This window comes from Tachypleus tridentatus, chromosome 10, assembly GCF_004210375.1.
Source record: "Tachypleus tridentatus isolate NWPU-2018 chromosome 10, ASM421037v1, whole genome shotgun sequence".
Lineage (NCBI taxonomy): Eukaryota > Metazoa > Arthropoda > Merostomata > Xiphosura > Limulidae > Tachypleus > Tachypleus tridentatus.
The window spans coordinates 57,055,144-57,343,501 of NC_134834.1; the positions used below are offsets into that span (position 1 = coordinate 57,055,144).

The following is a 288,358-nucleotide window of genomic DNA, read 5'->3' on the forward strand; positions in this document are numbered from 1 at the left end:
TGTGTATGTATATATATAGGATTTCTGTTTCATTTCTGAGTCAACGAATTTCAAAAAATGCCGAATTAAAAAAACACCGAAAAAACTACAAAAAATAGCCAAACTCATTAAACTGAAATCCAAAAATGAATAAAGGATATCGAAAATGTCAATCATCGAATTTTCTTTCGCTTCCTCATCCTCCAGGGTTTTTTCAAAATCGTCTCTCCACTAGGGCTATTGGGTTTCTGTCCCACTAATTGCATTACTCAAATTAAAGCATGGCCAGATAGTTAAAGCACTCGATTCGTAATTTCAGGGTCGCGGGTTCGAATCCCCGTTACATCAAACATGCTCGTCCTTTCAGCCGTGGGGTCGTAATAATGTGACATTTAATCCCACTATTCGTTGGTGATAAGTTCAAGAGTTGGCGGTGGGTGTTGATGACTAGTTGCCTTCCTTCTAGTCTTACACTGCTAAATTAAGAACGACTAGCGCAGATAGCCCTCGAGTAGCTTTGGACGAAATTCAAAACAAACAAACGAACAAATTAAAGACCGAAGTGTGGCAGAAACCTCATACATACACTATAAGTAGTTCTACCCCATTCTTGCCCCTTTGGCAATTAAAATCACAAACAATATCGAGAATATGCTCTATGCATTAAATTAAAATAGTGCCAACAACGTAATAAGCTATACGACGTTTAAAATAAGAATCATAACAAAATCCCAAATTCAATAATATGTGCTTATTGATTATATCCATGGTCTTCTATTCCTCTATATATGAAAGAGAGATTTTTATGCCTTATTCACTGCCTTAACTGGCAGTTTTATTAAATCGATCGGGTAAAACTTAGTATTCTCCCTAACTGTCATTCGCTAAGTCAGTTACAATTCTAACACCAAATTAAATTTTAATTATTTTTAATTCAGAGATAGAGGATTTATTCCCCGAGTTTAATTCACTTGGTTTGTGATATTGAAGTGTTTCAATAGCATTAATTGCTTCCATTTAAGCTAAAGTATTAATATCATCTGGTAACATATCTTTTGCTTTCATTCGGACTTCATGCTTCTTTGCTAACTCTAAAAGAATATATTTCACTCTTTTTTATTTTGCAATGTTTAAAATATTTCATTAGAGTCGTAGTTTTTGAAGTTTATTTAATAACATTTGTCGGAAACAATTTTATTTTAACAACACACTTTTAACTCCTTTAGACCTTTATACTTGTTACAAATTTTATCTCTCTGTAGTTTTGAAGTGCTCATCTTAGACCTAAGCAATACAAATCCACTCATTATTTTTACATCCTTCTCATCTTTCATTTTACTCGAAATGTTTTTGTTTGCTAATGGAACAGCATACGAATTATCTTTTGGATAATCTGAAGTGTGAAATAATGTTCTCTTTTATGCCCTTAAAAATGTTGTATGTTTTAATCTTGTAGATATAAGAATCAGTATCTTGGTATGATTACTTTAAGTCATCAGGTACTTTGGTTCAATGAATCCACAGTGAAAATAATGCATCAATGTCTTCGAAAGATTTAGAATGCTTATATCAACATAAATCGGATTATTGATTATTAGTTTTGTTTTATTCGTAAGAATATCTTTTATGTAACTATTTCTCTTTTCTTGAAATTTGATTTACGTAATAACTTTTCAATATAACTGAAAAACACAAATCTATATCAGCTGTTTTCTAATATTTTCCATTGTATTTTCAAATAAAAAAGAAACTGTAAAAATATTTTAAAACCATTAGCAGCTTCAGTTCTAATTTGTGAATTTAACTTAATATATTTCCTAAGCTAATCAGATTGTTTGAACTATAACATTACGTGAGTTTTCTTCAGTTTCATTCCTAATGATAAATATTCTTTAACATTTATATTGTGAAGCATCTAGATTTTCTTACTATATAAGGCTGTCATTAAGTTTAGTTCTTTAGTTTTTATTGTGTTCTTTGGTACTCATGGTATATCTGAATGACAGTCATGCAGTTCTTTGAATAGTTCTCTTCATTTTTAACATTTCTTTCCATGATAAAACAAATATCTAAAGTTATAGAAAATATCAACTAATATCAAAACATCAGACTTGACATAACGATCAGAATATTCTACATTGTTATGTATCTTAAACTGTCTGCAAATGAGCAGGTTTGTAGTCTTCATCTGATATACTACATTCATTTAGTATATTGTAAAATTTTTCTTTTAGTGGTAATTGTGTTTCATTTCATTTATCAAACGATTACATACATTCATCAAAATAGACTTCTTTTCTTATTACAAGATCGAACTTATCTTCTGTAAAATGTTGCATCATACTTTTGAACTACTGTTTTCTGAAATAACTTGGAAGTTTATATAAACTTCTAGTCATGAACATAATTGAATCTACAAATTTTAATTTCAGGTTATTGATTTATTTTTTACTAAATGAAATAAGTTTTCTTCATTGTTTCAAATGAGATCAATTTTTTATAACTTCAGCCTAATTATTTTGTAAATAGATGACACTCACATCCACTCGTATTATAAATACAGAATCGTATGAATGAAGAATTTTTAGTCAATAGATTACAACTTATGCATGCAGTTCCTTGTATTCACTAGTTAAATGAACATGGTCTATGGTCGTTAACTTTATTTTCAACATTTATCTCCATATCTCTAATAACTTAACTTGATCATGATAACCTTATTGCAGATATTACAAATATCATTTCTAAATTATATTTTCTCGTCAGTTAAATTATCCATTTTTTTTATTCATGTTTTATAAATATTTCTATTTTTAAACTCCCCTATTAAGCAATTTCATGGATTCAGTCTGTGTATTTTGTCCTCTATTAATTATAAAATCCTGACAATATTTATGAACATACTCAATATTAAGGATGATTGGTTTGGTTTGTTTTGAATTCCACGCAAAACTACTCGAGGACTATTTGCGCTAGCCGTCCCTAATTTAGCAATGTAAGACTGGAGGTAAAGCAGCTAGTCATCACTACCCACCACCAACGAATAATGGGATTGATCATCACATAATAACGCCTCCACGGCTGAAAGGGCGAGCATGTTTGGTGTAACGGGGATTCGAGCCCGCGACCCTCGGATTACGAATCAAGGATGAAATTTTGTCGGTTCTTACCGGTATTGAGTATGAGACCTAAATTAGGTCTATTTCACCCAGTTAAGTATTTTTGATAAGCGTTTGTTCAACCATCAGAGGAACCTGGATTAAAATTATCAGTCTTTCTTGCTAAGTATTCAAAATCAGCATATATAATAAAACGAACTTTAAATGCATAATTTATATTCTTAAATTTTATAAATGCATCATTTAAGGGTACTTCAATTTTCACAGCGTCGTTTGTCTTACAGTATTCTTCATGTTTCTTCGATCTAGCCTCCCAGCGGATCAGCGGTATGTCTGCGGACTTACAACATTAAAATCCAGATTTCGATACCCGTGGTATGCAGAGTACAGGTAGCCCATTGTAGCTCTGTGCTTAATTCAAAACAACAAACAACGACAATCTTCAATCTGACTTTCGAAAAGAATTACTGCAGACATCTACCACATGGATATAGCTTTGATTTACATTTTGGCAGTTGATTTCTAATTAATCAAGATATATTTTTGATAAAAGAATAATGTGCATTAGTTTTATCTTGTATATAGCACATCAACGTACCGCTCTTGTTTATTTTCAATTACACTTAGAGGGTAAATAATACATTCTTCATTTTAGGTGAAGAATTGACCAATATATTTTCTTTTTGCTTCCAAAGTTTGGAATACCGTTATCAGCAACAGAACCTTTTAGTATTTTTTAAATATATTTCTGTTATTCTGGTTTATTATAATTACTAACTCGTTTTTAATAGTAATTTTTTATATTTTTGTGCAAGTATGATAATATACAATACATGAAACATCCTTGATCTTCATTTTAAATGTTTGAAACGGTTGTTTTGGTCTTGCACATTTTAAAATAATTGATGTATAATGAAGCTTTTTATAAATTATATTTAATGATTCAAAATTCTAAACTGTGTATTTTTTCTCAGTTTTATCCAGATGCTGTAGATGGAAATGATCGCTCCATATTTTAGTTACTAGTTTATTACCATAGAACTTCTTTACTGCATTAATTTTAGATATACAGGACGTTTTCTGTGTTTTTCAAGATATAATTTACTTGACAACTTTTAATCCACATTTAAAAATCATCAAATATTTTTTCTTTCTTGCACCTGAAACACTTTTAAGTTTTGTTCAATATCTTTCAATGAAGGAAGTTTTCCTTATGTTTTCCAACTCTGTTTAAACATTAAGTTCACTCCATTCGAATTGTACTTTTCTTATTTTGTTTTATAGTAATCACTTACACAGTTTTACACCAAAGTTTAAGATTGGCTTTGGTTTATTATTTTTCATCAGATTTACTCAGAGGTTTTCAATCTTACAAGCAATACACTTCTTTGATTTCCTCATTTTATTAATAAAAAGTTCTAAATGACAATTTTATGTTTTTGATAATTATGAGAATTTTATGAAATATTTGTATGTAATGATGATGAAAATTATGATGCGGCATGTAAAACTAAAGAATACGAAATACACAAGAGTTCTGTTTTATATGCCAAAGATGGGTAGTTAATGATAATGATATATATTATTATTGAAATAATTTAAGCAAGAGACCTAACTGTATAGTATAAAATGATTTACTTTAGCAAGTTAATAATTAAGCGAAATAGGGAAGATATTTCATCATTTTGTTATCTTTTGGAAAGACAAACAAAATTACTTAATTTTGGTAAAAAATCTGTGATTAGTTACAAGATGAAAATGATTTACTAATTAATTAAAATAAAAACAAAAATATATGAAAAGTGATATAATACATTTTATTTTACTCGGAAAAATCATACAGTAATACAGTGTTGATAGTAAATATAAGGGGCCCTAAAACTGGAAATTAGGCGTATATTAAAAACGTGTTTCTAAATAAATTGAAGAACTTTTTATTATGAAAAACAATAGTTTAAAGTTAAATAAAAAGTCTGTATGATTCATTCGAGATGAAAATAATAATCCTTGGTTTAAAACTAAGGGCTTAGTCGAAGTATGGTATTAGAAAAGAAGTAATGCAATACGTGATCATACTGACGCTGAAGATACATTTCAAGGTTTTAACAGTTACTCTGAAGCAGGAACCTTGGATAATTTACAGTATATATAAAATTTATCAATAAATGTGGGCTATATTCATTAATTACGTATCTAAAAATTACTCAAAGTGGAAAGGTTTAAAAAATGGATAACACATTAAATGTTACCATTAAGTTGAAAGGCTGGCGAATATAAACTTGAAAAAGTATGAAATTAGATTAAATATTTAAATTTACACATTTTTAAAAATAATATTACACTTAGAAGAATGAGAGATAGTGATTGAACAATATTTAGCACAGCATGAGATATTATGAATGAACAAAAACCCGAAATAAAAAAGATTAAACGTTATGTTGTAGTTATACCATCTGATTTAAGAAGTTACACGGATTTATATCGATCAGAAAGAATCACTTAATGGAGTGTCAATACTGTGTAATAAGAACTAAGAAATGTAATGTTGATTAAAAAATAAAAGAATTATTATAAAATCATCTGGTGATAGAAACCATTTTGATAATTCTCCATGATACTAATAACATTAATTTACACACATAGAATGAAAGTACCTACAATATATTAAGAAAACAATTTCAAACCGATTTACGAAATGATGAAGTAGTTATGAAAATATTTAAAAAAATATAAATAAATATTTAAATATATTTGCAATATCGATCGAAAAATTAAATTAATCAGGATATCCTAACCATTTGGGCCTGGCATGACCAAGCGCGTAAGGCGTGCGACTCGTAATCCGAGGGTCGCGGGTTCGCGCCCGCGTCGCGCTAAACATGCTCGCCCTCCCAGCCGTGGGGGTGTATAATGTACGGTCAATCCCACTATTCGTTGGTAAAAGAGTAGCCCAAGAGTTGGCGGTGGGTGGTGATGACTAGCTGCCTTCCCTCTAGTCTTACACTGCTAAATTAGGGACGGCTAGCACAGATAGCCCTCGAGTAGCTTTGTGCGAAATTCCAAAACAAACAAACAAATCCTAACCATTTTACAAATACTTCATCCATCACCTTTTTTCTTAATCCTTATTTCAGTCTTATAAACGTCATTTTCCTTACCGCATTTAACTAAATTTATACCAAGCAGTATGGATAACTTTTAAATTACATAGGTTATTAAATACTTTACTTTCATTTTCTCTTTACTTGCTTTAACTGGGGTCACTTTAATTGATCTATACTATTAATTATTATACATCTTTTTATTAATTTATCGAAAATATCGATGCATATCCTTGTATTATAAACACTATAAAATATTTCTGCATTTAATTTTCAAAGTTTGTTAAATCTTTGAACAATCTAAATTTTAAAACCACTTTCAGTAGTAAAACAGTGAGCATTCGAATCATTAAACATTTTTAAGCTTATTTATTAATGAATTATGCTTCTTTCCCAGTTTGATTTTTTCTGATAACTTCCTCTCTTTCAAAATGTCTTTGTCATTTTTTCTTCCGTGTTTACTTTGATTGGAACAACTCACGCATATTTACTAAAAATATCTATTACTGTTGAACTATAATTTGCGTTATTACTGTAAGATTTAAATCGTCTCATATCAATTACATGTGCTTGATACTGATCATCAGTGTATAATATAAAAATTCTTCTTTCAGATTTACCTCAAATTAGTTTATTTTGTATATTTATCTTGTTGATAAAACTATTACTTTTTACGAAATAACTTAGTTTTCATTTTAATAATTTTATAGTGCTAAAATCTTTCTCTGAAGCATATTTCTTTCAGTTTTTTTAAAGAAATTTTTGTTCATTAACTTTACATATTGTTTAATCATAGGTCTTCCATTCTTTAAGATAGTTTCTTGAATACTGTCTGTTTCAATTTTAAATTTAGACTTTAAATAGTACATAACGGATGAAATGCCAAATATAAAGTTTACTTAGTTTTAATTATTGATAATTCCTCTAGTAATCTTTCACTTAAGACAGATCTTGAATAGCATTCAAATATTTTATCAAGTCTTGGTTTACAACAAGCCTATTAGCTGTAGTTTTTGATTTACCATAATTACTATAATACTTTTATATACTTTATCCACTCTGTTAATAGAAATATTACCTCTAGCTAAATGTGCTTTGGAAGCTTGATGAATGTTCCACAATAATGAGATCCAGGTAAATGAATTTCGAAGGGATTAAATTTACGCTGCATCCAACCAACTAGATAACCTAAAGGTCCTTTCTCCTTTTATATTCATTTATCTTTGCACGTTTAATGTACATCTTTCTTTAGAAGCATTTTAATATTTATACAAAATATTTCTCTTTTAAGATACTTTTTCTTTAGTAATTTTTGACATTATATAAACATATCTTCTTAAACGTCATAGGACCTTTTATATTTTCTTTTTAGTATATATAACAAGACACTTATCAATTACTTCAATAAAACTAGCTCATACACTTGATACTGTTAAGGGAATAATTAGCAATCGTTGCTAAAACAGATGCACTGAGAAAATCTTTAAACATTTCATAACTGCTCATATTAATACCAGAATACAATTCATAACTTCTCTGTCATACAAATATTTTATTCTCCAAATATTCCTCCATCATTTATAATAGGAGTAAATATTTTCTATGTTTCATTATAGGAGATGCAAGATATAATACCAAAAATCATATTTTTACATGTTTGTTACTTTATTAAACAGTCTAATCATTTAGCATTTCTTCTAATTTTACTGTCCAACTTTATAAACAGAGCTTTATGTATGAATGTTAATTTCTGCAATAAATTGCTTTTAATTAATTAATTTAATTTAATTAAACTTATAATTGAATGATCAACGTAATTGTGTACAAAAGATGAAACACTTCTCTCATAACTTTTGTCATTAAAATACATTTTGTATTCTTACTTGTTTTAACTAGATGTGACACGTAAACATTTGAAGGAATTAATCCTATGTTTACAAAGATTACCATATGCAGTAAATTTAAATATCACATCTTCAAATAATTATATCATGGTACAAATCAGCTATGTGTTAGCTCTACTGACGTTAAAAAAACGTATACTAAATACACAGAGACAGACAAAAATTCAGTCAAAATGGTAAAATATATCTGAAAGAAAGTGATTACACAAGTTCGTCAGAGAGTAAATATAAAAATGACAGCAAAAACATAATTTCTTGAAGATGATGATGATGAAATTAACCTGGGAATGAAGAGTTAGAAGACATCATTTGAAGAATACAAAAGATGAATTAAATGTTTTTCATCACTCAGGCTTCATATCTTCTGAAATTTGGTCTTTCTCTGAAGATGAGGTGATCAAACTGGCATCTACAATAAATATTATGATCATTTCTGCAATTAATACACCATGCCCGCGGCAAACTTCTGCAGTGGTTACAAATATCAAAAACAGAGCTAGGCAAACAGTGTAACTTTCTAATTGATTACTAGTCGGACTCATTGATTACATTCAATCAATTGATTTTTCTCACGTGAAACTAATCTTCCTATTTTGAACTTATTTTGGGTTTTAAAAAGACATTTTTGGACTACTGTACTATTTTATAAAATAAACGTATGTGGATAGAACTATTTAGTATGAAGCTACTTTTTAATTCTGAATTTTTGTACATGAATATGTAACATATTCCCAAAGAAACTTAGTACAAACTCAAGAAAAAGCTGAATATTTTGATACCATACTTGACTTCCTCTCAGAATACACTTTTTCTTGATTAACATTGCCCTCTATCGGTGCAAATGTTCAACGCTCCGCCACAATCCTTTCTTCTCACATTTCTGCATATTCACATGCAAATAACCATGTAGCAGCTCTCCACCAATCCAAGTGCAACACAACTCCTATTGTAACTAGTGCCCTCTTCACATTTGGACTTGTTAGTCATTTCTCGATTAGCACCAGCGCTACGTAGATATGATAGTTTTTTCGCGAATTTGTCGATATTTTCCTTTATACCAGATAATAAGTTTTTTTACTATTTATTTAATCATTCCGTCTTTAAATTGTGAAAGATTATTTTTTCGAACTTTTATTTCTTTTTTTCAGGTGTCGTTTAGGTTAGTTTATTGTAAATTCCCTTGCCCATCTTGTGACCATGTTCAATGTCAATTACATTATAGCCTTTCTTGCCGCGGACCTATATTTCTAATTCCAAATGCCAACAGATGTTGGTTGTACTTTTCCATTCCACTGACATCTATGCCTAAACAATTGCATTGCAGGATTGAATTATGCGCACCACAGGAATGGGGAGATTTGTAAAACTGCTAGTAGTTCTTTCTAGTGTTATTTTACGTCAAAAATATGTTTATTCCAGACAATACATTTGTGAGCCAACGTGAGTTAAACAGACAGATTGCTGCTCATCTCCGAAGCTCTACAGTATTGAAACTCTTCCTATTGCAGATCTAATATACAACTCCAGATGCTACCATGCTACCTGGTTTTGATTGATCAACTCTGTCAACATGATAGATCTGCTTTCCAAAATAAGTTATCTTGGTCACCCATTTTAATATCTACAGTGGTGTGGTCCTCTGGAATCTCTAACGTGTTTTCTCCTCGTTTCTTCTAGTGAAGTATGAGAACCCTTGTCACTTATCAGCTCTTAGATGCTGAAATGGTGGACCATGGAAACCTATCTTTTGAATGACGAATTATACCACACAGTTGAGAGTAGGGTGGTGACATTCTGAAGGTCTTGATGCTGTATGCTACTTCCTTGTGGACCTGCTGTAGAATTCCAGATGCTCCCAGGTTTTGTTTGTGACACTATGCCATATAACTGTCTATATACCCGACTGATTGCTTTTCCCTACTGTGTTTTTCCTCCTTCTTACCATTTGTTTTCAGAGGTACATTCCAAATGGGTATTGTATTGATTGGAGATGAGCGAGTCACGATTAGAATCGCGTGTTGATGATGTGACACCCTTCCTACCGCGGAATTTATGTACAATTCCAGATGCCTCCAGGTGTTGGTTGAAGCATTCCACTATGCCATGAATATATACATCATTGCAGTTTGCTCCTTGGGCTGAAGTATTCCTTCTACCTACAATCCTCCAGATGTACATTCCCAATGGGTCCAATGTTGATAGAAGGTGGTCCAGCTGCGTAATTCTTCACATGTATGCTGACCAGTATTCCTCTTCCTACCAGAGACTGAAGGACAAATTCCCACTTCTGCCAGGTTTTGGACTGGAAATGCACTCCAGGTTTATGGTCCTTCTTCATACTGTCTGTTGAATATCGGTTCCCGGCAGATCTAGTATTGATTGTATTGGGAATGCGCGCAAGCAGAGACGTATTTTAATTAATCATACATATTCTGTGATTTCTTCATGTTTCTTAGCCTTTTATACTCGCGACATAGTCGCAAAAGAGCAAAAAATATACCTGTGTCAGATGTGGTGTGATATTTTCTTATTCAGTTCTACACCTCCTGGTCTCTCCTCAGACCCTTCCTAAACGGGGTTCATATTTTTCACTGTCACTCCATCAGCTCAATGTGAGATTCTAGCTAAAATAAAATATAGTATCGAAAGTTAGCATCACCTATGCGATAGATACTTTCTTCTTCTAACATTTACCACACAGTCTCTCCATTGTTCGGGATATATGGTGTAGGTATTCTGACCAGTCTCAAAGAGATTGAGTGTAGTTGTTAAGACGACGCGAGTTACGATAGGAGTTGTATCGTACTCCTATTGGTACTATATAATACTTTCCATGTAGATATGCAAATACAAGAAGTGGAAGGATAGTGGCAGAGCGTTTAAAATTTGTGCCAATAGAGGGCAGGACAAAACCATGAAAAGCCATTTCACGAGAGGATGCAAGTTATCTATTGGTAATACATTGTCAGTGTAAGGAAATGCTAACTACCCTTTTGTAAGTTTCCTTCTTATACGTTTGGATAAATTTATAAAACTACTAAACTTTGTTTACGAAAATAAACATTAGTTCCTGATACTGATTATAAATAACAATACTAAATATAACAGTGTGTGTGTTTTTTCTTATAGCATAGCCACAGCAGGCTATCTGCTCAGCCCACCGAGGGGAATCGAACCCCTGATTTTAGCGTTGTAAATCCGGAGACATACCACTGTACTAGCGGGGGGCATATAACAGTGAGTAGTCAGTTTAATATCAGGTAAAGTTTAATATACGTTGCTTATGGTTAATTCTGGAGATCGAGTTTACGATTTTATAGGTGTACAACTATATCAAGATAATCTATCACATGATGGTGGACAGAATGTAAACAACACATCTACGCAATGAGGCACGTGGATACTTAAATGCATATTCACTGTGGAACGACTTTACGGTATGTGCCATTACACGTTAGAGGTAGGAGAGAGTAAGATTACCACTGGCTATCAAATTAATTATTTTTTGTGCAATATGGGACACAAATTATTTTTAAACAGAAACTTGCTAATTTGTCATTTTCTTTCATTATATATAAATGGCAATGGTGTGTTATAATGTGAAATTCAATCAAACGTTTTGGTCAAGAATTGGGAGTTAGTGGTATTGACTTTAATCTAGTCTTTCACTGTTAAATTATAAACGATTAGCATAGATAACCCTTGTGTAGCTCTGCGCGAAATTCAAACCAAGTTTCTATAATGTTCTTCGACTTCATTGTTTATTACTTTTTCTAGTAACGTCTTTGATAAATCAATGATTATATTACGTTACATTTTACTTTTATTCTTCTGCTGTTTACTTATAGTAAACAGTTGATTGGCTTTCCATACTTATTTTTTATGAATTTTGACACATCTCTCAAGACTTAACTTTTAAACATATAATTTGATGACTTATTGCCTCTTCCTTTAAATATATTAATTCTACCAATATTTCTAGTTTAATCTTTCTTTTTTTTTTTACTTTTTCTCCCTTTTCAGTCATTTTTTCAAGTAAATCAAGTTTGTTAATTAATTCAGATAGTTATATATACTCTTGTTGCTTTACAAATGAAACATCTAATTCTTTATCTTAATCAACTCTACTTTTTGGTTGTTAAATAGCTGTTGATTCCAATAGGGGTTTTAAATGAAATGTTATGAATTGCATCATCTAATACCTAAAATTCTAATTTCATATCTTTTTGAAACTTATTTAGTCTCCATATCTTACTTTTCATAAAACTTACTGATGCTTATCTTATAGTTAAATTAATAATAGGAATTAAAGATTACATAGAACCAGAATAAAGTGAAGATTATAATCAAAATACTTTAGAACCCAGCAAGATGGCACATTTTCAAGCCATACTAAAGTCACTGTTGGTATCTCACAGTCCTTGGATGACGTGTGTTAACAATAACTCACATTGTATATGTACAAAGAAGATAACACATCCAAATTATATTGATTTGCACAATTCTCTGTATAAGTCTTAAAATTAGTATAACCTTATTCCAAAAAGGTATGGCACAGAAACAAGCTCAAAACATATATACATTATGGAACTTTGGTCTATACTAGTGATATTCCACACCCTATGTACAATAATGTCATAGATGTATGTACAACACTGCACAAAATTTTAGAATAAGATTCTCAAATGCTCATATAAAAGTTATAATCTCTATTAATTATGGAAGGATAAACATTATATTTCCAATCATCTCAATTTTTAAAAAAATGTCCAGGAAATAAAATAATAATGACAAGATGAGTAACATTTTTCACATATCCAATTACTGCCAGAAAAAGTGAAAAGACCTTTATCATAAATAGTTTACACCCTCAGCTGCACAGTCCATTTTATTGCCTGTGATTTGTAACTGGCTCCAACAATTATTTTTTTTTCAACCCAGCACTTATTATGAATAACTTAAGTTTTAAGTATATGAAATTTTTCAGTAGAAATGCCCTAATCCAATAAATCATACAAGAAAATAGTTCTGATCTTTCAACATTTCTACTGTTTACAGTCTGGCCCTCTACAGCTAAAATATTGGATCATCGTGCACTTTAACAATTCCTCTATACGTTCTTATTACTTAAAATGAATCATTTAATATTTGGTATTGGCTAAATACTGATGAATGTGTAACAACATAATTTTTCTTGTAATAAGAACAAAAAAGTACCATACTTTCATATATGTATAAAATGGAAGCAGTGATCTCAGGTAACAATGATAAGTCACTTTCTTAATAACCTGACAACATATAAAGAACTTTCACTGACACTGTAGGAATTTACTCTGGTTAAATTGGGCAAAACATTAATTGGGCTGATTTAACTGCTACTGAAATCTTGGAGAAATCTTGCAGGACTGAAATGGCATATCTATGGTGTTAAAGTAACTGCTGTATTAATAAAAAAAAAAAAAACTTTATTCAACATGGTAGAAATTTGGATATCAAATTTTTTAGTATTGTTATATTGGAGACCATATAGGTGTTGTTGTCTGTTGGCTAATTTGAAGTGATAGACTAGAGGATAGGTAGCTAGTCAACACCACCCCCTTCTAACTTGTGAGCTACTTTAATTGAATAGTAAGATTTTATTTTCATGCTTATTATGCACCCATGGCCACAAATTTTTTTTTTTTTTTTTTTCAGTAACAGGGTGCAAACCATAGGGTGTCACAAAGAGCTTAGAAATCAATGTAATGTACATAAATTACAACTCACTTGTTTAGAAATGGTAGAAAATTCAAGTTCACTGATTACAGGACATATGTGATTTATACAATTCTACCTTTTCAGAATCAGTACTAACAGAGAAAAAATAAAAATTGTATGTAAAACAGATGGTTAGTGACAACAGCTGCTAGATGTAGCATAAGCTTTAAACAAATGTTTGTCTAATGAAACATTGTGAAACTAATATCTGTAGCTTTGATCAAAGAATAGAAACCATGGGATTCAACAAAGAGGGAGAGAAACCCTCCACTTGACAGACCTTGTCCTAATGAGGGCATCAAACAAAGATAGGAGTCCAAGGTTCCAGTGAGTCACATATTTAAATAAATCATTAGAAAATCTGCCTGATAGTTTCAAAACATGTATTTTACTCTTAGTTGTTAGAACTGAAGGAATGGAATACATCTAAAATGAGCTGCATAAAACTGGTGTTAAAACATGAAGAGCAAATAAAATTAAAAAATTAAATGAGACTAAACACACAGAAAAGACATCCCCCACTGGTACAGTGTCTATGGATTTACAGCTTTAAAATCAGGGGTTTGATTCACCTCAGTGGACATAGCAGATAGCCCAATGTGGCCTTGCTATAAGAAAACACACAAACACACACAAAAAAGACATGACAATAAAGAAAATGAGCACAAATTGGTTTTTGAAAAGACTAGACAAGAAGTATAGTTCAAAACAGTGCCCCTAATTAAATGTGTTCAACTTAACCCATAAAATCTATCTTGCAAAACCCATGTGTGCAACAGAAACAAAATAAAAAAATACATATTTATAGCAGTAATAAGATGATAGAGATCTCTATCTTAAAGACTTGATTTATAATGCAATGAATCAAAACCAAAATAGACTCAAGCTTGAGGAATATAAAATTCAAAACCAATCATTTATTTAGTGTTAAATAAATTATAATAATTGTAACATTTATATCATAAACAGATAAAATGTTTTCAGTTTCTTGTTGCATGGTGTTTAAATGTTTCAAGAACTTTTTAAACAGCTGAAATCTCTAATTTAGCATTTACAGTGTAACATCTTTTGTAACACACAAAGTTATGTATTTCAGTATTTGTTTTGTAGTGTTTGAAATGTATTCTGTAATTATCAAACAGTGATACTTTTCTGCATTTTTCAAACTACTTTCTTCACTTATTTTTGTGATGTCTTCCACTCATAAAGAAAACTAGTACCAAATTCTTTCTGACAAAGAAAATAAACAAGGCTTAACCAAGGATAAAAATGAAGAAACAATATTCTCATAAGACTTGTATTTATTATTCCTACAGATACAACTCAAAATTATATTTGTTTTTCAACTAGTAACAGCACACCAATAAGGCATTTAATCTAATATCAAAGCTCTTCAGACAGGTTATAATACAACAAACATAGTAATGATTGAGATGCTATTAATTTATATTAACAAGTGTTTCAATATGAACTGGATTAAGTTCATAAAGCACAATTTTTTCAATTTTATTCAAGTCACTCACATCATAATTAAAATATAAATTATAGTTGTCAACATGTACTTCCTTGCATTTAGCATAATTAAATGACATATTAAATTTATTGGCACAATCGAAATCCCCTTGTAAAATAAAAGCATTCTACTCACATTTAAGGTGAATCAACAACACACAAAACTTTAGTATAATCAATAAACTTGATCAGTTTGTTGACCCTTACTAACCAATGTAATTAATACATGAAACAATACTGCAGTCAGCATTAGAACTTTTATGTTCATAATGTGATTTTACATTTAAGCTATATACATACACACATATATGTACATGTTTATACTGACACTCAATATCAAAGTAAACCCCCCTGATGTTTAACAACTGAAAATAATGTACGTATATATTTACGTAGAAACATTTTTTTTCTTTGTAGGATTTAGTCATAGCTATTTTTATTTGTTTTAATGGGTAAATGTAAAATATTTATTTGTAAAGCTCAACATAACACTTCTTCCTTGGTTCTGCTGCCATGTGTTTCTACATTAAAACTGAACTGATGAATACACTCTTACATAAGCAAAGATTGGTACAAAGTAAAACCCATAATAGAAATTTACAAATGTTTGCACTTCTTTGGAAATACTTGTAAATAATAAGAAGATAGCAGAAATCATACCTAACTCAGCTGCATCTTAAAGATGATGAAATAAAAAGAATAAACCAGAAAAATGCAGGAAAAAAGTTTTTAAACTCTAATTTACTGCATCCACCAAATTTGAAGACAACAACAAATTACAGAGGCCAATCATCCTATTAAAGAAATAAAACTTGTCTTAACTGAAGGTGACTCCTATCCCAATAAACAGTAGTAATCTTAGGGTTTTATATTTGGAAACACATGGGGATAAAGACTTACTGGGGAGGGGTCAGGAAGAAATAACACTTTCATATCAGTGGGAGTTATAAATAATCTAAAAAACTGAAAAGACTATACATCAGATGGTGAAACTGCAGGGGAGCAGAACTCTTCAATGGTTAGGTTTGCCCCAATGAACAATCTCTGAATAGCAACTACTTTTACTTCACAAAATTTTAACCAATCTATATAGATTGTTTCACTTCAGGAAAATGAGCAACATTCATACTATGAAAGATAACTGGCTTCAAGAAAATAAAACCAAAAATAGTGATAGCTTTCTAAAATAAAAATGTTTTCTAATTGTCACTAAATATTTGTGTGTAACGGTACACTGCATAGTCATATAATAACATTCACAGTCCATGCAAGATACCAAAACATGAATAGTGATGAATGTAATTCAAAATTTGCTGGCACACACAATAATGTTCTCATATAGCCTCCCACAAAAATTTGGAAAAAATATCTAAACCATTATGCCATTTGTTAGTGAATTTAATAATGGAATATTTCTAAATTACCAGTTTCTAAATTTGTTGTCCATAAGACATGAATGGTTTCAAGGAAATAAAAGGATTTAAAATAGTGATGGGTTCTATAAAATAACAGTATTTATGGACATCAGGTGACATATCGATCTATTTAGGTTATCCCTTCCACTAAACAAAATGGCAGCCCTTATCATTCAAATATTTATTAAGCTTTTCCTTAATCTTTTTTAATTACTGCATCCATTAAGTCTGAAGACAACCCATTCCAGAGGCCAGTCACCATGTTAAGGAAATAAAAATGTCTTAGCTGAAGATAACTCCCACTCTGCCCTGTAGTGGTGGCCTTTAGTCTTACCATTCTCATCATTAAATATGAAAAAAAGATGAGGTATTAACTTTCAATTCTATTAACAATCTTAAACACTAATCAGATGTCCTCAAACTTTTTCTCAAGAAGAAAACAGTTTCAGAGATTTTAACCTGTCCTTTTAAGACAACATTACCATTAAATATGTCATCATAATAACTCTCCTTCGAACTATAACAGTTCAATGCCTTCTAAGATAAGGAGCCAAACACAGCCTAAGCAGCAACTTACACAACATAATTACAACCTTAGACTTGTATTTAATATTTTTGTAGATACAACTTACAATCCCACTTGTCCATCTGCAAACAACAGTATGTTGCTTGGGTGGCTAAAGAGATTGATTAACTATGCAAATCCTAAGAGATAAAAAAATTGGTTTGAGACCATTTTTGAATTCTGTGAAATTAATACAGTCAGTGTTGCAAATTTCAGCCTTCTACCACCATTACTTTTGCAGCTTTAAGCAGCCAAAGTTGCCCAAAAATGAATTAGCCAAAAATAAATACAAATTAACTTAATTTTACAGGGCTGTAAATCAGAAACTATTAAAGATATTGATCTACTCCTTGGCAATTTTTTATTATATGGGTAGATGAGCACATGGAATGACTTGTATGTCTTCAAGTAAAATAATAGACCATTCAAAAAAAACTTTAAACTTTGAGATGATAACATTTGCAAAGCATCTTTTATAATACTTTCAAAAACTTTTTCTACAACTGATGTGAAACTAATAAGCCTATAGTTGTCAAAACTATTTTTATCAGTATCTTTGAAAAGAGGAATAACAATTAACCAATTTTATACCTTCTAGCACCTCCCAACTCTTCAAGAACTTGGAAAGTAGTGAAAAGTGGTTTATACATTTAATTTTTAACCTCCTTTAAAAGACTTAGGGAAATATTATCTGGCTTAAGAGCTATATCACTAAATAATAGAATGCGTAAGAGTAAATTGCATAGTTACAAATAACATATGTTCTAACTGCATGCATGATACCAGCCATGTATACATTATTAAAAAATAAAGAATGAGTTAAGAGATGATTTGAAACATATCATGATCTTAGTTGATACATACTGTGTTTCAAAAAATGTTTTATTTTCAAGGAGAATTCATTTCCTTTATGTAAAAATAGCATAAACAACAAGAAATAAAATTCAGTCAATCCATTAAATCAAACACTTATCAACTACATATTTTATTTTAAACACAAAACTAAATAGAATCCTTCTTCACCTACAAAGTTCTCCAAACGAAAGCTATTCAACCATACTATCATATAAACTTTCTTGAAAATCATTAATACTTTCAAAATAACATCAAGAAATAAGATTATATTATGTAAGGTTAAACTGCACTTCATATTCAATGATCAAAGTTCATGTTCTGTTCTTTCTTTATACTTACACAACTGACAATGTAGTAACAATGGTATACTGATCGCTAAAACATATAAACTTACTTCTGCCAGTTTTTATTCATATTTTGAAAGTTTCATTTCTTCAGACTTTAAAGAAAATGGTTAAATCATGCTGTACAGAACACTGTATTAAAACATATTTGAAGCAGATACTGAGAATATTAAACAAGTACTTAGAAATTTTTCTTTTGGGTGTCATTTCCAAACAAAAAAATCACATACAAACTGAAAGACCAAATAACCATCTGTTGTATGTTTAGATATTACTTTAATCATTTGCTTAAACATTATTTCATAGCATGATTAATAAGAAAAATCATCAAACCACTGTATTCACATATTGAGTAAAAATATTTCTGTTATAACAGTCTAGGTTAAAAGGGCTCTTCAACATTAACATTACAACATCCACTGAATACCTCACTTATTGTATATGAGTTCAAATTCCTGAGATACAACCAAGAATATAATGAATCAACCACTAGAATGACTTGCAGTTGAATAAAAAGAACACTGTAATGCTAAAATCTACAACACCAATAGTATAACCAACTATATACTGTCTAAATAAATGTGATGTTTTGCCTATCTCCAGTTTCTTTTGCATCATCCTCCATTTATATGCATAATTCCAACTTATAATGTTAGAACCTCTTGTTATTAAACTAGAATTTCAACAAGAAAATATGCAAACTGCCACTATACCTTTAACTGTGAAAATGTAAAGAAAGAACATAAATTCTGATTACTGATTATGTACTTTATTTGAGATTAATAACAGTAAACTTATTTTATTTTGCATTCAAGATTTAACATTCACCTACAAATTTTCAATCATTAAAACAAAATTATTCTAATTTCTGTACACTGTTATTAAATCATAATACAAGAGTATAACATAACATTATTGATAATGCTATTTTGTAATTTTTTCATAATGATCCATAGCTAAGCATTGGAGATTTATACAAGTTATAGTATTTTAGCTGTAATGGATTCACTGTTGTACATGTATTTTAGTGCTTACTCTTCTTTCTGTATAGTTTTCCTTTTTTGCATGTGATATACTGTTGAATATGTATTGCTCAAGTCCTGCCTGTTCTTGAAAATTTTAGAATGTTCATGTGCACAAGAATCAACAATATACCAGATGTGTATGTGATACTAGTGATTGACAGTATTGTTGTGAGTTTTGGTGAAGATTCTACAGCCTCATATGATTTGTATACAAAGCAGCTAGCTGATAGACAGTGAAGGAGGATATTACTGGACAGCTACAGTCACTATGCTATAGGCCAAGGAAGCTTTAACTGTGATTAATGTCTATATTTAATCAGAAAACTACAGAAGTTGACCAGTATGGTTATAGATTTTTAACATTCAGTTTCACTGAATCGCTTTGGACATTTATTTCTACGAGGACATTAAATATCTCCTTCAAGAAGAGTGAACTTCTAACTGGTGTGAGACTATCCAAAAAAGATGTTGTTAGATCAAGCGAGGTGCAACAATATCAACTTAGATTTACATTCCTCATCATGAGCTTGGATTATTAATAAAATATTCAGCTCTAGACTGGATATAAGACTCAGTATAATTTGTTCATTTGTGAAATTGTTGTATATAAACCATTACTTGTAAAAACTGTTATTATAAACTGTATTGTTTTTATGTTTGTATATCAAAATATATTTCTATTAAAAAAGGAAATTGTGTATCAATCTTGTTGGCAAATACCATAAATTTGATACTTATTATGTAATAGTATGTAACACACACAATATAATAAATTGGAGTCTCATCTGAAAAAAATTAGAATAAATAACATAGCTCTTCTGCAAAAAGTCTTAAATCTTGTTCAAAACTGTGCTGAAATTATGTCAAATATTTTTTTAGTAGATATGTATACAGTGGTAGTTCACTCTAGAGGTCATTACAAATTATTTAATACATTATAATGAGTCAAATATAGAAATATATTGTACAAATGTTTTTCATTATTAACTGCATGCAGTGTGGAGTAATTACTGAGGATATTACAAATACATAGAATATTTAGTGTTAGATACAATACCTTACTATCTAAGAAACTGAAATTTATTATTTAATAATTTCACTTACTTTTGGCACAAATCTATTCCTCTTATATGTTAGCATGTTCTATTAATACTAGAATAATTATACAAACAGTGATAATACTTAATATATTTTTAAAATATTGATAATCTTTTAACATCATAAAATGGTATAATGTATATCCTCACACAAGACCAAAGCCACTGTGAAACCAAAGAATAAAAATCAGCACTACCTTGGGTAGCTTCTGAAGTAACATATCAACTTTTAGAATGATAACAATTCTACAGCTAAACTTTTTAGTAGTTTGGTTTGTTTTATATTTTGCACAAAGCTACTAGGCAGCTAGTCATTCCACAGTCAACTTTTGGGCTATTCTTTTACCAACAAAGTGGATTGATCATCACATAATAACACCCCATGGCTGAAATGGTGAGCATGTTTGGTGTGATGGGGACTTGAACCTGCGACCCTCGGATTACAAGTTGAGTGCCTTAACCACCTGGTCATGCCGGGTATCTTTTTTAGTAGTAATTTACCTTATAAAATATAGTATAGTATTTCAAAAAGAATAACTACTTAAATAATTTGGAGTAATCTCCACTGTGAACAATGTCATGGATCTATCAAACTTACATGTACTTGAACTTTAAAGGCTATTTTTCAAGATTTAAGTAAATTTAATAATAAGATTTAATGTCGTGGAACATTCCAGCCATTTTTAATTGTAGCTGAAATACAACTACTTCAAGCTCCTATGAGTTTAATTGTTAGAATAGCCGATACTCTGGACTATTGTTCAGAGATCAACATTAAATTAAAATAGGACCTATATTTTACACACACACACACACACACACACATATATATACAGCATGCTTCTGTTTGGGATTATTGATTATTATAAAATCTATGGAACAATTTTAACGAGTTAATTTAAAATGCTGTTTTTTATTGTAAGAAAATATGGTTAAAACTATGTACATGAAATCCGTTTAGGCTAATAATTCATTACTTATAAACCATGAAGTATATAGCATTAGTTCATAGGCCTGCAGGTTATAAGATACAATTTTAATTTTCAAATGGGTTAAATGTGATTCTAAAAAAGTATAAAAAATTACTTATATATTTTACTTGCTTTCCTCTATTTTCACGCAATTAAATCCAAATTTTTAAATTATGTTTTGGTTTCAGTTAGTTCAAGAAGACATTTGGTACATATTACTTTTTCTAATTCCTCATCATTACGGTTATTTCTCCACTTCATTAATAACTTTCATTTCAAAAGACTCAGTTACACTATTAAATTACTAATAGTAACAGTTACAATGAGAGTTTCATTAGAAATCATTACATGCATTTCACATTGCCCTTCGTGTCCTGTTTCAACCCTTGGTACTTTATTGTCTCATTTTTACTGCTCTATCATAGTATCATATACTTGTCATTAAGCTAGATCACAATAGCTCTCCAGTAGGCGTTTCATAACACAACTTAAAAAAAAACAACAACCAACGATTACGTAACTAACTTAATTATCTTTTCGAAATTTACTTTACAAAGCTCACTGTAACTCAGAGAGCAAAATACAAAATTATTTTTATAAATATGTACACGAAAGAAATAATCGAATAGTTTCAGACGTTAATTTTGCATAAAAAAGCATTCAAAGTAAAATGTGAATAACTAAAATGCTTCAAAAACTGTGATAAAAATAAACCAATTCACAGTAATCTAGCTACAGCAATTTTATTATTTTACTAAACTCTTACGCCGGTACTGCCAGTATTTGGTACATTAAAATACACATTATCATTATATTTACGACAAAAATATCTGGATAAGATAAAAAATATTTTAGTAATGTTCGATTGTATGAAGATTTAGTTGTCACTTTACATTAAAGGTGTGTACACTGAAAAATAGGAAAATTAAAACCAAACAAAACAATAACACAAAAGACAGCTAATGCATCAAGTATATAAACTATATTTTAACTACAAGCAACTTGAGTAAGTTCCCGCCTTGTGGAACGTTAGTCAAATATCAATGATCAATCAAGCTAAATTTGTAACAATATTTAAGTATCGGTTTGAGATTGCACAAACTTTTTATCTTCGTAGGACACTCTTCCCTTTCTCTCATATTTATACACTTGCAGGACTACTGCGCTTGTTTTGTATCAAAAATATACTAATTATATCAGGTGACAGCCCGAGACTCATAAATGCAGAACAGTTACAGTGGGCACCTGACTGAAAGAGGCGTCATTAACAAAAGCTATTTTTTTGATCGACTGTTCAAATTCTTCAACAAAGATATGGATTTAGCTTTTTAACCCAAATTATATAAAATATACTTCAAAAGCTGTAAAATGACAAACAAAAACTTTTCTCTGATGCAAACATGGATGATCTCCAGTAGTGTTTAAGAGTGAAAACTATGGATAATGAATGATTGGAAGGAGAAGGTAATAAGGTCTGTAGCATCGTTTTCCACGAGCAGTTACTAATGTTAAAGTACCATAATACACCAGAAAATGCCATATTTTGTCATGAAAAACTTTTAGATATACGTACATCTTATAATTAACATATTTATTACCAAGTCACCACTAATGAGTAAAGTATTTTTGTATAAAATGTGGCACATAAGTCATGTGGAAGTTAGATGCAAAAGGAAACATTGAAGGTCATCAACTGTTTTAGGGTATGCAGGTGTAGTACGTATCTCCTACCAGTTAATTTAATACATGATTTTTCAAAATTCCTCTAAATCTTAATTATGTAGTCTAGTCTTGATAAAGAACGCTTGTTAAAGGAGTCATTAAGACTTTCTAACCCTAGTTATTGCTTGTGATAGTTTAGGACAGTGAATGTATTTCAGTGCAGAGTATTGCATTTAGCCTAAGATTATTTTGAGTGTATACTGTTATATACTATAACAAAAGCACTAATAGTAAGCCAATCAAAATTATATTGGCTGAAAAACATTAATTCGGTTGAATTCTGCTGCTCGTTTCTTGTTTCGTGAAACTGAGAAAATATATTAAGTTCAATGGCTCTTAAATGGCAGTATGTTACGGCAACATAATTATCGCGATGTATTGATGGTTGACGGTATGATTTACAACCCAGGCAACTTGTCTACAGCTAGTGCGTGTATGTAACGATGTATAATATTGAGATTATAACACTATTCGTGTATAGAATAATATATGTATGTGCTACACACGTCTATGGACGTTGTACAAAATATTTTATATGTGTTGTATAACGTAACTGAATAAATTAATTTGCGAACACAACTATCAAGAAGATAAGAATGAAAATAAATGCTTTGGTGTGGATGGTAAGGAATTGAGAGTTAACTGTAATTACTGACATGTAAAGCACTATTTGAAGGTACAGTAAATCTGATCTTTTCATTAATGCTGTTTCTTTGTGTTTGTGTATTCTTCTTATAGTAAAGGCACACCAGGTTATGTGCTGTGGGGAATTTAACCCCTTATTTTAGCGTTGTAAATCCGTAGACTTACCGCCTAACCAAGTGGAACGTTAATGCTGCTGAAAGAATGTTTCAGATTCGGCAAGTAGCGGATTTTCATAAAAGAGTTAAGCCATATCTGGAAGAAACCACAGTTTGATCTAAAGATGTTGCAAACACTAACAAATATTATTTCGATTACTTCGAATTTGCATATTTGTGAGTGGGTGAAATTACCATTAGGAAAAGGAAATCCATAAATATGAGTTTGATTAGCCCAGTGTTTTATTTTGTTAAGACTGAATATTTTCAATTATGCTTATTGAAGTACTTTGAGAAACAGACAGTTTTAATGAATATTTTCTTAACATTATTTAAGTCCAAGGTGCTGTTAAAGATCATGAAAGTGCAACTGTGAGTGAACTGTTGAAGGCAAGAGGTTTATCACCTGAACGGTGATACTTTATTATTGTATTTAGCTATGATAAACTCATACTTCAAGATGATACGATTTTTGGAATACAAAGTTTATTTATTATGAGCTTATTTCCGAAAGGAGTGTGGTAGGAAACAAAACACCAGTGCTAATGAATTTATGTTTTCAGAAGATTTAGGTTAACAGCTGGATTATCTTGGCTATTTCTATAGGAACTACGATGGCGGCCTCGCCCTCCATTTCTTTACTACTGGATCTGAGACTGTTTACATGACGACCAGAGAGCATACATATGAGTAGACGTAAGTGTATAGCAATGCCACTTGACCAAGGTTATGTGAAGCACTGCTTATGTCTAGTTGGCTAGGACTGTTAATCGAAATGGTATTTTTAATATCTCCTCAATAGGTCATCAGAACTTTACAATACTATACAGTGTTTCTTTTCATAACAATATTTATATAATAACTAAATCACAAGTTCCAGGAGTGTTTGTAAGTATCAGAAAAACATTAATTTCTTGTTCTTCTTTTTTATGTTTCTTTTCCATTACATAAGGAATCAAAACCAAAATGTGGTGCCAGCCAATTTCAGTGAAGTAATTTAGTTTCAAACACAGTATTCTGCTTTTATAAGTATTATTAATAACTAATAGTAATTTTTTTAAAAATCATAATTCTAGCATAAATTATATCATCATTACCTCTTTAAGCTAGCTTTTTTTATAGAAAATTGGTGTTTCTTTAAAAAGCTTAAGTATGGGGTGAAAGAGAAATTACCAGCCAATAATGGATAAACGATAAATTACACTTGAAACCTCGTTGTATTTAAAACATTTTTATAAATACAACCTTCCTATGTCTTTTGAAACATTGCATTAAAAATAACCAAACAAGTAAAGAAAAACTTTAAAAAAAAATAAAGGTCGAGATGGTTAATATCAATCCTTCAAAAAGAATGCAAACAAGATAATGGAGATGGGATTGCATCATTCCTATATAATGACGCATAATCATATACATACATATACATAACTATTCAATCACAATAGAGTTTAATTTATTCTATTTTTATAGTTTAACATTCTAATACACTGTGTGACTGTATTTTATGATGCAGATATCATACAAATGCTATTCCAACTATCTTGTTTGCATTGTTTTTGAAGGATTGATATTAATTATCCTTACATTTACTTCCACTACAACGTTACAAATTACATTTTTAACCACTTAGAATTCATGTAGAAACACAAATCTTTCTTCCTGACCTTTTTAATGATCGAATCTTTGAATTTTGTTTCTGGCAATGCTATTTTTGACTGGATTTGACCGAAGTATTCATCTGACCAGTTTAACAGATAGCTTGAAAAAGAAAAAGGCTTTGTGTGAAGATAAACAAAAACAATTTATTTTCAAAATAACCGAAGTTGAGCTAGAGTGTAGGCTTTAGGCTTTTGAAAAGATTATTATGTTATAATAAACTTAAATTTAAAATAAACTTTATCTAACTGAGAATGTATGTTTGTTTGGAATTAAGTACAAAATTAAACAATGGGCTACATGCACTCTGCCGGCCACGAGTACCGAAACCCGGTTTCTAGCGTTGTAAGTCCTCAAACATATTGCTGTGCCATTAGGGGACAAATTGGAAAGTAAATAAAATATATTGTATTTAACAAAATAAAATAAAATAAACTTTCCTTTGAAATAGATGAAGAGCATTAGTGGTTTTATTAAAAAACAGTTAAGAGACAAGGTCAGAAAACAGAGACTGTTCAACACACCTACAAGGCAGAAACAAATCTGCTAAAATATGTCAAGCTGTGAAAGTGACAGGTATGTGTGACAGGTATGCAGAATATAACACTATGACACATACAGCACGACAAAAACAAAGCAAAACAACCAAACTATAACACATACCATATTGATAGAAAAACCAATAGGCAACTTTCTTGACCGAGTACGGCTAGAGTAGGTAATTCCAAGGGATTGAATTACCACATGATGCCATCAGAATTTAGCACGTTCCGGATTAAAATTTTATATATGTATATAAAAAAGAAGCTTCAGGAGCTTCGTAGGATATAAAATATATATAATTCATAGGAGAATGAAATATGTGGTATCTCTGTACGTAAAGTGTAGACATACACATAATGTTTGGCACGTTACAGATGCTGGACTTAAAATACGTTACATTTCTTTGTAATGAATTATTTCAGGCACACTACAATCACCATTTCTAATACACTCGAGAAATCATCAAAGAAGGTGTTTTTTCTTCCTCTTTTCGGAATCCATCATATTTTATATCTGTTTCCATTGCTCTTTGTATGATTATTTTTCATAGACCAAGCATGGCATCACGGTTACTATGGTTCGCGCCTCGTTGCCGCTTATTGTTCTCCGCAGTTTGGGGTCATTGATGTTGTTATTGGTGATGGCTAAATTCCTCCATTCGATTGGAGAATCTCAAAAGCTGCTTGTGGGTACCGTTGACTAACTGCCTTCCATTGAAACTATATAACAAAAGTAGAGTCAGCTAGCGTAGGCATTCTTACGTAAAACATCTCGAAAAACAAAGAAACTTATTTTTATTGTACATTTTATTTCTCAACAGAAGAATAAATTCGGATTGTTATGTTATTTCTAAATTTTTTTTCTTTTCCTTCATGCTATATAGTATTTTTCATATACAGGGTAAAAGTATGCAAAATCACACAAAGCAAAAAACTCTACTGTGTCACTTTGAATAAATATTCATTATGCGAAGAAAACAAAATAGGCTTACTCCAATGTCACAACAAATAAAGCTGGTACAATGTAACAAGAAGTACAACAGTGTCACATGAATTGGTAATAGGCCTATAATATTTGTAAACATTTTGAAGAATTAGAAAAATGTATAATAATAGTATTTCAACCACACTATATTTGTCATATCCATTGCTGATGACGCATTTCGCTCAGTCCAAAGCTCTTCAATGTCACATGGAGAAATTGGTAATAGGCCTATAATATTTGTAAACATTTTGAAGAATTAGAAAAATGTATAATAATAGTATTTCAACCACACTATATTTGTCATATCCATTGCTGATGACGCATTTCGCTCAGTCCAAAGCTCTTCAATGTCACATGGAGAAAAAACAAGGCACAACAGTAGCCCGAAAATGTAAGCTTACAACAAAAAATTGATTACCAGTTGCTGTCGTAAAATGTAAGAAACAAACACATTAAAAGCTTTTGTTTGTCTGTTTTTGAATTTCGCACAAAGCTACTCGAAAGCTATCTGTGCTAGCCGTTCCTAATTTAGCAGTGTAAGACTAGAGGGAAGGCAGCTAGTCATCACCACCCACCGCCAACTCTTGGGCTACTCTTTTACCAACGAATAGTGGGATTGACCGTATCATTATAACGCCCACACGGCTGAAAGGGCAAGCATGTTTGGCGCGAAGGGGATGCGAACCCGCAACCCTCAAATTACGAGTTGCACGCCTTAACACGCTTGGCCATGCCGGGCCCACATTAAAAGCGAAAAATAATGAAGAATATTGCCAAACAAATTAGTTTTGAATAAGCGTTGAAGATGTGCTAGAACGAAGCATTAAAAATACAAACGATTGATTTTTAAGTACAGATAGTTTGGGCAAAAAATACGATTCTTTGATAACTACCAAAAATCAGATACAATATAAATAATTACGAGCGTTTCACAAAGTGCCGCTCATGTAATACCATTCTTACCGTAATTCAATCGTTATTTCTCCTAATGAATCCCGTTGTGAAGAACATCTTTATTAGTTGTTACTTTTCCAGTACAAATACGTTGAGGTACTGGATAAAATTGTGCTCGGCTAATATTTACTGTGCAATATAATGCACTTCTGTATATAACTCAAAATTATTTGTTGTATTTTTTTGTTTAGTGTTCAACACTTCGATATTTTTCTCTAGTTGTCGATGCTGAGCAAGAGGGGTTACTATCTCAGTTTCTCTACTGATGGAAAATGAATAATATGTATATTTTTATCCACGACAAATAATGACTACAAGACACTTTTTGAAGAGCTCGCGTTTTTATTTCCACAAATGAATGAGTTAGAAATGCAAACAAAAATGTATTCTTCATTCTAATCTCTCATAAAAGTGCAATAAAATTATCTATGATTAACTTCTCAAAATTGAAATGAAACAGAAGCATTTAAAATTACCTTCTTGAAAACACATTATGGCGATATTGTACTCCTAAGTTCTTTATTCATGCTCATCTTTTAAATATTCGTGAATTTCCCCGCTATTTGGGACCTCATATTTCTTAAGTCTGGCAGAGACAAAAGAAGTTAATGATGCTCATTTTATCATTTACCGAAGAACTGGGTTTTCAAATGATAAAAACGTTTACTTTATTTAACACCTTAAGAGTTTGTTTAACTAATTTCATTAAGTTTTCGTGTACGATAAACAAAATGTCACATAAACAAAAGGATATTTGTAAGTTTATAAAGAACAGTCCCTTGTCATTATTACCAACGTACTTTTCTGTTATTATGTAGTATATAATTATTTATTTTCGTTACGTATACTTTTATTTCACGAATATATGAACTTTGAACACTCGTTATGTTGATGTTATTGTTTTTACGAAAGCTTTCTACCACAGGTATAATGTTCAGTTACGTAAACTTCTGGAAAAAAAAGGCTGCTATACCTCCTTTTTAAAACATTTCTATATCGTTTTAAACAAGGTGTTCGATAGAGTAAAGAAAGCTCAAAAACGAACTTAGTTATTCACAAAAATTGTTCTAATGGACAATCATCAAGCACAGTAGAAAAGAGGTTGTATTAAACATGATAAGTACCAATGAAAAAACAGTAAATCAATAGATCAATCTACAGTACTCTTTGAATCAAAATGTCTAACTGAGTTATTTAATATTCACTGACCTGCACCTAGGACTAGGAAATTCACTTTACCGTGTTCTCTTTTAATAAGTTCTGAAGGGGAACTTAAAAGCTATTATTGGTAACACAGAAAAAAATTTTAATGGCAACCTGCACATGATTCTTTTATATATGTTTGTGTGTGTCTGTTTATTATTTGCATGTTAGGGAAGTTTAGTATCGGTCAAAGCACAGGCTTTAAATTCCTTCATTTGTGAATTCCCATTCTGAGATATTGGTCATAACGTATCTTGGGTAGCGTTGCGCCGTCCTAATTTTAAACATGAAACAAAAAGCAATAGCAAAAGAAATAATAATGTAACATCATCTCAGAGTTAAAACTAACAACAGTAAAGTTATATTAAAATCAAATCAAATAAAAATTATACATAATATTTGACAATGATAATAAAGTAAAAATAGCTGCTGCCTTTCTGTGGTCAGAAGTCATAATTATGTATGTATATTTACAAATATGTATATATAATATAGTATTAAAAAATGGCCAACAAATATAAAACCCAATTATGCATAGGAAAATAAACTACATGGCCAAAGTATGTGGACACCTTTTCAAATTAGTAGGTTCGACTATTTCAGCTAACAAGTGCATAAAATCAAGCATACAGCAGTGCAATCTCCATAGACAAACACTGGCAGTAGAATGGGTCGTACTGAAGAGCTCAGTGACTCTCAACGTGGCACTGCCATAGGTTGCCACCTTTCCAACTTGACTGGCCTGAACAGAGTCCTGACCTCGACCCCATCAAACACCTTTAGGATGAATTGGAACGCTGATTGCGAGCCAAGCCTCCTCGCCCAACATCAGTGCCCGACCTCACTAATGCTCGGCCCGGCATGGCCAAGCGTGTTAAGGCGTGCGACTCGTAATCTGAGGGTCGCGGGTTCGCATCCCGGTTGCGCCAAACATGCTTGCCCTTTCAGCCGTAGGGGCGTTATAATGTGACGGTCAATCCCACTATTCGTTGGTAAAAGAGTAGCGCAAGAGTTGGCGGTGGGTGGTGATGACTAGCTGCCTTCCCTCTAATCTTACACTGCTAAATTAGGGACGGCTAACACAGATAGCCCTCGAGTAGCTTTTTGCGAAATTCGAAAACAAACAAACACTAATGTTCTTGTAGCTGAATAGGAGCGAATCCTCGCAACCATGTTCCAAAATCTAGTGAAAGGCCTTCTCAGAAGAGTGGAGGCTATTATAGCAGCAAAGGGGTAACCAACTCCATGTTAACGCCCATGGTTTTGGAATGAGATGTTCAACAAGCACATATGAGTGTGATGGTCGGGTGTCCACATACTTTCGGTCATGTAGTGTATGTTCTGCTATGGAAGAGGAGTGTGTGTGTGCTTTTCTTATAGTAAAGCCGCATCGAGTTATTTGCAGTGTTCACCTATGGGAATCAAGCCTCTGATTTTAGTGTTGTAAATCCGAAGACTTACCGCTGTTTAAGTGGGAGACCTTTGGAAGAGAAGCCAGTAAACAATGTAAGAGAAGGCGTGAAATCAATTTAGAGAAACTGAGAAACAATAAATGTTTCTTCGCAAAGTTTGTAATGCAGTTAAGGTATTAGTTACCATAGAATGCTTAAATGAAAAAAAAAAATGTGACTGTACATAAAAACCGCAGCGAAATACGTAATTCAGTCTCATACAAATGTAGTACGCAATACTCTATATACATATTAAAATGTGAACATTTATATATGTTGATAATCTTTAAAATTTTTAGACATTAAAATGACTATTTTCTTCTATCTTCTTAAATTAAAACTGTTGGTTTGACTAATTAACTGAAATTTACATTGCATCACGAAATCGCCATATGTTTTAATTAAGAAGACTTAATGTTTCTCTTTAGAATTTCATTTCATTTTTAGAAGATAACTGTGTTGACTTATATGCATATATGTGTTTTTGTAGGAGGATACAACAATTAATTTTAACAAATCTCATGTGAGTTTCATATAAGATGTGTACTAATAGAACAGTAAAAAAGAAAGAAAATCACAAGATTTGTTTGCTTGTTTGTTATGAATTTCGCACAAAGCTACACGATGGCTATCTGCGCTATCCGTCCATAATTTAGCCGTCAAAAACTACAGGGAAGGCAACCAATCATCACCACCTAACACCAACTCTAGGGCTACTTTTTTACCAACGAATAGTGGGATTAACCATAAAATTATAAAGCCCCAACGGCTGAATGGGCGAGCACTCAAACCTGCGATCCTCAGATTACGAGTCTAGCGCCCAAACCATCTGTCCATGCCCGGCCGAAAATCTCTCGAAAAATAAGACAAGTAATAGACTTTCAAAGTATTGTTTGTTTGTGTATTTGTTTCGTAATCAAGCACAAAGCTACACTTTGGGCTATCTGTTTCCTGTCCACCACAGGTATCGAAACACGGATTTTGTTGTAAGTCCTCATACATACCGCTGTGCCAATAGGGGGCTAATTTCAAGGGATACAATTTCCTAGCAAATACAAACCTGCAATTCGGGATGGGGAGAAATGTTCTTAAAATTGACGAATGCTTTGTTTGAAGGCGAAATTTATTAGAATTGCGCTGATATGACGAGTCACACGCTGAAACATCGGTAAATTTACGTAGTTACAACACTAAAATCCGGGGCTAGATTCTCCTCGGTAGACATAGCAGATAGCCCGATGTGACTTTGGTATAACAACAACATCAAAAACAACACAAACACAAATATTGATTTGACGAAATAAGTTGCCGATAAGTAACTATATTTCTTTTACTTTTTTATTGTTTGTGTCTTTAACTACTATTTGCTTGTAATATAGTTATTGTTGATTAAGACTGCGTTGATATTTTGATCTACTATACATGTATTAATATTTTTAGTTATTAAATGAACTGTCATATATTAATGCCTAATATATCGCAAAAAAAATTTTTAACGTTTGAACTCGTTATTTTTATTTTGCAGTTTCCTTTTTACCTGTTTGCTGTCAGTAACTCAGTTCCACTGTTTTTTTTATTTTCATAATTCTTTTGACTAAACCTTAATTACCATCACTCGTAAAACTGAGCGTTCATTTTAATATCACATTGACAATGGAGGGGAAAGAGTGTATTAGTACTTCCTGAAATTTTGAATTAAGTTATATTTTCCATTACTCTAATAGAAGGCGCTAAGTAAGACCATGTTATTTTAACTTTATAGATTCAAATACCAGATGAAAACAGATAACAGCAGCGATTTAAATTATTAGTACGATGTGTATTACACGATCTTCTAATGTATTATTCAAAGCTAAGATCAACAATTATGATAGATAAGCGGTTATTCTATCGAATACTTCTAAAGATTTCATTATTAATCCGAAGTCGTCGCTTTACACAATTTGTGGTTATTTCTACGATGAGTTATGTTGTCACAAAACTCGCGAATATTCAACACCGACCTGTCATAGCCAAGTGGTTAGGGCACTCGACTCGCAACCTTTGGGTCGCAGATTCAAATTTCTGTCTCACCAAACATGTCCACCCTCTCAGCCTTTGGGCTGTTTATGTCACGGTAAATTCCTCTATTCGTTGGTTAAAGTCTAGCTCAAGAGTAGAGTGGGGAGTGGTGATAACTAGCTGTTTTTCCTCAAGGCTTTCGATGTTACATTAGGGACGGTTATCAGAGATAGTGCTCATATAACTTTGTGCGAAATTCAAGACAAACCAAACTATTCACTAGCAGTTAAGAGATCCAACGTTGAATCTGTATAAGTGTAATAGTACTGTCTCTAATATGTTCATGTAACTATTTTGCAGAGTGTGGATGGAGCTTCACCAAAACTCGTAGGAAGGTTCATTAAGTCCAAGCAACGGTACCTGCAAATTTTCAGGTTTGCTATTTTTATATTCTTCACCACTACTTCGCACTTATAAATGGATCTACATCAAAGTTTGTATGAAGATTATTGGGTCCATGGGAAGATACAAACAAATTTGTGGTTTCACATTTTGTGTTTTACAGTTTTATGGACATTTTTTGCACTTGCATATAAGGAAAACAACTTTACATGTCCTAAGATAACCTCTTATTAATCATGAATTTTCATAACTATCGTCCAGAAGACAGATACTCCAACAAGTTGTGTAATAAAGTTCAAGTAACAGTTCATCAGAAATTAGCCTATTACCATCAGCATCTATCGTACTTTCAATTATTAAACTGAATAAATATTGCAATAGAAAACTTCGTGATACATTTCTCTTTTTTCTCTCGAAGATACTGTAAAACATACGACATTCAAATACAGTGGTACCTCGGTTCTCGAACTTAATCCGTTCCAGAAGGCTGTTCGAAAACCGAATCAATTTTTCCCATAATAAATACTGTAAATTAAATTAATCAGTTACAGATCTCCTTCTATAAAAACGTCAGGTAACTTTCCTTCTGGGGTTCTTTCTCTTTTCTGTCTCTTTGTACCGCTGCAACCTGCTTGAGACTCACTGGACCTATTTCTCACTAAACACTTGTCTAATGAGGTTTGTTTCTGCCTGGCACCCTCCCCATGTCTCACCACACTATGTATGCCATTTCTCTTCCTAAATTTTTCAAACCACCCCCTACTAGCCTTAAAGGCATCACTTGTATCAGCACTCGTTCCAGGGGTGTTTTTCAGGAGGTCAGCATGCAACTGCTTTGCTTTCTCACAAATGATGGTCTCAGAAATGCTATCACCAGCTAACTGTTTTTCGTTTACCCAAATAAACAACAGTTTTTCTACCTATTTCATTGTTTGTGATCTTTCTTTCGTAAGCACTGTCACTCCTTTTGCAACATCAGCTCCTTTGATGACCTCTTTATTTTTCAGAATGGTGCAGACTGTAGACTTCACCATACCAAACTGTGTAGCAAGGTCAGACATGGGAACACCACTCTCATACTTCGCTATGAGATCTTTTTTCACCTCTATTGTGGCTCTAACAACTTTTCTTTTTGGTTTGCTGTTTTCACTATCCTTCTTTGACCCCATGGTGGCTTATTTAATCAGAATATTTAGAAAAACAACAACAAAAAGAAAAACAAGAGAACGTTTGCAGCAGATTTTAGCGGGGGTTTGGACTGAGCGACAGGTGCGGATAAAATGTTTTGGCAAGCTTGGCGTAGGCCGAAAATGGTCGAATGGTCTTTCGGGTCATCAGTCGGGTTATTTCGGGGGTTCGGGCCACCACAGCTTGATTTGAGAACCGAGTTTAATAGACATTGAATTTTATGACGTATATGAACCAGATATCTGTTATTGATACACATATTGTTAAAATTCATTTTTTCAGATTTTAATTTACCACACCTTTAGTTTGCTAGACGTACAGAGGCAAGTAAAAGAGTTTACTTTAGGTAAAACTTTTTAGTTCAATGGTAATTCTAAAGAGTTTTAACGATAACTGCGAGGAGTGTAGGATAGATAGCTCATTTTGTAGTTTTGCGCATAACACTAAACAAAAACAGAAACCAACAAGAATACCTTGATGCTAGACATCTTACCATAAAGACTACTACGAATGTTTGCTAGATGAAAAGACCAAAAATTAATTAAGTTGAAATAAGTAGAAAAATTGAATATATATGCTAATTAAAAAATAAGAGTTCTGTTGTAATACCTACAGCGTTTAAATTTTTAAATACTAATAGTTTACAATTTTAAGACAATAAAATGAAGGTCGAAGATTTATTATATTTAACGTACTTCATTATTAATGCCTTAAAACTAATTTCTTGTGGAACCAACATATTCATAATGATCTGATATTTCAGTTTTTCCAACCAATTTTAATTTAATTTTTGATAAACGCACAAAACCATTAAGGTCTTTACCATTTTCTTAAAAAATTGTAACAAATATTTGACCATCTGTGAAATACTTAGCGTTCTTCTGAGTATTATTCTTTTATCTTAGCCACTTAGAGCAAGAGATACACTAAATCAACACGAAACAGAGGAAAACAAAATTCAGTTCATCCGCCATGATGCCTCCAGGCAGGAGGCTTCTTTTACGATCTGGCCACCAGTTTATTCGCGCGAGAGGCACTCATTTGAAGACATGAGGCCATGCACAGATCAGACTCATTTCCTGTTTGTTGTAGCAAGCTTGGATCTTGCACGTGTTTCCGACTGGAACCATTAAAAACATTCACTGAGAACATCTGAATTATAGAGATGTCGAAGAGTAAGAGTTGAAGCTGTAGAAAATCTTAGATACAATGAAAACAGGTTACTAATGTAATATGTATGTACCAAATAAATTAAAATGCTCGATCAGCAGTGAGTTACACTTTTGCCAATATAATATCAACATTTTAAGATCTTTTTGAATCATAGCATTACATTAAGCAAAAAATCTTAGGTCAATACATTTCTTAAATAAAAAATACAGTAATTACACGATATGCAAAATCCAAATCCTAAAACTAATTTCAAGATTTTGTGGGTTTAACACCTGGCATTTAAATTATATTTTTGGAGTAAATACTAGCGCATAAGAAAATAAGATTATATCAAGATCTAATAGTTAGAAAGGCATAGCAGTCGTTTAAAATAGAAATACTTAACTGTTTATTTTCGTTAGAATAGCGCTAGTACCTGAATGCATTAATATTCAATCATTTCGATTATATTAAGTTTGCTGAGCTTACCCCTCTTACTAGAGATTTTTCCTGTATCTGATGGTACACGTCAGCTCAGTGTTCATTCACATAAATATGAATATTAGTAAGCAATAGGTATATGTGCATATCGCAAACTGCATCTACTATCTCATATGAACAACCTGCATACCAAGCTTCATGAATAGTGAAGCTCTTTTGCAGCTGTTTCATTGATAATCTACGAATTTTAAGAAACTACGTTTTGTAAATCTGATTTATAGAATTATTTTCTGTAATACACGCCGTTAATGCTCTTCAGTAGTATCACATAGTTGAATTTTAGCACCCGATTTGTTGTTTTTTTTGGACATATGTCGATATTACTGTATGTTCAGGATATGAGTTAGTAAAGCATTGATACGTACCCGTGCATAGCAATACATAATCCAGCTAATGATGAGAAATATATATACCCAAAGATGACTATTTTATAAAATATTAGTTTTTAGATAAATACGTATACACTGGTGCTTACATTTAAGATGAGGATTGATATGACAGTGCAGGTGTTTTTGTTGCATGAATAACTTCAGTTACAAATGCCATGAAAAAAATATATTAAATAACCCTTAATGATCAGTTCCATGAATTGTGTACAACAGCGATGAACCTTAACAGCGGTGTTCAACAAGGTTAAAAACATATACAGAGGTTCAATACGTTGTATGGATATGTTTTTGGAACCTCATTATGCTGTTTCAATTAATGTTGCCACTTTCGATTATTCTTTATCCAAAGATTTGTTTGTTTTTAAATTTGAATTTCGCGCAAAGCTTCATGAAGGCTATATACACTAGCCGTCCCTAAATTAGCAGTGTAAGAGTAGAGGAAAGTCAGCTAGTCATCACCACCCACCACCAACTCTTTGGCTTCTCTTTTAACAACGAATAATGGAATTGATCGTAACATTATAACGCCCCCACGGCTGAAAGGGCGAATATGCTTGGTGTGACGGGAATTTGAACCCGCTACCCTCAGATTAAAAGTAGAGCGCCGTAACCACCTGGCCATGCCAAACCATTATCTAAGATTCATAAGTCTTGATCATAGCCAAACAGAATACGTTCCATTGCAAAGGACACTGTCGTAAGACTTGTATGAGAGGCTTTTTAAATTATATTGAATAGAAAATAAATACAAAGATATTGAAATTTAGAATGAGAGTGAATAGCTACATTTCAATTTCGAATATTAGGGTGAGCCGAGTGTTGCCAAATGTTCAGTATACTGAATTATGCACTTGCGTGCCCAACGTTCGCATCTCGTTATCGAGAAAAACAACAATAAACAAATCTCGTTGATCAGTCAGACAAAATGGTCTAAGAGTTGCTGGTAGATTTTGTTTACTAGTTGTCTTTCCTTTGCTCTATAAGATCAGAAATGCATAAACAAATTATGGGTAAATTAAAGAATTTGATATATATATTATTATATATATAGTAATTACAAGACATTAGGAGATAAACAAAGAAGCCGAGACATGTTCAGCTATATAAAAAAGAAAAATTATCATACCTATTATTTAAAAGTTGTTTATTTTCTTGAACATTTTGGATCTTCAACAACGGTTTTATGGTATTTCGAATATATTATAAACAGTGTCAATATCAACTGTGTAGAGTAGCTATATTTTATGGATATTTTGTATTTAAAATAAAAAGGATAAACTAATCGTATTGATCTAATTATAAATAAATAAAGTTTTTCATTAGCAAACATTTGTGGGTTAAACTTGGATGTACGTAGTTTTTATAATGAAATTATACTTAGAATCAATATTCTATAAGTAGAGTCTGTGGAGACTGGAACTTTTTACAAAACCAACAGTTAGATAAAAGAAGGATATATGTATGTAAAAATTCAAAACTAGAAACAGTTTATAAGAAATAAAACAGGTAGAGTAATTTAGAGTATTTTATTCAAAAGATATGATTTTTACTTGGAAAAAGAACCCTGGCCAAGCATAGCCAGGTGGTTAAGGTACTCGACTCCTTATCTGAGGGTCGCGCTTTCGAATCCCTGTCACAACAAACATGCTCGCCCTTTCAGCCGTAATGGCGTTATAATGTGACTGTCAATCTCACTCTTCGTTGGTAAAAGAGTAGCCCAAGAGTTGGCAGTGGGTGGTGATGACTAGCTGCCTTCCCTTTAGTCTTACACTGCTAAATTAGGGGCATCTAGCGAAGATAGCCCTCGACAAGCTTTGTGCAAAATTCAAAACAAACCAAAATAACCCACCTTTGAAATATGTCTATTCAAATTTATTTTTGTTTTTTTGAAACATATCTACACTTGTGAAAGACATAGCTATTGATGTTAGAATGAATTTTCATCAGATATTTTAAAACTTCTGCTTAAGGGCTTTGTTCATGGAAGCGTAATTTGGAAAATTAATAATTTTTTTTTATAGTACAGCATTATGTAAACGAAATTAGAATAAAATAAAATAGTCACTGAACAGTATACAGATACTGATATATTATACCAATAGATCTTCAAATAGCTCTTGATACATTATTAGAAGTTATACCATTGCATTTGCAACTTATAAAAGAAAACAAGAATTATAAAATTAAATAATAACTTCACCAAAGTTTTGAAGAAAGATAATAAGAAATTGTTTGCTCAAGGCAACAAATGATGATACAAAATTGAAACGTTATTATAATTTTTATTCAAAATAAGTTAATTCTATAAATATTTTGCAAAACTATAGACCAATTATTGAAAATGTTTTATAAATCAATTTCAAAAGGCATAATATTGTTGTAAGGTTTTGTACAAAACAGGACTATTCGTGAGAAAATGATAAATATCTACTATTATAAATTTAGTTAAAACGAAAATATCAGGAATCTTGCTATTATTAAACATTTAACAGGCTTTCGATATGCTTTCTTTAGCTTTTTAAATAAATTCATGAATATATTTCACTTTAGAAACTCGATTATTGAATCTAATATCACCCAGAATGGTTTTTAAATTTATTAAAAGAAAATGTAGACAAGGATATTTTCTTTCCCCTTATTTGTTTAGTTTAGCAGTCGAAATAATACGAACAATTGTAAGAACTAATTTTAATATAACATGAAATAGAAATAAGAAATAATAATTTTGCTACTTCTCTTTATGTAGAGCTCCCCATTGGCAAAACGGCATGTCTGCAGGCTCACACCGCTATAAAAGGGGATTCAATACCCGTGGCAAGCAGAACAGAGACAGCCCATTGTGTAGTTTTCTGCTTAATTTCAATCAAAGAAACTCTATGTGGATGATATAATTATAATTTAAAATTGAACATTTATCCTTATTAGCCACTTTAAATATGTTAAAAAGCTATTGCATTATTAGTCTGAAATTAAATTTAAAAAAGGTAAATTCATTTGAATTAGAAAAACAGAAGAATATTATACTTTTGGTACAATCTTTAACGGATAAAACTGATATATTATTTTAGATATTTAGGTGTAAAAGTTTTGAAATAATTAAATTATATTAATTATATAAAATACGATATCAAATTAAATTAAATTATTGAAAATGTTTAAAGAATTGGAAAAATATACATTAACATTTGTTGATAAAATTACCATTGTTAAAGGTTTAATATTCTAAAGAAAAGTTTAGTAAATCCACCCTCAACAATAATTACACTATGTAACAAAATTTTTACTTTTCTTGTTCCTGAACAGAAAGTGTTATTTCCCAATTGCTTATGCCTAAAGTAAATGGAAAAGACCTATTTTTCTCTTCAAACTTTGCTTTTGTGACCTGGGTAATGAAATTTTCAAATTTACCCATTTTCCAGAACATTCTAGGTAAATTCAATGCTGAGTAGCTGATAGAGAATTTTCTCGAACTTACAAGAATTTTCAAGAACCTTTTAGAATTTTCTAGAACTTTCCATAGTAATATATATATACAGGGACTCACCACTCACCACTTGAGTTTAGTTCTAGCTGCCTAAGTGAACGCATAAACCTATCTGATTTTATCAGAGATGGCATTAAGAAGCTGAAAGCATTCTCCGGACGCATTCTGTATGTATGTGATCAATTTATCAAGACAAGAGCGAAAAGTACTCTGTGACAGTATCTGCTAAAATGTATGAAGCCTACAAAACATGCCTGTCGGGGATCAAGACAAACCCTGGCACCTCAGTTTACCTGCGAGCACTGCAAAAAACTCTGGAAGGTAAGACGGACAATCTTTGCTTCCTTGAATTGTGAGATTTTACATTATACAAATTTTAGACCTTTTAAAATTTAAATATCTTTTAATTTATTTTTTAAATTTCCAATAGTATAGCAAAATATCACATATAAAAATGGTTTGCATGAACGTCTTACACATTAGTTGTGGATGAAATAAGTTTATTCTTCATAATAACAATTTTATTTTGCTTTTTTTGCAGGGGAAAAGAGAGCCATTAAATTCGCTATTGCAAAAATTTGGTGTGAACCCACTGATCACTCAAGCAATTGCTACTTCTGCATGGTGGACCCTTCCAAACGTAGGGCTGGCAAGAATGCATCTGCTATCATGTTTCCGGACCTTCCGTCATCCATCGCTCCAGTGCCACACTGCCCTGAGCTCCATGTACCTATTTCGCCAGAGAGAAAGAGATCTCAGTGACTTGATAAGAGATTTTGGTCTAATAAAGTCGAATACCGAGATTTTGACATATAGGCTGAAGGAGTGGGATTTGTTAGATGAAAGTGTGCAAATCGCAAGTCAGAGGAAGCATCACTGACGTTTTTCAAGCTTTTTCACTCGTCAAGATTGGCTCTACTTCTGGCACAATGTATCACGTCTGTGCAAGGCAATTGGAATTGCCTGTAACCCGAACGAGTAGCGCCTCTTCATTGATAGCTCATCCAGAAGCCTCAAAATTGTGCTGCTCCACAACGGAAATAAGTATCCGTCTCTTCCCCTGGCTCATTCGGTGCACCTCAAAGAGGAATACAACAGCGTCAAGATCTTGCTAGAAGCCTTGAACTATGAGGAGTATGACTGGGAGGTTATCGGAGACTTCAAAATGGTGGCATTCCTCATGGGTCTCCAAGGAGACTTTAACCAAGTTTCCCTGTTATCTTTGTCTTTGGGACAGCAGGGACACCACAGCGCACCACAACAGGAAGCACTGTCCACAACGGACCGAGTTCTCTGTAGGGAGGCACAATGTCAAGTGTGAGTAACTAGTGGACCTCCAGAAAGTGTTGTTCTTACCATTGCACATAAAACTGGGTCTTATGAAACAATTTGTCACAGCTCTTGATAAGGAATCTGCAGTTTTCAAGTTCCTTCGTGTTTTCGTTGGACTACAAATAAAGAAGACCCTGGAGTGCACAGAATTCCCCAAGAAGCTAAGTAGGAAGGAAAAAAGCTTGGGGCAGTTTGTTGTAGTGGTTCGGGACTTCTTGGGCAATCACAAGGCCGAAAATTATGTAGAACTGGTTGAGGCTCTGGTGAAGAACTACGGCAAAATGGGCTGCAGGATGTTCCTGAAAGTCCATATCCTTGACGTTCACCTTGATAAATTCAAGGAGAACATAGGAGCATACTCATAGAAGCAAGGCGAGCGCTTACATCAAGATATACTGGAGTTTAAACGGCACTACCAAGGAGCGTATAACGAAAACATGATGGGAGACTACATTTGGGGGCTGATACGTGAAAGTTATTTACAATACAGTCGCAAATCTCGATAAACTACTCACTTCTAAAATTTTTTGTATAACTTTAGTGTAAATACATATAAATCTTGATTCATATGTTGTTTTATTCGGACTTTATGTAAATAAAAATGTACAAATTAGCTCGTTTTTACATAGAAAGTAGGTTAATTTCTAATTTCATTATCCAAGTCACAAAAGCAATGTTTGAATGTAATAATGGCCATTTTCTGTATTTTTATAACATAAGCAATTAAGGAATAACACATACTATCCAGGAAGAAAATTTGTATTATATAGTGTTACCAAAGATATAAATAATATGCATGGAAAATTTATTTCAAATATGAAACTAAAGAGAATGTCAAGAAAAGTTATTATTTAGATATATTAAGTAAATTAGAAGTTGATTTTTATGCTCAAGCAATTAAACTTACGTAGGTACAAAAATTATTAAAAATGCATAATGATAAAACTGTAATTATATTTTCTGCAAATACAAATTCAAACAAAAATATAACACAATGCTGTAGCAAGAAAATTAGAAGTATCGAAAATAATATGCAAAATATCTTTGAAAAGATATCTTGTTAATTTGTGAAGATTTTATAAATAGTATAAATTATAAAGAAAAACAATTTTATCATTAAGCTATTATGGTATATTCCAAAATAAAACCAATTAATGCACTTTAACTCTCCGTTCTTGGATGAAAAATTGAATATATTTTATATATGATATTATTTTAGATTAAGGACCTGTTTAAAATTATTTGGAACTTACCTTTTTATAATTACTTTAAATTTATAGATATCTATAAATTCAATACTTTTATAATCAAATATGGAGGAATTATAAATATAATTAAGAAATACAAAAATAACTCCAATGACCAAAATAAAATATTTAGATTATCCTTTGACGTCAAAAGCGACAGGAATTATTTTAAAAGTAAACAAAGAATGCTAATAAACTTATAACATCTCAAGACCTTCAGAAAAATCGAACAAAATATGTTTATTAAAATAAATGATATACATAATTTGGTACAGATATGTAAATTATTATTTATTTGGTTTAAAGTAGTAATTTCATTTATAATTTTGAACAAATGAATCTATCTAGGCTAAATAGTGCTTTAGCGATATAATATTTGCTGTTTCTATAAGGAAAAAGAAAATTTAAAACATGATTTTTTGGTCATATAGAAATACAAGCCTATTTCGGGGTAAGTTAGAATATCACATTTTTTTAGCTTAAAACAGTTATATGTTTATTATATTTGGATTAACGACTATATTGTACTTAGCCTACATTATACTAAAGGTTAAATTATATATACTGACGTTTTGTTTGTTTGTTTGTTTTTTGGAATTTCGCACAAAGCTACTCGAGGGCTATCTGTGCTAGCCGTCCCTAATTTAGCAGTGTAAGACTAGAGGGAAGGCAGCTAGTCATCACCACCCACCGCCAACTCTTGGGCTACTCTTTTACCAACGAATAGTGGGATTGACCGTAACATTATACGCCCCCACGGCTGGGAGGGCGAGCATGTTTTAGCGCGACGCGGGCGCGAACCCGCGACCCTCGGATTACGAGTCGCACGCCTTACGCGCTTGGCCATGCCAGGCCCTATACTGACGTAAGCTTAGAAAATAACAGCCCCTGATGATACCTTTAATTAAATGGTTAAATAAAACTAATCAAATTGAAAATTATATTTAAATGAAAACCAAACTAAAGAAAATTTCAGAAATTAATGTAAAAAATGGAAACACAATGTTAATATTTTTTTTACCACTGCATTTTCCTCGTGCTGTTAATTATTAAGATAATTAACACTTAGAACACTTGGATACTGTCTGAATGTTCGCTGTCGTTTCATTTATATAAGTAGAATTACTGATGTTTTCATGTTGTTTCTTATGTATTTTTTTTCTTGTATGCAAATTGTTTCTCAAGTAAATATATAGACAAAGTATAATGACAAATTTTACAGTTACTTCATTTCATAGTAATTTAACTGCTATGAATATAGCAAGTCTCAGTTTTGTAAACAACTCCATTGTCTAGTGATTTAGGTGTAATAAACTGAAAATTCATATTTTAATCAGAACATAAGATCAAATTACACAGAAGTTACAAAATATGAAAGTAACCTGAATAGTACATGCCCCTGAGAAGATGCATTTCTGACGTGACTCAAAAGCACTGCAAAACATGAACAGTTCGGAAGATATATTGCCATTGCAAATTGCTTTAAGCTTTATTTAAAAAAACATCCCAAAGATAGTGTGCAACATATGAAGGTTCACCATAATAATAATCTCTAATAAATAATTGTTGTTGCTTTTTCGTTTGATTCTATGATGGTTTAGGTTTAGTCTCTAAGATATTACCAGGAATAATTTGTCTTGTCTTATTTGCTATTACTTGTTAATTGTTATTAAGTTATTCTCTCCAAATCTTTTCTTTCAAAACTTAGTAAAGCTCACGACCTAATTTTATAATACAAAATACGTCTGTTAATGTTTTGACGAGGTGGCTGCACTGAAAACGTTTGGAAACAAGATTATATTCTTTAGATATCTCTATACGATATACCCCCTAGTGGCACAGCGGTATGTCTTCGAACTCCCACCGCTAGAAACCGGGTTTCGATACCCTTGCTGGGCAGGGCAAAAATTACCCATTTTGTGTCTTTGTGTTTAACTTACTAACTAACTATAATAGCAGGCGAAAAAAGCAAAACATTTACTTAAATTTTAGTTGTTATAAAGGTGGACAGTGCATCGTATTATTTGATTTAGAAAACTGAATAAAGCTCTTTTGGCAAAGTTTTTACTTTTCTGGCCTACTTTTAGATCAGTAGTTGAAATAATAAAATATCAAATATCACAAATAACAGAGAAATAATAAGAACTGTGCCTTTAAATGTTTAGTGTTATAGATGCTCATTAAAAACAACCAAACAAACTTCTTGTTTTCTCCAAACAACAATGAAACAATTTTAAACTTAATTATTTGTTTCCACTTTAACCATGAGTGAGCTCTATTAATAAATGATTTATTTTAGATCAGATACTGAGAATTGACGCAAAATATTTTGTACCAGTTCATAAATATTAAATATAACACTATAAGTTTACTATGCTGTTAAAGCTATAAAAAACTGTTTTACAAATCACAGATGAGGGGTACATGTAATGGCATACAATTCCCAGAAATTCATTTTTGAGTTTAACTGTACGGTTTACCTATTTAGTAACTTATTTTCCCTACGATCAAGGTATAAGGGAACTCAAGCGCATTGATAAGTCGACCATGAGGCAATTCAACAAAGGCAGACTCTCTGTCAGAATTAAATAATGAGCCAAATCATGTTTAATCCATTCTTAAAACAATATTTTTGTGTTTAAAATGTAAAATCTCGCATTTACGTCCATAATAAAGACGTTTTAAAATTTCCCAATTACATCAGGGTATGGGTGGAACAACATCATTAAATAGCACTATTAATTAATAACAGAAAGAAATGTTGCGAACAGCACATTTCAGCGTTGTTAATAGAATAACCAGTGAGGGATGGAGCAAAACTTCAACATGTGTTTAGTATCAATATTACAGAATATTAGTTTCCTCGTTTAAATTTCAAATTAACAGTTTTGTATCATCATTTCAAATAAACTTTTTGCCTTATGAATCCACTACAAGCTTCAGTAAATATGCATTTAGGGTCTATTGCTAAATGTTTAAATATAAAGTTTAACAATCTTAATATAAATATTACGTGTTTATCATTTTTGATTGAACTGAATACTTGTATATATGCATATCGGGATTTCCATGTTCATACAGTGTTTAGGAAATGTATAGGTTACTTTCCAAAAACATGATAGTTCGTGCATTAACCATTAATTCCTTTAAAATGGTAAAATGGGAAAGATCATAGAAGAATAATGTCCTGTTGCTATATAACTGCTCTGTAAATACTGACACTGTTGTGATGTATCTTGTCTGAATTTCTTTGTTACTATGTAATTGGCCTGTAAGTACTGACACGGTTATAACATATGTGGTCTAAATTACTTTGTTGCTATGTAACTGGTCTTTAAGTACTGACATTGTTATGACGTATCTGGTCTGAATTACTTTGTTGCTATGTTATGGTCTGTAAGTTGGGCTATATGAACTGACTTTCTTATTATGTAGTTGGTCTTTATATTACGTTTTTGTTGTGATGAATCTTTATTGTAAGTAACATGTTTGTGGTTCTGTACCAGGTCTGTATTATTGTCTCTGTTGTGAATAAACTGGTTTGTTTGCAACAAGTTGGTCTGTATGTAACATGTTTGTTGCAATTTAGCTTACCTGTAGGTACTGTCTTTGTTTTGACGTGCACGTATTTATTGTGATGCAGCTGGTCTGTATGTGATACGTTTGTCGTACTATAGCTGGCTTATGTGTAACATGTGTATAATAATGTAGCTGGTTGGTCTATGTATAACGTCTGTAATGATGTAGCTGGTTTATGTGTGACGTGTTTGTTATGATGTAGCAGCTGGTTTATGTGTAACGTGTTTGTTGTGATGTAGCTGGTCTTTGTGTAACGTGCTTGTTTTGATACAGTTGCTTTATGTGTAACGTATTCATTGTAAGTTGGCTGGTATGAATTTCATCTGTTCGCTGTTTTTTATATATGTACTATGCCTTTTTTATGTAGAAAGTGGGTTTGCACTGTCATTAGAATCAACGTGTTTGTTGTGATGAAGCTGGGTTCTGTTTATTGTCTGTTGTGGTGTAGCTGGTCTGTATTTAACTTGGTAATTTTGTATATAACATGTCTGATGTGATATACTTGGTCTCTGTGTGAATTTTTTATTGTAATGTAGCTGCTCAGTATGTAATGTGTCACTGTCTTTGTTCGTATAGTCTGTAAAGAGACTGTACAGTGGGTTTACAAAACAACTGACTCCTTTCATGATGTATATGTTGTTTAATACAGTATGTGTTATGTTTTTATTTGGGTTCACAATGTTGGTAGATGACCGATCCAGATGATACATTTTTAGTGTTAACTAAATGACTTAAAAACGAATCAAATCTAATGACGTTAAAATGTAGTAGATTAAGCTATTGAGTTAATAAATTATACGATTTTATTTTACGATTAATTTAAATATATTATAGCTAAATAAAGAAATTATTTGCTAGGCTTTTACTACATAGTAGTTTAAAATGTTATATAACTAAACTGGTTGCAATGCTATTAATATTTATCTGATGTACTGGTTGTTATATAATCAAATAATGTGTATTTTTCATCATACATGGAAGATAATGTTACGTACAAAATCTGATATAACTTTGAATACTTTCATAAGTGCCATATTTTTGTTTTGTAAGTTAATTGTTTAGGTGATCGAGTAATTTCGATCTTTAATACTTCAGTTACAATATATTTGATATAATACACTTGTCATTCTTTATATACTTATGCTGTTATATATATTTTCTTTTTTGTATGTAGCTGAGATTCAGTCTGAATGATTATTTTTAAAGATTCCGCTTATTCACTAAAGTAATAATTCCTGTTTACGGTAAAGGTTGATAGAACTAGTTCCTTAATTTGGTAAAGTTACAGGCGCACCTGATGCATCACTGACAAATGAAAGAACTTTTTTACGCTAATCGGAAGTTTACTGTAAGCTGTTATGATAATGAAGAAAAAATTTAATGTGATTTTGATGGTTAAAAAATGTTCAAGATCTACAAAGGAGTCTTGTAGTCAGCATTAAGTAATTTTTATCGGGACTATTCGAGCCACCCTGGTTTCGCAGTATAGTCTCATTTATATGCGTTATTATAATGCATTGTCTGACTTATCAAACGGTATCCCTGCTTCATAATGTAGTTCTGGGTCTGTTATCCTTCGTGGGGTTCTCACGCGTCGGTGTAGCTGTCCTGATATTTTATCTACCGGACGGCGCGTGGTCTCATGCTTCCATGCTTTCTATCATAGAGCTTGTATGAAGCCTTTTCTTGTAAAATCGATAAAGAACGTATCTCGTCAGTCACACATTAGACTTTGTTTTAGTTGTTGCAAGACTGTGGAAAATAAGTTTTATTTCTATTTTTAAAGAACTAGCATGAGACTTGGAAAAAGGGAGAGAGATATCTCGAGTTCACAGCTCTTCACACCTGCTTGATAATGAGCATGCCTCAATCAAGATCAAAAAACGAGAGCCCCCTCTAGCGGTAATAAGAGAAGTAACAAAGTTTGAAATTGTACATGAATAATATCGATGTCAAAGCGATTCCGGAACGGGACAGAGTTATTATTTACAGAATTATTGTGCATATCATCGTCCCCTGAACAATATACCCTTATGTTTAAAATTAGATATAAAACAAATATACATTACATCTGATGAAACGCCAGTTTATTCGAAAATATATGACTTTTTTTTTTACTGTTATTACAGTCATAATTAAGCCTGCTGGGCCTGTGGGATGACTGCACTGTTAAATATTATTCAATTTGTTTCCAAGTTCCACCTGCTAAAAAAACACGGTTCATATGTCGAACGAAAAAGTGCTTTAAACTTCAAACGTTTCCAGGCGGACCTGACGACACCGTGGTTGCCTTACACGGGCGGGGCACAAGAGGCTAACAACCAGAGCATGTCTACGTAGAGGTTCGATAGAGTCAGGGTGCGTGCAGGTCTCTGACTGGCTGGTGGGTTGCCCTGCCACGCAGCTGTTTGCCATTCAAAGCAGGCCTGCAACGAACGAGAGACTAGCTTCTTCTCACCCTAGGCCAACGTAATGGTGTTCTTCCTCAGCCCCAATCAGGTTGTTTCTTAGTCTCCCAGTTTGATACGTGGCATCGTGTATCATACCAAACTACCTGTAATTTCACGTTAGAGATTTAGAGGTGTTCATAGGCCTAATATTAGGGTTAGGAATAATAGTATCTCTTTTAGTGGGACAATAAAAGGCCAGTTGTTTTGAACGGTTTGCGACACCGCGGTTTTCACAGCCGAGTATTTCGGTGTATGGAACGAAGACACAATACACGATACGCAGCTGCCTTGGCTGCGGCTGCGGCTGCACTGCCAGGAAACAGTGACAGCGAAAAAACTGTAAAAAAGGAGAAGGAAAGAGAAACACCTGAACCGGAGGATATCAATGATTCTTCACCGTTAATGACCAAGCAAGAAATGTACGAAATTTTTCAGAGTTGGGCTCTTAAAACTTACGGCGATAGCGCCAAAACCAAGACAGTCACTAGGCGAAAATATAATAGAATTTTGAAGATTCTCAAAGGAGAAGAAAACAATAATGCTGAAAATTCTAAGTTTCGATTTTGGGTTAAAGCCAAAGCGTTTCGTATTGGACCACCGCCACACCAGCTTATAGAAGGGACACGGCCAGATCAAGTGTTATACGTTCCTTGTAGTCGACTTGGCGTAAGTAACTTCACGAGTCTTCTAATAGCATTGTTTTGGGTTAGTTACGGTATAAAGTGAAGCAAAAAGAGTAGTTTTAATTTTGTAACCTGAGAAGGAAAGTCATTGAAACTTCTACTTCACGTTTTTCTGTTTTGCTATTTACTTTGTAGCTTTTTTCTTTACATAGTAATAACAGCTACAGGTTTATGGGAGGAGCATGCGCAGTTTGTTCCATCCTTACTTATGAACTCAATGTGATAGGAACTTTACTGTTTATACGAAGGATTAATTTTAAAACATAAATGTGAAAATTCTAATTTTGCAATAAAGTACCTATGTGCAAAATATCATTGTACGTTTTAATATGTGTGGAAAACATATATATTTGTATATACAGGGTTGACTATAGTGAATTCCCCGATAAAGATGCATTACGGATGAACATTCTGTTGTTTTGCACGTGCTCATTGGTACCCTATAAACATCAGTTGTATTATTTTTGTTTGATTTTTTCTTTTGTGTATTGCGTGTATTGTATGAGTAAAATACTTTACATATTTTGTGATATTTTAAATTGAAATGATCAAATTAAAAAAAAATCATTCAATGCAGCCTTTTTAGTTCAGATAGTATACATAAGTAAACCTTATGACTTACATCAGTTTTCCTCAAACGGTGGGTCGCGACCTTCTATGTGGTTTCTAGGGGTCACAAGCTTTCTGCGCTGAGTCAACATTTTTATCAAGGACCACGAGGACTGAGAGTTGCACAAATCACCTTTGTTATGAGCTATGACGAAAAGTTTTGTTTTTTTAATATTTGTAGAGATAAGAGGGTCGCGACGAATAAAGCCAGGACGTGGGAGGCAGCCGGCGTATCCAGCTGAGAAACACTGGCTTACGTCTACATAGTTTCAGAAGTGGAGAAACTCGCATGCGTGAAGTTGCTCTAGATCTCGTAATAACGAGGGTGGCGTTGTGCTGGTTTGCCAGATTTGTCTAAAATAATCATAATTTCCAAGTATAGATGAAATAAAGAGTATTATATGGGAAATGTGAGTATGATACTTTGTAAAGAAAAATTAGGCATGTCTGACTGAAGGTGTAGAAACTATACTTCATGAAAATTGCAATCCAGAATGAATGAATTTTATTTTTCAGAGTAAAAAAAAATCAAGGTTTTATTTGAATCTAGCCTATGGAAGAATCATTTATTGTCTATATTAAGAGAACTCTTCCTTACCCCTGGTAACATGCCTTAACTTTATTCGTATTAATTATGTTAGTATATTACTTATTTTTGCTCATATATCATTTAATTTAAAACATAATAAATTAATTCGTGCGTTATATTATTGATAAACATGATGAATTTGTTTTGATAAAGAATTTTTATACTGTGATTTGAAATATTATATAATCATACTTTCGCTTGAAGTAATATAAGCTAGATAGGTAAAAGCTTGGTTAACCTGTATTTATGATATTTTCACTATTAGCCTCAAAGATAGAAGTATTTAGAATAAGTGCCGTGCTAATATTATCAGTTTATTTTGCTCGTAATTCTGAAATTATTGACAAAGAACAATAACAAAACCCGAAAATGAAATTACGATGTCATATTTTCTGCTTCAGTTTTACTTTTTGTCTCAGTAAAAAAAACGCATTTATGTAAATTCACAATAAGATATGCATAATTCAGGATATTTAGAGGAATTCCTACTTATGAGATTTCCTGGGTGAATGTCGAAAATGTTTATTTAATACTATTTGTTTGTAACTTACATGCGTGCGTGAAGTTACAAAGAAATAAGTGACTACCATGTGTATTTCTTGTGGCACTCTAGCTGCTTACATATCACTAATGAAACGTTTGATTACGATGTTTGTTTGAGTCTACAGAGGGTTTAGGTTTCCCTTTTTACAGTGAAATATTGAGAAAATTAATTAAGACTTATTTAGTTTGGATGTTTGTGTTATAACCGAGCACGTAATACAACATTGTGATAATCCATGAAATATAACACTGAAGTAATGTTAGTTATACGTTTAGTGAAATAGTTTAATTTGTTCTGTTCATATCAAACAATCATGAGCACGTCCATTTTGTCACTATAACAAACTTAGTAAAGGGTTTATGAAGCTTTTTTTTTGGTAGAAGTGTAATATTTATGGTCTGTTATGTTACATCATTTTGTCACAAAATTATTTAAGCAAATGTGACGTAAAGGCCTATAAATAACCAAGAACCATTTCATAATATGCTGCATTTCCATTCAACCGGATGGTTAATGAGGTATCGGGTCACGTGATCTGATGAGATATAGAGTCCTATGAGAAGAATTGTGGTTGTCATCTTGCCTTGAGTCAAGCTGGTTTTAAGAGAAACATATAAGTAGACTTCAAAGATGTAAATCTCATCCTTCCTTATCAGCTAAACCTCTAGAAGGGACTTCTACTCAAAATTCACAAAGTGAGAGTTACAAATATTCTTCATGAGATAATTAGGGGATGGTTCTGCTTGGTCACTGTGTTTTTGGAATAACTTTTTAATAACACCTCTTGTAAAACCCGAAAACATAAAAATAAATTAACAACATATTTTTCAATGAGGAATTTAAATTCTGTGAGGTACACAGGAAGTTGCTACTTTTCCATTTGAAATTCATAAACATACATATAGATAATAGAAAGCACACACGGATGGTAAACTAGTGTTTCTTGCAAGTCCAGTCATTCATCTGAAAGAAAATAGATAGTATTATTTGTGTTGTTTTTCTTTTTTTAACTTATTTATTTACATCCATAATTTGACAGGCTAGTTATAAGGATTTTTTTCCATTTTCATTTATCGTTGTTTATACATTTAAAACAGAATAGTAATATATCTTTTTTTACAATAAATAAAAAGTATGTGTGTGTTTTTATAGCAAAGCTACATCGGGCTATCTGCTGAGTCCACTGAGAGGAATCAAACTCCTGATTTTAAAATGAAAAGTAACAAAATAATACTGTTATTTAAAGGATTGCTGATAATTTTTATTATCTCTTTTATTAAGTTTCCTGTGAAAATTAAAAACCACCTTAAGTATTGTATAATGTTCTATGTATATATAGTACGTTGTATTTTAATGCTTGAAAATCTATGTAAGTCGCTTTGGATAAAAGCGTCACCCAAATAAGTTATAATTATATTATGAATCGCACTAAATTAGAACTTTGATCAATCCGTTAATGGAAAACTACAAGCCTAATATATGATACAGTAGAAGCAAGGACTCACTTCACCGTGTTGTATTTTTTTGTATGGTATGCGAGGTCTGGTATAGTGTCACCAACTGCGATTGGTGATTACGCTGATTTCAGAGATTTTATCTCTATTTTTAGAATTTAATATACCATCACAGCATAATAGTGTTGGTACAGCATGTTATTTTAATGTGTTGTATCCTTCTTAGCACTCAATTCTCGCAAGGGTATATAAATTTTTTCATAACACTCACGTTCAAAATAGTACGAACATAGCTAGCTGTATTTGGTTGAAGAAAAGTTAGCCTGCTTAATTTAATGGGTCTAAATATTTCTTATTGAAGGAGCTGAAATAAAATGGAAGAAGCTAATACCTGAGCCATATTTACTTCTGTTAGTTCTCCCATAAGCCTCACAGTGAATTCTCAAAATGACTACTGTGTCTCCTCTCTCCAAAATTAATGGCTGTTGTGACAGCTGGCTTATGTGTTTGACACCCGTGACGTCATTCTCCGATGATAGCCGAATGTTTTAGGAAAATACGTATATTTGAAGCGTAGCAAAATATCAACAGTTTTTAACGCTTTTTTGCCTTTACATTTCACTTTTGAAAAACAGTTTTGTGACAACATGTTACAATAGGTCTTAATCATTACATTTTTTGGAATTAAAGGGAAGGCATTTGCGACTTTATTCCAGTTTGTTACGCGCCATATTGCGCTGTCTTTATTCTATAAACTTTGTTTCAAACGCAATTGTACACACGTTGTATATACATAATTGTTTGAGATGTGTTGTATTTCAAACAGAACAAAACGTTTGAGATGATAACTTCTGAACCAATCTTATTCGGGCAAAAAAAGCAAAACGTGATCTGTACCATACTCTGGCCACATATAGATGTGTGTGTGTTAATCAATACATCTTTCTTTCTACTCGTGTAAACAGATAAGAGAAGAACAAAGTCTGCCAAGTGTATATTCTGATTTGAACTTCCACATAAACGGAAAAAGATAAGCAACACAAATATGATAGCTTTATATAAATTTAAAACAATATATAGGTACTATTGAACTTTTTGGTAAAATTTCACAAATTTACTAAAACATTGCAAAATTTGCGGTGAGCCAGATCTAATCTACATGACTACACTGGAATTTTGAAGCTTTAAAACAGGTGTACTGCAATATGGAGATGGAAAAACCTTGCTTTCCTATGCGTAGTATATTTGGTTCAGTTATTCATATTGTAACTTATGTGCTTACATTTCAAGAGCCAGGGTAGTATCTTATTAGATAATTTTTATCCATATTTGTTTGTTTCATTTAATTTCGAGCAAAGCCAACCGAATATTATTTTAACTTGCCACTTCTAATTTTGAAGTGATAAACTAGAGGTAAATCACATAGTCCGCATCACCCACTGCCAACACTTTATCTATGAATAGTATGGGTGACCATCACATAATAACGCCCTTATGGTTTAAAGGGGCATATATTCGATGTGATTGGATTCAGTCCTGTGACCCGCAGATTTCGAGTCGATTGCTCTAACAGTCAGGTTATGCTAACCTTTTTGTTATACCTATATACGAGTTAATGCCAATTGGTTGCTTTTTATATCCATTTGCACTGTCCTTCACGTTCTTTTGTTTGAAAAGTAAAAGTCTAAATACATAAGTTTAAAAATCGTACGTTTTATTACATTTGAAGATGGGGTCGCCATGTTTTAATTACGTAGTTCCATAAGAAAACAGATTACAACTTGAAACAATTGAATATCAATGTAATATAATTTCGCAGAAAATATTATAAAGAGCATATCGTAAAAGATAGATTTAAGGTAGTTCAATCAACTAAAGGTGAAAACACCCGAAGAAAATCCAGAACTTATTCATTGTGCTAAGAGATAATCTACGTCTTAGTAGAAAACAGGAAATTTGGTCGTATAACTTGTCAAAATTTGTGTAAGATGAAACCAAACACAGGACGATTTTAGGACGTTAAAACAAATGTTTATTCCTTTGCCTAATTAGTATCATAATACAAAATGAAACGGATGAGAATGAATTCACTTGATAGCTAAGACTAAGCGAGAACTTCAAAACTATTTATTATAGAGAAACAAGGAAAAAACAGCCTGTTCAGATATAGCCACACAATTTCTATTTGCTGATCTCTATATACCGAATTAGGTGAATCCACTGTTAGCTTGTAATACGGCTACAGGTAAAAGTGTATACAACACCATAGTATGGCCTCGAACCTTGGACCTTTAAGATGTAGTCCAGCATGCTAGACATTATGTTACACCAAGCTCACCAAACTATTAAATAACATTAACTGCAATTACGAAATCATCAACGTAGATTTATTACTTATATTTACACTTTGTAAACGTAAACCATGTGTTAAAAAAGTTGTGTGTCAAACATTTGTGAATATTTAGAGACAGTTAAAATATCTCTTGTTTGGAAATTGTAAATCCCTATGTATGGTATTACTAATATTGTCAGGGTCTTGATAAAATACACAGAAAATCAAAAACAGTGTTCTCTACTTACTAGCCAAAGCTCCCCGTCCGATGGCATACAACGAATGAAATTCGAGGTTCGACCCTTGCGATAAATATTACATTATGCAGCTTTGCACTTAACAACAAATCAAACTGTCCAAGAAATTAAGTAATTATACACATGGTACCTACTTCAGGCAAGTGTCATCTACGATAAAGATGTGATATTCATTTATCTGGCAATTATGAAAATCATGAGGTTTATTCTTATGAGAGTGAAATACGAGTGACATAATTATTTTATTTACAACAGTGAAATATATCATGAACTAATGGTGCGGGCTTTTACTTACGCCTGCTTTGAAGAACAATAAATCCCTCTTATAAATAACATTTATGAAGGAATTTTAGGATTAAAACATTATTTGAGGTGCATAAATTCATCGATTACCAGTATATAATTAGTTATTATATCATAGTAGCAATTGTTCTAGTTGCTGAAAATATATCATTAGATACTGCAATGACATTTAACTAATCTTTATTGTAACATAAAATTTATTTGAGAATAAAATATTACCACAAACAAGGCTTAATTCTTTCAATATTTTAATGACTGTAACAAATTACTAGGATAAATAACCGTCTTATTGGACAAGTTTGCGTGATTATCGTACATTTAGTGAAAATGACTTACTTTCTTTTGGAACAATAGTCTCCATACGTTGCCATGAAACTTCTACTTACAAGTTCGGATATGCCATGATGGAATATATATATATATATATATATAAACACAATATAGTAGTAATTTAACCAGAATACCTCCTCAAATAGGAATTGAAGGAATAAAGTGGAAGAAAAAGTCTGAAATTTTAAAAATATTATCGAATTGTTAGTGGTAACCACATATTAAAGAAATAAAATATATTTGAAACCATAAGCGTATGAAAAGTTTGTTGAATTTTGTGCTAGCCGTTCCTTATTTTCAAGTGGTTGTTTGTTTCTTTCTAAAGTAGAGTTACAGTGTAATGTTTGCTGTGACCGTCCCAGAGAATCGAACCTCGAATTTTAGCGTTGTAAGTCTGTAGACTTACTTCTGTCCCACTGGGGGACAATTTTTAAGTCATAGTCTAAACAGGGAAAGCACTAGTTAACACCGCTCACGGCCCACTTGACCGACCGAACAATGAAATTTGACCGTCGCAGTTATAAGATGCCTGCAGCCTCAAAATGTAGTGTATATTGTTTTTGTTGTAATGGAACACGAACCATGGAACCTCAGCTCCAAATTCGGTTCCTAAAATGTTTGTAAGGTTAAATTTTTTGAGAGAAAATAATTTCATAATCTTTGAATATTATTTCGTGTTATAGAATAACATCACGAGAATTAAAACTAAAACCTAGAATATATTATTTCAGACGTTAATTATGTGCAATATTCAGTTATGATGAAAGACTAGAGGGCATATTATTTGAATATCGAAATAACTATGATTTTAACTAAAGTACATATATGTATTTATACGTTATTTTGGTTTATTGCGAAACAAACATATATTTATTTTTTGTTTGATTTTGAATTTCGCGCAAGGCTACGTAAAGGCTATCTGCGATAGCAGTCTCTAATTATACAACACGACAAGCACGTGAAAGTGTATTCTAGCGCACAAGTGCTCTTATAGAAGAAATTTGAAAAACGTTTTATTGATTTTTTTTAATAACAAGTAATCAAAGGTTGAATGCTAATAGAATGAATGCTAAGTTTGTAATAAGAAAATAAGGCATCTATCTAGTGAAGACCAAAATTTCGTATATGGGAAGATTTTTTTTTACTCCATTCAAATTCCAAAAGTATTAAGTTGTTTTAAAACTTTGGTTTTTAATTTTGATCTCTTTTATTATTTTCAAGTTATATTTTTTTCAAACAACATTTAACGTTTTATTGATGTTTCGTAAAAAAGAAAGATTTACATTCAGTTCCAATTTTGCTTGCATGTAATTAATGTTTTTATTTTTGCATCATTTTTTTCAGAGGTGAGGTATTTTGTACAGAATATTGTCGTAGTAGCGTCTGTCCCTCTGTTACTAGGGTCCTTGTTCATTAAAGGAAAATAATGCCGTGGCTCCTTCCACGTTTTTTGTCGTCTTTGCTCTTATAAGTAATCAGTTTAAAATATTTTTCAGTCCAACAATTTACAATATAGATGCCAAGTATTTAGTTTCAAATACAAACTTTTATTGACTATTTTCGCCAACCATTTAACATCCTTAAGTCAATATGTTCCCTTTGTGAATAAAAATCTTTTGGTGATGATGAAATTAACTTTTGTCAGGACCTAGTCCCTCTAGCGGAAGGTGTAGGTGATATTTTCTGAAGAAAAATATTTACTTTCTAAATTGTGAAGGCCTGGCATGGCCAAGCGTGTTAAGGCGTGCGACTCGTAATCTGAGGGTTGCGGGTTCGCATCCCCTTCGCGCCAAACATGCTTGCCCTTTCAGCCGTGTGGGCGTTATAATGATACGGTCAATTTCCCACTATTCGTTGGTAAAAGAGTAGCCCAAGAGTTGGCGGTGGGTGATGATGACTAGCTGCCTTCCGTCTAGTCTTACACTGCTAAATTAGGGACGGCTAGCACAGATAGCCCTCGAGTAGCTTTGTGCGAAATTCAAAAAACAAACAAACTAACTTGTGAAATGCTTGTTTGAAAATCCAATATTTCGTATTTATTGACCATGTTCTTTTTGTGATTAACATATTTGGGTTAGGAATATTATAAATCCGTGTGCATAATATTTATTCTGGTCGTAGATTTACTGCAGAATTGTTACATATTATGTAATGTATTTATTCTGATCGTGCGTTTACTGCAGAAGTGTTACATAAAATGTAGTGTATTTATTATTGTCCTGGCTTTAGTGTAGAAGTGGTGTTTGATGCAGTAGAGTATTGCATACCTTTAGTGTTTTGATTTTGTAAACCGACTTTTTATTACAAATCTGTGTTAGTGACTGAAATTATTAATGTCAACTGTCACTACAGTTTTTGTAAACAGCTACTTCATACATCAAGAACGCTGCTTACCTAAGTTTACATTAGCCATGATTCAATGTTTGCATTTACTTTTGGTTCAGTATCTTTGTATGTTCATACTCCATTCTCAACTTAAGAATTTTTACAGACTGGAGAAAAAATATTTTAGCTTTGGTTTCCAGATCCAGCAGACTACGTTGCATAAAAACATAACTTTTAGTGTAGAGTTATAAACCTCTGCGACGGTAGTAGGAAAAAATGATTTGATGAATTTGCGATAACACATCATAATCTTCAAAAGGAAATCTGACAAATGAATGCAAGGTTTCCTTGATGTTGTGTTAGAGGTGTGTTTCAGTTTTAGGGTCTGTTAAGTTTGATTTTTGGCTTGTTTATATTTTGCCTTGTCGTTAAGTTTCCAGGAATGACATTGTATGGTGTATGTAAAAAGCCTTTTTTTTTTTTCTCAACGTATCCGAATACATCTTAAGTTCTGTATAAATTAAATTTTAGGTATCACTTTGGATGCTTGTAAATAATGAATACCCCACTGATTCCTACTATAAAGAATATAATATACTAAAGATACAAACATACATCACTGAAACAGAACACTTGGCTTATAATAATGTCAGTTAGAACACCTGGAACAATGCCTATATTTCACCTGAAACCCAAATCAAATATGGTTGTTCAAAAACTTTAGTGTTATATTGTGCTCATAAGAAATTAGTAGGGTATCTCTCGTTGGATCACCCTGTACGTAAGTTGACTGTTCCATGTTTCTTTTTTGTTTTGCATTTTCCACACTGAGCTGTGAAATTATTCCATATAAAAATTATCGATAAAGTTCTAACACATTCTAATAGTAACATGAACTGTTTATCTTATACTTGCATTCGTTTCTTTTAATGATTAACGTATTTTAAGAGAAAGTATATTCACTTGGAAAAAAAAAAGGAAATAAATATATATATATATATATAATAAAATAAAGGCGACAAACCGTAAGCAGTATAACACCATGCAGAGGTCGCTTAACCCATATAACATTAAGCCCTGAGAGACTCAGAAATAGGAATGTATACATTACAACAATTGGCCCGTTGCTGTGGCAACAAGGCTGTAGACATTGTGGAATTAAGCTTGTTGCACGGAATACTGCCAGTATACTACCGCCATAGAAGAAACGTATTGGATATCAACGTCAAGGAAGGGTGGGGTGTGAGATTTAATATCACCTTGTGTCGTGTACAGGATCTATCTTGCAACAGAGCATGTTTAAGTTAATAAAGAAACAATACGTTCAATAACATTAAACTCATTTTTATTTTATATGTTTTCACTTCTCTTTCCAGCGTGTTACACACGAATAAAATGTTATAACCATGCTGAAATTTGCATTTTTTGTTCAGCTATAAAATCCAATAAGTTTACCCTCTTCCCGTCAGTGTGGATTTCCATTGTACACACCCAGAAAGAGATCAAGCAGCTCAACAAATCTTACAGGAAAATCACGTGCCAATGCAATGGTGATAAAACTATATTATCAAGGTAGAATGAATGATTGTAGTAAATAGGTAACTCTTGTCAAAGGAAAGTGAAACTTGCTGTGTTCTAGTTTTCTGAGGTCATAAATCATGAAGTATACTTTATTTTCCACGCGAAGCACAAAATATGCGCACTCTTCCCCTTGTGGCTCTTAACTGTGTTTTCAGTTTACATTTCTTGCTTGTTTTTAGTTACGTTTTAAGAGTGTAAGTTGATATAGTAATTAATCTCTATTAACATTTGAATATATTCTTAGAAATGTATTGGGAAAGTACATACCGATTTAACATTTGGGTGAATATAAAATATGTTTAAAATTTTTCTTCTCAAAAAATAAAAGTTTGTGTTTGCAACTAAGTTTCTGTTAATGCAAGTGCTTCTGGCATTTCCCAATATGTTGTTAATGTCAATATCGACCTCTCTGTTAATAATGGAAATTTTGTTTTAATTTCTCTGTGAATTTTTATATTGTAATAATTTAGTATAGGCAGTCATTTAGTCATATGTGAATATGATACTTTACAATAAATAAGGACTTTTTTATACATGGGCAGTTGCACAGTTGGCAATTGAGAATCAATGTTTAAATATTTACTTTATCGAGTTTATGGAGTTTCTTTCTAAACTCGCAAATCACAACAAGCTATGCGATTGAATAATATAATTCTCTCGGTAATTCGTATTTATTGTTGTCTATATGGCTGAAAAGAGCTGAAAATAGTTTAATTACCGAATTTTACGCCTTGTAAGACGCACATTTTTTTTAAAATACCTTGAAAAATCCCCATACGTCTTTCAAGACAAAAGTGATTGGTTAAGGCAAGAGGTTAGCCAAAGGTTTCCTCAAAACGGCTTCTATACAGATTGTGATATCGTTATTTGCCGAATATAAGTACTTTCAATAGCATAAAACATTCAATTTAACTAATTGTTAATATACTGTGAAGAATATGATGTATTTGACTGTATTTACTCAGTAGGTTGTAAACAAGTCAAGGCGTTGGTTGCTGATTCAAATATTTTTTTTCTTGGAATTGTCTCAGGGTGCGTCTTCCACGATGTAGCGTTTTACAAGGCATAAATAAGGCAGTTTATTAATTTTGTAATGTATTTTGTATAGCATGCAATTTCTTTTAGACGGTATGTGCAAAAGACAGTTTCACTGGATACGTATTTTTGGCACAACCCATATTAACATTTGTGACTTGGCTAACAATGACTGATGCGTTTTTTTTTTATTTGGCGCAAAGGTACTTAAGGGTTATCTGCGCTTAATTTTGAAATGACAGATTATTGAGAAGACATATACTCAACAAAACTCATTGCTAACTCTTGGACTACTCTTTTATGAACAGTTAGTAAGATTGACCGTGACATTATGCCACGCCTGAAAGAACGTGCAAGTTCGGTGGCGGGATCAGAACCAACGGCCCGCAAAAGTGCTCAAATGTCAAATTTAAAAGAGCCACTCCATCAAAATTAACATAGATTACAAATCTATATTTCGCATGAATATTAAATGAGAACAGTTTAGAAAGTACCCTATTTTACCATGTTAATCAACAGTTGGTATGCTATGTAACATTTAATTAAACAAGAATTAAGAAAGAATGGTATATTAAGTCCGTATAACTGTTAATGTACCTTTACTGAAATACATCAGTTCTGGTAAGTGAACACTTTTTTTTTATATCAAGAATAATCACTGACAATTAAACACTAGAACGTCTCGTTTTATTAGCGATACCACTGACCAGCAATGTAACCACTTTAGATATTGTTAGATGGACTGTGTTCTACTGTATATTGTTCTATTCATTACTATTTTATATTTGTTCTTTTTAGGTTAATACATTTCTGTCAATTTATTCGTTAAAGTAACTTATAATCAAAACAATAAGTTTTTCCAATAAATAAAACTGTTGTTGTTTTGAATTAAGCACAAAGCTACACAATGGACTATCTGTGCTCTGCCCACCACAGGTATCGAAACTCGGTTTTTAGCATTGTAAGTCCGCAGACATTCCGCTGAGCCACTGGGGGAGGGCAAATAAAACCGAATATGAAGATTTTATTTGTGAAAGCGTGATATATCTCGTATTAAGTTGGTATTTTCGAAAAGCCACTCGTTTTTGTAGTAATAAAATTCCTCTCAGAAGAATTAATGAAGAATGTCTTCATTAATAAATTAATTTATTATGGAACCTAACAAACATTTTGTAGCTCGATCATAACAGTAGTTTAATTGTTACATAATAGTTTCCTGTGCTTCTGAATTAGTTTACACAACTGAAAAACACAAGCAGCTCATTTTTTAATTTTACTGCTAAATAAATACAGTTATCAAACTAGAACAGCTAGATGTAAGTGTTACAGAAGATATGATGATATGGTATTAGCTGGTTCAATGCTTTTCAGTTTTATATATAGCAGCTGACGTATTGTTCAACGCACAAGGAAGACATAGGAGTTGCCGATGGCTACAATGAGTCCAGATATGAAAGTCGAATCTGGGGGTTTTAAGTGTACAGCCAGATTTGGCAACAATTGGTCCAGCGGATCAGCAATCATGAACAGACAAACGTACACTGACAGTTATGAAATAAAAATTTAGATTTACACATTGTTTCTGAATACTTCGAGTATATTGGATGTTTAACATCTGCCACACGATTCAGCTCGGCATCTTGATGTGAATTTAAAAAAATGACTCATTTCGGAAAGGTCTGGATTATTTTAATTGGACAAAAAGTGAACGTTTAGCACTATTTTCGAGGACTAAGTCCCTGAAGCAGACTCGTTACCCAAATAGTCAACATGAAGAAGTTAATTTGTAAATGTAAAGTAAAACGATGTAGCAGTAAAACATGCGTGAAATGTTTTAAGTGTAGTTGTGAATGTAATGGTTTAAGTGTAACTAGTCAGCTAAACCGAAGATATTACAATCGATTTGACATATTAGCTGAATCGGATATTCGTCGATTGATTAGTGTATTGACAGTGAAACATAACAATAGGCAAAATAGTATCGTTATCTTACAAAGTTTATTGGAATCATATATAAAAATCATAAGCTTCAATAGTTTGTGAAAGTAATGCTACACTAAATCTCAACGATACAGTTGTGATGTTGAAACTTTATGTATTACAAGATGATTTCCCTGGCAATTCTCACATTAAAAATGCCATTTCTGCAATGGATTGTAAATATTAGAAGGATTGTATAATTCCCAGTATGGTGTTAACGAAGTATAATCCATATAGATTTCATCATGTTATATTTTCATTAATATAGGAGTTTTTCCGAGCTTTATTTATCAAGGTCAATCGAATTAACGTCCCCCACTGGGACAGCGGTAAGTCTTGGGATCTACGACGCTAAAATCAGGGGTTTGATTCCCCTCGATGAACACAGCAGATAGCCCGATACGGATTCGCAATAAGAAAAACATACAAACACATTCAATAGAATTAACTCTAAGTCAACAGTTTCCGGAATGACCCGCCCCCTTTCCATGTTGACCATCCTTGGCTCAGTACTAAAAATCGCTGGGCTGATTCGTATGGCAGGTGTTAAAGACAGTTGGTACAATTGATATCCAACAAATGAGAAAAAATAACCTCGTTTCTAATCGCACAATGCACTGGGGCTTTATAATAATACATAAATGGACGAGACAAAGTCGTAGTCTTCTGTAGTGAAATAAAATTAATCACTTGGTGGCTACGGGCTATTACTGTGGCAAATATATTTATGTGTTACATCGAAGCTTTAAAACACTTTTTTGTTTTCTTAATTGACTTCATTTACTCTACGTGTATGAAAAAAATGTTGTAGCTTCTATTGTTTCATCAATTCGATAAAGTGTAAACTCACTGAGTGTAGATTTAACACTGTGTAAATGAGAAGAATAGAAAATAACATTTCTAAATCTCTTGTAACATGTTGGTTCTTTATTTATTTTTCTGTTAAAGCTGAAATGGGTGTATTTGTCATACTTTTATGCTTATCATAAGTAGACGTAACCTAAAAGGTTTTTACTTATCACCTACTCTTGAACTCAGGTTCATAAATGTACATATTCAACCTCCAACGTCAGTATTCTGTAGTGTATATCCATATGCATGTCGTGATGAAAAGTAAGTAATCTTGACCAGCGTATAGAACTTTTCTCAGCAATCACTCCCACTGTCTATTCCAAACTTTTCCCATGAAATTAGGTCAACCATCATTCCACATTACCCCTCTGAAGTGGAAGGATGAATTATTGCTATTAAGTACAAGAAGAAATATAGCTATTGTTTTATATCCAAAATAAGGCTATTTATGTATTTATTTATTATTACTGTGATATGATAATGTTAGTACTGACAAAACAAATCACTTAGCAATGACTAGGTTTTGGGACTGTATACTAAAATTCAACATTTTTATTGGCAGTGGGCGCTTTTTATAACAATTTTAATAATTTAATACGCACCTTTTACAAGACTGTACGAATATAAACGAAGTGTTTTTGTAGCTTTCTAGACAAATTAAAAATGCGTAAAACAGTTATTAAACAAAAACAATTAGTTGTATCTATTGCATTTGAATTTTTCCCATAAAAATCAGTGTGTTTGTGTTTTCTAATAGCAAAGCCACATCCGGCTATCTACTGAGCCCACCGAAGGGAATCGAATCCCTGATTTTAGCGTTGTAAGTCCGTAGACTTACCGCTGTACTAGCGGGGGGCCCCATAAATATCAGAGGATTATAAGCTCCCTTTATTACTTAGAAGTATAAAGCCATACAACTTTGTCATTGGCATATATGAGATAAAAGCTATAATTGTAATGGACTTTGCTGTGTTATTCATTTAGAAGATCATAAGGGAGCGTAAAGAATTATATTTTCGCGTCCTGTTTACTTTTAAGATATTTAACTTTCATAGCGAAATTAGCATAATAAATTAGCCTAGTTCAGATTGTAACAGAATCGCAAACTAAGTAGAATTAAGCTTTCAAATGCGATAATGCTCGTGAGCTATGTAGAATATTTTGTAACAATTTTGGACTCGGAATGGCCAGATGGTTTGGGCGCTTAACTCGTAATCTGAGGTTCTCGGTTTCGAATCTCTCTCACACCAAACATCTTCTTACCCTTTCCGCCATGTGGGCGTTATAATATTACGATCAATCCCACTGTTTGTTGAGAAAAAGTAACCCAAGAGTTGGCGGTGGGTGGTGATGCCTAGCTGCCCTCCATCTTGTCTTAAAATGCTAAATTAGGGATCGCTAGCTCAGATAACTCTCGCGTATCTTTTCGAGAAATTCAAAACCAAACAAACAAACTGTAGCAATTTGAATTTAGAAAAAAAATAGTTATCTTGCACATATGGAAATAACTGGTTTATAAAGCTATTAGTAGTTAAATCTCGATGCATTAACTGATAAGTACAACTTTTAAAATAATATCTGACAAACTAATAGAATGTATAAAAAATTCGAATGATACAATAACATGAAGATTGTGGACGAACCATTTACCTGGATCTAAAATCATGCCACCTGAACAAACTGTTCTCGAGAAATCAACATCAGTTTGTTTTGTTTTTGCTTTTGAATTTCTCACAAAGCTACTCGAGGGCTATCTGTGCTAGCCGTCCCTAATTTTGCAGTGTAAGACTAGAGGGAAGGCAGCTAGTCATCACCACCCAACGCCAACTCTTGGGCTACTCTTTTACCAACGAATAGTGGGATTGATCGTCACATTGTAACGCCCCCACGGCTGAAAGGGCGAGCATGTTTGGCGCGACGGGGATGCGAACCCGCGACCCTCGGATTACGAGTCGCACGCCTTAACGCGCTTGGCCATGCCGGGCTTAATATCAGTTTGTCAATATTAGATGGCAATACCTATAAAAAAGACAGAATTGTCTCAGTTTTCTCTTGTGAGAAATCTATCTTTGCATCAAAAATTTCATTAAATGTAATTTGTTGGAATGAAGCCCAACAGATACATAAGAAACTACAGAGTACGTCTACCACCAACGAAAAGTGGCCATGATTGAAATCTTTTTTGCTGTTCTGCTTTGCTGACATGGTAAACGAGACTGAACTTCTATACCGTTGTCCTTCTCATCAAAACTAATGATTTCTCCCCTTCCCACATCCTTTCACACATGAAGATGAATCACTTCGTACGTGCCGAAACAAGAGAATGGGTTGATAGGGTGCATACATATGAGGAACCCTCTGTATGTGGATGAGGGTAGCGAAGAGTTAGCTACGCAACTGGACGTGAGTGCGTGCATGAGACTGTATGACATACACACACGATGAAGGCTTTTCTCCTCTTGAGGTACCATTCGATCGATTGGAATTCTCGCACACTGAATGGTTCAGTGTCCCGTAGGAATCGGCACTGAGGACGAGATGGAACAAGGAATAGATTTGGTGGACCGGAGCTGATTGTGTGACATGTAGATTCCACTCTGATCAATGAAGCATTCCTCTAGCTTCCTCCGGCAAAGTCCACCGTGCGAAATAAACATGCACAACAACACATCCAGAATAAATTCGTATCCAAATCAGTGCCGTTAAGATAGCGAGCTTTTAAACTTCGTAGGATTTTATTAATAGAAAAACAAGTAATGAACGAAAATCAGTTACAGGGCAAATCTTCCATTAAATAAAGAATGTTCTTTAATTTGCATTGTTTTGCAAAAAGTATGCAATGTTTGATGGTAGTTTATATATATATATATAAATACACTTAACCCTTATAGAAGTTTTATATTATTATCATTGATCTTTGCGATCAAAACTTGCAAACTAGATGACAAACCAAAATTACTACTGGTTAAAACTACTTTACTTGACCAGTTACAGTAGACATATTGTTGTACAATGTAAGCTAGTAAACAATATATTGTTATTGCTACTTATAAAGCATTGCTATTTTCGTTTGTAATTCGAAACAAAGTTAATTAAACTTTTTTTTAAAATAATTGATAAATATTATTTCTCTACGACCAAATGCTGGCTGTAAAAAAAAAGAGAGATAGAAACTGGTATATGAACTTTTATATGTCTGTTTCATAAATAAATCAATTATGCGTTACTCAGCACTTCAGCCGTGATTGGAAGACGAATATGAAACATTAGTTTTTAATCTGAAAAAAAAATCAATACGTATGTCTGCGTCTTTTTTATTATTATTAAATGGTAAGTCTACGGATTTACAACGCTAAAATTAGGGTTTCGATTCCCCTAAGTGGACTCAGCAGATAGCCCGATGTGGCTTTGCTATAGGAAAAATTACACACACACACACATTAAATGTTCAGAGAACTTTAACTTCGAAGATGTTTCTTTGCTTTTGGGCGTAGAACAATTTATTCTTGTCACTAAGTCAGCATTGAACTATGTAAAAATATGTGTAGATTTAAATGTTTTCTACCTACGATAAACCGCAGGATAATATTAAGTACTTTATAGCTGGCGTGTAAAAAATGAAAAAACTAAACTTTTGAACATTTACACATTTAAGCACATTCCAAATACTTTTATCATTTATCTTCCATAAATTTTGTTTTTAAAAATGTTAGAAAACAATTACTAAAAGGTGATTCATTGAAGTTTGTATTGAAGAAGTTTTGGAATTTAAAATTAAAGGTTCAGATGTTTGGATGTTGTCTCTTTATTCTGGTAATAACATAATTGTACTTTGTCCATACGCTTGGACTGTACAATTTTTGTAAAAGCATGTTGTTATAAATAGAGCATACCCTTATAGAAGATGTCTCCCGTAACTCAGTGTTTGCGGACTTGTAACACTGAAAACCGGGTTTCTATACCCTGAATCGTGGTGAGAACAGCATAGATATTCCAATGTGTAGCTTTGTACGTAACTATTAGCACACAAACAATATAGAATAATTTAGATCCGTAATGAAATGCTATTAAATGACAGCAGTAAAATAATCTATTTTTCTTTTGTAATTGCCATTTAAAAGTCCACTCACAGATGATATCCCAACCTTAGACAAGTGTGACTACATTTTTGTCTTTACTCTTATTTCTATCCTTGACCGTTTAAGCTAGCTAGTTAATTTGACTTTGTAGCTAGTGAGCGTTCACACGTTCTGACCATGATAAGACACTTCATCCATTTATCGTTGCGAGCAACAGTTTTATTGATTGCATTTCGCTTTTAGTTTACAATGTTGTTCACCATGTTACTGAAATATTGTTGTAAACTCTCGTTGCTCACGAGGTATACGTGCAATCCTTTTCTTTCCCTCCCTTTTTCCCTTCACGAAGCACCTGCGAGACCTGTCTGTGTAGCTTATGTCACAGTGAGTTACGGGGCTGAATATACCCAGCTCAAGGATGATGTATGTTCATGTACTCAAACAGAGACGGGAAACACCATAAACATTTGCCAGATACGTCGACTGAGCCAACATCACCTGCATCATTGTCCCAGGACGGCATTGTATCTCAACAGACAGTATGCAGTAGAGATATCACATATTAGGCGGCACATGCAGTACATGTAAAAGTAGTTGATAAACAGCTGCAGAGGAAAGTCAGCTACTACAGGTGTTATACTGACGTCAGTAAAGGTGTGTGTGTGTTTTGTTATAGCAAAGCCACATCGGGCTACCTGCTGAGTCCACTGAAGGAAAGTGAGTAAAGGAAGTGAAGCAGCTTTGATAATAAAATAAATAGATAAGGAATAATGGCTACTTTGGTTCGTTTTCCATAACTTTGACCTAAAAACTTGTGCAATATTTGATTTACTACTTTAGTAGCAAATCTTGATGAAAACCAACTTACAGAAGTGTTTATGCTAATCTGTATTTAACAACATATCATCGTGAATAAATAATAAATAATAATAAATGATTAAACATATTTTAGGAAGCAGTTTTAACAATTCGTTACTAATAACTAATTACAACATTTCTGCAGTTGTCACACGTTAAAGCTATACATTTTAACTGACTGTCTGTGTTTTGTGGGCGACCGAAGATTTTGGTAATAAACCTAAACTGTTCATATTCAAGGTAAGAGCTGTCCTTATGAAATTGTAGCTGTAAATAATCTTACTACCCTGCAGAATTTGAAATACCGATAAGGATTATACGACGCGCTGTGTACGTATACAACCCATCAACTGTGTTGTTTGTCAAAGATCAGTAGCTTTATCAAAAGCAGTTGTGTCTAGTCTCTGGAAAATAAAAATACGGTCGTATGTTCAAGCAACAACATTAACTTATTATTTCCCGATTGTAGATTCAGTTGAAAAGAAGACCAAAATGTGTTACTAACACTAACTTATGGATTGTATATGTGTCTGTATAAAGTGTAAATACGGCGTGAGATTATAGAATTCCGAAGAATTTACGCGAATTTTATCTACCATGTTGTACACAAAAATAATGAAAAACTACATATATGTACGTTTCGCCAATATCCCAGGTTTTTCAGTAACAAATTGTGCTGGGCGTGGATTAGTGGCTAGCCTACCTTACTGTGAATCCCTTTGCCGCAAAATTATACTTTGGAGCTGTGGATTTGCCGTAAGAATGACGGTCTAATTTCACTATTCGATTGGTTCTCAAGAATTGGCGCTGGATGCTGTTAGCTGTAGACGTTTTCCTAGCTTTTCAGTTCAAAACGATAATAAGTTAACACAAATAACACTTATGCAGTTTGCGCGAAAATGTAAAACAAACAAACAAAAAAAAGAATCAATGTCAAACCCAGACTCAGTATGATTATATTTATTAGGTTGAGTTTGTTTTTCTAATTATGAAAAACGTTACCGCATACCAATGTTGTGTTATCGAGTTTATCCTTTGACAACTGCCCCTCGCTAGCACAGCGGTAAGTCTCCAGATTTACAACGCTAAAATCAGAGGTTTGATTCCCTCCGGTGGGCTCTGCAGATAGCCCAATGTGGCTTTGCTAAAAAGAAAACACACACAAACAAAAACACCCTTGACAACTATTTTTCAGTAAGCAAAGCTAGAAACTTAGATGCAATATATTTATTCAGATTCAAACAGTCCTAAGTTACTTAGTAATTTATGTCAAATGGTCTCTGATATTCAATGGATCAAATGATATTTTCTTTTAAAATTCCTCTAAAATAAAAATTTACGTAACGCGATAAAACAAACCTCAACTAAACATATCTGCTAACACATTGATTTAGGCCCTGATATTAAAGATATTTCATTTATTTATTTTCTCTACTTAATATCGTATTTAGTTTCATCCGGGTCCGGCATGGCCAGGTGGGTTAAGGCGTTTGACTCGTAACCTGAGGGTCGCGGGTTCGAATCCCAGTCGCACCAAACATGCTCGACCTTTCAGCCGTGGCGGCGTTATAAAATGACAGTCAATCCCACTATTCGTTGGTAAAAGAGTAGCCCAAGGGTTGACGGTAGGTGGTGATGACTACTAGTTTTATGCTGCTAAATTAGGGACGGCTAGCGCAGATAGCCCTTGAGTAGCTTTGCACGAAATTCAAAAACAAAGGAACACAGTTTCATCCGTGTATGCTGAAGATATCTCACAATTATTACTTTAGATCAATACACCAGATAGATTTGGTTTGCTAGTCTTCCAGTGTTATAACAAATGAAATTATTTTAAACTGACTTGCTGTGTAGGCATGCGTGAATTATTTTTCACACTTCAATTTTCTTCTATTTTTTTAAAATTTCTGTTTGGTTGTATACACAAATGAGGAAAGTTCAGAATGATTCGTTGGTTTATTTGTTTTTCCATTTCGCGCAAAGCTACACGATGGCTATCTGCACCGAGCCGTCCCTAATTTAGCAGGGTAAGACTAGAGAGAAGGTAGCTAGTCATCGCTACCCACCGCCAACTCTTTTGCCAACGAATAGTGGGATTATCCATAACATTATAACGCCCTCATGGCTGAAAGGGCGAGCATGTTTGGTGCGATGGGGATTCGAATCCGTGACCCGCAGATTACGCGTCGAACGCCTTAACTCACCTGACTATGTCGAGCCGTTCAGAATAGGATAGTATGTGATTGTTTTTTATGTAAAAGATATTCATCACAATGTTCTTTCATCTACTTGAATTTTTAAATTTCATTATAATAGAAATTCTATCTCTGGTAATGTAAGTAAATTTGTCGTATTTTATCCAAAAATTATATTAAATGACATTAAATACTGTATTGATAGTACAATAATCATATTAAACAAAATACCTTGTTATCAATTAGGAAATATTTATTTAACATACAGCATTTAAGTGGAAATTTAAGATAATAATACTTCCTTTATTTATGTCACCCCCGTAGCAAAGCTAGAATACGGGTTTTGATACTCGTGGTAAGCAGAACACTGATAGCCGATTGCGTTGCTTTGTGCTTAACTTTTAAGAAACAAAATACTTTATTTATAATTTACCTCGTTGGCTTAAGCCCAACTTTTAGTAAAGTTTCGATACAAAGAATATCGTTTGTGTTAAAACAGTATACGGCTGCGTCGCATTTAGACATAGTTTAGTACAATTTGAAGTAACAGCCCTTTTGTACAGAAGTGTTTCGTGTTAGTCCTACTTCACGTCATTAGTTTTGTTTGCCTGAACATCGATTATAGGCGGCCAATATGGTGGGTAGTATTTACCAGTGACGTCACTATAACTCACGTATACACGTCTTAAACCTTTCGAATTTTTTTTTGTTTTCGCTCTTGTATGACTACAGAAGATGAAATATCACGCCTATAATCTTTTTATGGCATAAATGTTGTATATCTTTATTTTAAAATGTTCAGGCATATTTTTAAAAAAGAATTTCGTACACATTGCCTAAACTTTGTTTGTACACTCTTCTATAACAGAATGTACTCAGCTGTTTTGCCCTTGTGATGTAACAGATGGTCTGGGCTAGTACAAGTGTTACTGCTTCTACATCCTCCTAGTACACTAGACGCTAAATGTTTTCTTGTCACGTGCAGAAATAAACATATGAGAAAGATTACGTTTAAAAGCAGAATCTTCGTAAACCTTGTGCTTTCAAGAACTGACCATGTTTGTGCACAAAGTAGATCTAGAGAAGCTGGTCACATGGGTAAAGAAGAGTGTTTACCATTTTTACCTGATGTTGACGTACCACGCCGTTTGTTGTTGTTGTGTGTGACGTAATACATATATTTTTTCAAAAGTAGAAGGCTGTGCCAGTTTCCTTTCTTTTGATATGGTCTGATTTAATCATACTTCACTTAAATCAATGCGTAACTTCAGCTTTATAGCCGTATTATTGACCTCTTTGTTTAAGAATATTGTAACAGAAAAGATTTGAATATGTACTTCGAGGTGTGATAATATTTTAATATTTCGAGTTTCTATTGAATCGTGTTGTTTTGTTTTAGAAATCGGAAAGAAAAAAGAACAACCTCTTACATAGATCAAATTAATAATCAATTTACTATATATATATATGACAGAATATGTTTCGGACATTTATACAACCTCTTGTTGCTATAGCGACGAATAAATAATATTGAAAAGAACAAAATAATGCCAAAGTTCACGCACAAACAAAAACTATTTATAAATGATACGTCATGCTCCCTGTTAACTGTGGTATGGTGGCGGTGTGTTTCTCGTGAGTTCTAGAATGATTGATAAGTCTCTCACCTCGCGATTGGTCTAAAGAAATCTATAGCCAGTGGTTGTCAATATTTTAAGATGTGACTCGATTTCAATGGAAATTATTGACTTATGACGTTTTGTGAAGACTCTGGACGTGATGGAGAAAAATGGATATCATTTTCTTATTCAGCATATAGCAATTGCCGTAGAATATGGAAAACATTTCAAACAATAAAAGTATTGCAGACTTGTATTCTTTGTGTACGTTAATCGAATGGGATCAACACATAAACGATATGCAATAAAAACCTGTGTCATTTTACACAAAAATTTTCAATTGCCACCATCCTTAGTAAACAGTAACCTTATCCAATCTGATGGCAGTTTTATTTTACTTGGTGACCATAATGAAAAACCTCGTGTTTGCAAACATTGCAATTCAATAACTCAATAGTATATCTGTTACAATGTAAATATGCCATAATTTTAAAGAATGAATCAAACATCAACAAACCTATCTTAAGTCTTAAGCAATCTTCGACCATGTAATTTCTTTACTTCGTACTGTATATATATTCCCGTTCCTTGGTAATCTACTTAAACCAGATGACGTCACAACCTTCAAAGATTGTACATTTATTACTGTGTTAATTAATCAAGCTTTTGATAAAAATTTCTTTGTTACCCATTTGACACGTCTGTAAACTGTATAAGTTACATGAGGTTCAAGTTATCGAATGTCTTCTTGTTGAAGGCAATTTTTCTAATCTTCAAAGTATAATTTAACACCAATACTTTCGCAATCCTCAACGAAAGGAAACTTTTTAGTAATTATAGAAAAAATCCTGTTAAATCTGTTTTTTTATTAATACATGACAGTCTTATTTTTGTTCTATCCAATGACATTAACATTTTCTTTATGGCTGTTTTCAAAGCTTTATTTTATTAGTAAATGATTAAACCACTTGATGTCGCACCATAGCAAGATTTTAACTGAGGCCTATGCAAAAACTGAATGAGACGATTTGAAGCCGAGAAACGGATAATATATTCTCAAGTGATGATAGGTTACTTGTAAAAATAAAGATATTTTATGGGATGGGCAGGAAGTCTTAAAAATTTCAGAAGTAGCTTCTTTTGTCAACAGGCTAAAATTTCTTTACAGCGGTATAGAAACGAAAGTATCAATTTTTGTCTTCATGATTTACGCTAAATAAGTGTTAAGATGTGACGAGATATTTTGGAATTAAAATTATTTAGACACTTAGATATACGTATAAAATTGCCTTAAAGATTTGTGGTGAAAATAAACGAACAGTCAGAAGGAATCCTCTTTTCGGGTTCAATAACTTAGGGCTAAGCTAATGTATCATACATGCAAAGTTGTAGAAAATTTACAACAACCTGATAATAAAATGATTAATAGCGTTCCTAAGGTTTCTCCTTACAAACTTTCACAAGACTGTTGTACTAATAATACTGAGTTTCTGTTGATGAAAATAAACATATTACATGGTGAAATTTTCAAACAACATCTTTTTATGTAAAGTTAATCAAGTTCCTCACCCGAAAAACATAAACAAGACTTGTTTTTGCTATAGGTTTACACTATGTGTAAGTTAATGGAATACCATTCCATTGTTGGAAATAATACTTTTATTTTCAAAACGTGCATAAATCAATACATTAATAATATGTAATTAACAATACTGATGTTCATAAAAAAAAACAATACTTATATTAGTCTCGCTGTTTTCTAAACTATGAATGAAATGATTTGCAAAATTTGAAAAGTGAATAGATATGACAGAACGTATGATTTCAGTGTTTAACTATAGATTTCTTGACCTTCACAATATTGATTGCAGTTACTTTAGGTGGCTCGTAAAAGTTTATGTTTTCTGCGAATTTTGTAGTTAGCCAAAATTCTACGAAACATCTGTTTCACGGAACTTAAAAGGTTTTTTCTTCTCAGCATAATGTGTAGGACTTGTATAGTTTATATTTTAGAAACATAGAACAGACTTTAGACCTGAGTGTATTGCCTTGATTATAGTACACTACATTTGGTACCTTGTCATATATTAACATATTGATCAGAATATTTCATGGAGGCAGGAGTCACAAAGACCTTTGTTCACTGTTCATAATTCGGATTTGTTTTAGAAGTTTAATATCAGTTCTAAAAAGCATTGATACATTATTTAGAAACAATAATTGTTTGTTTGTTTTGAATTTCGCGCAAAGCTACACAAGTGCTATCTGCGCTAGCCGTCCCTAGTTTAGCAATGTAAGAGTAGAGGAAAAACAGCTCGTCATCACTGCCCACCGCCAACTCTTGGACTACTCTTTTACCAATAGGCATGACTGTCGCATTATAATGCCATACGGCTGAAAGGACAAGCGTGTTTGGTGTGACGGAGATTCAAAACCTCAGATTAGGAGCCGAGTACCTAAGGCACTCGACTCGTAATCTGAGGGTGGCGGATTCGAATCCCCATCACACGAAACATGCTCGCCCCCTCTTCCGTGGGGGCGTTATAAATTAACGGTCAATCCCACTATTCGTTGGTAAAAGAGTAGTCCAAAAGTTGGCGGCTGGTGATGATAACTAGCTGCCTTCCCTCTAGTCTTACACTGCAAAACTAGGAACGGCTAGCGCAGATAGTCCTCGTGTAGCCTTGCGCGAAATTAAAAACACATATTCTTATCGTCATGTTCTTATGTTTCTTATATTTTATTTATTACGAACGTATTGCCTTTTATAATTTTAAGTATGTATAAGTTTCAAATACAAAAGACAAAGCTGTCTTCCCTCTAATCTTAAACTGCTAAATTAGGGACGACTTGCACAGATAGCCGTTGTGTAACTTTGCGCGAAATTCAAAATAAACCAAACAAGCAAATGACAAAATATCTGTTTGTTAGGAGAAATTTCGAAGAATGAAATTTATAAAAAATTGTGCATCACTCCGTTGAGCAACTAATTAAAAAACCGTTTTTTGTCGTGTTCTCATGATTATGTATTATTAATATTATGTTAAGATAACGTTGAATGCTCTCTTGATAGTAAAACACTCTTGGATAACCAGGCCGCTGACAGTAACTTCTGAAATGATTTTCATACTTGTACTAAACGAGTAGCTGAAATAATACTTTTAAAGAGGTACTGTTGATAATTCAACAAATTCCACTTTAAGCTTAGATTTAACCGGACATCATTTAAAATCTGTTCTTAGAGATTTTATCAAAATAAACAAAATGTACTTTCAATCCCTTTAGTCCTAAGTCACAATGTTTTAGGAATTATGTCGTGTTTTGTCAGGGAGCCTATGTTTCTTTAGATGTAATACTGACAGAAGTTTCAGAAACACAGGATTGAGTACATTACATTGAAATTGTTTTGAATATGCAAATAGTTAGTTAGTTATCACCATTAGATTCCATCAAGGAACATAGGGCCGCAATCGCTTGCGGATTCTTCAACAGGTATTTAAGTGAGTAGGTTGTTAGCCCACTGCACCGAGCCGTCCCTAATTTAGTAGTGTAAGACTAGAGGGAAGGCAGCTAGTCATCACCACCCACCACCAACTCTTGGGCTACTCTTTTTCCAACGAATAGTGGGATTGACCGTCACATTATAACGCCCCCACGGCTGGGAGGGCGAGCATGTTTGGCGCGACGCGGGCGAGAACCCGCGACCCTCGGATTACGAGTCGCACGCCTTACGCGCTTGGCCAGAATATGCAAATGAGCTAACCATATGTCAACCACAGCCGATATGAATTCACGGTAGCAAACAGAACTAAATTTGTAAATTGTTTGACATTTATAGATTGATCACTTTTTGGAAAGGTATGTAACAACCATTTCAAATGTAAAATATTCATGCACTTAAATCACAAAGAGGTGTTCTGCTCGAGGACTTTTTAAATACGAGGATATTTCGCCTACCTAATGACATAAAAAAGAAACAAAGGATCATGGATCAACTTGGAAACTCAGGATCATCCAAAAAAAGACCCGTAATCAGTTGGACCATAGCCATGATAAGTGAACTTCCACATCTTTTAATAGTGGAAAACCTAAGAACATGAAAGGCCAGTTACAAAAGCCCAGGCAACAGTACAATGCGCAACATACGAAGGACATATGTCTGGAAAGTAATACAAGTCACGCGTGCTCGCTTCATAGATGCACATCTATTCAGCTGTCTGTTTTCCTCGAGCAATTGCAGAATGAAACGGGTATCCATACTTATTCTATAGGAAGACATGCTGTTCATGTGGCTAGCGCAGCTTCTATGGATTTTTGTGTAATCGGACTATTGAAACGGGTCGCTGAAAAACTGTTAATTCTGTGACAATCTTTAAAAATGAACCTTTTGCGATGGTAAATGTGTTGCAGAGCTATTGCTGAGAGCGAAGTTGTCAGATAGACCATCTTGGATGTGGCGATGTTGTGAGGCTTCAAAATCCTTTTGATAATATAACGACTCAACCTTTGTAAATTCGATTTCGTATTCGGGTAATATTAACTTAAAAGTAATTGAAGAATGATTGGAACACTTATTTCATGCTGTAGATGCTTCAGTATATTATTTTTGTTTATGTCATGAATATGACTAAAAATAATATTTGCGGGTCTTTGTTGTTAAAGAGAACGCCTCCACTTTTCATCCATGTAGTTTTTGCATTAACCAAGTATAAGTAACGTGCTTATGGATACAGATATGTGAATTATAACTTGGTTAACAAGAAAAGCTTTACCCAAAGCAGTGTGATCCTTATAGTGTGGATCATATAATTTTGTTCAGTGAAGCCGTCAGAGGACTTGGGCCTGAGGCCCTTTCGGCCCAGGGTGTATATTAATTCAAGTCTGATTCAGTAAATTCAACGACAGGTGAAGTTAGATTTTAGGTAACCATGGAAACAGGCACTTATAACATTTCATTTTGAAGGAAAATATTTACTTGTTTCCGTGTTTTTTTGTGTTTTTTTTTAATTTGGAAGATGTGCTCGTTGCTTGAAGCAATTTTATGGTTATATGTTAGGCTTTTGCATTGAAAATTGTTTGTGACGCTGCTTAAATCAAAGAGTATTGAAAGTTTAATGTCCAAGGCCTGGATTATCGTGAACTAAATGCATTTTTAATCGCAGATATTTTACACTTACTATTATGGAGTCAAGTATGTATCTTAGTGTCATGTTCACAAAGTATTTACGATATTGTATTTTTTTTAGAATAAGTGTGGTCCACGTTATCAAGAAATCTGTTATGAATGTTAATGTTAAAATGCTTTTGAATTCAATCATTTTTCTTAAAATTTGCTTTAATGATACCGTTTGAGCTTGCAATTTATGAGCCAGGCATGGAGTAAAAATTAGTGGACAGGTAGTGTTAATCTAGAAATTCGTGGTTTACACTTTACGAAGGTGTGTGTATATGTGATTTATTGGTGACGGTCCAATCCCACTATAATATCAAACAATAATAGTTCAAGAGTTGACGGAGGGTGCTGTTGATGAGTTTCATTCCCTCCGATCTATAGGTTCAAAATTAGGGACAGTGATGAGATGATGGTTTGTTATGAGGCTTTGGGCAGAATTTTGAAACTAACAAACTGTGTGGGTAGCACGTTTAAATCTATCCATTTGGTTGAATAATATTTCTGCATGGTTGAGGTTTTCGATGAAGGGGAAGTTGAAACTGTAATGTCAGTCTAAGCATAAGAATTACTGAAAGAATTAGGTAGAGCAGCACTAATGGATGTCTGAGTTAGAGATTAAATAAGCACTGAAAAACGTACGGTGTGAGAGGACACACGTTTATTAATAACACTTGCATGAGGATTTGGGACATTTGAATACAGGGGGTTTGAAAGGACAGATATAGATGAAACTAATTAACATACAAACACTATCAAACACAATGGTCTTTTCAAAAAGTTTTATACCTCTCAAGAGAGAATACGAAGTCTTATAAAACCATAGAAATTCTATTGTTTCAGAGTAAAGAATGTCTTTAAATAGAGTGGATCATTTTAAACATGAAAGTAATTTTGATCAATCCGTCTCCATGAAGGCCACTCATGACGTAATTTGTAATGCCAACTTTTATCTTTGTGAACTATTGTGTTATATGATGGGTTTTTAATTCTAGTCCAAAGTTTTCTAGGAACTAATGGTAGTCGAGAACGATCAATTAAACTTGCTGTTTTGTAATTTTAATGAAAAATGTAAAGCATGACACAATTTAAATCTCCAGTTGGATGGAAAGCAGGCAGATTGGTGTTAAAACTAAAAAAAAGCAAAACAGTTATCGACTTTAAGATGCTTGTTTATAATCTAATTACCAAGGAAGCTTAAGAACTTGAACTTTACGTGTAAAAATGCTTGTTTTTGTTTTAGAGCAAACCTACACAATGCTTATCTGCGCTCTATCTACCGCGCAGAATCGAACCCCTGATTTAACGTTGTAAATTTCTTAACTGACCACTGACCGACATAGAAACAGTGAAAAATTATAAAAAAACTGTTTTACAAGATTTTATTGTTTATTAGCAATAGTTTTAAATACTATAATTTTTATAGGTAATAATTAACTGAAATAGCAAAAAATCCATTTGATCTGATCTGATCACCATATAAAGTATATAACTGTTGAGAAAAGTCTTACACACAAATGTTCATTTCGTAAGAAATATAATTTATAACATGGTGACTTAACGCTTGAAACAATTATGTCTGTGTAATAAACATTTATATATTTTTTTTGCATATTTGAAGAAATGTCTACTGTAATAGATTCACATAGTGTATTGCTATGGCAATCAAAGAATAACAGGATAAACAGTTACGTTTCACCACATGTAAAACTTATTTCATCGCGATACACACTATATACATTTATGTTTCACTGTCTCTAAAACTAGGCCTGATATAACCTTTTGGTTAGGACACCCGACTCGTAATCTGCGGGTTCGAATTTCGTCACCGAACAATGCTTGCTCTATCACCCATGGGGACATTATTATGTTACTGTCTATCTCACTATTCGTTGGAGTAGCCCAGTGCTGTTACTGTTTGTGTAGCACGTGTGTGTTCCAGCAACGTAGAAATAAAATAAACCCGAGAGTGAGTGACGTTGACTAGCTATTTTCCGTCTGGTCTATCACCTCAAATTAGGATTAGTAACGTACTATCAGTCAAGTAGCTTTGCGCGAAATCTCACAAATAGATAATGTATAAAAAGTGACTGATCGAGAAACAGGATAAGCATTTATGTGTCGCTGTGATATAAATTTGTTTCATCGAGCTACAACAAATTGCACGCTTATACAGCAATTACGAAGCTAGTCACACCAAACATGCTCGCCCTTTCAGCCGTGGGAGCATTATAATGTGACGGTCAATCCCACTATTCGTTGATAAAAGAGTAGCCCAAGAGTTGGCGGTGGGTGGTGATGACTAGCTGCCTTCCTTCTAATCTTACACTGCAAAATTAGGGATGGCTAGCGCTGATAGCCCTTGTGTAGCTTTGCGCGAAATTCAAAACAAACCAAATCAATGGAAGCGTGTCTCACCAAACTGCAGTAAGAAACATATTTATGTCCCTCTACGTGTGAAACCGGTCTTATCAATATATGTGATATGGTGCTTTACAGAATTTTCGAATTTACAGTTTTAATGAAATGATTCTTCAGTATCGAGTTTTAAAACAATCTTTTCAGAAGATCCTAAAAGTGTTATCAACCTTAGTAAAATACATTTTGTAGGGAGATGTGATGGATAAATAACGAAAATTATTAAGCGACCACGAACTACCAGCACATAATTTCTAACAGGTAGCACTACAATAACCAATGTTTTTGACTGGCAGGAAATAAATATTTTCATAATATACAGACATACCTAGATTCTTAATACGTTTACTAAATGTAAAAATACCCATTTTCATACAAATACAAATTACTTACTTATAATGAATGATATTATTATTTACTCTATTATCATCACTGGGCAACGCTTATTTGAATTTTAAATTTTATTTTAAATTTTCAATAATTTTAAATGTTGAAACTGACTTATTTTAGTTTTTTTTAGGGTTAATATTGGATTTCAAGACGTACCATTTGGTGGACAACAGTTAATTGCTATAGTGGTCGTAGAATTGTCCCTTTATTTGTTTGCTTAAGAAGTTATACTAGAAAATTTGTTTGTTTCAGAAGTTATACTGGAAAATATTTGTTTGTTTCAGAAGTTATACTGGAAAATATTTGTTTGTTTCAGAAGTTATACTGGAAAATATTTGTTTGTTTTATTATGCTGGAAAATATTTGTTTGTTTCAGAGTTATACTGGAAAATATTTGTTTGTTTCAGAGTTATACTGGAAAATATTTGTTTGTTTCAGAAGTTATACTGGAAAATATTTGTTTGTTTCAGAAGTTATACTGGAAAATATTTGTTTGTTTCAGAAGTTATACTGGAAAATATTTGTTTGTTTCAGAAGTTATACTGGAAAATATTTGTTTGTTTCAGAAGTTATACTGGAAAATATTTGTTTGTTTCAGAAGTTATACTGGAAAATATTTGTTTGTTTCAGAAGTTATACTGGAAAATATTTGTTTGTTTCAGAAGTTATACTGGAAAATATTTGTTTGTTTCAAGTTATACTGGAAAATATTTGTTTGTTTCAGAAGTTATACTGGAAAATATTTGTTTGTTTCAAAGTTATACTGGAAAATATTTGTTTGTTTCAGAAGTTATACTGGAAAATATTTGTTTGTTTCAGAAGTTATACTGGAAAATATTTGTTTGTTTCAGAAGTTATACTGGAAAATATTTGTTTGTTTCAGAAGTTATACTGGAAAATATTTGTTTGTTTCAGAAGTTATACTGGAAAATATTTGTTTGTTTCAGAAGTTATACTGGAAAATATTTTCTTTTTTTCCACTTCACTGTTAAAAACTATTTCTTATTTTTATCTTCAACGAAAGTGTAAATTAGTATTCCAATAAAAAATATATATAATTAAATAGTGTGCTTATGGTAACTTGAAATACAATTACCCAGTCCTGCACAATTTTGACTGTTGCTGTCTTGTAATATACTATTATAAAAACTCATGTAAGCACTCCATTAGGTTATTCTATCGAAAATTTCACATTTCCTATAATGTAGTACATTCTACAACAATTATACTACTCTATGTTAATAGTTCTATACAAAATAAAGCAAAAGTGAATTGAAACAGTAGTTTTACAGGATGCAAAATTCATGAAATTCAGACACTCTTAGGTTTCTAGAGGGATTATAACATTAATCTTTTTGGTTTAAAGGTCTCATGAGACTTTTAAGTTCCTCTTATACAGGCTGTTCGGAAAGTCACTGTGCACTTATATATATTAACAGACATGTTTCAATATAGAATACAGGAGGTAAATATGAATGACAATTATAAACAATGTTGAAAGTGACCCCCGTTGGCATCAATACAGGCCTGGATCCTTCTTATATTGTTTCTAAACACCGCTATCAGATGCTGGCTTGAAATAGACTGAATAAAATATGATTACAAAACCGCACAGTGACTTTCCGAACACCCTGCACTATTATACAGGATTTTCGTATTTTTTGAACTATTTTTAGGTTTTGCAAAAGGGAATTCGTAAACCTTCTATAATATCAAACAATTCGTATGGCATCTTATAGGTTTGGTTTGTTTTGAATTTCGCGCAAAACTATTCGAGGGCTATCTGCGCTAACCGTCCCTAATTTAGCCGTGTAAGACTGGAGGGAAGGCAGCTAGTCATCACTACCCACAATCAACTCTTGGGCTACTCTTTTACCAACGAATAGTGGGATTGACCGTCACTTTATAACGCCCCACAGCTGAAAGGGCTAGCATGTTTGGTGTGATGGGAATTTGAATCCGCGACCTTCAGATTACGAGTCGAGTGCCTTAACTACCTGGCCATGCCGGGACGCATATTATAGGACTGATGATCTTAAACATAATAATGTCTTTAATCTATTTTGCAAAATCCAGTATAGTCCTTAAGAAAGATCTTTAGAATTGTATAGAACCTTTTCGTGAAGGTCAGTGAATACATCAGAAACAAATGTATGGGAGAATACATTCGAACACTTTTTATTAGTTAGATTTATTGCACTCTGACTTTTAGATCCTGTAAAACGCTTAACAAATCACATGAATTTACCCTTCGCATTTAGAAAATACCATGAAAAACATAAAACATTATCGAACATTAACAAAACAGTTAACTTGTTTATTTAGAAATGAATTTCCAAAACAGTCTGATTAGTACATTTTGTTCAAACATTATGTTACCATGGAAACAAGGATCAGTAATAGAAATGTATTTGACAAGTGTTCTGAAGGGAAGCCTTACTGAGTCCCAGGTGGAAGTTGTATGTTACTGTTTGTGTAGCACGTGTGTGTTCCAGCAACGTAGAAGTGAAATAAACCCGACCAGCAGAGGCGACTACACTTACTGGCATTCTGTCTTCTACATGGCGTATATAATTAATAGAAAAAGGTTGCTCAGTATTAGCTAGTTGGTAAAAGGTGTTTTTTTTTGTCTATCTTCATATATTTGTTTGCCTGCATGTCTGCCTTTCTCTCAATCACTTTAACGTTTTGTTGATTAAAATTACGATGCCAAGTACAAGGTGTGTAGTAGAAACGCAGATAACGAAACATTGAATTATTTTTATTACGAGAATAAAGGAAGCTATTGCTTTTTCTTTTACAAACAAAGAATAGAGACCAAAAGCATAATTTCGCGTAACATTACCAAGACACAAGTACAACCATATTTCTCGGTGCTTGTGGCTACTGATCTTTGTATATATCCTAAATAAAATAAGAAAAAGAAAGAATAATAACACGACAACAACAACAAAAAGAAGTGGAATGTGTACTGTTAAATGTGAATGTTAAATGGCATAAAGATCAATTAATCTTTGTTATTCCAGTTTATAACTGAATGTTATTGTACTCACGGTGAGCTCGTGGTTTAGATTACACAAACTTGCGTTTGTTTTATTGTCTTGAATTTTGTACATGTTCTGCAGTAATTCCTGTACACTAAATCCGGAGATGATATCCATTTTCATCATCACATACATATTTTCACAAAACGTCACATTTACTTTAACACAAGTGAACTATTTTTATTGAAATCGGAATACCTTTTGTTACACTTAAAATGTTGACAACCACTAGCTATAGATTTCTCTAGACCAATTTCGACGTGAGAGTTTTATTGATCGTTCTACAACCCGAACACAATAAATATAATAATAAAAAGTGTTCATTGTAGTAAACGAATTAATAATTTTATTTCAGAAAGAATTTTGTTTTCCTAATTTGTAAACATTCATTGCGTGATAGAAAAAAAATGCATATTCTTTTAGAAATATGCGTGACTGAGTAATGGAAAATTTACAGATTTGTGTTATTTACATTTCTTGTATTCTTAAGGTAAAATCAAGTTTCAGGTTATTCATATTCTAACATTATATACATACGGTGAGCTCGTGTTGTATGTTACTTAGATTCAAACATTGTGTTCTTAAAGCTAACTCATGTTGCAAGTTGTTTGTATTTTAACATTCTATTCTTATGGTAAACTCGTATTGTAGATTATTTATATTCTAACATTTTGTTTGTAAACAAGCTCGCCCTTTCAGTCGTGGGGGCGTTATAATGTGACGGTCAATCCCAATATTCGTTGGTAAAAGAGTAGCCCTAGAGTTGGCGGTGGGTGGTGATGACTAGTTGCCTTCTCTCTAGTCTTACACTGCTAAATTAGGGACGGCTATCACAGATAGCCCTCGAGTAGCTTTGTGCGAAATTCAAAACAAACAAACAAACAATGTAAGATGTATTAATGTTGCAGGTTATTCGTATCCTAACAATCAATTGCTGTGATGCATTGGTATTGTAGATTTTCCGTTTCCTAGCATTGTATTGATTATCAGAGAGCATGGAGCGGGGTGATAATAATCTGGTTCTGACATTTTAAGGCTAATATAAAACCTTGTGGCTCATTAAAAAGATAAAGAGCAAACACTATTGGTTTTTAACAAACTCAACTGATGGAATAATCCATTTTGTGAAGAAATAGCGGATTTCTCTTTTAGTGCCTATTTCACATACTAGTGTACTAGAGATCTTTACGTCTTTCTTACAAATCTTGGATTTGTTGTGTATTCTGTCGCTCTTTAAATCACGCAAGAATATATGTGACTAATATAATTAGTGGTTCTGCAGGACTGTAGTTAATTCGTCCTGACCTAGTCTTATGCTTGGAAGCTAGCAAGACAATATCGGAAGTTTGTCTTCAGAAACATTCTCACGAGTTACTTTTTTTAACAATTGATATCTCGTGCAGTCATCGGTATAAAACTGCCAATTTCCGTTTCAAAGTTCGACTTAATTCACAATCGTGAAACGATTTTGATTGGTTGTGGAAAACTGTTTTGTTTTTACATTTCTCTGCTATTCTACACTATGAAAACTTTTGTTTATAATAGTTGTAACTTGGTGTCATTTTAAACCAGTGAATCAATTTCTTGCTTTTTCAAATGATGTAGTTTTTGTGCGTTTCCATAATCACAGAGTCACGACATGAAATTAAAGATTTTGTACAGTTTACAATCGAAAGTATCTTTTTACAATACGCATGTTATTCTATGGAATTATTTTAATATGGATAAGAATTCTCAGCTCCTGTAAAATTACATGAAACTCGCTGAATCACTGTGTGAAAGCTGTTAACGTGAAAAAAACTTTCATTTAATTTTACATGCATGGAAATATGCGGAACATTTTGATCCATTAAATTTACTTTTGCAATCTCGTAAAAGACAGATAACATTATAATTAGAGAAGATAAAACATGCTAAAACAATGCTGAATTCAGTATAATAATAAAATAAAACTAAATTAAGGGACAGTTTATATTCCAGTTGTTTTCACTGTTGATGTAGTGTACGAATTGGTTTCGAAAGTCACATTATTTTGGGTTCCAAATGATTTCCACCATATTATCTTTCCGTTGAATTATCTGTTGTTAATATCCCATATTTAATAACAAAGTTAGCGAAGTCAAGCATTTCAGTAAACCAATATATCTTCTGTTCAGTTATGAGATCTCCTGATTTAACAGTAATTATGTGTCAATAGATTTGTTAAACTTACGAACATATTAGGGTAATACAGTTTTTATTGTGGGTACAGTAATATCACATTTTTCCCTCTATCAGTAATATTTTCCTTGTGTTGGGCGACCAGAGATCCTCAGTAATTATATTCCTTTAGGACATATGATCCCTGATCCACCTTCTCATAGTTATTGTAATGATCTTCACAGTGCTAGTTCGTTGAGAGGCGTACTTTAAATAACCAATCATGCATTGCCATTCCATTGAGAATGATGTTTTCTCTCACATTAACTTTATTCCCTTTGAATCCATATTCCCTTTCTCTGTCCTGATGAAAAGACTCAAAGGTTATCTTCCAAAACAGACATTTTGTTTATAAAACAATAACAAAACGTGTCTTATCACACTCGCAGTACACCTTTCGTGGAATGCCGTAACTGTAAACAAACGCCTTAAGATCTTTTACAAGTCACTTCTCAAAATAAGCAATACTTTAACTATAGAACGATTTAAAACCACAATGTTTATATATCTAAACTAAACATGAAATATTTTAGGCAACTAGTGAATTTAAATATAGTTTTGAAATATTTCAACACTAATACAATTATTTTTATTCAAAAAGTTCTATACAAGTTTATCAAAATGAGTATCGTCCTTCGCTATTTAGAGATGTTAAAAAGTAAGTTCCTTTTAAATGCCCCCTAGTGGCTCAAGGGCAAATCAGAGCTCACAGCGCTAAAATCGTAACCTCGATACTCGTGGTAGGCATAGCACAGATAGCCCATCATGCTGCTTCGTGCTTAACAACAAACAAAAGGATCCTTAAAGCTAAAACGTATAAATGACGCTATATGAAAGTATGAAACACTTTTAGATGACTGTATAAAGGTTTCAATATAGCACATATTAAAAGTTCAAATAAAATCATTTAGATGACCACATGAAGCTTTAGCTGTAAATTTGGGCGATCATTTAAAAATTTCAATAAAGAATACTTCTTAATTATTCAAGAGCACAGCACATCACTATATGACAACATGCTAATGACTTCAAGAGCACAGAACATCACTATATGATAACATGGTAATGACTTCAAGAGCACAGCACATCACTATATGACAACATGGTAAAGACTTCAAGAGCACAGAACATCACTATATGACAACATGGTAATGACTTCAAGAGCACAGCACATCACTATATGACAACATGGTAAAGACTTCAAGAGCACAGAACATCACTATATGACAACATGGTAATGACTTCAAGAGCACAGAACATCACTATATGACAACATGGACATAAATAATAAAATGAAATACTTTTATTAGATGATTATATAATAGTTTCAATAAATAACAGAGGAATAATTTTAAACAAGAATGACCTCATCAACTACTTATCTATTATCGCTTATATATGACAACATGGACACTTCATTATGGAATGAGCTGGGCATGGCCTTTTATTTAACCTGTCATGCAGTTAAGAAAGGCCTGGTGGCTGCTAACTAGTTTTCTACCTCGTGGTCATTAGTTCATAATTAATGACTATGACTAAATCTTAGAATCTCTGAAGTTACTGTTCAACTTTACGTAACATGAGGCGTTGTTTTGATTGAAAATACCAAACATTGTTACGAACATACTTTCAAATGGTAGAAGAAATAGTTCGGTCTGGCAGCATGAAATCGTTGTATTTCAAACTAGTTGACTATATAAAATATTCAGTACATAACACTTTTCAATGACCATATGAAGGCGTTTAAGTAACCACGTGAAAGTTTAGTTGGAAATATGAACGCTTCTACATCAAACCCCTTTCAAACGATCACATAAACTACAGTTTCGGAGACAAAGCTTCTTCGAACAAAATAATCCTAGCGTTCACCTTACAGAACGTCAAGATGCTGTTAAACTATACAAAGATACATAATATGGAAACTAAAAGCACCAAACATGCCCTTTCAGCCGTGGGGGAGTTATAATGTTACAATCAATCCCACTGTTCGTTGGTAAAAGAGTAGCCTAATAGTTGGTGGTGGGTGGTGATGTCTAGCTGCCTTTTCTCTGGTCTTATACTGCAAAATTAGGGACGGCTAGCTCAGATAGCCCTCGTGTAGCTAGCAAACAAAAGTATTAATGATCTAACCGTAATGTACATTTAACTCAAAAGCTTACTTTTTTATAGTAATTATTATTATTATCTTTCTTTTTGTTATGGATGACGTTCAATAATTTTTTTACGTGCGACTAAAGTTTTTTTTATTGTTTTATGACTGAGTTATCTCTCTCTGGCAAAAACGTAAACAACTATTTGCACTATGTTTACAGTTATTAGAAAGTTTTCGGAACTTAAAAATTTACCCATCCCTAACTCTAATTATAACTTATAATTTAGATGAGTTAGAGTTACTACATTAACTAAAGATATGGTTTATCAAAATGATAGAGAAGTTAGTTTATTATACTTTTGTTTCGTATGACAAAGTTAGCAATTGTACTAAAAGGACAGTTTGATAGATTTTTTTATTTAATTAGTTTATTTCTAACAAATGTTGTTGAATGTATGAATTATGGGTAATTTTTGTTGCATGTCATGTGTTTTGTGTGGTGAACTAGAAGATCTCTTAGGTCAAATTGGTTTATTTCATATTAATTGAGCTTTTTTTAAATTCTTTGTTTACAACTATTATCAGAAATGTATAATTTTTCTATTAAAGATGCTTCGTTCGAAACTATGCCTAGTACTTGTAACACCAAGTGTTTAAAATGCTATTTAATTTACGCCTGTGTCAGTGTTTGTTTGTTAAATAGAAAGTTACACAACTAGCGATGGATACTGTTGTCCCCGCAAGGAATGAACCCTAAATTTTAGTTTTATAAGCCCCCACGCTTAGAGCTGAAATAGCTAAAGACTTACGCAAGGGAAACAGACAGTGGCTTGAATGCCTGTTTGATTGGAGAGAAAAGAGTGGTTATTAGACTTCGCATTGCTATCGATTTATCTTCCATGTTTGGAGTACTTTTGATGAGATAACCTAAATATTTTAAATATATAAAAACTCATGTAAGTCCAAAGCGACTCATAAGCTCCAGCACTGTTGAATAGTAAGCTTTTATAATTCCACTTGAAGAGTTAAACGAACTATCTTATGTTGGAACAACAAGTTTTTATTAAGCTTATTCTTTAATCAGATGGAAAATAGTGACAAAAATGACTAAGTTATTTTATAGAACAGTAAAATTGTCAACCAATAAAAATTGTGTTCAGTGGAACAACGTCAATTTCTGTTTTTAATTAATATTTACTTCAAATCTTATTAGAAGTAACAGAGAAACTAAATATTTATTTTTATTTGTTTTAGAGCAATGATTTAATAGCCTATGAAGATTTCAACTTTTATTGTTAGTAAATTTGATCAGAGGAAGTTAATCTACATATAAGGGTCAGAGCTAAAAACGAATGCAGTAGATAATATATCTAATATAATATACCGGTCTTGCTAGGAATATACAATATAAAAAACAGTTTATGATGAATAGACTAACTTGGCTCTTTATTTGTGTACCTTTGCTGTTGTAGATATTCTCATATTACATTTAAAGCTGTAAATTTAATATTTGGTGCAGTTAGAGTTGTCCTAATAATATATTAAGTTATCAAGAAGGTTTCCAAAAACATCTATAGAAGTGTTACTGTGTTTTATCGCTAAGAGTTGCATGAACCCAGATGACAAACCAATGATCACACAGCCTGATGATAATGTTTGGAACACCCTTTTCTTATTTTTATATATATTACAAACTACGTTAGCCCAGTGATAGATCTCATAGAAAAGTTGCAAAGCTTCAAACTCTCCTCTGCGATAAAATAGTCGAAAAGTTTATATTTAAATAAAAACAAACAACAGTATGTATTTGAAACATTCTTTCCAATAACATATCCAACACGATAGTTATAACATTTTAACGTGATTAAAAACGTATTCATAAAATATCATAAATAGTTTAATATGATCATTCTAACATTCCAAACATGAGAAGAAGAGTATCAGTAATATATACGAAGAAATTGATTCACTCAGTATTATGATTTTTAAATTGGAATTAAACTAATTTGCTCATAACTAATAAAATACGCAATGGAAGATGTTTCACGTTAAATTAAAAGCAGATGAAACAGAAGGAAGCAAAATAACTTTGAAAACATTTTGTCTTATTTAAAAACTAGTTTCGTTGAACTACAATACAAATGCACTTACCAATAACAAAAAATAACATATCAAACACAGCTTTCAGAAGATTTATCTTAAGATATTTGGAAACTTAAAAATATGCATTTGATCACGGGCGTAGGAGAAATGTTTATATATATATATATATTTAGACACTCCAATTCTGGAAACTAGAAGACACCTATCCCCGAAAATAATATCATCAAGTAGAAAATATTTAAAGTAATTGCTTACTCTCAGATAGCGATAATAACTCTTGCTTAAGTATTTCATCAACCTGTTTCTTAATTAAAAATAGTTTAAACTTCCTCTTGCATTAGACAATATAGTTTATTGTGTCGGCATGTTTTGCTTATGTTGTTGCATTAACCGTTTGCTTGTATTGAAATACCTCATGGTGTCTGCATGACTTGTTTCATCGATTATTTTCCATTACCTATCTGCTTGTATTACGATAGATTACGGTATCGGCATGATTTGTTTTATTTATTATGCTGTTTCATTCACCAGCTGATCATATTAAGATAATTTATGGTGTCATTGGTTATATTATTGCATTAACATTCTGTTCACATTATAGCTTATGACATTGGTATGTATCTTTGAGGGAAGGGCCCCCAAAACAAATCTTAGAATACTACTTCGTCCTCTTCTCTACCCACGTTTATAAAACAGTCATACTGTTGGCGTCTCTTAACATGTGTAAACTTCGACATGACTCTATGTGTCTGCCTCGTGCTTTTTTTATCAGCTTGCATATTATTGGACGAACTATTCCAACTATTGGTGTGTGTCATTTATCAAGCTCCAATAAACAAGTACATCCCTCTTGTTGATAGATAAGTACATCTCACAAAACATTTCCTTACTATATACTTGCATGTCTGTTTGAACCAGAGGTGCACCGTAATTTTTAGTATGTAATGTTAATGACAAATTGGAATTTTACTATTACATCTACCTGGGTGGAGAGCGTCAAGTACCACATACAAGAAAAAGATGACGCTGTATAGAAAGTTTGAGAACCACTGGGTTATGGCGTATAACACAGTTTGTCTCATAAGGCAGCTTATGGAGTTAGCACAACTTGTTCATTGATTAAGTTTTTCTATTAAATTCTGTTAACACTAATATAAGATAGCTTACGTTGTAGATATGACTTATCTCATTGCGTATGTTGTCGCGTTAATATCCTGCTCACATTGAAGTGGGTTATGTGACATGTTTGGTATAAGTAGGTGTTTTTATCGCATCTTGTAGCTAATAATATGTCTTGTCTAATAACGTAGCTAAACTATAGAAGTAAGAGAGAGGTAAAATTCAGGTTGTGATGTTTCTTGGTAAAACCAAAAAAGACTTAGGTATAGGATAACACCACGTCCATTGTCACCACAATATGTTCTTTGTAAAGTCTCTAAGTAAGTTCAGCTGTTACTCGTATCTCACCTCATTTTATAAGTAACGTTTCAAAAAACAAGAGTAGTTCTTTTGAAGCGTGTAGTTAATGCTGTATTTATTCTTGCAAAGTTACCTCCCATTTAGTTTGCAAACTGGAAATAAATTGTTTATATTTTAGTTGCGGTGGCATTTCTCCTCTGCCCATTCTACTCACTTCATTATTTTTACAATGATCCTCGGGTAACTGTTTGTTTGTTTTTGAATTTCGCACAAAGCTACTCGAGGGCTATCTTGCTAGCCGTCCCTAATTTAGCAGTGTAAGACTAGAGGGAAGGCAGCTAGTCATCACCATCCACCGCCTACTCTTGGGCTACTCTTTTACCAACGAATAATGGGATTGACCGTCACATTATACACCCCCACGGCTGGGATGGCGAGCATGTTTAGCGCGACGCGGGCGCGAACCCGCGACCCTCGGATTACGAGTCGCACGCCTTACGCGCTCGGCCATGCTCCTCGGGTAACATCTATACGCAACTCATATTAAAACAATTCTATTGTTATTAGTTGTTTCGTATTATCGTCTCTTTTCTTCATTAACCTATTATTCACACTAAAACAATTATAGTGTTTTGTTATGTTTGAAATTACTGATCATGTTGTCACATTAACTAAATGTTTGAACTGTGAAAATTACAAGTTTACTGGTACGTTTTAAATTATTGATTCTGTTCTTAGATTAAGCTGATGCTCACGCTGAGACAATTATCGTATTGTTAATATTTTTTAGTTACTGTTTATGTTGTCATACTAATATAGCGATCACATTAAAACAATTATTACAATGTTGGTATATTTTGAATTATTGATTGCTTTGTCACTTTAATCAACTACTCACTATCATGTTATTGGTTTTTTTTGGAGGGTGTGTGTGTTAAATGTTTACGTATAATCGTCTTTACACATTTTTTTCTCATTTCCGAAATATATTTTGAGTCTATTATTTAATGTAAACTTGTGTGTTTTAATATTGCGTCGGTCAGTTTTGTTTAAAGTGGAAATAATGTTGATGAGTTGGTGTATATTTGTTTATTTCGTATCCAATATTATCGGACATGCTTAAAATTGCACTGGTTTACTTTAACGTTCGTATCTGAGTGTGGATGTTTGTGTCGTCACGTGACTAGGCTGCTAGCAGTAGAAAACGATATTGGTGTAAGACATGCCATCCATCTAATTTGTAAGTGTAACTTCGTAATACAGAAGTTTTTCGTTCGTGAGGTGTTAATAGTTTATATGTTAATTAAATAAATGCAGTATTACTTCTACAGCATAATATTTATGTAATCTTTTGGAACACTATTCCTCTACTTGTGTATTTTAACTCTAGTAACGGAACAGTCTTCGTTATATTCTTATACTTCTCAATAAATCTCCAGAAATTTGAAATGTAGCCACTATTCTACTAACAATCCTCAATTAATTTGATACGCGCAAAAAAAGTGTTTCAACAACTTGCACCTTATAAAAGTTTCAACCTAAATTTTATTTAATGCTTTTGTCCTGTTTGTTCTATCCTGAAACTGCATATAAATTTAACAACTAATATAAAATAACTGCAAGAAGTCAGTTATCTGGCAAGAAAAGTGTATATGTAGGAAAAATGTTCAGTTTTCTGTTACTTTGCACTTGCATAGATTAGACTATTTCAGAAAATGTGGTTGATGAATATATTCTAGATCATGTATTAATTTTATCTTTATTTAATGGTCTAGCATGGTCAGGTGGTTTGGGTGCTCGACTCGCTTTTTCAACCGTAGTGGCGTTATAATGTCACGTTCAATCCCACAATTCGTTAGTAAAAGAATAGCCCAAGAGTTGACTGTGAGTGGTGATGACTAGCTGCCTTCCCGCTAGTCTTACACTGCTAAATTAGGGACGACTAGCGCACATAGCCCTTGTATAGCTTTGCGCAAAATTAAAAACAAAACAAAACAAAACAAAAACTCTTTATTTAAAATTATTAATTAATAAAACGTAACTGAAAAGGATAAAACATTTGACTTCTTTATGTTTTTATTTAAAATTATTAATTAATAAAACGTAACTGAAAAGGATAAAACATTTGATTTCTTTATGTCTTTATTTAAAATTATTAATTGATAAAATGTAACTGAAAAGGATAAAACATTTGACTTCTTTATGCTTTATAAGGAAAGTCTAAGGTATCTACAGTGGTTTGGTGAAAATCTTAATTTTTAGTCATTTTAGAGGGGCAGGGCTTAGCTTGAATGGTTGATTGTCGAACCGTGAATCCGGGTTCTTTCGTTTGCATTACGTTGTTGCACAATTATTCTTCTGATACTGGAGCTCTTGGTGTGTTATAACAGTGACTGTCAAATCCCACTATTGAATGAGAGTACAGCCCAAGATTTAGTTAGTGATGAAAGTTGGTAACTAACTGCCGATCTTCTTTTCTATCAATTCGATAGGCTATCACAGGAAGCCCTATGCAGATTTGCCCCAGTATCTAAAACTAAAGAAAAAACACTTGAGATTCATTACTTTTCGAATACGGAAGCGATTAGATTATAATGATCGGAAGGTTCAAACTAAACACATTGTTTTAGTTTCTTTTGATCCCGAGAATTAGTATGAGGAAGGTTGATTCAATTTTCGAGACTAAAATCAGAGCAATTTTAGGACCAATTAGAAATCAGTAAAACCACCTGAGACGCGTTGAAAGACGAATATCAACTATATACCGTCTATGATTTGTTTGTTTGTTTGTTTGTTTTAGAATTTCGCGCAAAGCTACTCGAAGGCAAAGTGCGCTAGCCGTCCCTGATTTAGCATTGTAAGACTAAAGGAAAACAGCTAGTCATCACCACCCACCTTCAACTCTTAGGGTATTCTTTTACCAACGAATAGTGGGATTGACCCTCACATTACAATGCATCCACGGCTAAAAGAGAATGTTTGGTGTGATGGGGATTCGAAGTCGCAACCCTCAGATTACGAGTCGAACGCCCTAACCAACTGGCCATGCCGAGCCTATATGTTCTGGAATAATACAAATAAAAAAGACCGCAATTTATGGGATGTTTCATTAGAAGAGAGATAACAAAATCCTACTATGTGATGAAAGTAGCCCAAACGTTGATGGTAAGTGCTATCAACTAGCTGACTTCTCTAAATTTATAAGTCCAAAACTAGGAACGGCTATGCAAGTAATCATTTTGTACATTAGCGAGAATTTTTGAAACAATCAAACAGTTTGAAAGAGTTTAGCCTTGTTGTTCATATCTCATTGCCCCTAAAACACGTTATACACTTTAGGCCATGGGCACAATATAAGAGTGACACTGATTGGTCCACTATTCATTCACACACAAGAGTTGACAATGGATGCTATTGGCTAATTCTCTTCTCTCTAGTCTTTCAGCTCAAAAACATTTACCACAGTTATGCTTAGTCGCGGAAACAATTAAACTAACAAACATTCTCTTCAGTTTTAACACAAAGTAAGTCTAGTTAAACATTTTGTGTTTTAGATATCAACGAAATCCTTATTTATATAGACTAATAAAGTTTGGAAGCAATTTAGTTTGTTTTACCAGTAACGTGTAAAATGTTATGGATTATCTATTACTCGCCAGCTAAGGTAATGTTACAAATGTCTGATGCAGTTAATTAGATAAAATAAATAAGCAGTTAAGAAATAACATGCAAGCAGGCATAGCGCATTAACTTAAAGCTATAAGACTTGTGTATATGTATCTATTGTAGTCGTTAAGGCTTGGTTTGATAACTGATATTGATAACTATAGTATATATGTATATTTATGCTTATTAATTAATTTTCATTCATAAAAGTTTCGAATAAATATGTGTCAAGTTAAAGACAAACGATTACACCACGCTCATCGAGTCGATGATAACATGTGATGTTCCAACATTTTATTTCTATCCTTGAAGTTTGGACGATATACAAAACGACTATATACTCATATTTGATTTGCTTTTGAATATTTTGCTCAAAAGAGAAAGATTCAGGGTATAGGAACTCCGTAGAACCCGTACAACTTGTGTAGCAGAAGCATTACACTTTTAGAATATAAACCATCTCAATTTAGCTAATTGGAACAAAAACAAGGACTGAACAAAGATGCTCGTTTGCTCACAATGTTTTTTTACTTCGTGACCAGTAGTGGGCATGCCAGCAGTCTATGCATACTGCATGCAAAACAGAAGTAAAATGGACTGAATAATAATGCGATCAATGGAATAAATACATAAAATAGCATATTTTTGCTCGAGGGGTAGATTAGCTAGGAAATCTGTGATGCTTGGTGAACATGTGGCCTTAGAAGTAAGTACTGCGTATTTAAGACGCGTTAATTTAAGAATATGTACTGCTGGGATACACTGTTGATTTTGAGAGTTTTTGCTGTGTGATTAACACCATATTTTAGGAAAACTACCGACTGAAAAAAAATATTACGTAGGAAATACTATTTTCTAAAAATGATGGGTTGGAATGTGTATATTCCAAGATTAGGTTTACCAGAGGAACTTATAGGCAGGGAGCATACATGATTCAAGTTCATTTTTTAAAAGTTTATCACCCTCTAATTCCTTTTTGAGAGTATCGCTGTTTCAGCTGGTTTGTATTAAACAGAAAGCTACACAATGGGTTATCTGTGCTCTGTCCACCACGGGTATCAAAACCTGGTTTTCAGCAGTTTGAGTCCGCGGACATATCACTGGGAGCTCTGTTTCAAGAGTAAAATAACTACGTTATGTTACGTATAACAATTTCAAATAACCTGAAACTAAGTTAAATTGTAATTTAGATTTAGAAGGTAAATAAATGTCGATATGTATCCAATTTATTATACTTGACTACAAGATTGATATGCATAGTTGTTTTTTTAATACAAATGTATTTTAATATACAAACAATAATACAATTAACAATAACGGTTATTGCTAATAATGATCTATATACAAATGTTTTACAAAGTTAAAAACAATATTAAGTCTTCTTTCTAGTCTATAACTGGATATCCTCTCGAAAGTTTACGATGAGCGAATTAATTTCGAGTTGACGTAGGTACAGCTCTCTTTACAGGAAGCTTTGGGGGTTTGCTTTCGCCCCTCCGCTAGTACAGCGGTAAGTCTACGGATTTACAACGCTAACATCAGGGGTTCGATTTTCCTCGGTGAGCTCGGCAGATAGCCCAATGTGGCTTCGCTAAAGAAAAACACAAACACGTTTTGCATTCTTCGCTTATCACACGTCAAGTTGTCACCGCTGACTTTATATAATATCTTTGTAAAAATATTAATGTCCGATATGAATCCGCTGGAACTTCTGATTTATAATGTTCGAAGTTAAGAAACGTTCCTGCTCAAATATCTGAAGTTCTCGATTAATAAGTTATTCATAGTTATAGCTTTCGAGGTTTATAGTACACTAACTATAGCTAACCAGTAATATATACTGTTGGTTATATTTATAGGCGTGAGGAGACTTCTAGAAATTGCAGCTTGCACAACAATGTAGACGACACACCAGTGTTTGCATGCGCACACATATATTGTTGATTCTTACATTCGAGAATCTTCTACAATTTTAGTAAATGGTTGGAAATTTCACAGTACAGATTTAACAGTATAAGTTTTGTACATTTCTAAATATAAAATTAACTTGAACAAACATCGACATTAAAATAGATATATGAGAGTAAATCCATCATAGTTATCTCCACCGACTTAGAAATATTCGCGTTATACTCATTATCATAAGAATAAAGAGAATATAAGACTGTGATTAACAAATTTAATGTAATTTCCCTGCTACTGTTAATCACGATATGAGGAACATTAAGGTATAAGCGTAAACGAGCCTCAGTTTTTAAATATAAAACAAATGTTTTGCTAAAAAGGATTTTCTTAGAAGAAGGTTTTGATCATACGAATAGCATAGCACATAGCTTCTTTCATTATCTTTTCATCTTAAGATTTCACAACATAATGCATGTTCGAATAGTTGCTTTACGCCTAGGTTGTGGTACTTCTCCAACTCTGGTAAAGTCCCTAAGGCTAGAACCTTCTGCCTATGGCATTCTTTAACGTCTTTATCCATCTCTTAACTGTTCATATATAAAAGTATGTATACAGCATATTAAGAAAACAATACTCTCTTTTGGCTAACCTGACGAATTCTTTATAACTAGATCCATACATAAAAATTATTAGACATATTATTGTGTTTTAAAAAATTGTATTTTCTTTAAACCTTTTAAATCATTATTTTATTTTATCTTGGGGAAGATACTTGATAAGGATAATTATATTTCTGGTTAGTATTTACAGTGAGTGTAAGATAGAATTTCTTCAAGTATGCTTGTTCCAAGTCCAACACGAGTAACAAGGCACGTGAACAGGCCAAGTTTATTCAGTCTGCTTAGGAAATCTGCAGACATCTTTATCACAGTTGGAACTTAATGCAACGGGTAGTATAGTTTATTAGTTGCTATATATCAGTTATCTAGTTGCTATGTCTGCGAACAACTTTTTTCTGGTTTGAACTAGATGTAGACGTCAGCTAAATTCACATAGTTTGTCAGACTACTATAAATGAGTATTTACTGTAACCAGGAATTACTTATTTCTTTTAATTTAAATAATGAATAAAAACTTGGTTTACTTTTATTGCATGTTATGTAACATAAAATGCTTGTTACGTAATTTAGGCTAGAAAAATTGAATTAAGGTATTTTTATATTTATGTGTTTTTAGCTAGACTTTTCTCTTGATGACATGACAACTCAAAATAATTATATCGTAATCTTAGCTCCACTTGCATAGAACCTCTCCATGCTATCATTTGGGATATTATCTTTATTATTTTCGTGAAATATATTAAGCGTTATAAGAGGTTTCACTGACGAACTTGGATTACATTGGTATTGATTTAGTTTGAGTAGAAAGTCGCACCCGATCAGTTTCCGCCAAGCAGTATTTTGTACATCAAAGCTATTGTCAGATAGATACCTTAATCATTGAAGATAAAAACATGTGTACATAACTACTCGTCATATGATCTTTGTGACTCCTAGTGCACATCATGCTTTATAAGATAGAAGAAAATGTGCATACACAATAAATCCTCAGCTGCTTAGATAAATAGACTTAGTTTCGTTTTGGTTTCAATAATTTTCGGCCAAAGCCAAACAAGGATTACCTTCGCATATCAGCGATTAATTTTGAAATGACAGACTATAGTGAAAGCAGCTAATTACATCCACCGCTAATTCTTGTGTTGCTTTTGTCTGATCGAATACACGTAGTTGGATTCGACCGTCACTCTTATAAAGCAGTCACGGCTCTCAAGTGCTCAAAAGCAGTTTAAATTAAATAGACAAATGAGTTTCTTTTATTGTGATAAAGGTAATATGTACAAAACGAGAATAATCATCTGAGCACAATAACAGAAGTTACTGACAATTTGATATATCAATGATAACATCACTAAATATATTGTATATCGTGCGGTCACAACAAAAAATGTGCTACGGAAAAAGGAATGTTTTCTCTAATCACACGTTGGTTGCGAATTTTTAAAACTTCAGAATGTTATTATCATATTAATTTCATAAAAGGGTATTTTAACATAGCATTAATATCGTTTTAATGGATTGGTTGGTATGGATGTGCCTCCCGCTAGTACAGCGGTATGTCTTCGGACTTACAACGCTAAAATCAGGGGTTCGATTCCGCTCGGTGGGCTGAGCAGATAGCCCTATGTGGCTTTGCTGTAAGAAACACGCAGAAACAGACATGGATGTATTGCAAAACTTCGGATTGTCGTTAATTCATTTCATAAAAAAAGGAAAGTTTATACATTTCCTTCTACTCACAGCTGCCTAACCACCTTCTGTTGACGTAATTTTTGTAACGTGTAGCTTTCGGACCATGACTGTAGTAGATTAATTAGCATTCAACGACAAATACACTGGCTAATAAAGTATTTTCTGTAAAATTACCAAGATGCGTCTTAGTGTGTGTTTTTCTTATAGCAAAGCGACAGCGGGATATTTGCTGAGCCCACCAAGTGGAATCGAACTCCCTGATTTTAACGTTGTAAATCCGTAGACTTACCGCTGTACTAGCGGGGAGCTGCCTGTTAGTAAAGGGGTAAGGGTAAGCGTATCCTGAAATCTACGTTTTCAAAGTTACATTTGAATCTCACATAAAAGCTATGAAGATCAGGTTGACGAAATATAAGGCTATACAGTGCACAGCAATTCAGCACTAGACCCATTTCGTGTACAGTAGTCAACAATACAGAAATACCACACACAGTAATCAACAATAAGGAAATACAATATACAGTAATGAGCATTAAGGAAATACAACATACAATAATGAGCAATAAGGAAATACAACATACAATAATGAGCAATAAGGAAATACAACAAACACTAATCAAGAAAAAGGAAATACAAGATATAATAATCAACAATAAGGAAATCACTGCAAATAATTACAACCGATTCTGCTTTCTGCATCCTCAGTTAGTCTAGTCACGCAAAAAACCATATAATATTTATTGTTGTAAATAAAAATAATTAAATATATTATACATTTTTTTCTATAATTTTATTGTTCTTATATCGACCATATACAGGTTTCCACAGTCTTTATCACTTTTGAAAAGTTGATTTGCTTTGTCATAACTGAATGATATTCGATAATTAATTTTTTGTTTCTAGAATTCGATTAGTTAATACACATACAAGTTTTACTATGTACACGTTAATAGATCAAAGTGTTTTATCAAAATCTAGTTCTAACGCTAATTAAATAAGTCAATTAGAGAACAATGATATTCTTAACACCGTATAATTTAATAAATGAGTATGTTCAATGTAATTTCATCTAGTTAATTTTATAAACATCTGCAGTTTTTTTTATTTCACTTAGGACATAGTTTTGCTTGTAAAGCTCGTGTTTGTTTCTTATAGCAAAGCCACATCGGACTATTTATTGTGCCCACCGAGAAAAATCGAATCTCTGATTTTAGTGTTGTAAATCCAAAAACTTACCGCTGTCCCAGCAGAGGACTGTTGCAAGGAATAGCAACCGAAACTAAATATTTACATTACAAATAAGTTTTTCGCAATAATTTGAGTAAAGACATTAACACACATTAAGAGTGGCTTACGAGTTCATAGAATGTTGATAATTTCAAATAAAAATATTGACTTGTGAGCTTATGTCGGCGATGAAGTCTTTCTTTGAAACTCCATACTATTCCCAAATAGCCAATCAAACTATTCTATAGATCTATGATACATATACAGTCAGTTAAAGATTGACAATGTAAACTTGTACTTATTGTTACTTTGAGTTATAATGTGATACATATTTTTCAAATTATATGTTCAAGACAGGAAATGGATTTTTAATTATTGTAGATTCTGAACGTCTTCAAAGTAATGATACGTACTATGTTTTAGGAATCGTAGAGTAAATGTCAAAATTTCCAACTTATTTACAGGAAACTCATTAACATCTTTTTGTTAGGTTATTTTGAAAAGAAAATTACAATTCCATCAAAATATTTCGATAATTTACTCTGCATGCTTGTTCAGTTGGGTTTGATGAAGGTCTTAGAGCGCATAAACAGGTATAACATTTTACATATTCATAATTTCTAGTGTTTTTATTTGGTGAAACACGTAAAATGTTATTTTTAAAAAAATTTCCCTTGCATGGGTATGGTTTTTTTTTTTTTTAAATTACTTTTATAAGCGATATTCTTCCTGATGACGTAATGGTAAGTTTTAAGGGTATATAACTAAAACTACGGTTCCACCCATGTTGTGGGAACAACACAGATGACTCCAAAACAACAAACAAGCTCTAAGTTATACTGAGCTTTTCCAATCGCACTATAAATATAAAGCATGAACACAAATTGCGAACATTTGCAACTTATTTTGTTCTCTTCAAAACCAACTGTAAATTATTTTTCTCTCTTCAAATTTATCTGTAACCCATCTTGTTGCGTTTGTATCCCTATAGCTTACTTTGTTGTCTTCCTATCTCATGATATTTCATTTGTATCATCCTTTGTGTGACACGTTTTACTGTCTTTCTATCTGCCTCTAATTCACACTACCACCTTAACAGCTATGTAATATTTAGGTTTTTTGCTCAAATAGCTATACGAAATTCATTTTTCTGCCTTCAAAACCGTATGAAATTCATCTCTGCATCTTCACACCCAGATTAAACTTGTTTTGCTTCCTTCACAGCCATATGTAACTCGTTTTGCAGTATTCACATCTACTAGAAATCCAATTTGCTTTTGTTACGTATGCCTGCATTCTTTTATTTATTGTTATTAAACTTTAAAAATATGTCTGCAGTAAGCACTTTGTGTATATTGTATAATTATTTCAAAGCAACATTAACGCAGTTTGAAGTTCTAGTATAATTCGAAGACATTTTCTAGAGTTTGACTCGCAAGACTAATAACTTTTTTTATTAGGTAATTCATTAATCCAACCATCAACCTATTCTCAGGGAAACAATAATAATGAAAATCGAATTGCACGTTGATAAAAGAAAGTGTCATCGGTAACGGGTAAACTAAGCATAATGTTCCTGACATGTGATTGCGGGAAAAGTAGCAAATGCCAATAACATTCACAGAGCAGATATTTGTTGCTCAATAAATATCAATACCTATAACTGGTGTATTTGGGCCAGGCTAACGTATTGATTGTAGATTAAGGCTAATTTGGGCTGATAATGAAGAGGAGCAGAGTTAGTATACTTTCAAGAAGGTTGTATGATGTAAAAATTATAAATCGTAGACACGCATAGAATTTTTTCTTTTATACATGATTGAGGTAGAGTCTTCATAATGAACAAATAAAGGTGAAATCGGCAGTAACTGTCTGGCCCAGTGTAACAGTTGTGAAAAATAATCTTGGAGGACTAATTAAGAAAAGCAGTGCAGGTGGAAAGAACATTTGACACGATTTCTGCCTCTTTTTCTAATGGACGTCCTTCGAAAATACGTCCTTTGTATTTGTGCTACATTTGTAGATTAGGTCTCCAATACTTTTCCTACAACTGTTAGTTATATCAGACAGTTGTTGTTCATTTCACCTTCGTTCGGTCAGGTGGTTAATGCGCTCAACTTGTAGTCGCGGGTTCGAATCCCCGTCACATCAAACTTAACTGCCCTTTCAGCTGTGGGGTGTTATAGTGTGTGGCCAATCCTAGTATTCGTTGGTAAAAGAGTAGCCCAAGAGTTGACGGTGGGTGGTGATGACTAGCTGCTAAATTACACTGCTAAATTATGGACGGCTAGCACTGATAGCCCTCGTGTAGCTTTTACGTGAAATTCTACAAAAAAACAAAACCTTCTTTCAAGTATAGATTTTTGTTAAAACGCAAGATGAACATTTCGCTCAGATATCGTTGTTTAATGTGTTTTTGTTTTGGTTTTATGTGTACTTATAGTACTTATACGATTAAAATTGTAGAACTGTTTGATCAGATCCACCATCACGACAAATTTCGGCTGTTTGATGCAATTATTAGATATCTCTGTTATACACTGGCGTTTCTGCATTTTCAAAAAATCTGCATTATGTATGTGTTATAGACAAAACTGGCGTTAATTAATGGGTTGGAAAGCGTGTGAAATGTTATAATTTAAAAAAAATATCAGAGTGTGTAATTAAAAATATATTATTAATCAATATTATCTGTTTCCCTTGGGCTCTCAATCGGCTTAGCGTTACGTCTGAAGGTTTCTAACCCTAAAACCATGTTTTAACATTTGTGGTAGGCACAGCGTTGATAGCCCACTCTAAGCTTTGTGGTTACTTAAAAAGAAACACATGATTCTTTGGGGTGTAACTGCACTAGCCGTCATTATTTTTGAAGTGGTAGACTAGAGGGATGGTAGCGAGTCAATAACACTCTCTGCCAACGTTTTTGCTGCTCTTGTCAGATTGAATAGTATGACGTCACTTGTAACTTACCAACGTTTCCAAAATATAAAGTTCGATTTTTTATCCTGATTTAGTTTACCCTCTTTGATGTATCCACCATATTTTCTTCTAGTTTAATGTAAATTCAAGAAATTATTGGACACAATTAATACCTAGAGATCGTTTTATGGACATGAAGAATATCTACCTGATATCTTTTCATTTGTAAGATTCTCATATCAAAATTTTCAGTAGTAGCTTTCAGCTATGAAAAATAGCGAGTGTGTTGTAAAAGTCCACAGAAATTTTGCTAATGAGGCAAAAACACAATAATAACAAAGTATCTCGTTCTTGCCCAATCTACTTTTAATTGTTTGTTTTTTTATTCCTTGAAAGTCCCATTCTCGCTTAATAAAGAAAATATGTAATTTGGTCTGTCTTCGCTACAAAAATACATACAGTGGTATATGTTCTATGAACTAAAGATTACGTTATTTCTCACAGTCTAGTGTTGGCAAAGGAGAAACAGTTTACAAGAAAGTCGCTGTCGTGGAGAATTTTTTCGACATAATCTATGGAGTTCACGTTGAGATGGATGGACGTGGAGGAAAACACGCTGGGCAAAAACGAACTTATAAAGCGGTTAGTACAAATAATCAATCATTATATTAGTCAATTATACAGTATCTATGTAGTCATGCGCACCAAATTAAGATAAAATTTGGAGACAGGAAAATATGATGAGGCAATTAAAACTGAGATGTAAAACGGTTCTAAAAAAAATAAAACATAAAAGATTTCCAATTATTTCAAATCTTTGCTAGAGATATATTATGCTGCTACTGATAAGGCTGAGTCAGAACGAATGATACGGTAAGAGAGTCAGTGTGGAGAAAACAACCGACGAGGCCTTTGTCAGTCAACAAAGGGATTTTGGCAGAAACGATAGGGTGATATTTACTACTTTTTAGTTAGAGTTTTCCGAACTTTATTAGAAAATTCCTCGAGGTGTATTTTTGATATATATATTAATCAAAAGTCTAATCGTAGAGACATAATCATATCATAAAATATTTAAAGCTAGCGTATCTTTTTTCAGCTTCTTATTAACAAATTAATTCAATCTTAGATTCAGTCTTTTCTTTGTAAACAATTTTAATGTTATTACTTTCTTGGTACCATGTATCCCAACATTAGGAAAGCTATCTGATATAGAGAAAAAGGTTTCCAGAGCTAAAACAGAGAATTATAAGTTTTTTTGTGCCTTTTGTTTACCGTTAATGTTATTTAATTTGCATAAGCTTCGCATGTGTATGATTAAAAAAAAAAGAAACTGTAGGCAGCTGCAGGGTAATTACAGGAACTTAGCTTGATACTTGCAATATTGTAATGACCAAGCTCGTAAGTAAGAAACAATAAACGAAAGCTCTGAAGAAGAAATGAAAATAATTAATTTTATGAAAAATATTATATTTCTCATAATTAATTAGAATAATACATAGCAAAAATATTACATATAAGATATATTAGGGAGAAAATAAATCTTGGTGGGTGGCATCACTCACTTACTTAGTGAGCCAAAATAAATTTATCTATATAAATGCCCGGTATGAACGTTGTCATGGTGATAAGCCGTCTTCAGTTTTTTTCCTTCCTCGTGTCAGCGTGGGTAGAAAGATTAGCTCCTACCCTTTATTTCATGGACTTGCCGTGAGATCAGACTCTTTTCAGTGACTTCGTTCAGCACTCGCTCGAGGCTCATCATCCTATTATCTTTTTTTGTTTTCGTCCTAGATTGCCAAGACGTACGCATTTCTACCTCGGGAGGCGGTTACACATTTCCTCATGTCCTGTGCCGACTGCCAGAAACGGATGCACCTCACCGCGGAGGGCACTACTAACAACAACGGACGAAAAGGCGGTTGCCAGGGTAACAGAGAGCGTGGGGATAGCAGCGAAAGCAGTTCCCCGGAATCTGGATCACCTTCCCACGAGGAGTGCAGCGCCACACCTGAAATAGCGGCCGACATTGACTACAGTTTACCAATTACCACCACATATTTGAAACGTATGAGAAGTTTAGGGTTTTCTGATGAGGATGCTTTGAATCCCGAAAGGGAGGTACGTTTCACTTTGCTCTTCTAATTTCTCTTTTATTATGCTTCTTAACAGTTTTTATTTTCTAATACTGAAACTATGCATATTTATGCTGTTAAGAACTTGCTATAAAAGCGACTTATAGTCTATCTTTTTTTTGGTATTTTTTGGACTAAGCCCATGACGTGCCAAAAGTACAAACCGTGGCAGGATGTTGGGGGGATGAGATATGTTTATTTTTATAATTTAATTAGCTAAGTATTATTCCTTTTTCACAAAAAAATGAATTTATATAAACAGAACTCTCAAGAATAAACAGTAAAACGGTTTTATTTACCACTAACCCTTTTACTTTACCCTATTCTGTGCTGAAAAATTTTGGAAGATTATGTAAGTAACATTTAAAGAAAAATAATGATTTTTAACAAATTCTAAATGTCGTTATTGTGGGAAGAGTTTTGATAATTAATGAAAGTTACCGAACTTATCGTCTGAACACTTAAAATTTTCTTTATTCTCTTAATTTAAGTTGTTATTTAAATAGAAAAAGACAAAACCTCACAAGAGCCTTGAGTTTTTATTTTCTGTCCCCTAGTGTTGTAGCGACAAGTCTACATACTTACAACGCTAAAATCAGGGGTTTGATTTCCCCAAGTGAATACAGGGGCCAGGCAGTCCAGTGTGGTTTTGCTCTAAGAAACAAGCAAACGTTATTTTTGCATAAATACAAAAGAAAAGGAAGTTGTTGTTTGAATTAAGCACAAAGCCACACTATGGGCTATCTGTGCTCTGCCCACCACGGGTATCGAAACCCGATTGTTTAGCGTTGTAAGTCCGCAGACATACCGCTGAGCCACTGGAGGACAGGAAAGAGAGAGAGAGATTTGTGGTCCAAAATATTAATCGAGATTGAATAGCTAAATAAATTAAAGACATCTCTATTAGACCATATTGTTTTGGTACAAAAGTTGTATTTTAATTCGTCCTAATAAAATGAGGATTTGAAACTTATTTTTATTTTTTGTATTTTTAATTGATTAAGATTTCTTTATGTACAACTGTTTAAACATCGAAATGGTTTAATTAAACCATTCTTCTGTATTCACTTAAATGAATATGGCTTCATTGTAATGTCTTTGCGTTTACATTTCGTGTTAAACCTGTATTTTCTTAGTGCATGTAATTTACCTATAACTAAGCAAATCCTTTTTTCTATCTCAAAGAAGGGTTTGCAATTCATATATCACAAACTGTATGCCATAGTAAGGTGAAAATGAGTGTGGTAGTTAAGATTGCAGTGCGGATAAAAATGCAGCAGTATTTCATGTTTTCGCCAGAGGTGCCACCGTAGTCTAATGTTTCATCAATCACGGCAACTGTTCAACGTCCAAAACACATTGCATCCATATGCTGACAGACTACAGATACGAAAATCTTCTGGTATGCTGACCACTTACCGAATATTCGGTCCATGTTCTAATGTTTCGTCAAAAAACTTAGGTCCGATAATAAAGTCAGCTTTGAAACCTCGCCACATTAGATTAATGGAGGTGTGTATGAAATATTACACGAAGATTAGCTTCTGACCAGATAATGTAGTTTCACAAGTCTTCCAGAGAGGATGAAGTGTACTTTGTCAATACGTAAGATATTGGTATCCCTTTGATCATTGGAATGCAAAGCAGTGCAGTGCAAAATCAACACATTGGGTTGAATCTGTCTTTTTCGATGTTTGAACGTGATACAGCTTGTAAGAAAACATTCGCCAAGTTGATCGAAGAGATGGGATTGGCAAGACCAAACATTGGTCGACATATATTGCTTTGATAAATCCATCTGTACTTGAGGTGAATTGTTTAGTTATGGCATGGATGACGCGTCATCGATAGGTATGGATTGTGCAACCTGTCTGCATTATTTTTCTATGACCTTGCTCATAGAAACATTCGAACATGGACTACTACAGATGTAATACGTTGTAAGATGTATTTGGTATATAAACATTTAAATAATTTATTTTCAGTTTCCCACTGGCACAGCGGAATGTCTCCGGACTCACACTGCTAGAAACCGGGTTTTGATACGCATGGTGAGCAGAGCACAGATAGTCCATTGTATAGCTTTGTGATTAATTCCAAACAAAAATTTATTTTCTGGTGAGTTTAATGTCGATTAAATAAGCCTCACCATAATCAACAGTATCATTTATATCCATGAAAAATATCCAAACAACATCATAGTGGCGCCTCTGGGGGACATATGTGACAACTGAGGAATTATAAGCTTAAGATCTGTGTGAATTTTCAACTTTCTATTCCATGCCGTTTGTGAAATATAACGCGCTCAACTGCTTTGTGGTTCTCTTATAGCAAAGCTACATCTGGCTATCTGCCGAGCCCACCGAGGGGAATCTAACCCCTGATTTTAGCGTTGTAAATCCGTAGACTTATCGCTGTACTAGAGGGGGACCGCTCAACTACAAAACTTTCTTTACAATCACGCTGAACAAAACATTTGATATTCTACTATAAACTTACTTTTGAACCAGATCGATCAACCAGATGGAGATAACACAGTTTAAAGATGATATGTGTATGTATATACAGGATCATTACATGTAATGAACAATACTTGCTGTTTTACTTATTAATAGACAAGCTCTAGCAATACTCCGACTATCAGATTTGCACTTTTGTTTCATTATTTCTTTATGAGTATTTCCATTTTAATAAGAAACGCCTAGAAAATGAATACAATGTAAACATTTCCAACACGTTTTGCCTAAGAACTAAGTGGTCAAAAACTGGGTGTTAAGCTATCGAATTTTCCCGTTTATTTGTACGCTACTCTACTTGATGAGTCACTGTAGTGGAAGATATTGTCAGTAGAATTTCAATATATGGGTAACAATCGTGTTATTTTAGTTACTGTATATTTAATTAAAAATACTTATAAGTCGTTACACACAGAAGAACATCTTCAGACTTCTTTCAATTTTACACGCCATAAGATAAATGTTTCCAGTCTTTCTTTGCTCCTTGTTTTATTGTGCCAGTATGCTGAACCGATGATCCAAGGCTCGCATTCTTGCCGCAGAATCGTACTCTGCATTTTAGAGACACTGTTGTGTTATAGGAGTGACGGTCAAATTACACTTTTCGAGTACATTAGTACAAAAGTTGGTGGTGAGTAGTTCTGATTAGTCACCTTCTCGTAGTCTTTCAGTTTAAAATTAAGGCGAGACCAGATATTCCCATTTTTAGCTTTATGCGAATATTCGAAACACTTTATGCTTCTAATTATTTTTTAACGAAATTCCCATTGAAAAACGGTCCTTGTTAACGAAACTTTCTTAAAACTCAGCTGTGAGATTAGTATTAGTACAGCCTTGAAATCAATTATTAATTATTATTATTTCTTAATTATTTCTTCTTTTGATGAAAAACGGTTAAACTCTGTTTTAATTCGTTGACAGGTTTGAACGAGCCTTTATGCGTTGTCATTAATACAGAAAAAGTGTTTTACACCTCATTTATGTTGCAAAAATTAATACATTTTACAAAAGATTTATTCGTTGGACTCGTGTGGGTGGATGAGAAAGGAAATCCCTCAATACTTCACTGGTAGTGAGCTTGATATCTGGTTGACGTTCAATTATTTTGGGAAAAACGTTGTCTCACTTCTCATATTTCATGATTTCACTAAATTCTCGGAGCTGGTGGCTAGAATTCGATTAATAAGGTTCTTTCTTGTTGTATGGTATCTGTTTCATAGGACTGGTATTAGGCTTTACTGCTGCTCCACCACGTAAAGTCAATTCTGTCTGTTTAATTACGGTATTTTGTATTTTAAAAATGATAATGAGTTTAGTTCGACGAAATAAAACGCACTTGGAAACCAAAACTTTTCGAGGGAAATAACTTGTAAAACTTTTCAGTCATATTGTTTTACTGTTCTATTGAAAACGAAAAATTTCCAAAACTTGTATTTGTAATTGCGTGTGATAAAGAAAAAAAAGAAAGACACAAAGAACACTTTGACGTAAAATTACTGGTAAGCGGTAAAAATCCATGTCTTTGGAGTTTTCATTTAATGAAATCAGGAACTGATTCAAATACGAATATTATACTGTATAAGTAATATTAATGGCTCACAAACAATCATGTAAGAGATTTATCGGTTCAATGTGATGAATAGAGAAGCTACAACTAAATGTTTCCTTGTATTAACCCTAAATTAATTCTCCAGAAATAGAATTACCAAAACCTCTACCAGTATTGTAGACAGTAAAAATAATTGGACTCTTTTTTGGATGGTATTTTTTTCTCCAAGAGTTGGTTTATTCACAAGCATACCTTAAAAATGTTTAAGTCCTGACGAATTGCGAACGATACGTATAAACTTAACATGTATGGATCTTGCTTACATAAACAAACCATGATTTGTTTTATTCTGTAAAAATAACATATGCTCTTCTTAATACAAATGAATATAAAAGTTTCATTTTTCTAGAGGGAAAATTCGTCTTTTGTTTCATAAACTAAGGAATTTCATGAGTTCATGAGAAGCATATCAAGTAATAATGTTTACAGCTTATTACTACATTTATATGTAGTGTATATGTATAATTTTTCTTTTTTTAATATAACTATTAAGGATTAGCTATCGATAACTGCGCGATACATTTAATAAAATGGTTGAAGGATAGTTGAAGGATATACCTTTTTATGATGATAAACTATATGTAAATCAAATAACATATTGTAAAAAATTGGGCCTTTTAACTCCCCTTTACGCCTTCTTACTAGTATTTATTATTACTGCGAAAATAATAAGAAAAGGTAGAGGAGTTAATTTCGGATTGAGCAACAATGGGAAACTTTTGTAGCACGTGAGCTGTTGGCTCTCACCCACCCACCCCTATAAGAGTGGCCGTCGAATCCAGCTATTAGCGTAGTCAAAATGTTACATATCAGTAAGTGCTATTAGCTAATTTCTTTAATTTATTCTTGCAAGCCAAAATTAAGAACGGCTATGCGCAGATAACCTTTGTACAGCTTTGTACGAAATCATAAAATAACCAAACAAAACGGGATTTGGAAGCAATGATAAAATTTTACAGCCTGTGAAGAAATAGTAATAACGCACTTTTGCTCTAAAATTGTAAAGTAATTCCAAACTTCTGCTGTTGTTGAGGAGAAATGTTATTCTCCGCAGTCTATGAATAAGGAGAAATAAAGAAAACTTATGTAGTCTATACCTGGAACATTTATATAATAACTTCTGTACATATTTTGAGAACCATTGCAACTTTTAAATTCCTGTAAGGTGCCTTTCAGCAGACAAGTTACTTTTCTGTTCGTGATTGAGAAGCATATTAGGAAATCTCAGTAAACTGAAGTTCGAAAGTAAAATCAAACTTTTACAGCTAGCAGCTACGAAACGAAAAAGAGATTTGATGTCTTACTGTCTGTTACAGACTAATAAAGATATCTGGTGTGAATATTTAATGTATCTTCAACTTGAATTTAAAAATATGCGTCAAAACAGTGTATAAAAGTATGTTTAATACTTGAATACTGAGAAAATTACTTGAGTGTTAAATCACTGTTTGAAAGCTTTCATAATGAGGCTATAGGGGAATATGACACTATACATAGAACTGTGTATGTGAAATACGTGTAGACAAGGAGCAAAGAGAAATCTCGTATATACGTATGGAATATCAGCAGTTTATAGTTAAGAATTAACAGTGTAATGAATGTAGAAGAAATATATGTGAAGAGTGTTTCATATGTAAAAAGAAAGCTTTATAATATACCAAAAGCTTGAGGTTTTGAAGTAAAAGTGAAGTCTTAGATGTACATACGTGTGTTAAGCTTAAGTCATAATATGAAACCTTATAAGGAGGTATTGCTCTAACGAGAAGTACAGACACGTGCCAACATCATGTTTCTTAAACTAGCAAATATTAAGTGAATTACTTGAAAATAGACTGTAGAAGTAGAAGAAAAAAAATTATCATTATTCGGTTTTAATAAATTTGAATAATGCAGACTATATTAAAGCAGTGTTTAAAACGTCTCACGTTGAGCTCTGGACTCGTTCTATTCTATAGAAATTAGCGATAAAGTCTCTCGTTAGACAAATAAGTATTACAGAAGGTTTCACAAATGACCCATTATTTGCAGGTTAAATAAAAAGAATATAACGAACTACTTAAATCAATTTTTCTTCATTTTCAATTGAACATTTTCATCCGTTTGGTAGAAGAATTATCTCCTTCCTTTCTATTGTTTAGTACTTTTAAACTCCAAAAATGTTGCTTCATTTCGTGAAATTAATTTGATATCTGAGCAAAAAATGTTTTTCGTTTTTATACAGTAAAATATTTTCACTTTTGCCTTCAAACTTCTGTTATTTATCAGCAAAATATTCAACTTACAATATAATTTGTCCCTCGCTGGTACAACGGTAAGTCTACGGATTTGCAACGCTAAGATAAGGGGTTCGATTCCTTTCGGTGGACTCAACAGATAGCCTGATGTGGCTTTGCTATAAGGAAAACACACACACACAATATAATTTATTTATTTTTATAAATGTTATATTAGTAATAATAAACGATGTTTAGATTTTATATTAGTTTTACGGTTTCTAAGTACAGTAATCAATATATATAATAGCAAGTAGTCGAAAAGAGAAAGACTTCGAGTTTTTGCTAAGTCTCATCTATATGTTCACAGTTTTATTTTTGAATAGTTAAAACTATAATAAATATAATTATAAAATAATAAACTAAAAAGTATACCTTATATTTCAAAATAAAAAAATGAAGACTTCGTTTAAAAGAAATTTAAAGAATATTATATTACCTACCAATAAGACAGCAGTAAAGCTGTTAAGATAATACCTGAAAACCAAATCCATAAAATATAATCATTAATATATGGAATATTTTCCTGTTTATATACATGTTATAAAATTACGAATTCGAGAATTTGCTTGAGTTTTTACGATAAAATTTTATTCTGCTTTCACTAATTGGGTAAATCACTGACTGCATTATTATTCTTACATTAAAGTTTTAACCCAAGTTTTAATGTTGCACTAATTTCTTTTATTCTGCTTTCCTATTTCTTTCACGTCATTTTTAGTCTCAAAAATGTTTTTCACCCCTCTTTTACAACTACAGTACGTTTTCTTCACTCCGCATTTACTTTTATAAAAAAAAATCGTTTATTCCACTTTTTTGGTTACAAAGAGAGATCTTTACTTCATTTTCAGTCTTACAGCAAACTAAATATTTAATGCACTCCATTTTCACGTTTAAATTTATTTACCACATTTTTAGTGTTAACAATTATTTGTTATTCTTATTCACGCTTACAGTTTGTTCCCTTCGCTTTCAGTATTACAATAAAATCGATTACCCCTCTTTCGTTTTTACAAAAAAAAATTATTTTACCATATTTCCCTGGTATAGAGAAGTTTCACTACATTTTCAAACCTATACTAAATATCTGTCATCCTCTTTTGATTTTTTATGATAAGCACTTGAACACATTATAAAACAGTATTTTAATGCATTTCTCTTCTTCTTTCTCATAGTGGATTCTTACCTTACTTTCACTCTTGTAACACGTGTTACTTTTTGACTCATACACTGAGTCGTTGTTATTACATGTCCGTTTTGCAGTATATGTTTCAACTTCATTTTAACTTAATCTCTTGATGTAAGTTTCTCACCACATTTTCACTCTCACAATGAGTTATTTCATTTCATGTTTACTCTTACATTAAGTTTTCACTCCAGATTTTGCTATTCGTGCAAGTTCTTGATATTCATTTTATACTCTTTCAGTACCTTTTGCTTAGATCACTTTCACTTTTATAGTAAATATTTTCATTCTCACAGTAAGACATTACTCTAACACTTGTTACTTCTCACTTGTTCAGACAGTAAGTTTGCCACACTACTATAACTTTTACATTAAATTCACCATTTCAATTTCACCCTTAACATAAATATTTTGATTCACCTTTTACTCTTACTATAAGGTTTTAACTCTAATTTCAGTTTCACAGTTTGTTTCGTCTCCTTATTATTTTTACAGAAATTTCCACTTTAAAAACGCATCGCTTATTCCACTTCATGTCTTACAGAAGGTTTTGCACCTTATTCCTAATCCTACAGTTAACTTGTTTACTTTATTCCTTCTGAAAAATGAATTGAAAATAATCTTATAAAAATAAAGCGAGTAAACTATTTTATAAAGATATACGTTTTATATGCATTGCTTAATTTTAAAAGTGTAAAAATGGTCATTTATTAGAATGCATTACTGAATGTAGCAAATAATTTCGTAAAGATAATGGTGGTAAGTTATTTATTTTCTCGTCTGCATAGATATTTATTGGACAATGATGTAATTGGTTTAAAATTATATCCTTTATTTTGTGTGTCTACTTAATTCTTCATTCAACTGCCCGAATTTTTTAAGCTGAATTATTAAGTTAATTAAAAATTTTCTGTAAAAGTAGAACTGGAGTGAACAAAATACGATCAAATACTGTGCAAACATTTTTGTCCTTTCTTTGCTCTTGTTTAAGTTTAATATAATACAGAAAGTACGCGACAAAAAGTCAAATTTACATCGAGTAAACTGTTATGTGTTAAACAATATCGAAAGAAGTATAAACCTTACAATATTTATTTTATTTTACTTTTCTTACATGAAGAAAGACTCGTCAGTATATTTTTAATTTGTTTACGATGTCAGTGCTCTGAAATTTAAAATATATTCATTCTTAGTTATTTTAATAAGCTTTTTTTCTAACTTGAATAAATTAAAGATATGTTGTTTCCAACACGAATTTTAATTTACGACATTATTTAAAATAGAACAACTTGCCTGTGTATGATGGTTTATTTTCAGATAAAATAGTGCTTGCATTTTTTTTCTTTAATAACATAATGGGAACCAACAAAATTTCTTCTATAGACATAGTTTTTATTTTTCTAAATAAAGCTAAAATAAATTTGACTGTTTTTTTTCTTTTATTTTACAATGGAAATATGTATAGCACAATTTTTCGACAATGTTATTCCACCACCCCTTTCTAAAGCACCTTGGTTCTGACCCACCCTGGCATTCACATTTGTCGTGCAGAGAAGCCTTTTCTACAGGGTACACATGTGTTTGTGGTACGAGCGAGCGCAGTAGTAGAAAGGCCACATCAGTGTAATTTGGCGTGTTCCTGGCGGAGAGGGCGTCTTCTGAGGGGGTGCTTTACCTTGACACCGTTTCCATGGAAACGCGTTCTCTGGGTACACGGATTTTCTGCGAAAACGGCCCGCTATCATGCTGGTTAGGGGTCTCCTGGCAACTGGCGTTGCAACGCGTGATTCACTGTTTTGTATTAAACGCGCACACAAAATGAGAATTGACGACAATACCATAAGAAGAATTTCGAGACGTTACGTGGGGAAGCAGTGGTAGTGTTTTTTTTTAAAGTTTCAAGTAGATTTTTTGCACACAAGGGAAGATCGAGTTTAATTCGTTGTTAACAAAAACAAGTGTTCAAGATGAAGTACATTACTGTATGTTAATTCTAACTTATTTAAATTCGTTTTTATACATATTTTGATATAACCAACGAAAAGCCTAAAACATAAGAAAATATTTTCACTACTTAATTAGCGTAGCAGTGTTAATACACTGTTATTTAACAAATGTGTCTTATCTGCACAATCGCGTAACTTTACTAAGTGATTTGTCATTTTTTCATTGCGTAAAAATCACTTAAGTGTTGTGAAATGTAATATGGTTTTAGTGTAATGAACACAAGTAACAAATTCTGATCTCATTAAATGTTTAACTTTCTTACAAAGAAATGAAATTCTAAAATCACACATTATAAACATTTGCAAACTAACATTTAATCAAAGAAAACAACATGCATTAACTATATAACCATTTCTTCTATTTTCATACCGTGTAATATTTTCTAGCACAAACGAAACTAAATTGATTCAGTAAATACAGTAATCCAATAACATAACTTGGTATTAAAGATTTCATTTAATGCATACTCTGTATCTATCAGCGTAGTTTCAAACTGAATCAATAAAATTAGGTTATCAAGTAATAAGCAAACTTAAACTGTTATTTTTGTTTGTTTATCCTTACAGGATTATCTGGTTGAAGTTTCATTTTTTTAGCAATTTTATTATCGATTATTATTTTGGGTTTGATTTCAAGTAATTTTAATTAGAATATTTTGCTTGCACCTTCCGACAGATGGTAGCGCGAGCATTCGTGATGTTTCAAACTATATGCTTTTTTTGTGCAGTTGATATTCAAATAAGTGTGAAAGCAACCTGTAATACAGTATCTTTGTAAGATAACACGTACTGTATTGCAAAATTACTACGTGCTTAGCTTTACGTTCGACGCTACTAAATTAAATACATTATGTGTGTCGTTATTTGAGCTTAGCATTGGTCTTTCACAATTCAATTGTTGACATCATTTTTCGCAAAGAAAAAAAAAGGGGAAAGACAAGTTATTTGTAAGGGCTTGAAAAAAATACTAGTGGTATAATGTAAACACATGTAAGCCTTGCATTACTGCTCTTATAAGGAAATATTGAAATTCACAATGTAATTTCAATCATGAGATTTAGTGATTTTTTATATACTCCTGAAACACAAACACCATCCAGACCATGCAGGATAATAAACATATTTTTATATCATTGCGCATGTTTTGCTATTTTCAGGTTACCATAGCAACTCTAAGAGCTTTTTCGTTTCACTAGTTTTTTGTTTTTTTTGCGGGAAAACTGCTGCATCCTATAGTTAAGCTCGTGGACTTTTGAATATTACAAAAATGATGGAAAAAATGAACACATGCGTTCATCTAATCTTTCAAGATGACATACTGTTGTTTTCTATTCTCCTTTTAAAAAATTTACTGCACATTACAAGTATTTGAGACATGTTGAGGAAAATGTTCTCTGTCACCAATGGAATTGACTAGATTGACTGGAATTACTCGCTTTACAAATATTGCTTATTTTGGTTTACGCCATTTGAGAACTAAAACATGATAGCTGTTTGTACCTTCACTAACTAGGTATATTCATTCCTGTGTAATAAACAGATACAGTCATGTGAAAAAATTAGGACACCCTATGAAAGCCTGTGTATTTTTGTAACATTTTTTGGAGAAATAGATATATAATCTCAATTGTAACAATACTGAGAGATTATAGGAATATAACTAAACAATTTAAACTGAAGAAAAGACTTTTCAAAATCTTATGTAAATGTAATTCTACAAAAATGCATATTCTAACTGAGGAAAAGTTAGGCCACCCTACCCTCTAATAGCTAGTGTTACCCCCTTTGGCTGAAATAACTGCAGTGAGACGCTTCTTGTAACCATCTACCAGTCTCTGACATCGGTTTGTAGAAAGTTTGTCCCACTTCTCAATCCAGAATTCTTTCAGCTGTGAGATGTTTGAGGGGTTTCAAGTCACCCCACAGCATCTCAATAGGATTAAGATCTGGGCTTTGACTCGGCCATTCCAGGACTCGCCATTTCTTAGTTTTCAACCAGTCCTTGGTGGATTTACTGGTATGTTTTGGGTCATTGTCGTGTTGCATGGTCCAGTTCCACTTCAGCTTTAATTTTCGTACAGATGGCCTCACATGATCCTCAAGCACCCTCTGATACACAGTAGAATTCATGGTGGATTCTATGATTGTAAGCTTTTCAGATCCTGCTGCAGCAAAGCAGCCCCAAACCATGACACTTCTACCTCCATGCTTCACAGTTGGTATGAGGTTCTTTTCCTGGAATGCTGTATTTGGTTTCTGCCAAACATGTCCTCTGTTCTTGTGTCCAAATAATTCAATTTTGGACTCATCTGTCCAAATAACATTATTCCAGAAGTCCTGGTCTTTGTCTACATTCTCTCTGGCAAACTTCAGTCTGGCCTTGATGTTTTTCTTAGAGAGCAAAGGTTTCCTCCTTGCACACCTCCCATGCAAGTTAAACTTGTGCAGTCTCTTTCTGATTGTAGAGGCATGCACTTTCACATCAACAGTAGCCAGAGCCTGCTGTAGGTCCCGTGATGACATGTTAGGGTGTTTGGAGACCTCTTTTAGCATCTTGCGCTCTGCTCTCATGGTGAACTTGCTTGGATGACCAGACCTGGGCATGTTGGCAGTTGTTTTGAAAGCCCTCAACTTGTTGACTATTTTCCGGACAGTGGAATGGCTGATTTCAAAATCTTTTGGGATCTTTTTAAATCTCTTACAAGACTCATAAGCTGCTGCAATTTTCTTTCTGAAGGCCTCAGACACCTCATTTGCTCTCACCATGGTGCTCACTCTCACTTCAACAGTCAGGAGCACACCTAACTAAATGTCTGAGGTTTAAATAGGGCAAGCCTCATTCAAAATGCTGAGTAACAATTTTCTAATCATGTGCACTTGGTGTGATACACCTGTGTGTGAGTTGAGCCATTTTAAGTGGGAATAAATGTGGAGATGCCCTAACTTTTTCCTCAGTTAGAATATGCATTTTTGTAAAATTACATTTACAGAAGATCTTGAAAAATCGTTTCTTCAGTTTTAATTGTTTAGTTATATTCTTATAATCTCTCAGTATTGTTGTAATTGAGATTAAATATCTATATATCCAAAAATGTTACAAAATACACAGGTCTTCATAGGGTGTCCTAATTCTTTTACATGTTTGTAGAAAACACTGAATAATTTAGGTATCTATTTAAAAGGATAATGGAAAACTTATGTACCGATTGTCACCAAACTTTACATGTGTTCTTAGTCTCCAACCCTCAGTAAGTGGCATTAGGGAGCTGACATTCAAATCTTGACCCATTTTATAAAACTAGTAATTTGACTTAAAGTTTACTGCGCTTACATCTTTCACCGAAGAAAAAACTAAGAAATTAGAAGAGAGTTTCCATCCAAATGACATAGTAATACAATTAATATGTCGTGTGTTTTAACATAGAAAATTCTTTGCGACATCAGTGTGTTGTTGTATATGATGAAGAATAATATATTTCCATTATATATATTTGCAGCTACTTGTATGTTAAACTGTATAGTATTAAAGACAATTTTTAAAATCTTTTTTGTCAAAAAAAAATCTGTAAAAGTAAATTATCCCAGTAAGATCTATGTTTGTCTTGACTGATTTAGAAACTTTTTGATATTTTCCGGACAATAATGAAAACGGTAAAAGGCTATCTCGGGAGAAGGGTCACCTGAAGAAGCCATGTCCTCTATAAACAAAAATTAATGCAATGAGATCATGTGATCTGGAGAAAAGGATAAGTGGAAGTTACTGGCATGATTAGAAGTACGAGAATAATAGAAAGGGAGCGAAGACAATAATTCTTAGAATAAGATCATACGATCGGGAGAAAAGAACAAAAGGAAATGACTGACGTAAGTTGAAATGCAGGGATAACAGAAAGGGGTCGAAGACAAGATTAATGCAAATAGGTTGAATGACTTGAAGAGAATTCTAACTTATAGTGGCTGAGGCAATCTGTTAAAATAATAATGGTGTTTCGTGATCTGGAGAGAAGGGGTAGCCAGAAGGGGGTGAGAATTTATGAAGTAAAAATATATCCGGAAGGGGCGGGGTTATCTGAAAACAAAAGTAAACGTAACAGGATAATGTTATCAGGAGAAAAATTCGACTGTACGTTACTAAGGGGATGTGAAGAGAGGGGTGTAATCTGGTGACGATGGCAAGAAAGGTGCAAGGATATTTATATGCAAAAATAACAGCAAACAGAAGAGATTTTTTGGAGGCAATTATACAGAAAAACTAACAAGATGATTTGTAGACATAACAGACTTATAGGGAGAAATTATTTTAAGACGAAGTTTATTGGAAGCTTAGAGCAAAGAAGAATAATCGCATATGCGAATTGATCTAAAGGAAGGGATAATTGAAAAGAAAAAACAGAATGAACTATAGACAGAGAAATGGTTTGTGAGAAATTTTTAGAGGCAGTTCAAAAGAAGGGTCACCACTGGGTAAATATAATGGGCTATTTTTCAATGTATCCTTTACAGTCTCTTGGTGTGAGTACTTTAACAACATAATAACTCGTTAACAATAAGAAATACAGTAAACATTTTCAGGGTAAATCCTCTTTCACTCTATTTATCTCTGTAGAGCATTAAAGCATATAAATTTCGATATGAGAGTGAACTAACAAAAATTATAGTGTATTTGTTAGATAAGCAGATGCAGAACCAAACAAATGAGCGTAACTCAACTATTAATACTTAAACATAATTTGTAAACATCTTTATTACCATACCCTCTTAGGATTCATGTTCATGTTACGTATCATCTTCTATTTTGAATAAATTAAATTATAATTTTTTACTACTTTAGCTTGTTTTTCACTTAAACGCTTTTGAAATATTTTGAATAAATCTGTTCAGCAAACATATGTAAAATCTAAAATATAAGGCTTCAAAATACATGCCTCATTTAAGGGATTATGAAGAAATACTTTGAAATTGACATTTTCAATTTTTTTTGTTCATCATCTATGAAGTTTTTATACCTATTGTTCTTACTCCATATTGTTGTTATTTTTCACAGTTTATTTTGTAAATATTTACATAAGAATATAATAAGAGATGTTTTCACAGTAAAACGTAATAAGAAATTAGTACCCTCATTTTGTCATTAATATAACTGCAAGTTTATTTTCTTCATTATTTGTAACAATTGTTAGTATTATAAACGTCTGTTTTGTTAAAATATTCACCTTGTGTTTGCACATCAAACAACACTAATTTATTTCAATCTTTATGAATAATTCATATTGCCATTTGTAAAAAGAATTTTAAAAATTAAATATGCATAGCAAATGTTTACATCTTACCCCTGTTTGGGTTCAATTACTAATGTCCTATACTTTTAAGATTACTTAACATATATATATATATATATATATTACACATACATTTATATATGCATTTGTTGGGTAATATTGAACCTTCTGTAGATGTGAATCACAGTTTTAGCAGTGTTTTGTGTTACTGTAGCTCAACAGTAAGTTTGAATACTTAGGACGCTAAAATTTCTGTTTAGATCCCTGTGATGGACACTTTTGTAATTTGTACTATTTCAAATATCAGCGGTCATTTATCTCACTAGAGATTATTAGCTATCCAATAGGTTTGAGTATACTTATTTATCTTCTAGAAGCAGTACTGAAGGAAAATCCTTTTTCCACCATGTAGTAATCCCTAATCCCACTGCCACTGCCAGCAGTGCGAACTTCATGTAGACAGCTATACTTGTTAGACAAAGTGTTGTAATCTCTACATAGAAATACAAAGTGTTATAATCTCTACATAGAAATACAAATTGTTGGTATCGATATATTTGGGAAAGTGTTTTAATCCATAAGTTCATACATTCTTAGATAAATAGAATAAAAATATTATGACGCGTTAAAAGCTAGTGAACTTACACTTTCAAGCGCTTTACTAGTAATGCTTAGACAACACAAATATTGGTGTCTCGAGAATTTCACCAAAAATGAAACTGAAAATTTTTAATGCCACAATTAAAATCTCATAAGTTGACATTTGATTATCATGCAATGACACATTTTATGTCTAAAGTCGGGGTTTAAGAAACATATGCATAGTAATTTTCATGTAATTAAACAATATTTGGTGTCTTGATACATAATTACATTTTGTGAATAATTGTTATATTATTTAGAAAAATATGTTGCTCTTAACTTTAACAGCAAGTGGAAGCCAGCATTGAGTGTGCGAGTACTACAGAAGCCCCATCTAACGGAAATGTAGGAAATCAAAATAAGACGGGAGACGGCCATGATGGTGAGTAGAAGATACTTTAAATATGTGTTGTATAAATACAATATATATATAAATGTATATTAAATTACAGAGTGACTCTTTATTAAACATGTAATATACTGTAATATAAATATTCAGGTGATCTGTGTAATGAAAACAATAAAAAATATTGTAAATCTATTCACACTATATTTCATTTTTTGACGATGAGAAACCCCCTTGTAGTAAAAATGTATTCTCAGAACCAAAAATCGTTGAAAAAATTATACGCACACACCTAGATCGACAACACAGTCAACAACAAACAAACAATAATAAATTCTAAGAAGCAAGAAACTACAAAAACCTTACACTGCTGAATATCATATATTCTCGATATCAGCGAAAAAATAACCAATATTTGGAAAAACTTATCACGGAACACAACATTCCAGTAAACACCAAATTTATTCAAAAACCAGGTACAAAACTAAAGTCCATATTATGTAAAAATTACACTGACAAACACAACACCAACATTATTTACAAAATACAATACAACAGCTGCTACGACTTCTATATTGGAAAAACAAGGAGAAAAAGGGAAACCAGGTTCAAAGAACACAAAAACCACTTTCACACGTGCTTTAAACACTGTAAATCAAATAAACACTACATAACCATAGAAAACGCCTAGATACTAAGTAGGTGTACAATCCCGTACCCGTTTACACTCTCATTTCTAAGACATTTGCCTGGCAATGGTCAGTTGCAAACTCTCTTTGTTAACCTGAAGATGACGTAAGAAGGTCGAAACGTTGTCATGTACTTTACTTTAATTAACGTTTTAATACCCGTACCAGACGTCTTGAGAATACATATTTCAATTTATATGTCGTGATAATATACAAAGACACAGTTGTTATAAATATAAGCATGCTCTGTTTAATTCACGAGTTGTGTTAATATATAAATTACATAAAACCTGTTGTAGGCCTATTCATACGGACTATTTAATTCGCGTGTTGTGAAATAAATAATGAACAGGGATATGTAAATATGTTCAGGAATTTATTAAGTTTACATATTGTAATAGTACATAAAATATTAATAGCATACAAATTTCTGTTGTAGATATATTTAAAGGATTTTTAATTCACGTTTTGCGACTATATAAATAAAAAGAAACTGTTACAGATCTGCTAAAAAAAAGATCTATTAAACGAACGAGTTATGGTAATATTTAAATATTTAAACAAAGAAATTCATGGAGGATCTTTTTTTTCGGACATCTTGCGTGTCTCGAAAATGCGCCAAAACATAATATTTTAAGCAAGATTCCGGAAGTAAAAACCTTTCCGATTATGACCTTGTGCGAACTATGTCTTTCGAACAGGTGACTTCCAGATCTATTCAGGAGATCTGTTAAATGCGGATATTGCAATAATATATAAACTATATGACGCTTGGGTGACATATTTGATTTTGTTGGGATTGTATACAAACAGCATCGAAATTATTGTAAAAGCATTAAAATGATCAGTTTAATACCATTGATACTTATATAGCTGCGGAGAGACATATTGTTTTCTATTTTTTCTTCTTCGTCTAAAAACTTTTCAATTGATCACCGTTCTTTCATTTCTGTGCAGACTGACTTAAAACATGGTGTGGACATTGTATGGTTATACCTTGGCCGAATGCGCCTATGCCTTTGCTCATTTTTTTATTCACTCCTTTTTGTGAATCTTATCGTATGAAAGGTCAAACAAAATAAACATGTACATTTTACGTTTCCGTGTTGCCATATGTAGCAAGTAAGATTAAACTTCGCGCAAATATAAATTTCCACGTGCCCAACACATTGACGTAGAAAACAAAATACATTTGCCCATTTTGAGTCTTTTAAGGTGGCTAGAACTCACAAAAAATATAATTTTGAAGTTCTTTTATCAATTTTTTACCTTATTTTGACCAATTTATGTGGGATATGGTACAAAGATACTTTTTTACAGGTTCCACACATTGACAAACATAAATTACAGAAGTGGGTATTTTTAATTAATTGTAGGATATGAAGATGCCACAAAAAACAATTTTAGAACTTTCAACAACACTGCTTAATTTTGGCCAATTTACATGGGATTTAACATGCAGATATTTTACTTTTTATTTCAGGTCCCATGATTTGAGGTGAAGATATTTTACCCCCCCCCCCAGTGGCACAGTGGTATGTCTGCGAACTCACACTCTTAAAAATCGGGTTTTGATACCTGTGGTGAGCAAAAAACATACAGCCCATTGTTTAGTTTTGTGGTTACTACTAAACAAACAAGCAAAACGACATTTTACATTTTATTACATGTTCCATTCATACATATAAAAAATGTGAGATATTCCCATTTTTAGGGGCTCGGTATGGCCAGGTGGATTAAGGCGTTCGACTCGTAATCTGAGGGTCGCGGGTTCGAATCTCAGTCGCACCAAACATGCTCGCCCTTTCTGCCGTGGGGTGTTATAATGTGACGGTCAATCCCACTATTCGTTGGTAAAAGAGTAGCCCAAGAGTTGGCGATGGGTGGTGATGACTAACTGCCTTCCCTCTAGTCTTACACTGCTAAGTTAGGGACGGCTAGCACAGATAGCCCTTGTGTAGCTTTGCGCAAAATTCCAAAAGAAAAACAAACAGGAACAAAGGCGAAAGTATGATCCACGCCAAGTCGGTGACAAACTTTATTATGAAAGGAGAACGAAAATATCACCCATGCTAAATTATTAAAAACTTTACTACTTAAAAAATAACAGATGTTTTGTCCAAACCAAATCAGAGATAATATTGTTCTAACATCTTTTTATTGCTATTTTTTATGTAACTAAACACTTGACACAAATACTGAACGATGAAAAACATGAAAGTCCGAGAACGAAGAATGCATACATTCCATTAGAAACTACGCCTTCGAACAAAGGCCTTCTTCTCCACAAATTAACAATAAACGAATCTTCCACGAACCAAATATGAACTGTCACTTCTTGACCATAACACTGTATGGAAAATGTAACAATCCAAACAATGAACATGGAAGAAAAATGTCAGTGTAATATTTATTCCTTACTTTCTTTTGTTCACAAGTTGCACTATATTCATTTTTTATTTTATGAGTATGTTAAGTTTCAGTGAACAATCGTACACAATGTATACATTTGAGTGGAAGAAACTACTGACTGAAAGACTTGGTAGTTAAACAAAGACTTGTTTTGAATAAACAAGCGTCAGTCAAGTCGTTGCCTTTGAAATTGTAATTCCTTTCATTTTTAACATGACTTCGGACTTACTTGTATTACTAATTTTATGATGGTATTACAACAACTAATAGCCACCAAATGTACTTTTATCTCACAAAAGTATGAAATAAAAGTAACGTTTTGTTTTTGTAAATTCGGTTTCGATCACACTTGAGCTTTTGCGAGCTTAAATAGAACTCTGAATCATTGCATGTATAAAAACGATTAGAAACAGAAAATAGTTCGTTTGTCGTTTCGGCTTATAATTCTTAGTATATATTTACAGAATCAGTTTCAGTGATAGGATGAATGTATAGGTGGAAGTAACTAGATGTTTGACCTTGAAAATCAAATAGTTTGGTGTGGTTATTTTGTTTGAATAATAAACTGATATTACTATAAATATGATATAAAAAGAAATATTGAAAAGTTGTGAAAAAATGTTTAGGGGTAAGAGACTTTTGGAACATGATTCATCTTTGATATTTCAGGATAGCACAAAATATAAGCTTGGACCGTCTTTAAGGCTAGGATTACCATGTTCTTTAACACATCTAAAACGAAACATAAATTCAACTAAAATGTTAACATAGAAATAATTCATTCGTGTAAGTATAATTTGACAATATCTGTTTTACTGTTCGACTGATAAATTGTCTTAACTAATGTAATCACTGATATTATGTATATCACGTTTTACTACGCACGTATGATATATTACTGTCACCTGTGTGATTATCCTGATTTATCACTATTACATATTCGATTTTCTTGATTTACCACTATCACCTGTGTGATCATGCTGATATACCACTATCACCTGTGTGATTATCCTGATTTATCACTATTACATATGTGATTTTCTTGATTTACCACTATCAGCTGTTTGATCATGTTGATTTACCATTGGTACATGTGGAAGGTATGCTCTGTATATTTTTCTTTGTGTGCCAGTATTTCTTGCACTATTTCTGTATGTTTATTGTAATATGTCATTCGCCTGTTTACTTAACCTGACGCATCATTATCGCCTGTTTGTTTTTTCTAATGCATCATTGTTATTTCTGTACAAATATAACAAGGTGTATTATTGACAGGTCTGGGTTTATTTTATATTATGGTTATTATTTACTGTAGATTGTATGGCAGAACATTTTAAATACAATTCATAACATATCTTAAACAATGACATTTTCAGTTTCCGTATTTTTGATTTACTGTTACTAACCATTAGAAACATAATATTTGCTACAGTATTTTCATTACGTTGCAGCTGACAGTCAAAGCGAAACTCTTATGGATACATCAGAACCCTCTTGCGAAAATCAAGGTGTCGCACCACAGGATAAAGATAGCAACATGAATTACGAGAAGAAAGAAAACGAGAATGTTCATTGGTCTGGAGTAGAGCCAATTAATATGATCAGAAGTTCCAGTTCCCGAGACTTTGCTACCCCAGGATATCCTCTAGATCATTCGTATGATAGGAATTCGGTATAAATTCTATTTGTATTTGTTTTAGTTAATGTTTACCTATGATACGTAAATGTTAAGTAATTAATGTTATTTGTGCATGTTTTTTTAACTTTGGTTTAAATGCTGGGGTATATTTCTATTTTTAGGGAAACACATTTTGATTTATAGAAATTAATTCAATCCATTTAGACAGCATCAATGAAATTCCATCACCCACAGTTTGTGTGTAACATATTATATTTCTACTGATGAACCAACGCTTCTAACCACAAAAATACTCAGTGGCATACTGTTATTTGAGTTTGCATTTTATTAAGGGGAAAAAAAATATGCTGAATTTCACTGTTTATAAAAACTTACGATAAGTCGAATCGTGATGCTAAGAATACCACTTATTTTATTCAGCTTAACCGGTATGCCAGTGATTCAATTATGTTTAGGGCGTAGGCCTCAGCATTCCTATATATGTATGATAATAATATCATTGGAAACATTCATATAGACTGAATAAATAAGATTGTGTATCAAAACAACGGAAGCCTAGTGAAATTTTTCTTAATATTTCCCTAGGCATGAAGACAAGCGTCATAAATTTTGTTGTAGTGTACAAAAATTACTACATATTTAATTTTTTACGAAATATTGATGATTGAGAACTTATCTTAACAAAACATAACCTGGAAAAAATTGAATATATTTATTATTTTCCTTTATTTATGTTTATTGATGTTTATATCATTTAAAAATATGTTTTTCTTTCGATATTCATAATATTTACAGAAAAATACTGAATAAGACCGTGAGCAGTATGGCTATTAGAGAGTATTTTAAGACCCGTCATGGCCAGGTGGTTAAGGCACTCGACTCCTAATCTGAAAGTCGCGGGTTCGAATCCCCCTCACATTAAACATGCTCGCCCTTTCAGTCGTTGGTGCGTTATAATGTGACGGTCAATCCCACTATTGGTTGATAAAAGAATTGCCCAAGAGTTGACTGTGGGTAGTGATGACTAGCTGCCTTCCCTCTAGTCTTACACTGCAAAAATTACGGACGGCTAACGCAGATAGCTCTCGTGTAGCCTTGCGCAAAATTGAAATTTTAAAATTTCATTTAATCTTGCGTTGAAATTGAACAACTGCATAGTAGGGTGTTTTTAGATATTTTATTACATTTTTATTAACTCCATTTTTTCATATAAAATAATCATGATAACAGAGAATTACTTGGTGCGTTCACCTGTTAACTGTGAGTTGTTGTAGCATTTCTTACTCTCATGGACAAATATTCAATTAATTGGTCGAAATATATCATTAGCCTCGAGTGTCTCAGATTACCAACGTATCTAATCCCACTGAAGAGCAGAACACGTTTATGAATTTCAGACAAAGCTACACAAAGATTTCCTTAAGCTGTCTGTAATTTGTAATTGATATGGACTATAGAAAAAGCAGCAAGTGCAAGTTGCTTCTGACAACTGATTGGATACTTTCTTTTCGAACAAAATATGGGATCTGATGGTCAATCTTATATCACAAGCTCCAAATTGCGGAGCGTGTTTTGGTAGCAACAGGACGTGTACTGTAAATATTCGAATCAAATCCGGCATGTTAATACTTAGGCTGAGCAGACTAAACAAAACATGTAAGGTTTACATATAATATGCGTAAGCACTTTCTTAGTCTTCCTTTGTCATAAAACGTACCAATTTTGAAAAAAATAAATCATAAGTTATCGTAAGAAAACAAGCAAACACAGTTAGTTAAAAGTAAAATAGTTTAACGATCAAAATTTTAGTGGGCATTTTATCAATTTATATTCGCCTTGCCTTTTATTTCATGTGGATTGAAATATTACAATATAGTAAATTAGAAAGGGGTTATCACACGCTGATAGAAAGAAATTAACACCACCAATAGTTACCGTACACAAAGATTTACTTTTACTGGCTGCTAATAGATGGCGATAAATTTCTCGTAAGTTATCTGAGTTATGAATACGAAAATATTAGGTCATGCGTTAGCCTTGTTGATTAAAAAAATAAACTAGCTGTAATATTTCTTATAATTGGAGTTGATTTTAGAGTGAAGATAATTAAAGGTGGTTTAAATGTTTTAAATTAGCGAGTGAACAAAAAGTTATGTAATTCAACTCAATATGAACAATAATGGAGTAAAATAACCATATGTTTCATTCGTAACCAATAACCTGCCACAAACGTAACCAATAACCCACTACAAATTTTTTGTGTATCGTTAATTTTAATTTCTAATTTTTCTGAAAAAAAATCCTATCTCGATGGAGTTGCGCTTCTATTGGCCAAAATGAACGAGGCAGCTACATATAAAGTTAACTGCTGTCTCGTTATTTATATATCAGTTTAGTGCCGCATGTAGTGAAAATATTTATTAATTGTTTCCTGTGTAATTCAGAAGCATCCTAAAAGACTGAAAGACTAATTAAACAAAACTAACGATTTACATAAATCTCTAACGATTCCATCATAATATGCGTATTAAGCCACTAGGACTCAGCAGATAGCTCGATGTGGCTTTGCTATAAGAAAACACACTCACACATATTAAGCCATTTGAGCCGCTAAGATGAAAAGTTTCTGAGTTTAAAAAAAATAAAGTGTTTGGAATTCACATTTAGTTTGGTTGTTTGCCTGTTTTAGCGCAAAGCTATAGAATAGATTATCTGAGTCTTGTCCTTGCGAGGACTTTAGTGTTATTAACCTATAAATTTGCCGTTTATCTACCAGGGGATCACACTTTCAGTGAAAGAAAATAATAAATTTGAAAACTAGAGTTTACTTTAATATAATAGTCTTAAACTATAAATTAATAATTGGTGAATTTTATAATGAATATACACATATTTACTCTTTAATATTTTTAATGTATTATATTGTGTGGTAGTACATTGTAATTAATTCGATTATGTTGCATTATATTTCTATAGAATCCCTGTAATGGCGCTGTTCAACCAGAAACATCGATAGAGAATGACGATACTTTGCTCACTACGAAAGATGAAGATGATGAAGAGGAGGATGACGACTCGGATAAGATTGATACAAATAAATACGACCCTGACAGGCTGAAAGCTTTTAATGTGAGATTTTAATTTGTTCGTTTTTTGATACCATAATGATCACATTACGTTTGAAACATAGCCTCCTCCAATTTATACCTAAAAGGAAGCTGGTCGATTAGTATCAACTTACTACGAAAACCATGAGTAACTTCGACTTTTGTACATGCTTTGTAGTTATCATATGAGTTCTATCGACTTCATTCACTTTGCACGTAAATCGTAAATATTTTAAATGTTATATATCTTATGTATAAACCACTACTACCTTTGACTTTATATATCATGAGTAGCTTTGATTTCATACATTTTGTACACTTCTGAATGACATTTCATAACATTTCTCAATTTCGAAAGCATCACGTCTTTGTTATTGCTGGTCTGAAGATATTTCTTTCCAAAATTAAATCAAAATATCTGGTGTCGTGGTTAAGATATTTGAATGAAGTTAAGAAGAGGATGAAATAGAAGTTGATATGTGAATATCTGGGAGAAAACAAAACACTAAAGTCAATACTGAACTATGGAAGCTGGGATGTGAATGTCAGGGAGGAAACAAAATACTAAAGTCAAGACTGAACTGTGGAAGCTGGTATGTGAATGTCAGGGAGAAAACAAAACATTAAAGTCAAGACTGAACTATGAAAGCTGGTATGTGAATGTCAGGGAGGAAACAAAACACCAAAGTCGAGACTGAACTATGGAAGCTGGTATGTGAATGTCAGGGAGGAAACAAAACATTAAAGTCAAGACTGAACTATGAAAGCTGGTATGTGAATGTCAGGGAGGAAACAAAACACCAAAGTCGAGATTGAACTATGGAAGCTGGTATGTGAATGTCAGGGAGGAAACAAAACACCAAAGTCAATACTGAACTATGAAAGCTGGTATGTGAATGTCAGGGAGGAAACAAAACACCAAAGTCGAGATTGAACTATGGAAGCTGGTATGTGAATGTCAGGGAGAAAACAAAACACTAAAGTCGAGATTGAACTATGGAAGCTGGTATGTGAATGTCAGGGAGGAAACAAAACACTAAAGTCGAGACTGAACTATGGAAGCTGGTATGTGAATGTCAGGGAGAAAACAAAACACTGAAGTCAAGACTGAACTATGGACGCTGGTATGTGAATGTCAGGGAGGAAACAAAACACTAAGTCAAGACTGAACTTTAGCGCATTAAATGCTCAGTTGTATTTATTTATTGCAGATAATTAAGTTTATTTGTAAGTAAACTAAAATGACCGTTTTAGTTACAATAGTGCAAATTTGGGCCTTCTGCTGGATTTCGTTAGATAAATTTAACTCTACCTGCTAAAATAAGTTGCTAAAATTGTTTGTGAGCTCAGCGAACGATAAACAGAAGAAAGAGTTTGAAATTATTAAATTAGAAAACTTATATTAGAAGAGAATTGAAAGCAGAGTATTTAGACCATAAATAAGACCTGCCAAATAAGCATTGAGACCATAACTACTTAAGACTGCTGACTGACTGAAAAATTTGGAAAAAGACCAGAATAACTAAATATTTTGAAAAAAACAAACAAACAAACAACTCATATAAAGTCATGGTAAGACTTTGAAATTTTTAACTAATTGAGAACCCGTGAAAGATTGTCTTTAAAACCCATGAACAAAGAGATGAGAGATAGTTGAAACCATTGTCCATATTTTCTAAATCGCTTATTCGTGTCTGAGCTAAATCACCATTCCTGATTGGTACAACAAGAGTTATTTGTGTACAAACCTCTCTGCGATAGACAACTATACTTCCCTATTTTACGAAATATATGTTGGTTAGTGGAAGTTGAAATTGATTATAAATACATGGGTTATTACGTATAAATCACTATTAATCGTTAAATTTCATTTTTATACTAATTTTTCTCGTTCTTTTCAGTTGCTCAAATTATAAATTATTTGGAACCATTACCGTCAGAGTCATTCTCAGTCGACCTGTTTTGTTTTTAAAATAATGTTGGTCGATCCCAAATCAGGTTTGAATACGTTTGGAGAGAAGGAATGTTAATTTAAATTATACACGAAAACATCACATACGGGAGAAACAGTCACATATCCTTTGACAAGAAGTAATTGTTTTTGCACTTTCTTACTCCAAATATAACGTCTTATCAGACAATGAGAAACACACAAAAGTTAAATATTCATGCATTTTACTACATGCTCTTTAAGACTTTACTTCTGGGTGTCTACGAGGTGTTTAGTTCAAGTTTCAGTTTACTTATTTTTGTGTTTCAATTACAACCTTATGATCCAAGGAACACGACATACCCACATCTCTGCTATTCCCTTATTCAACTTACCAGAAATTAACACAAAAGCATATCTAACAATGTTCATTTGTCCTATCAAACTTTAGTCCCTTTATCAACTCTTAAGTAGTATAACAGTAGGAAATACAATGTAAACTAAGCCCTCGGAATTATTAAGCGCAATGCAATAAATAAGCTTCGTGTCTTACACTTTTTACTACTGTTTACAATAATTTTTATTTTGAAAATGTCAATTAACTTTTCAGTTTATTAAATTTATATTAACCTTTAGTTTTAATGCATGCTAGATATTTTACTCATTTCAATAATGTGACTTTTTAGGTCATTGTATGCTTGTTTCTGAAGGGAAGAATTTACAAATAATAAATATTTCTTAAACATAAAAGTATTAGTATTCAATATGAAAATACATTATTAAATAATTTTGCTTCGATTCACTTCAATATGGTTTCAACATTTCATTACCTATGCTTCCAAATGATACAAAATGACAGATATCTTTATTTCTGAGTATTTGTGATATTTTATTAAAGTTTTGTTTTAGTCTTACATTATTTAGTTTTAAATTAGAAACAGAATCATTTCATTAAGTCTTTATGTAATTATCACTTCATGTTTATTTTACGATATACATCTTAATTTTTTTTTTCTTAGTCTATAATCACAGTAGTTAGTAAATGCGTTACAGTGTAAACTTAATTCCTTGTTTAGGCATAAGTGTATACGTATATATACATATGAATTAGAATCATAATTACAGGACTAGTATGGATTGGTCTAACTTCTACAGTCTTCTCAGTAGTTAAATGTAAACTCTTTCTGGACCTGGAGTAGCAGATATCTCCAGGTGGTCCAGTTGGACTGTTTGGTGTTTTTTGCTTTTGTTATGTAGCATGGGCCTTTTCTCATTGTTTGATGAGTCAGTAGGAGTTGATGGCTTAACAGGTTCTCCAGCTTGGTGTTGCCATCTATCAGGCATTTTAATAAATGAGCTATATATATATATATATATATATGTATGCATCTGATCTGCTGATTTTCAAGAGGCACTTCACCTGTTGGGTTTTTTACTAGAAGATCGAATATTACCGCCTGCATATCAACTGTAAGTCTGGTGTCTCGTTTGGGTCAGGCTATTAGGTCATGACCTATACAATTTCAGAATGAACCATATCACTACCCCTAACTCGTAGAGAGTAACTGAAACCTTCAAATGAAAATAATGTTTTTGTGATAATCAGCACTTAAAAGTAAAACACCTTCAATGATAGATTCTACGATTCAGACAAACTACACATCCATGGGTGTTACCGTGTTTGCGTGTGTGGGTCTTAGAGTGTTAACGAACCCCCTTTTATACTGTAAATCAAAACCTCTTCTACAAAACGTCGTATACACTTGCACAGAAACCAGGGTCCTTAGCACAACCATAATGTATTCAAATGTCTTGTTAAACAGACTGATTAGTAACAAAATCTGCTTCATATAGCTTTACTGCGAATTTCAAATGAACAATTTGATGGTTTATCACAATGTTTTCAGGATATTAACTTTAGTGTTTGAGCTTTCATGAAGGATATAGTTTGTTTTTTATTATATTTAATATCAGTATTGCAAGTTTACACCAGTTTACCTTCCTTTCAAACCTTTGGTATTTTCTTTTCATTATTGTTAGATGTATGAGTTAAGGAATAGCCACTTTCCAAGCGTATGTAACTCTCTGAACTATTCTCGTCATTCCTATATACTCCAGGCTGGAGAAAAGGGATTACAGGTAATTCGTAATATTAGTTCCTAATTGTCCTATTACGTCACATGATATCTAATTAGGCTAACATACTGAGCTGTTGTTGATCCATCTATACACCAATTTCATTTTTCTTCAAGCCATGGCTCGAGAACTGAGAGCGATACTGTGTCCCTTATCTTCCAGTTTTACGATAGTTGAATGTCCGCCAATGGCTAAGCATTAACTTTACGGATTCGCAAAGTAAGATCCGGGTTTCGATTTCTGCTGTGAACTATGTGCGGATAGGCCATTGTGTGGCTTTTCATTAAGCAAACGTTATCCACTTCGATAGTGAATGGTTAGCGGTCTCGTTATGCATTATATTATGAATGGGCATATACTTTATCAATCAGGCACTATGTTACACAATCAAAATAAGTAAATTCTTCATATTTCAATTTGTACTGGAGTAACTAAATATAGTTCAGAAGGTCGTGGCTGTTTATTCACAATACATTCTCATAACCAATTACAGTACGATATGGTTCTTAAACTGAAGGATTCGAATGAGTACTTTATATTACATAACAAGGTACAAGATAGTTCATAAAAGAGGATTTATATGCATATTGTTGTGACGTTCATATAAGCTCAATTAAATAATAAGTAGGTAGTATCCAGTTTGTGTTTACAACTTGTTCGTCATTGGCTTCTCGCCATAACATGTGTAGTAGTTATATGTGTATGTGTGGCCCAGCATAGCCAGATGATTAAGGTACTCGACTCGTAATCCGATGGTCGCGAATTCGAATCCCCGTGACACCAAACATTCTCGCTTTTCAGTCGTGGGGCGCTATAATGTGACGGTCAATCCTACTATTCGTTGGTAAAAGAGTAGCGCAAGCGGTGGCGATGTGTGGTGATGACTAGCTGCCTTCCCTCTAGTCTTACACTATTAAATTAGGAAGAGCTAGCCAAAATAGCTTTTGAGTAACTTTGTGCGAAATTTAAACCAATCCAAATGTGTATGGAGATTCAGGGTATATTTCAATCCCTTTACCCTCTGCTTGTGAAATGTAAATCTGATGTTTCATTTGGTTCAGATCGTTGAATCATGCTCCTATATGAGTCTGTTGAAGCTAAAAATTACAGCTAGTTTTTTCTTACTAGCAGTGGCCTATTTAAAGAAAAGGGTTCGATTAACTTATTTTAAAAGATAACATTTTAATTGCTGATAAAGATCCATGTATTTTTAGTAACTATTGGTTTAGCCCACATACATTTTTTTATACCAGTTTCTTATATTCTCTGTTAGATTCATATCAGGAAATGTTTTTCTAGTTTTCTCTTTCACATTCATCCGTAGTTTTGGCTGGATTTTAAAATAAAAGTTATTTTCGTGTGCAGAATTTTAGTTCATAAAAATGTTCACTCTCGAGTTTACAGTTGAAACCACTTCAACTGTCCTTATTTTCTATTCATTTTACTTTATTTCTCAACTACATTCCTTAAAAATTGAATTTGCTTCCGCTCACGAAAGCGTAATTACACGTGGTAAATTATTTGGGAAATTTATTTAAAGAGAGAACTTCACATGTCTATCTTCTGCCCTCACTTTTTCTGCGTTTAATTTGTTCTTAGTGCCCAAGAAAAATAGCTCTTTAGTTTTTCTAAATTTCAAACTGAATAGTACATGCAAAAGAACTTAATTGGCATGCTCTCAATTCTCACTTTCGCAAATATGCTTAAAAATTACTTACTTAAGAGTGAGACACCTTCGATTCGAGTTTCATATTTTCTTTTGGTTTTTTGGCACCATAGTATTAAGACAAACTTATAGAGGCAAATCACGATCAGCCTGAAACATTTGTGATTGTGCTTCCCATTCCTTTGTGGTTATCCGTAAACTTACGGACTTAAAACTACAAAATTCAGTGCTCGACTCGACGTGGTAGAGAGTGTGCAGAAAGTCCAATGAGTGGCTTTATACTTACACCCCATCACGAACAACCTTTTTTTACTTCCATTTTTGAAATGAGTCTTTAAAAGAGATCTCCAATGAATCAGTGGTAACTTTATGAGCTTACAAAGCTAAGATAACAGTTTCAATTCCCCGCAGCGCACATAGAACAAATAACTCGTTTACCTTTGTGCTAACAAAACAAGAACTTAAAGAGAAGTATCTGCCATCTATTGCCAATGAACTGTACTATATATGCAAAAACGGCTCTTTAATACCATTCCAGTTAATACCAAATTTATTCAAAAACCAGGCACAAAACTGAGGTCTATATTATGTAAAAACTACACTGACAAACACCACACCAACATTATTTATAAAATACAATGTGATAACTGCCATGACTTCTATATTGGAGAAACAAGTAGAAAAATAGAAACCAGATTCAAAGAACATAAAAAGTCACCTTCACACCTTTTCGAACACTGCAAGTCAAATAAACACAACATAACCATAGAAAACACTCAAATACTAAATAAAGAAACAAACATAAACAAACGCAAAATTAAAGAAACCTTACTTATACAACAACTTAAACCCAAAATAAACCAATATAAAGGAACGCCTTTATACCTATATTAATATAAAAAAAAAAAAAAATTATATATTCAAACATCTAACACCGCCCTCTACGTTCCGACACTCAGTTGCACAACCCCTTTCAAACATGTGGTCAGCTTCCGGTCAGTTACCTCTTTCTTTGTGAACCTGACGATGACCGAAGAAGGTCGAAACGTTGTTCGCTCTTCTATGTAAAATATTTTCTCAACCCAAACGAGCCGTTTTTGCATATATATTTCTCTACAAGTGGGCTTTCTCGACATCAATGAACTGTACTACTTCCCTTCCTGCTTTGCTGCCAGTCGAAGTTAATAAGTGATTATAGATGAAGAGTACTACTACCTGTTACTTTACTATTTGCTCCCTCACGATTAAAAATATAATTTTTACTGAACCTTTTTTATTCCTTCCTGTCAAATTTATTTTCTCACGAGTAATTTTTTCTTTCATCTGGATATATTTCCAGAATGAAGAAAAAAACAGTGATGTTTGAATGACAGGTTCCAATATTATGGAACATTCTTCTTCTCTTCTTCTATCGCAGTCTGTCATAATCTGGTAATTAGAACATTTGACTCGCAATCTGTGTGTCGTGGGGTGGAAACTTGCCAACGAAAATGCTCTCTTTTTCAGCCATATGGGCTTTATCATGTGATGATCAATCCCAGTATTTGTTGGTAAAGAGCACGCCCAAGATTTGGTGTTGGGTAGTGCTAACTCGCTGCCCTTTTTCTATTCTTCCACTTAAAAATTAGGGACGACTAGTTTAGCTAATCTTTGAATAGTCTTACAAAAAGACAGAAACAGTTCCTGACGTATCTATTTCATAAAAGCATTGCGATGTTTGCTTTGACTTTTCTTTCATTTTTGTAACTCCAAATTACGTAAGTTTAATTCTATTCCCTTTCACCAATTTCTTTCATTCCTATAACACGGTTTATCATACATATCTTTAAAAGTAAAGGCAATTAGTGTTACGCCTGTTATCAACTTATATAGAACTATCCATTGATAATACCCTCAAAAACACAAGCTACAGACTTGTCCATTCAAGCCTTAAAGGATTTCTTCTTTCTTCTAATGAGATACTACCATCGCACTCAATTTCTTATCTTAAAATCTGCTGCACTAGCTAACAATGATGACGTCACATCATTTTTTAACAACACGTTTCGGTTGTTCACAAATCAAATTAATGGTTTCTTGCAAGGCTATCTGAATATATTCTACATAGTTATAATTACGTCTGTATTTGATTAATGCCAGATTTGATTTGTATAAAGAGATTTCCTTCTCTTTTTAATACCATATGAATATGGAAGCATCATGTACATTATAGTGACTGTTTACACTGTACCTAAGGCCGTCGTCCAGTTCAACATGTTATTCTTTCATGAATATAAACATGATCTGGAGTTTCTGATTTATCCTGTTTCAGTCCACCAAGCTGTGATGGTAAGGAGGAGTTTGAGTTTCTATGGTAGTATATAATTATCCAGTAAGATTGCTTTTGAAGTTCATTTGTAGATATGTATGTATCAAGAAACATTATCTTGTAATATCAGATATGGTTTGAGTCATTCAAAAAATAGTCTCCTGGTGGGACAGCGGTAAGTTTACAGGCTTACAACACTAAAACTCTGGGTTGGTTCCCCAAGGTGGACAGCAGATAGTTCAACGTGGTTTTGCTCTAAAGCAAACAAACAAATTTAGAAAAAATAAAACATTGACTCTGTCCACTTGGTAAATAGTTGACAGTCAGTCTAATGTATTTATTGTTACTGGCTGCTTCTGTAAGGTATTAATATAAACTTGCACTGATTTTAATAATCATGTTAGACCTTTTGGTGATTCTTCTGAAGTGTTAGCATTAAATGATATTTTTCTTGTAACCTGGACAATAATCAATTTTTACTCGTGATTTTCAAATATTCACTGCATTCATTCATGACATCCAAACTAGGTGAAGTGCAATTTTTCCGTCATTTCCTCTCAATTTACTGGATAGTTTACACGTTGTTTTACCAATTATCTAAGTTATTGAAACATTCTTTTAAAAATCCCATCCACAAGCTTCACGTGGTCGTAGTCTATCTACATTATTACAAGTTTTCAACCTTTGCTATTTATTTCTTCTACTTGTGAATGGGGACACACTAGTTGTGCTTATTTTCCCATAGATTTGATCTTTCTACTTACAACCTGTCTATTTTTAGTTTTGTCGACAATCAAAGTAGCCAGCCAGATTGTATTCTTTTATGGGCGTCCATTAATTTTTACAGAAATTTGGTGCCTGCTCTTTCATGCTATTCCTTTGAGCATTCCTTGGATTTCTATAAGGTACTACGTCTGCCTCCTTTACTTCTGTACCTCCCGTTACTCCACTACAATTATCAAACAATTCTTCCTTTAGGATTTTGGAAACTCTCGAGCCAGCACTACGAAACATGAAATGTTCTTCAGGAGATATTAATTCAGTGTAGGTGGTGATGATACTACGTGAAGAAGGTAACAGCAAGTTAAAGCTTTTTCTCTGAGTTGAGGTAATATCTCTAGGCTTAATTCGGATTCCTGATAGCGGAGTCAGTAACTTTTTAATCTCCTTTTGGAACTCAGACAACACTGTTTTAATAACGACGTTAAAGGTAACAATATCCAGGATGAACAGATATTCTGGGTAAGGCTATGTCAACACATAGTTGGTTACTTATGTAATTCATAGTGTTAAAATCGGATTGCGATACCTTTGGTTAGTACAGTACAAATAGCCCATTGTTTAGCTTTGTGTTTAATAACAGACAAGCAAACCTATTCCTGATGATACACATTTCAATCAAGGTTTTCTCATGCATAGCAACACACCTTCAAAATATATGATGTGTCACAAGTACTTACTGACGATCTCGACGTTGGTGACATAAACAGACATAAGCTGAGACCCTTTAAGTACTAATTCTGTTAATTATTGAAATTGCTTTAGAATATGAGTATTGAACAAGAAAATCGTCGACTTTTCTATTTAGACATTTGTCTATACGAGGAAATTGAAAATAATCAACGTGGGCGACAACTTTCACATTCTCGAAGTCTATGCAATACCTCAGAAAACTCTTATATCTTTACGTTCTCTATAAATACGAATCAGGACAGTTTAGAGTTTTATAGTTTGTTTTCAACATTAAATCTATTTTTGTGATACATCTCGTTTATACTGAGTCCAGTTATTTTTTAGTTTTGCTAATATGGACATTTCCTGGGCTTGGGAATTTTTTTTGCGAGCTTATTGCAGCCTCTTTAGCCATTTGGATCTACGAAAATAATTTCATACATTGTTAAGAGCTCAACTAAATTTGATTGTTTTCTCTGCGAATTAATGATTTCAGATTCTTAGTAAGGGGTTCTTTTTCTTGTGATGAGGAGAAGGAAACTGTATTCGTAACTTAAATATTAAATTGATCTTGTAATATTTTGTAAATCTGTTTAGATTATTACTAATAACTTTAAATTATTCGATTAAACAACTAAACATTATGTGTTTCTTTTTCTGTGAAACTCGAAAATTGTTTAAATGTTACTGTATTATACTGTGCCATCTATTAGGGAAATTTTGCTTTTGCTCTGTGCTAGCAGCTTCTTTACAGCCCAGTATTTAAATCTCAAATTTCTATATAGAAATCTATGTGTGTAAAATTATTTCTCTGTTTGACTTATTCTGTTGTTTTTAACAATATATAAGAATGTCGCAAATAATATCAAAGCGTTTTTGAGTACATATACACTACTAGCCAAAATCGTAAGGCCAATGAACATAAAGAAAAATATGCATTTTGCGTCGTTAGACTCAACCACTTATTTGAGTAGAGCTTTGAAAGATGAAAATAAGAAAAGGAAAAATAAAAATAAAAATATTTTGCAGCATTTAATAGGGAAAATGTGAACACTATGAAATTAGCCTAAATACTAGCTGGTCAAAAGTTTAAGACTATACCAAAAAGAAGTCCTAAACAGGGTACGAAATGCCCAACAAGAGGTCTCAGTAGTGAGTTGCACGGCCGTCATTGCGAATAACTGCAAACATTCGCTTTGGCATAGTCGATATAAGCGTTTATAGAAGGCTGGCTGGAATGTTATTCCAAGTGGTGAAGATGGCTTTACGAAGGTCATGTACTGTTTGGAATTGATGTCCATTTCTATAGACTTCCCTTGCCACCCACCCTCAAACATTTTCAATAGGATTCACTTCGGGCGAACAAGCTGGGTGGTCCAAAAGAATCACGTTATTCGCCATGAAAAAGTCCTCTGTTCAGCGGGCATTGTGGATTGCAGCGTTGTCCTGCTGAAAGATCCAGTCATTTCCACACAAGCGAGGGCCTTCAGTCAATAAGGATGCTCTCTCCAACATCCCATTGTAGCCAGCTGCTGTTTGACGCCTATGTATAACCTGAAGTTCCATTGTTCCATGGAAGGATAAAGCACCCCAGATCATGATGGAATCTCCTCCACTGTGTCATGTAGAAAATGTCTCCGGTGGGATATCCTTATCGTGCTTGTAACATTGGAAGCCATCTGGACCATCCAGGTTAAAGGTTTTCTCATCAGAGAACAAAACCTTCTTCCACTTTTCTACGTTCCATGTTTGTTGCTTCTCAGCAAAGTTTAACCGAGCTGTTTTGTGGTGTGGGAAAAGGCGTGGTCTTTGAAGACGTTTACGATTTTTAAAGCCTTTCTCTCGTAGATGCCGTCTAATTGTTCTTGAGCTGCATTCTGCGTCCGTAAGGGCCTTAATCTGGTTCGACGATCGGCTGGTATCTTTCCGAACAACACGTCGAAACCTCCTGCTCAACGCCGACGAAATTTTCTTGGGCCGACCACTGGAAATTCTCGTTTCGTATCCCTCAGGGTCTTTTAATAAATTTGCAACAGCAGTTTTACTACGCCCAATCTCACCAGCGATGCCATGTTGAGAGAGACCTTGCTTTTGCAACTCGACAGTTCTGCCTCGTTCGAACTCTGTTAACTTTTTAGCCTTTGCCATTTTTTACCCCATGTAACACAGGAGATGTCAGTGAGAGATGTTGACAACGCTAATGCTTGAACACAAATGACTAAATTTCGTTACGTGTTTACCAATTAATGGTTCGTTTCAGTATGATCTTAAACATTTGACCAGCTAGTATTTAAGCTAATTTCATAGTGTTCACATTTTCTCTATCAAATGCTAAATAAGTTTTTTATTTTTATTTTCCCTTTTCTTATTGTCATCTTTCGAAGCTTTACTCAAAAAGTGGTTGAGTATAACAACGCAAAATGCATACTTTTTCTTTATGTTCATTGGCCTTAAGATTTTGGCCAGCAATGTATATATAGATATAAAGAGCGATCGAATGGAATAGACATATATGATGATACCAGGAAACAGAGAAGAAGTTGGAAATGAATTAAATCTATGAATTTTGCTTTTGTTTTGTTATTAGATGCAAAATAGCACTATGGACAACCTGAGCTTTTCAACTTTATGAATTGAACCCGAACTTTAGTGTTATGAATCCTCAAGCTAACAGCTTACGATTGAGCTTCTAGTTTAGGCTAAACTTATCAGAAATATTATTAATTGCCTTTCATTTTACCCAGATGTTTGTTCGTTTGTTTGTGGACGAGAACCTGGACCGCATGGTGCCTATATCTCGACAGCCAAAAGAAAAGATTCAGGCTATTATTGAGTCCTGCGCCCGACAATTTCCAGAATTTGTGGAAAGGGCACGGAAAAGAATCCGAACATACCTCAAATCATGTCGCAGAGCAAAAAGAACACGTGATCAGAATGGGTTAGAATTGGTGAGTATAATATAACTTTATAAGGATTTGTTTATTTAAATTATACAATCCATTTTTTAAATAAGTTATGGTGTAATATTCCAGTGTGTACTTATCCTTCATGCTATACTGAAATAACAAGAAACATTCCTTTATTATATGAGTAACTAAACTTTAGGGTTAATTGTGTGTTAGTTGTTATAACATAAACTATTACGGTAATTGTGACCACTTTCCACCTATTTATCTTACAAGAAAAAATTATGCTGCTGTCTTCGAATGTCTATATATATAATAATTTGCGAGATTTTTCTACTTTACAATAGAACGATAAAAGTTGGTTGTTTTTGTTCTACCAGTTTCTGTGTGTTTTCTTATACAAAGCCACATCGGGCTATCTGTTGAGCCCACCGATGGGAATCGAACCCCTGCTTTTAGCATTGTAAATCCGAAAACCTACCACTGTACTAGCGGGGGCCATTTTCAACCGAAAACTATGGTTACGACCCTAAGTTGTGTAATATATATTAGTATATATACTACTAAACACAGTCAGTATTATGCTAATTATATTACTAATTTTCACATCGTAGAATTACTAGTTTAACCTAGGAGAATTTTACTTCATCTATAAGTACGGGAGAATTTTATTCAGATATACTTGTTTTCTTTGAATGAAATAAATGTTGATTGAATTTTTTATTTGTTGTTTGCTGAAGCCATTAGACGTTAATTCATAACACCGTTATTTGTAATTAATCATAAACTTTTTTATCTGTGTATACATAAAGTGTGGTATGCTATAAGACAGTGAATGTGTTTTTTAGTGACAAAACATGGAGTATTATACCTTATATTTTACCAGATATTTTTATGAAAAGAAGAAATCCATTTTGATTCGAACACCAATAATTGGAATAGCGCATTATGATTTTCGTTTTTGCCTATATAATCTACAGGTACAAAAAAAAGATATTTGGAGGTAAAAAAAAAAAACTCACGCATACAAAATAAATTATCGTAAACATTTTGATTATTGGAATTCTGTTTCTAAATTTTGTTGAGAAAAAACAACCAGATTAAGGTTTGATATAAAAGAAAAATCTTATCTCGGAATTTTAATATTGTGCTCAGGTGTAGATGCGCATGTAACTTTGCCTCTCCCGAGAGATTCATTCTCTTTTGCATGGTTTCATCTTCGAGACGGTTTTCAATGATACATGTTCAAAGCGTCATCCCGTGACAAGGAACTGCTTTTAATTATTTTTGTTTTTTATATTTTCAACAGACGCTGCTTGCAATATATACATATAAAATTGTTAAAATCAAATCACAATTACGTGTAAAAAGTTGTAAATTTGTAGAAAAATTATAATCGACCGATATTATACATTTTTTTCACTTTATTTTCAAATTGCAACAAACCTTTTAACTGTACATAATCTTTGTTCAAACGTATAGCAGTAAAAGTTTTCAGTGTTTTATATCTTTACCAAGATCGTGTCATCATCGTCAAGTTAAAAATAACCTGGAATTTCATTTGATTATTTTCTATGCTCCAACGTATATATATATATATATATGTATATGAGTGTATGTTTGTCTCTGTTATCGCATTAGGGGAGATCGGCACCACATTTGTCTTCTCCTATGGCTGAACAAATTTTGTCCACTGCCTGTGAAAACGAAAGCCAAAACGCCAAAAGAATGCGCTTAGGACTTAAGCCTCTTGCAGTAAGTCTTACTATAAGAACATTCTAGAACCAGCTGGAAATATTCACAAAATTCAACGTATTCTTATATAGATATACTTACATATTCACTTGGAAACTACTTTATGAAAACTTAATTTTTGTGGCAGGTTTCACTGGCGTGACTATTGGTGGCAGTGTTATAGTGAAGTTACAATAAGGTTTTATTGTTGTAATTTTTAGTGACAATATTACGATGAATTTACAATATCAGGTTTTACTAATGTAACTGTTGGTGAAAGTATTACAGTGAAGTTCCAATTGTTGTTACAGCTGTGTTTCTATTAGAATTTGAAGGGTCAGTTTTATACATACTTTCATAATTGATACTTTATCACATGTTCTCTCCCTCAACTAGAGGCGTCTCTGTGGCAGAGATCAGACTTGAATGAAACTTATACGAATGACGCACACAACGACATACGACGATTAAAATTTACAATATCTAAATCAGACAAACACTGACCGACTGTTGACTAGTCTCATTATTTGCAGTTTCTTAAGCCTCTTCCTCTTCTCCCGTCGTTTTTCCTGTTTTCCAGACCGGAGTTCAGTAGATTTTCTTCAGCAGGTAGCTCCAAGCCCCGTCGACTGTGACTAGAACTTATCACTTTACGATACGTTATCATCAGTCACAATTCACTCACACGATTACATGTTATGTGCAAAATTCCAAAATATTCGAATGATAATACAATCACGATGGGATTTTGACAGCTTTGTTAAAGTAAATCTATCTATGAAGTCAAAACATTCTGTTAAATCTATGGTGCTGACAAGAACAGAAGTGTTTGAGTTGTAGTTTTCTACAGGTCACAGTTTAAAAAAAAGTATCCAGTCTTAAACACACGACGATTGAAAGGTTGAATAATTTGATTTGAGACTGAAGAAGGAGATAATCAATTCTTGTATGGTACGATTGCCGGTAAGATGGAACGCTTACTGCGATATCCTATGTCTCTTTAACAGCTCACAATTCCCAAAATAAATACTTTACCATCATGTGAATTGACTTTTGGATATAATAGACTCATTAATTTCAAAAAGCGTACAGAAATAATTACTGGAATTTGTTGTTCTTTGCCTTACTATCTTAAACAACTACTTTGTCTCTGGTTGAGAAATAAGTATTGTGTTAAATGTGTTTAAATTTAGTAAGGATATTTCTTGTTTCTTTGAAGTATAAATTTGCTCATTTCATATGCTATATTTTGAAATGATTTTCCTTTTCTTACCACTTTTAATCACTTCATTTTCTTTAGTTTTCATGTTTATCGTTTAGGTAGCCTAGGCAGAAATAAGTATAGCTCGTGCAAGGCTGCCAAACCAATTTCATAAACATGCAGCCTAGGAACGTATTAAGACCAAACACGTTTAATACATATAGTACAACAGGACACGTTCATTGTTAATTGAGAGGTACATTGAATACTTTTGTGGTTGAAAATAATAACCAGATATGATTTTTATTGATATTTTAAGAAGTTTGGCTAATTTTAAATTGAAATGGTTGAATTTTTACAAACACTTGGCCATTTTCATGGTTGAGAATTACAAACAACAAACATATTTGTGGTGGTAGGTAATTCCAGGTAATTGTAAGCTAAAATTATTGAAATCGTAAGGAATTTAAACATATTCATTAGTGAGATGTCATAAACATTGAACATTTTCATCTTTGACAGTTTCGTGACTCAGATGTCATGAACACTGAGTACTTTCGTAATTTAAGGCTAATTTTAAATATTACCATTGAGCGTGTGCCTTCTTGTTCGTTTTATTTCGACTTTGACATTTTGGTAAATATATTTTCAACAGAATATAAGACATACAATAAGTTTTGATATAATTATCCATTCTAGTGAAAAAGAAACAATGTTTTGAATACCTTTGACATATTGATTAATCACGTAAATTCTCGTAACAATATCGTCTTCTACATAAATCTCTCATTTTTACAACAGAACGAATAACCTCTCATGAAGCACCAAAAGAATATATTTTTTTAATTTTTCAAGATGAACTCATTATTAGACGTTAGAGAGCGGTTCTTAGATTTAGCATAAGGAAGTATATTACGCATGCGTAGACAGTCCCCAAATGTCACGAGTTTATTTCTGAACTGATACAAATCAAGGTTAATGTGCAAAAAGTCACAATGATACATACTTATCTACTTAGATGCACAAGGTTGATAAATATCGAATGTATTAGAGAGGCATTCCAAAGGCGTGAGTTAAAATGTTACTGCTGTAAAGTAAGAAAAAAAGTAACAAAATAACAGCTACTGGAAAGTTGATTCTGTAAAGTAATGATCAGAAATATTTGAACTCTTTATTTACTTTGCGAAGTGAATTTGCACTCAATTAAATAATGATACGTTTTTGTATACTGTGTACGTCGTGTGGGTTTTTAAAGGTAGTTTGTATGGAAAACTTACAGTTATATATTAGCAATCTTATTACGAAAAGTAATTTAAGAGCAGTATAAGTTACGCATGACAATGAAACTAACACATTGGTGACTCCTACCATGGTGTGAAGTATTTTGTTTATTGTCTTAGGAGATGTAGTGTAAAAGTATGAAAATAATAAATCATATAATCTACTTTATGGTAGATACCAAATTATATTGTGTTCTGCATTCAGAAGGCGTAATAGAAAATTTCTGAACCACTTGGAAAGAGAGTTTGTTGATTGTTTGTTTGTGTGCTACACAAACAAATATAAAGCTACACAACAGGCTGTCTGTGTTCTTCTCTTCATGAGTATTGAAACTCAGTTTTTTAGTTTATAAGCTCTCGGACGTGCTGCAGAGCTACTGGGGGGACATTGGAATAGGAATACAAAAATTAATTTGCGTAACAAATAGGAAGGTTTTGATATTTATCAAAAGTATATAAGGCTTTAAAGTCAATAAGCAATAATGTCCATGTTTGAAAAAGAAAGCTCTCTTTGTTTATTTTAGCGCAAATCCGCATTGGGCTATTTGTTATGTTCACTAAGGGAATGGGGAGTCGAACTCCGGATTTGAGCATAGGAAGTCCCTAGACTTACCACTGTCTCACCAGGAGACAGGGAATTTTGTAAATAATTGAAGTGAAGTGTTATTGAAATGACAACAAATTCTTGGATTATTCTCTTATCAAAGGTTCTTAAATGGGCATAAAGACCTCAACAGGAGATTTTTTTGTACGTAATCTTTCCTTTGAAAAATGTAGGTCACTATGTTTAAAAACAGTCCGTTTATAACCAAACTCTGGGATTCTCTCATTGATGAATAAAATGACTTTCGAAATTTCTATTCACGTATGTTTTTTATGGTAAAGTTTGGTTCGCTATTAAAGGTAATTACTAGGGTCTTCTTTGGTTCAATAAGCTTCTCTTTCATACGTCTATCATTCCTTTTTTGTTTTCGGTATGGGAGGGCTTTAAAGAGATTCCCAGTGAACTTTATTCGTGGCACGGCATGGCCAAGTGGTTAGGGCGCTCGACTCACAATCTAAAGGTTGCGGAATCGAATCCCCATCACATCGAACATGCTCGCTCTTTCAGTTGTGGTGATGTTATATGTTACGGTCAATCCCACTATTCGTTGGAAGGAGAGTAGCACAAGAGTTAACGGTGGGTGATAATTACTAACTACCTTCCAGCTAGTCTTATACCGTTAAATTAGGGAGGGCTAGCACAGAGAGCCCTCGTGTATCTTTGTTTTGTTTGTTTTGAAATTCGCACAAAGGTACTCGAGTGCTCTCTGTGCTAGCCGTCCCTAATTTTGCAGTGTAAGACTATAGGGAAGGCAGCTAGTCATCACCACCCACCGCCAACTCTTGGGCTACTCTTTTACCAACGAATAGTGGAATTGACCGTCACATTATAACGCCCCACGATTGGGAGGGCGAGCATGTTTGGCGCGACGCGGGCGCGAACCCGCGATCCTCGGATTAGAAGTCGCACGCCTTACGCGCTTGGCCATGCCGGGCCGGTGCGAAATTCAAAAACAAATAAACAAACTTTATTCGTGGACGAGTAAAACCGCCTGTAGGACCTTGATGGTAGAAGAATAATTAACAAGTTTCTTTAACTTGGTATTCAGATTGTCAAATAACTTTTATCAATATTACTACCTTAACGTAATTTCTGTATATTTTATATTTTCCCTATATCATTACAACAGTTCGTCTCATAAGAATATACAACTGTCATTGTGTTAACACTTCTAAATTTTTCAAATTCAAAATTAATTTTTTGTTTTCTGGACTAGTTGTTATCAAACTTGATGTCGTAACACTTTATTTGTAATGCAAGGCAAGTAATTTGGACCAAAAAAATTTCTCTTTGCCATTTGACTTTTGAGAACTATTTGCTTCGATGCACAGCAGAAGAGCAATGACGTTATAGGACATACCGGGAATAATAAGTGATTCTTTTTAATTTACAAATAAATGTATTCTACAAAAGTTTAAAATATGTATGTTTATAATCACCTTCCTTTTATTAATAAAACATGTGCTAAATTGTTTGTTAAATAGAAAAAAAATGTAGTAGTTGAAAATATGTAATAATCTGTTAACAATTTCTATTTTACAATAGAATTTGTAGATATACAAATTTTATAATTTATGTTTATTTAAAAGTCTAAACATAGATTTAATGTACGTTTTACTTTTAACAACAGTCATCAATCTTGAGTGATCATTATAATAATTTATTGTCAAAGCCGATTAAAGCAAGATATATTTAAAATATTTTCACAGCTCAGAGACTGGTTAGCTATTACCATTATATTTTTTTTTCGTTTGAATAACTTGGAGAAAGTAAAAATATATATTTCCCTACAACTACCAATGGCTCAGCGGGAAAGCTTATGGTTTATAATTCTAAACCTTAGTGTTCGCTCCTTGCGTTGGACACAACATAGATAATTTACATCATAGATCTGTGTTTTACAAACAAATAATTTATATATTTATATTGTTTAGGTCGAATTAACGCACTCACGTTCCACGTGCAACTCTGTGTCCAATTCCCAAGCTGACAGCGACATACCACGGTCATCTATTATTATGAATAAAAGTCATCAAGCTCTCAATCAGGACTCACAACTTCACACGCAACTCACGCAGTCTGCTCACCATTCTTTGTTGGGATCCGGAAGAAATATTGCCCACCCAGGAACATCTAGTTCGACAAGAGTTCTCATGGTGAATGGAGGAGCCATTACATCCCAGCCGTCCAACAGTTCGCTTCTATCTGACACCATATATCGGGGAACATCACAATCATCTTTCCATTGTACCGCTTTCCCTCAACACTCCAACAACAGTCAACTGAGCTCTTCATCCACTACGATGACAAATGGTTTGTATACACATAATGTAAACTTTATTTGTGGCTTTGATCCTTAGATGACTTTAGTTTACTGCCAGAAAATTTTCGAAATATTAAAGAAATTTCAAAGAAATGTTTCTTGTAATTTGGATGTATTTCTTCAGAAATTTAAAACAAAAGCAGATAAAAGCAGGTAAGATGAGCTAGCGTTATAAAGTCACCTATAACAGCTGTTTGTCTTAAACCATACTAACACTACAGATTCCAAGAGCTAGTAACATTGTGGTATTAAACCACAGAAATATCATCACAAAATAACTGAAAGGAACTACAGTAAGACGTTTATAAGTTATCTTCAAAATATCAAACTACATTTATCTAATACAGATACTGATACTTGTACATATACTAGCGTATAACCCGTGAAAAATGACAAGTTAAGTACTACAATCCCACTCTATGGTATATCCTGAACTCACATTTCATAGTGAATTAAAATAAATAAATTTTGTGAAATCAAGTTTGACAAACAAAGAGGCAGCAAAGTGCAGTGAGAGGCAGTTAAACCTCGGTAATAACTTCCTATGTAATTAAATTAAAATTAAATTACTCACGAAATAAACTTGTGGCGTATTTATAGAGTAATTATTGGTAAAAATCAGTTAGATTAACAACTTTTAGTATATAGAAAAGCCAGTGCGTTTTAATAACGCAACGTTCCAACAACAGTTTTTATGTCATGTCGTTTGGCAAGAAAAGTATAAACTAATATTGTTTTTAGTCTATGCATTAAATATAGAAAATGAAATGGATAGATAACGTAACTGAAAACGTATTTGTTGATTTCTTAATTAACAGACTCTGTTGATTAAAGAGGTTTGTTTTTTATTTAAAATATTGATGAAATAACAGAATATAGTTAAATTTAGAAACGGTTTATGTTTGAAATTGAATCGATCATTTTACTTTTATGATAAATTTTATGCACTTTGCTCTAAGCTAGGTGATTCTACACTACGTCTTTACTTTGGGCTTATTATATCAACACTCATTACACTTATAAGGTTTCATGGCACCCCCCACTCACAGTCTACCTACCGTCTAAATTCTACTCAAATCGTATTGGGAACACAACTGAATTACTAGATCTGGATAAATTCATTTTGGCTATTATGACTAGTCCTATTTAGAAAAATCAAACATGAAATGAAGGGACTCACCCACTGGCATTTATTTAGGTTAGACATATAGGTGAAAGATAAAAAGTAGCGCAGAAAAATCACGCGAAAATTCTGGATAGAAACAAAATTTTGGAAATAATAAAAATTTAATTTAATCAGAGAAGGTACTTGAAAAGTAGGGCTCACACAGTAATAAGGATATACAATCTAATAAATTTAATCTTTATTCAAAATTTCCAGTGTGGTTTGGTTTGATTGGAATTTTGCCAAATTGACAACTCTTGAGCAACTGCTTTATCAACTAATAATAAGATGGACCGCCACATTATAACACCCCTATGGCTGAAAAGAGAGTATGCTTGGGGACGGTGATACGAAATCCGCAGCATTCAGATTGCAAGTCGCGCGTCTCGAATGTAAAAGAACAATTACAATTAAGAGCATATAGTATTTAATGTCTTCAACCAGTTGCTTCTCATGAAACAGTTTTTATAAGAAATTAAATTGATTTAATGCAACCTCATCAATGATAAAAATGAATAAAATTAGATCGAGGGGAAACTAAAAATTCCAAAACATAAGTAACAATACAACCTTACTTAATTAACCACTGTCCACTCTTTTTCTATTTTTATCAATTGTTTGTCTTCTTCTTAACCATGCTATTTAAATGTTTTGAATCATTCCTGCTTATTACGATTTGGGGAAAAATCATTAAAAAATCGAACATTTGTAGCGTAAGACCTCTTACGCTTAAGTTATGTTACCTTTTATTTTTAAGGAACTGCCCTCTAACTAAGTTTTCTAGGGTATTTTCGAATACAGGCGATTCTGTAACACTTATTGCCTACATAAGGCTAACAAAATTCTACCAAAATCATCATACGACATACGGTATACAACTATCGGAAGCCTGGTTCGGTATTTTTCTGATTTATTTTTGTCCAATTTTTCTAATGAAATGTGGGATTTCCCAAAACTGTATAATTCAGGGATGAGTGGCAAATTGAATGATAAATTTGGCTTCATACTTATTTCGCGTATTTTAAACAGTTTGTCTGTTGAATAATTCAGAGGAAAAAATTAGTGGCAATAATACTACATACTTCTAAAATCTTATATAAATGTGTATTCGCTTTGGTTGGTAAAATGTATCATAAATGCCTTACATCTGCTACATATACAGTACTATAAAATGAATTTTTTCTTTTATTTATCATGTTTCAAAGATTTAAGGATATTTTATCCATAGGTTGTAGCGAAGATTAATCAGTATATCCTTTGTTTTACAGCAATAGTTTTAATCACTGACTTTATAAATCGTATTTTATACCTTTGATCAATGCATTTCTTTTAATTTCAATTGCCTTCAATATTTAGAAATATTATATACACATACACCTACACACCAATATATATACATATTGTCAGTAAGCTCATGTATTCGTGCTATCAAACTCCCAAGTTATGTTTTAAATACAGAATATTGTGAAACATCTAAAGAAGTCTCATCAAGATTATTTTTACATGCACCTAATTTATATGATATTTTTTATAGAAGAGGGGAAATATAACAATAGCGCTCAATTTAAAGTATAGAAAAAGTATTTCCAAAATATATATTGTATGCGTAAATAAAAAATTATTTATTTTGTGTGTGTTTTTCTTATAGTAAAACCACATCGGGCTATCTGCTGAGCCCACCGCGTGGAATCGAACGCCTGATTTTAGGCGTTGCAAATCCGTAGACTTACCGCTATACTAGCGGGGGGTAATATTTCTTCTAAAAACACCTTAGAAAAATAAACATATGAATATATACCATAGAAACAAATTCGAGATTCTATAAATTATAAAAAAAAGCTTAACAAATAGGCCCGGCATGGCCAGGTGCGTTAAGGCGTTCGACTCGTAATCTGAGGGTCGCGGGTTTGCATCCTCGTCGCACCAAACATGCTCGCCCTTTCAGCCGTGGGGGCGTTATAATGTGACAGTCAATACCAATATATCGTCCGTATAGTCAGTCATGAATATATATATAAGCATCTGTCTATTGTTCAAGCTCAGACTTATTTTTACGAGGGATCAGTAAAGACGGCGCGTCAGATCCAAGTATCTGATAACGTGACGGTCAATCCCACTATTCGTTGGTAAAAGAGTAGCCCAAGAGTTGGCGGTGGGTGGTAATGACTAGCTGCCTTTCCTCTAATCTTACACTGCTAAATTAAGGACGGCTAGCGCAGATAGCCCTCGCGTAGCTTTGCGCGAAATTCATAAACAAACAAACAAGCTTATGAAATTCGAATACTGGAAATTCCCAATGTAGTATAACTTTCTTTTTCTCTTGTTGTTTCTTGATTTCATTAAAAACCCTTTACGTGAATATAATTTATTAAACGTTTATCGATAAAAAAATCAAATTAAATTTCTTAGTGCAGAATATTTATATCCTACGTTATTTAAAACATGTTATTTTGGATAGTAGTTTTTATTCAAATTATAACGATCTCCAAACAGTTTTTATTACGAACACAATGCACTTTAAACAGCATTGGTATCTGTTTATGCTTAAGTTGTTGGGTGTTTCGTTTTTCCAGCTACATCAAAACAATAAATAAAAGTCTGAGACTGTTTTTTTTTTCTTAAATAATGATTTTGTAACGAACTTTATGATTAGTTTGTAATGAAGAACCATCATAAAAATACACGGAAGATAAACATTAAATGAACGACACGAGTTATAATAAACATAATTTGTGTGAAGTTATAAGAGTGATCTTGACTTTTAATAATTCATCATGACTTTAGGTCCCACGGACTTGAGTATGAAGAGGACTACTACAGCAAAGTATTCCTTAAATCCAAGTGAAGTCAATGCGGTGAAACAGCTGGTTGCTGGTTACCGTGAGTCTGCAGTGTTTCTTCTACGATCAGCTGATGAACTCGAACAGTTGCTTTTTCAACAGAATTAATTTTATACACCAATGTTTACCTTTTTGGTATTAAATTTGAATATAGGACGATCTACTATTAAGACTCTTCAAAGGTAACAGAATTGTAGCCGAATGAAACTAACAATTCTATGAACGTTTTTGTTTTTCTTGGTGCAGAGTTGTGTACAAGTACATTTTGCCGTTTTTATTAGCTATCTGATACTTCACGGTGTTATTGTATTATTTTGCTACTAAAAGGCACCGAAAGTTATTTTTCATGTGCCAAGACTGAATATATACGGCGTAGTTTGTCTATAACAACCAAGTTTGTTAGATTTTGTCTTTTTAAATCGTCTTCTTATATTGCTGTGCTTACGTGTGTAATGTACGAAACGTTGTCAGAAAAAAAAATGTTAACAGTTCTTTACGAAACGTGGTAATGTATTATCTGTCGAAGACGCAGATGCTACAAAATGATGAATAGTTGCAGTCACATTATTCTAGATGGTGAACGTTTTTATTAAAAACATACTTTGAAAATTCTCTAATGCATAAAGTTTTACAAGTATTGAAGAACTGTGTTGTTTCGTCCTGGTTAAGTGTTGTTTGTAATAATTAGTAAGTTAAGTGTTCAATACTAGAAGAAGTTATTTGAATTTATTGAGGTTGTCCATTAATTTGTTTTTGTACAATTTTGTCTTCATTTTCGAGGCGTGTTAATACCACTAGTCATTGAAAGTGTAATGAAGAGAAAAATAATCCATATCAATATATATATATATATTTCCGAACTAGTCAAAAAAAGTCATAAAAACATAAACTTCCCTGTGTTGTAATCTGTTTGCTATACTAAGTCAATGCGCAAGGGAAATATACATTCCATTTTTACTGGGTTTTGGAAATAAATAGTGTCGTAGTTATAGTGCAATAGCAAAATCACATGATTGTTTATTAATAGCATACTTAGTTCCAGTCATCAGTGATGATCAGGAATCTCTCGAGATTTGGCATGTAAGTTTTTAGTTTGTTTTTGAATCACTTTTCTGTTTTAGAAATAGTTTCAAGCAAGACTGGGATCAATTTCTGACATCTTTTTTAGTGTTATTTACGTTAAAAATGTATTTGTATATTTGATACAGTCATTTTCTTTATTATTATTATATTTTGAATTGAATAATGTGTGAATTGAAAATAGCTTCTAGTATATTTGATTAAAATGTTTTGTTATTGAAATGAAAGTGAAAAAATTCAAGTGTTGTTAAAACGTAAGATTAATCTAAGTTTACAAGATTGATATGACAAAAATACTACAGCATTTCAACAGAATGAGAGAAAAAAGGAAGAGATTTACGTACTTAATGAAACATTGTATTAAGTACTCTAGGTGGAGATATTGAACTTCCCGAGTACTCTATTTAATACAAATTACTTTGTTTAATTTTTGAGTGCGTGTGTTGCTTTAAAGAACACTTAATCTGTTCAGCGTTTGTTACGGTGTAATTCACTCATATGTGTATAGTCGTGACAACTATTCATTCAGCTTGTTAAGGTTGATTCACTAAAGAAACTATCATTTAGAAAATTCTTTATACATAAATTACTGGAACAAAATTACTGAAATAAGTTTTAATTATACTACATATAACTACATATACGACGATGGCGATTAGTAAACATTCACGACAGTTTAGATATATGTGTTTTGTCATAATTCTGATATGTTTCGGTTATTAAGAACCATAAGAAAAATCCATGTTGTACAAATGCACTAATCCACACGTACAATAGCAAGATATCTTTCTCACTCAAGTCATTTGCATGCAACGAACATGCAAGTCTCCTTGAAGAATATTAAGGAAAAGGAAAGAAATTTTCTTAGCTTTTTTCCTCCTTAGGTTAAACTCTATACGTTAAAAAAAGGGTTCGTTCCAGATAATTTGATTTTAATCAAAGTCTAAACCGTTGTTTATAAAGTGTTCTTTTGTTAGAGCTAAGGAAATATTTAGAGCTAATATTTATATATATAACATCATACAGAAAATATGGCACTGCTATGTAAATAAAAATATTGTTTCAATTTATGTCTTAAATAATAAAACTGGGCGAATTTGGTTTTTTATTAAATAACATTGTTAAGCGTGTCTACTGAGCAAATTTAGAGAAGCACGTGAGTTGTTTGCTTATGAAAGTGTATAAGTATATATATGGTTAAAGACACGAAACAGAAGTATTTCTGTGAAGAAGAAAGAAAATATATGAAAAACGAAGTACAAAGATAAAGCTTTAAGTTCTACCCTCTTAACAGTGCAATAATTATTTCCCAAATTTATTTATCAAACATTGATAGATTTACTTGTAAAATCTCGTTACAAAGAAAACTTACCTAAAATATGAATAATAAATAATTACTTAATTTCGTGAATTTTGTGGATATAAGGTATTTGTATTTAGTATAATCACATACACCTAACCAAATGAACAATACAAGCTGTTTGATCCGATGATTAAATATACTAAAGATATGTGCTTTTCTGTTTTACCAGTTAACGAAATGTGTCGACGAAATATACATCCTTATGTGATCTCTCAACCAAGATTAGACTTACTTAAGAAAGCCACATTTCTATTTCATCTGTTTACTAAGGTAAAAAAAAAAAAGTCTGTATTTTGTCTGGTTACTAAGCTACATAGTATATATCTATATTTTAATGGTATGAAACATTTACTTTATACTCCGAAAGTTACTTATTTGTTAAGTACAAACGAAACATATCGATGGTTATCCACATTTACCCGCAAGAGTCCTTCAGTGGCACAGCGGTATGTCTGCGGACTCACACCACTAGAAACTGAGTTTCGATACCCGTGGTGGGCAGATCACAGATAGCCTCTTGTGTAGCTTTGTGCTTAATTCCAAACGAATAAAATACACGCAAGAAAGGTACGTTAAGACAGTGCCGTCTGAAGAACATTACCAAAAACAGATAAATGCGTATAATTAGGTTATTGAGAAAATCTATCAATGGAAAAGCTACAGTTTGTGCTTTGACTAAAGGTGTTAATTTTCAGTATTTGGCTGTCATTAATTTAGACTATCCTGTTTGTTGTTTTGTAAATTTTCATCTCTTGAAAATATGTTATTCACACTAGGTTTTACAACAGTTATGTTTCATCATTGTATACCGTTGCATCACATGTGCTGGACTAGCTATTTTGATGAGAGAAAAATGTATCTTTATTTTAAAACTCTGTATCAAAATAAATGAAAATTACTATGATTAAGGGTAATCTGTTCCTTTCGGTCTTTCAAAGTACGTGACAAAGTTTAAAAATCAGTAGCTTGTTCTTAGTTTTGACAGGAATAGTTAAAACTAAGCATCGAATTCCAAAGTTTAAACTTTTGTTTAAGAAAATGTTTAGGCAGAGAAAGCTGTATTTGATTGGAGAATTTGAAGAGGTACTGCTAACAGAATATCCAATCAACTTTGTATTCCCATTGTTCAGTTTTATGTTTTGTACCAATAAGTTTTAAAATAAAATATCTGTAGTTATACCTAAAATGTATGGTATCCTCGCAAAGTAATTACTATGAATATTATTGTTTAACGCAACCACGGTGTTTTCAAATCCTTAAAACTTGATTTAACAGACACTGTCTTAAATTTAAACAGTTTTTTGTCATTTTGTCAGAAAAGTTTGTTGTTTGTTAAATTCAGTTTGCCATATTATACAGTTTCGTGCACTTTTCTCAATAAAGAGTTGTTGAAATAAAATAAAAAACGACTTTTCCCTTTCAATTCATGTTCAGTCTATCGCCCAGTGGATACTCCTTCATTCTTATCTTTTTAAAGCACTTTTGCTTTCTTTTAATAACGTTGATTTGGCATATTTTACATAAAACATTTCATACCTTTGTACTATCTTTTTTGAATCCTGATGCCATAAACAAAATTTTCTATTCAGTGTTTTCCAACTTAATTTTTCATTGTTTTATACATCACAGGTTATTAGACACTCTATACCTTTCTGTCATTATTCTTAATTAATGACACATTAAATGTATATCATTAATTAGAAATGATATTATAAGGGTCCGGAGTATCAAATATTATCTTTCTACCACCACAAAAATCAATGCTTGATACGCCATACAATTCTACCATAACTCTTGTACTATCAGTACATTAAACAGTATTTGATACTTAGAATCTTCTACGATTATTCTTGATTAATGATACATTGAAATGTTTGATACTTCATATTCTACAACCATTATTGGCTGTTAACACATTACACAATATTCTGTACATCCTATTATTTAGCTACGATATTTAGCTATTGATACATTAACATACATTTTGTATTCTCTATTCTTCTACTGTTATTCTCGGTTACTAATATCTTAAACATAATTTACATTGGGTGTTTCTTTACCACCATTCTCGACTATTAGTACATCAAAGAGTAATTCATACCCTGTACTTTTCTCTCATTATTCTGGACTAACAATATAATAAACAATATTTGATATTATATTTTATTTTATATTCATCTTTAACTACAAATTCATTAACCAATAAGTGAAGTTTTATGTTTTCTCTATCACCATTCTTGACTTTGGTGATAATCAACTTTCGCCAACTTGTAAATGCATTCATATCATAATAGTTGCTATAAGTACTTATACTGAAATTTTGTAGAGAATATTCGTATAAAGAAAGATATTTTTATACTAGTAATAAACGATCTTATAATATCAACTTTATTATTTTTTATTAACTGGATATTCAATGTTTCTTTTTACAACTTATTGGGGAGATATCTACAAAAACACAAACCGAAGTTCACAGCACAAAGCTTCAATTTTTGAACAAGCTTTGTGCTTTCAGTTACAGTTTAGGTTTTAGTGACATTTCTTCAAAAAAGTTGTAAAGCGAAACGTTAAGTGTCTAATTAACTTAAAATAATGAATTTGTTGTTATAAGGTCGTTTATCACTAGCACTGGTTTATATGTCCAGTGTTCGATCACTGTGTTTGTTGTATCAAAACCAACCTGAAGAGATCTATCTGGCTTGAGAGAAAAGTGTCGTCGGAAATGGATATGGTGAATAAAATAGGTTGAAATATTACTATACACTATTCAAGTTCTTAAAAACTTCTGACGGAATAATTAAAGAAGCTAATGTTTAAAGAAATAAATACAATATGCTTAATATTAATGTCTTATGATAAATATATAATATTTATAGCCATTTCTCACTTCTAACATATTAAACAACATTTGAAACTCCATTGTCTTCAGATTACCCTCGTAATCTGAGAGTCGCGAGTTCGAATCCGCGTCGCATCAAACATGCTCGAATTTGGCCCGGCATGGCCAAGCGTGTTAAGGCGTGCGACTCGTAATCTGAAGGTCGCGGGATCGCATCCCCTTCGCACCAAACGTGTTCGCCCTTTTAGCCGTGGGGGCGTTATAATGTGACGGTCAATCCCGCTATTCGTTGGGAAAAGAGTAGCCCAAGAGTTGGCGGTGGGTGGTGATGACTACTAGTCTTATACTGCTAAATTAGGGACGGCTAGCACAGATAGCCCTTAAAAGCTTTGTGCGAAATTCAAAAACAAACAAACAAACAAACCATTGTCTTCTACCACCATTACTAGCAAACCATTTTTTTCTTTGTAATTTCATTTCACACTCAAGAGGAGTTGGCGAGCCAGCAGAGGGAAATGTCTTCCTTTATTTCAAGAAAGATGAATATTGAGCGAAGTAATTTGGAAATATGAACTTTAACTAATTCAATATAAACGGGAGAAAATGAAGGTGGTGGGTGGTGGATAGTAGGTGGATGACAATCAAACAGAAACACTGGGTAGAGGATTATTTTTGAAAATGTGTACGAGGTGGTAAATTATTCATTGTTGTAGTATCATAGTTCGGATTTTCAGTTAGAAGAAACATCAGTCAGTGGAGTGATATTTTTTTGGGGGGTGAGGGTTGATTAAGTTACTCAACAACGTCTTGAGAATGATATTTTTACGCTGGGCCCGGCATAGCCAGGTGAGTTAAGGCGTTCGACTCGTAATCTGAGGGTCGCGGGTTCGAATCCCCGTCGCACCAAACATGCTCGCCCTTTCAGCCGTAGGGGCGTTATAATGTGACGGTCAATCCCATTATTCGTTGGTAAAAGTGTAGCCTAAGAGTTGGCGGTGGGTGGTGATGACTATCTGCCTTTCCTCTTGTCTTGCACTGCTAAATTAGGGACGGCTAACGCATATAGCTCTCAAGTAGCTTTGCGCGAAATTCTAAAAAACAAAAACAAACAAACAATTTTAACGCTGGAAAACAGCATGGATGTATTTATTAAAAAGTCCTTTAAGATATAAGTAACATGAAGAAAAGCGCTTTTGTCATCATGCTCATTTATCTGACAGGAAAGTTATATTCTAAAGGCCTCTGAAAAGCATGAGGCTCAAAGGTATATATTATAAAAAGGTGAGGACGAAGGCATCTATGCAGTACATCCATAGCTAATGTAGATATAGACAAATACTTGTAACTGTAAAAGAAAGGAGATAATTTAGGCGTCAATAGCTTCCTGTTAGCTTTTGTTTAAGGTTTATTTTTCATTTGGCTTTGATCTGGAAAGTAAATAATGAGGCTTCCAAACAAATGGTGTAGCAAAAACAATTCTCAGCTGTTTAAAAATATCTGAAATTTCAACTTAAATATTGTCTGTTATAACATTGAAAAGGTGGACTTTTGACAAGTTTTAAATTTTTAGTGGTCCGAAGAGTTTTAGCATTGGTTTTGTCAAGATGAAGGAAAAGACACCAGAATCCACACCAGTAAACAATGTGACTGATGGCAGCCTGAAGGATTGTAATCATTATAGTAACAGTAGGACTGGAAGAGGTTAACTTGAATAGGAGATTAAGACATATCTGCAAATTAGAGAAGATTTATTAGAAGAGACTAAAACCGAATCTTGTATCATTCCAGCTGATAAATTAAACACCTCCGAGAACGTGTTCTCAATAGCAATTGCCGTATGTCAGTCGATGAAAAAAGATGTCTGGTATAGTTTATAAGAATATGCAAAGATTGAACTTTACAAAAAACACTATGGTGTCAGATAATGTTAAGAGCTTCCCTGGAGTTGAAGAAAAAAAAGAAGGAGATATGAAGACGTGTTTGTGTTATAACGATTAACAATTCTATCCTAGAACTTAATAAGGAACCAACATGAATGCTGGTGAGAATAGAAAATTCAATAATAAAAATAATAAAACTGAAATGTCTTGGGACTACTTTTAAATGATTTGTTGAAGACACAGGTTAAACTAATACTTCTATAGGAACGAACGATTGTTGGCAATTTATCTCATTGTGGAAAGAGGATAATAGTAGAACATTTACATGACTCTTGATATCGGTCTCAGCGTAGAAAAACATTAAATGATGTGGCCAGTAGAAGGAAACTTGCAAAGGAGATCTACTTAACCATAAATAATGACATCATATTCAGGAACTATTTTCTGTTTGTAACATACGGCAATATGAATATTTACAGCTTAGATGGGCATATTCATGAAATCGTTCTCTACAGAATCTTTGGAGTTGAAGAACAGCGGGTTCAGATAAGTGGAAAATATATACAGGACTCTCTAAGGTTGTGTTGTAAAGACTGTTTCAAGGTAATGTGCAAAGACGTCTGCTTTTTTCTTAGACGAAAATGAAGCTGGATTTCGAGATAATATCAGATTAAAAGCGGGAAGATTTTGGCTAGTGAATTGTTTGAAACAAATCTAGTAGCAAGTGACGGATGAAACAAGTCGAAGTGGAGCGCATTTGCATTGCCAATGAAGACGTATCATTATACAACTTAAAGCAATGCACTGTTTATGCTGATGTAAAAGAACATGTCACATCGAGGAAATTGATTTATTATAACAAAAACACTCAAGAAAAACAAATCTTCTTGACACAAGCGGGTTTAGAACTAACAGCTGTAATAACTGAACTATAACTGATGCTGTTAAGCAGATCAGGAGATAAAATGTTAAGTGGAGAATTTGAAAGTACAATATTAAGATAATGTTTGTAAAAGAACCAATCAGTTTTCTGAAATTTCAAAAAGGTCTCGCTTCTCTATGATATCTCGGTATATCAAAGTCTTGTTGTAAGTTGACTTTTGATGGGAAGATAATCGCTTTCAACTAGGGGAAATACATCAGTCGTGTGAACTGATACAACATTAAATCAGAAGAAGTATGACTGTAGATATTAATGGCCGCCGTAATGATATAGCTGTGAAATTGACATCCGTATAGGTGAGAAAACCATGAAGCAGTGAGACATCTTCTCAGGTGTATATAGTAACTACTGAGAAAATAAAATAATGGTTATAATGAGTTACTCTAATCTAGAATAAATGGTCTATATCCTACTGCAACCCTGTCTCTTTCAATATTCAAAACGTTCACACAATTTTGAAGTGTATAACTAGATAAACGATCTTGTAAAATGGGTTTGAAGAGATTTCATTTAAAATTAGGCAACCGACTAATTGATCAAAGGCTATCAACTCCAACATATTTCATTTTTATGAGGAAATCAAATATTGAAAAAAAATTAATAGAATGTTTCAGGTAACATGACCCTCTCGAATATCATAAAATATGACAATGTTTATTAAACCCAGAATATTTGTATTTGTCAGAGAAGCATATTACGTTTGGAAACTTGTATGTATGAGATACAACGATCTGTAAGCATAACAAAATATTTTAACACGTACTACGTGTTTCGACAGAGCGTTGGTCTGTCTTATTCAGTTATGATCTAAATCTAAATAAAGAGGATGATATAAAGAACAAATATGTCACTATGGTCTATGAGTAGCAAGAAGTAAGAACCACATGTTATTATGTGACGACAAAAACTTGTGATAGAGTTATTATCTAAAGGAAGGTCAGAAGGAGAGGATGCTAGGTGAATAAGCTTTACCAGATTATTAGAACCATTGTTACGGTTTAAAGATAAAACGCTTGTTTTCTTAATTTCAATGCTTTTAAAAATATTTTGTTGTAATTTATGTTTTGGTTGTTGTAACATAATGATACCTTGTTGTGGCATTATGTTACTCCTTGTCTCCGTTGACATTTGTGTTCAGTACGTAAACCTCTTTGTTTGGATATGTATCATAGCTTAAGAAGACAGATCAGTGTCCTGTCGAAACGTATAGAATGTATTAAAATATTTCATTATGGTTACAAGTTGTGTTTTATATACATACCAAAGCCCAGAATTGCTATACTGCATGTAATGTTAAAATGGTTTTAGTTACATAATGAATTTGGCTCAAGGCAAACATTCGTTGAAAAGGGATAACATTTTAAAGAACGATGAAAGAAAGCGTTGTTTGAATGAAATACTGTGCAAATAAAAAAACTAAAGCTGAAATCGAAGCCAATAGTCACGTGATGATAACAACATTGTGCAGTTGTTTACCATACTTGTTGCGTTGAAAAGTTCGATTAAACTAAAGACGGGTAAGGTCATTCTGTATTTAAAAGCCAGTATGCAATCCGAGTCTTTCTATAAAATGCCTTTCTAACGACATTAGATTTGTAGCGTTTGATCGAGAAATTTGACAGAAAAGTTCTGAATAGACAAACGCAAATTTATTATTTACATATTCTATTTTAGAGTCTTACTACGTCTTATAGCTCATGTTGCCAGATATATTCGAATTATGCTTTATCTGACAGTTGTACATTTTAACAGTAGCCTTTCAATGTAGTTTTAATTATAATTAACGGCTTCGTAAGGATGTAATGTTTGTTTGTTTGTTGAATTTCGCGCAAAGCTACGCGAGGGCTATCTGCGCTAGCCGTTCCTAATTTACCAGTGTAAGACTAGAGGGAAGGCAGCTAGTCATCACCACCCACCGCCAACTCTTAGGCTACTTTTTTACCAACGAATAGTGGGATTGACTGTTACATTATAACGCTCCCACGGCTGAAAGGGCGAACTTGTTTGGTGCAACGGGGATTTGAACACACAACCCTCAGATTACAAGTCGAACGCCTTAAACCACCTGGCCATGCCAGGCCCGATGTAATGTCTGAAGCACATCACTTATTTTAAATTAATTAATAAGTCATATTAATTTCCTAGTCATGTATCCAAGCTGAAAGACATTTTAAACCCCTTGAGCCTCAGCTCGCTCTTAATTATGAAGAAAGACGATTTTATGAAAGTTAGGAAAATGTAAACTCATGTCTAACCACTTTAGCAACAGGTTTTTTTCCGACTCTTAAGTATTGTCTACCAAAAATACACAGACATTGTTTATCCCTCAGATACATTCTAACTAGTTCTTTGTTCGTCTATTTACTGTTTTTTTTATTTTTAGACATATAATTTATTCACTTCCATTTGTTTAGTATTTTATTCATGCTCAAAAATGATGATGAACTTTTTGTTTTCAAAACGTATTCTTATTCTGAGAGAGTTAACGTATTTCGTTTTAAAATCAGACAAACGTTTCCTTATAGGCATGATATTTGCATATATTTAACATTAAATTTTTAATATCCAAATATTTCTTTTCGCCCAACAGTTTCGCACAGACAATTAAATGATTGTGTGAAAGTAACTCTTCCTGCGCTGGGACAGCTGTAAGTCTTCGGATTTGTGACACTAAACTCAGAGGGTTCGATTCCCCTTAATAGATACATCCGTTAGACAAATTTAGTTTTTCTATAAGAAAAACATCCACACAGAGCAACTAATATCAAATTAGGAATCATAGTTGCAGTTCTAAATTTTCTTACCAACTCATTAAAGTAAAAATTCTCAAAAATTGCATAGGTAAACTAAGTTGAAAACAACTATTTATAAAATTTGTTATAGTTACAATTGCAAGTAATATCAGATTAGGAATCATAGTTGCAGTGCTAAATTTTCTAACCAATTTGTTTTAATAATGTGTTCTCTTTCTTTCACACACATACACACATGCATAAGCCACAAAGTAAACTCAGAAGAAGAAGAAAAAATATCTCAAGCCTATACAAATAAATTAGATTAAAAACAACTTTTCATATAGTTTGTTATAGTTGGAATTTTCAATCTCAACGGCACCTTATGCGAAAATAGGCGAAACGGCCGTGTCAGAGACCCTAGCATTCCGTATAGTTGTGTTTAATCTTGAGCTGTTTACCAGAGAGCAAACAGTAGAATTCAACATCACTAAAGCTTTGCACAGCTTTTTGAATAGAATAAATAATAGCATCGATTCTCACTTTTATAATACATAGACAAATGTACATAATATTGAGTGGCATCATTTCTCGAATACTAGACATTTTGACACATTACCACTAACCCATGCTTTGTTTAATTTTCTTGTTGTTTTATGTTTGATATTTCAAAACGTTTCATAACCGACAATTAGTATAGTATTTTCAGGTAATTTCATGATTCGCGACATGCATTTTAATAAATTAATTTGTAGTTAATACATAACTAACTGGCCCAGCATGGCCAGCTGGGTTAAGGCACTCGACTCTTAATCCGAGTGTCGCAGGTTCGAATCTCCGTCACACCAAACATGCTCGTCTTTACAGCCATCGGGGCGTTATATGTGACGGTTAATCCCACTATTCGTTGGTAAAAGAGTAGCCTAAGGGTTGGTGGTGGGTGGTGATGACTACATACCTGTCCTCTGGTCTTACACTCCTAAATTAAGGACGGCTGGGGCAGATAGCCTTCGTGTAGCTTTGCTTGAAATTCAAAACATAACTAATTTGTATTACAAATTGACAATCCCAGTGTTTTCCGATATAAAAAAAACAACTTAATAGTCACTGTTACATTTCATCCTGCTATTTTCCTTTTCCAATAAAAGAATTTTGACTACTGACAGTCTAAGAGATGATTTTCAAAACCATATTTCCATTTTAAAAGGTTGATCAGATTGTATCTAACACATGTGACGAATTTACTATCATATATCTAGTCTAATATCGACGTTTGTTTAAGTTAAATTTGGAAGTGTACATAACTTATACTTTTAAATCTGTGCGACAGAATTCCCGCCTGTTCACTAAAGTTGTAGAATATTTTCGAGTGTAAAAATCACCAATATGTGTGGACGAAAACACTAGTGTATCGTCAGTATTGTTGTGCAGGCTGAAGTTTCTAGAAACTCTCCTCACGCCTATAAACGTGATCAATTCGACGCACCAAGATATAGTGTATATATATATATATATATATATATTAGTTTGCTACAGTTGGTATAAACTTCAGTCGAAAGGTGTAAATGTGATTAACGCTTATGATTCGGGAACTTTAGATATTGACCAGGAACGTTTATAGATTTCGAAAATTTCAAACCATTTAACTTTAGTGAATCACATCGGACATTGGTGTTTTTACAAAAATATGATATAACTTCATCGGTGAAACACTCGATGCAGAGCTAGCTGGATCTCCTTCAAATGAATTGTACCTATATCAATTCAAAATTAGTTTGCTTATCGTAAACCCTTTATAACACGTCTAGTTCCAGACCAGATAGAAGACTCAATACTAATTTTAAGTTTGTAAAACTTTTGTATATAAATTATTATTTGAAAAATCGTTGTTATAATTTTTTGTATATTAAACTGTATTTGTATTAAGAAAGAAACTGTGTATATCAATCTTGATAATAAGTATCATAAATTGAATACATATCAACATTTATTTAACTTCTAAATATGAATTACGATCTAAGCCTGTTTCAGGATCTTTGAATTTTTAACACGTAATTCATTAAATCTATGGATCAAAGTTACAATTATATTACATTATTATATACAAGTCTTAAGACAACAGTTTATTGTATTCATTAATGTCAGCAACAGGATTTGGTAAACCAAAGTATATCGAAAAAAATGTTACAATGTATGCATTTAAGCCAGCTATGTTTGGAGCATGACATGAAGTTGAGACTATACTGTACTTTATTTGATAAAACCAAATCGTCTATGTGATTTTAATGATCTATTTTGTATCTGCTAAGTCAAAAGAATTAAAAGGTATTTCTACAACACAACTATTTATTTGGATATTATATAATACAATTCAAAATTTGGATTATTTGAAAATATATCGACGAATGAGAGATCAGTTGCAGGACGCTTTAAATTTTTAATATATTTCGGTTTTATGATATAAGTAAACATCGTTTCACATCTTAACACTTACGAGTATTGGTTAGCCTTGACACCTTACCTTTATAAGTTGATATTCGATTATTGGTTTGACGAATCCATTATTTTTTGACATGTATGCGTTTCATTGTTACAAGCTATGAATTCAGGTGCTAGGTTAAAGAGAAATTCCAGAAACCCTGATTATACGAAAAAACAGCAATGTCAATAAGCCTGTATTTCAACTTTTGTCTAGTATAGTCATGACTTTTGCTATACGAAACTCCTTTTCAAAATATAAGCAACTGTGAAACGAAAACAACGACTGATACAAGAGATATTGTTTGCTAAAACATTATTCTCTTTTTAGTTTTTTCTGCAATAAGACTTTTTTCTGGTTTCCTTTGTTTTCAGAAAAGTCATCATGAAAGCTGTACAGTTGTTTAATGTTAGTTATATAAATTTTCAGGTTCTCACTTCTTTTCTCGCCTACAAATCATCTAAGTTTTCGCATTAAATGTTTGCTTTTTTAATTATTTTTGTTTCTGCAACCAATCATTGTTAAGTTTCTATACGAAATACTGTTTTAGTAAAATAACGCTTTGTATTACTCCTTGTTTTTGGTGTATAACACAGGTTGATAAACTTACACCCGATTTATGTTTTTATTATGAACTTAATTAAATAACACTACTTCCTGTTAAGGGTATCTGTAATTTAATTTGACGGTATTGGTAGCTTAAAGCCATAAATTACTTAATACATTTAAAATTACTTACCTCTAAGTAAGAAAAACGTTAAAACTCAAACATTACAAAGAATCATACAGATGTCAAATGTAATATGTGCGATGCCACCATATTAGAAAATTCAAAAGAAAACTATTTTACCTGCAGCACCATCTCTTAATAGCTATAGAAACAAATCCAAGTAGCCTATACCTTCCAGTGTAAGATACGTTTTATATTAGTTCTAAATAGATGCAACGAAATTTTATATCAAAAACTTCTAATAATTATATAAAAGAGTATTGTTGATGAATATTATAACAACTTTACAGGAACAAATTAAACATTAACAATTACAAATTATAAATAAAAATGTTAATTTTAGTGATATCGTTTATTAAAAACTAAGAAGTTGATATTTGAAATACAACAATATTCCACTTATTCATAATTACGAGAGGTACAACGAACTGTCGTATTTTTATTTTAAATATTCGCGCAAAGCTACACATTGCTATTGGCTCTCTAGAGAGACTGCAGTCAACTCCTAGGCTGTTCTAATTGAATCGTGGGATTTGACTACGATTTTGTTACATGTCACGAACGGTAGTTCATCGAATGCACAATTGGGCAACCCCTGGCTCGTATGTCTGTGAATAACGTTACTTTTTATTATATATATATATATATATACAACAATATGATTCTAAGATATATACTAGAACTGGTGAAACAATTGTGAACTACCGATGTATTAAGACTAGTGTTTTAGTACCTTCTGTCTGTTATGATTGTAACCACATAGTTATTGCATTCTAACTCACACTTTTAGTTTTTAAACATCTTAATATTATGCTAAATAAAGTAATATTCACTTTAGAGTAAATGGCATAATATTTCAGAACGGAAAGCAAAACAAAGTACAACATTGTATTAAATAATTAATTTGGACTCTCATCAAGTGTTGTTTTTTCTAGTTGTTATAACGCACAAGCTTTCATCTCAATTATCTAAGCCTACTACAGGTGCGAGACGTTCAGCAAACAACAGGATCTAATGAGGCAATTCGAGTCACATGACTGTACAAAAAAAGTCTCTTGCTGGTACAGCGGTAAGTCTACACATTTACAATTCTAAAATCAGGGATTCGATTCCTTTCAGTTGTATAAAAAATTCTTCATGTGTTGAAGTCACATTTATGTATGGTTCTCACTATTTCACCAGGACCTGTGAGAACCTGTATAGGGGACCGGCATGGCCAAGCGCGTTAAGGCGTGCGACTCGTAATCTGAAGGTCGCGGGTTCGCATCCCCGTCGAGCCAAACATGCTCGTCCTTTCAGCCGTGGAGGCGTTATAATGTTACGGTCAATCCCACTATTCGTTGGTAAAAGAGTAGCCCAAGAGTTGGCGGTGGGTGGTGATGACTAACTGCCTTCCCTCTAGTCTTACACTGCTAAATTAGGGACGGCTAGCACAGATAGCCCTCGAGCAGCTTTGTGCGAAATTCAAAAACAAAAGAAACTATTTCACTTTGAAGTCTTTGGTCCTGTCTACAAGTGACAAACTTTCTGTATGTTGTCAAAGTTAAGACACTTCAACTACTTCACTGTGATTATCTCAGTAGAAGTACATAAAAAAACAGACGAGACGTCATTCCATCTTTCGTAGAAGTAATCTTATAATTCAGTTTCATCTCACTATATTTCAGGACTAGCTGCTCTCAACATTTCACTTGCTAGCATATAATAAATCTTCGGCAATTTCTAAAATGTTATTTTTACAGTAGCAATCTGTTGCGTTTACTTGCTGCATTTAAACTTTAAAAATCGAATTGTCCATTTTGCAAGCAAAAATATCTATTCTAGTTAGTGTTTGTTTAGATGCTGTTTGTAAGCACAATAAACGTGGTCAGGTGAAGTTAACGACTGTACGATAGCTACTCGAGGGCTATCTACGCTAGCCGTCCCTAATTTAAGTGTAAGACTAGAGGGAAGGCAGCTAGTTATCACCACTCGCTGCCAACTCTTGGGCTACTCTTTTACCAACGAATAGTTGGGTTGACCGTCACAGTATAACGCTTCCACGGCTGAAAGGGCGAGCATGTTTGGTGCGAGCGGGATTCGAACCCGCGACCATCGGATTATGAGTCGAACACCTTAACACACTTAACCTTCACTTAAAGCTACAAGAAGGTTATCTGCGTTAGCCGCCCCTAATTTTGTAGTGTAAGACATAAAGGAAGGCAGCTAATCATCACCAACCACAGCCAACTCTTAGGCTACTCTTTTATCGACAAATAGTGGAATGATCGTAACATTATAACGTCCCCACGGCTGAAAGGGCAAGCATGTTTGGTGTGACGGGGATTCAAATCCGCGACCCTCTGATGACGAGCCGAGTGCCTTAATAACCTGGCCATGTTAAGCCTGTACGTATTTACCTACTTGATCGATTCATTTGAAAAAAGTAGTTACGACAAGTAGATTAATAGCTGTGGACTGACACTGTTTTGTGGTTTGTTATTGTTTGCACAGCAGAACACTGGAAGCGTAAGTGCTTAGAATAAAAGAATAGTTATGTATGGTGTTAAACCGTTTCTTATTGACATTATTGGTGATTATATTTAGTTTTACACAGGACCTGCTTCGATATTTTATAATGTATTTGGAAAGTATACTTGCGTCTTTTAAGATTCATCGTAACAGAGACCTTTTTCTTCTGCTTTGGTTTGATTTTTTTATACAAAGCAATACAAAAAGCTATTTGCATATATCCGTATCAGATTGTAGAAGAAAAGCTGCTAGTCAGCATCACTCGCCGCCATCTCCTTACTGGCCGAATAATGGAATTTGACCATCATTTCTATAGTGCACATACGATCTCAGAGTGAATAGAGTGTTTTTATAGCAACGGAAAGCGAATCCTTAGCATTCAGATACATAGTCGTAATCCACTAACCGTTAGGCTACATCTGGTCACGTATACTTTAGAACAATTAAGAAACACGACTCATTTACAGTTTCAGCAAAAGCTGAAGCGTTTTTTTTCTTCCAGTTTTTCATCACTAATTTCCTTAGTTTTATTATAATGATTTCAGGAGTACACGTCTTATCTTTCTCTCATTCTGTGTTCTGAGAAGGTCGTGAAGTGATGGTTGCTATGTGGTTATCGTTGCAGTTCGGCATACACTTTCACTGCTTGTATGGAGTTTACACTTCTGAGAGTTAGGTGCTCGTTAAGTGGATCTCCCAGTTCCCTGGCTGTTAATTTTTTATGATCTTTGTTTGAACATAAAATTATGTAAATGATTATTATTGCCCAAGACCTATCTAAAGCTTAAGATAATTTTTAAAAATAATATCTCTAGAATAGCTTCATATTAATAAGAAGGATGTGAGTTCTAGTTTTTATCAGACTGTCCCAGTAATACGTAAAACTATAATGTGTCTGATTTTAAATCATTCTCTTCCTTCGCATAGTCTAGGTTCACACCACAACGGATTGTCTTCCATCTCTTCACCATTTGAGAACAAGTCGTCGGACACGTCCTTGAGTTTACTACTTCTGTACAACTCTAACGGGGTTTCTCTGACTTTTACACCTGTAAAACCTCGGACATCTTGTTACTTTACAGTTGAATCCTACCTTGTTACCATCTACACAAGAACAAACACTTAGAGTTTCTGACTCTTTGTTTCAGAAGTTCCTCACAAGTTTAACAGAAAAATAAAATATTCAGGATTGCTGAATGGTCTATAGATAATGTACTAAAACATCGCCATGTCCATTGTCCGAATTAAGGTAAGAAAAGTCACCCGACTCTACTTACACAAACCAGTCACAATTACTTTGGAATTTATCTAATTATAAATCGGCCTAAACATCCCTCGCAAATAATACATATTCCCGAAATCTTTCAAAGAAAGAAAAAGTTAAATATTGAGTATGGCTTCTAAAACGTGACCAACAATTTCTACTTCTGTTGAGTCAGAGATTGCTTGTTAAATTTATTATATTTTTCCGAAGAAAATACGTTTAATCGTATTTTACTATAACATCAATGGGCTAAGGTTTTTATTTCTATAGATGGTAAATATTGTTTTGGTTGAATAATAAAGAAAGGTTCTGTGCTACATGTCAATAGTTGTTATTTTTATGCACAATTGTTTTTAATTTTTGCATCATTTAGTGCATGGAAAGATCGACAAAAATCTTATTTTATGACAAGTTATCAAACAACTGATGTTGAAATGTTACATTAATTTTTTTTTGTTAATAAAATTTTAAGTTTAGGGTGCAAATCTCTCGTATAATACTTTGTTTAGCAAAATACAAAGAAACTCTCAAAATGTATATGCAAAAACGGCTCGTTTGGGTTGAAAAAATATTTTACATAGAAGAGCGAACAACGTTTCGACCTTCTTCGGTCATCGTCAGGTTCACCGAAGAAGGTCGAAACGTTGTTCGCTCTTCTATGTAAAATATTTTCTCAACCCAAACGAGCCGTTTTTGCATATACATTTCTCAACAAGTGGGTTTCTCGACATCACTGATTATTATTCCAAACTCTCAAAATGCTGTTTCGAGCTTAACTCATCCTAAAACAAGTCTACTTTAGTTCAGAGTCGTTCCCTTTTGACATGGATTTGTACTGCAATAACAATTGGTTTATAACATGTTTGTAACAACCAGAATGTTCGAAACACCGAGTAGAAAGAAAAAATAAATATTCTTAAACAATTTATTACGGCATTCGCTGGCTGAGAAATGCTCAAACGTATCTAAGCTTGTCAATCACTGAATGATTTAAGACAGTGGAAGTACTTAAATAAGAAGAACAATCTATGTTATTCTTACTGCTTTGGTTTCTAATGCTTTTGGACGCATATCTTTCTCATTAGATATATCTTCAACGGGATTCCCCATTATGACTGTACCTAAAACATTTGTATTTCAACCTTCAAAATTGAGCTACAACAAGGGCAAAGGACACCTGCGGAAATATTATCAGTGTATATTGACTAGTTTAACATTGAAAACAGGTCTTCTATAAGTAAGTTACTTTGTTAAAGGCATTGAACTTTCACCTCGATAGAAACGAGTAGAAATTATTCATTTTCAATTGAAGGTTTCCCTGCAATAGGTGTACATATGAACACAAACTTTGTTTTGTTCGGAACTTCTAATAACAAGGGCCGAGCATGACCCAGTGGTTGTCGTGCTGGACTGTTGACCTGAGGTTCTGTGGCTACCACCCCTAACAAATCGCACTCTACGCTTTAGAGCCGTAGATGTCTTGCAAGAGTAAAAGTCAAATATCACTATTCGGTTTGGTTTAAATTTCTCACAACGTTACATGAGGGCTACCTGCGCTAGTCGTCTCTAATTAAGCAGTGAAAGACTACTATCAACTCTTGGGTTACTCTTTTACCAACAAATAGTGGGATTAACTATCACATTGTAACACTCCCACAGCTAAAATGGTTAACATGGTTGATAGGACAGAATTTGAGCCCGGGACTCTCAACTTGTAAGACAAGCACCCTAACTATTTGGCCATGTAATTGAAAATAAGAGTAGTCATCGATTTCAAAACAACAAGAATATGGACGTATGAATGAATAGAAAAGAAACTAAATAGAAACAATATAAATAAATCATACTTTAAAAACTTATCTTTATATTAACTAAAGAAACATACGTCTCGCCACATTATTTTCTTAGTAAATAAAACCATTTTATATAAAATAAAATAATTTTTGTATAAATTACATTAATGTTTACTAAGATTTATTCTTTTTCAAGTTAATTTATGTGTTGTCCTTTGTGCTTTGTAGAACGCTAAGCTCGAATATTATATAAAGACTGAAAACAGTACATACTTTATACATTTTCTAAGATGTTACAAAAATAATATCCACGTTAGTCATAAAAAACATTATAAAAATAAGTAAAACAATCTAAACATAGCACATTATAAGAGACAAATTGCATATACACACAGAAGAGATAGCGACGTTGCTTCCAAAGTTTATCTCCTATATGACTCTCCGGAGGACCATAAAGGTATATGTTAGGTTTGGTGATAATCGGCATAGGATTTGTCCAGTTATTAGTGGCCACTCTCACATGCAGGCTTTAAGTAATTATGGCTTTATGCTGTGTTGTCTGTACACGGTATAATTCATTTCGTTTTTTGCTCTATAAATGTTAGAAGTCCCGTAACAATACCTTGTTATTTTCTCAGCTGTTTCACATATTTTCACTTTCTATTTGGCTGTCTATGAATGTATGTTTTCCCACTTACTAGTTGTATTTAAATTACTCACTCTGGCGAGTCAAAGCGAAGATCGTGGTGATTCGAAGTTGTTTTTATTGCATACTTTGTGACTTAAGAAATGAAGCTCTTATACATTCTTTTGATTTTTTTGATCTCAGAAGAAACGAAGGAAAAGAGAACAACATCAAAGCTGAAAGATAAGCTTGTTTCTTACCCAAACTTATTCTAACACTTAAAATTTGTAGAATGATTTTATTGTAACGCTTTCATTTTCACATACAGCTGATGCTTTTGATATGTGCATTTTTACCAGTGATTGGGCCGTTTTTGCTGAGATTCCCCAGATAATAGGATCCAGCTGACTCGTGAAGCAAGAATCACTTCTACAGACGAGGACGAGCTTGTAGAATTATTATCAACCTTTAAAAAATCTCGCCCGCCATCTGCAGTTTTTATTTCGTTTAGAGTTAGCAACACCAAGAGTACGTTACACTAAATACAGGTTGTGCCTCCAGAGGTAGAGAGGAGTCTGCTAAAGTAGGAGGGAAAAGGGGGAGAAAACTTGTGTATGGAAATAAGCTGCTTGTGACTGACTGCATTCACTAAAGCAGCGCGTGGTTTACTACGAGGCACGATTACAGTGGACGCGAAAGCCTTCGAGGAGTCTGTCTGCCTGTTATTCTTTGGGGCAGTGGGTCTGTTTCAATCTTCCACTTAAACCTTCCATTTACTGTAAAGAAACTGGTGTTCTTCATCAAAAAAATATATAGAAGCAGAAACATGGAAACGTAGAATGATGTCAATCAGAAAAAAAGGTAAGTAATAACTAAATATCTAATATATTTTATTAGCACTTCAACTTGACGTTAATTACCTTAGAGTCTTTACTTTGGGAAGTGAATAATTTTCTTTACCGTTTGATTTAATAAAACTAATTTTAACATATTCAGTTTCGAAATGTGTCATTTGTAAATGTTAGTTATATAGAATATTATTATTTCTCGATATCTCACAAACAAGCAATATATCCATAAACGTATAAGGATTTTGTGCAAAATATTGTAAGTACGCGTGAAAGAATTTGGATCTTACATTTTCTTGTTTTGCAAAGGCAAAACAACATAAACTTGAAGTTATTTTTCAATTTTTAAAACACTTCTAAACCAACACTTTAATTAAAAATGTTTCACACCAAATTGTTGACTCGCACTGAAATTGTGGTTGTGTTTTGAGTTTTAGTTTTAATTCATTTGATCGTAAAGTGTGACACTTGGGCTAAATTTCAGTAATATTCCCTGAAATCACAAGCTTCAATATTTATAAAAACGTTTTAAAAATGTCATATTGTGAATTTAATATTATAGTCAGCGGTTATTAGATGTGGCATGTGCATGTGTTGATAACAATTATGAAACACGATGCTTAGAAAAGTCGGCTTTAAAATAATAACTTCTCATAACGAATTAAAATTATATTTAGAATTTTCATTACAATTTATTCCGAAAACAGATAAATACAATATGGACCGAAATTCTTAAGCCTAACAAAATATAAATTTAATCAGTTTAGTGTAAAAAAAAATCATATTTATTTAGTACACAAAATTCCGCTATAGGTAGTAAAATAAAATAATTTGTAAAATCGTGTCACAAAACGTAGTTAGTATTTAGTACATAAAATGTTACTGATATTCAGCATACATAATCTTGGTGTAGCATCTTTTTGCTGAATATCCATAGTTTATGACAATAATGGTTCGAGTTAAATGATCTGGAATATGACTTTATTTCTGTTTTGTTATTTTACTGATAATCTTTATCGGTTTCTTCATTCCTTTTTTTTAACGGGGACCTAAATATGTTTGGACAACTACAATCTCATAACCCAATGTCTAAATTAGTTATTCTTCAACAAATATATTTACCCAATTGTACAGTTATTTTTAGACTAAAATATTTTTAAAGTGGCAAAAAAGTAATACCTAAATAAAATAGTATAGTATTTTAGGAATTGCAAAAAGAAAACAGTCTTAATTTCGTTTACAAAATTATAGTTATAAATGAACTTAAGTTTTGGTTTTTTATAAGTGAATGTTTCCATGTTACTGTTCAGTAGACTCACATCAACTCTGCTATTACATTTTACTTCAGTTATATCAACTCCTGCTCTCTGCACTAAAGATTCACTCTTTTCTGCGTAGAAATTTTTTTTTCAATTCCTTTCTCTTTGGCAAATGTTTATACTTTTAGGCAGTGCCATTAAACAAAACTACACTTAATCAAGCCTGTACTTTGATATTTTTCAGTGGAATATTTCAATGAAGTGGATACGTGCGACGTTTTACTTATATTTTCAATATCCTTTCATCTAAAGCAAAATTATAAATACATGAAAGTATTTGTACATGAAAATTCAAACAGAATAAACGCGATGCCTTATTAACATATCTAAGACCTGGTGGCTTGAGCACTCGACTCGTAATCAGTGGGTCGCAGGATTAAATCCTGTCAGAAAACATGCTTGTCATTTCAACCTTGAAAGAAGTATTATATAGCGGACAATCCCACTATTCGCTGGTAAGTAACAACGCATGAAATGAAGGTTGATGGTGTTAACTAGCTGTTTATCCTCTAGTCTATCACTTCCAAACTAGGAACAGCTATCGCAAATAACTCTCAAGTAGCCCGAAATTAAAAAACAAACAAATATAACATACATTAAACATTCACATATCAACTACACAAACAAAAATTTCTTCGTCAATGGTAAGTAAAACTTTCTCAATTTTTCAGTGAGAAATCATTTTTCACTTTTTTATACGACTCAGAACTCTTGTTTCCTAACATGCTATTGTGTGACTTGGAGAGTTTACATTAATATGAATTTCACTCATTTCTTGGCCGGCTGCCGATATCACTTGCAGAATTTGTTTCCCAGTGTGTACACGTCTAACAGCTTCAAGTTTCTTGTGTTGTTTTTGTGTGTTTTTTATCTTTTAATAGGATTATCTAGTTTTTACTTGGTTAAAACTGTGTGAAACACAATCGATACTAGTGTTTACGCCATTGTGAAGCAAGAAAAATTAATACGTTCTCAGAGTCAAGTTTACGTCCATGTTTACAGCTAGAAGAAGTTTTTTTTTTTCTATTGCCACCAACCTGCACAAACTTTATTTGCAACCTGGGTAAGATGTGGCTATAGAATATCATTTCTGTCTGTATATCCTGTTACCACAAAACAAAATTGCGCTCCGTACTTTAGGACATTGGGGGATATAAGGATGTCGATACCATCTCACAATTCACTTAAAGTGGGTGATAGATGCGTTTGACTAGCTGCATCCACTATAGTCTAGGGAAAATAGCACTCGTGTAGCTTTTCGCAAAAATTCAAAAGAAACAAAGGAAACAAAGACTAAAATTACCAAACTTAAAAGAAGTTTTTAAGCGACTTGGACTGTCATATCCTAAGGAGATAAAAGTACTTTAAAGTAATGCATTTACAAACTTCAGTTTGGGGGATGTATTTTGCGCATGCTATATTTTCCTACTGCTTTGAGAAAAACTGTGTACTAGTTTCCCATACTTGTATAATTTTGTGTTATACGTGTTCTTAAGTCTATGATTTTGGTGAACTGGTTGAAATAGTGAGCTCACCATAGCAGTTAAGGACACGCAACAGATTTTCTAATCCAAGGTATAACGCATAAAAATTTAGCAAAACATACAATTAGATTGGCGCTTAATAAAACATGATGTTTCAAGGTAATAATTTCTTGTGTTATTCATGTAAATTTTATATATATATATATATATATATTCGCGCTCTGGTTTTATTTGTTACAATTAAGAAAATCAGTTTCTCAGAAACAGATCTAATATATAAATTAAATAATTGTGATATCTCAAAGCATCGAGTAGGAGTGTGTCGGAACTGAATCGTTTTAAAAAAGAAGAGTGAAACTTTAACTTAATTCACTTCAGGAATCCTCTGTGTTCTATGATGCATTCTTACACTTCGCACTCATTGTGAACCAAATAGCTGTGAAAGATATTTTATAGAATGATACTTAATATTAAGAAATCTATACAAACTAAGTTAAGGATATTAATGTTATTGTAAAAAATACTGCAGTTAGACCTTTAAGCTATAAGCACTTAATGGTTTAATACTTTCTACGTTAATAAATGTTTCTTTCTAACCTTCCTTTTCCTAACCCTTTAGAATCAACATGGCCCTGTGGTTAAGGTGTTTGACAAGCAATCTGAGGGTCTCGAGTTCAAATCACCGTTACACCAAACATACTCGTCCTTCCAGCCATGTGATCGTCACAATATTTCGGCCAGTCCCACTGTTTGGTGGTAAAATAGTAGCCCAAAAGTTGGTTGTGGGTGGAGATAAGTAGCTACCTTCCGTCTAGTTCTTCGCTGCTAAATGAGGGACGGTTAGCGCAAATAGTCCACGTGCAGCTTTGTGCGAAATTAACAATAACCCTAACCGTTTATAATTTGACGAATATAAAACGATCTTTTTGTAAAACCCAACTGGAACGAAAAAATTAATCATTGCTTACTACATACAAATGGTACAATTATGTAGCATATAAACTCTTATATCTGCAAGTGTGGTCTTACATAATCCGTGACCAGGCGTAGTTCAGTGATTAGTGTGCCGGACTATGAATTATAAAGGCCATAGTTTACATATGGTTACCGCAAAATCGCACTTCACACTTTCGATTCGTGTGTGCGTTAGTATATTGATTAGCAAATCCCATTAATCTATTAGAACAGTTCAAGAGATAGCATTGGTTGGTTTTTACTACCTGCCTTCCTTTTAATTTATCATGTAAAATTCAGGAACAACTGAGCAGATAATCCTTTGCATAAATATGTGAAATGAGCAAACAATCCCGTAATTACAAGACATTTGACATAATGGGTATTTTGTCTGTTTGCACATAGCATTGTGTTTATTTAGATCTTCCTAATTATCTTAAAATCGCATAATAAATATTCAACTGAGTATCTCGAAGGATAAAGCATTACTTTACTGTATTAGCACCGTAACCTCTTCTTATGTTACACATTGACTGATATACGTCACTTTATTATGTTAGCACTGTAAGCTTTCCGTATTTTACTCGTTGACTGATCTGCGTCATTTTACTATGTTAACAAAGAAAGCTTTTTTATATTAGAAAATTAATTTGTCAGCTTCGTTTTGCTGTTCAATACTATACGTTTTCCAATATTATTATTTTACCACAGGCTTTTGTACGCAGGTTATGAGATAATGTGCTCTAATTTACCAATACTTTAATACTTCTAACTTTGTTTGAGGATGGAAGAACTCAGCTCTTGACATCAGATATACACATTTTACATTCTCACTGATAATTGCTATTTCTTTATCTTTACACTTTTTCTTTTCATAATCAGTGCTTCGAATTTAAAAAAAAAACAGAGAAAAGCAGTGTAGTTGAACTCATAGTAACATTTGATCACGAAAGTTTCGAAACGTCTTATTCAAATAACAAATTACTGTGACATAGTTCAATGGAAACTGTCCTTTAGTGAATACGCTTCGTCAAAATATATATAAAATTAATACTTTGAAAACAAAAACAACACGGAAATTACCAATGTAATACTGTTGTGCAATAAATTAATTAAGACAAAATACCTTTCTGTGATAAACATAAAACTTTAGGCCTATTTCTCTCACTCATTATTCTTCATAATGGTGTTGTAAATCCGATAAGATTGTTGTCCAGTAAATAACACTGTTTTCTTAGCACAATTTCTACAAATAATTAATACAGAGGTAAGAAAATGTATATTTGAAAAACCAACAAAAATATAAACGTTTGTTTATAAGTTTTATTTTACCTGTATTAATCAGCATTATGACAAAGAATCGTCAGTGACTTTCATTACCTACAAATTAATTTCCTGTTTTGAGTAAACTACGTTGTTTTACTGTGTTACGGATTTACTGTCTTATACCTATATAGATATCGATGTCTGTTTTATACCAAGCTAAATTTACATTTATTAACGCACATTACATTGTTAAATCTGTATTGCGAAATTCTTACCTTTTCTTACCTAGAATTGTAGAAAATTTTCAAGTGTAATAATCAACAATATATGTATATATGTAAACACTAGTGTATCTTCAATATTGTTGCCTAATATAGTTTTGTTACAGTTGTTATACTCTGATTCTCGGAAGCTATAACTGTGATTAACGCTTTATAATCGTGAACTTCAGATATTTGACAGGGAACGTTTATAAATTTCGAACAATATAAACCATTTAACTTCAATGGATTCACAGTAGGCATTATTATTTTTGTGAAGACATAACTTCGGTGGTGAAAACTTCGACGTGTGATTAGCGAAGAAGTAGCGAGCACCCTGTTAAGTGAATTGTACCTATATCAACTCAAAATTAATTTACTCATCGTGAATTCTCGATAAAACATCACGGAATTTCCAAACCAGATAAAAAATACATTTTTGTTTTGTAAATTTCTAAACTTTTTTACATAGAACGTTATTTGTAATAACCACTCTTTTAAATTGTAGTATTGCTTGTATATTAGATATATATTTATATTAAAAAAACGAAACTGTGTGTGTATTACTCTTGTTGGCAAGTATCATAAATTGGATACATACCGACATTTATTTAATTAATAAATTTAAATTGTCATTTAACTTAATTTCAGGCTATTTGAAACTGTAATACCTAACATAATATCTTTATTAACACTGTAGGCATTTCGTGTACTGTGGATTGTTTGTCTGTTTATTACGCACAAAAATACCCAAAGAGCTATCTGTATTTTTCCCACCATTGGTATCAAAATACAGTTTGTAGCAATAAAAGTCCACAGAAATGCCGCTGTGCCACCTGTGAGCGTACTACAGGCTGATTAATTTATATCAGTGTAATGCGTTAGCACTGTAATTTTTCGATGCATTATATGTTGTATGATCTGTGTTACTTCATTGTGTTAGGACTGTAAGCTTTTCTTATATTACAGGTTGATTAATTAGTATAATTCTACTGTGTTGGCGTTTCACGTTTTCAGAGAATTACATGTTGTATGATCTATGTGTCATTACTGTTAAAGCGCTGTAAGCTTTAGGTATTTTACACTTTGATTGGTCTATGTACTTCATTAGCACTGTAAGCTTTTATTATATTAGAGTTTGATTGATAAGCGTCTCTTTACTGTAACACTGTACACTTTCCGTATATAATTATTTGGTTAAATGGTCTCTGTTTTAAACCTTCAAGACAACAACTGTTTTGTCTGATAAAAAAAAATGGTTGAAAACAATTTATAAAATTAGAAAAATATTATGAAACAACAACAGTAACAAATGACAAGCACTAAGCAAAATATCGTTTCTTATTTGTAAAAGGTGCGAAAGACTCAGCAAACAAGATAGTATGGCAATACGTAGAACAATACAAGACCAATTAAGTAACACAAATGGGACTTACAATCATGTCCAGGTGACGCAACACACAAAAATTGAAGCGATTGTTTATCGTGTTTTAATTATATTATTTTACCAATTTTTCATAATGATCAGCATGTTCAGCTTATAAATAAATCAAAATTAGTCTGCATTATAAATGTATAATTCAACAAACTTACATTTAATGTATAATTAAAGCATCATTCAAATAAGTATTTGTTAAAAAATACAGCGTTAACAATGCTTTTTTTTTTCTACAGGAAATACGAGTATTCCTTCCCCCTTTCAGTCCGCAACAACGGTGACTATGTGACCCAACAACAAACTAGAGAACTGTACGACATATCACAACAGACTATAGGATTGGCTATCGCTGCCGTATCAGTATTAAACATTATTATAATATAGAAACCCATTACCTAATTCCAGTCCCCTGCTGGAACAATAGTAAGTCTTCGGATTTATAACGTTAAACTCAGGGATTCGATTCCTCTCGGTGAACACAGCAGATAGCCCGATGTGGCTTTGCTATTAGAAAAATGCACACCTAATTCGAAAATATTAACTTCTGGCATTTCTACGTTAGTTTTGAAATAAATAAAAAAACTCTTATTATATAGGTCACTTAGCTTTCGTGATTTATCGGGTAAACTATCGATGACGTATTAGTACTAGCTAGGCATTATTATAAGATATAAATCCACTACTTAAGTCCAAAATATTAGCTTCTCGCACACCTATGTTAGTTTGAGAGAAAAACAAAACGCCTATTATGGAAGCCAGTTAGATTTCGTAATTTTTGGAATTCTGAAAGAAAAATTTTTTGCGCATTTTAATGCGATTTTTACTTAATTTTATTGCTAGAGTCTCTCTCTTATAAATTGATGTTGCTGAGAACACGTGCCACATCTGCTACACATGCCTGACCATGACATTGAAATGTAATTGCGTCTTCTGGTCACTACATTAAATAACTTAAGATACTCTAAGTTTTTCTCATACGGTATTATCGACATGAGCTCCTATACTGCCCATTCCTGGAGTCATCAACGACTTTATTCGCCTCGAGAGTTCGTACATCGTTTCGCTCTCCCGCAAATTGTTACTATCCACGAAGGTATGACTCATCATGTTCAGACTCCTACAGCGCTCGACATAGGTCAACCATTTCTCCTTTACCAGTCTTACAGCTCTAGTAAAGTTCATGGTCGATGTTTGGACAGGGATAAGAGAGGAAGAACGAAAACTGTAGGACTTCCACTGGTGATCCCAGATGTTTACTCAGGTAAACACACATTTCAGCCAATGTCAAAGGGCCTTGTTTTCTCATCTAATTAATTTAAAGATATTACATTTACTTAATACAGTGTATTAACTAAAAACATAGATCGTCAAACTTAAATTTGTTTATGTATACTGTAGTAAACGTCACTTGTTATAAAATAGTTTTTGACATCGAAAGAAAAAATTTATAGTATTGTATAAAAAATAAAAGGATAAAGCATTATCTTCCCTTGATGTTTTTTTTATTTATACATCTTTCCTTCTCCAGATCCTCCTTACACAAATATCTTAGCTACGGCCTCCTCATTAAAACTTAAGAAATACAATTACCTGTTAATTAATCATATATTAATATTTTGTGTTTGAGGATGGTTTTAAGCTTTCTCGTTATATTTATTTATTATTTTGTTTTGCCCTTGCAAAATTAGTTCGCGTAAAATTTTGAGTAGTATTTTTGTTAGCTTTTATTGAGTCGATGATAGAATAATGTGAATCATATGATGTCCATAAATGCCAAGTAAAACCTATTTTTTATTCTATATTTGACTCCTTTATCAACCGAATATCAAATGAATTAGCGAAAGTATAGTTTATTTAATACAAGTATCCAATGAAACCCTCTATTGTAAACACAGTGCGGTTGTTTTTTATTAAATATCTAAATAAATTAAGTTTCAGAAGTAATTAAATTCCAAGTTTATTTTTGGAACAATTAGCAACAGTGGATCAGTTTCTGGAAAATATACGAACAAACATATCTTTGTGTATCTTAAATCTTTTTATAAGTTGTCTTTTTTTTCAGCATTTTACAGTGATGAACTAAGAATTTTCATTATTCGTTAGAGATCACATAACTTGAATTCACTTACCTAAGCTATGATCATTAAGTCACTTGCCAAACTTGCGTATGAAAGTACATTATACTAATACAATATTCTAACTTGTCGAGTGCTCTAACACTTCATAAAATGCACAGAACTTTATTTGCTAACCTCATTAATTCCTGTTTTTAGTTTTCCTTTACTTTTTTCATACTATCAGGTATCTCAGTATTGTACACAATGCGTTCCTCTTTAAATTTTTGTACGCATAGTTAGCAAAGTAATACAAATTATTTAGATAAAAACCAGATTTAGAGTAACGTATAGATATTCTTTCTAACATGGACTTTAAAGAGATTTTATGTTTATTCTTGCCTCAATATTTCACTCATTGTCAACTTGTACCCTTAATAAAGAATGAAACAAAATAACCATCCTTGAGAACGGATTAAAGTTGTTTGTGAGAATTATTTTACGGGTTAGAATTTTTGTTAATCGTTTTGATAATTTTTCTGCAAAAATGTTCTTATAAATTACATTGAACGAATGTTACTGAATGAAATTTTATTTTTATATTAATTACGACCCGCAAAATATTTGCTCTACATTTCATGCCCTTCACTTGAATTTTCCTTATTCTATCATTTTCAAGCACGTCATTTAAGCTACTCTTTATTACACACGTTATGTGCTAGATCGATGAATTATGGTCTGTCTGAAAAAAATTTCACGTGGTCAGACATACAAACTTACTTAGAACTTTATTTAACAAAACTACACGTAAAGTAAACAATGAAATAACGGTATTTATAACAGTATACTGAGTTTGAAACAGTCATGAACGTTTAGTGTATATCATGGTGATAGGAGTTGAAACGAAGCAACTCAGAAAAACAAAGAATAAAAATCGTACTAAAGAAAAAGGTAGCTGAAAGGTGTTAATAGCAGCATATAAAACAAACGAAAGTTAAATTATCGTAAAGTAAAATAAATGTAGCGTTATAATTTAGGAAAACTTTGCTAAATATGTAGAAATGTTTGAATGTGTGTTAATAGTGTAATAATCATATGGTTTTGAATGAACTGGAGATGCGTATTGCAGATCTAAATAAGTCAAGAAAATTCGCAGACATTACATTTAATGTAATGTTCACTTTTGAAAAGGAAATTACACATGTTAAGGTATCGTTTGTGTGAAATACTTTTCAAATAAAACAAAACTAAAGTGGAAATCGAAGCCAGTCGTCACGCGATGACAAAGAAATTTATCATTGTGTACCATACTCGTTGCATTGAAAGTTTTGACTGAGCGAAAAAGAGATGATTCTGAATTGAAAAACCAATATGCAATAAGGACCCCTCCGTCAAAGGTCTATTCTAGTGATATGAGATTTGTAATATTTGATCGAGAGTTTTCCGGAAAAGTTCAGGACAAACAAAGGCAAGCGTATTATTTACATAGACATGTCTATATATTATTGTGTATTCTATCCAGTTTAAAATTATGTTTATATGACCTTGTATTTCTTGTACTGATATTGATATTTTCATCCTCAACGAAATCTTCTGCGATACACGGGCTAAGTTACCAGGTCGAAGGCTCTTAAGATTAAGGAATAGGCATACTTAACTTAGAAATGTTGACTGTGAGAAGAAAACCAGTCTCCAACACTTTCCGCCCATGCGGCTACTCGAAACCGAATATTTGGATTGGTTGTCACTGTCATAATGTCCCCACAGCTGAAATTGTAGAGCATTTTCATCAAAACGTCGCAGCTGAAGTCTTTGGATCTTTCAATCAGTAGTTCGTTAAACTAACTGAACCATATCGGTTGTGTGTAGCATTTAAATGCATGGAAAGTTTAAACGTGCAATCACTACATGACATAAAATTATTTATTTGGTAGTTTAAAATATATCGTTCTAGATATCTCGTTTGAAATTATTTAGAAACATTCTTCTCATCAGATATGTTTCTTTGTTAAATTTCTCTTGTGTTACTCTTGTCAGAGGGAGTAGTGGGATTTGACTGTTACTCTAATAACGCATCCACAGCCACAACGTACGGAACAATTAATTTTGGTGTTAATGGGACACGAACTTCGGATCTACGGTCAGGCACGTTAACCATTTGACCACATTCAGCCCCATTAAATATGACTTCAAGTCTTGTTCAGAAAGTTACTGTTTTATCATTACATTTAGATGCTTGTAAACCCTAAAACAAAAGATTAGAAATAATAATGGAAAAATGAAAATAATTAAACTAAAAAAATCAAACCAAATAAAAACAATATGAAGAACAGCAATAAACGATTTTTGTTTTTATTTAATCTTTTAAAAGCTATAACTCGAATTGTGTTATAATTTCTTTCACAAAGTATGATCGAAATATTCTTTCGTGAAACTGTTTTTATTTCAATGCAACTGCATTTACAGACATACAACTTAAGTTAGTATCTCAAAGTGCAATGAGTGCAATCAATACCTTCAGAGTGTTAGGTGTAACATGATGTATGATTTTATATTAAATGAATACGTAATTAGTAATCAATTTTACCCCTATCTTATGAATTGTATATAACATTTTTGGTTTGATTACATTTTACTCAAATAATAGTAATTTTTCACAATAGCAACGAATTCAAGATTGACATCTTAGGGTTAATCAGTGATCTGTTGAGATCGTTTGACCTTTAAACGAGCTATTTTACTATTAAAATACCAAGGTTTACTATGAAAGTACACTTTTGTAAATAGATATTTTTAAGTACTTTAAGGTTCTTCACTTTACTTTCAGTAATATTGTTAATACAAATGGCGATTGATGGTTTTTTAATCACAACAAAGAATGGAGATTGTTTCATTCATAAATCGTTAAATTACAATACACTATTTTACATTCAAGTAAAACACGACTACTGTTAACATTCTCTATAATGTCTGTAATTGTGGACATCAATCTTACATGTAACTAGTATATAGGACTTTATCTCGATATCGTGCTGAATAATTACCATCAAAAGAGAATAATAATGTTATAAAAAGTTCTCAAAAGTGAAAACATATTTTTGACAAAATAAGCGTAATCGACTTTACAATGAAAACATGACTTGTGGCAACTTTTAATAAACTATTAAAATGTTTCGTGATGTCTAAGTGGTAAGATGGAAGACATGACACTAACACAATTTGTGAGTCAATCTCCTCTGCGGATGCAGCACAAACAGTTCATTGTGTAGCCAAAAACCTCAAACCTTGCGAAAAATAAAAGGGGAATTAATCTGTATCATTCAAAAAACTAAATTTGGAAATATTAAGCACATGTTTCAGCTAGTACTCTACAAAACATTTAACATTAAATTCTCATCAAACATGATATTAACTTAGATTAAAAATAAATAGAAATCTAGTGATGAGTAAGGCTAGTTGAATATACTTTGCTTGTAACTTATTTATAAATATCATAATAAATTGTTTCCATTGCTGGACAATAACGCTGTTACCGATGTTTTAGGTCGTAAACTAAATAATATCTTACCCTTTTTGTTTGACCCGGCATGGCCAGGTGGTTAGGGTGTTCGACTCGTAACCTGAGGATCGCTGGTTCGAATTCCCGTCACTCCAAACATGCTCGCTCTTTCAGCCGTAGGGGCTTTATAATGTCACGGTCAATCCCACTATTCGTTGGTAAAAGAGTAGCCCAAGAGTTGGCGGTGGGTGGTGATGATTAGCTGCCTGCCCTCTAATCTTACTTACACTGCTAAATTAAGGACGGCTAGCGCAGACAGCCCTCGTGTAGCTTTGCGCGAAAATTCCAAAACAACCCAAACCCTTGGCATGGCCAGGTGGGATAAGGCGTTCGACTCGTAATCCAAGGGTCGCGGCTTCGAATCCCGGTCGCACCAAACATGCTCGCCCTTTCAGCCGTGGACGCGTTATTATGTGACGGTCAATCCCACTATTCGTTGGTAAAAGAGTAACCCAAGAGTTGGCAGTGGGTAATGATGACTAGCTGCCTTCCCGCTAGTCTTACACTACTACATTAGGGACGGCTAGCGCAGATAGCCTTCGAGTAGCTTTGCGCGAAATTAAAAAAAAAAAAACCTTTTCGTACAACTTACAAATAATCGTCCTAAAATCGTGTAGTAAACTAGTAAAATAAAATAAACTTTATGGTAAAGTTTAAAAATAATAGTAACAAAACTAGTTGTATTAAAAATTATAACCAACACTGTTAATGAAAATAACATATAAACGCTAATTGTTAGTTTCAAAATCTGTCGTAGAATTTATCGTAAATGTTATACTTATTGTTAATCAATCTAAACGTACGAGTATGGTAAACACAGCTAGTCCAATGCAATTGCATATGTTTGAAGACTCTTATTATATTAAGACATTTCGTGTACAATAAAGTAGCATGTCGTCATTATGAAAACATGATTTTACTGATACACTAACTCATGATGAAATGTATGGGACATATTTTATTTATCGTGAAAGTTACGCAGTTATTAACAATAAAGTTTGGTTTCGATTTTGTTTTTGATTTTGCCCAAGGCTATACCAGGACTATCTGCACTAGACGTTCCTGATTTAGCAGTGAAAGATTAGAGGAAAAGCAGATAGTCAACACCACCCACCGTCAACTCTTGGGCTACTCTTTTACCAACGAATAGTGGGATTGAATTTCACATTATAACGTCCCTACAGCTGAAAGGGCGAGTATATCTGGAGTGACAGGTTTTCAAACCCACGACCCTTAGATTACAAACTGAGTGCCATAATCATCTGGTCATGCCGGTTCGCGCGCTTTTATATGTTTCGCATATTTCTTCTTTTCTTCACTGAAGTAACACATTTTGGTAAAGAATAGAAAAAATTGTAATGAAATTCGACATTGTTTATCACAAATATTGATAAAATAGGTCTATTAGATTATTAAAAATATTGAATTGGAACGGCACAAACATTTACTACATAAATTCATGTCCTGTGTGTTGTGAATTTATATTTTTACGAACTCCTCCCACAGTTTTGAAACTAGCAGGACTAAAATCGGCAGACGTAACCAAGAGTGACCCAGGGTTTTTCTTATCCATTTGACATAGCTCCTTACCAAGAGTGGCTAAAACTCGCACAAAAGGTCACCCAAAGGCATCAAAGGGTCAAGGAATAAGTGTTCATGATCATTGAAGTCATTGAAAACTAATCTGGTATAGGTATTTGTGTTTGTTGTTTCCCTCAGGATTCCAGGACGCCATGTTTGAAACTGTCTTCTTACACCCGCTCGCATAATAGATAGACCAAAGTTGGCTTGTATGTTCAGATGTGTGTCCTAACAAATTCTTTTCTTCAGATGAGACCCTTCTGGGGTAGCTAGAGCCTGTATCAATGAAAATTAAAACGTGTCTGGAGGGTAGCACGGACAAATGAGGATCTAGAAATAGATTTCTAGTGTCACTAATCCTAAACTAGCATTGAATTTTGGGTTCTAGACCCTCACAGTATGCATTGAGTAAAGCATTTGGAAACAAACGTGAAATATACTCCCTCAGTTTTGCAGGCGGATATTCAACATGGTTTGTTTTTACGTACGGATCTCCTTTGGGATATTTATAGAAGTATAGCATAACCGACTACATAGGTATCAAGGAGGTCAATAGCGTGCCCAGAAGATCACTCAGAATTATGAGGCTCTAGTAATAGGATTTCAAGCTTGCTGAATCCGAATCTAGCATCAGCCTTCGTGCTTCTAACAGTACTTGGGATATAGAAGTGTCATGTTGGAAAATATGTTCATATCTCCATTCACAAGTTAGCTAGACCAAACGTGGCACACATGCTAGGAACCATGATCAAATGTTCTAAGAAGGTTTGTTCTTGGACGCCGACATTGCTATGGGTAACTAAAGAAATAATTGGGCCCGGCATAGCCAGGTGGTTAAGGCACTCGACTCGTAATTCGAGGTACGCGTGGTTCGAATTCCCGTCAAACCAAACATACTCGCCATTTCAGCCGTGGGGGCGTTATAAAGTGACGGTCAAACCCACTATTCGTTTGGAAAAAGAGTAGCCCAAGAGTTGGCAGTCGGTGGTGATGAATAGCTGCCTTTCATCTAGTCTTACACTGCTAAATTAGGAGTGGCTAGCGCAGATAGCTCTCGAGTAGCTTTGCGCGAAATTCAAAACAAACCAACCATGAGTAGTTAGAAATAATGGAGCAATACACTGGGGTTTCTATGAATCATGAGAGGGTTTCTGAGCCACTCAAAGTATCGTGGGATATTTCATATTATTTTGTTAAATAACAAGTACGAAGCAAGAGGAATGAGTCATCATCAATATCATACTATAGCTGTACGTTAAATGTTCGTACTATATTTTAAATTAGACACGTTGCTGAATATAATAGCAGTTTCCGATGGAGAAATTAGAAATAATGTAGAAATAAAAATACCTGTACTCTAGTGTGAGTTTTATCATAATTACTAAGTCTAGTAGTTTTTAATATTGTAAAATTATCATAATTTGGATATATATTGTCTCTCATTTTGTTTAGAAACGAACAAACGCCTGGCATTGAATGGTGGTTAGAGCATTCGTCTGGCAATGCACAGGTTGCGTATTCGAATCCCGTCACTAAGCATGTTCTTTTCATCCTGTGAGCAGAGCTGACGTGATAGGGATCGCAGTACGTGCATTTGCACAGGGCACCATGTTCCTGGGGGTAACAAAAATTAATGTCAAAAAAATTGGTCTGGCCACTAGTTGTTTCCTGGCTGGATAAAAAATTTCTCCGCTAAGCAGAATTGGCAAAGGGCTGGAACACAACACTGCTGCTGACTACGGATGGTTCTCGGAAAATTCAACAAGGGGAAGGCAACACAGTCAGCATTTGTACAGGGCAACAAAACACGTCGCACCAGCTCTGTCGTGGGAGTCTAATAAAGTGGCGGTCAGTCCCATTTGTCTTTGGTAAAGAATAGCTCAAGATTTTGCGATGGGCGGTGTTGACTAGTTGCCTTCCCTATAGAGAACCATCCCAAAATTATGGATGGTTAGCACAGATAGTCCGCGAGTATCTTAGCGTGAAATTCAACTATCAAACAAAAATCAGAAGTGAATATCTTGGGAAACAACGAATAACAAGCAAAATATTTGCAGTTTTTTACACTTATGATTTTAAATCTCTAATGGACTAATTAAGAGGAGAGAAAAATACAGTCAGTGTGATTTTGTCAGAAATATAAAGCTTTTTGTTTTGTTTGTTTTGAACTTTGCACAAAGCTACTCGAGGGCTATCTGTGCTAGCCGTCCCTAATTTACCAGTGTAAGACTAGAGGGAAGGCAGCTAGTCATCACCACTCACCGCCAACTCTTGGGCTACTCTTTTACCAACGAATAGTGGGATTGACCGTAACATTATAACGCCCCTACGGCTGAAAGGGCGAGCATGTTTGGCGCGACGGGGATGCAAACCCGCGACCCTCAGATTACGAGTCGCACGCCTTAACACGCTTGGCCATGCCGGGCCACAAATATAAAGCTTACTAATTTTTAGATTACATGTAATTGTTATGCTTGTTATAAAAGAATATTTCGAAACAAGCTCACTTGGAGGTTATTCTTCTTATGAAATACATTTTAACTTTTAAAGGTGAATTTTACAGAAAAAAGAAAACTTTGCAGTCAAAAGAACTGCTTATGCTGATTAATTTTGCAGGTTCACATTTTTATAAAACAATAAAACATATGTGCTAATAAATGAAACATAGAACTTGGTGCAGAAAGAGCCCTTTCCGAGCGGCAATCCGAACGTTTTAGTTTTTACGTTTACCGCTAGGAAAAGTACTGTGACGTAATAGTTGCCAAACAAACCGCCAACGCCAGCGCGTTGAATGTAAATAAACATGGCCAGTGCACACGAAGAAAGAGAGTTGGGAGTCTGTTTTGACTTTGTGTTCTGAACAGTGTCGAGTAGCGCCATATCAATTTGAACCTACTCTGAACGAACCTAGAACAGTTACTTTTGACACAGATCTGACAAGTTATAGTGATGAGGACAGTTCCACGTGCGAGAGTAGCGTAACTATGAGTGATACTAAAGAAATAAGATTATATATTAAAAAAACATGCTTTATGAAGTTTGTGAGTTTTACATTTAATATGACAATGTCAAAGTGCTGTCTTTTATTAATTTTATTATGATGAATTATGAAAATATGTTGTGGAGTTTATATTTGATTGTTTACAAGTCTACAATGTTTTTTTTTAAATACATAACATATACTTGATTACTTCAACATGTTCAAGACATAGTCTTATTTCAATTTATCTTGAAATGTTAAATTCGATAAATGGTATTCTTCCAATTTTCCATGTGTAAAAATGATAAAAAACATCTACAGGATGATCTACCAGCTTTTAAACTTAAAATATACTCTACTTGGGATAGATTTGTCCACTGTCTAGACTAGAAGGTGCCACAAATGCAAAACACGCTCATGAAAGTGAAATGTGTATGTCTAGTTACATTCTTCAAAAACTTGTACTTTTTAAATTAGTATGTTATAATAGTTATTGTTTATGCACACATACCTTTAAGTTTGTTCTTTTCGTGATGGCAAGGGATGGCTTTAGAGGGGTGGAACCTTTACGCAGCAGATTGAGATCAGTCCTCAGCTCTACACGAGGAAAGATGGTGGGGACGATCTTGTCTATAGGCGATGATTTTTTTCAGTCTCAACCTGCCTGGATTGAAACCCACGGAATCCAAAACAGTGGGATCCGACACAAAACATGAGCGTTCAAAGTGATCTTGACAAATCTTTGCATGATGTGAAGGAGTCCAGTTCTTCCTATTGACCATCCGCACCCACTGTCGCCACCTTGCCGGTTCCTTCTCCTTACACGGAAACGAAAAGAAGCTTTTGCCCAATGCCGAACCGTTTTTACAAACATAAGCATCGCAATAAACCATGTTATCATAAAGTAGCAATATCAAGACAAAAAAATAGTCTCAGAAAGTATGTAACCCGAAAAAAGCACCGATAGATTTACATAAAACACTAGCACTGAAAGGAACAAAATGAACGGCGCGCAATGAAGCGTGTTTGGCAACTATTACGTCATAGTTGTGAAACGTCACAGAAACAACCGAACGACCGAGAGGATTTGTTTGTTTGTTTTGGAATCTCGCACAAAGCTACTCGAGGGCTATCTGTGCTAGCCGTCCCTAATTTAGCAGTGTAAGACTAGAGGGAAGGCAGCTAGTCATCACCACCCACCGCCAACTCTTGGGCTACTCTTTTACTAACGAAAAGTGGGATTGACCGTCACATTATAACGCCCCCACGGCTGGGAGTGCGAGCATGTTTAGCGCGACGCGGGCGCGAACCCTCGACCCTCGGATTACGAGTCGCGCGCCTTACGCGCTTGGCCATGCCGGGCCCGACCGAGAGGAAGTTGAGTTCGAGGACCAGCATATTTTGTTTCATTTTTTACTCAAGAACTAGAGTGTTTAAAAATATGGCAACCACATGGTAATTATACCTGACCAAAGTACAGTTTCTGAGGCAATTATTAAATTTGTTGAAAATTCACCTTTAAGGCATATTAGAGATTAATTTGACACATAATCAATACAGACACAGGGCTTGAGTTATATGTTCAACTCTGCAAAGTATGTATAAATGTACTGCTTGTCTTCATATTTATTTACCTCACTTAAAAAGTTACTAACTTTTCAAAGAAGACAGAGAGAGTCAAGCGGGTAGGTACATGTTGGTCTAAAAGTTTGCAAATAGTATTCTATCTCACTAGTTTTAATATAATTTAACTTCAAAAATTATTTCAACCGTCAGTGCAAAGATAATGGTTGTCTGGCATAAATGCACAATAGACCATTCAGTGTACGCAAACAAGTTTATTATCCAGAGGCACCTTCGAACAATGCAATTGAGTAAGTGTATAAACAATTCGAGTACATAAAATCTAGCCCTTTCAGCATTGTGAGTTATATAGCCACGGACAATCCCACTAATCGTTGTTAAAAAAGTAGCCAAATAGTTGGCCGGTAGATGGTGATGACTAGCTGCCTTCCCTGTTGACTCACACTGCTAAATTAGGAACGGCTAGCGTAAATAGCTCTCGTGTAGTTTTACGAAAAATTAAAAAAAAAACACAAACTGTATTATAAGAGAAGTTTGGACGGTCGAGCGTTAGCAAATACACTATATTCTCATTAGCCTAGGCCCGGCATGGCCAATCGCGTTAAGGCGTGCGACTAGTAATCCGAGGGTCGCGGGTTCGCATCCCCGTCGCGCCAAACATGCTTGCCCTTTCAGCCGTGGGAGCGTTATAATGTGACGGTCAATCCCACTATTCGTTGTTAAAGGAGTAGCCCAAGAGTTGGCGGTGAGTGGTGATGACTAGCTGCCTTCCCTCTCGTCTTACACTGCAAAATTAGGGACGGCTAGCACAGATAGCCCTCGAGTAGCTATCAAACAAACAAACAAACAAATCTCATTAGCCAAGACTTTGGATTTATATATCAATACATTGTGTTATTGGCACGTTCCTGCCAGCAACATGTGACAGCTTCTCAATTTTTACTTTGTATTCGTGAATGCCTTACTAAAAATGTTTGATTGATCATACAAGATCGTTAGACTTTTGGTTGTCACGATACATAACGATCTTATTGTGTCAGAAAAATAAATAATGTAATTCCAAAATGCAATCTTTCTGATATTTAACAAGTAGCAAGAACACATAACCTTTGAGAATTGTACAGAGGTCACGTGATGGTCTATATAGATCAACATGTACTTTATTTGGTACATGCTCTAAAATCCTTATAAAGGGTTTTTTTCAGGTTTTAGCAGATGTAGTAAATTTCTTATTTACGTTATTCATACATATTCTAATGAGTGATACAAAGTTTTAGTGACCCTGTAGCAAGAACACATTGAGTTTTTGTCAGTCCAGCCGTTACTTCAGAAATGACTGTAGGTCTTTGCCATCACTTAAAAACTGTCTGGACGTTTTAAAACGTTACATGTTCAGACTAAACAGTCAACTAATAAGTTTTGGGGCAGAAAGAGGCGGGCTGAAGAACTTTCTAATACAAGTAGAATCTTAATTACAGTTCCAGCTGAAGGTTAACACATTTCCATATACATTGAACTCTCACCAAGCTTAAAAGTACATAAGATGGGCGGTAAGAATGGATGTAACTCATGATATCTTGTTCGTTTAATTCTGAATTTAATCATCTGAGCGTAGGGATAACTCCTGATTGAACACATGAATGTTTCATTTTAATAACAAAAATTATGTATGAACTGCTCAGTATTATGTACTTCGTTATGTTTAAAGAATTATGAGACATAACATTGTTGACTGTAATTTCACTTTATGTTTTGTGCTTAGCTTGTGGTGAGATTTACAATGTGTTTCATTTACGTTTCTCCAGATGCATGCTACCTCTACACATACATTAGCATGTAACACTAGATCTAACACAACAATTTCAAATTATCTCTGTATGCTCTAAGTAAATAATAAATTAAAAACAATGCTTAATTTGAAACTATGAATGTAAGTCTGTTTATCTTGACTATGAAAGTGCGCTGCACACACAGCAGTGTTAGAAAAAGAGAATGAGTAATTTTAAATTACCAAGTAAAATAATTACTCCTAAGCAAATGTTTTATTAATTGATAATTTTTAGCCAAATAATGAGTTGTTTATTTTCTATAGGCGCGAGTAAAATATATTACAATGTTTGGTGACATCTCAAACAGGAAATGTTGTTGAATAAATTTTATTTTCATTTATTTAGACGTTCAAGTACTTCTGAATGATAATATGAAAGTGATCGAAAACGCTGTTGTAAATAGCACAACATTTTTAAAACATTAAACTCGGCGCAAAAAGGTATAAAAGTATGTATGTGTGTTTCAGTTAAAATACTTATTAATATCATAAGCCAATGGACGTAAAAAAGTGAGCGCTAGACGACCCACTATATTACATACATGTGTGTATATATATAACATTTTTATGAATATCATGTAAAATACAGGGTTAGATATTTTCAACCATATCAGTAACGCTAAACAAGCTAGCACTGAACTAGTTATGTTAAACCGTGTACATTTGTTAAGGTTCAAAGGCACTTTTTAATGTAAGATTGAGACATTCAAAATAAGTAATTTTTCACATATATAACATAACATTCCTAAAACTGACTACTTCCGTTGTATATTATAACAATATATAATACACATAATAAATTTGTTACAACAGAAGTTCGTTTTATATTTGTAAAAACCATATACGTAATATTGGCAAATACTTACAATACTAACAAATATATCTTATAAAAGGTATGTAAAAGATCGGCTAAGCGCCATATCTTTAGAAAGGTTGAAGGGAGGGTATTTTCGAAGATAACAATGCACTGTATCATGTTCAGGCCTGGAGCGATGAAAACTAAAGTTTCTTCTACTCTGTAGACCCCAGTGAACAGTGCATGAGCCATTCAGTTCACCTAGATAGATAAGTCAGATTCTATTTTGAAGCGTTCCTGGAAATAAGTAACAGCTGCCGTGTTCCTTATCAGCATATCTACATCAGCTGTCTTGAAGAAGATAATGTTTTTGTACTTGGGGTAAATAGATTCTGGTTTCTAGGCCTGCAGCACAAGGTGTCTCCTTCTAAACAACTTATTTCCCAGGAACGATTCCACTATTTTTGCTCCTTGATCTGTAATTTGACCTCTTCTTTCTCTTTCTTGTGATGTATTGCTGTATTTCAAGGTAAAAGCCTTGTTTCACTTGACATGTTGTTCCAATGTCTTTGGACAATTAATCCTGACTGGCAAGTATATTATATTTAACATTCCTCTCCTGAGCAAAAGCGTTGCTCATACTTTCGCACCTTACTCCAGCCTGTTCTCACCTTAATGTTTTACTACCGTTTATGTTTATAATTTTAATTCCCCATATGATGACTGTGTTTTTGTACAACATTTTTCTTCGTCAGTAAATTTCAGAAATTTGCGCTGAGCTTCAGAAGAGCTATCTGCACTAGCCGACCCTAATGTAGCAGTTTAAGAACTGAGGAAAGTTAGCTAGTCATCACTACCCACCGCCAAAACTTGGTCTACTCTTTTACCAATAAATAGTGGGATTGAACGACACAATATAACGTCCCTTGCTGAAAGGGAACAGCATGTTTTGTTTGACGGGGACTCGAGCCCGCAAACCTTAAATTACGAGTTGAGCGCCCATAACCACCATAAATGGCCATGACGGACCTGCTGCAACGGACCGCGAATCAACAATAATAAGATTCACGGGACGGGAATACTAAACTTGAGTGACACCCGCCCGGATCATGTGTACAACATGAAATAATAAATTTTTGAAATAAAATTTCATAGGTATGCGATAATGGAAAATAATAACAAACCGGGAAGAAAAACAGTAGTAACTTTTCCAAATTATACACACACATGTACAGATAGGTAGATAGCCTGATTAAATATTCGAATTATGTTTACATTTTCTAACGTTTAATAAAATTCTAGCTCAAACGAGCTTAAACAACAAAAATATTACCATTATAAAAAAACAAAAAACAAAACTTGATGTGATCTGTAATCCTGTCCTAGTAACATAATTCAAATCTGGAAGATAAGCGGATATGTCAATCACTCTTCTGTAAAGCGAAGCACATCTGACAGTAAGAATGACTCTTGTGTTGCAACGAAGTTAACGAGTTAGGGTAGATTCTTCAGAGAAAAGTATTCCCAGTTTAGGCCAAATTTAAGATTTTCTTTTTTTTTCACCTTCCTTTTCGAAACTGAGCGGAACGAGTGAAATGACTTATGCGAATTAATTTCCATGTTATGACGATAAATTATAGAACATCCTGAAGCAAGCTTATTATTTCCAGTAGTTCCAACCAGTAAACTGCTTAAAGAATACGTTGCAGAACGGCTTAGAATAACAAGATGAAATTAATTTTCCCATCTTCAGAGCTTTCTGTTCATTTTTAGTATTATACAAAGGAACATTGCATTTCGGTAATTGTTTTATATAGGAGAAAGAACAAGATAAAAAGGAAATTGCTCAGGCAATTTTTTCATTTAAAAAAAGTTGGAACCCAAATAAACTTTTTCATGATTTATCTTTTGTCTGTTGAATCAAGAACCATTGATATCGTACGACTACATCTTTATGCACACAAAAATTTGCTTTTTCGGAGTTTAAGCACAAAGCTACACAATAAGCTATTTATTCTCTGCCTGCCACGGGTATCAAAACCGGACTTATAATGATGTAAGTCTGCAGATATTCCACTGTGCTATCTGGTGGGGGGCACACAAGAAGCCAACTTCTAGGCAGTATTCCCAGATTCGGTTAAAATATTTAACAGCTTAGAAAAAACAAACAAACAAGTTAACTCATTTTGTAAGAAAATTAATAAATTTAGAACGTTTGTTTTTTTGTCTCGAATAATTCTACAAAGCTACACGATAACCATCCCCAGTGTTGAGACAGACCAGAGAAAAGGAAACTGTACAACACCGTCCATCACTACTTTAAACGACTAGGAGGTTTGGACTGTTGCTGTTATAACGCGGGCACCGTCTCAAAGTTTTGAATACAGTTGTGCGGCAACAGAATACGAACCGTGGGCCTTCTAATTCCAAAATATGGTACATTAATCGCTAGGTTATACCCGCCTCACATCTGCGTGAACATAATAATATTAACTAGATAAATATACTGGTTCAATTAATGAGTAGTAAGTAAAAATAAGTATTTTCTTAATGGTTGAAATACTTAGTCAACTCGGCGGGAAAAAAGTGAATAATACATAGAAAAATACAAGGTAAAATTATTTCATAAACAAAACTATATCAGAAATTTACATAATTTATTAGAAAATTAATGTGTTTCTTTTTTTGTTTTGCGCAAAGTTGCACAATAAGCTAATTTCGCTCTGTAATTTGCATGAATCGAGAGTCAAATTTTGGTATTATGAGCTATCAAACTTACACGAAGTGCGATGAGTATAGAGAAATACATATGGTAAACTTTTCAATGACATTAGCGTCATAGATTGTTTGCTTTGTCTCAGTGCAATGCTGCTCAAGAGGCCATCAACACTTACGTTCTGGTACTCGAACTTTGAATTATAGTAATCTCAACTTCATATAGACGATCGCCTGACATGACGTGGTGGTTAGAGCGATCGGTTCGCAATCTTAGAGCCGCTGGTTCGAATCTCCTCGCAGCAAATGTTCGCCCTTTCAGCCACGATAGTGTTATGATGTGACGATGAATCGCAATTTTTATCGATAAAACGTAGCCCAAGAGTTGAGTGGCTAATGGTGATTATCTGCATTCTTTATAGTCTATCATTTCAAAACTAGTGAACGTTAACGTAAGAAATTCAAGAAAGACAATCAAATAATTTACTGGAGACGAATTTCACAGACTTCTGGAGAAACGTTGATGGTATTTTATTCCTCTTTTAAGCAGTGTTATCACATTTTTGTATCTTCAGAATCTAACGCATTGTAAATGCAATTATTTCTATATTTAGAATAAACAGACACTCTTTTCAGAGCCTTTCTGAGCCCCACTTTTATAATGTATTTAAGTCTCAATAGTTTTCCTAACTTAAGCACTTCATTACTTTTCTAAATATTAAATACTCAGGTTGGCAGATCTGAGCTTATTCTACGTCGACTTAATGTATTAGTATTTATTATTAAATAAAAACGTTGAGGGTTGTAGACGTCCGTAACTATTTAATATTCGCCGTTTTTTAAGAATTAATTTAGCGATATTGATATCAATATCACTACAGACGTTTCTTCAGATATCTTTACTAGTTGTTATGTTTTAATCACACATCGTGACGTACACTTGTATGTCTGTATAGTTTAAGGGTATGTTCACTTATATTTGTATTTATTTGATATATGTCATCTTCAGGAAGCCTTACACTCTATTCCGATTTGTTTTGTTTTTAAAGTTTTGTTTTTAAAGATTCATGCTTTCACTGTAAAAAGAGATTTCAAAGTATCGTTTGATTACGTTTGTATAATCTGAATAATCCTCTCGGTATTTCTTGGCTCGTATTTGTATATTTTTAACATTTTCCAACAATATTACATTTCTGGTAACGTTTAATTTACATGTGTTCTGTTTATGAGATTTTACGGTATTTCCTGGCTAATATTTGTACTATTTACTAGTTATTTATAGTGTATCTTTTTAAGTTCGTGTTGTTTCAGTTTTTGAAATATTGTTCGAGAAACATTTCCAGTGTTGGAAAAGTTTTCAATGTTTCCAGTTTTGTTTTTATTATATGCGACATTTCCAAGACCCATACAAAAAGGTGTAAACCGAAATGTCGAGTGAATAAAAAACATTCCTTTGCAGTTGTTTTTTGTCGTCTTTGAAAATAATTTCATCTTTCAATCAACACTGAGAGACGCTGGTTAGAATCCCTGTCGCATCAAACGTTCTTGTTCTTTCAGACGTGAGGGCGTTATACGTTATAATGTGACAGTGAATTCCACTATTTGTTGGTAAAAGAGTAGCCCAAGAATTGCCGGTGAGTGTTGATGACTAGTTGCCTTCCCTCTCGACTTACACTGCTAAATAAAGACGGCTAGCGCAGATAGCCCTCGTATAGCTTTGCGCGAAATTAAAGAACTAAAAAAACAAACAGTCATCACTGAAAATATTAAAAAATAATAAAAAATATTCACTATCACTTAATTTTTCATGTGCTGTTAAATAACCTTAACAAAATCTCCCGATTTAGGTTTTTAACGCTTGAAAAAATTTTTTTCACACATTTTCGAAGAATTTTCACTAACACTATTTTGCCATTCAACTTTAAAACAGTTTTCACGATATTTCTGAACGATATTTTGTAGTGTTTGAAGGCTATCTACTAACACCTGCTTGTGCCATTCTACTTTGAACAGTTTTCATAACATTACAGGATGTTATTTGTATTGTACGAGTTTCACGGGTACTTGATTTTTCACGTCTACTGTTCAATAGTTTTTGAACACTCTATTCTGATTTTTTCTTCCTCCAAAACGTGTGCTACGATAATATGAAAAATTTGTTATTGTTTTGAATAAATCTTGGTTATCTTTTATACACACACACACACACCCCAAGAAAAAAGTGCGCTCCTCACTAGTATAGTTGTAAGTCTACAGATTTACAGCGCTCCCATCAGGGGTTGTATTCCTTTGGTGGGATCAGCAGATAGTACGACGTGGCTTTGCTATAAGAAAACATATATAAACACGTGTATTTTAAAAATTGCCAAATTTTCGGTCAATTAGTTTTACTGTTTTAAGATATTGTAAAAAAATCGTTAAAATATTGAAAACGAATAGTTTATTTTATTATTTATTATGAATAATGACGGGTTATGGTTGTTAACAGTTAATCATATCTATTGCTTCTTCATTCTATTATTTGGCACTATTATCAATACTAAAAAATTATCGTCGTGATTTCATTTTGGTGCGAAATTCCACTAATCTAAGGTAGATTTTCATAAGGCCCTTTGTGTAGATTTGTGCTTACAAACAAAACTAACTGACCGTCGTAATTTTTTGTGTAGTTTCGATTTATTTACAGTTTCATAGGAAAACTTAAATGTTTTCTTAATATACTCATATTTATTCAAAATTATGATAAGAATTGGAGAAATGATGTTAGCTATTAGTCTATTTTGTCGGCAAGCTGAGAAGTGGATTATTGTTCTAACATGATTGCTAAAATATTGTCTTTGAAATATGCCCAAGGTTTTAACTTAAGTTATATGACAGTGTTGATTTATTCAACACCATACCTTAAAATCTAAATGCGATGATGTTTAGGGCAACATATGCTCAAGTATGGATAATTTCTGTAGATTGTTCGTCATTGAGTTATGGCATGTCTTTTAGTTGTTTACTTGCTACTACATGACTCCAATAATAGGCTTGTTTTGTTTGTTGGATTTCGCTAAAAGATACACAAGTGGTGTTTCCAACAGCCGTTTCTAAACAGACTAGAGAGAGGACGGCTTGTAAACATAACCACTTGCCGCCAATTCTAGAGTTGATCTTACCAGATCAAACTATTAGATTTGACTGTTATTCTCACAACGCATCCACGACCCCAAAGAGCGGAGCGAAAGTATACTGTTTTGCGTGTATGCGGTAACAGGACGAGAACAACTGAACCTCGAATCTTAATTCATACACGTTTTACTTGTTGAAGTGACCAGTTATTATTTTTAAAAAAATGCTAATACGTCTACTGTGTAGGTCAGCAAATATTGCAGAAGTTTTAGCGTAGATTTGTATTATCAGTTGAAAGTACAAGTATATTTTGTTATACACACACACATACATAAACGTCTTGTATTCTTCATTTTTAACAGATGCTCGAAGTAAATAATATGTCGTAATCTAACTTTTGTATGTTTTTAATGATTACTTAGAGTTACATGTGTGTGTACAGCTATCACAACAAAATAAGTTTAGTGAAAAACCAGCAACATATGGACGATGACATTTAGTAAAAAAACAAAAAAACAATAAAGAAACAAACTTTATCAACAAATATCTTCTTAAACATATACATAAAAGGTCTGACTGCTAACATTAACCTTTCATGAAGGCCGATTTACTGAGATTATTATCTCCAAACTAGACTATCGTGGGTTTACGATCGAAAATGTCGTCAAACAGCAAGGATACTCAACTGAAGAAACAATGCATTCTATTTTTTTATGATTAAAAAAGAAAGGACAATGTATTTAATGTATGTATGTATTCATTATCAGGTTGATTTTCATTGTAATGTTCGTAAGTATCTTGACTGACCTAATAGGAAGTCAATGTTAAAATTTAAACTCATCGACATGCTGAATAGAATGGTTTATCGTCCTCTGCAAAAATGCTGAGAAATTCTAGCTCGTAATTTACTAATTGATAGCGCGTAAGCTCTATATGTAAATATTTATAAAATAAAACATAATTCCTATACAAATATTTATCATGACACTTAAACTGTCCTGAGTTTGTTAAAACTATCATTAAGCCACAGAATCACACCACATTGCTATAGCAATATACAACGGTTTTGTCTTCAAAGCATAACCTTAAACCAGTTATCGCATGGGACTAGACCTGTTTCTGATGGTACAAGTTCATGGACGTCTGGAAATCCATACAACTGGTTGCTAGCTTAATGGTGTCAGTTTGCTTAGTCTGTAGTTAATGCTACTTTATTAAATGAAGCACGCTGTGCATGTGGGGTCTCGACCTCTGGTGGGAGAAGAAAAGTGCGAGTACGGGAATCTGATTCCACTAGTCAGTTAGTTGGTTAGTGGTGAAACAAAAAGTTGATTTGAGGCTCGTGAATCTTACTCTTTTTTTTTTTTTTCTAATGAAAGAGAATTCTATGGTGTACAGACAGGTGTCATGTTGCTAAACTTGTTGCGCTAATCTTATGCTCATTTTATTACCATCTTTGGCTCAACTATAATTTGATGCTTGCAGAACCTGTGGGAACAATATTTGGTTTATGGGTGTGTAAATGGAAAACCAAAGGTTAACGAAACTAATCCAAAATATGCATTATGGCTTGTTGAAATGATTCATGCTGAGCGATAACAAGAAGTAAACAGTTTAGCTATCGGAAAATGCAAAATTAGTTTTATATTCTGAAAGTATTGAGCGTATAAAGTATAAAGTATTTATACGTGTATAAAAGATATACGTGAGTGGAAATATCATTTAATAGTTAGAGCTTTAAACAACCTTTTAGATCACCAACGATGTAATTAATCATTTATATATAACGTTTTTGCCATGTTAGTTTAGCAAAACATACGTTTGTGATAAGTATGCCGGAAGATAAATCTAATGATTTCTGGTTCGAGTCCCGTTGTCCCAAAAACAACTATCAATACTGGGACGGTGGGAATGAGTGCTGTTGACTAGCTGCTTCCCCTCAGTATCTTAGTTAAAAATAATCCTTTTATTTCTTTGTACAAAAGTTATGAACGAACAAAGAATCATATCGATTTACACGTTCGAATGGTCTTTTGTGTCAACTTTTAAAACATCGAAGTAGTCTTGTAATTAAATGTTATGACATGTGTATCGTTGCTCCTAAGCGAAGACAATTCTATATAAATATCACCTTCGCAGAACGATAGTTCTAGAGTGATTTTTATTTATTTATTCAGTCTGCTAGTGGATCAACGCTGATCTTTCTGACTTATAACACTAGAATTCGAGGTTCGAGTCTTAACATTCGACAGAGCGAAAACAGGCCATTACGGAACTTTGCGATAAAAATCCAAATAACAGCTTTTTAATTTCTTCAGAATTTGAATCCGCTAATTGATTTTTTTTTTTTTTTTGCTGAAGCGCAAACGTGTGATACTTTAAAGGCAATAATAACTGTAATAGTGAATTACAATATTGGATTAAATATTTGTGATTATATATTTCATGACTTCAATTAAATTAAGTATAGTAGCTATAAAGCCTGTATGAGTATTTGAAACACATGGGCGAAGTGTTTTCTGTAAACGCATGAGTTATCTTTGTAAGAGCGTTCGACTCTTTATTAAACAACTCTATAAAGCGCCACTGAAATAAGTCATCAGTATTATTCCTATAAATTTATATTACTGGATGTGTCCTGTCATAACTATTAATCCTATAAATTTTTATTAATGAATGTATCCTGACGTCTGTGCTTAATATTGTGAAACTAGTGCTACTTAAAAATATCAAAATCAGATTAAGGTTCCCATTACGCAAACTAGATCACTGAATCCTGTTTCAGACGATTATAAATTAAGGCATTTTCAGTTATCATTTTCACTTCTTGAGAAATACCGTAAGTAGGTTATCGTAATTAATAGTGCACTCTGACAACAGAAAATTGAGTGGGCTGAAGAACATGGAACAAGATTTGTTTTTCACGTAGGTGTTTATTCTACGCCCAACCGAGAGATGGAAACAAAAATAGTATGAAGGGTGTGTTGACAGTATTCCATTAAAAGTGTTCGCTTTTTTGTAGTTTTGTCCATTCTCCACGTCAGGTTCTCCCCCTTGTGACTATGTATTGCGTAGGATACCTACAGCGTAATGTAGTTCCAACGATAGCGAATCGCGGGCTTCCCACACGACTTTTACTTTAGGTGAGCGAAATGTAAATCAGGAGCATCATCATTCTCTAATGCTAGTATCACCTGATGGTTCAATCTGAAGTTAGTATAAAATTAATAAGAAACTTATACTCAGCTTCTCGGAAAGAGCAGTTTTGTGTTGACGATGTAAAAATACTTCAGGACTTGAGAGATACAAATTGCTACTCTTACAACTGTTGAAATTTCTTAATAAAGAAACTTAGGAAATTTGGTCGCGTACTTTAAGAAATCTACAAATAATTTACGATGTTCGCTGTATAAGTCGTAGACAAAAGCAATTGACTGATGAAAATTATTTTAATATAGGATTTATCCTTACAGGATAACGTTTAGTAAGCGACCTAGTAATAGCGAAACTTTGTCTCAGGGATATTTTTATCGAAAGAGAAATTTCTCAAACAATAATCTAATTTATATAAGCGTTTACACTCACTGAGACTTAAACATGATAGTTTTAAGTCTTCACAGTTATTTTTATTTATATATCTAAACTATAAAGAGTTAAAAGTACTTTATACAAGCGATTTACTTATAATAATACTCTGCTGCAGATACGAACCACAACAATTTTAGCTTCTATGTATTGGATATCGGTGAATTTTCGATCTTTTGGAGATAAAATATCACTATGAGCAGATTTGTAGGAGAAACGTTACAATCTTTTTTCTAGGAGGGATTGTTAAGTGATGTATAGCAATAATGACCGACGAAGCAAATGAGCAACACAAAATAGAAAACACTCTCTTCTCCCGCAACTGATGCTCTCAATATATCATTTTAAAGTGCTTTCTTGCATATCTAATCAAGATTTATAAAAGTGCCATGTGCTGGTCCTTGGAGACATTTTAAATATCTATTGTTATTACATCTGTAGGGTTTCTGATATGTACAGTCATATCATACAATATTTCAAAGGTGGGAGCCTTCTGCGTTATCCGTGGAAATGACAAAACGTAAATATCACATGGTTTAGGACTACAGAATCTGAAATTACACCCCAAGCCCAACCAGAACAATGTCATTATCTACAAACTGATGGTTATAATTACACACACACACATAAAAAACTAAAGCACTGCAATAAGTTAAGGCAAAACTCATGGAACCGATAACAACATAATACGTAAAGAGATAAGTTGACGAAATCTCACAAGCTTCCAGCCATACCTCATAATTAACGGCTGTTTTATTAAGAAAAACTACAACCACATCAATCCAATTAAACCACATATCTGTCACGTCTCTTTACGTAGCTCTGGCGGATTTGTAGCTTTGTTCTGCTTAAACGTGGTCTCGGATTTTTTAAAAATTTATCACACTGTGTAGTTTATGACTGACCTCACTTCCTTTCGTTATAATGAAAATGTCTCTGTTGGGTAATAATAGTACATGCTATGGCTAAAGTTAGTTCCAAGGTCATCGTGTGACCTTGAAGATCGTTTTATAAACTATATCTACATTAAGTATTACATTACAGATCATTAGTTAGTAAATAATTGAAAAAAAGATTCAATGAACACAGTTATCTGCATTAACTGCTGGATTCATTTTCTGCTCCGATCTACGTAGATAGCTTGTTTTCATCAAGAGATGCCGATAATTATAAAATTAAAATAAAACTTATTTTGTTTACTAAGTTTCCTGTGAAATTCATTGTAGCTGTTTTGAATTTAAATCTAGAGAAAATACTGAATATCTTGGTTCCAAAAGCAAAGAGATATGTCACTGCAAGACGTATGTTTGACATAGTACACGTATTGTAACTAGCTGTGTAATATGGTAAATAAAATTTCAAAGTATTGACATCTCATGAGTGAAAACGATATTTTTAAGTACAAAAGCACAATGCTTTCAAGACAGTTCAGCTCTTTATTAACTCTGCAAAGTTTTCCAGAAAATTGCTAGCTTTATCTTCTGGTTAAATTGTATTATTCAACAACGTTAATCAAAATTCCATTCTAATGTAAAAAATACGTTCTTCTTGATATCTGGAAGATTAGCTAGGCCATAGTTTATAATCATGGTAAATATTTTAGTAGATGTTGCAAACTCTCTTTGTTAACCTGAAGATGACCTAAGAAAGTCAAAACGTTGTTCTGTACTTTATTTTAATTAAAGTTTTAATAGCCATATCAACCGTCTTGAGAATACAATTTTTAATTCAAGTTTGTTTCTCGTCATTAAGAAGGCTCCAAGTTGTTGTTTTTTTAAATTTAATGATTTATAATTATAATGATATATGAAACTTTGGTCATTATTGAAAATGTAGGGCAGCTTAAGAGTCTGTTAACATCTCAATTAAAGGTTAATAAATATAATTTTATACAAATAACGTAAAACTGCTAGTTAACATGTATTTACAAATCTCTTGGCCTCGAAACTCCGTTTAGTTTTGTTTCTTTTGAATTTCGCACAAAGCTATTCGAGGGCTATCTGTGCTAGCCGTCCCTAATTTAGCAGTGTAAGACTAGAGGGAAGGAAGCTAGTCATCGCCACCCACCGCCAACTCTTGGGCTACTCTTCTACCAACGAATAGTGGGATTGACCGTCACATTATAACGCCCCCACGGCTGAAAGGGCGAGCATGTTTGGCACGACGGGGATGCGAACCCGCGACCCTCAGATTACGAGTCGCACGCTTTAACACGCTTGGCCATGCCGGGCCGCTCCGTTTAGTCTTCCATAATTTGTTTCGAATGGTTTACATCGGTGGAGGTCTGTCTTGTTCAAATTATTTATTTTTAAGCAATTTATCAAGGCCAACAGAGGGCTAAGATTTAGTTCGTTTTTCTGAAGCACAAAATTGAGCTTACTTCTGATGTCGAACCCTTAATGTTAGTGTTTTCAGCCCTCTACTTGCTGCTAAGCTTACAAGATATCTTTTCCTTTGTCATAACTTACAAACTCGTTCTTATAGTCTCGAAGATCTTGTTCCCTTGTTTATTTGTCATCATGCACAAAACTACAAAATGAACTGCATGTTCTCTGTCAACCGCGGGTATCAAAACCCGAATTTTAGCATTGTAAGTTTTGACACTTACTGTTGTGTTACCAGTAGAAGGACGTCTCGGTGACCGTATCAATAAGACCAAGATACTTTAAACAAAAATGAAAGAAAACTGATTATTTGTATTATATTACATTAGTTATATATCGCGAATGACACAGATTATATAAAATTAAGTCTGATTCTTTCTTTGTATTTATTCTGATTTCATCTTTATACATATTAAACTTGACTAACATAAAACATGGTTCTCGTTCCTTTTAGTGGCACATCTCTAAATACAACAAGTCAATAACGGTACAACGCACCTAAAACTTTGCTTTTCATATTATAACTATTTCTGGAGTTTACGTATTACTTTGAATAGCAATTCATTGGTAGAATTCATAATATGTTTCTCCAAGAATATAATTTATATCCTATCATTGATGTTGACCCATTTGAAAGGAACATTTTGACACATATATTTTCTGCAATATTGAAACCAATCATAAAAAAAAAGAGTGCAAGTTCTATGGTATCACGAATATTGATATACTTAAAAAAAACATCATAACATAAATCTTTTCTGTAATACTGATACCACTCAGAAGGACAATAGTGTAAGTTCTATGCTAATATACTGACACCACCTGAAAGGATTGTTGCTCATTTTTAGCGCAAAATATACAATGGGCTACCGTCTTCTGTCCACTGAGAGGGATCGAACTCATGATTTTAGCGTTGTATGCCCATAAACTTACTGCGGTCCCACCGTGGGACAACCTGGAGGTAATAAGATACGTTACCTGCTATTTGTGATATTGATACCATCTATGAGAAACAGTAAGATATATTTTATCCGTTACGTTGAGTCCACCTCTAATAGCATTATTAATTATGAAAATGCACTGGCCCTTCTTTTAGAACTTTCTAGCAGTTGTAATAGATAATGATTTTTATTAAGATTATGTGTATATAAGTTTTTATTTACAGCTATTAAATAACAGGGTTCTGTCTGAATAACATTTTACTAGGCCTCATTCCTTTGAAAAGATGTAGGCGTTGAGGAAAACGCCCATTTGCTGAAAATATTTTAACGTGTTCCAAAATATTTTTCATTGGAAATGACAATTAAATAACAGCTGTATTGTAGGTATATATCTTTAAAAAAAAAAGATAAATTGACGAAGTTCATGTGTAAACCAGCTGTTAAAAATTTCCTATTTAGCACGCCAACAAGTACAGGGTGGCCCGTAAATCCCTACCCATCTGTATGTTAAAGGGCATTGTGTCTAAACAACGTTACAATACTAATGATGAGTTGAAGGCAGCTGTTACCGCGGCATTTGGAACAATAATCTCTGCTATGTTAAGAGGAAAATGTCTCACAGAACATGGCGTCGCATAATATTATGCAGCGAGAATGAGGGACAGCACACAGATACACTGGTTACATAAGATATATGGATGGGTAGGAACTTACGGGCCACCCTGTATATTGTGGTTATATATATAAGCTAAATAACCGATTATAAATTCATTTCATGCTAAATCAAGCACATTGCACTAGAAGTCACTAGTTTAAAAATTAGTTCGTAATTTCACGTTCATATGTTATTGAAATAAATATATATACATTGTTCATGATATTTTTATATAATTATTCTTAAGCTGTACAGAAAAATAAACAAAATATTGTGAACAAAATAATTTCATGAGAAATGCTTCAATCGCACTATTTTGTTCGAAACACCTTGTCATTAAACTTAACAGGAAATGGTTTACGTAACTAAAAATAAATGTCCGGTATTAAAGACATGTGTCAAACAGTATTTACAATTGCAATGACACATTATTCACACGTGAACAGAACGGACTGGTCAAAGGTCCCTTATAGGGTTTAGGCATACCCTAATTCAGAATTGCTGACAAAAGGGAGGATAACACCTTATAAACACTCACAGCTTACACAGTTATTCCTAACTAAGTAGCAAGACAGACATGATTAAAACACTTTCTGACAGCGGCAGATCACGGTTAGAACCTTAGATCTTCTAGTTCATAGGTTGGCACGCTAATCACTAAGCTATGTCCTGTGAAATATAATGCAAACACATCACACTCAATACAGTACGTGTAAATTACACTTCCATGTTCTGTTATAGAAAATCACAGAGCATTCCTACATAATCCATTGCTGTAGTACCATTCTGGGATACAATAGATACAGAGACGATATTTATCAGTTATTTAAACAGAAACAGTTTCGTTGTGAACTAGGTTATATTGGTAAGGTGTAAATTGTTAGCCATAATTAGGTTTACGACACTTATTAACATCACATTATTTATTTATTTCACTACCAGATTTAGTAGCAAATTAGTTAAGATTTTACCATGGGTATGATCCAGTGGCATATTTTTCGTTTTGTCGCGTTTATCAGCGTTGGAAATTTAAAAAAAAAAAAAAAGAGTTTTAGTCAAAATAAAAATATTCGAATCTCGTCCATTATTAGCAAAAATATATAATCACTGCAGTTTTGAAAAAGCAGTAAAGCAAGATGTTACTTACATGAGATATAGCCATCGTTGACCACAATGACTGTACTACAGTGGAACCCCTCTAAGCGGCCACCCCTCAGATTCGGTCACCCCTTGAAAGCGGTCATTCACTCACAGTTCCTTTTTTTGTTTACGTAATTCCTAATTTTGTACAGTGGAACCCCTCTCATCAGGCCAGCATGTCTCAGTCCCAAAGTTGGTTGCTTTAGAGGGGTGCCACTATAGTACGATTATATATATCATCTATGATGATTGGTGAGGCAAAGACAGTTCAAATCCAAACTTATTATGGTAGTCGTTTTGGTTTTAAAAACCTTCGTGGAAAAACCCAAAAAGCAAACCAGGAAAGCTCAGAAACTGTTGTTTCTCTTCAGCCCCAAACGTGTTCATTGGTTAGACATAATTTGAGAGGAGATACTATATAAGAAAATTGGTAGTGCTGAACAAATGCATAAACCTATAATAGTGTGTTAAATACCTTGGAAGTATATCGTTCACATTTGCGGTGCAAAGTAGAATAGTAAATGCTATATGACACTAATAAAGTACTATTTATTATGCAAAATGGTAACATATTTTTAGCTACGTATTTCTCATGAGGACCCCCGCTAGTACAGCGGTAACTCTCCGGACTTACAACGCTAAAATCAGGGGTTCGATATTCCCCTCGATTGGCTCAGCAGATAGCCCGATGTAGCTTTGCTATATAAGAAAAACACATTCTCATGATGATTTTGAATATTTGTATATGTTTTTGTTAATTTTATCCAAGTATGTATACATACATAACATATACAAATCTGATAAGCCAAAACCTTCGGCCAGGCTTCGCCACTGGTAGTATCACCAAGAAACAAACTTGGAATTTGATTGCGGAAATTAAAGAAAACAAAGTAGTAATGATGAAGACTCCACAGGTTGTTGTTTTTTAAACAAAATATTAAGTATAGATGAATATATGGCTACCAATGTATCAACGAATATTAACTATATGTTAAAAATGTTAGATTGCTAGTACCGCAATTGTGAGCAGCCTCATTCGAAATGCTATTATAAAATACTGTATTAAGCTGAAACATCAGGTAGTCTATTGGGTTTTGATATCGATTTTATACAAACGAAAATCTTTGTCATTTTTTAGTGAAGCGCACAGTGTAGCTAATAACACCCTTCTCTGGATAGAATGAAGCGAAAATTTTGAATGTATTTCAATTATTACTTATTTTTAACTTATTACTAGATGTGATTTCTTTGGTTTCTCTGCCATTTCATTATAGCTATCCATAATTTTCAAATGATAGAAGATATTTAGCTAGTCAGTAATACCCACCGTCAACTCTGAAACTATATTTTCCTGACTGAATGGTAAGATTTAAAGGTACATCTTATTGGAAACTTACACTGAAGTGAGCTTTTGTGCAGCAATGGGCTATGTGCCCTTGAATTTATAATCCATCTAAGTGTTATGGTAAGAAGTAACTTCAGTTTTGGTAGTTACATACACAGCAGCAACAATATATTTATAAACACTATAGCCCGATGTGACTTTGCTAGAAGAAAATACACACACACGGAAAACACTATATTCAAACTAGAATATACTGACGAATCACCGTTATTAATAAATATTATATGCATTTCCGAAACAACCAATCAATTAAAATCGTTTATTTTCGTAAAATAAAAGATAAAGGAAATATTTTTGTTTGTTTTGGAATTTCGCACAAAGCTACTCGAGGGCTATCTGTGCTAGCCGTCCCTAATTTAGCAGTGTAAGACTAGAGGGAAGGCAGCTAGTCATCACCACCCACCGCCAACTCTTGGGCTACTCTTTTACCAGCGAATAGTGGGATTGACCGTCACATTATAACGCCCCCACGGCTGGGAGGGCGAGCATGTTTAGCGCGACGCGGGCACGAACCCGCGACCCTCGGATTATGAGTCGCGCGCCTTACGCGCTTGGCCATGCCGGGCCACAAAGGAAATATGAATAATGAATAATTTTGCAATACAGCATAAATAACACACGTATGAATGTTTAAAAAATTGTAGTATTTTAGTATGTTTTCAATACTTTCTCTAATATTATAATTTTATATCGACTATGTATTTTAGAATATAAAAATATGAATGGGAATAACTTCAATATTAGCACATCATTTTATTAAAATAAATAAAAATGTTCACTCATAAAGGTGCAAGTAAACAGACAATGTATAACACAAGCACATGAAATGTGTAAATGTGCATCTTTTAAGCTTATCTTCTTAGTTGTGTTCTATATTCTTATTGGTGGGATTGCACATCCTTCTTTTTAAATTTTATGATATTCAATTTGAATAAGGAGATTTTGTTCCTAGAAAATATTTCATCACAACACGAAATTTTGCGGCGCAGGTTAACAAGATTTGTTGTTTTATGTTTAATTAAAAAAAACAACAACACTAAAGCAAAAACAAAAAAATACACCCAACCTTCGGATGTTTTGTGATATAAATTCCATCAACAGCGATTTGTAATAATTACAAATATGACATTTAATATAATATAAAAAATAACAAACAGCTGTAAAAAAATAGAAAAATTATAAAAGACCGAGATATGATATTAATATTAATTTAGTGAAATTTTCACATTTCAAATGAAGAGAGGTGAAAATAATCGAGATTATTTGGTGAATTTCATTTCATCAGAATTAGTAGTTTTGTTATTAAAGTTTGAAACTTGTCTATATAAATAAATAGTATGATTGTTTGTTTTCATTGTCTTTACAATTGGAAGAAGCAGTTTTCAGTTCTTCTTAAAACTAATGTATTCATAGGAAAGTGTTTTAAATGGCGTATTGTTTTTACCAATACAGATGTCTTTGCAATGTGTAACAGTGTATTTGTTTTGTGTGACTTACAGACGTATAGGATTAGACAAAAGTTATGTTTGTTTGTAGTTAAGCACAAGGTTATACAAAAGGTTACGTGTGCTTTGCCTACCACGGGTATTTAAACCCGGTTTCTTGCGTCGTAAGTCTACAGACATACTGCTGTGTCCCTGTGGTAGACAGAGGGTATTCAGTTTTGACTCTTTTTTATTCGAGAGAAACATGAGAAATCGTGTAATTTAACTAGTGAATAATGGATTAGATTATTTTCTGGATTTCAGTTCTGAACATATTTTTTGTCAAGACAGAGATGATAAAAATTAAAGAAAACTAAGGGTTCGGGTATATTCCTTCTTAATTTTGAACATCTGATCAGAAAAAGCAAATCTTTCAGTAACAACCACAATTAAGGACTATTTCAGATTTAGAATCAAACGGCAAGATTGCTTTCACCCTTATAATGAACTTACAGGTCAAAACGTGTTCATCGAAATCGTGGTGCGAACCTTGGACATTTTGGATATTTGATACGTTAACTATTAAGCCACGACCTGATCCTAATGTAAAGAAAAAAGAAAAGTAATTTCAGAATGAATAGCATAAATAGTTCTACATCCAGAGGGAATAATTACGTCTCCACAAAGGCGTAATATTGCTTTGTCATATATTTTTTCTTTCTGATTTCAGACACTTTTCAGTCGCCCGCCATTCCTTCATTTCTTGGCGGACTAACTTGAAACATGGTAGGATTATACATTAGTCCAATACACTCAGACATCGTTATTATTATTATTACTATTTTGAATTTGGCGTTTTTTTTAATTTAGTGGGTCAAAAGTCAAACTATCCAAAAATATATATTTTGGGATCCTATGCTGTTACATTTACAACAATCAAGATGAAAAACAAAAAAAGGAAACAATTCTCATTAGAGGCTAATTTGAGCAACTGCTCACGTTTTACATCTTACAGTTTTGTACCCTGAGAAAAGCATTTTTATTTTGTTTTTTACTGTTGTATTTTAAGAGTTATTGAATCAATAATATAAGCCTGTTTTTCAATTATTTCTGTCACTTTACGACAACAGTGTATGAGTGACGTTTTATGCTCCTTGTGAGATATATATGTAGATTGGGGATTTTTTATTCCATTATACCTTTCAATTTCGCAAAAATGAAAAAAACTTTTGAATATTTGATATGGCTGTTTTCACTCCAATCTTTTAAAGGCTTGAAACAAGATTTGATAACAAGTACTCATGCTTATTTTATTCACATTGCTTATGAGCAAAAGAACTTCATTTTATAGACGATAATCTTTCTCGAGAGTCCACCATATTTTTCAATTATCTGCTTTGTTGGGTAGGAAAATGCAAAGGTGCTTTTACTACTTGGTGGCGTATTAATTTTGTATTTTTTTAAACAAAATGAATTAATTACAAATATATAATATATACCTAACCTATTGCTGAAAATCGCCATCTGGTGATCATAGTGAATTTATTTTATGCATTTATTGGCTATTCAATAAATGAACTTTATCTCAGCATGCTTTAATGCAATAACATATGCTGAGTCACAAAACGACACATGTTTGATAGGCTATTAAATATTTAGAAATAATAAAGTTTCTGAAGATCGCGAACTTGTTCTGCGCCATCATAATAACCTCGAACTAAACGTAACGAGACATAAAATAACTTTTGAAATTGCTTTTGGTTTTTAGTGCAAAGGACTGAAACAGTTGTGGGAAATAATTCTAATACTGTTTAATGAAATGACAATTTTTTTTTAATTTGTTTGCTTCTTGTCTACATAACCTGTTTTAGTTTGATTGTCAGTAAAATATTAATGCTATAGATGCTGCCATCTGGTAATAGCAACTTGCATTATACATGTGAAAAAATGCTAATTAGTGAAGCTTTGAATTCATATCCCTAGTCATGCACGTTCTCCCAGATTTTGATACTTTTATTATTAGTTATTGCTTTTAAATATTTAATTGATTATTTCAAAAATTGCTGTAAGAGACAAGGTTTCCCCCAGTTAGTGATATTTGTACAGATAATCAGAACCAAGAAACACACTACAGTCTTACAGATCTCCAAGATCCTAACTCAACTGATTAGAATGACTTTGTCAGCTAGGAGCATAGTAAGCGGGTAAGCTCAGGCTACAACAAAAGTGGAGTGAGTTTGATATCGGTCTGGATCGAGTCCTAAGTTTGCACATAATAATATTGAGAAAACTGCGGAATTGAGTTATACGTTTCGTAGATACATCATACTGACAGTATGTGGAGTTCATAATGAAGTGGCCTACGCTGAAGGCACACAGGTTTTAAAAGACTGGTTTGCTGAATTCTGCGCATAACAACTCGAAAGTTATCTGCGCTAATCGTCCCTAATTTAGAAATCATAAACTAAAGGAAAGGAAGCTAATACGCCAGCCACCTCCAACTTTTCGACAACACTTTAGCGAAGAAAAGTAGAAGTGACTATCGCGCTGTAATGTTCCGACGACTGAAAAGTGGTGACAAGGATTCGAAACCTCGACGGGCAGATCACAAGTCGAGTGTCCCCACTATCAGGCTTATTACAAGTCATAGAAATACTTCACCAGCAGAAAAGGGTAAGGTAAAAAATTGAAGAACGACAAAGAAAAAGAAAACACAACTTTATAATAACTCTAGATATAATGCAAGAAAAAAGATATTTTGTGCTCAATTAGACAAAATGTTTACAAAAGAAATGAAAGCACTGTGAGTATGAGCAGTCTATTTGTACTCGTAAAGCATACAAATTGTAAAAAAAAGCTAACTTAATGGGCTAAAATTAGTGTGCTGGATGTTCCAAAAGAGAAGTATAAGAAAATCATCACATTGGTATTCAGCGCCGTTCGGAGATACACCTGTTACTGAGATAATAGGTGTTATTTGTTATTTTACCTTGTTTACTAACCAACCTTTGATCTAGCCGCTGCAAAGTGTAGTGAAGTCTAAGCATGAGCTTGGAGTTCACTGAGAACAGAAGTGTCATAAAAGATCTATAAGACGTATCCTACAGTGTTGACAACATTGTAGAAGATTTTAAAAACAACTTGGTGTACCACTATTAGATAGCTAATGATGTAGTCATCCCAAACGAGAATAATTGTACAATTTCATTGTTTCAGAACAAATACCCTTTTATTTATAGTATGAAATAATTTTGAGAAATACGTGATACAAAATTGTTAACACTGAAACATTTGGTACATTTCAAAATAGTTTAATATAAGGTGACGTGTTAGGTTCTTTAGATCTCAACCATGTGTATTATTTACTTGAATCATACAAAATTAGAAAATTTCGTGAATGATGATTAAAAGTCAGATGAATATATTTTCATTCTTAATTCCGATTAAGTAGTTTACCCGTGTGCCTTTTATTCACAGAATCGATACAAATGATCTAAATCAAACTATTCATAAACCATTTCATACTTCCCTCGTTTAATCAGTTTTACCCCCTTTCGTTTCTAGGTTGGCTAGCTGTCATCTCAAACGATGGACACACAGCTGGTTACTTTACCACTATTGAGCAGGTAGCACGTGCTCGTGTACCTCTCTTCGTTACAAAGAACGATGTTATAGGATACCAACTTCCAGATCCTGGAGACACCGAGAGAAAATCCGGTTACATAAAGGTTTCTGTAAGTAGATCATTATTGAAGTTTATGTTTTTAATGAGAGTAAATTAGAGGAACAAATAGAGGAGGGGGTGCTTAGTGGAACCGCATTTGTCATATTTCGCCCTCAAAAACATGTCTGTGTGTTTTTATAGCAAAGTCACATCGGACTATCTGCTGTGTCCACTGAAGGGAATCGAACCTCTGATTGTAGCATCGTAAATCTCTAGACTTTCCGCCGTCCTAGCGGGAGACCCCTCAAAAAATATGAAAATGTATCCGTGTGTCTATCATTATCAACCGACATAAACCATTTTCGAAAGATAAATGAGAAATAATATTTTGCATAAGACCAACAGATTTCATCAAAATCTAGTTATTTTTTAAAATATGTTTAGAGACAAAATAGTGTGAAAAATCGGTTTCCATATTAACAGAGATTTTTTTGGATTTTAGTGGTCTTGCTGAGACTTTAATCTTTAGCTTTGACCATTCAAAACTAATCATGTAAGTTTAGTCATAATATAAATTTACACCAACTTTTGTCCAAATCCATTTCGCCATTTTCGATAAAAATTTCTGACAAACACTAGAGATGAAAACCCCTCGACTTGATGATGACAAAAGGATAGCCAAACACACACACACACACACACACACACACATGTATACAAACAAATATATGAACCCTCCTTTTCGTTACTTAATCCCTAAGTCTATCCAATAAATTGATCTTACTGACCAAAGTGTTCCAATTATTCTGGTTTTGGATGTTGGTTGTTTCACAATTGTAAAATAGAACAAAACCGAACATACGTTCGGCCAAAATTTCTCTGTTAGCGTACCGAATATACAGTTTCTATTTATGAACACGAAAGTGAAAAATAATTGAAAGATGTGGCTTAGAACTTGATTTTTGAGTCATTTAATATAATAGCTTTTCATTTGTAGAACTGTGGCTTATAATTTTAACAGAAGTTGTGTTATAATTTGGAGTGATACAGATTTCAGTATTGATTCTAAAAACATCTCTTAACCTTCTTCGTTTAATCTTAGAAACTGGTAATATTTAAATAGGCAAGTGAAGCCCCGAAATATAAAAAAAAATTAGTTAATAATAGTCCATGATCTTTTCAAAAAAAACAACAATATAATATTGAAAGAAAGTCAATGATAACTATTAACATACAATATAGATAACATGGCTGCAAATATTTTCCAAAAATTATGTTTTCAAATCTAAGATTAATATGATCTAAGGTCAATTCGTTTTTACTCTTATAACTGTATATAAATATATTCATGGGGGTTAAAATAAAGCTATAGATATGAATTCGACCATGAGCAAACACATTCATATCACACAGTCCTAATGCTTTAAAATAATATGAATGTAAATTTGTAAAACGAAACAAACATCCCATGGATTCTGAATGTAAGAATTACTTCAATATGAATTATTTTTCTTTACAGATAGCAAAGGATCATCCTCCCATGTTACATATAAACACCTGTTTCTCAGTTAATAGTTAAAATATGATCTATGATTAGGAGGAAGCGTTGAATATGTTATGAAGCTCCATGTTGTTATAGACTGTTTTAAGTGTCACTCGCTCTTTCGTCATGGTCTACGCTGTTGTAGTATTGTTTGCTGCTATATTATGGTCTACGCTGTTGTAATACTGTTTACTGTCTTATCATGGTCTACACTGTCGTAGTATTGTTTGCTGTTTTATTATGATGTACACTGTTGTAATATTGTTTGTGGTCTTATCATGGTCTACACTGTCGTAGTATTGTTTTCTGTCTTATCATGGTTTACACTGTCGTAGTATTGTTTGATCTTTTATCATGGTCTACACTGTTGTAGTATTGTTTGTTGTTTCATCATGGTTTACGGTTATGTAATATTGTTTGCTGCTTTATCTTTGTCTATACTATCGTAGTATTGTTTGCTGTTTTATTATAGTCTGCATTGTTGTGGTGTTGTTTGTTGCTTTATTATAATGTACACTGTTGTAGTATGCTTTACTGTTCCATATGCTTTACGTTCTTGTAGTATTGTTTGTTGTTTCATCATGGTCTACATTGTTATGGTGTTGTTTGCTGCTTTATTATGATGTACACTGTTGAAGTATTATTTGCTATTTCATCATGATTTACGTAATTGTAGTATTATTTACTATGTCATCGTGGTCTACGGTGTTATAGCATTATTTGCTGCTTTATCATGGTATACACTGTTGTAGTATTGTTTGGTGTTTCATCATGGTTTACGCTGCTCTAATATTGTTTGCTGCTTTATTATGCTCTTCGCTGTCGAAGTATTATTTGCTGTTTTAACATGGACTACACTGTGGCAGTATTATTAGTTGATTTTTGATGTTCTACGCTGTTGTACTATTGTTTGCTATTTCATCATGGTCTAGACTGTTATAATATTGTTTACTGTTTCATCATAGTCTACACTGTTGTAGTGTTGTTTGTTGCTTCATCATGGTCTACTCTGTTGTAGTATTGTTTGTTATTTCATCATGGTGTACACTGTCGTAGTAATGTTTGCCGCTTTATTATGGTCTACGCTGTCGTATCGTTTGCTGTTTCATCATGGTCTACGTTTTTGCAGTATTGTGTACTGTTTCATCATGATCTACACTGTTGTAGTATTGTTAACTGTTTCACCATGATCTGCGCTGTTGTATTATTGTTTACTGCTTCACCATGGTCTACGCCGTTATAGTATTGTTTACTGGTTCATCATGGTCTACCTTGTTGTAGTATTCTTTGCTGCTTGATCATGGTAGACTCTGTCGTATTATTGTTTGCTATTTTATCATGGTCTACACTGTCGTAGTATTGTTTGCTGTTTTATCATGATCTACATTGTTGTAGTATTGTTTGCTGTTTTATCATGGTTTACGCTGCTGTAATATTATTTGCTGCTTTATTAAGGACCACACTGTTGTAGTATTGTTTGCTGTTTCATCATGGTCTACATTGTTGTGGTGTTGTTTGCTGCTATATTATGATGTACACTTTTGTAGTATTGTTTGCTGTTTCATCATGGTTTACGTAATTGTAATATTGTTTACTATGTCACCGTGGTCTACGCTGTTGTATTACTAATTGCTTCTTTATCATGGTTATCGCTGCTGTAATATTGTTTGTTGCTTTATTATGGTCTACACTGTCGTAGTATTGTTTGCTGTTTTGTGATGGTCTACGCTGTTGAAGTATTGTTTGCTGTTTCATCATGCTTTACATTGTTGTCGTGTTGTTTGCTGCTTTATTATGATGTACACTCTTGTAGTATTGCTTGCTGTTTCATCATGGTTTACGTAATTGTAATATTGTTTACTGTGTCGCCGTGGTCTACGCTGTTGTAGTATTATTTACTGCTTTGTCATGGTTTTCGCTGCTGTAATATTGTTTGCTGTTTTATTATGATCTACACTGCTGAAGTATTGTTTAGTATTTGATCATGGTCTACGCTGTTGTAGTATGGTTTAATGTTTTATCATGGTTTAGGCTGCTGTAATATTGTTTACTGTTGTATCATGGTCTATACTGTTGTAGTGTTGTTTGCTGTTTTATCATAGTTTACACTGTTGTATTATTGTTTACTGTTTCATGGTGGTCTACGATGTTGTAGTATTTTTTGCTGCTTGATCATGGTATACTCAGTCGTAGTATTGTTTACTGTTTTATCATGGTCTACACTGTCGTAGTATTGTTTGCTGTTTTATCATGGTCTTCACTGTTGTAGTATTCTTTGCTGTTTGATCATGGTATACTCTGTCGTAGTATTTTTTGCTGCTTTATCATGGTCTACACTGTCGTAGTATTGTTTGCTGTTTTATCATGGTCTACACTGTTGTTGTTTTGTTTGCTGTTTTATCATGGTTTACGATGCTGGAATATTGTTTGCTGCTTTATCATTGTCTACACTGTAGTAGTATTATTAGCTGTCTTATTATGGTCAACACTGTTATAGTATTGTTTGCTGTTGTATCATGGTCTATATTATCGAATATTGTTTACTGTTTTATCATGGTATACACTGTTGTAGTATTATTAGCTGCTTTATTATGGTCTACATTGTTATAGTATTGTTTGTCGTTTCCTTATAATTTACTCTGCTGTAGTGTTATTTGCTCTTTCATCTTAATCTACACTACTTTACTATTTTCACGTTTCATAATGAGCATGGTCTATAATATTTCGGGTGTTTCATCATGGTTTTATACATTGCTATAATCTGCTATAAAGCTATTTGCTGTTTAGTCGTGTTTTACCTTGCTGTATTATCTCGTTGTTTCGTCATGATATACATTACTGTCATGTAGTTTGTTGTCTCGTGGAATACAATATTAATGTTTTGGTGCTAATTCGTTGTCTACTCTGTTTTTTTCTTTCAGTGTTTACGCACGGTTTACAATGATTGGTGTGTTTAACGCATACAGTATAATTGGCCTCTTTATTCATATAAAAACATATAGCTTTTCCTGCTGCTTTTGCTTAAGGTAACAACAAGGCAAAGAAGCTGAAAGAACACTCTCATTATTACATAGCCGTCGCTAGTTCTTACAGCAAAAATGCCTTTCGTCTATATATCATTTTTATCATATGATTGCTATAAAATTATTCTGATATAAACATTGTGCATTGTGGAATATTCTACAAATATATATGATTACATTCCAAATGTACGCTATTGGTTTATTTGCTGAATTTTGTAATATAAACAAATGCTCTTCTAATTTTCTGCATCTCTCAGGGAATTTTTCCAGAGGAAAATTAAAATACGTTTGGTGGTCTCAAACGTCTTTCTTAAATGCAAAGAAAGATATTAATATTGTGCGAGTATAAAATGTCTTACAACATTGCACATTGTACTTGTTAAAACTTTTAGATGCAAATCTCAATTTCGCAGACAGTTTCAAGAACAATATACTTGAGATTTAAGAATCAAATTACGGGTTTTAACTTACACCTGTTTTTGGTTGGTTACTAGGTCGCACGTCTCGTAGAAATTCTTTATTAAAAAGTTGTATATATTTTTTAGTTTGGTTTGGCTACTTTTGCTTTGAATTTTGCCAACGTTACTCGAGGTCTATCCGCACTAGCTGTCTCTAATTTAGCAGGAATAGACAGGAGGGAAGGCAACTAGTCAGCACCATCATCGCCAACTCTTGAACTATTCTTTTACCAACGAATAGCGGAATTGACCTTTTCGTCATATCGCATTTCAACGGCTAAAGAGTTGATCGTGTTCCTTCACCCAGATTCAAACTCATACGTTATCACTCGAACATCCTAACCACCAGGCTTAAAGTCCCAGTTCAAAAATGAGCCTGTTGTTATAAGCCTTGAAACATATATTTTTTGCTCGTATAGAACTGTGCCCACTGAATAACGTTAAGAATTAAATTGTAAAGAATTATATACTGAGACAAAACTCGGATAATTGTAGTAAGAATTTTAGTGTTGTTTAAGTTGTGCTAATATGATCCAAAAACGCTTACATTGTTGTTACAGGTTCCTGCTGGTCAAGCCCTCAAACTGCTCGGTGTGTACGAGGACATAGGTTCAAGGTCAAAAGCAAGTTTGGGTGGACGAAACTGTAACGAAAGAAACCGAGAAAAGTACGCTAAATGCTTCAGTCAGATGGGAGAAGTACTGTTCATACCCTTTCTTACCTCTGGAAAATTTTACGTTGTAGCTCGTCGTTCTTCTTACTCCATCAGTCACATTTTCTTGTTGTCCAATCTACTTCGGGTTTTCCAGTTTCCCCTTACGGTTCGACTGATCAGCAGCGGCCAGCTAAAGCTTCCAAGCAACTTTACTGGCGTTGTGCGTCTTCAAGAGGTTAAGCAACAGGATGTGCTCCTTGCATGCACTTTCAGAAACGGTGAACCAGTTTTGGTGGAAATAGATCTTGATTCTAGTTTTTCGCTTGTTAAGAAGCGAGATGATCTTCGTTTTCAAAGCTCTGGTATTTATCAACAGATGTTAAAATTCTGTACTGAAGAAGCAGATAATTGGAAGAAGCAGATTAAAGTTACGCATCACGTGGTTAAACATCTTAAACAAACAGCAAACAAACCGTCTTCCGATGGAAGCAACAAACGACGTAATAATAGTTTCGTAAAAGAATTTGAAACCCAATCAATAAGTATCTCCATGAACTTCGAAGACTTTGTTTCAGAGAGAGGATCTATGAAATCTAAGTCAGCCTTAGGATCTACACGATCCACCTCTTCTTCCAGGTTTAGCAATCCTTTCAGCAAACTCTGGAGCTTTCGGAAGTCGAAGACATTACAGATGGTGAGAGAAGGGGAATGTGAAGAGATAGAGAAGAACTGGAGTAAAACACGTGGAAATACCAGTATCATGTCTGCTGTTGATACTCATTTGTATGAAACTTTAAACCGTAATAATCAATCATCTTGTAGGTTAAAACGAGAATCGACAAGTGAGCTAGGCATGTTTAGGAGACCCACAAACTGTGATAATATTAATAGAGATGACGGTTATGGAACATACCAGGCTGAGGAGGACTCTTCGTATTATTCAGTCTGCTATTAAAAGATCAGATTTTGTGTGTGTGGTCAAATATTATCAGTTTGGGTAATTTCTACTAGAAGTTTAATGACACTTCTGATAATACAACTACAACACACACTTCCCTGGTGAATGTGTATTAAAAACCAATAAACCTTTGAGTTCATATATTAATGAAAACGTCACGTTCAACATGGTATTTCTTGATTTAAACCTGTAGTAAAAGAGAAAGAAACTAAATAATTTGATTTTAGTCACAAGAGTATTTGCTGTGGTAAATAGTGCTTCGACCCTAAAACTAAGTAGTAGCTTCGGTGCATTTTGTTTATTCAATAGTTTGTTTTATTTGGTTTGGAGTGGCCTATAATTGTTAAGGAATAAAATAAACTGATAATCGTTTCTCTACAGCGAGTATGTGCATTTCAAAATAACACAAATAACAACAATGTCAAATTCCTTAACTTTACATTTCAAGTAATCCAAAGGTATAAGTTTGGTGGTTAGGACGCTTGACTCGCAACCTGCGCGTCACGGGATTGAAACCTGCCACTGACCATGATTGTTTTCCCAGCCGCTAGAAAAAGTTATAATGTTACGATCAATGGCGCTATTCCTTGGTAAATAAGAGTAAAAGAGAGCGCTGTTGACCAGCTACCTTTTCTTCTAGTCTATCACCTCAAAATTAGGAACAGTTAGCACAGACAGACCCAGAGTAGCTTTATCTATAATTTCAACAAGCGAATTAAAAGCAGTAATAAAATTAACACCCCTGGTAGCTTAGCATTAAACTTGGGGGTTTATTACGTTCAATTCGAGGTTCGATACCCACGGTAAGCAAAGAGCAGATAATCCACTATGTAGCTTTGCATACAATATATTAATTTTATTATTATTTAAGAGAGCAGTAAACCTTAACACTCCATCGATTCTGGCAAACAACATAATGTTTTTAAGTTTTTATTCAGAGCAAACTGTGAGCTGATGTTCTTTGATGTAACTCATATATGAGTGACATATTTTTAGTCCTTCTGTGGCTGAATGATAAATTTGAGAGTTTCTAACATTAACAAGAGGAAATCCTCAATAGCAGCGTCTGTAATTAGATCTCAAATTGGTCAAAAAATTGAATTATAAACTGAAGGTTTGTTCCTAAAAAAAATTAAAGACATTTTGTGAGCCACTATGTCGCGGCTAAAAATCGGGTTTCAACACCCGCGGTAGGAAAGCAATGCTAGCTCATTGAACAAAATAATAATTTTATTAATTAATGTGTATAGAACATGACAAGGTTTGGTTTAAAATATACTGATGCATCAAACGGATTATTTCAAATTCGATGCTTAAGACAGCTTTGTTTTAACTGCATTTTAAAGCACTTTGGCATATAAAGAAATTATATGTAAATGTGTGTGTGTGTGTGTATAATATTTACACATGCATAAACATATTTCTTGATAAAGGGTCTGTATTACAGTAAATTAAAAGACAAAAAATCTGTATTGAAATGGATCCAATATGTTTGACAAAATGATCCCTAGAGTTAATTCAACGAAGTCTAACACGGCCAGGTGGTTAAGGCGCTGATGGTCGCGGGTTCAAATAATCGTTGCAACAAAAACGCTCGTCCTTTCAACCGTGGGGACTTTATAATGTACAGTCAATCCCACTATTCGTTGGTAAAAGAGAAACCCAAGAACTGGCGGTGGGTGGTGATGACTAACTGCCTTTCCTCTAGTCTTATGCTGCAAAATTAGGGACGACTAGCGCAGATAGCCCTCGTGCATCTTTGCGCGAAAGTTAAAACAAACAAACAAGTCAACGATTTAAATATTAATTTTCGTCATCCAGTCATTTTTGTTGCATAAATTTTAGCGAACAGTAGTTCCAACCCAAACACATTGGAATATTATTTAATTGCAATGCTGAGAGCATTCTAACAAAACATAAATTAATAAAAGATAATGACCATGTCTTGTATATATTTATCACCAAGGGGTGAAAGTATAAATACCACAAGAGACAACTTTCAAAAATAAAACACTGTCTTAAATTAAGTGAATTTTCTTCACCCCACGATCATATAAAATGTTTTAAATTTATTATTAACATAAATTTTCTGCTCATGTGCATGCATATTTTATATTAACTTTTTACTACTGTGTAAACTTAATTTTACAAAATATAATTATTGCAAATATTTGAAAGCTTTAGATGATACGCGGAAAATTATTAGTGAAGTCATTTGTTAGTTTTGATACATACAAATAGATATATAACTTAGCAGAACTTTTAGTAGCATGTTAAAGTACAAACTACATTTGTATAATTAATATTCCTGAACTTTCTTAAACATCCTAATCAGAGGAATTATATGTTTTATTATCCATTCATATCTAGGTCTATATGGCACTACTAAGATATTACAATTTCGCTTGATAAAACTCGAGACCAATGTTGATGAGAATATGATTTTTCCAGTTTTAAAGAACTATTCTTGTATCAATTAAGAGTTTAAGAAAGTGTCTTAATTAAATAAATGTGGAAACACTGAAGTTGATGTGTTAAACCAGAAACAAAAACAGCATAAAGATATAACCCAAAGTGTTGAAACGACTTTAAGAAATTGTAACACGGGTAAATTGTAATTCCGATTAAAAACAAAATTGCACCTACTGTATGTGGTTCTGTGTAGAAACACACAATAGGTGCAATAAATAAATATATAAATACAAAGATCTAATAGTTAACTGTTCTTTTATTTTCCTGAAGAAGAATAGGTCTGGAAATAAGTGGTTCTTTTTGGCCCAAAGTAGAACTCGTTTAATGTGCCACTGGTTGTCCAGGAACAAAAAAAAACGAAGCATTTAATGGTTCTTTTATTATCACCACACACAAAAAAAACATTGCTAGTAAGTTTTATCTCATAATTATGAAAATTTTAATTCTCCGTGTATGCACAGTGTTACAAAAACAATTATATAATGAGAGGCCATCATCAAAGAAAGGGGAGAAAATGTAAACAGGCAACAGGAATTCCTGTGGATCCTCCTCCCCCATTCCTTTAACTACTAGTTTGGGTAGAGATAACGTAAACCGGTCGTTCTAGACGAGTTGACCTTGGAGTTTGTCCAGTCATAACTGTCTCGTTGACGTCAGTTTTAGTTAGACTTAAGAGTGACGATATTAATTAAAGAGATGTTGAAACATTTTTCGTATGAGAGCAAAACTATATACAAGACGGGAAAGGGAATTAGATGAAATGATGACTTAAAGAAATATATAGAAAATAACATCAATAGAGAGCAATCGAAACATGAATACAAATAAGAATGATAATAATTAGTGGTGTGCAACTGTGAACAGTTTACAGCTTCATTTTGACACAACAGTAAGCTTGAAGGCCTATAATGTTAAGGTCAGAAGTCTTACCCCTGGGGTGGTCTAATAGTGCATATTAGTATTGTGTGGCTTTGAACATAAACAAAAATTTAACTTTGGTGTTATAGTTTTTGCTATTACTGGGGTGTGTACAAAAACAAAATGGTGTCACATATTTAAAAAAAAATGATGTCACAGTGCCATTTGTTTGTTTTAGGGGAAAACTTCATTGGGCCAGCAGCTGTGTCCACCACGGAGAATTGAAACTCGGATTTTAACGTTTTCCGTGCGTAAACTTTCCGCTGAGGACTTGTGATTCGAAGTCACTAAACCAATAACATATTACAAACATACATTCAGAAATGTATCACAAGTTTCTTCCAACACGATGCGAATTTATCAATGTCCCAAAGTTTTGAAAGCACCATTTGTCATCGGAAAAATGCAAGGAGTCAAGCGAAATTTCAGTTAGTTTGTTTGAAGTTAAGCACATAGTTACACAGTGAGTTATCTGTGCTCTGCCCACCACGGGTATCGAAACCCAGTTTCTAGCGTAGTAAATCCACAGACACACCACTGTGCCACTGGGAGACGCGGAATTTTAAATAAAAGTGAAATAGAATGTATTATACATACTAAAAGCCAGTCTGTCTGTAACAGATAATTTAACAAGTCCTGTATCATTACAACTGTCAAATCTTGCGAGGAGAGTTTTGTTACGATGTACTTGATTAAGTTAGAGGAATATAAAATATTTTTTTGATAATGCAATGTTCAGTGATGAGGCTAATGTGTAACAATTTTAATAGCTATATGTTTTTAAAAAACAATCAAGAGCGCAACTGAAAGTATAATATCTCTTTAAAAAGAGAGAGAGAGAGACCCTTTTATCCCTAGAGTATCTCACTATTATTGCTGACATGGATAGTTTACTTTCAATTTCGTGCAAAGCTACACGATGGCTATCTGCGCTAGCTGTCCCCAATATAGCACTGTAAGACTAGAAGGAAGGTAACTAGTCATCGTCACCCACCGCCAACTCTTAGGTTGCTCTTTTACCAAAGAATAGTTTTTAGGCCGTCAGGTTATAACGCCCCCCACGGCTAAAAGGGCGAGCATATTTGGTGTGATGAGGATTCGAAACCCGCGATCCTCAGATTATGAGTCGAGTGCTTTATGCACCTAGCCATGCCGGGCCGACATGGATAGATGTGACCATGGCTAAAATGTTGGGAGACAAAAATACATGAAAAACTGTGTGCTCAAAATATTTCTGGCTCTGTTCCAAGTATTTCTATATTTTTTTAGGCTGCGAGATTTCCAAAACTTTTGTTGTAAAATCCTTTTTAAGAAACATTAAAACTACCTATTTTCATTTTAAATTTGTTTAATTGTTAATAATAAAGTTCCATCATACATATATTCTGTCAGTTTCAACTAGATATATCTATTAACAGACACTCATTTTAATACTCTATTTTGCTATGAATTGAAACAAATAACGGCTTATCTGTGATCTTGGAAACTGCCTTTAAAAATTTAGTCACTTTTATCTTTATCAGACCAGGAAACGTTGCTAATAATAATCATAGTCGAGTAAAAAAAATGCTTTGAGTTATCAGAATATTTAGTTCTCGTTTACCGTACTTACTAAATCTAACTTGTGTCTTCGTGCTGAAAAACACACTATAAATCTCAAAATGAAATAATTTAACACGTAAGATATTTCATGAACTTCAATAACTTTTAAATAAATTGTTAAAAAACACTTGCTCTCCTATTTCTGCCCCGGCATGACCAGGTGGTTAAGGCACTTGACTCGTAATCTAAGGGTCACGGGTTCGCATCCCGGTCGCACCCAACATGCTCGCCCTTTCAGCTGTGGAGGCGTTATAACGTGACAGTCAATCTCACTATTCGTTGGTAAAAAAGTAGCCCAAGAGTTGGCGGTGAGAAGTGATGACTAGCTGCCTTCCCTCTAGTCTTACACTGCTAAATTAGGGACGGCCAGCACAGATAACTCTCGTGTAGCTTTGCGCAAATTTCAAACCACTCTGATTTTTTCTTTATTCTTCAAAACCTTCCACAGAATGCTTTCGATCATTGCCACAGAAGCCCTAACTTATACAAGCTACCACACTTTCTACAAAATTATAAATTATTGATTTAACCCACTTTTTTTTCTCTCTAAAATGACGCATTTAGTATATTACCTTCGCTATCCAATCATATTCCAATCTAAGCTGTATTTCATCGGTAAAGGATGTGACGTCATAAAATATTAGTATTAATGAGTGTACAAAAATATTCTCCAAGGCTAGGAAAGTGAGAGTAAATTGCTAGAGAACCAAGAGATGGCCAATATACTATCAAGGTGTAATATTATCTTGAAAATTTTACCCTCCTTCTCATGATGGTGCTACACTCCTGCAGACATGATAACACGTCTACCATTGAAGGATTATTCAGCCACTAACGCTCGTAGTGAAATTCGCTGATTATTTGTGGAAAACAACAAGTTAATGTGTAATTAAGAATAGTATTTCCCAACTGATAAAGTAAATCAATTAATTAATTTAGAGATATAAAACTCTAACTATTTTTCTTTTACTTTTGATCACTGTTTGATAATTTATATGAACAAAAGAATAAAGCTAAGAATTAACTTGGAACTAATTAATAATGCTGAGATATTTTACATTACTAGGAAAGAGAAAGCGATAAAGAAACGACTATAGTGTTTTTCTTTTTAAAAAATATCAAAATCTTAACCTAAAGGTGGAAGGCTAATCTATTAATAGATTGTATATTTTAAGTTCTATAACACTTGCATTTGTTCACAAATAAATTATTATTAACGAGAGTATTTTTTCAGCTTTTAAAAGCCAGAAATAAGTGTTACAGTAGTTTAATAGATTTATAGTAGTCCTAACTAACTCGTATGAAACACAAACTTTATGTATTTGAATATTAGAACATCAATATTTTTAAACCTGTGGCGCAACGACGTGAAACATAATTTATTTGTTTTTTGTTGTTAAGCACAAAGCGTACGATGGATTGATTATCTATGCTGTATCTAGCACGGGTATCATAACCCAGTTTTAGCGTTATGACCCTCCAAACATACCATTAAGCCACTGGAGAACAAGAACACTTGAACTAATAAGTATTCATAAACTTTATTAATTACATTATACAAAACATTCAAACAATTTAAATAAACGAATGTTTAATTTAGAACAACCACTGACACAGCAGTGCATCTATACACATGTTTAAAAAATTGATTCCCAAAATTGGGTCAATAAACAATTTGAAAATATGGCAAAAATAAAAGAGTCTCGTTATACAAACTATTTTTTTTCAACTTTATAAATCATCATTAATTTACCGTTTTAAAATGTACGGTAAAAATAAACAAAAACAGCTTAGGGTTAACAAGCAATTCAGATTGTATTAAAATTGAAGTCGTTGTAGACAAAGTGCTATTCCCCGATTGCTTCACACCATCTTCAGGATAAATACGTTTTTGGGTTTAAGAATAAATAAAATGGCATATTGAAACATTATTCGCTATGGCATTCTTTTATCATTGTTTCCTGACAAACGTCCTTTATTATAAACACAAATACAAGCTATAATAACATTTTTTGAATCTTTAAAGTCCCCCCACCATATTTCTACTCGACGATATAACTCTTTACACGTAAAATCTGAGTTAGCTGAACCACACTGTTTCTCACGGCACTTACACCGTGCTACAGATATGTTTTGAGGTCGTCGCATTTCGTCGTAGTCGAAGTCCCACGTGAAAGGACATGACGAGAGACTTTCAGGTTCATTGCTCTCAAAGTCAATCGAGCAGATCGTTGAATCTGTTTCTCGGGTGTTTCTTAAGTTTGAAGAGCGTACAGTTGTTGCTGTTGTCGGATCTGTTTTTTTCTTCCGATCACCATCTCCAACGATTACCCTTTTGGGGCCTGCTCTAAGTTCTCTTTCAACTAAGCTGGAATTTGTTGTGTTTTGCGGTCCTTGAAGAACGGTCTGTGTGGTTCTTTTACCACCTAATAAACATAACGAGACAAATGTGATTCCCTGAATCAGTGAGAAACGTTTTACTGCTTGCAAGAAAGTTTGAGATTGTCCAAAATGAAACATTGGCGTTTCTTCTAAATGTTTGAACAACTTACTTGAAGGTTGAATGATATTTGCTTTTGCAGTAAATCCTGATTTTGTTAAGACTCCTTTATCTGAAACTGACATTTCTTTGGAAAATATTCTTGTGTTTGGAACAAATGCTTCCAACGTAATGCACAAAGCCTTTTCTCTATGAAAAACGAACAAAAATAACAAACACAACAGCATGTTACCTTGGTGTGTCATTATCAGCTCCGTCTAGTACCATTTTGTAATTCACACAGAAATAACTAGTGACTTGGTTTTGAAGTTTGAGTTGCATACTTTTATATATGCAACATTTTCTTAATTAAACTTTCCACAATCCTAAAGGAGTTTCCTGGTGACTTACGTTTTTGCCCCATAATGCGATTTTCGCTTTAAATTACACCGTTATTACTTCAGAAGAAACAGTTACGTAAACACACTCATTCAGTTTCATAACAGTTACCCCAAAATGAGGAAACAGGTGAATAATTCATTAAGCATTTCAAGTCCTTTTCACAATAGTTTACTTGAACTAATAAAATAAATGAGAAAATGGGATATTTTTTCAGAAAAAAAATTTAAATTTAAGAAATAAATAGCGAAATGGAAATAAAAATAAGTATTTTAAAGAAAAAATAATCTTGTTATTTTTTGACTCAGTGTTGCAGACTTAATCTGACAACCTACACCTACAACATAGATCAAATAGTAAAGAAAGATTGATTGTTGTTCAATAATTTAGCGCAGCGGTCTGTTGCTTTCAGACACCGTGATTTACGCCTCGTTTGTTTGTTTGGAATTAAGCACAAAGCTACACAAAGAGAGCAACAAATGTGTGTATCATAAGGTCCTACAGTGGCACAGCGGCATGTCTACGGACTTACAACGCAATAAGGCCATAGATGTTTCATAAGAGTGAAAGTCAGATTTTATTATACGTTATTAAAATAGCGAAAGAGCTAGTTGACGGTGAGTGTTACTTATCAGCCTTCCCATTAGAAAGGTCCGGCATGGCGAAGTGGTTATGATGCTGAACTCGTAATCTGAGGGTCGCGGGTTCGAATCCCCATAACACAAAACATACTCGCCCTTTCGGCTGTGGAAGCGTTATAAATTGACGATCAATCCCACTATTCGTTGGTAAAAGAGTAGCCCTAGAGTTGGCGGTGGGTGGTGATGACTAGCTGCCTTCCCTCTAGTCTTACACTGCTAAATTAGGGACGGCCAGCACAGATAGCCCTCGAGTAGCTTTGTGCGAAATTCAAACAAACAAACAAACCCTCGTGTAGCAATACACGAAATTCAAAATAAACAAACCTTCCCTCTAGTCTTTCCCTTTAAAATTAAGGATGGATGTACAATTCGAATAACTTTTGCCTATATTAAACAAACAAACATTCTCTTTTCCAGAGTGTTTGGAGACTTGATAAGAGGATATACATATATAATGAAATAACAAAACAAGCAAGGAACAATTGTTCGAATTTCTTTAGCATTTGAGGTCTTCCTGATCCAGTGAGTTCCTAAACTACTAATCTAGAAAGTAAAAGCAGAAGATATTGGAATTCGTCATTCAGGACATAAAACGAAATACTCCAGAAGACCTGTATATACCGAAAACAGTAAATGGAGGAATTTGTTTTAAAAATAAAGTGAGCTCAATAATAAAATAGAACAAAGTGCTATGTGCCTGATTCAAATAATTAATCTTCGAAGTTATTTGCAAGACCATACAAATCTCGCTCAAATAATACTTATTTTCCCTATTTTGTTTTTTGTATTTATTTAAACTTGCAAAAGTGTATTTGTTTTATGACTGTGTGTCTTTTTTTTCCGAAAATTCAAGCTTAAAATGATTTTACTTTGATTTTAAGTTAGCTTGGGTTTTTCTTTTATTTTTCAGTTTTAGATTTTTGTTTAACTTTCAGAGGAACACATCAAACTGATATGTTCACAATCAGTCAATCACACTTCAAAACCAACATGGTGAGAAAGATAATGAAAAGAAACTAGAATATCACAGCATTCTATTTTATCGCGCGTCTTTCAAGTTTTCTGATACAAAGTAGATATGTATTTTGTGTTTTTTATCTGTTAAAAATGTTGTACCGAAAACCAACTTTCACGTAGAGTGGAACGCTTGTAAGGATATGTGGCCTAGGTTAATCTCACCGCCTTTCACACAAAATTTAAACTATTGTATCAAGCAATGGTGCATAATCACAATCAACAAAGTAAAGATGATCGAAAAGGAGAGAGTTATTTCTTAGGAGCAGCACGATATGAAGAGTTTGTAATGTGCGATTAACCCTTATTAGTGTCAGTCGATAACCAGGTTTTTTCATGAACATTTTAGGAGGTATTCTAACAAATGGAGCAAAGATATAATGTACCACGGTCTGATTAACAAGAAATTTGATTTGGAAGTAGATTGTTTTCCAATTTTAGTGAAGTGGTTAATTACTTAATATGTGTAAATCCACAACCTATCTATAACAGATATTGAGAATTAATTTATCTTTATAGCAGTAGCGTCGTTCTTTAGTGATTTCTTATACTACTGTCTCCCAGTAGCACAGCGGTATGTCTGCAGAGTTACAACGCTAGACTCCGGGTTTCGACACTCGTGGTGGGCAGAGCAGAAATAGCCCATTGTGTCACTTTGTGCTTTGCTTTAACAAACAAACAAAAATCTTATAGTACTAGAAATCATGTCTCCTGTCTTCTTCTTGCACTATAAAGTATGTACACTAGTTTCTGATGCTACTTGAGTTATTGAAGGATGGAATAGGTAACAACAGACACCATTAACAGTTTAAATTAACCCACGCATATTGATAGTTTATATTTTTATTATTCCTGATAAGATCACACTGATAGTTTGTTTGTTTGTTTTTGAATTTCGCACAAAGCTACTCGAGGGCTATCTGTGCTAGCCGTCCCTAATTTAGCAGTGTAAGACTAGAGGGAAGGCAGCGAGTCATCACCACCCACCGCCAACTCTTGGGCTACTCTTTTACCAAGAATAGTGGGATTGACCATCAAATTATAACGCTCTCACGGCTGAAAGGGGCGAGCATGTTTGGCGCGACGGGGATGCGAACCTGCGACCCTCAGATAACGAGTCGCACGCCTTAACACGCTTGGCCATGCCGGGCCCACACTGATAGTAAAACTAAATGATGGCTAGTTGCGATACTGAAGTTTGGGAGCAATTATAAGAATAGCGTAATCAGGAGAAATATAAAACTGTAGACAAGAAAGTGATGATAATAATTAATATTACCATATAAAAATGTTAAATTACTTAATTATTTAGCACAAAGTTAAGAGTATTTTGGTAAGATTTTTTTAGCAAGAAGCCCCAAGGTGACTCATTGGTATGTTTGAGGGCTTTTCACTTTAAAAAGCGTGTTTTGATACTCACTGTAAGCAAAGCACAGACAACCCATTGTGTAGTTGTGTGCTTAAAACAAACACACAAACTCTAATAACATGAAAAATCTCTACTAATTTATTTTCAAATTCTGTAGGTATTGAGTTAATGAAGATATTGCATTACCTACGTGCAAGGATTTCATATATTTCCTGGTCAAATTGTAAAAAGATCCTCCTAAAATACTGGCTTGATGTTGCATGTGAAATCAATGGTGATGCATATTGAAAGCAGTTATGAAACATGGCCTCTTACAATCTGGAAAGAAATTTTTGCAAAATCGCTTTCTTGTAATTTTTATGTCTACAACCTTCATGCAGCAAATATATCTGTAGTGTCATTACATGGTAAAGCGGGCTGAAATTCAGCGGATAATTTATTGTTGGAATTTCCAACTGTTCTATTGATTTTTAATTTAATTTGTTGAGTAATACGGAAACTTAGTGTACTAACAGAATTTATTACAGCGTCTGTGTTACACAACGTGTATCAAATACTAAAATAATTCAAGTTCCTTTCAACTGAATAATTTCAGGCATGGCCTAAAAGAATTAGCGTGCTTGGACTGTAATTTAGGGACCGTTACTGTAAAATACTCTTCACACTTTGAGATCATGGATATGCTTTAAGAATAGCGGTCATATCCTGCTACTCGGTGAAACGAGAGTAACCTAAGAGTGGGCAGTTAGTTCTTGGACTAATTAGTCTTTCGATTCAAAATTATGAACGGCTATGTGAACATAACCCTTTGTATAGCTTCGTTCGAAGCTCTGTAGCAATAAAAAAATTATGCACAATAAAATTTATGTGTTTTATTCAACTCATTGTTTCACGGTAGTTCAGTAGTAATCATACGGACTGCAACGCTAAAAATTGAGGTTTGATTCTCACGATGGCCAGAGAGCAGGTAACCTTTGAGCAGCTTTGTGTGAAAAAGAGTTAAAATAAAGAAATGATAAATTATTTATAAGCTATTGTGTAAAATAATAATTATAACAGAGATATGAAAAAGTGAAAAAAATAATCAGAGAAATATTATCAGAATTATTCAGGAGTAAGATAAATCCAACTTTTTAGATTTTAAATTATGTGTTTTTGGGGTTGGGGGAATTTTCATATGATACAGATTCAAACTCAGCTAGCCCCGCAAGACATTAAATTTTCTTACAGGTGTTACGTCTTATAATTAATCTCGGAGAAGCTTCCCATTTATTATGTTACGTGTACTACGTATTTCGATTTCAAATAGCCAAAACGTTTAATTTAGAAGTTAACTGAATCTCAATATGTATCAAATTTATTATGTTTGTCAAAAAGATTAGTACACAGAATTTTATTTCTTAACACAAATATATTATAATATACAAGTAATAATAGAATTTATATTAACAGTTATTACAAATAATGGCTTATTTTCAAGAATTTTACAAACTTACAAACTATACTGAGTCTTCTATCTAATCTAGAACTAAATGTTTTATCGACTGTTCAGATATACGACGAGCAAATTAATTCTGAGTTGATATTGTTACACCTCGCATAAGCTAGCACTGTTTTTTATGTGGCTGACAAGATTGTAAAATTCTGACCTCATATGTTGACTTTTTAACCTACGAAGATATTTTATGTCCTCGTAGAAATACTAACGTCCGAAATTGATTGACTGAAGTTAAACGAAATCTATAAGCTTTTCTGGTCAAATTCTGTAGTTTACCGATGAATAAACGTTTGACACAATTATAGCTTTTGAGACTTATAGTATACTGATTGTAGCGAACCAACAATAATCTATAACTGTCTCTCGGCTAGATTTTATACCATTTAGGCGTGATTCTCGAACGTTCAACAATATTCGAAGATACGCTAGTATTTTCGTATAATATATATATAATTGATTCTTACTGTCCAGAATATTCTACAAATTTTAGAGAAGATACGGGACTTGTGCAATACGTATCCAAGAATATACGTCACATACATAAAACTGAAACAAACACAGATATTACAATAAATGTGTAACAGTAAATCCGTTATATAGGGCAGGTCAACAAACTGGTTCTGATTCTAACGGTTAACAGAAAATTCTTACCATATCTGATATACCCTGTATCTGAGTCAAGAACTGAATGTGTTTCGTTTTGACGTAAGGTTTATTCTTTGTAGATCCACCATCTAGAAACTCAAACTTTTTATGTTTAAGTTACGTTTAGCAGCAGTGTATAAAATCTCAAGGTGATTACTTCAACAGTATCAAAACCAAAGCACCTCACTAGTAAGTCTACTGATTTAGAATACTAAAATCAGGGGTTCGACTCTTCTCGGTGGACTCAGCAGAGAGTCCGATGTGGCTTTGCTATAAGAAAACACACGCACACATCAAAACCAAGTATATTCTTTATGATGTTAATAGAATTGAATGATGAACAGCAAAACAGTTTTTTGTTTTTTTTTTACTTTATACATCTATGGAATTTTGATTCAAATCTGATAAAAGGCATGTAAGAAGTAGCGCTCAATAATGTTCCTTTCACAGGTTCTGTGCCCCTCTATTATCAACCTAATTTTATATAATATGTATATTATTATTTTCACCCAGTCTTTATATTTTTACAACTTATATAGAAGCGATAAGGGATTAAACACGAAAGAATGAACACATTACAGAGCATGAAACTTGTTCACTTAAAACTAACTGAAAGTAGCAATTTTTGTGATAAGTGAGGTGATATTACTACACATTTCTGTGTTCGTCACATACAGTGTCATACTGTTACGTACAACTGTGTGGTATGTGGGAGTTAAACTAATTAAAGGGACAGAATTTATTATAGTAGATATTGATACAGATTGCTAAGTTTGTTATCTGTGGTGTGATATTGTCACTTACAATAATGTTGCGATCGAATCGAAGATATATTGGTATTTTTTTATGATTATGAGCATTTTATTGATTTCAGTATGCGTATTGTTCTCTCTTAATCAACATTAAGCTTGCGTTTATATTATCCGCAAATCTACATTAAGTTACACAGCACGTGGACGTTACCTTAAATTTTTACTTAATGTTGGCGGCGGGTGGTGATGACTAGCTGCCTTCCCTCTAGTCTTACACTGCAAAATTAGGGACGGCGAGCGCAGATAGACCTCTAGTAGCTCTGCGCGAAATTCAAAACAAACAGAAAAACTTGCACAAGCTCTTCGTAACCAATGCCACAAATAAATAATGGTTCAATAGAGATTCTACCTACTAATTTTCTCATACGTATTATACTAATCATACGTCTAGAGCTTTGTTAAGTGTGTTTGTGTTTTCTTATAGCAAAGCCACATTGGGCTGTCTGCCAAGTCCTCCGAAGGAAATCGAGCTCCTGATTTTAGCATTGAACTTCCGTAGACTTACCGCTCTACTAGCAGGGGACAGCTTTGTTAAAACAACAAACTTAAACTCTAAGAGCTGAACTAACTGGTTAACTAAATAATCAGTCACCAATACCTATACTCTAGTGCAAGTAGCTTTTTCACATTTCTCAAATAATTTCCTATGCCCTCAGAAAATTACAGACCTTTAGCTACTGGTTCATACGTGACATCATATTCTCTCTACATATAGGTAATATTAATGAAATCAGCCTGCAACAATACTATGCTTGTGCAGTCTACATCGTACAAGCCGACCGACTTTACTTTGTTGCTAAACATATCGTTAAATATAATTTACATCTTACACTTATGTAAAGCGGACAAAGAATGAAGTGGATAGAAATTTTGATGTAAAACAATATTTCATTGATAATTACGTTTTAATGTTGTTGTTTAATCCAAATAATAGTATTTTTATTAAAAACTTTTGTTCTTAGAGAAGCCGTTCCTGTGATCAGTGTTTTGATTTGGCCAGAAAAAACACATCCATACTTTACAGCATACTCTGAACTATGCTTCAATATGAGTGAGTCTGGTCGTGGCCCAATAGTTACTGTATTATGGCTATAAATACAAGGGTTTATGATTCACGTCAGGTTGCTACAAAAAGGAACTTTTTACTCTTATAAGCCGTAGTTGGGCTCAAATCTCAATATCCAGTCAAATAACCTGCTTTCCATTTAATTTGCAAGTTAAATAACTAAAGACTGCTGTGTACAAATAACCCTCGTATAGTGATGTGCGAATATTTTAAAACAAATAACGGATGTCTGAAGCAATTTATCAAAATTGTTATTTCAAAACCTTTTTATGAGTATTTTTGCTTGTTTTTATTTTATTTTTCATTTTTTTTATCATTACATAGTGTGCCTAAATTAAAGTATTTGAGGAAAACATGCCAATTCCTGACATCACTAATAAACGAAAACTCTTCAATTTCAAAATGTCCCTTCTCATAATCTTACATTATATCCTGTCTAGTCTTTCATAAAAAAATGTAACCTCAATTCAGTTTCTTTTAACTATTGTCTTACAGAATACAACACGTTTGAATATATTTATAACAGGCGCCTCCTGTTACAAGGTTCAACGTTCCATGAATTCTACGTGCAAGGTGTTGTAACAGTTATTTCATTTACACCCACATTTCTTACTACTCTTTATGAAATATTGTCAACGAGAGTGTAACAATATATGATAATACGTTTAAGAGAACGGTATAGCATTTTCACACTTAACACTGTACAATTGCACAAGGAAACTGATGAAAATTGTGATCAAAGTTAGAAGCTTAGAAATGTACATTTAACTTGTAGTTGACTGAAGAGCCGTGACTGTAAATAGACAGAAGTTTGGTAAGACATTAGATTTTACACATAAATATAATTTTTGGTGTTGGTATTTTCAATCTGTACGGTACCTCACGCGCAGGTTGACTAAATGGCCTAGGCCAAATCATAGACCCCCACGGCTCAGGTATAGTCATCCAAAATTTGTTGACACTTTTACAATGCATCTACCCAAAAATTGTGGTTCTTATTTAAGAGAATATCATCCTGTAATTGACAAACCATTTCGTCTACCTATCTACCTACAAACTCTGATAAAGTACAATAGCTAAACTATTTAATGGTGTCTGGTTAGAGAAATAATATTTACCAAAAAATAAATATATATATAATTTTGGTGTAGTTATTGTAACTACTCAATGGGTTAATTGTACTCTGTCCACCAGGTATGTCAAAACCTAATTTTTGTCATTAGACACTCAGAGATTTACCACCAAGCCACTAGCGGGCACCAGAAAAGAAAAAAAAAAGGAAAAAAAGTGCAGTTTCAAGTTACGTACCAAGTTTAAACTGTAGATCCCTCCTCCCTCCAGAGATAAAGCGGTATGTTTGCAGACTTATACCGCTATAAGACGGGTTTCGACAGCCATGTATAGCTTTGTGCTTAATAATAAACAACTTTAACCGCTGATTTATAAGTCCAGTTTATTACGTGTACAATTCCCTAATATATTATATTATGTACTGAATAAAAATGTCACAAAGTTAAAACTTTCAAAATATTTGACAAACAGTCAGTGTTTGTTTATTTGTTTATTCTTTAGGATGTGGATTTGAAAGTTACAAATAGGGAATCCTTCTTACTGGACGCCTGGCTTGGCATGGCCAGATGGATAAGGCACTCGACTCGTAATCTGAAGGTCAGGGGTGCGAATCTCTGTTGCACCAAACATTCTCATTATTTCAGTAGTTGGGTTATTATAATGTCAATCCAACTATTCGTTAGTAAAAGAGTAGCCCAACAGTTGGCAGTGGGTGGTGATGACTAGCTGCGTTCCCTCTAGTCTTATGCTGCAAAATTAGGGACGGCTAGCGCAGATAGACTTCGAGTAGCTTTGCGAAGGCCCGGCATGGCCAAGCGTGTTAAGGCGTGCGACTCGTAATCAGAGGGTCGCGGGTTCAAATCCAGCTCGCACTAAATATGCTCGTCCTTTCAGCGGTTGGGGCTTTATTACGTGACGATCAATCCCACTATTAGTTGGTAAAAGAGTTGGCGATGGGTGGTGATGACTAGTTGCCTTCCCTCTAGTCTTACACTGCAAAATTAGGGACGGCTAGCACAGATAGCCCTCGAGTAGCTTTGTGCGAAATTAAAAAACAAAACAATTAAACAAGCTTTGCGAAAAATTCAAAACAAAACAAAACCCTACTGGAGCCCACGTAGGCTAGAGTTACGAAGTGTTTTATGTGTAGTAACTACAGCTCGGTGTCCGTTGGTGAGTTAGCGGTATTTTTAATAACTTACAACGCTAAAAGTTAGGGTTTGATTTATCAAAAAATAAAATTTGAGAAGCTTTGTACGATTCGAGTTTTCGTGCAGGTTTTAAATCGCTGATTTTTAGACCCAGTTTCCTACGAGTATAATTACCTAAAATATTATGCTATGTATTGAAATAAAAGATAAACGCATCTATAGCATTCCATAATAGTTAAAGACCACACAATAACATAATAAGTAAAACTACCCTTTTACATCGCATAATAGTCAAGATTTGCTGTAACGTCCCATAACTGTTAAAAATATTGTATAACAACCCATAATAATAAAAAACTCTACAACATCACATAATAATTTTGTTGCTAAGCGACGACGTACATTGTTGATTATTGCCAAAAAATGTGCATGGAAGCGTTTTCAACAGTATAACATCCCACAATAGTTAAAAATCCATTCTATAACATCCGATAATAATTAAAAACAACTCTATAACAACCCATAATATATGAAACACTCTATAACATCTCATGATAGTTTTGTTGCTAAGCGACGTTATATATTGGTGAGCATTACCAATAAAAACAGGAGTGTGTAAGTGTTCGCGAGAGAACGATAAAAATATTAAGGTGTGTTCATAAAATAATGTCCCCGGTGAAACAACGATAAGTTTCCAGATTCACAGCGCTAAAATCGGTAGTTTAGTTTCTCTTGATGGACACAACAGATAACTCCATGTGGCTTCATTATAAAAAATCATACACACACTATCTCTCTGAAAAAATAATTAGTGATAAAAATCAGTTAAGTCCACAACTTCTAAATTATAGAAAATAGATTAATTCAGAAACGATTTACGTTTTAAACTGAAACGATACTTTTACTTTAATGATAAATTTTATGCAGTTGATCCTAGGCTAAATGATCCCACACTACGTCTTTACTTTAGACTTACTATGCCAACACTCACTAAACTTACGAGGTTTCACGCTCCCCTCATGGCACCCTTCTGCTCACCGTTACTAAAATAATAATAGAAAGACAATAATCGAACTATTCCATCTGGATAAATGCACTTTAGCTTTAACGACTTCTCCTATTTCGACAAATCAAGCGTTATGTGATGTGACACATACTGGGTTTTAAATGGATTAAATTACAAACATCCAGTCTTCATGTCTCGAGGCCTCGTGCTTTGGAACTGATGTATAGTAAGCAGAGTTCGGTATCTTCAGATAGGTCAGCTTTAAACTTATAGAATAACAGCACTAAATGAAGGAGTTCAATTCTCCATGATGGGCAGAACATAGATAACTCATTTTGAAGCTTTGTGTCTGTAAAAAAAATAAATAAAAAAGCAAATTACTAAAACCTTATAATATTATTATTCCTTTGAATCATTAGTTGGGTACCCTCCTTGTTATTGGTATTTTTGGCCCTTAACCAAAGAACATCTGATGAGGTTGTGCTGGCATAAAGAAAGTACCAAGTACCAACTAAAACGGTTACATATAAAGCTTAAAATAATCACATTTGGCCATTTAAGTTATTAAAATTCAACAAATATAATGTTATGTATTAAATTCATCTGGTGCTATAAATAACTGAAACAAATGCTGAATTAATTAATACTTTTCAAGGTAAGTTTTCGATATTAAAGATAAACATATTTCTTATAGATAGAAAAAGGGATCTGGTAGTACAAAATCAGGTTAGCCTCCTAAGGGTATACAGAATAAAATTAAATAAAAGCATCACAAATTTAAGAAATTTAAACTGAATGGTTTGTTGGGAAATTTAGAAGGAAATAAGAACATTGAATAGGATGTACGAAAAGCAATTGGCTGAAATTATAAAAATTAATTGTAAGGATATCCTTGAATAGATCAAAACGTTAGAATTGAAATAGGACCTAGGAGGTATGATCAAGGAAGACTAATATCTGCTGGTTATGAGATGAGTTATTAATATTTACTTTTTTCTTCAGTTTTAATTAATGAAGATTCAAACAATATTCCTCATATTAAATTCTTGATAAATGGAAACCATATCAAACAATATTACTGCATTCATTCTAAGTTTGTTAAGAAAACATTGAGAAGTTTAAAGAACGATAAGACTCTTTGGCCAAATAATATTTCCCCAAGGGTTATGAAGGAGACTAAGAATTGAAAATGTCAGTCATTTCTTACTATTTTTTGTAAGTACTTGAAGAGTAGATAGAAGCCAGAGGACTAAAAGTTAGCTGATGTCACTCATCTTTTCAAGGAAGATGACAAGAATTGTCCCAGTAATTATAAATATAAATCTTACATCAGTTGTAAACAAGTTAGAAAAGCTTAATAGAAGATGCTTTGCAAAGCATTCTAAGAAACTTTAGAATTTTATTAGATAGTAAATTTGGCTTAGCTAAGGAATAATCTTGCCTTACAAACCTTTTGATATTCTATGAAAAAACAACCCAGTGGCAAAACGGCATGCCTGCAGAATTATAAATCGACTAAAATCAAGTTTCGATACTAGTGGTGGCTAGAGCACATTGTGTAATTTTGTGCTTAATTACAATCGAACATATCTATAAAAAGGTTACTGCTTGTATAGATGAGGGTAATGGTGTAGATTTGGGCGAGTAAATGGTAAATGGGTTTCAATTGTAATAAATATATGACAATGCATATGGGTTATCACAGTTTGAATTATAGGAATAAGTTGTGTGGTAATAACTTCAGTAATGTGGTGGAAGAAAAGAATCTCTGTGCAGTGGTTGATCATTCTCTTGAATCATCCAAGCAGTGTGCTATTGCTAGTGGTAGGGCAAATAGTATTTTAACTTGTATCTACAGAAATGTTTAATACAAATCTAAAAATGTTAAAATTTTCTTGTATACATCAATGCTTAGACCACATCTGGAGTATTGTGTTCAGTTTTGGGCCCCTTACCTTAGAAATGACATTGAACAGTTGTATAAAGTTAAGAGGAGGAGTTAAGAGAAGCACAATACTGCTTGTTGCACGAGGAGAGATTAATATTTTTGAAACTGTTTTTTCTTGAAAAAAGAAGAGTTAGAGGGAATCTGATTGAGGTGTTTCAGATTGTTAAGAGAACTTATAATGCTGATGCATCATCTTTTTTCTTGCATAATTTTGTGAATGGTAAGACTAGAGAGCGCAAAGATAAATTTGGCATTGTAGAAGTCATTTTCTTCTAAGACAGTTTTAGTTTTGCTTTTCTAATAGGGTGAATATTCTTTGGAATGTGTTGCCTTCAGATGTTGTTGAGGCAGTAAATTTAAGTGAGTTTGAAAGCTATATGCATAATAAAGGTTATCTTTCAGGTTTTCTTTTTGTTTAATAGTTTTAGTTTATTTTAAAGAATAGAACAACCTAGGTGGATCAATAAGTCCCTTACTATCCCTAAACATTATGCTTTGTTATGTTAAATTTAATATTGTAAATTACTACAAGCCACATAATCTTGGCTTATCTAGTGTATGACATTTCTTCGGCTAAATATCTATAACAATAACATAAAATCAGCAAGTGATAGTTGTATTTCTCTGATTAATTCCTCACCCGTTACGTAGTTCAAGGATAAGTCTGAGGGTCTATTGCGCAAAAAAAATGTTTCGAAACCTGCATCTGACACAGCACTAAATATAGATCAAATACATATTTCAAAAAATAATGCAAGAAGAAAAATTAATAGTATTCATCCAAGTCGACATTAAAATGTTCTAAACTTCCATTGCTAAACTTCCCTAGTTTCCTATGGTCTCCTAGATTTTTTCGAGCTGGAAACTCTGGAATTAAACAGAAATACATACCAAATCAAAGTCGTGGTCCTTACAGACGTTATTGTGAATTTGTAAAGATATAGGAATGAGGTAAAAGAGTAGGTAAGACGATCACAAGGTCTAACATAACCTCGAGATCCTTCTGAGTTAGTGTGAATCATATGATAGTGTTTAGGGTGCTGTAGTTATTATCAATGTAGAAGTTATTGGATGCTACAGCTGTTTCTGTTCCTGTTCCTACAATTAAAGCCTGTATATTTAGAGTTTGCATCGCCAACAAGGACAGCAAATGAGGAAATATTTAGACGGTTTGTATATAGTTAGTGTTAGGGTTAGTGGTCCGAGATAAGAATATACCCAGTATCGTAATTGATGAGTATCGGTTGATGAGTAAATGTACCTAGCATAAGATATATTTGTTGGAAGTAGAAATATTGGATTGTGGGACGTGATTTTGAAAGTTTCTTTTATGTAAAGTACAATACCACGTTTATGGTAACTATAGGTTTATGGATAAATTTGTAGTTGAGATACTGGAAATTGGTCTTAGCATTGAACATTCAATATTCAATATTCTTAACATTCAATAATTCTGATGATGTCAGTCTTAATAGCGTTGAATAACTGAAACAGATTGAAGTTTTATATATTCAAGACCTCCCTGTATATTGATATTAAGAAATCATATCATATAAAAGGGAAGAAAAGAGAACAGATTCACTTGAATACATGGACTTCTGTTATCCTTTTCTTGATGTCTTCAGCGAGTAACGTGGAGTTGAGAGAACCCATATCAAGATAGTAAGAACCAACTATGCCGATTTCTGTAGCAATAACTGGAACTTGACACTTAGTTTAATCTCGTGAGTTTTCCCTTTGGGACATTTTGAACCCAACTATACTTATTTACGATAAAATAAGCTAAATTTGCTTTGAAACTTTATAGCATATTCATTGTATTATGTCTCATTGACATTACATTATTGCACATATTTTTTTATTTTTCAAACATTTTGATAACGCCACATTTTTTTATTAATTAATTATTTATTTTATGTTGAATAGTATCATTACTATTTGCTAGCTAAATCAAATAGTAATTCTTGGAGATTTTTGCAAGCTCATTGCCATGAAGTTTAAAGTTACAAGTTATTTGTCCACAAAAAAAAATTGACTGATAAATTCATTCTGCGTTTGACGAAAGAGAAAGGCAATATTTATCAGAAAATGCGTTTTTGAAATCACTTGTTGGTGACGTGCTGGAAGATCAGCGTCTTTCTGAAGTGTATGAAATGATTCATTCAGTATCTGATAATATGAGTTAGGGAAATGTAACATCTAGTTAAGCATAAATTCGTCCTTTATTATATAATATATATATATATATATAGTAAACAACGCGAACAGAATATATTTGACAAGCTATTTCCAGGTGCACGTTCTCAAGTCTTGTACTTGAAAACAGCGTAATAATTATGTAAAAATAACTTAATACATCCCTCACTATTCAAAGTTATGATAATTTAAATATACACAATAATAAAATAAATCCTGCAGAGTATCTATAGAACAACTTGAACTCTTCACGTTTAAAGAAAATCTGCAAGAATAATTATGTTATTGTAAATCCCATTGTGTTACTAAATCGTGGTAGTTAAAACTCTATTATTTTTTCTTTTGGCCCAGCATAACCAGATGGTTAGGGCACTCGACTTCTAATCTGAGGGTCACGAATTCGAATCCCCGTCACACCAAACATGCTCTCCCTTTCAGTCGTGAGTGCGTTATAACGAGACGATCAATCTCACTATTCATTATTAAAAGAGTAGCCTAAGAGTTGGAAGTGGGTGGTGATGACTAGTTGTCTTCCCTCTATTCTGACACTGTTAAATTAGGGACGGCTAGTCCAGATAGCCTTCCAGATAGCTTTGCGTAAAGTTCAAAAACAAACTAAACTATTTTTTTTCTTTTATCTCTTAGTAAATTTAATACTAACCTTTTTATTGACCTAGAATTATTAAAGTTGACTGTTTAAATGAAAGCACTATTTACACTTTCCTGTTTGTATGAGTGAAAAACTCTTCAAAGGCGAATTTAATGCCTTGATCAGGAAGGTCCAGAGAATCCAACATATTCGATTAATAAGCTCAATAACAGATTGGTGGTTGTAAAAAGCAGCTTTTTTTTTCTAAAATTAAATAAATCTCTTAAATTCTTAACTGCATCTAGTTATTTGCGTTTCTAATAATTTTAAACATATTTCAGACACAACAACGTTGCAATTCGTGGTACGTACATGAGAATATTTGAATTTGTAGAATTTTGAACATTTCTTTCTTTCTGTTCTTTTTTTATCCTTTCCTGTTGTCTTCTTGTTGTGAATCCCTAACATTTCGGGCAACAAAACTTATTATACACAATGGAAATCTGTACTCAACTGTGAATTCTCAGCTACATCCCCATCCTTAACTTCACTTTCTTCATTGTTTATCTGAATGGCTTAACGTGATTTTTTATCGCGTTTACCGAAAATCCTTAGTTTTGGTGTAAGATATTAGGATGTGCCTACCTAGAAGTATGCAAAATTTGTACACGAAAGTTTTGTATTTAAACACATTAAGCCATTTTAAGAGTTCTTCTCAAAAGGATATGCATGACTTAACGTGATTTTTATGATTATCTTTACTGAAAATACCCTATTATTTGCCTACCTTGAATTTTGCATAGTTTGTATATAAAAGTCTTCAATTTAAGTTCATTAAGCCACGTTAAGCGTTTTTACATTAAGCGGTTTAAACTTACCTCCTAAGTATGATGCATTTTCATGTGAGACCTTTGAACATAATCTGTGGTACTACTGAGATTATAAAGTCTTTTACAACACATTTTTGCCTGTTTTCAGTACTTACAAATTGTAGGCATTTGGAAAACGTATAAAATACAATATCTTGTAATTTGTTTACGCACTCAACAAATCCAATCATCATGTTAACTTTGTCTGCGAGACGCATGTTATGAGTATAATCTAAAACTGCCACTAATTTAATTTATTTTCTTTCCTCCTTTCCACATCCGTCCCTTATGTACGATTGGCAAGAGGCATACATCTCGCTCGATATGCCACATTATTGCCAGTATTTTGCTTAAATTGACATGGTAACATTCATCTATTTCATTTCAGAAGAGAAATGTGGCATACGTTTTCTGTTTTGACTCACAATCCCACACGAACTAGTTTTATTTGCAAAGAAGTACTCGCACGCATCACGACTAATATTGCAGTTATCAGTTTACAGTATATGACCCTGGACAACATTTTGTTTCATCAGTTTTATCACCATTAAAATGGATAAACTTAACGAGTAATTTTTGATATTTTGATTATTTTCGTGTATACACTATCATTTTCAAGATGTACGCAGTTTTACAGTCTCACAACACAAAGTGCTGGATTCCAAAACGATGTTTTTTTGGATGGAATATACCGACGAAATCTTCAGCGACCTTGAACGAAACTAAAGATTCAACAATTATCAGTTTCTGAAAGCAACTGAAATCGGTCTCTGCTAATGCAGTGGTGAATTTTTTTATGTGGATAACGGATCCAATTGGTGGCCAATAATTTTCACGGCTTATTAAGTGTGGCATAAGGTGCAATATATATATATATATATAAGTTCGCTAACATCTATATCTCTCCACTTGTGCATTCTTGAACTCACAGACATCTCAGTTTTTCATCAGAATACTTATAATATCTGTTTGTTTCATGTACAATGTGATTCATCAAAATGCCATAAAAATGTCTGTAACTATTTTAGTTTAATCGACTCTTCACTAAATTTACTGTTCAGTGGCGTAGATCCTGGGGGGATGGGTAGGATACATCCCCCTTCATTTTAGGTGGAGGGTATGGTGCATACAATCATCCCCCCCCTACAGTTTGGTCTGTTGAATTGTTTTATTGCATCACAAGCCTACAAATTGTGTGTTTGTTCTTGTGATTCTCGTGTTCTCAACCAATCGAATTACATAATTAGGCCTAGATGTAGGCCTTTTCAGTAGCCGAAATGCAATCTTTAATATAGGCGTGCTTCTAAGGTTTTCGATCTAAGCGATAGTTCGTAAGTATCAGTCAGTAGGCCTAAGTATACATGCAAGTATCGTTACTCTGTGACTATATGTTTACAGCTTTCAGGTTCACGTAATCAGAGATTACCAATTTGCAAATTGAACAGTCCACATAAGTGGTTGCAAAAGTCATCCCTTCCATCGGGTGTAAAATATCTACGCCCCTGTTACTGTCCTAATGTATTCCAGAACGTAAATGTATCCGTTAACCATATCTGTACTGGATCTCTACTCAGGCGCACCAGTGGAAGAGGAGGCAATGAGGTAGTGCATTTTCGATTCACCAGTACTGTCATCACTTTCTTCATTTGGATTTTGCGAGTGTTATCCTGATATCTTGAAAAGTTCTCATCATATCCTTAACAAAACACTAATAAGTCTTCAACATGCTTATTTCTAAAGGATGTGTCACTGACATCTTAATAAAACTTTGCTTACGTCGTCACCTGTCATCGGCCGATTTCGTCCACGGCGAACTGGTAAAGTACTAGACTCTCCTTCCATTGTATTTTAGGAGTAATTAAGCTAGCTTTGTTTTATGGGTGAATCGACATACCGTTGAACCAGTGGAAGGACATATTTTAATGAACTTCTAAATAACTACTCGTTCTGATATTTAGTTACCTTTCAGAATGTTTTTTTCATTTTAGCTTTATATTTCTAATGATATTGCAAGTAGTTTTAGGGGATCATTATTGTATTTTTGTGCCACAAAGCTATTTTATACTTTTTATTTTGATATTTTTTATAAAGGTTAAGTTATGTTATATTTTATGTATTAACATTCTTTGCTATGTTTTACTGAATTTTGTTTTTTCAAGAGCCTAAGTTAATATGCATCTCCTAGCAGCACAGTGGTATGTCTGCGGACTTAGAACGCAAGAAACTAGGTTTCAATACCCGTGGTAGGTAGACCACAGATAGTGTATTGTGTAGATTTGTGCTTAAATACAAACATGCAAATGGGTTAATGTGTATATTGTTTTGAGTCATGTTTGAATCTTACTATGTAATAGTTACTTAAAACGGAGGTCTTATTTAATAATATGATTCCTAGTCTGTTTATCGAGAGTCCATTTTACACGCACATCTTATGTTTCATATTTATAAAGGATACTAAGGTGGCCCTTACGCAGAATGTTTCAAAAGAGAGTTCTAATTGTATGTCAAAAGGAGTCTAAGGGTAAGCAACTATTTCAAGTTAGAAAATAATGACTGATCAGGAGAATATAGACAATGTAAAAAACGTTAAATACCCTTGATTGACAACTTCATGATTTAGAGATAATTAAACTCGTTAACGCCTTTCTGTGACCCTCATTGACACAGCGGCATGACTGCGAAGTTATAACGCTATAAAGTAGGTTCTAATACCTCTAGTGGGCGGATCATAGATAGATTCTTACGTAGTTTTATGTTTAACTTCAAATAAACAAAGTTTTACTGTAAAGTAATGAATGCTTTATGTTACTAACCTAACAATGTATTAACTTAGCTACATTGTTACTAACAACGTTTTAGTGTTAACAAATATAATATTTAGAGTTAAGTAACCAGGAGAAGTAATTCTTGATGAAGAGAAGCCCATTTGAAATAAAAATGGCTCTCAGAACTTCTGGTATTGGTATTAACACTTTTATTGAAAAGCAGATAACAACTCTCTCGTCCCTAAGACATGTGTCCGGCAACGGTCATTTGCAAACTCTCTTATTGTTAACCTGAAGATGCCTTAGGAAGGTCGAAACGTTGTTCTCTGTTTTCAATGAAAATGTTAATATCCATACCAGCCATTCTGAGATACATTTTTAACTCGAAGAAGGTCATTCGATTTGGGTTTCTAAAAATAAATAAATATCAATTTAGCATCTTTTAGACCGACGAATGCTTCGGCAAGAAGACAAAAAATCTTTAATTTGAATGGGAGAATATTTAACATATAGAATAATACATGAATATTTTATTCATATTAATTTAGTTTTGTTGTTGGTTTAAAAAACAAGACGATATTTTATTATAATTTATTTATAATAATTTAATCACTTCAAGTATTTCTAGAGGGCGATAAAATAGCTTCTCCTTATTACTAAAAGCTTATAGCTCAGAGAATAAGGCAATTGTATTATTGGTTGTATAAATTGTACGTTTTTGTTTTTATTATTTTTGTCGTAGTATTGATAAAATTCCGCGTCTGTGAGTTTAGTCGTGTATGGGAGCGAGCTCGTCTTCAAATATGTCTTCGCCAGTTGTTATTTCGGCAACAGCAAAGCACACGGCTACGGTAGGTTTAATCAAGTTAATGAATTATTGTACTTTTACTGTTTTAGCCTTTTTGTTTTAAGAAAAAAACAACAACAACAAACGAATACCACTTTCCCAATGATTACATTTACACTTACAAATGAAAATAAACTTATGTTATAAATTAAGTATCTCGGACTTTAAGTTAGGAGTAAAACGTAGATCTGTTATGATTATTTTAAACATAGAACATAGGTCTTACAACATGTTTAATATTTGTCATAATATTAAAATTAAATACTCCAAAAAAAAGACAAAAAGTGAACTGGAAAAGAAAAGTACATTTTTCTTAAAAGTTAAAGGAAGCACATATTGTGTATGATTTTTCTTTGTATTTTTTATTTTATTGTAAAATAGCAAAAAAAAATGACAAAAATTGTTTCTTCAAATTCAGATTTAATTTCCAAATGATGAAGAATTACTAACAGAGTGATCAGATTGGAATGGTTGAAAAATACTAGTGTAATCTAATACTGTACTTTATTAGCACCTCTAATCATAAAACTAAGTTATTTATACTAGACAATGTATTTATTAAATTATATAAATAAGTTATATAACATGACAGTTAGACAGACTTGTATCTTCAGGTTAGACCACATTAGTGGATCAGAATATCATAACCACCCTTTTATTTTTAATATTATATATATAAAAGCCTGTAAAGGTTGTCCATAAAACACAGAATTTTATCTGTAGAATCAATCACTGTATGTTAATGATATTCTGGAGAAGTGCAACAGTTTGTAGGGGATTTCAAAAAAAAATTGCATTTCAAAAATTATGTTTACTACTGTATGGAAACCAAAGTGTATCTTCAAAATCAAGTTTATTTGTACCTAATAATTTCATTACTAGTTGTAGAAAATAAGGATGGAAAAGTAAAAGAATACTAAAAAATAATGATGGTATTTAATACAATATAATAGCTGGGGAAAACAAAGGATCACTTGGTTCATCTAGGCTGTTCCATACACTTAAACTGAACTAAAAATATTTACAAAAAACAACCCTTAAAGTCAACTCTTATCATTCATATATTTATCAAGTTTTCTCTTATACTCATTCAAATTTACTGCCTCCACAACATCTGAAGGCAACCCATTCCAAAGGACAATCACTGTTAGAAATAACAAAAATTCTTTAGATGAAGATGATTCCTATTCTGCAAAAATTTGTTTGTACCCTCTCATCCTACTGTTCTCACCATTAAGTTAGAAAAAACATGATTCATCAACACTATCAATTTCCTTGACATTGTTAAACACCTTAGTAAAATCCCCTCTGACTCTTCATTTTTTTAGAGAAAACAGTTTCAGAGATGTTAATCTCTCCTTTTATGACAACCCTTCCATCTTGGGCACCATTGTAGTAGCCCTCCTCTGAACCCTGCACAACAATTCAATGTTCTTTCTGAGGTGTGGAGCCCAAGACTGAACACAGCACTCCAGATGTTGTCTAACAATTGGCTTGTATAATAAAATTATAACATCTTCAAAATTTCCGTATATACAACCTCAAATCCTATTTGCCCCGACCACTAACAACAGCACGCTGCTTGGATTAACCACAACACCAAGATCCTTTTCTTCCATAACACTATTAAGGTAATCCTGACACAAATTCTACTTAATTCACATTATGATAACCTATCTGTCATTCATTTGTTAAACTCACTAAATGACCTAAATTGTTTTGTAAAGCTGCAGAATCCTTCTCCCAGCCAGCAACATCCAAAACCTTAACATCATCACCAAATGTCAGTAATTTATTGACCATTCTACCATATATGTCACTGATGTAAAAGGTCTTATTATTGAGCCCTGAAATATTCTAGTTGTGGTAATAATCCAGTTTGACTGAACTCCATTTGTCATTCTTTGAACATCCCATGTTTTTTCTTAAGCTCAGAATTAATGTGATCATCTTATTCAATCTTCTTTACATCTACCAACTGTTCAAGATGAGGAATATTACTTAAATCTTCATTAGTAAAAACTGAAAAAAAAAAAAAAAACAATAAAGTTTATTAAACTGATAACTTCATAACCATCAGAGATGAGCCTTCCTTTTCTCAAATGTCTTACTCCCATCCTAATGATTTTTAGATGTTGGGAGGTTTTAAAGATAAGTATGTTCAATGGAGGGAAAAAGTGGCTTCAAGAAACAACTAAGGGTATTTTATTTCTGTGGTGGTAGAAGCTTTGGAGAAACTGATTATAAAGAAATTTCAAAGCCATTTAACAAAGTTTTTATAGTTTTGTTTGATAGCTAGTATAATTACGCAAAAGGAAAATCTTGTGTTGCAAGTGTTTTCCTTCCTCAAAGATGTCACTTATGTTTATGAGGATAAAAGTGTAAATTTGATGTACCCGAATTTTCTGAAAGCTATTAACAAAGTGCTACAACATGCAAAAAACTAGTAAAGAAAATTATCTCTGGATCTTGAGGCTCAAGGTAGCTCAATGAAAAGACTTTGTTAAAAAAGAGGAAACAAAGACTGTAAGAAAAGAAAATGAATCAAATTGGATTGGAATAAAAATGAGGTAAATGAGGGATCTGAAGTGAAATCTTTACTCTTTTTGATATACTTTGATATGAGTAAGGGAATGTTTAATAAATTAGTCAGTCTTGATGATGTTAAATGTATGTGCATAGTTTGCAGTTGGACTATAACCGAGTAGCGTTTGAGTCTTGAAAGGCGTGGAACATATTACTAAATGCAAGTTCAAATGCTTAACAGTTAACAGTACTAATTGGCCTAATTTATTATTTCACTAACTTCTAGTTTATATTTCATTGAAAACTGTTCAATTTATAATCCACATAAGTGAAATAAAACATTCATATGTGATTTAAAATTACATTAATGAGATTTTTTTTTCCAAAGAAAGTACTTCTTGTACACCAATTTGATGCTACATGTGATACAAACACTTAGAGAACTACAGTTGACTTTGGCAGAGAAAATCTTTAGCAATCACTGCATGGAAGAGGTTAAGTCAGTTTTTATAATATAAACCTGTTTTGATTAAATATACATAATATATATGTAACATAACATTACATTAAAGGACAATGAAAATCCTTTAGAGCCTTCTAGACCATCCTGTTCACTAAATTGAACAAAATGTTAAAGGTAACTCTTGTTTTTTGAGTATTTATCAAGATTTCTTTTTAACTGAATCTACCACATCTGAAGGCAATCCATTCCAAATGTCAACCACTGTGTTAGAAAAAATAAGTGTCTTACTTGAAGATGACTTGTACTGTACCAAACATTATACTTGTGGCATCTAGTCTTTTCATTCTCACCATTAAATATGAAGAAAAGTGTGGCATCAACACTCAATTCCCTTTAAAATCTCAAGCACTTTAATCAGATAATCTCTAACTTCTTTTTTTCAAGAGAAAAGTACATAGACAACCATTTCATCCAGCTTTCATTCTGATAACCCCATTCTGATCTCTTTACTCTTTAAAACAGTGCAATATTCTTGACACAGTACTCAAAATATAGCTCAATCAATGAATTATTCAATGTCATTATAACATCTTTAGATTCATATTCAGTATTTCTGTATATACAACCTAAAATCCTATTTTCCCCACCACTAACAATAGCACTTGGTTTGGATGGCTTAAGAAACTGATAAGCCAGAACAAAGATCTTTTTCTTCTGTTATGTTGCAAAGATTATTTTAGAAAGACAACAGAAAACTATATTTATAATTCAAATTGTGATATATTACATGAATTAACTTTCATTTCTTATAATTAAAAGCCATTTATTCACCCACTTTACCAAATGATCCAAATCCTTTTGTAAAGTGGCAGCAGAATCCTCACTAAAACTTTAATGTTATCAGCATATTGAAATGATAGATTGATCATTCTTTCACCTGTGTTATTGATGTAAATCAAAATGAGCATAGGTTCTAACACACAGCTATCAGATATTCCATTTGTGATGCAATTCAGTTTGAACTTCATTTATAACAACATTGCTTTCTCTTACTTAGCCTATTTTCTATCCAAAGAGCTGACCTATTCCTCATATCAGCAGATATAATTATTTTAACAATAAATGGGACCTTGTTAGATGCTTTCTGAAAATATAGATAAGCCAGATCCACACCTGTACCTTCACTTAAATAAGTAGTAACCTCTTCAAAAATTGTTAAAAGATTTGCAAGACAAAATATTAAGCTTTGTTACATCCATTTGCAAGTAATCTTTCATGAGACTTTCAGAAACTTTGCCCATCACTGATGCAAGACTAACAGCCCAGTGATTACTGGGACAATTTTTATCTTCCTTCAAAAGAGAAGTAAAACAGCTAACTTCAAATCTTTTGGTACCTGCCTACTATTTAAGGATTTAGAGAAAAATAGGAGCAAGTGTCTCATGTATCCAGTAATTTACCTTTTCTTCAAATCCCTTTTGCAAATTTTTATCTGGCCCAGGAGCTTTATCATTTTGTAAACTTTACAATTTTTTCTTAAACTCAGAATTAATTTGATCATTTTATTGTATTTCCATCTAGCAACAAAGTAATATTAGCATTTCAGTTAGAAAAGTAATAAAGACCTCAAGTATTAAAAAAAAAAGTGTTATTTTTTTGACATCATTGTTGTTTATTTAAACATATGCCTTGGGGAGAGGGTGGAAGTAGTGTAGTTACACCTGTACTCCTTTTTTCATCTATAAAACTATTAGTGTACATTTTGTTTTATACTCATTCAATCATAACACACACAACTTATTTTACATTAGACATTCTGGACAATTTACTGAAGTTGTACAGCTGCTAAAAATATCAACCCCTTCCAATATTCAACTATGATGAGCTACTATGTATAATATTTTGATTATGTATGTTATTTTTCTGATTAAACTTCTGTGTAAGTAATGAATATTATACAATCAAAAAGATGAATATTCCACATAATTAACATTTAATGTGTGAATACTATTCAAAAATTAACACTTTGTGTTAACAAGAGAAAAAAGATGCTTGAATACCACCTGTTGAAATTTTGAATGTTTAAAATTATCTTAATATTCCCAAAGAGTGAATAGACATTCAAACCTTTGAACACAGCCCTAGTTTGTGAGGAGGATGCTCTTGTTTACCAAGTGGATTTGGATCAATTGGAAAATTGGGTAAAAATAGCAGATGCCATTTAATTATATTAGGTGAATGGTAATGGATGTGGGGTATGGTAATTTAAGCTAGTTAAAATTTTGATGAAAATTAATGCCAGTAGTGTTAGGGAAGAAAAGGATCTTGGTGTTTTGGTTGATTAATCTCTTCAGAATTCTGAAGTGTGCTTTTGCTACTAGAAAGATTGAACAGGATTTGTGCTACATTTATGAATAATGAAAATAAATTAAAGGATGCTGCTATTTCTTTGTATAAATCTCTACTAGGCCCCATTTAGTATTGTGTTCAGTATTGAGATTCAAAGGAGATCTACTAGAATGACTTCCACGATAGAGAAGTTGTGATATGAAGACAGTTCAAGGACCTTAAAAATTTTCTCTCGAGTAAAGAAAGTTTGCACCTAGAGGAGATCTGATTTAAGTGTTTAAAATTAATAAGGTAATAAATAGAATTGATGCATTATTATATTGAATGGAAGGAGTGGTAGGACTAGGGGATATAGGAACATTTTCTCAAATGGTGTTCATTCTTTGGAATATATTACCTTCATATGCAGTATATGCAATAGGATAGGGAGTCAGAGCTGGACATAGGTTGATAAGTGTAATAGTCATTATGAGCTTATCTTTAAATGTTACTTCAAATCAACTTGGTAAAGTGTATGACAAAATATACTCTTTTTCATGTTTGTAATAAAAATGCATTGTTTCTACAATTAAGTATCCTTTCTGCTAGTGCTATTTTGGGGCATAATACTGCTAATAGCAGGAAATTTGATAATAAGAGAAGATTTAGGTTATTCCTAAATATGTATACTAAGCTGGCAATGCAAAACAAAGCCTATAATTAAAACATGTTATCACAATTTATATATATTAAACTTTCTGTTGAATACTTTTAACAAAAGTAACATTAAAGAATAGATTATAGGCTATAACCTAAAGGACATTAACACTTAGTACAACTGTACATACTACTTTATTAGGACTAAAACTATCTTGAACTTGTTTAAAATTTTAATTAAACTGAAAAAAAAAGATTCTTAGGGCATGAATTTCGTGTGAATTTTCTTAAGTTTGATACTGTTTATACAATTTCAATAATGTTAATATCTTATTACTTATGTAAAATTATAATTTATCATTGGTTTTATAACTTGGTTTTATATTGGTTTTATAAATATCAGTATCATTAATGCAAAATTATGTTAACTAAATCTATTTGTTATTTTTCAACATAAAATGGTCTAGAAACCTCATGGTAGTAGAATAATAATGTAATGGAATTTAAATAGCAAGGCAACAGAAGGCAATTGGAAGTTGCTTTCTTGTCAAATAATAATGAAAGATTACTACTAAAATGTATACATTTAATTTATTAAAGCAAATTAAATATATCGTTTAACATTTGAATATGCATTGTACCTATATAACAGTAATGCCATAAACCAGAAACTAACCTAAAAACAAATTTTGTCAAATAATAAGTCTCTTTCTTGATTTCATTAATGTAAACTTATAACCCCAAATTTTCAAATCCATATTTCCAAAACCTTTTTGGCTCGGCATGGCTAGGTGGTTATGGCATTCAACTCCTAATCTAAGGGTTGTGGGTTCAAATTCCTGTCACACCAAACATGCTTGCTCTTTTAGCTATGGGAGCATTTTAATGTGATGGTTAATCCCTCTATTTATTGGTAAGAGAGTAACCCAAGAATTGGCAGTGGGTAGTGATAACTAGCTACCTTAACTCTGGTCTTACACTCCTAAATTAGGGACGGCTGGTGCAGATAGCCCTCGAGTAGCTTTACGCATAATTCAAAACAAACCAAAACCTTTTCATTTGATCACTGAAAGATAGTGGAGTACTGAATATTAAGTAATTTAACAAGAATTAACAACTGAATATGAACCCCTTTCTTAAATCATTTGTACTTTAATGGAAACAAATTCATACTGTTGAGCTTCTTCTCATAGCTTCAAAGATTTAAGTGAGAATTAGTTATAACAGTCAATATTCATATTCTGTTAAACTTGAAGTCTTATAAAGAGAATTTAATTTAGAACTAAACACTGTAGTTTAACATGTTTTTAAGAATAAAACTTGCAAGAATAAGACTTTTTCAAATTTGTGCACATAACTAAAACTTCTCATTATTAAAAGCTCCCACTTTCCACATGAAATAGTTCTTGTATTTTAACATCATTAGCAAATTTAGATACAGGGTGGCCCATAAGTCTCTACCCATCCATATATCTTATGTATCCAGTGTATCTGTAGGCTGTCCCTCATTCTCACTGCATAATTTTTATAATTTGTATACATGTGTGTGTATGTGGTGGGTGTTGTCTGGTCAGTATGCTTTGTTTCAAACTTGCTGTATTTACTGACGGTGCTATTACACCAACTGTAGAGATTGGGTGTTATGCATGACTACTGGTGGTATACCCTGTGGTATACACATGTATATATTATGTTTGTTTTTAAATAGTAAGTTTCATTCAGTGATGTCCTGTCACTCTTGGACTTTATGAGTAAAGCAGAAGAGGATTTGTGCCCAACTCTGCTGATCCTTTGAATGAATAAATCAAGTCAGTCTGTTTTCAAAATAGGAAATCTCAGACACCCATTGCACTTTCTCTGGTATGATGTTTCTACAGATTCTCCACTATGTGCACTTCTCCCCTTTTTTCTTCCAGTGGAGTACAAGAGTTCTAACCACTTCCTTGTTCCCAGTTGCCAGGGTAGTGGATTAGAGAGGCTTCCTCCTGGGTGACTTTAGAAATTTAATTTACCATGCGTACTCATGATTATACACTCAGTAGGAAGAGGACAAAGCTATTTTCCCTCCTTCCATTTCTCCTGTATGTTTTTTTTTTTTTTTTTCCCAGTGGGATAACTGTCAATTGGGGCAGACCCTACTTATGTGAGATTTTTCTCATAATACCAGTTCCAGGATGGCACTGCTTTCTTCCTACAGTTATGTGCAATAGAAGCCCATCATCTTGTTAATTCTAGTTGCAGGAAGTTCTTTCCCTGTTCCTATGGTTGAATTTGGGGCACTTCAGACTCCACATATACATCATAATATTGGTAACAGGACATACGTACATTGTTCTTGATTCTGAGCAAATGTTTTATATCCTCCTCCTAATCTTGGATGCAGGATATGTCTCTCTGCATTTATAGTTGAGTGAATTATGATTTATTGTCAGTAATCCCAGTTACAGATATTACCCTGTCCTGAGTTGGTGTTTGGTTTTTGTTCTTTTTGTTCTAACAGTGATTTTAGGAACTTGTCCAATTTTGACAAAAAAACTACTTTCTCTTCATAATTCTGGTTGCTTGATGTATGATAATCTGTTTACTGAGAGATGTGGTTGATGTGTATATGTAACATGGTCCATACACCCTAGGCACTATATTTGTATTACAGTATATTTGTTTTTATCTTTCTTTCTTTTTATCATCTCCCTTCTAATTCTAAGATTGAGTTATGGAAACTTGCCTGTCCAGTTGTGTATGTATATAGCTCATTTGGTTTCTGTTTTACTATAGAACAAGTTGCACTGGTGCACATCCTTTTTTTTTGGCCCATATTGGATTCGTTTCATACTTCGAGATTGAAAAGTATACCTCTTCCAGGAATAATGCAGTACCACACGGGTTGTGCTTTGTTTTCATCTTGCAGCACACTCGTTCACTGTGGATGGTCGCTTTTCATTTGGTTTCAGTGTTGTGCACCTAACAGGTCCCTTCACTATTAGCAGTGTGGAATTATAGCTTTGTGTAAACAGAAGTCAAACTGTGTAGAATATTAACATTTTCTTATACAGTAGGTACTTCCCTCTCTTCCTCCCCACTGATGGTGTTTCTTTTCTAGATCCAGCAAATTCTTAAAAGTGAGGATTGAGCAGGCATAACAGAGGTAGCTAGCTGCATCAAAGTAGGTGGTGCAATGTTATGTGATACTTACATCTTTAAAAGTGGTGCAATTTTTATGGGGTATATAGGCTGGTGTGCTGATTGTGAAAAGTTTTTACAGATATTTAGATGACAGAAAGAAGATAAATGTTTTTGGTTTTTTTTTATAGAAGATAAGTACTTGTAAGAAAACATTCACTTTTGAAGATGCAACTTAGTGAGAAAAAGAATTAAAGTTGATTGTCTGTCCTCCAACAGTGAGAGGTTTGATTTTGTCCTAAATTTCTTAGTTTTTAACATTTAACTGGTATATATTTTTAACAAAAGTAATTGTAAGTTTTACATTTTAAATTTCGTAAGTTTGGCACTGAAACCTAAGATAAAATTCATGAGATCAGTTAATAGGAAAGGTGAACTTGCAATATTTACATTACTGTATTGTGTTTGTTTACTCTACTAGGGTTTATTGCTTGTACACCTTGTAGGTACAAAGACCAGACAAGAAAACTTAAAAATTAAAATAGATCTGAATAGTTGAAATCATTAACTAAAAATATGGAAATAAATAATGTATATAAAAAAATATTAATTTTATTTTGTATTGATGATTTATCTGCAGTTGGTGTTAGAGACAGTAACAGATAAAATATAGTTTCTACCTTAAACTTATAATATTAATTTAGTAGGTTTTAGAGACTGTGCAAATGAAATATGAAAACTGTAAGGTGAGAGGAAATGCTCTTACTTTTAACATAAATATCTTTTTTGCATTCAGATTGACTCAGTAAAAGTTTAGAAATTCATAGATAAAACTTTAGTATAAATTTTTTAATATAAATTCAAATTTTTTGTGTACAATAGACTTGTAATATTACTAGAAGCTTGTCAAATTTTGTGAAGATAACTTTGTAACTTCAGAGGTCTATTATGCACATCTTGGATTTTCAATGTCATTAAACTTAATTTATCCTTAGCATAGGGTTAATGTTTAATAAATTACAAATGTCAATGTATTAACTGATTTTCAGTAAACAATATAAAAATAATAATGTAGCATTAAAAGATGTAAGTATCAGTCATTTTATTAAGGTAATAAAACAAGGATGTTACATACAAATTTTCTTCACTGTTGTATCTTATATTGTGTAGTATTAATTGTAAAAACTTACTCCATGATTTATTATGTATAAATAGTTTGCACTTAAAATATAGTTATAATAAACATTGAAAAAAAAATATTTCTGTTAGTGACTTAACCATCATTCTGAAAGTTTTGTCTTTACTTTCAAACATGTCCAGAGAAAGCAGTGATATGTTTGTTCATGATAGTATTTACTTTCCTATTATTTGCCTGTAGAACAGAACTAACTTGAAATTATATCAGGAAAATGTAAACAGCATAATGATTGTAATACATGATGCATATTAAAAAGTAGTTGTGTTTTTACTCTATCATTCTTGTTTTCATTTTTGCTATTCAGCATTTGTGGACAATCGGAAGTATGTTACCTCTCTGAATTTTTGTATAACTTTCATATTTCTGTTTTCTTAAGACACAGAAATTAAGAATATTTTTTAAACAGCGACACTTGTTTTTATTCAGAGAAATGGCTTAGCATGCAGGTATTAATAGGTCTCTATCCATGCATTCCAATGTTATGACCAAAGAGCGTTCTCTTTCTCATTTTAAAATCTTGAAAGTAACCAGGTACTTTCTTGGCAAATGTGCATAATTATTGATCAACTCTGATGTTTTAAAACATTTTTTGAAATGCACATCATGGTTAGAAATGATACAATACCAGAAATAAAATGTTTTTTTATGGAGAACTTGTAATATTGGGTTTATTTTATCTTACAAATTGTAATAATTGTATATACAGTTAAAAAGTATACTTTTACTACAACTTAAAGGAATTTAGTGGTTCAACAGTATTCGTGTATTGCAGTAATACAGAAAAATGAATATTTTACAGTCTATATGTAGTTAATTTGTTTTGGTTAATTAGAAGATCGTTATTGAGTTGTGGAAGGTTGTATTAAACATGTAACTGATGTATGTAGTCTGGTGTTTGTAATTGAACAAAAAATCTTATAAATAAATAAAGTATTATTATGAAGTGATTTACGTATTTTGCATTTAAATCAACTATAATTATTTTTTCCAGTGTATGTTAATTGAAAGTATATTTGGGCAATTGTGTATCAGAAACAAGGACTTTAGCTTACAACATGTAGGTCTTATGGGAAGTAAATGCCCTATAAAGAAGGGGGGGTTCATATAAACTTAAAGTAGCTTAATTATTGATTTCCTAAAATGTATGAAAAACATTTTCTGTTTTGGTAATATTTAGTGAAAAGAAATTTGAATTAAAAAATCCTACTTGTATATCTTAACTTTATCTGGCAATGTTATGACATTGATTTTGACCTAATGTGGAATGAAAAATAAATATGATACAAACAGAGATGTTTAGAATTGACATTTTGTCAATTCAAAAAATAAGTTGTTGGCTTCTTCACACAAGGATATTGCTATGTACAAAATAATGGTTAATTTAATACCTCTGATATATCTCTCCCTCTAGCAAGTGATGTGGCACTTGCTAAGTTTTTATTGTCCCTTTTTTCTGTAAAGATGCACCTGAATTATCCCATGCTTGATTACTGAAGTGTAGTTGTGGGCATTCCCTTACACTATGTGATTTATCATCTCAAAATAGTCATGCACGCAATATGTAACTTATGTTATCCTGTACCTGATGGTAAGGAAATTAGTCACTGCTGTGTTTAGTAATTTTTTTATTTATAATCTGTATTACAAAGTATATCATTTAGACAGTGTAGTGCTCTTTTGAAGATACTGAGACATTTCCAAACAATTTTTTCACATCAAATTAATAAACTTTAACATAAAAAAAAAACAAATGCTTATGTGTAAAGTATTTTTAAAAATCTAACTAATTTTGTTGTAGGTCTACATCAGGTGTTAGCTTTTTTGAATCCATCCTTTATTATTGGAAAGTAAAAAAATTTTCCAAATATCTTCATGAATGCATAATATTTGAACAACAGTTCTGATTTTCATATAAAAATAAAGAAATGTCGAAGGTCCCTAGATGTTGTACTTATTTGAAACAAAAAATGAAAACAGTTTTTCAATATGTTTGAAAAACATTTAAATAATTATTCCATCTAGCCATCTCCAGTATTTTTTCTGTGAACATCAACAGTATTATTGGTCAAGTGGTCCTATATTTTTTGTGTTTTGAAAATACTTTCTTAAAACAATTTAAAATGTATCCAGTTAACTAATATTTGATGAAGACCTACAGCTGAAACTATGCATGCATTTAAATCTTTTACTTGCAAATTTTTTTTTCTTAGAGTAATAAAAGTGTTAACTTTTAATATAAAAATTATTTCAAAATCTTGCAAAGTAATGTAACTTTCAGCATAAAAAATTTCTGTTGTTTTAGTAATCTTGTGGGAATATGTAGTGAGAATACCATTGAACACTGTTAATTGTATTTTCAGTTTGTTATAGGTTTCTTATTATAGTATGTATATAACAAATTATAGCACAGGACTGAAGAAAAGTAACTTATTCCTAAGTTATTTTACCTGAAGATGCGTGTTATATTAAATGAAGTGTGGTTGGTATTTTGAAATTAGACTCCTGATTATAATCAAACAGTTGAATGTAAGTGATTACTCAAGCAAAATCATCAATTGTTTATCAACTTTCATGAACTATTCATATCTTACCTTAACTATAAAACCTTCATGAGAAATGTTTCAAAATTAAAATGTTGGTATGTGTTAAATAGGAGGAATATTTTTTTAGAATATTACTATTTTACTTAGAAGTCTCTACTTCTTATAGATGAACTGATGACATGTTTTATTCCTAGGTGGACATTTAGATGTAGTTCAGCTTTTAGTTAATGCTGGTGCTGACACTGACAGCCAGGACAATAGAAAAGTGTCTTGTTTGATGGCAGCATTTAAAAAAAGGACATGTAAAACTTGTAAAATGGATGGTAAAACATGTCTCCCAATATCCATTAGACCAAGAAATGATTAGGTATATAGCCACCTTAAGTGATAAGGTAGGTAAATGGTGTTGATTTTGTGCAGTTTTAAATATTATATCTGTCTTTAGTATTTGGGTAGCTATCAAGTGCAAAACAGTGTTATTTCAGTTTTTCCTTCTGTTACTTGAGTAGTAAATATATAATTCAAATGTTTAAAACCTTGCATGTTCTCAATTATCAGTTACTGACAGTCATATTAATTATAAAATGTACTATTAAAATGAAATTGAAACGCGTTGAAATTGTATATGTGAAAACTGTTTCATATAGTAAGTGTGAGTAGTATTTATTTTGCTCAGAGCATTCAGTCTTGGTAAATAAACTTTTGATGTGTTTTGATTTTATAAAGTGAAATAACAATTTTAACAGTTAATATGTATGTATATTTTAAATTGGTTTTATATTTGTTTTCAGTGGTGAATCAGAAATCAGATATGAATTTTTTTTCTTAAAAAGCTTTTTATGTTACCACACTTTCTATTATTGTAACTTAGATTGTGACGAAAAAAAATCTCTTTAGTATGACCATGACCTACTTCTTTTTTAAGCAGGTGTGCAACTTTTGAAACTAGCCACTGAAATACTTTTAAATTTGACTTGAATGGTTTTAAGATTATGTAATTTTAGAAAAATAAAACCAAAGGGCTTTCTGTTCTCATCCTCTAATAAATAACAATGGTCACACTGATACAGTGGAACTGTCATTGCTTATGTTCTAACTTGGGTAACATTAAGGTCCTGATTGGTTCATACTGCTATGTCTGTTTTTTCCTTACAGAAAAGTTTTCATCATCTTGCCAATCACATCACCATTCAACAGTTTTCCCTCTGTAGGAAAGACAGGCTGTGTGATGGTTGAACCTATGGTAGTGTGGCTTTGCTGGTCATCCAGTACATGTCTTTTACAACTGTACTGCTTTCCACTTCACTTGAAGCTGTTTTAGTTCATCTCTCTTTGTGTCATACCATTTGCTATTTGTTCCATCTACTTGTTTGCAGGAGAGACTTGCAATCAGTTCAGTGAAGATGTTCTTTTGATCAGTTACTATCTCCTATTATATATATCTCTTCTGATGTGGTGTTGCCATTAATGGAGGGGGTTCTGTAGAATGTATGCTCATGGATCATAATCTCTTTCTATTCAGTGATGGTTCTTTTACTTACTTTCATGCACACATTCAGTGTTTTACTGCTATGGATCTGTCTGCTTGCTGACCCTCACTGTATTCTTTTTTCTTGGAGTGTGGAGAATGACCCACATGACAGAGACCATTTTCTATCATCTAGCAGAAAACTGGCCATGGTTGATATCACTCATCAAAGCAAAAAGGAATCTTGGATTTAAGATACTTTGAGCATCTCTAATTTCACCAGCTCCAAAGTTGCGTGGGAAATGATTCAGAAGGTCTGTGGGTTGTACACCTCCCAAACTCTTTTGATCTTGCTTTCTCAGATGATCAGAAAGTTGAGAAAGTCCTTGACATTGCTAACATTCCTGGAGAGAGTTTTTCCTATCTTTCTGGCTCATCTGTCTCCTCATCAGCCTTCTCGGCTATCAAGATCTGCATTGAGAGATAGCTCTTTCTTTTCGGGAGGTGGGTCTTTCCAATTATAATTGGCCAATTACCATGGTGGAACTGAAGATAGCTCTTCATTGATCTGGCAGTACTTCAATCAGACTTGACAGTATTCATTATGAGATGCTGTGTCATTTATCTCCTTTATCTCTTTCTATCCTTCTGGTTGTTTTCAACTTGATTTGGCAGTAAGATGTCTTTCCTGATATTTGGCACCAAGCTATTATACTACCCTTTTCTGGGCCTGGGAAGTATCCCAAGATTTTAACAAACTATTGATCTATTGCTTTGATGAGCTGTCTGTATAAAGTCTTGGAGAGGATGGTCAATGCTCATCTTGTTTGATTCCTAGAATCAAAAAACCTCCTTGCCCACACAATGTGGGTTCTGATGGTAGCACCATGAGCCACCTGATTTGACTTGAAATCTTAATGAGGATAACTTTCTCAAGAGAGAACACTTTTTGCAAAGGTTGGGTCACTCTTTTCCCAACTGTTTGGTTCAGAGAGCCTTATTACTCTGGACCATTTAAATGCCAAACAACCCAACAAACTTAAAACAACTAGTTTTAAGAATATTCTGGTATTTTGGCTTCTACAAGTACTGGGTATAGGCTTTAGTTAATCAGCATGAAGTTGTAATAATATGCAGTCGGAACAAAAATTATCTCTTAAGTTCTACCTTTGTTTATGTCATTAGGTTATGATTATTTTGATGACAAGAAATGCTTCTGATATTTGATTGGGGGGGTCTACTCCTGATCATGAGCTCAAGACTTCCTTTAAAGAAGCAAGTTCTTTTTAAAGTGTCTGTATCACCACAAAGACTGTCTAAGAGAGCTGTCATCTGACTTTTGTTTATTGGGAAAAAGCTAGGATAATGACAACTGATAACTATGCAATATTAAAGCTAGAAAAATTGATGACCCTGAAAATGATCAAGAACAACCACAAGAAGCCTATTGCGTGAAAGAACACTTCTTTTGCAGAGATTTAAATGAATTATTTAACATATAAACACAAAGGTAGAGTTAAAACTACATTCGACCTTGGTGATGCTGATTGGTTTCTTGGACACAGTTTGAAAGATGTTGTACTCTCAAAACATTGTCAGACACAGTTGCTGTACAAATCAGGAAGAGATTGCCAAAAGAGAACAGGAAACTTTCTCCCTATATTATCTTATTGTACTTCATTTGGATGTAAAGCTTCTACCAGTTATCTTTCAAGGGATAGAGAAAAATTAATTGGATTAATATTGTTGTGCTGTCAGTCACAGTTGCTGTACAAATCGGGAAGAGATTTCCAAAAGAGAGCAGGAAACTTTCTCCCATATTATCGTATTGTACTTCATTTGGGTGTAAAGCTTCTACCAGTTACCTTTCAAGGGATATAGAAAAATAGATTGAATTACTATTGCTGTGATTGGAGTTGGAGAAAAGAAACTCCTAGAAATGCTAAGACTCATCCATAACATGGAAAAGCAGCAAACACATGTTTATGTCCTTCAAGAGTGGAAGCTCTAAGATGTCACTTAAGGAATTTATTTCAATACAACTGCACCAAACAGTGGGCTCAAGAGTGATGCCTGCATTTTGATCAAACAAGCTTTTGAAAGAAATGTTGTTTGGATTGCTATATTTTTGAACTTACATTTTCAGTAGTATTTAACAGGACTATTGGTCCATCAAGTGGACCAGAAGTCAGTCTGTTTAAGAGATGCCAAACATTATTTTTGTATGTTACAATTCTGTGCTTTTTGGTGTATTATTTAATTAAATCCAAATCATTTAGTGCATTATTACCATTAATAAAAAAATAATAAAAAATATGGTTAAATGTCATTGACAATTGATAGGAAGAAAAAAGATGATTAAGTACTTTATTTCTTGTTTTTCATGTTTATACTTTATTTATTATTATGAAAGTAACTAAAATGTAAAAATAAGGATCCTTTATGGTTTTAGATTAGGTAAAATAAATGATAATATAATAAGTGTTTTGTGAGGTAAGCACATTAGCAGCATGTGGGTAATGTAATTTGATAACTTAATGTGAGCTGTACATGTCCCAAGTGATTTAGAACTTACAGTTGTGCAGTAGTGGATAAATATGGTTAAAAGGGCAATAAAACAACAAAATTTAATTATAATTAGATCCTTACAGTTATAAGCTTAAAGCTACTTAGAATATGCAAATGTAGTTTCATGTTACAAGTTGGTCATTGTAGAAAGACAAAAAGGGGCAATTTAGATTTTTTTTGGTGGTTTTTGAGGTCATTTAAATTGACTGATTCCATTTTGAGTTAGAGTAGAGAGAATAACAGATAAAATGTTAATGTACAAAAAATTGAAATGTTTTTTGAGGAAGTTTTAGGATTTTAGAGTTTTGAAATGAGAAAAGTATTTTTATTCTTAACATGAAAATTACTTTGTACATAGAATGTTCAAACAATTTACTCAATATAGTGATGGACAAATCTTTATTTTAGTTTATTAAAAATACTTCACTAAAAAATGATTTTTGTATGTGAAAGACATGTCAACTCAAAACAGAGAAATTTTATGAAGATATTCACATTATATTGAAAGTTAGAAATATTAAATCTATAAAGACCTTAAAGAAGGTCACACGATTGTTCAAGTTGGCTGAGCCTGTGTTGTGAAAGAGTTGATGTAAGTTTTATTAAAATTTGTTTTGGAGAAAGAATTGTAATTATTATCTCTAATTGTCAGTTTTTGGCCTCCTTTTGGAGCTTTTGTTCAGACAATGGAAATCATTAAATTTTCCAACTGTGAAAAGCTTTAGCAGCCTCCTTTTCTTTTGTATTTATGTTCTGCACATGGTCCTCGCATTCTCGTAACTTCAGTTGTACTTGAGACAGGCAAAAATGAATAAACTAATTTTGAAACAACTGAAGGTTTTTACATTTAGCAGTGTTGTGCAGTTTTTACAGTATTTTTAAAGACAAAAGATGATTATGAAATTTTTATTTTTTTAAATTTTGTGAAGGTTTCTGAATTACTGGGTTTTTTATTTTTAAAAATGTAATTAATAATTTTTTTGTACAAAATATAGTGAGATAAATATTTTTTAAATTAGTTTTTATACTCTAGATAATTATTTTATCTTTTCTCTCAGCAAAGTGGCCAAGCATATGCATAATTTGGCCTGGTGTTGTGAGGTGTGTGTGTGTGTACTTAAAATTGGTGTTGGTTCAACCATCATGTAATATGTTTGAAAAGAGTAATAAATAGCTATGACATGTAGTAATTTTGATTGCATTATATATTACAAGTTAATCGGAAAAATCAAATTTATATTTCAAAAGGTGTCATAGAAATTGTGCAATGTGTAAAAATGTCAGTAGTTTAGATTTATTAATGTTCATGAGTTATTATAATTTATTAGCAAAAACATACACCTAGTATTATATCATAATTTGGTCTTGAGGAGGTTAATAAATACTGACATAAGTGTTTTTATTAAAGAACATTCCATTTTGCAGTACTAAACCTGTTCCTGTTAAGATTCTAGTGTAATAATCACAGATATTAAAATATAGTGTTATTTATGCTGCATTAACATTTTTATGATTTGAATTTAAAATAAAATGGTGATGGTATACAGAATCATAAACAAGTGGGTAAACTGCCCTTATTTATGTTCTGATGAAAGATAAAAAATTCAAGAATAGTGTGATCAATCTTACTGAAATTTTGCAAGGTGAAATTTAAGCAAACTGTGACTTAATGTACGGCTTGAATAATATTTTGCAATTTCACATATTATATGTTACAAGCATAGAACAAATGGTCAGGGAATAACATATTTTGGTCAGGAAAATATCTGGGAAAAGTCTGGAATTTCATTCTGCTCAAGGTATGGGAACCATGTAGTTGGCTATCTTCAAGATTGTCTTGTCCTTGTCAGCCTTGATATTTATAATAAACCAAATTCAATATTTGAGGTTCATTTTAACTGGCTGCTTGATGGACAGCTGACAAATCACCTCAGAAATGTATAAACCTCTAAAAGTGCAATGGCAGATAAACAAAAAGGATCAGCAAAAAGGTAGGCTTTAAATCTTTCTACATCTGCTTTAATGATGTGTGCTTTTTGCCTGTTTCTTTCAAATTATATATATATATTAGATATTTTTCTTACATTGGCAACATTATTTTTGTGTGTGAAATCATTTAGATTGATTCTAACTTAGACAGAAATACGTATAATCTGATGAATGTTGGGGAAAATTGGGTATAAAACAATTTTTGAAATTGTGTTCAATAAGTAAGGACTTTTTGTTACAAATTGAAGACATTTCACAAATGTATTAAATGTCACATAGTCAGAAAATACTCTTCAGTCTCTAAGTGTTTACACACATAAAAGTTGAAATTGTGGAACCAGGGAATTTCAGACACAACAGAAATCTGTGTCTTACTGATCTGATGTATTATCTGCCATTACATCATCATGTCCCTTTATCAGCCAAAATTTACTGGAAAAGTATGCATGAAGTTGTTTTAAAATTGACAGAAAAGTTTGATTGATAAATAAATTCTTATCTCAATAGTTGAACTTTGTCTTAACATTCACACTTTGGTTTTACATTTAAGCATTTAGTTGATAAACTATGTATACATATTTTATATTGCATAAAAAGTTTTAAAATAGCTGTAAGTTTATAGAAATCTTTTTTTAGTATTAATAAAGTACGTTGAGGCTTGATGCTTTTATTGTATTATATAATTTTGGACCTTTGAAACATGATTCAAAGGATTAAATGTCATTGTTTTTCTTTCTTGCTTTGTTAACAACAATCTTTATTTTATTTTTAGCTGCTGAAGGTGAACCTATTGTTAGTCGAGAAACTTTAAGTAGTAGTCCTGTCATATCCAAACAAGAGGTTTCTAAGCAAAGACTACTAAACAATAACAAGTTAGAACCTGCAGCAAAGGGTAAAAGTCAAGAGTCAAATATCACCATAACTGGCATAGAAACTGAAGAGAGTCAAGATTTCCAAAGGTCTAGTCCAGAAAATAGTGGAACAGATAAAAAAAAAGAAAGGTCGAAAAGACCAGAAAAGAAGAAAGATCTTTGTGCTAAGGAGAGTAAACTATCATGTGATGGGGATTGTAAAGAAAAGTTGGAGAAAGAAAGAATTGTTAAAAAACAACCTGAAGTAAATTTACACCAATCATGCATTTCTGTTGCCTCCAGGAGCCAGAAAAAACGAAATCAGAAGAACAGTATTCCTCCTGTTGTCTCAGGTGCTACAACAACTGCCACTATTGTATCTAGTAATTATAATAAAGAAATATTTTCTAATGTTGGAGGTTCCTTTATAGCATCTTCTGAATCGAAAGTGTGTATATGTAGCAACAAAAATCAACATAAAGAATCTAATAAAGATGTAATTGTAAATGGAATGAAGAGCACCCCTGATTTAGATGATTTTGGTGTTATATCTGGTAATGCAGAAAGAGATGAGGAGAAACAGAAAAACAAGGTATCCACTATGTAAGTTATGACTTTATCTTTCAGTTTTAGTGTTTGCATCACTTCACTGAAAACCTATTTTTTTGTTGGTGGTCTTTTTATGTATTCTCAATTACAGGGAGTCCAGGACAATTTTTAGCCTTTTAGCAACCAGTAGTAAGTATCTCTGGTCAAGTGCACTGCTTTTGCTCGATTTTATTTCAAAATGTGATAAAGATAGTTTAAAATTAATGAAATTAAAGTTTTTACAGGAGTTTTATAGTATTATACAAAACATTTAGCACATACTTGTTTGTATGTTATTTTTCTTATTATTTTTGTTAAACAACGGGCGTTTTGCACTGTAGCCAAGTAATGGTGGTTTAATCTGATTAGTTATATTTTTAATGAATTTGTAGATTTTCTCTAGAAAAGCAAATGGTGGAACCTATTCAGATGTGTCACTGTCAGAAAGATCTCAGAGTCCTATAAAAACAATTTTTTTCTGTAAGAGGATTGCAAAATTTTGAATAAGTGTTCAAGACAGCTGTGATACAGTTTCATTGATGTGATAGTGATATTGTCCCTCATCACTTACCCAAGAATAGGGTTCAGTCAGAAGCTGATAATCTCAGTTATATCAACAGTAACCTTTAAAATATTTGGATAAGTGTTTGAGAGACTGTGATATGGTTTGATTGAAAAAATATTGCCTGTTGTTATTAATCCTGCTATAGAGTTCAGACAAAAGTCAATAATCAGTATTTGTTATACCAATTTAATAAAAACAGTGATTGTAATTATGGATCTTATTGAATATTAGTTCTTGTATCCATGTTTCTAAAGCCTCCTGAGGTCCAGATACCTCTCACTAAGAGTTGTCTTATTTTACTTGAATGTTGGTTGGAGGAACTCTAAGTATAGATGTTACTGTCATCACATTCTTGTTGGTGGTTCAATCAACATTCTTTCTCTCGAACCCAGGATACCCTGCTTCTGTAGTTTCTGTTGAGCATTCCATGTGTGGAAAGTTGGCATCAAACACTAAATTTTTCTGGAAACCAATCTTTCAGAGTAGTGGATGAGAATACTTCAGAATCTTATCAGCAGTGATCTTAAGCATCATACTGCACTGAAACTGCAGCAGTTACCTCTGACAAGTACATTTATATAAACAGTAACTTTGGGCATGATAGAAATAATTTTATAATGGCAAGTACGCCTTCAGATAGCCAACTTGTTAAGTTCTTTTTTAATTGCTTGTATTATAATTTTTTATTAACTTTTAATTTTTTGTTTAATTAGATATTTATGACCCTGTAGTGTACAATATTCTCTGTCACAAGTAATGGTGGTTTAAGCTAATTAGTTACATTTTTTAATGAATTTGTAGATCTTCTCTAGAAAAGCTAATGGTGGAACCCCATTCAGATGTGTCAGAAAGACCTCAGAGTCCTACAACAACAGTTTTTTCTATAAGAGGATTGTCTCCTCTTACTACATTAACTTCTCCCAAGAAAGGACATCGACGAGAAGAAGGCTGGAAAGAAGTGGTCCGTCGGTGTGTTTTGCATTTTATTTATACCATGTAATGCTGTATCCTTTTTATAAATTTAATAAACCTGTTTTTAAAGTTGTTGTTTTATAGGATGTTCTGTTAGATATTAGACTGGTTTTAAATAAGGAGTAATACATAATTTTAAAATGTTTGTCTCATGATTCCTAGTTAGTTATCGTATAACTTCAAATAAAAAAATACAAAATTTTAATTTTGTATTTGTGATAGTGATATGTGAAATTATTTCTCATATAGGTGAGACTTAACAATATATTAAGGTTGAGTACATTATATTAACCATGTCACTATGCATTCATTATTTTTTTTTACTGTTGCCTTGGACATGCAGAACAGCTTTCACTACTGACCTTTGAATTAATGGATTCACACCTGTTACGAGATACTATACATTGTTTACTGTTGCTGAGGTACTTCTTTTTGCAGGCTTTTTGGATGGTCATGATATCTTAAGTTGATTCATGTTCCTTTGTTTTCTGTGGCATTAAGCATAAGGAACATTCCCATCATGTCAATTTCAAATCTCCAATCTGAACACATCTATATGACCTTTTTCCAAGAGCAAATAAATTTTTATTAAGATTGCTCTACCTATGAATTGCCAAACAATCTCAAAATATAGTTCTTGTACAGCAGCCTTGTACATCTTCTGATTGTTGTGGGACTTACTGATTTGTATATTCACCATTGTATCAATTTAATGTACTCAAAAATTTATATATATGATTTCATTTAACAAATATTCATAAGTAGTAGGTTACCTTAATTGAAAGTAATAGATTGCCTTTCTTAAAAATAGGAACATCAGTGATCTACTGTGGTTTATTAATTACATACATAAATAGATTTTTTCTTGTGGCTTGTAAATTTTACTATACAAGTTTGAATGGAAATTAAAAAATAACATACTCTTACTTTATTACTATCTTGGTGTTTATTTAGATCCAAGAAAATATCAGTACCATCCAGTGCTATTAGCAGAGTTATTGGCAAAGGAGGCTGCAATATTAATACCATCTGTGAAGTATCTGGTGCACATATTGAAGTGGAAAAACAAAAGGGCCAGGGAGACAGAACATTAATTATCAGGTAGTGTTTTCCTGTGGTATGGTATTTAATAAAACACACTTCACATATTACAATCTTGTAAAAAGGGTAAATGTTTTAAGTATAAATTCATTGTTAAGGTGTTTTCTGTCTGAGGAGGTGCAGGTTAAATTATTTTCTGACTAAATGAAAGTGAGACTTGGCAGGACTCAAACACATAGCCCTGCTCACCTTTTAGATATTTTAGCTATATAAGCTTCTACTTTTTGAATGCTGTAAGCTTTAGTTATCACTTCACACAATGTTAATGATAAAATTCTTGACATACCCCAGTGCAATTAAATCATGTTAGCCATCTATGCATAAAAACGAATAACTATTAGATGTCAGAATATTTGAAACACACACTTCATATATCAAACTTGGTAAAAATGGGTCATTTTAAAGTGTAGATTTCATTTTTTTTATATATATTTGTGACTTATGATGAAATAAAACAACTGTAAACATAGTTCGGTATTGTACTGTTTTGTTCTAATCACATAATCACTGGCCCACGAGTCATATTTCATACAACTGATTGTGAACAACACATCATGCAGCAGCCTAGTTTATTAAACAAAAGTGTGCAATAAAATGTTATAAGGCAATAGATCTAATATTTTTATCTAGTATTTATATTATTCCATCTTATACATAAAACTTAACTATGTCTTAAACAAATAACATTTTTAAATTCTAAGAAATAAAAATTGCAATGAGACTTACCTACTCTTTTGTGGACTGTACTGGAAACAGATGTCAAAATGGCAGAGTTTTGTATGATGAACATGATGTACAAAAGCAATTACTTAAATAAAACGAACTCACCTGCAAACCCATGATTTAATTTATTACCCGTAAGTAGCAGATGTGTGTTACAGCATAACATTGACTCTGCTTAGTACATTGAAGTACATCAAAGTAGTAACACTCCTTGTTTCTTCTTGTGGTAAGTGGGGTGGTGAGCTTGCTATAATTACATGAACTTGACTGAACAAACATTTAGAATGACAAATATTTCCTGCTTGACATTTATGCTTTATTACAACTACAGGCACCATGATTATTTCTTTTAAGTTCTTTGGCTGTTTACAAAATAGAAAATTGGGAGGGTAGTTTTGAATACATTTCATTGATAGGAAACTTACACTAAAACACTATTCAGTATTTAGAAATGGTAAATAGTTCATCAAGAAAATAGTATTTTAACACTTATTTCAATGTTCTGATGATGATTTCCCATTATGTGTTTTGCATTTTTGTCTTACATTTGGCAGTGCATAATTTGGAATGTTTCTAATTTGAAAAAGCAAGTTCCAACCCACCTTTGCTCATGAAAAAAAAAAAAAGAAAGAAAAGGAGTATTGATATTTCATGACACTTTGATTTTACATTCTAAAGTAACTTATTTTTTCATTAGCAACACTGAAATAATCTTACTATTGTAACTAACTTTTTTAATGTCATATTTTCAGCTAGTATCATGATGCTCTCATTAGCCTTCTCTTCAGCACTCAGTTTGCTTTTTTCTTCCCTTGATATGGACATTTACTATCAACCATAGAATTCAACTTGAAACATCAATCAGAGAAGCTTTTTTTTTTTCTTTTGCAATGGAGCATCTTGTTTCTCTTAAGTTTTTATCTTAAGAAGGCTTATGATGTCATATGGAAGTTTGGTATTTTATGAGACATCTGTTATAGTTTACAGGGCCATTGATGCATATTTATTCATAATTCTTAATGGCTAGTACCAAATCCTTCCTGTAGAATTGTAGAATACTTCAAGGCAGTGTCTTTTAGTGTCACATTTGCTTCATCTTACCCCTAGAGATATGTAAATAAAAAATTTATTTTTTATACACACACACACACACACACACACACACACACATGTATACAAACAAATATATGAACCCTCCTTTTCGTTACTTAATCCCTAAGTCTATCCAATAAATTGATCTTACTGACCAAAGTGTTCCAATTATTCTGGTTTTGGATGTTGGTTGTTTCACAATTGTAAAGTAGAACAAAACCGAACATACGTTCGGCCAAAATTTCTCTGTTAGCGTACCGAATATACAGTTTCTATTTATGAACAGGAAAGTGAAAAATAATTGAAAGATGTGGCTTAGAACTTGATTTTTGAGTCATTTAATATAATAGCTTTTCATTTGTAGAACTGTGGCTTATAATTTTAACAGAAGTTGTGTTATAATTTGGAGTGATACAGATTTCAGTATTGATTCTAAAAACATCTCTTAACCTTCTTTGTTTAATCTTAGAAACTGGTCATATTTAAATAGGCAAGTGAAGCCCCGAAATATAAAAAAAATTAGTTAATAATAGTCCATGATCTTTTCAAAAAGAAACAACAATATAATATTGAAAGAAAGTCAATGATAACTATTAACATACAATATAGTTAACATGGCTGCAAATATTTTCCAAAAATTATGTTTTCAAATCTAAGATTAATATGATCTAAGGTCAATTCGTTTTTACTCTTATAACTGTATATAAATATATTCATGGGGGTTAAAATAAAGCTATAGATATGAATTCGACCATGAGCAAACACATTCATATCACACAGTCCTAGTGCTTTAAAACAATATGAATGTAAATTTGTAAAACGAAACAAACATCCCATGGATTCTGAATGTAAGAATTACTTCAATATGAATTATTTTTCTTTACAGATAGCAAAGGATCATCCTCCCATGTTACATATAAACACCTGTTTCTCAGTTAATAGTTAAAATATGATCTATGATTAGGAGGAAGCGTTGAATATGTTATGAAGCTCCATGTTGTTATAGACTGTTTTAAGTGTCACTCGCTCTTTCGTCATGGTCTACACTGTTGTAGTATTGTTTACTGCTTCATCATGGCCTACGCTGTTGTAGCATTATTTGCTGCTATATTATGGTCTACGCTGTTGTAATACTGTTTACTGTCTTATCATGGTCTACACTGTCGTAGTATTGTTTGCTGTTTTATTATGATGTACACTGTTGTAATATTGTTTGTGGTCTTATCATGGTCTACACTGTTGTAGTATTGTTTGCTGTCTTATCATGGTTTACACTGTCGTAGTATTGTTTGCTGTTTTTTCATGGTTTACACTGTTGTAGTATTGTTTGTTGTTTTATCATGGCCTACGTTGTTGTAGATTGTTTGCTGTTTTATCATGGTCTACATTGTTATGGTGTTGTTTGCTGTTTTATCATGGTCTACATTGTTATGGTGTTGTTTGCTATTTCATCATGATTTACGTAATTGTAGTATTATTTACTATGTCATCGTGGTCTACGGTGTTATAGTATTATTTGCTGCTTTATCATGGTATACATTGTTGTAGTATCGTTTGGTGTTTCATCATGGTTTACGCTGCTGTAATATTGTTTGCTGCTTTATTATGCTCTTCGCTGTCGAAGTATTATTTGCTGTTTTAACATGGACTACACTGTGGCAGTATTATTAGTTGATTTTTGATGTTCTACGCTGTTGTACTATTGTTTGCTATTTCATCATGGTCTAGACTGTTATAATATTGTTTACTGTTTCATCATAGTCTACACTGTTGTAGTGTTGTTTGTTGCTTCATCATGGTCTACTCTGTTGTAGTATTGTTTGTTATTTCATCATGGTGTACACTGTCGTAGTAATGTTTGCCGCTTTATTATGGTCTACGCTGTTGTATCGTTTGCTGTTTCATCATGGTCTACGTTTTTGCAGTATTGTGTGCTGTTTCATCATGATCTACACTGTTGTAGTATTGTTAACTGTTTCACCATGATCTGCGCTGTTGTATTTTTGTTTACTGCTTCACCATGGTCTACGCCGTTATAGTATTGTTTACTGGTTCATCATGGTCTACCTTGTTGTAGTATTCTTTGCTGTTTTATCATGGTCTACACTGTCGTAGTATTGTTTGCTGTTTTATCATGGTTTACGGTTATGTAATATTGTTTGCTGCTTTATCTTTGTCTATACTATCGTAGTATTGTTTGCTGTTTTATTATAGTCTGCATTGTTGTGGTGTTGTTTGTTGCTTTATTATAATGTACACTGTTGTAGTATGCTTTACTGTTCCATATGCTTTACGTTCTTGTAGTATTGTGTGCTGTTTCATCATGATCTACATTGTTGTAGTATTGTTTGCTGCTATATTATGATGTACACTTTTGTAGTATTGTTTGCTGTTTCATCATGGTTTACGTAATTGTAATATTGTTTACTATGTCATCGTGGTCTACGCTGTTGTATTACTAATTGCTTCTTTATCATGGTTATCGCTGCTTGCTGTTTTGTGATGGTCTACGCTGTTTAAGTATTGTTTGCTGTTTCATCATGCTTTACATTGTTGTCGTGTTGTTTGCTGCTTTATTATGATGTACACTCTTGTAGTATTGCTTGCTTTTTCATCATGTTTTACGTAATTGTAATATTGTTTACTATGTCGCCGTGGTCTACGCTGTTGTAGTATTATTTACTGCTTTGTCATGGTTTTCGCTACTGTAATATTGTTTGCTGTTTTATCATGGTATACACTGTTGTAGTATTATTAGCTGCTTTATTATGGTCTACATTGTTATAGTATTGTTTGTCGTTTCCTTATAATTTACTCTGCTGTAGTGTTATTTGCTCTTTCATCTTAATCTACACTACTTTACTATTTTCACGTTTCATAATGAGCATGGTCTATAATATTTCGGGTGTTTCATCATGGTTTTATACATTGCTATAATCTGCTATAAAGCTATTTGCTGTTTAGTCGTGTTTTACCTTGCTGTATTATCTCGTTGTTTCGTCATGATATACATTACTGTCATGTAGTTTGTTGTCTCGTGGAATACAATATTAATGTTTTGGTGCTAATTCGTTGTCTACTCTGTTTTTTTCTTTCAGTGTTTACGCACGGTTTACAATGATTGGTGTGTTTAACGCATACAGTATAATTGGCCTCTTTATTCATATAAAAACATATAGCTTTTCCTGATGCTTTTGCTTAAGGTAACAACAAGGCAAAGAAGCTGAAAGAACACTCTCATTATTACATAGCCGTCGCTAGTTCTTACAGCAAAAATGTCTTTCGTCTATATATCATTTTTATCATATGATTGCTATAAAATTATTCTGATATAAACATTGTGCATTGTGGAATATTCTACAAATATATATGATTACATTCCAAATGTACGCTATTGGTTTATTTGCTGAATTTTGTAATATAAAGAAATGCTCTTCTAATTTTCTGCATCTCTCAGGGAATTTTTTCCAGAGGAAAATTAAAATACGTTTGGTGGTCTCAAACGTCTTTCTTAAATGCAAAGAAAGATATTAATATTGTGCGAGTATAAAATGTCTTACAACATTGCACATTGTACTTGTTAAAACTTTTAGATGCAAATCTCAATTTCGCAGACAGTTTCAAGAACAATATACTTGAGATTTAAGAATCAAATTACGGGTTCTTAACTTACACCTGTTTTTGGTTGGTTACTAGGTCGCACGTCTCGTAGAAATTCTTTATTAGAAAGTTGTATAAATTTTTTAGTTTGGTTTGGCTACTTTTGCTTTGAATTTTGCCAACGTTACTCGAGGTCTATCCGCACTAGCTGTCTCTAATTTAGCAGGAATAGACAAGAGGGAAGGCAACTAGTCAGCACCATCATCGCCAACTCTTGAACTATTCTTTTACCAACGAATAGCGGAATTGACCTTTTCGTCATATCGCATTTCAACGGCTAAAGAGTTGATCGTGTTCCTTCACCCAGATTCAAACTCACACGTTATCACTCGAACATCCTAACCATCAGGCCATGCCAGGCTTAAAGTCCCAGTTCAAAAATGAGCCTGTTGTTATAAGCCTTGAAACATATATTTTTTGCTCGTATAGAACTGTGCCCACTGAATAACGTTAAGAATTAAATTGTAAAGAATTATATACTAAGACAAAACTCGGATAATGGTAGTAAGAATTTTAGTGTTGTTTAAGTTGTGCTAATATGATCCAAAAACGCTTACATTGTTGTTACAGGTTCCTGCTGGTCAAGCCCTCAAACTGCTCGGTGTGTACGAGGACATAGATTCAAGGTCAAAAGCAAGTTTGGGTGGACGAAACTGTAACGAAAGAAACCGAGAAAAGTACGCTAAATGCTTCAGTCAGATGGGAGAAGTACTGTTCATACCCTTTCTTACCTCTGGAAAATTTTACGTTGTAGCTCGTCGTTCTTCTTACTCCATCAGTCACATTTTCTTGTTGTCCAATCTACTTCGGGTTTTCCAGTTTCCCCTTACGGTTCGACTGATCAGCAGCGGCCAGCTAAAGCTTCCAAGCAACTTTACTGGCGTTGTGCGTCTTCAAGAGGTTAAGCAACAGGATGTGCTCCTTGCATGCACTTTCAGAAACGGTGAACCAGTTTTGGTGGAAATAGATCTTGATTCTAGTTTTTCGCTTGTTAAGAAGCGAGATGATCTTCGTTTTCAAAGCTCTGGTATTTATCAACAGATGTTAAAATTCTGTACTGAAGAAGCAGATAATTGGAAGAAGCAGATTAAAGTTACGCATCACGTGGTTAAACATCTTAAACAAGCAGCGAATAAACCGTCTTCCGATGGAAGCAACAAACGACGTAACAATAGTTTCGTAAAAGAATTTGAAACCCAATCAATAAGTATCTCCATGAACTTCGAAGACTTTGTTTCAGAGAGAGGATCTATGAAATCTAAGTCAGCCTTAGGATCTACACGATCCACCTCTTCTTCCAGGTTTAGCAATCCTTTCAGCAAACTCTGGAGCTTTCGGAAGTCGAAGACATTACAGATGATGAGAGAAGGGGAATGTGAAGAGATAGAGAAGAACTGGAGTAAAACACGTGGAAATACCAGTATCATGTCTGCTGTTGATACTCATTTGTATGAAACTTTAAACCGTAATAATCAGTCATCTTGTAGGTTAAAACGAGAATCGACAAGTGAGCTAGGCATGTTTAGGAGACCCACAAACTGTGATAATATTAATGGAGATGACGGTTATGGAACATACCAGGCTGAGGAGGACTCTTCGTATTATTCAGTCTGCTATTAAAAGATCAGATTTTGTGTGTGTGGTCAAACATTATCAGTTTGGGTAATTTCTACTAGAAGTTTAATGACACTTCTGATAATACAACTACAACACACACTTCCCTGGTGAATGTGTATTAAAAACCAATGAACCTTTGAGTTCATATATTAATGAAAACGTCACGTTCCACATGGTATTTCTTAATTTAAACATGTAGTAAAAGAGAAAGAAACTAAATAATTTGATTTTAGTCACAAGAGTATTTGCTGTGGTAAATAGTGCTTCGACCCTAAAACTGAGTAGTAGCTTCGGTGCATTTTGTTTATTCATAGTTTGTTTTATTTGGTTTGGAGTGGCCTATAATTGTTAAGGAATAAAATAAACTGATAATCGTTTCTCTACAGCGAGTATGTGCATTTCAAAATAACACAAATAACAACAATGTCAAATTCCTTAACTTTACATATCAAGTAATCCAAAGGTATAAGTTTGGTGGTTAGGACGCTTGACTCGCAACCTGCGCGTCACGGGATTGAAACCTGCCACTGACCATGATTGTTTTCCCAGCCGCTAGAAAAAGTTATAATGTTACGATCAATGGCGCTATTCCTTGGTAGAGAAGAGTAAAAGAGGGCGCTGTTGACCAGCTACCTTTTCTTCTAGTCTATCACCTCAAAATTAGGAACAGGTAGCACAGACAGACCCAGAGTAGCTTTATCTATAATTTCAACAAGCGAATTAAAAGCAGTAATAAAATTAACACCCCTGGTAGCTTAGCATTAAACTTGGGGGCTTATTACGTTCAATTCGAGGTTCGATACCCGTGGTAAGCAAAGAGCAGATAATCCACTATGTAGCTTTGCATACAATATATTAATTTTATTATTATTTAAGAGAGCAGTAAACCTTAACACTCCATCGATTCTGGCAAACAACATAATGTTTTTAAGTTTTTATTCAGAGCAAACTGTGAGCTGATGTTCTTTGATGTAACTCACATATGTGTGACATATTTTTAGGCCTTTCTGTGGCTGAATGATAAATTTGAGAGTTTCTAACATTAACAAGAGGAAATCCTCAATAGCAGCGTCTGTAATTAGATCTCAAATTGGTCAAAAAATTGAATTATAAACTAAAGGTTTGTTCCTGAAAAAAAATTAAAGCCATTTTATGAGCCACTATGTCGCGGCTAAAAATCGGGTTTCAACACCCGCGGTAGGAAAGCAATGCTAGCTCATTGAACAAAATAATAATTTTATTAATTAATGTCTATAGAACATGACAAGATTTGGTTTAAAATATACTGATGCATCAAACGGATTATTCCAAATTCGATGCTTAAGAGAGCTTTGTTGTAACTGCATTTTAAACCACTTTGGCATATAAAGAAATTATATGTAAATGTGTGTGTGTGTATGTATAATATTTACACATGTATAAACATATTTCTTGATAAAGGGTCTGTATTACGGTAAATTAAAAGACAAAAAATCTGTATTGAAATGAATCCAATATGTTTGGAAAAATGATCACTAAAGTTAATTCAACGAAGTCCAACATGGCCAGGTGGTTAAGGCGCTCAATCATAATCTGATGGTCGCGGGTTCAAATAATCGTTGCAACAAAAACGCTCGTCCTTTCAACCGTGGGGACTTTATAATGTACAGTCAATCCCACTATTCGTTGGTAAAAGAGAAGCCCAAGAACTGGCGGTGGGTGGTGATGACTAACTGCCTTTCCTCTAGTCTTATGCTGCAAAATTAGGGACGACTAGCGCAGATAGCCCTCGTGCATCTTTGCGCGAAATTTAAAACAAACAAACAAGTCAACGATTTAAATATTTATTTTCGTCATCCAGTCATTTTTGTTGCATAAATTTTAGCGAACAGTAGTTCCAACCCAAACACATTGGAATATTATTTAATTGCAATGCTGAGAGCATTCTAACAAAACATAAATTAATAAAAGATAATGACCATGTCTTGTATATATTTATCACCAAGGGGTGAAAGTATAAATACCACAAGAGACAACTTTCAAAAATAAAACACTGTCTTAAATTAAGTGAATTTTCTTCACCCCACGATCATATAAAATGTTTTAAATTTATTATTAACATAAATTTTCTGCTCATGTGCAAGTATATTTTATATTAACTTTTTACTACTGTGTAAACTTAATTTTACAAAATATAATTATTGCAAATATTTGAAAGCTTTAGATAATACGCGGAAAATTATTAGTGAAGTCATTTGTTAGTTTTGATACATACAAATAGATATATAACTTAGCAGAGCTTTTAGTAGCATGTTAAAGTACAAACTACATTTGTATAATTAATATTCCTGAACTTTCTTAAACATCCTAATCAGAGGAATTATATGTTTTATTATCCATTCATATCTAGGTCTATATGGCACTACTAAGATATTACAATTTCGCTTGATAAAACTCGAGACCAATGTTGATGAGAATATGATTTTTCCAGTTTTGAAGAACTATTCTTGTATCAATTGAGAGTTTAAGAAAGTGTCTTAATTAAATAAGTGTGGAAACACTGAAGTTGATGTGTTAAACCAGAAACAAAAACAGCATAAAGATATAACCCAAAGTGTTGAAACGACTTTAAGAAATTGTAACACGGGTAAATTGTAATTCCGATTAAAAACAAAATTGCACCTATTGTATGTGGTTCTGTGTAGAAACACACAATAGGTGCAATAAATAAATATATAAATACAAAGATCTAATAGTTAACTGTTCTTTTATTTTCCTGAAGAAGAATAGGTCTGGAAATAAGTGGTTCTTTTTGGCCCAAAGTAGAACTCGTTTAATGTGCCACTGGTTGTCCAGGAACAAAAAAAAAACACGAAGCATTTAATGGTTCTCTTATTATCACCACACAAAAAAAAAAACATTGCTAGTAAGTTTTATCTCATAATTATGAAAATTTTAATTCTCCGTGTATGCACAGTGTTACAAAAACAATTATATAATGAGAGGCCATCATCAAAGAAAGGGGGAAAATGTAAACAGGCAACAGGAATTCCTGTGGATCCTCCTCCCCCATTCCTTTAACTACTAGTTTGGGTAGAGATAACGTAAACCGGTCGTTCCAGACGAGTTGACCTTGGAGTTTGTCCAGTCATAACTGTCTCGTTGACGTCAGTTTTAGTTAGACTTAAGAGTGACGATATTAATTAAAGAGATGTTGAAACATTTTTCGTATGAGAGCAAAACTATATACAAGACGGGAAAGGGAATTAGATGAAATGATGACTTAAAGAAATATATAGAAAATAACATCAATAGAGAGCAATCGAAACATGAATACAAATAAGAATGATAATAATTAGTGGTGTGCAACTGTGAACAGTTTACAGCTTCATTTTGACACAACAGTAAGCTTGAAGGCCTATAATGTTAAGGTCAGAAGTCTTACCCCTGGGGTGGTCTAATAGTGCATATTAGTATTGTGTGGCTTTGAACATAAACAAAAATTTAATTTTGGTGTTATAGTTTTTGCTATTACTGGGGTGTGTACAAAAACAAAATGGTGTCACAGTACCATTTGTTTGTTTTAGGGGGAAAACTTCATTGGGCCAGCAGCTGTGTCCACCACGGAGAATTGAAACTCGGATTTTAACGTTTTCCGTGCGTAAACTTTCCGCTGAGGACTTGTGATTCGAAGTCACTAAACCAATAACATATTACAAACATACATTCAGAAATGTATCACAAGTTTCTTCCAACACGATGCGAATTTATCAATGTCCCAATGTTTTGAAAGCACCATTTGTCATCGGAAAAATGCAAGGAGTCAAGGGAAATTTCAGTTAGTTTGTTTGAAGTTAAGCACATAGTTACACAATGAGTTATCTGTGCTCTGCCCCCCACGGGTATCGAAACCCAGTTTCTAGCGTAGTAAATCCACAGACACACCACTATGCCACTGGGAGACGCGGAATTTTAAATAAAAGTGAAATAGAATGTATTTAAAGCAGTTATTATACATACTAAAAGCCAGTCTGTCTGTAACAGATAATTTAACAAGTCCTGTATCATTACAACTGTCAAATCTTGCGAGGAGAGTTTTGTTACGATGTACTTGATTAAGTTAGAGGAATATAAAATATTTTTTTGATAATGCAATGTTCAGTGATGAGGCTAATGTGTAACAATTTTAATAGCTATATGTTTTTAAAAACAATCAAGAGCGCAACTGAAAGTATAGTATCTCTTTAAAAAAAGAGAGAGAGAGACCCTTTTTATCCCTAGAGTATCTCACTATTATTGCTGACATGGATAGTTTACTTTCAATTTCGTGCAAAGCTACACGATGGCTATCTGCGCTAGCTGTCCCTAATATAGCACTGTAAGACTAGAAGGAAGGTAACTAGTCATCGTCACCCACCGCCAACTCTTAGGTTGCTCTTTTACCAAAGAATAGTTTTTAGGCCGTCAGGTTATAACGCCCCCACGGCTAAAAGGGCGAGCATATTTGGTGTAATGAGGATTCGAAACCCGCGATCCTCAGATTATGAGTCGAGTGCTTTATGCACCTGGCCATGCCGGGCCGACATGGATAGATGTGACCATGGCTAAAATGTTGGGAGACAAAAATACATGAAAACCTGTGTGCTCAAAATATTTCTGGCTCTGTTCCAAGTATTTCTATATTTTTTTAGGCTGCGAGATTTCCAAAACTTTTGTTGTAAAATCCTTTTTGAGAAACATTAAAACTACCTATTTTCATTTTAAATTTGTTTAATTGTTAATAATAAAGTTCCATCATACATATATTCTGTCAGTTTCAACTAGATATATCTATTAACAGACACTCATTTTAATACTCTATTTTGCTATGAATTGAAACAAATAACGGCTTATCTGTGATCTTGGAAACTGCCTTTAAAAATTTAGTCACTTTTATCTTTATCAGACCAGGAAACGTTGCTAATAATAATCATAGTCGAGTAAAAAAAAATGCTTTGAGTTTTCAGAATATTTTATTCTCGTTTACCGTACTTACTAAATCTAACTTGTGTCTTCGTGCTGAAAAACACACTATAAATCTCAAAATGAAATAATTTAACACGTAAGATATTTCATGAACTTAAATAACTTTTAAAGAAATTGTTAAAAAACACTTGCTCTCCTATTTCTGCCCCGGCATGACCAGGTGGTTAAGGCACTTGACTCGTAATCTAAGGGTCACGGGTTCGCATCCCGGTCGCACCCAACATGCTCGCCCTTTCAGCTGTGCAGGCGTTATAACGTGACAGTCAATCTCACTATTCGTTGGTAAAAGAGTAGCCCAAGAGTTGGCGGTGAGAGGTGATGACTAGCTCCCTTCCCTCTAGTCTTACACTGCTAATTTAGGGACGGCTAGCACAGATAACTCTCGTGTAGCTTTGCGCAAATTTCAAACCACTCTGATTTTTTCTTTATTCTTCAAAACCTTCCACAGAATGCTTTCTATCATTGCCATAGAAGCCCTAACTTATACAAGCTACCATACTTTCTACAAAATTATAAATTATTGATTTAACCCACTTTTTCTCTCTCTAAAATGACGCATTTAGTATATTACCTTCGCTATCCAATCATATTCCAATCTAAGCTGAATTTCATCGGTAAAGGATGTGACGTCATAAAATGAGTAAATTGCTAGAGAACCAAGAGATGGCCAATATACTATCAAGGTGTAATATTATCTTGAAAATTTTACCCTCCTTCTCATGATGGTGCTACACTCCTGCAGACATGATAACACGTCTACCATTGAAGGATTATTCAGCCACTAACGCTCGTAGTGAAATTCGCTGATTATTTGTGGAAAACAACAAGTTAATGTGTAATTAAGAATAGTATTTCCCAACTGATAAAGTAAATCAATTAATTAATTTAGAGATATAAAACTCTAACTATTTTTCTTTTACTTTTGATCACTGTTTGATAATTTATATGAACAAAAGAATAAATCTAAGAATTAACTTGGAACTAATTAATAATGCTGAGATATTTTACATTACTAGGAAAGAGAAAGCGATAAAGAAACGACTATAGTGTTTTTCTTTTTAAAAAATATCAAAATCTTAACCTAAAGGTGGAAGGCTAATCTATTAATAGATTGTATATTTTAAGTTCTATAACACTTGCATTTGTTCACAAATAAATTATTATTAACGAGAGTATTTTTTCAGCTTTTTAAAAGCCAGAAATAAGTGTTACAGTAGTTTAATAGATTTATAGTAGTCCTAACTAACTCGTATGAAACACAAACTTTATGTATTTGAATATTAGAACATCAATATTTTTAAACCTGTGGCGCAACGACGTGAAACATAATTTATTTGTTTTTTTGTTGTTAAGCACAAAGCGTACGATGGATTGATTATCTATGCTGTATCTAGCACGGGTATCATAACCCAGTTTTAGCGTTATGACCCTCCAAACATACCATTAAGCCACTGGAGAACAAGAACACTTGAACTAATAAGTATTCATAAACTTTATTAATTACATTATACAAAACATTCAAAAAATTTAAATAAACGAATGTTTAATTTAGAACAACCACTGACACAGCAGTGCATCTATACACATGTTTAAAAAATTGATTCCCAAAATTGGGTCAATAAACAATTTGAAAATATGGCAAAAATAAAAGAGTCTCGTTATACAAACTATTTTTTTTCAACTTTATAAATCATCATTAATTTACCGTTTTAAAATGTACAGTAAAAATAAACAAAAACAGCTTAGGGTTAACAAGCAATTCAGATTGTATTAAAATTGAAGTCGTTGTAGACAAAGTGGTATTCCCCGATTGCTTCACACCATCTTCAGGATAAATACGTTTTTGGGTTTAAGAATAAATAAAATGGCATATTGAAACATTATTCGCTATGGCATTCTTTTATCATTGTTTCCTGACAAACGTCCTTTATTATAAACACAAATACAAGCTATAATAACATTTTTTGAATCTTTAAAGTCCCCCCACCATATTTCTACTCGACGATATAACTCTTTACACGTAAAATCTGAGTTAGCTGAACCACACTGTCTCTCACGGCACTTACACCGTGCTACAGATATGTTTTGAGGTCGTCGCATTTCGTCGTAGTCGAAGTCCCACGTGAAAGGACATGACGAGAGACTTTCAGGTTCATTGCTCTCAAAGTCAATCGAGCAGATCGTTGAATCTGTTTCTCGGGTGTTTCTTAAGTTTGAAGAGCGTACTGTTGTTGCTGTTGTCGGATCTGTTTTTTTCTTCCGATCACCATCTCCAACGATTACCCTTTTGGGGCCTGCTCTAAGTTCTCTTTCAAATAAGCTGGAATTTGTTGTGTTTTGCGGTCCTTGAAGAACGGTCTGTGTGGTTCTTTTACCACCTAATAAACATAACGAGACAAATGTGATTCCCTGAATCAGTGAGAAACGTTTTACTGCTTGCAAGAAAGTTTGAGATTGTCCAAAATGAAACATTAGCGTTTCTTCTAAATGTTTGAACAACTTACTTAAAGGTTGAATGATATTTGCTTTTGCAGTAAATCCTGATTTTGTTATGACTCCTTTATCTGAAACTGACATTTCTTTGGAAAATATTCTTGTGTTTGGAACAAATGCTTCCAACGTAATGCACAAAGCCTTTTCTCTATGAAAAACGAACAAAAATAACAAACACAACAGCATGTTACCTTGGTGTGTCATTATCAGCTCCGTCTAGTACCATTTTGTAATTCACACAGAAATAACTAGTGACTTGGTTTTGAAGTTTGAGTTGCATACTTTTATATATGAAACATTTTCTTAATTAAACTTTCCACAATCCTAAAGGAGTTTCCTGGTGACTTACGTTTTTGCCCCATAATGCGATTTTCGCTGTAAATTACACCGTTATTACTTCAGAAGAAACAGTTACGTAAACACACTCATTCAGTTTCATAACAGTTACCCCAAAATGAGGAAACAGGTGAATAATTCACTAAGCATTTCAAGTCCTTTTCACAATAGTTTACTTGAACTAATAAAATAAATGAGAAAATGGGATATTTTTTCAGAAAAAAAATAAAATTTTAAAATTTAAGAAATAAAAGCGAAATGGAAATAAAAATAAGTATTTTAAAGAAAAAATAATCTTGTTATTTTTTGACTCAGTGTTGCAGACTTAATCTGACAACCTACACCTACAACATAGATCAAATAGTAAAGAAAGATTGATTGTTGTTCAATAATTTAGCGCAGCGGTCTGTTGCTTTCAGACACCGTGATTTACGCCTCGTTTGTTTGTTTGGAATTAAGCACAAAGCTACACAAAGAGAGCAACAAATGTGTGTATCATAAGGTCCTACAGTGGCACAGCGGCATGTCTACGGACTTACAACGCAATAAGGCCATAAATGTTTCATAAGAGTGAAAATCAAATTTTAATATACGTTATTAAAATAGCGAAAGAGCTAGTTGACGGTGAGTGTTACTTGTCAGCCTTCCCATTAGAAAGGCCCGGCATGGCCAAGTGGTTATGATGCTGGACTCGTAATCTGAGGGTCGCGGGTTCGAATCCCCATAACACAAA

The 288,358-nt window shown here is 33.0% G+C and overlaps 4 protein-coding genes and 1 long non-coding RNA gene across 10 annotated transcripts; 4 read left to right on the forward strand and 1 right to left on the reverse strand.

The window, feature by feature from the left end:
- Window positions 1-35,266: 35,266 nt before the first annotated feature.
- Window positions 35,267-50,247, reverse strand: LOC143229358 (uncharacterized). The gene is made up of 3 exons (XR_013015833.1): window positions 49,988-50,247; window positions 39,323-39,464; window positions 35,267-35,668 (listed from the first exon to the last, which is right to left on the reverse strand). It is a non-coding gene; the product is annotated as an uncharacterized LOC143229358 (long non-coding RNA).
- LOC143229356 (nucleolar protein 4-like) lies at window positions 48,442-156,365 on the forward strand. Of its 4 annotated transcripts, none has more exons than XM_076461575.1 (10): window positions 48,551-49,348; window positions 103,673-103,810; window positions 104,963-105,289; window positions 121,103-121,196; window positions 125,713-125,933; window positions 128,877-129,029; window positions 141,244-141,447; window positions 143,047-143,160; window positions 148,159-148,537; window positions 152,497-156,365. In XM_076461575.1, exons 1-10 carry the CDS (start codon window positions 48,935-48,937, stop codon window positions 152,658-152,660), a joined length of 2,208 nt encoding a protein of 735 aa, XP_076317690.1. In that variant the 5' UTR covers window positions 48,551-48,934; the 3' UTR covers window positions 152,661-156,365. The 4 variants fall into 4 exon arrangements, with proteins under 4 accessions (XP_076317691.1, XP_076317690.1, XP_076317692.1 ...); XM_076461577.1 differs by lacking the exon at window positions 48,551-49,348 and adding an exon at window positions 50,256-50,384; XM_076461578.1 differs by lacking the exon at window positions 48,551-49,348 and adding an exon at window positions 76,489-77,229.
- A 17,062-nt stretch (window positions 156,366-173,427) lies between these two features.
- Window positions 173,428-222,784, forward strand: LOC143229359 (uncharacterized). Its single transcript, XM_076461579.1, has 4 exons — window positions 173,428-173,652; window positions 180,597-181,621; window positions 215,670-215,839; window positions 221,354-222,784. The coding sequence occupies exons 2-4, from the start codon at window positions 181,351-181,353 to the stop codon at window positions 222,401-222,403; spliced, it is 1,491 nt and encodes a 496-aa protein (XP_076317694.1). The 5' UTR covers window positions 173,428-173,652; window positions 180,597-181,350; the 3' UTR covers window positions 222,404-222,784.
- Window positions 222,785-269,325: 46,541 nt separating this feature from the next.
- Window positions 269,326-280,169, forward strand: LOC143229360 (uncharacterized). 3 transcript variants are annotated; one of them, XR_013015834.1, is made up of 4 exons: window positions 269,326-270,077; window positions 271,429-271,588; window positions 272,554-272,700; window positions 278,746-280,169. XR_013015834.1 is itself a non-coding variant. In XM_076461580.1 (4 exons), exons 1-4 carry the CDS (start codon window positions 269,341-269,343, stop codon window positions 278,792-278,794), a joined length of 1,128 nt encoding a protein of 375 aa, XP_076317695.1. In that variant the 5' UTR covers window positions 269,326-269,340; the 3' UTR covers window positions 278,795-280,169. The 3 variants fall into 3 exon arrangements, 2 of the variants coding, with proteins under 2 accessions (XP_076317695.1, XP_076317698.1); XM_076461580.1 differs by having other exon boundaries at window positions 271,429-271,623; XM_076461583.1 differs by having other exon boundaries at window positions 271,429-271,596.
- LOC143229361 (uncharacterized) lies at window positions 278,749-280,169 on the forward strand. Its single transcript, XM_076461584.1, has one exon. It carries the CDS (start codon window positions 278,875-278,877, stop codon window positions 279,793-279,795), a length of 921 nt encoding a protein of 306 aa, XP_076317699.1. The 5' UTR covers window positions 278,749-278,874; the 3' UTR covers window positions 279,796-280,169.
- Window positions 280,170-288,358: the final 8,189 nt, after the last annotated feature.

Excerpts from the sequence above, each read along its gene's own strand:
- LOC143229356 (XM_076461575.1), top strand. The coding sequence starts at position 48,935 with ATGGAACGAAGACACAATACACGATACGCAGCTGCCTTGGCTGCGGCT. Across the intron at positions 103,811-104,962 it reads AAAAACGAACTTATAAAGCG|ATTGCCAAGACGTACGCATT; the intron begins GTTAGTACAAAT and ends TTTTCGTCCTAG. Across the intron at positions 129,030-141,243 it reads ACAGGCTGAAAGCTTTTAAT|ATGTTTGTTCGTTTGTTTGT; the intron begins GTGAGATTTTAA and ends CATTTTACCCAG.
- LOC143229359 (XM_076461579.1), top strand. The coding sequence starts at position 181,351 with ATGAGCTCCTATACTGCCCATTCCTGGAGTCATCAACGACTTTATTCG. Across the intron at positions 181,622-215,669 it reads GATCCCAGATGTTTACTCAG|GTTGGCTAGCTGTCATCTCA; the intron begins GTAAACACACAT and ends TTTCGTTTCTAG. Across the intron at positions 215,840-221,353 it reads CCGGTTACATAAAGGTTTCT|GTTCCTGCTGGTCAAGCCCT; the intron begins GTAAGTAGATCA and ends TTGTTGTTACAG.
- LOC143229360 (XM_076461580.1), top strand. The coding sequence starts at position 269,341 with ATGTCATTGTTTTTCTTTCTTGCTTTGTTAACAACAATCTTTATTTTA. Across the intron at positions 270,078-271,428 it reads AAAAACAAGGTATCCACTAT|ATCTTCTCTAGAAAAGCTAA; the intron begins GTAAGTTATGAC and ends ATGAATTTGTAG. Across the intron at positions 272,701-278,745 it reads GACAGAACATTAATTATCAG|GTTCCTGCTGGTCAAGCCCT; the intron begins GTAGTGTTTTCC and ends TTGTTGTTACAG.
- LOC143229361 (XM_076461584.1), top strand. The coding sequence starts at position 278,875 with ATGGGAGAAGTACTGTTCATACCCTTTCTTACCTCTGGAAAATTTTAC.